Source organism: Hippopotamus amphibius, chromosome 16 (assembly GCF_030028045.1).
Source record: "Hippopotamus amphibius kiboko isolate mHipAmp2 chromosome 16, mHipAmp2.hap2, whole genome shotgun sequence".
In the NCBI taxonomy this organism is placed as follows: domain Eukaryota; kingdom Metazoa; phylum Chordata; class Mammalia; order Artiodactyla; family Hippopotamidae; genus Hippopotamus; species Hippopotamus amphibius.
The window spans coordinates 63,893,397-64,166,104 of NC_080201.1; the positions used below are offsets into that span (position 1 = coordinate 63,893,397).

Genomic DNA, 272,708 nt, shown 5'->3' on the forward strand with positions numbered 1-272,708 from the left:
GACCAAGCCTTGCCGGAGAAGGCGGATCCCAGTGGGGCGGGAGAAATGGAGAGCCACCAATGGGAGCCTTGCCTAGCGCTGACCCAGGCGCTCGCAGCCAATGAAGTTGGTCAGCTTTTTGTGTATGCAAATGAGCATGCTCGGACGCCCGCGCCCCTTCTTCAGCCCGTGATGGGGGTGGGCGCTGGGAGTCGCTGTACGTTTTTTTTCGGAGCGCCATTTTGTGCTGGAGATGACCTGTGACCCGAGTGGTGGGTGGCGGAGGTTCCAAGGCCAGTCAGCCCGGCGCTGAAGGCTTAGACGCCTGGGCCGCCAATGTGTGACTTCTGGCCCCGGCCAGGCCTCAGACTCCTCCTGTGAGGACTATGCCCGGGGGAGAAGGGAGAGCCCCCAGGCCTTGTCCAGGGCGCGGCCTCCCGCCGGCCGGGCCGCGCCAGGCCTCCCTTTCCCTGCCTGGGGAGCCGGCCCGGGCCGCCCCGTGTCGGCGCCCTGAGAGCGGGAGGCCCCGGAGCTGACTCTCCTGCTCGGCCCCCGGGCGTTGCGGCCCCGCAAGAGAGGGTCCCGGCGAGACCCCTCGGGGGCCCGAGCCTCTGGCACGGGGGCCGGGACCGTGCGGAGACGCCCACAGCCGTAGCCGGCGGGCGGCGGGTTGGCCGGCGGGGGCATCCCACGCGCCTTTCGGCCTCAGCCCGCCGGCGGCCCCGTTCACACACGAGGTCCCTGAAGGAAGCGGGGGCCAAGCGCCTTGCCCAGGGCCCCCCGCCTGGGACCAGGCGGAGGTGGTGGTCAGACGGAGCCGTGTGTCGAAAACGCAGCCGACAGCCAGAACCGCTGGGCGCCGGGCCCTGCTCCAGAGGCTTTGCGTGCCCCATCTCACTGCGTCCTGGCAGCAGCCCCCGCGGGGTCGTTGCTGTGATTCCCCCCGCACACCTTCGGCCGTCATATACGCTTTTTCCTGAGCACCTACCATGGGGCAGGCAGGATGCTATGGGGATACGGCTGAGCGCCAGAAGGGACAAAATCCCTGCGCTCGGGGAGCTGACATCCTGGTGGGGAAGCCAGACAGTAAACAAGCCAGTATGTCCCATCACGTCAGCGAGCGGTAAAGACTTAGAAGCGCCATCCCAGGGCCGGGGCACAGAAAGGGAGGGGCGGCGACTGCTCCTTGACCTCACCGAGGAAGGATCGCTGGGGCTCCATGCAGGAGGCCTGTGGGAAAAGCAGCCCCGAGAAGAGAACAGCCCCTGCCGAGCTGAGGCAAGGGGGTCGCGCTTGGTGCGTTTGGGGCAGCACCAGGAAGCCAGAGGCGCCGAAGTCCGAGAGGTGAGGGGGGCAGCGGTTCCACCGCTCCCGCCTCCGCCGGGGTGGGCGCTGTGGTGGTGTCCTCAGGCCCTGGGGAGCCGTTGGAGGCGTTGACAGGGCGGTGGGCGGGAGCAGAGGCAGGTGAGCCGGTTGGTAGCCCCAACACACTGCCTTTTGAGTAAATCCCAAACTCCCATGAGATCCATGAGCACACTCTCCCTGAGGCCCCCTTGGCCTTCTTTCTGTCTGTCCCTCCTATAAGCCAAGCTCCGTCTAACCTGAGGACACTCATGTGAGTCCCCTGTGCCTGGAGAGCTTTCCTCCTTCTCTGTCCTCATCCTCCTCGTGGCCTAGGCTCACCTTAAAATGTCACCTCTCATGGGACTGCTCTGGTTGTCCAGTGGTTAGGACTCCTTGCACTCACTGCTGAGGACCTGAGGTCAGTCCTTGATCGGGGAACTAAGATGCCACAAGTTGTGTGACGTGGCCAGGAAAAAAAAAAAAGTCACCTCTCAGAGCAGGTTCCCTCACCTCCACGCCCATGCTCTTTGATCTTCCTGGTCCATCAGAATGTATTATTATTTGTTTGCCTAGGTGTTTGTCTCTGTCCCGTGGATGAGTACAGCCCCAGGAGAGCAGGGACCCTGTTCTTAGCCCCTTGAAGCTTGCCTGACAGATGGAGGTGTCCGTTCAGCAGGTATTTACTGAGCATCTACTGTGTGGCAAGCACTATTCTGGGTACTTGGGATACACAGGCAAACAGACAAAGATCTTTGCTCTCGTGGGGCTTACTGTGGTGAGGGAAGACAGACACAGAAGCGAGATGTAATAAATAAGTAAAATACATGGTATGTTAGAAGGGAAGTGCTGTGGGAAAAGAGAAAAGTAGAGCAAGGGAGGGGCTCCGGGTGCCAGGTTGTTTTAATCCAGGTGGCCAGGGAGGCCTCACCAAGCTGCTGTCACATGAACACGAGTTTGAAGGAAGGGAGGAAGTAAGCTATGTGCTTGTCAGGGAAAAGCATTCCAGTGGGAACAGTTGGAACAAAGGCCTAGCACAGGTGACGAGGCTGGCGTGGGTGGAACAGAGTGGGCAGGGGGGAGGGTGTGGGGAGATGAGATCAGAGAGATGTATGTGTGCACAGAGTTGGGGAGTGGGTATCATGCAGGGCCTTGAAGGCCATGACTAGGACTGTGGTCTTGTCTCTGGGGGGATAGGGAGCCACTGCAGGGTTTTAAGCAGAGGAATGCTGTAGTCTCACTCTGACTGCTGGGTGGAGAAGAGAACGAAGGGGGATGAGGGCAGAGGCAGGGAGGCCAGGGAGGAGGCTGTTGCAATAACCCTGAGAAGAGATGGTGCTGGTGGTCAAGGAAGATATGTAAATGGCCAATAGGCACGTGACAAGATGCTCCTCGTCATCAGCCATCCGGGAAATGCAAGTCAAAACCACAGTGAGACACCACCTTGCACCACCAGGGTGGCTGCAGTCAGAAAGGGAGATGGTAAGTGTTGGGGAGGATGTGGCAAATTGGAACCCTCACATAGCTGGTGGGAGTGAAAAATGGTGTAGCTCCTTTGGAAAACAGTCTGGTGGATCCTCAGATGATTAAACCCAGAGTTACTGAATGACCCGGCAATTCCACTGCTAGGTGTATACCCCCAGAGAAATGGAAACATGTCCACACGAGAAGTCATAACACATATTCATAGCAGCGTATTTTATAATAGCCAAAAGGCGGGAACAACACATGTTCAGCAAGGGTGAATGGATGAACTGTGGTATTTACTTACAATGAAATATTATACAACCGTAGGAAGGAATGAGGTACTATAACCTGCAGCAAAATGGATGAACCTCCAAAACTCTGTGCTAAGGGAAAGAAGCCAGTCACAAAGGACCACATGTTGCGTGATTCCATTTATATGAAATGTCCAGAACAGTCAAATCCATGCAGACAGAAAGTCAATTAGTGATTGCCTAGGGCTGGGGGATGGAGAGGTGATAGTTAATGGGTAGATTTTCTTCTTGGGGCGATGAAAATATCTTAAAATTGATTGTGGTGATGGTGTAGATGCACAACTCTATGAATATACCAAAACACTTTCAATTGGTGAGTTTTATGTTTGGTGTGTGAGTTCTATATCAATAAAGTTGTTATTTTCTAAAAAGATTTTTTAAAAATACCAAGATGGGAGGAACTAAAAGAAGGCCAGAGGGGTGGGGAAAGAGAGAGAGAGTCTCAGGGAAGAATGTTCTGAGCCGGGAGAGGTGGGCATGGAGGTGCTAGGCTTGGTAGAGCCCTAGGGAGCCAATGAGGAATTCTGACCAGGACGTATGAGTGGATTTGGTACTCATGTTGAGATTCTAGCTCAGGGCTGCTGGGTAGAGACTTGGTTGGAGGACCCAGAGTGGAAGCAGGAGCTCCATCAGGGAGTTGGCTGTGGCTTGGGCTGGAATGGTGGCCATGGCTGTGGGAGAGAAGTGGGCAGATTTGAGAACGACTCAGGAGGTGGCCTGGTGATGGGCCTAGTGAGTTAGTTTGGGAGACTGGAAATGGCAGGGGATGGGCTGGGGGAGGGGCGTCCTTCCTTTGCTAAATATCAGAGACCCAGGAAGTTACTTTTGCTCAATGAAACGCAAATTGTCCCTTCGACTTGAATTGCAGCCTCGGAAATTAATCTTCACCTCTTTTGTTCATCTGTATTAAGTCACGAAAGAAGTACATGCTTGGAGGAAAATTCACAGTGACTGCAGTGCAAGAAGTAAAAGCAGGAGAGGTGGCTCTGGCCCTCCTTCCCCTCCCACATGCGCAGTCGCACCCCCTCAGGTACTGGCTGCTAATATCTGGGTGTCTTGGACCTTTACATTCCCACACATCCTCCCTGGGCAGTGCGCACAGCGGTCCTCTGTAAGAACACAGGGGAGTTTCTAGCCTTCTCCAACTAGCAGGTGTTTACACTGGTCCAGTCTGTGGCTAGAAGCTGCAGTGAGCATCCTCAAATATGTATCTTTGGGCAAAGCTGCGAGCTTTCCTGAAGGAGAAATTCCTAGAAGTGGAATCTCAGAATCAAAAGAGCGTGTGTGTTTGCAGTTCGGCCAAGTAGCCTTGGCAGGGCTCTACTCATTTGAATCCTCACCGTTAGGATCTGATCCATTCATTCAAGTATTTATTTAGAACCAACTGTTTGCCAGGCCCTGTTTCCATGTGCTTGGGATACTTCAGTGACCCAGACAGGAAGCAAGACACCGCCTTCCTGGGGCTTCCATTCTGGTGGGGAGACAGATAATAAACAGTAAGCACTAAACCCAGGGTGGCCAACTGTCCGAGGTTGCCCAAGATGCTGGGCTTTCAGGGAGGGCCAGCACTGGGAAAGTCCCAGGCTAGTAAAGTAGGTAAGAAAAGTTGGTAGTATAAAAAGATATTACTGTAAAAACTAGAGCAGGCAAGATAAGGAGGTTTAGCAACACTGAGTGGGGGAGGGGTGAGAGAATTTTAGACGGTGAGTAATCAGGTTAGACCTTCATTGAGAAGGAAACATTTGAATAAAGATTTAAAGAAAGCGAGGGAGCAAGTTTTGTGGATATCCAGAGGACAAAGACCATTCCAAGCAGAGGAAGCAGCCGATATCACTGTCCTGATGCAGAAGGGAGCCCGAATATTAGCAGTCTTCAAAATATGTGCCAGCCGTGGGCAGACAAAGATGACTCATCTTTCATCTGTGTTTCCTTTCATCCCAGTGAGACTGAGCATCTTTTTGTGGGTAAAATGCCTCCATCTTTATTACTGAGTCCATGGTCTGTGGTTGTTGACATGTTTTCTGCCCTTTAGTGGCCTTAGTATTTTTAAGCACATCGTCTGTGCGGGTTGCAGTCGGTGATTAACAAGAACCGCTTTCCTTTGTGCTCCTGAGCAAAGGTTAGAGCTCTCCCCGGGTGGAAGGGGCCCTCATTAATTGTTAAATATGCCTGCAGTGGATCAGGTGCTCCCTCTAGTGACAGACAGCAGCAATGACACACGTTGCCTGGATCTCATCGTAGACCTCAGGACAGAGACTTCACAGTGGATACAAACATACTTTAGTCACGAGAGGATTCCTTTGATGGCCTTAAAGTTGACACCTCTGATGCACATCAAGATTAAATGGAATAATGTCTGATGCTGGTGAGGATGGGAGCAAACTGACGTTCTCACATACATGGACTTGGCAAGGCTCTCAGAATTGCATCTTGACATTGTGTAGCAAAAGTCTTAAAAAACGCACCTCCTTCCGACCCGAAAGTTCACCCTCCTGGGAGATCATCTAGAGCCTGTGAGTCACAACTACTGAGCCTGTGTGCCGCAACTACTGAAGCCCATGCACCTAGAGCCCACGCTCTGCGACAAGAGAAACCACCCCGATGAGACGCCCGTGCACTGCAATTGAAGCGTAGCCTCCGCTGTAGCCTTCGCTCGCCACATCCAGAGAAAGCCCCGTGCAGCAATGAAGACCCAATGCAGCCAAGAAATAATTTTTTAAAAAAGTGAAAAGAAAAAAAAAAGGCATGTGCACACAACATCTAGTATAGATTTCTGAAGTTTGCAAGCCTGCCCTGTCAAACGCAGGTTAAGAATAGCTGCTCAGAGGCTGTATTTCTCAACACAGTGGAGTTGCAAATTGAACAAGTGTTAGGTTACAAAGGTGAAAATGCTTATGCCACATCTTATCCTTGACTTGTCCAACTGAAGCACAGTATATGTGGATCAGATTGCTTTCTTCTTTGTTGAACAGAAATGAAGTAGTTGACAGGCGTGCAGAGGCCATGTGGAATGAAAAATACACACGTGTAAGCCCTAGCATTACAACTCAGAGTGGAAGCTAGTCACCTGCACGGGCGGGGAATGAGACCTGTGCCTCCTGTATCGCGCTCCCTCCTGGGCATCTGCTCAGTGAGGGGAATGGCAGTCAAAGCTGGCACTCTTGATGTGTAAGTTTAGACTTTATTTTTTAAAAGTAGGTAATGCACCTACAAAAAATTCAGAAATGCCAGAGTGTACAGCACAAAAAGCCATCCAGTTCCCCTCTCCACGGGCAAGGCTCGTAAGCCAGGAAGAGGCTGCACTGTCCTGCAGTAACAAGCAGCCCCAAACCCGAGTTGTTAAAGCAGGAAGGGTCTGTGTCTGGCACGTAGGACGTCTGGGAGGCAGGGCAGTATGGTCCTAGTCTGTGCCCAGGAGGAGACTCTCCAAGTGCTCAGTGATCCTGTACTTAGATGCACTGCATCACCCCCCCACCCCCAATTATCTGTAGACAAAGACGCCAACACAAAGAGGTGATTTCTAAGAATGGGCGAACAGCTCTTACATGCACCAGCTGGGGCATTTCACCAGGGATCCAACACGAGTACCTAAGGCACCACTCCCCCCGACCCCTTTAATCTACAGTCAAATAAATGGACCTGAGCAGGTAAAATCTAGCTGGTGGTGAACACTTAACTGCGCAGAAGGGGAGGAGGCTTTCTCAACCGCAGATCACACTCCTTCCTCCAGCAAGCACTTCCCTGCAAGGTGGGTTAGGTTTCATGTATCCACTCGGCCAGGCTACAATGCCCAGCCGTTGGTTCAAACACAGCCCAGGTGTTGCTGTGAAGGTACTTTGTAGACATGAACACCTACAGGCAGTTGACTTCAGGTAAAGGAGATTATCCTAGCTCGTGGTGGGCCACATCCAATCAGTTGAAGGCCTTAGAGCAAAAACTGAGGTTTCCTGAAAAAGAAGGAATCCTGCCTCAAGACTGCAGCCTAGAAAGCCTGCCTTACAGACTCTGGACTTGCCAACCCCCACAGTCAGATGAGCCAGTTCTTTAATAGGAACACACACACACACACACACACACACACACACACACACACTGGTTCTGATTCTCTGGAGAACCCTGATTCGGAATAAAGTGTAATATTTGAGAAGCAAACACTTATGTGCACTAGAGAGGAAGGGGTTTTCTTAGTGATCAAAGCAGCGCTGAAATGCCCTGCACACGCAACCCAGAGGGAGGAGGATACTAATGCTTTGATATAATGTGAGTCTGCAATTTGTAAACAAACACTTAGATGCTCCTAGGGGTGGGCTGTCCTAAAGTTCATAAAACCAAGCCTTAGAGGCACCTCCTGAGTGAGACAGAAGGAGGGGGAAATTCTAGCCATCACTATGTAAATATTTTAATGCACTGGGTGGGAGGAGAGAGGTGTGGAAAATGCTTCCTAATCATAAAAACTGACACTTAGACTGTATTCTGTCATACCCCCTGTTATGGGTTGAATTTTGCCCACCCCCACCAAAGATGTTGAAGTCCTAACCTCCAGGACTGGTGAATGTGACCTTGTTTGGAAATAGGGTCTTTGCAGATGAAATCATTGGGGTGGGCCCTAATCAATCCATCATGACTGGTGTCCTTATAAAACAGGACATTTTGTCAAGGAGGTACACGTACAGAGGGAAGATGATGTGTCGAGGAATGCCAGCATTGCCAGCGAGCCACCAGAAGCTAGGAGGGAGGCCCAGACAGATTCTCCCACACAGCCTCAGAAGGAAACAGCCCTGCTGACACCTCCCTCTCAGACTCCCAGCCTGCAGCACTGGGAGAGAATACATTTCTGTTGAAGCTGCCCGGTGTGTGGCACTTTGTTACCACAGCCCCAGGAAACTAATACAGCCCCCTGCCCCCACCCCTTCAATGATATTCAGCCAAAGAATTAAAATATAAGGAGGTGCAAACATATAGAATCTGCAAACAAATGCTTACCTGCTCAGAGGGAAGAGTGTTTTTAGGAAGAAACCAAGAATTTAAAGGCATCTTACGGTGCAGTCCCCACATTCCTGACTCGCCCCTTGGTGACAGCCAGAGCAGCCCTGACCACCGACCTGTAAAGACACTTAGATGCCCTCCCTCCTCAGCCACAAAGGGGACTCCCCAGTGACCAGCACATGTGGAGGTGGAAACCCATCTTTTCCTGACAGTAAACTTGAGACTGGGAATCAGGAAAACATCTGTTTATTCAAAAAAATACCAAGTTGCATCTCGACTGGCTGTCCTCACCAAGGAACTGGGTCAAGAGTCTGGTGTCGGGGGCAGGAATGGGGTGGGGAGGGATAAGGAAGCAGGCAGAGCTATGGAAGGTCTTTTGGTCCAGAATTGTTCATCTTCTCTCAGGGCCGGCCCCCGCTGCCCCCTCACTAGAATGGGTGTGTGTGTGTGTGTGTGTGTGCGTGCGCACACAAGCTTGTGTATGCATTTATGAGGTGGCGGGCTGGGGGAGGGGGGAAGACTCCTATGGCGAGGTCCCAGCTCTGGACACACTGAGGGGAACTGGCAGGACACAGCCACGTCCTCACCCACCTTGACACCTCTCCCCACTATGGCTTGTTTGAGATAAGAGGTCAAGGCCTCAGGGTCAGGCAGCCTAGTCAAGTGAGTGGGGGGAGGGGGCAAGATACCTGGAATCCAGGCTGGGAAAGAACAAGTTGAGGGGGGCATACAAAAGCTGAAATGTCCCGAACTCCCCAGTTCTGGGGGCTGGAGAAAGCTGAGTGCTCCTTGGGGATTGTGAGCAGAGGGGAGGGGTCTGGGAGGGGCAGGTGCCCAAGCTGGCTCCTTTTGGGGGAAGTCACAGTCTGCCATAGGGACACTGGGCATGGCGAGGCCCTCGAAGGGATTGGGGGAACCCACAGGAGCAGCTGTAAGCATGGAGTTGAAAAACTGGCAAACTGGCACTGGGGCCCTGGTAGATTGGGGGTAACCCCTCAGTTTCCTCAGTGTGGCGGGAGCCAAGGGCCCGTTATCTGTCCCAGGCTCCTGATGAGAAGGGATGCGCTGAGGTGCCAGTATTTGTGGGGAGAGAGGAAAGGTAGGGGGACGGCCCAGAGGAGGGAGAAGAGGCCCCCTCACCTCGCCCTGGGGGCTGGGAGAGGGGGCATGTAGCCCTTTAAGAGTGGGGGAATGGCCGCCCCCCCAACATGGCTATATACAGAGAGAATTGGGGGCGCATTGTGCGTTGGGTGTTGGGGATCCCCGAACCCCTAGAGGCTCCCTAGTGTGTGAGGGGGGATGAAGGAGAGAATACTGCTTCTCTGCCGTCTTGGGATGGTGTGGGCCGTCACCTCCGCCCCTGCAGATGGCACTGGCAGTGGCCATGGCCCTCCAGATGTGCCTGCCCCAGGACCAGGCCAGCAGGGGACACTGTTGAAGGCCTCAGGGAGGTCGGCAGCTGCTGGCCCGGCCCACGGGGGTCTCTAGGGAGAGTTTGGCCCAGGCCAGTGGAGTGCTGCCCCAGGTGGGGATGCAGGTAACAGGGACTGGGCAGAGGGCAGTGACATCACCCGAGGACTGGAAGGCCCCCCTCTGGTGATGCTGAGAGGGCTCTGTGTTGACCCTGTCACCGATCAGACGGTTGGGTGAAGGGCAGTTATCAGGAGGAGCCTGGATGCCCTTATGAGGGGGTGATGGGGGACTGGCCAAGGCCAAGTCTGTGGCGGGGTTGATGCAGGCATTAGCCTAAGTCAGGAGCATGGCAGTGACATCATCAAGAAGGGCCATAGTAGGATGATGTCATCAGAAGGGGCCCCACCCCACTCCATTTTTGAGGGAATAGGAAAATGATGTGTATTGTGCTGGTTCCCCTTAAGGGAACAACGCTAGGTGACTGCAGAAGACAATTGAAATACAGCTGTCATAGTATTTGGCTCCCAAGAGGATGGATCCTGGAAGGTGATGACACATGGTTGAAGTGGATCATGGTAAATGACATCATTGGGGGTCCTGGATCCTGGGAGGTGATGATGCCATGGTTGTGGCGGGTCCCAGTGGATGATGATACCATGGTTGAAACAGATCCTGGGAGGTGATGACACTGTTGGTGTCCTGGATCCTGGGACACCGTTGACTCTCATGGATGCTGGGAGGTGGTGACATCACTGTTGAATTGAATCCTGGGGGGTGATGACACCATGGCTGTGGTGAATCCTGGGGCATGAAGACATCATAGTTGAAGTGGATCCTGTGAGATGATGACACCACAATTGCGGGGGACTATGGGAAATTGTAGCATCATCAGTCCTAGCGGATCCTGGTAGATGTTACCATCAGCTATAGTGGATTCTGGAAGGTAATGACGTCACTGGTCATGGTGGATTCTGGGAAATGATGACATCACCAGCTATGTCCTGAGAGAGGACAATACAATGGTTGTGATGGATCCTGGGAGATGATGACACCATGGCTGTGGAGAATCATAGAAGATGGTGACACCCTTGGCTAGAGGGACCCTTGGGAGAAGGTGACACTATAGTTATGGTAAATCCTGGAAGAGAATGATACCCTACTTGTGGTGGATCCTGGGAGATGAATACACTGTAGGTCAAAGGGAATCACAGGAAATGATGTCATCAGGCATGGTTAACACTGGACACCAGGTGCAACGCTTCCGTGAGTGGTGGAAGTCTTGTGGTGCTCATGATGTCATCAGCTAGATGAATAGCAGGCATACCCTCATCTCCCCCCACCCCGCAACAGGAGGCCAGGACTTTGTTTACAGAGGTGATGATGTCTGTGGTTATGGCAGAGAGCAGTGGCGCCAGCCTTTTGGCAACCTGTGAGTCCCAGGACTCCACGAGCCTGGTGGGCCAGAGTGGCCTCCTTGGGAGAAGAAGCCAGTCTGGAAGTCCTGTCCTCTAGGAGTCACACAGGAGGTGACATCACTGCACAGGGCTAGGACCCATGGCCCGTTTAGGGGAGGGTCTGGTGGAAATCCCACAGGTCGTGTCCCTGGGGTCAGGGGAAGGAGCGACCAAGCTAAGTCATGGTGGCACAAGGCAGAAACTCTGGTGATACCATTACAAGTAATGGTCTTCCAGAGCAGGCAGTGTCTCTGGTGATGACATCACAGCACTGGGGCAGAGCCTCAGCTAGGGTAGGGCCGCTGCCAGCAACCCACAGATGGACTGTCGTATGTGGCAGAGACCTCTCCGTGAGGGGCAGTCTCCCCAGTCATCCCTAGAGACATCTCAGGACTGGGTACTTTCTCTGGTGACCCCCAGGATAGCAGTGCACTCTGGGCGTGCCCTGCCTTTCTGGGCCTTGGCAGCAGCAGTGGAGGTGTGCCACGGTGTACGTAATCTCAAAGCAGGCAGAGTTTAGTTGTGACATTGCAGAGGGGCCTCATCCTGGAGATGTCTCCAAAGCGGGCTACCATCTCTGCTGATGACATCACCGAAGCGGCACAGTCCCCCGATGACATCATAGGGCAAGGCACCTTCTCTGGCGATGGCATCACAGGAAAGAAGCAGAGTCCCTGTGACGATGTCGTAGAAAAGAGACCTTATGTCTAATGAGGACACAGTTGGTGAGGTGCTTTCCCCTGTGATGTGTCCCAGGAAGATGGCTTTGTCTGTAGCAGTGACTTCAAAGACAGAGGCATCTTCTTTGGAAGAAAATATTTTCCTGGTAATGATGATGTCAAAAGAGGCCTTTTGGTGCCAGAGATGACATCATAAGGTGAGACTTTATGCAGTGACATCATAGGAAGGACTCTTTCTCTAGGGATGATGTCATAGGACAAGGCATTGTTCATCTTGTGACATCACAGGAGGGAAGTCTTTGTGATGACACCATGGAATATAGACATGGCCTCTAGTGATGACCTTAAGGGTGGGCCTATTCCTCTCTGATGACCTCATGGGAAGGAGGTTTTGTCCCTGTGATGAACACAGACATTTTCGCTAGTGAATACCTCACACAGAGACCTCTTCCTCTGTGATGACGTCATGGGAAGGAGGCCCTGCCTCAAACTGGGACATAGGAGGAGGGGTCTTATCTGCCAAGACATCGCAGAAGGAAGCTTTGTCTCTGGTGACGATTTCATCCCAAACAGTGTCCTTGGAGGCAGTCCTCCTGGCCACTGCAGATCTGGGTCCCAGGCCTCTGGAGTGTGTTGGGGGATGCAGGCTGGGATGGGGGCCCCAAGCTGCAGCCTCCAAGCCCCCAGAGCAGCCTCAGACACTCAGACAGTCACCTCATTCTTGCTGGCAGTGCGGAGGTGTTGGGGCAGGTGATGGCCAGGGATGAACTGCAGCTGCTCCAGCGTGCCCTGGCGCTGGAAGGGCGGCCTGCGGGCCAGAGTGCCCCCACCTCCGCCGGTGTCTGACATCCAGGCGGGCTGCGGTGAGCCGTGCAAGCCGTGGTGATGGTGCGCGTGCAGGCCAGGGGGTGGGGGCAGCCCGTGCAGTGGTGTGGGGGGCCCCCCAGGCCCCAGCAGCAGGTTGGAGTGGGAGGCAGCCAGGCTGGCGCGGGTGGCAGGCTCGGGGGGCAGCGCGGGGCTGCGTGGGGGGGACAGGAGGTGCTCACGGCTCTGGCGCAGGGCCTCGGGGGACGACAGGAGCAGGTGCTCCTGTGACACAAGGCGTGCGCGGGGCAGTGTGAACTCATAGCGCGACCGGCCCCCATCGCCCAGCAGGTGCTCCTGGGACATGACGCGCCGCGGGTTGGGCGCGGGCGCCAGGCCCAGCTCCTCAGGGCTACCCCAGCCATCCATGCGATAGCCACCCCCTGTGCCAGGTCGCCGCAGCGTGTGCAGGGGCAGCGTCCCGCGGGGCATCTCCGCCAGGTGCCGGTGCTTCAGGTAGGCCTCATCCAGATCCTTTTCAGCTGGGGGAGAGGGGAAGAAACCACAGAGGTGGGTCCCCAGCCAGCCCAGAAGCTGCCCCATTCCCTGGGCATCCCCCCTTACCCGCAGGAGGACCCCAGCCATCACCCAGAACTTCCTGGCCATTAGCCTGGGCAGGGGCATAGTTGTAACCAGTCAGAACATTCAAGCTGGCAGAATGCATATTCCCAGCCCCAGTGTGCAGTGCTGGGGTCCTAGATGAGGGGGGACTTTTTTTTTTCTTAATTGCCTGGGAACATCTCTTCTTCTGGGAGTAGAACCCAACTCTTGCTTTTGAGGAGCCACTTTTCCTTCCCTTTCATCCTGTAGCAAGTATTTTTCAGACTTGGAAATTTGACCCATTCATGGGTTGTAAAGTCAATTTTGTGGGTAGTGACCAGCATTTTGCAGAATGAAACAGAATAGAAATTTATCAGAAAGTGTCCCATAATAAGAGAATAAGGGTGAGCACCATTCATGAAATTTTTATTTCAGTTGTGTGTGTGTTATGGAAATATTAATGGATGAAGTGAAATAATGTCTGGGATTTGTTTTGAAATAATCCACCAAAAGGTGGGGTGGGGGGAGGAGAGATGACCAAAATGTTGCTCATTGTGAAAGCTGAGTGGTAGGAACATGGGGGTTCATTTTACAATTCCTCTACTCTTGCGTGTGTTTGAAAATATCTGTAATAACAAGTTTCAAAACTTCACTGTAATTAAAGATGCCAATGCATGTGGGTCTCTTGGGACACAATATAAAAATCCTTTCTTACTGTGGATCTCCATTTAAAATGTTTGAAGGCTACTCCACTACCAGGGATTGGCCACTGACCCAGAAATGTCCAATCAGAGTCACAGTGATTGGTTCTGGGACAAGCATGTGACCTTTTTTTGGCCAGTGGGTTACAGGGTTGGGGGTTTTGCTGGAGTCATTGGGAGAGATTCTTCTGGTAGAATTGCCCTGAAAATTCTCAGGGCAGTCTTTGCCATCACAAGGGGAGATTCTGTCTGAAAATGAAGCCAGCCCACTGTTTAGCAGAGCTGAGAGATGTAGAATCCTGGAGACAGCTTTTGAGCACCTGGGTTCAGCCACACCTGAAGCTTGTGGCTCATAGACTTTCTGTTATCAAGCCAGCATAGTCACCTTTTTTTTTTCTTTTTAAGTTGTGTTTCTATTCATTGCAAATGCAAGTCATGATGAATGCAATAGATCTTGGGGTAAGGATCATGGATTTGCATTTTAAAAAAGCACCCCAACTAATTGTGCTACAAAATCATCTCAGGTAATTCTGGAACAAACCTGGAGAAAAACCAAAGGGGGTGTGGGGGTGGGGAATCTAAAGCTTTAGAAGGCTATCGGGCCACTGTCCACGGTGCTGAACCCAGGCCCTGACCCCGCCCCATCGCCCAGACGGCTCCCCTTCCCGGGACTCACCCAGCCTCTTGAGGGAGGAGTAGCGGTTGAGTTCAGATTTCACAGCCGCCTCGTAGGATGGGGGCAGATGCGAGAGGTTGTGGAAGGACCGAGAGCAGGACAGCGTGGAGTAGTGCAAGGAGGGGCTGGGCGGCGGAATGGCCCGCCACTCTGGGGCAGAGGGGCATGGCCAATGTCAGTCCAGGCCCTCCTCCCTCAGCCCCAGCAGTTCTGGCCACCAGGCCCCTTAGAGCATTAGAAATCTGGAATCCCAGCCCCTCAAAGCTGAAGCAGTCCAAGCTCCCTCTGCTCACTCCTCCCAACCCCTCAGGGGCTCTTTGCTGGGGAAGGAGCAGGAGGGGGAACTGACGCTTGCTCAGCACTCCGTGTGTGCCCTGCCCCAGGCGAGGAGGGGTGCACTCCATGCAGCTGCCCGCAGACCACTTCCGGCACAGAGACGAGGAGACTGAGCCTCACTGGCTTACCTGGGAACTGTGAGGACAGGCTCCCAGGGTCTCACACCTGCTCTATCCCAGGCACCTGGCTCCGGCGCAATACAAGGATGGGAAGGGAAGGAGCCCTGCCCTCCCCGCAGTCCCGCCCTGGTCCATACCCATCGTGGCAGCGTGGTGTTTGGGGCTGTTGATGTTGAGGTGCAGGTAGTTGTGGTGCAGATTATCTGTGGGGACCAAGAGGGAAGGTGGCATCACTGCCATTGCCTGCTCCCAGCTGGCACTGCTCTCCTGGTCTTGTGGAAGGATCCCCACTCATGTCCACTTGGTCCCCAGCTCTGGTCCCTCCTGCTTCCTGAATCTTTGCCCTGATTTGCTTCTTCCTCCTCCATTATGAAACTAACCTTCTAGCCAAATGGCCAGCCCATCTCCAAGATGAGCCCCACTGCAGTATTCCTGACACGTACACCTGCTCTTGCCCCTCTGCTGCTCGAAATTCTTCCCATGTCTCACCAGCATCCATGGAACACACTGTAAGCTGGGGATGGCATTTGAGGCCTGTGTAACTTGGCCCCAACAGACGTCTGCAGCCTCGTCTCCCATCCCTTCTCTCAAGCCATACTTCTCTCTGATGCCCAAATGGTCCAGCTCAGTTCTGCCACAGGGCCTTTGCACATGCTGTTACGATGTTCTCTCTGCCTTGAATTCCTTCCTCCCCTTCTTTGCCTGAAGAACTCCTACTCATCCCTCAAAATCCAGGTCAAATGTCTCTTCTTTATCACTGCTATTCAAACCCATCTCCTCCCCTCCGTTCCTGATCGCAGATCAAACCTCTTCCTTTACTCCCTGGATCATCATCCCAGCTGCCTCCTCCTCCTCCATCCCAGGGTGTCATCTCTCTTCCTTCACATGCATTCCAGAGAAATAGTTCTTCCACCCACTTCTGACTTTGCTGTTCCCTTGCTGTAAACTCCTCCATGGCTCCCTATTGCCCTCAGGACAAAGGCAGGACAAAAGCAGAGCTACTCAGCTCAGCCTGGCACTCAAGGCCCTCCTGAGGTGTCTGTCCACCCTCTCCTCAGCCTATGCTCAGGCCACCTCGCAAGCTCTGCTTCAGCCACTCAGAGCTCCCCCTGCCCAAGAAACTCCCCTCACCTTCCTGGCCACTGCTCAAACATCACACTCTGAGGGAGCCTCCTCCCCCTCACAGCAGATGAGACCCTTTCCAACCCCTCTTCCAGCTACGGTTTCAACGCTGACGCACTGGTCGTGAACTATGAGGACAGCAATAAGATGAAGTGAGTCTGGCTGTGAGTCCCATCATATGGCCGAGGAAACTGAGGCCCAGAGAAGCGAAGTCAGTTGCTCCGGGTCACAGTGGTAGAGCCAGGATTCGTTTGGCTTCCGACAAATTCTAATTCAATTGCCAGGTGAGTCTTTGTGTGTCACTGGTGGCCTAACAGGAGTTTCTGAAGCGCAGGGGCCCGCAGGAGGGCAGGGAGGAGGCCTGGCTCATTGCGGAGTCCAGCGCGTTGTCTGGAAGGGATCCCGGCCATAGCGGTTCAGGGAACGCAGAGACAGTGGGCCGTACCTGGGGGCGGGGCCTGGGCACTGGGAGGCGGAGCCACGGGGCTGAGGGGCGGGGCCAGAGGCAGAGGCGGCCGCCGCAGCCCCACTGCTCACTCACCGAGGTTGGAGGGCTTCACGGTGTTGTAGAGGTTCTTGGGGGTCCTCGGGGGCATGCTGTCCGGGCCCCCGACCCCCGGGGTCAGGGAGCTGCTTCGTGCCCGGTCCGGGCGGGGCCCAGGCCCCGTCTGATGCCTCAGAATGTCCACCAGAGCCCTAGAAGTGGCAGAGGGGTGGTCAGTGGCCTGAGGCCTGGGGTGGGCTGCAGAGAGGGAGGGCGCAGGCCTCTTGCCCTCCGCGTTCTCGTCTTGAGGGGTATCTGTTAGCTCAGCTAGGCGTCTCACCTTTGGCCAGGCCCCCTGCTAATGTCGATCTGAGCACCGCCCGCCCCAAGGCCCCTCGGGCCACACATCCCGCTTGAAGCGCCCCTTCCCCAATTCATTCGGACCCTACCCCTTCCGTGGCCCCTCCCACATCGTCCTCTCTGTGGCCCTGCCCCACCCTGAACCTGGAACCACACTCCTGCTCCTTTTGCTGCCTTTTCCTTTGGCAATAAAGGGTGCTATGTGGACCCCAAACTTAGACTCACCCTTGACTTCTTTTTCTTTCCTCCCTGGCTCTTAGCAATACTGTGGACTCACCCTCCAAAATATATCCCAGCTTGGACCACTTGTCACCACCTCTGCTGCTACCAGCACCATCTCTCACCATCAGCGCTACAGTCTCCAACTGGTCTCCCCATTTCTGCCCTTGTCCCTTTCAGTCTAGTTTCACACACGCAGCCCAGGGATCACATGGCAACACATGTTGCTCAGGACACTCCAGTGGCTCCCCCTCACACTTAGGATAAACTCGGCCTCTTCCTGCTTCTGTCTACCTCCTCCTCACCCACTGCACTCCAGCTCCTCACCGTCCTGCAGACACTCCAGCTCAGGGCCTTTGCACTTACAACTTCCTCTGCCTGGAATGCCCTTCCCACAGATATCTGCTTGGTTCTCTCTTTCCCTTCAAGTCTCTACTCAGAGAGGCCTTTCCTGACCACTTTGTGTAAAACAACACCTTCCCTCCCACTCACAACTCATTATGCTGCTTTATTTTCTTCACAGCAGTTATCAATATCTAAAAGTCTATTGCACATGAGTTTGCTTGCTTATTGTCGTAATGATGACAGTAGCCAGCATGTACTGAGGGCTTACCATGTGCCAGGACTCAATATGCATCAACCCAGTTAATCTTCGTTACAGTCCGAATGGGTAGGGAACGATTATTAGCCCCATTGTGGAGACGGAGAAACTGAGGCACAGAGAGGTTAAGCAACTTCCCCAGGGTCACACAGCCCATAGGCAGCTAACCTGGGATTGGAAACCAGGTTTATTCATCAGCACAGGGACTTTGTTTTGTTCATTGCTGTGTGCCCAGCTCCTGGTTCACAGAAGGTGCTCAAGAAATATTTGTCGAGTGAATGAAGGCCTGAACCTACCCCGTCACTCCATAGCCTGCCACTTCAGTCACATATATTAGCAGGTCCTGCCCACTTCCCTAAGGCATTCGCTTCTGTGCCCCTGGCGGCTGCCTCCGTCTCCGGCCATATTCGGCCCCCACCCCGCCCCCGCCTCCCCGTTCGCGTTCCCGCTCCCGCGTCCCTGACGGCTCCACCTCCCGTGGCCCAGCCCCCGCCCCCAGTCTCCCCACCCTTCGGCCCCAGAGCACACACACCTGGGCACGTTGATCTCCCGGTGCGCCCTGGGCGCACGGGACGCCTTGCTGAAGGCCACTTTGGCGCCGACGCCCACCGCCAGGGCGAAGCTGATGACCCCGCACACCACGTAGGCCGTGCTGCCCCCTGGGCCCTCACCCCCACGCCCCCCGGCGCCCCCCGCCCGGCCCCCTTCCAGCCACCCGGCCTGGCCGGGCCCGGGTCCCCCGCCCGCACCCCCGGCGCCCCCGGCGCCCCCGGCCAGCGGCGGCGGCGTAGTGGCCCAGCGTGGCGTGTCGTAGTTGGAGCAGGAGGCCTGCGCCAGGCGCATGTGGCGGTGCTCGCAGCAGAAGCGGTAGTGGCAGGTGCCGCAGCAGAAGCGGTAGGAGCCCGTGCTGCAGTTGAAGGTGGCGTCGTACTGGCCCATGACATCGTAGTAGCCGTGGCAGAGCTCGGCAGGAGGGGGCGCCCGTGCCGCCGCCCCCGCCGAGCTCGGGGTGCTGGTCCTGGTGCTGTTGGCCCCGGGGCCCGCCGCACCCCCGCCGCCCGTCAGCGCCCCGGTCAGGCGCCGCAGGTGCGCCAGCAGGGCGGGCAGCGGGCCCGGAGGCTCGGCGCTCGTGGCGTTGGACGGGCGCGCCCCAGCCTGGCCGGTAGTCGAGGCCAGGAGCAGGAGGGTCCCGAGGAGCAGCAGTGCTGGCATGGGGCGCGCGGGAGGTCGGACGGGGCAGCCAGGCTGCGGTGAGAATCGAGGCTGGAGCGGTGGGCGGGAGAAAGATGGCCAGAGGTGGAGAAATGTGGAGATGGTGGCCGGAAAGGATGAGGAAGGCAGGCCAAGGGAAGGTGGAAGGACGGAGAGACGCGAACCAGGAGGCAGAAAAGATGGAGGGGACATGCATGGGCCCAAAGTTGGCAGTCCCACCGGGCAGCGGACGGTGATGGAGGAGCAACAGAAGTATGTCCAAATGCCCCGGAAGGAGAACAGCAATGATAGTGAACAGACAGAGAGAATCAAAGTGAGTGACGAACGGAGGAGGAAGGAATGAGAGAGTTGACAGTGACATCAGGTGTTCAAAGAAATAAGAGCGGTGGACAAAAACCAGAGGAAAGATGTGATGGAGAAGAAACCATGGAGGCAGGTGAGGGAGAGAGGGCAGAGGGGAAAGTCAGAGGTGAGATGAAGGGGAACGAGGGCAGAGGTGGGCAGAGTGAGAGGTGGGCAGAGTGGAGAGGATGTTGGGATGGGTCAGTGGGGGACCCGGGGAGGCAATGAAGGGAGATGCATGTGGGGTGGGTGAATTGGGAGGAGTCCAGGGGATGGGGAAGGAGAGAGAAAGAAGAATGGATGGGGAGGAGAGGGGGAGAGAGAGATTGGAGTTGAGAATCTGAGTTTCTAGACCAGGAGGTGGGAAGAGGGAGTGCAGGGTTTCTCAGCCTAGGCACTACTGACATCTGGGGTGGGATGTACCTTGTTGTGGGGGCCCATCCTGTGCACTGTAGGATGTTTAGCAGCGTCTGCTGGATGCCAGGAGCGTTCACATCCCCCCACATGGTGATGACATAAGATGCCTCCAGGCATTGCCAGCTATCCCCCTGGGGGCACATTTGCCCCCAGTTAGAACTGCTGGCTTAGGCCCATATGGCCCTCAGTTCCCCCAGTGCTTACCTCTCTCCTTTATTTAGGTCTGATAATTAAGGGATCTTGAGCCTCAGTCTCTCTGTCTCTGTCTCTGTCTCTGTCTCTCTCTGTCTGTCTCATGTGCACACACACACACCCCCCTCCACACTCTTACAATTTCAGGTCTGAAGTGTCTCCTTGCACAGCTGGAGAGTCAGGGTAGCAGTAGTTCATCTCCCAGCTCCACCATGTGCCAGGTGCCTGACACTGGACAAACCAAGTCTCCACATGCCTCAGTTTCCCCATATGTAAACTGGGGGTAAGGATGGCTATCACTGGGTGGTTGGAAGGATGAACCGATTTCTATGTGTAGAGAGTTTAGGGCAGGGCCTGGCCTAGCGCAAGTGCTACAGGTATAGAAGGGTGAACAGGATGGGAGGGGCCAGATGGGACATGTCTGCCCAGCTGTTTCTATGGCAACGGGCCGGCAGGAGGGGTTCCTTCAGCAGTGTTTACTGAGGCCGGGGATGCAGCGGTGCGTCAACCACAGGGTTCCGTCTCTGTCTTTATGGGGTTTGCATTCTGGTGAGGGGAGAGTCAGTACACAGACAGAAGTCAATAGGATGCACATTGAAAACTGTTATGAAGAAACACTAAGAAATTATGAAGGAGGCCATGAGAAATAAGAGCAGTGCAAGGGGGTGGGAGAGAGGGTGGGTGGGTGGCACTGGTTTAATAAATGCTGTTCGGTATTATTTTTATCATTTGTTCCTTCCCATTGAGTGCCCTTGTATCTAGGGACCCCCTCATTATCAAAAACTGTTGGGGGCTGGGATGGGGAGAGGGCTATGGAAGGCTGAGGCTCGCAGCCTCAGTCAGCTTCCACCCCCTTTCACATGGGGCCTCAACGTTCCCCTGTAGCTCCGCCGTGGCCCCTCCCCTGAACTGCCCACTAGACTGCCTGCGGGACGCCTCCAGCTGATGTTTAACAGGCATCTTAGAAGTGCCTTGGCCCACACTCTGGAAAGCAAGTTTGGCAGTTCCTTAAAAGTTAAACATAGCGTTACCACATGACCCAGCAGTTCCACTCCTAGGTATCTGCCCCAAAGAATTGAAAACACATTCACACAAAAACAAGGATGTCCCTAGCAGCATGATTTATGACAGCCCCAGGCTGGAGACCACCAGATGTCCATCAGCTGATGAATGGGTAAACAAATTGTGGTCTATCCGTTCAGTGGAATAATATTCAGCCACAAATAGGATGAAACACCGATACATTCTACATTATGAATAACCCCAAAAACACTGAGAGAGAAAAGCCAGACACAAAGGGCCACATATTGTATGATTACATTTATATGAATGTCCACAATACTCAAATCCACACAGACAAAAGCCGATGAGTGGTTGCCTGGAGCTGAGGGCAGGAGGGAATAGGGAGTGACTGCTTAATCGGGGCAGGCCTTCCTTTAAGGGTGAAGAAGATGTTCTGGAACTAGATAGTGGTGGTAGCACAACATTATGAATATGTTAAATGCCATTGAACTGTACACTTAAAATGGTTAAAGTGGTAAATTTCGTGTTATGTGTATTTTACCACAGTTAAGAAAGAAAAAACCACCAACATAGGTCAGATGATGTCACAGTGCCCAAGTAATGGAGCTAGGCTTTGAACTCAGGGCACCACCACCCATAGAACATGGATGCCTTTATCCCACACAGAGAAACATGGGTTGTCATGCACACAGACACACCCCTTCTGAGAGTGACCCATGCATGTGGCGATGTGGATTCCTTCATTCTTGGGAGAGCTGCCATGTACAGTTGGGCATGGTGTGCACTGCACAAGAGGGTCTGGCTGAGAGGCTGGAATCCAGCCAGGCTCTCCTTCCTAAGGCATGCTGGTGGGGCTGCTTCCACCTGTGGGAAGGGGCACCCTTTTCAAACACACACAAGGGTGCTATCTGCCTGCTAAATCATAGATGCTGGGGAGCTCCTTTGGGCTGGGGGTACTTTTGTCTCATCTGCCCCACAGGGGATAGCAGTGTGCCTGCTCAGTCCCCACGCTGTGCCAAGCCTCTGGCTGGGCTCCAGGGACACAATTTCTCCCTCTGTTAACAGAGTCCCATGTCCCCTCCAACTGCACACACATGCACATGCCCAGGGAAACACAACTCCTGGCCATGGATGACTCCAGGGAGTGGGGCAGGAGGAGCAGTGGCACGTATCCCCTCAGACCCGGCAACACACACACACACACACAAACACTGCCTCTCTGCCAATGGGGTGCCATAGCCTCCTGCCCCTACCTTGCACATCCTGGGCAGCACCTACAGGTGGGGAGGAAACACACTGTGGACACAGTGGCTGGTCCAGACATGAGGATACAGGGGACCAGTTCTTCCTCTATGTCACACAAAACTATGCACAGACACACAACAGAGCTTACACACACACAATGACACAGAGCACAGGACACCCACACAGTGTCCCAGACACAACACACAAGGACACCCAGTATCATCCTGTCAGCACACCTGAGCCTGCCTCCTCCCAACACACACAATACAGCTCCACCTGGACACACGACCATGCATGATGCATTTCTGGGCGTTCCCACCCACAGCGCACAAGAGTCGGACACAATCTCAGACACCGTGACACTCTGGGACCATACACAGCTCCAGAACATGGCTAGGGACCTGCCCCAGCCAGCTGCACAAGGACACGCAATGGCACACATCACAGCTCACAGTTGCACAACCTTGTGGGCACACACACCAGTGCAAACCCAGTGGTGGAGAGTCTGGATGCAGGCATGTGACCCTCCACCAGACACACCCAGACACCCCTCCCCCAACACACAGCACACACCAGAAGGCTCCTCCTCCACAGCTGGAGAGGAATGCCCCCCGCCCCCAACCCCAGTCATCTCCCTCCCCACACCATGCACAGCCAGCAACACAGGGCCAGAACCCAGCACCCCAGCCCAGGACCTGAGAGACAGAGATGTGGGGACAGAGATCAGGGGAGTTAGCATGAGGAGGGGTCCCAGAGCAGGCCCCGCTCGGTCCCTGGGCTCCTGGAGAACCCTCTCTTTCACCTGCTCCCCTGCAAGCACTGTGCCCCACAGTCCATCCCCACCCCCACCCCTCTCCCAACCCTGCCAGCTCTCTGTGGGGGCAAGGCCTGCCTTCTGAGATGCGAGATGCCTGGCAGCAGAGAATGAGAGATAGAACAGGATGCGGGAGGACAGGGAGAGAAAGCCTTGGGGTCGGGGTAGAGGCCCAAAGAGAGGGGGGTAAAGACTCAGGGAGAGGGGAACAGAGACTCAGGGAGAAGGGAACAGAGACTCAGGGAGAGGAGGACAGAGACCATGAGAAAGAAGGATACAGAGACCTAGGAAGAGAAGGGGACAGAGACCCAGAGAAAAAGGAGGACAGAGGTCCAGAGAGGGGAACAGAGACCCAAGGAGACGGGGACAGAGAGCCAGGGAGAAGGGAACAGAGATGAAGAGAAGGGAGTAGAGATACTCAAAGAAAAGAGGACAGAGACTTGGGAGGGCAGAGACCCAGAGGGGGAGCCGCGACGCGGGGCAAACACCCAGAGAACTGGGGATCAGAGACCGAAGGGGTGGGGGGAAGAGAGAGGGAGAGAGAGAACCAGAGAACGAGGATAGAGACCCGCAGAGGGGAGAAGACCCAGAAAAAGTCAGAAGCCCTTATCTCAAGCAGCTGGGTTCTAGAGAGTGGTCCGCAGGTGGCAGCAGGGTCCGAGTGCAAAGGGAGGGCCTCCTAGGAGTATCTGGGGTTGAGGGTGGATTTGGGGTAGGGATGTAGAAAGCAGGCAATTGAAGGCGCGATCTGGGTTCAAGAGGACGCGGACCCGTCAAGAGCGGGGGAAAGCAGAGGGAGAAGGGGAGGGGTCCGTGCGGGGGGCGGGGATCCCAGTTCCGGGCGGGGGAGGCACGGTGGAGGGATCCGGCACCGCCTCCGGCTCGACACGCGGGAGGCGGGAGTTGAGGGAGAGATGCAGACCCTCCCCACGCACGATCCCCGCCCAGGGCCCTAGGCCTTCCTGTCTCTTATGTCTCTGTCTCTGGGAGTCTCTGCATCTTTGTGTCCTTGCCTCCTCCCGGGACCTCGCCTCCCACCGCCCCTGCTTCAGCCCGCCGGCGGGTCGCTCACCTCTAACAGGAGGTGCCCTGAGTCAAGGTTTCTCTTAGCTTGTCTCTCTCTCTACGTGTCTCATCGCATCTCTGCATCTTTCAGTCTCTGTCCCACGTCTCCTCCTGTGTGCCAACATTTCCTCCTTCCCTCTGCCCTGTTAGTCTCTGTCTTTCCACATCCTGTGTCTTCCCCCGTCTCCACATCCCCATCTCTCGCTACCTCTTTGACTCCATGTCTTCACCTCTGTGTGTCTCTTTCCCAGATTTGCTGTCTACAGATCTCTGTCCCTCTGAGTGTCTCTGTGTCTCCCCCCGACCCCAGACCACTAATCTCCTTCCCAGGGCCCCCCACTCTCTCTCAGGCTCTGGTTGGAGGGGCGGGGTGGGGGGGCGCTGCGGCTGGAGCTGTGTGTTCCCAGCGCAAAATAGACTCCTGTTGCCATGGCGACGCGAGCGCGGCCTCCGAGACGCGAAGCTTCAGGCCGGGGGGTGAGGAGGGGGGCCACCTGGATCCGGAAGGAGGGGGCCGGGGCGCCGGCGCCCGGTCTCAGGGGCTCCTGGACGAGGGGGTAGGCAGGGACCCCTAGGTCCCTGCGGAGAGAGGGGGTGCTGGGCGCTCTGACGCGAGGTCCGGTGAACCGGCCTTCTGGGAGGGGTGTGGGATCCAGGGGCCGGGGGTTGGGGTGGGGGGGGCTCTGATTCCCCAGTGGGGGGCGGTCTGGCTGAGAGGTCTGATGCCTGGGTTCCTGGGGGACTCAGATTGCCTTCTTGAGCCCCCAGGGTTGCGGTGGGGGCGGGGAGAGATTGAGAATCTGAAGGGGCTGAGGGGTCCCGACTGGGGGGTCCGTAGAGTCCCGACTCCCAGATTTCCTGCGTCTTAGGGGAGCAAGGACCACTCAGATGAAGCTGGCTGTCCTTCCCATCCATTCATCCATTCATCCGCATGCCTGTCTCTTCGTTTCTCCCCGTCCCCAAGTCCCTCGTGCCTCAGTTTCCCCCTCCGCACCGGGGTGCGGTCACGCTCACCTCACTTTCCGGATGCGGGACCCTGGGGGAGTCGGGGGTGGTGGCGACGTGGGGGGCCGGCCGGGGGAGGCAGAGCGAGCGCGTGTCTGCGAGCCAGCCCGGCTGGGCGTGTGCGCGCGCGCTGATGGGGGGGCGGCCGGCAGCGTGTTGGGCGACCCTGGGCTGGCAGTTCTTTTCTGTGCAGATGCGCGCCGGCTTCGGTGCAGATGTGACAGCGGCCAGCCCTCGCCTTTGCCTCGCGCCGGCTTGGAGCTGAGAAGAGGCACCTCCCCCTCCCCACCTGCTGGGGACCCCTCTTCCCCCACCGCCCGCAGCCCCCAGTCGCCCCCGGGATACCCCCCAAGCCCAAGAATGGTTCAGTCCACAGTCACATCAATGTTTATTCTCTGAGACCGGGTCCCACACAGCCTGTGACACTCCCTCCCCCTCCCCTTGCCGCCCCTTGAAGTGGCCCGGGCGGCCGAGCCCCACCTCCAACTTGGTTCAGCCAACCCCCGCCCAGCTTCCGGAGTCTCATTTGCATTTCCGGGAGTTGCCATCCAATGGAAAGGTGGCACCCACCTCCCCCCCTGAGGGGGCGGTACTCCCGGTGGACTGCACCACTCTTGGGATCCAAGAATGGGGGGGAAGCGCTTCTGCCAAGGTCCCAGGGACAAGGTGGTCTCCCCTCAAGGCAGGGTAGGGAGTTCAGCGGAAGAGGGGGTTCTGGTTCTGGAAAAGGCCCAGCAGTCCGCTGTCTGGGCTGGGCTCCTTGATGATCTTCTGGATCTGTAGGGGGAGGAGGGGGAGTCAGGAAGAGTCAAAGGTTCCCATCTCGCTGACAGACGCAAGAGATACTTCTTCATTTTCTCCCTCGCCCCCTTGGCAGCAACTGGACAAACCAACTACTCCCTCTTCTCAGAACTTTTTCTGGGGCCTCCCTTTCACCATAGCCACCAGGGTTAGCACCTGATCATCTGCCATATTGGTCCATCTTGCTGGCTTGGACCACTAAGGGTGACTGACTCTGTCCTGGGGCTTCTTGTCTACACCTGCTTCTTAAGTAATCTCCCCTCTCCTATCCCTCAACTCACAAATCCAGCCCGCACCTTGCCACTCAACTCTGGACTTATCCAACTGCCTCTTAGATGTTGGTGGTCACTTGACCTCTCAACCTCATTGCCATCCCCCCCAACCCCCCCCCCCCCCCCCCCCCCCATCAGCAGAGAGCTTGAGCAGCTGTGCTCAAGCTGGAGCCTCTCTCTGGGCTGCCTTCTCACATGTTGTACCCATTAGCAATCCCTGTCATGCTAACTTACAGAAATTAAAAAATAATAATAAGCAAAGCCTGTATCCCCACTGTTGCCTCCACCCTGGTTTCCCTCTATCCTACCACATATCTGTTAGCCACCCAGCACCACATACAGATCTGACAGTATCCAGCTCCCCTGTGCAAACTCCCCATGGCTGTCTGTCCCCACCTCCACCAAAATCTTTGGGAAGACTCCGCCCTGACTCCTCCCTGCCGTCCCTCCTCCCACACTCACCCTGAGCTCACCATGCCCTGCTATGGTTCCTTGAATAAGTCAAGTTCAGTCCCACGTCCAGGCCTTTGCCCTAGCTGTCCCCTCTGCCAGGACCACTTTCTGGATGACTGGCTGCTCCCCGCCGCCCTCCGGTCTCTGCTTTAAGGCCACCCCTCAGGAGGGGCCTCCCTGCTGCCAGCCCCCATCTTATTTCTCACACACTCCACATACTCCCTCCCTAGATTCAGGCCACAATGTGAAACTGAATACAGACTGTCTTTTGCTATTGCCCCCCGGGACCTGCCACAGTGGCTGGCACATAGTAGGTGCTCAATAAACATTCAACAGAACTGAACTAAGAGGAAGGGCAGGGGCAGACCTCAGAGGGCTGGGCATATCAAGTTTGGGCATGTCCCATTATCCTAAGGGCCAAGGGTGTGACGCAGTGGGGGGTACCTGGTCAGACCTGGGTCCTAGGAAGGCCACTCGGGTGGCAGGTGTGGAGGCTGAACCTGAGTGCCACAGACTGGAGGAGGGGTGGCAGGAAAGGGTCTAGGAGCTCCCAGCAACAAGGCCCCTGCTGGACTGTTCTTTCCGCTGTCAGCCTGGCTCCCTCCCATCTCTACCTCACTCTAAAATCACCTTCTTCTGGTGGTGCAGCCCTCTGGACCACCCTAGGTAACCCCTCCTCTGCACACCCAGCCCCCTACCCTGCTTTATCTTTTTCCACCGTCTTCACGGCCAGACTGCGTCTCCTTTCATTGATTTATGGTACTGACCCGCAGTCTCTCCCACTAGAACTTAGCACCCTGGAGGCGGCAGCCTGCTGTGTTCCCGGATGTATGCTGTATGTGGTGGGTGCTGAAAAGATATCTGCCTTGCCATTTGCATGGGAAATGGGGGAAGTCAGAGTGTGGGGGTGGGGGGCCAGTACCTCCTTGAACTGGGGGTGGGCGGCATCACCCACAAGCTGCAGGATGAGCCCTTCGCTGGTGGAGAGGAAGGCTCCGCTCTGGCGCATCCGGGACAGCGCCACTAGCCGGTCCACTTGGCTGCAGGGGGTGGGGTGGGGAGGGAGGCTGTCAGCGCCTTGGTCTGAACACCCAGAGACTTGGCAAACTCAGCAGGGATCCCGCCCCCTTGTTCTTCCTGGGTGCCCCAAACACATCCCACATGCACCCCACCCCTGAGGGGACCCTCTCACCTGCGGGAGGTGCAGGCGTCCACCACCACGTGGACCTGCAACCCTCGGTCCAGGAGGTCCAGGGCCGTGTGCTAGGGGCAGAAAGAGGTCAGAGCTAACCCTAGACAAGAATAGGGGTCTTGGGCAAGTGACTGGGGAACCAGGAAAGGGATGAGGGAGGCTCGGATCAGGGCAGGAAGTCCCTAAATTACAACAGGATCCTAGGCAGGATGGGGCCCCAGGTAAAGAGAGGGGTCCTGAGTGAAGGTGAAAGTCCCAGGTCAGGAGCGGAGTCATAGGTCAGGAAGGGGAGGACAGAGGGTTCTGTGTCAGGAGAGACATCCTTTTCAGGTTGGGGAGGTTCCAGGTGTGAACAGAAGTCCCCAGGGGTCAGTAGGGGGTCTCACCAAGATGCAGACTTGTGTCTCCAAGCCACAGAGGAGCACAGAGCGCAGCTGGGGCCGCGTGTCCAGCTCCTGCTGCACCACAGGCACCATGCTGAAGCAGGTCTTGGACCGTGGCTGCAGGCCCTCAGCCCCCAGCTCGGGCACTGTGGGGCCCAGGCCTTGTGGGTACTGCTCAGTCAGCACAGCTGGCACATCTAGCAGCCGGGCCACCTGGGGTGGTGGGGAGGAACAACGGTCTGAGCCCAAGGAAGGGGCTGGGGGCCGAACTCCTAGATCTGAGGGAGGTGGGACTGGGGGCCTGGACCCCTGGGTCTGAGGGAGGAGGGGCTGGAGGTCTGGACTCCTGGGTCCGAGGGAGGAGGGGCTGGGGGCCTGGACTCCTGGTCCGAGGGAGGAGGGGCTGGGGGCCTGGACCCCTGGGTCTGAGGGAGGAGGGGCTAAGGACCTGGACTCCTGGTCCGAGGGAGGAGGGGCTGGGGGCCTGGACTCCTGGTCCGAGGGAGGAGGGACTGGGGGCCTGGACCCCTGGGTCTGAGGGAGGAGGGGCTGGAGGTCTGGACTAGTGGGTCTGAGGGAGGAGGGGCTGGGGGCCTGGACCCCTGGGTCTGAGGGAGGAGGGGCTGGAGGTCTGGACTAGTGGGTCTGAGGGAGGAGGGGCTGGGGGCCTGGACCCCTGGGTCTGAGGGAGGAGGGGCTGGAGGTCTGGACTAGTGGGTCTGAGGGAGGAGGGGCTGGGGGCCTGGACCCCTGGGTCTGAGGGAGGAGGGGCTGGAGGTCTGGACTAGTGGGTCTGAGGGAGGAGGGGCTGGGGGCCTGGACCCCTGGGTCTGAGGGAGGAGGGGCTGGAGGTCTGGACTAGTGGGTCTGAGGGAGGAGGGGCTGGGGGCCTGGACCCCTGGGTCTGAGGGAGGAGGGGCTGGAGGTCTGGACTAGTGGGTCTGAGGGAGCAGGGGCTGGGGGCCTGGACCCCTGGGTCTGAGGGAGGAGGGGCTGGGGGCCTGGACCCCTGGTCTGAGGGAGGAGGGGCTGGAGGTCTGGACTAGTGGGTCTGAGGGAGGAGGGGCTGGGGGCCTGGACCCCTGGGTCTGAGGGAGGAGGGGCTGGAGGTCTGGACTAGTGGGTCTGAGGGAGCAGGGGCTGGGGGCCTGGACCCCTGGGTCTGAGGGAGGAGGGGCTGGGGGCCTGGACCCCTGGTCTGAGGGAGGAGGGGCCGGGGGCCTGGACCCCTGGTCTGAGGGAGGAGGGGCTGGGGGCCTGGACCCCTGGTCTGAGGGAGGAGGAGGCTGTACCTTGAGCATGCGGGCAGCCACAGAGACGATCTGGGGGAAGTACACAACATGGCGGAACTTCTCCTGCATGTCGCACAGGAAAAGGATGGATGATCCAGGGACGACCCGTCCCAGGCCAGGCCTCACAGCTGCCATGTCCTGGGGTGGGCAGAGGGGCTAAGGGAGTGGGACCAGGCAGGGAGGGGGCGTCTCTGCGTGTCCAGGCTCCACGCACTTACGCACTAGGCTCCAACTGTTCCTGCCCCCACCCCCAGGAGGAAACGGAGGTCTAAGCAGTGCTGTGTCCTGCCGAGGGCCCACTGCCGGTAACAGAGGGAGCGAGAGGTGAGCCCTGAGGCAAAAAGGGCTGCATTCCCCCAGCTGCACCACCTCCCTCCTTCATGGCCTGGGATCCCTCAAGTCTGACTGCCTCCTCTTAAACGCAGTTTACCCGCGTGTACATCTCACCAGCTGAACCCCCGCCCAGGTCTTAGAAAGAAAGGCTGGGGTACCCATAGAGTGGAATATTATGCAGCCATAAAAAGAAATGCAGCACTGACAGAGGCCACAGCATGGGGGCCCCTCACCGTGATGCTCGGTGAGAGAGGCCAGTCACAAAACACCACACACAGGAGTCCATTTACATGGAATGTCCAAAATGGCTGCGTCCACAGAGACAGGCAGCAGGTTGGTGGTCTTTCCACCTCAGGGTGAGGCGGGGGATAAGGCGTGACTGAAAAGGGGTACAGAGTTTCTGTATGGGGAGATGGAAATGTTCTGGAACTAGATAGCAGTGATGGTTGCACAGTAAACATGAACATAGTAAATGCCTCTCAATTGCACACTTTAAAACAGTCAAGATGGTAAATTTTAGGCTATGTGTATTTTACCACAACTTAAAAAAAGAGAGGAAGAAATATAAAAACCAAGGGGGAGCTGGCAGAGCCGTGGCCAGCAGCCCTTTTAAAGGGGAAGACCCTGAGGCCCAGGGGGTTCCATGAAGGCCAAGGTCCTGCGGGGACCAGAGGGGTAACTGCCCTCCCTGGCCCTGTCAGAGCATCTGAGCATCTGGGCCCTGGACAGCCCGAGTCTCCCCTGTCCCAGCCCATGTACCCAGAGGCTTGTGTCCTTGGGTCCCTGATTTGCTGCAAAAATGGCAGTCCTGGCTTTGGTCTGCAGCTCCTCCCCTCTCTGGTGTTACTCATTTATTTGTTAATTTATTTAGGAAATGGAGACCGCATGGACCCAGTGGACCCAGTGAAGGGCAAGCTGGCTGACACTCACTCGGGGGAAGTTTTAGTGTTGGGTGGTGAGTCCCCACAGGTGTTTATTCTTTAAACCGAACACATCTACCATTGAACATGTCTTCTCTGTGCAACATATCTAAAGTTTAAAAACTAGTGGATGGCTAAAATGGTGAATTTTATACTGTGTGAATTTTGTCTCAAAAAATAAATGGAATGGAAACTCTCCCAAAACCAAAACGACACTGAATTAATTAATGGCATAATTACAACTGTGACCAGTGCTAGGATTTCTGGCGAACCTAGTCTCTCTTGGCAGGGTCTTGGCAGAGTTCTCCCGGAGGAAGTGAGGAGAGCGAGAGAGAGAGAGAAAACAACCTTTTTGAAAACACAGAGCTGACCCTGTTACTCCCCTGTCTCAGCTCTCCCCAAGGCCCCAGGGCTTCTCTCTGTCCTCGGGACTGAGATGTACCCTCTTCCACAAAGTGCTGGACTGGGACCATTGCAGCCTCAGTGGCCAAGTCCCATTTCAGGGCCTGTGCCCAGGCAGTTCCCTCCACCTGGAGCGCTCTCCTCACTCCCATTCTTGGTGCTAACTGTCCCGGAGACAGGAGGGACAAGGTCAGGTGGGGGCGGGGGCGGGGTGCACTGGAGGGTCCAAAAGCTTCTGACAGGCATTTGTAGACAGGCGTGTGGAGCTCCCCTTTTCCCCTTTGGGCTGGTAGGAGTGTGGACTGCAACAACCCCTAGAGAGAACCGTGTGCCCACGTTTCTCAGAATGATAGATATACAAACCCTGTGACCCAGAGAGCTCACTCCTAAGTATTTATCCTAAGTGTTTATCCTGCAGACGTACCTGTGAAATGACACAAAGTTATTCATTATGGGACAAGGTCATTCATTACAGGACAGCATTATTCATTATGGGACTCTTCCCAGAGCGAAAGAATAGAAATAAATCCAAACATCCACAGTTAGGGTACTGGTGACATAAGTTGTGGTATATCCATACTGTGGAATTCTTTGCAGCCAGAAAAAAATCACAAGGAAGATCTTTAAGTAACAACGTGGAAAAGTGTCCAAGAGATGTTAACGTGGGGGGGAAAAAAAGCACAATCGTCTGGATACCAATGCTCTGATTTGTGCCAGAATGCAAGAAGAAAAGCAGTGTGTGTACTGTTCCAGTCTATGTCTGCTCTCTCTGGCAGGCAGATGAGGAACAGGCTCTTTCTGCAAGGACAGGCCTCTGAGGGGCAGGCTGTGAAGGACATGTGACTGTCACTGTGTACTACTCTGTTCCTTTTGAATTTTGGACAATGTGTAACAGGTTATCTAGTCAGGGATAAATACAGTACAGTAAATGATTTATTTAAGGCAAGAACCCAGCAAAACCAATGTGGCATTAAAGTTATGATAACTGTTATCCTTTGGCAGCAGTGATGAAGGAGGGGGTGCTGGGGGGCTTCTGGAGTGTGGGGGATGTTTGGCTTCTGGATTAGGATGCTGTTCACACCAGAGCACTCTCTTTTTGAAGTTATTTGAGCTGTGTATCTGTGATTTCTACGTCTTCCTACATCTGTGATACACTTCCATAAAAAGTTTTCAAAATATAAAATAAAATAGGGAGGCCTCGCTGGCCGCCGTGGGGCTGGACTGGAGGTGGAAGCCAGGGCGAAAGTGGGGGCTGGGATCCAAGTGGGCAAAGGTGAGGCCTGGGCTCCAGTTCAGGCAGCAAGGGCTGGTGGGGGGGGAGGGCGCGGGGGCGGACAGAGAGATTCAGGGGCAGGTGGGCCTGGCTGTGGGTGGAGGGGGAAGGAGGGAGATCCTCGGTTTTCCAGTGGTGTGAGGGTGGCAGGTTCCAGGGACTAACTGGGGACCTGGAGAGGGGAACTGATTTGGGGGAGAAGATGAAAATGTGTGTGGGGGTGTGAATGTGGGGAGGGGGTCTGGGCTGGAGACAGAGTTGGGGGTGCTCTGGGGGAATGCAAAGAGTCCAGAGCACAGCTCCGGGTGGAGGGAGCCCAAGGCCGGAGGAGGAGGAGCGGCCCGAGGTGGGCGGCAACCTGGGGAGCGAATGGGGCTGTTTGGGTCCCCACGTGGCCTGGGGAGCCCGGCTGTGCCGTCCGGACCAGCTGGCCCTGCGACCTTAGGCAAGGGTCAGCTCCGCCTGAACCTCAGTTTCCTCCTCCGGGAAATGGGGGCCAGACCCACCCACCACGCAGGGGCGAGGCGGAAACCTGATAGAGAGGGTGGGAGCGGCCCGCGGGGGGTTCCAGCCCGCGGCTAGCCCATCCCGGAGGGCGAGGCAGAGTCCGCCCCGGCTGTGTGACCGCGGTCTCGGACTCCCCCGCAGAGCCTCAGTTTCCCCACCCGCAGGGCGGGGAGGTCTGTCCCCCCGCAGAGCCTCAGTTTCCCCTCTGCAGCGCCCAAGGGCCTCACCCGGAAGGCGCCGGGATGGAGCCCGGCCCGCGCTCCGAGGGTGAGGCCTGGGCCACTCACCTCCCGCAGGCCGACTTTCGCCGCTCAGATCCCGCCGCGGGGTTCGCAGGCAGGGTCAACGTTTCTCAAGGTCCGGACACTTGGCCCGCCCACCCGGGCGGAGCCGTCCAATAGGCACTCGTCTAGCTGCTCAGCCCCACCTCCCCGCTCCCAGCCAATCCGCAAGCGCCGCTACTTCTTTTCCTCGGGGGAGGGGCCGTGTGGGCCAGTCTCTCTTTCCTGTGAGCGTGATTGGCCCGCCAGGGGGCGGGAAAGCAGCAGGTCTGACCAATGGTGAGTCGTGACTGGCGTGAGTGGCGGGTCTAAGGTGGAACTGCGCGGTGGGTGCAGAGAGCGCGGACTCAGGCTGGAGAGGAGGGTGGGTCGCGAGCAGCCCCGCTGTAAAGTTCGGCAGAGGGAGGGACGGAAGGGCTGTGCCCAGGACAGGGGAAGGCCTGGGGTTCGAACCCTGGCCCTTCTGTCTAGAGACAAACTTAAGAAAGAGACCCAAGCGTTTTCTAGGAAAGAGTTAAAGGCGCGAGGAAGCTAAGAAGTCCCGCCCTCTCCCCGCTCCATCGTTCTCTGTGCTGCCTCAGTTTCCCCATCTCACAGCACCTGCCTCCTAGGGTGGTGTTCATAATATTTAGACTGTGCTTGGAAATGGGGTTGAGAGAAAGAGATGGAGAGTGAACTTTCCATCAGTCTTGGAATAAAATTGAAACTACTCCCAGTTCATGGTCTGCCTTTGTCAGCCTCCGGACCTCACCTCTTACCAGTCAGTATCCCCTGGCTCACTCCACTCCAGCCATGCTGGCCTCCTTTGCTGTGCCCCCAGCGTTCCACCTCAGGGCCTTTGCACTAGCTGGTTCCTCTGCCTGGAATCCCAGACTTTTGTAGTACCAGTTCCTTCTTGTCATTCAAGGCCTTCCCTGACCACCCTACATCAACTAGTCACCCAATCAGGTCGCTGTCCTATTTTCTTCTCAGCACTAATGCCAATCTGAAATTGGAAATTTATCTTGCATTTAAAAAATGTATGGGGGATTTCCTTGGTGGCACAGTGGTTAAGAATCTGCCTACCAGTGCAGGGGACACAGGTTCAGTCCCTGGTCCGGGAAGATACCACAGGCCATGAAGCAACTAAGCCCATGGGACACAACTACAGAGCCTGTGCTCAAGAGCCCCTGAGCCACAACTGCTGAACCTGCGTACTGCAACTACTGAAGCCCGTGTGCCTAGAGCCCGTGCTCCACAGCAAGAGAAGCCACGACCATGAGAAGCCCACACGCCACCACCATGAGAAGCCTGTGCATCACAACGAAGAGTATTCCCCTCTGGCCACAACTAGAGAAAGCCTGCACACAGCGAGGAAGACCCAGTGCAGCCAAAAATAAAATAAATTAACTAATTAAAAAATAAAAATAAAAAATGTATGGATGTACTCATTTATTTTCAGTCCCCCCAACTTTACCCCCCACCCCCATCCCCATGTGAACTTCATGAGGGCAGAGATGTTGTCTGTTTTATTCACTGCTGAATCCTCAGCACCCAGACCTGGGCCTGGCACATAGCAGGCACTCAACAAATCTTTGGGAATAAATACGACAAGGCCAGACACTAGGCAGAGATGAACCAGGGTTAGAGGGAGCTAGAGGGATGGTCACCAAGGAGGTGGGGCTGAGAAGAAAGAAGGCAGAAGGTGGGGGAGGGAGAGAGTGAACCCCCCCCACAAGAGGCTGAGGTGGGGGCACTGGACCTGGGAGAAGACCCATGAGGTCGTGGTCGGAGGTGGGAGTCTGGGCTTGGTTCATTATTACCAGACACTGCCAGGAGGGGAATGGATGGGACAGGAGGTTCTGGGGAGGGGGTGGCTGAAGAGCTGTCGTGGTGGGGGGGCTCTGGTTTGTCTGGGAGCCTGGGCTGGGTTGTGATTGGGCGTCATGGGGAGCAGGTCCCCCAGCTTTCAGGGATCCCCTGAGAATAGCAGGCACAAGACACCTCCCACCTACCCACCCAACCCCCCTCAGTAGCTGAGCGTTCGTCCCCTCCCCCCAGGGCATGCGGGGTAGGGAGCAGGGGGTTGTAGAAATGTGGATCCGGCCACAGGTCCGGCTGGCCCAGCACACAACAGGGCGGGTCAGATGGCACTGAGGCACACTCTGGGGGGAGCGCAATCTCCTCAAAGAGGTCGAGGGTGGAGGCGTCCAGGGCAGTGAGGCTCAGGCTGGGGCCGGCTTGGGGTGCCTCAGTGGGGGCCACAGCACAGGCCACCCCCAGGAAGGGTGATGGAGGTGGTGGAGGTGGCCTTTGGGGTGGCAGTCTCTGGGGAGGTGCCTCCTGGGACAGGATGGACATGGCCAGGTGCTGGGTAGCAGCTTCGATCTTGGCAAACTGCCTGTAGAGAGAGACATTAACATTAGCTGTGTAACCACAAAGGATTCCTCTCCTGTCTGCCATGCCAGGAATGATTTGTCCCTTCTCTCCCTCCCCATTTTTCTTCTCTATGCTAGTGTCTCTGCCCCTGGGTCCATTTTCTTGAGGCCAACAATGCAATCTTTCTAACCCCATCCATAGGGAAGCTCTGAACAGCTGTGGGGTTTGTGCACTGCACAAGGCAGCTCATCTCATCCAACACTATGCACATTTTTGACATTTAGATTTATTATGACCATATTCCAATATGTAAAAGTAAAAAATGTCTTAAGGAAGGAGTGCCTTTATTTTTTTTAATTTTTATTTTATTTATTTATTTGGCTGCATTGGGCCTTTGTTGCTGTGCACGGGCTTTCTCTAGTTGCAGTGAGTGGGGGCTACTCGTCGTTGCAGTGCTCAGGCTTCTCATTGCAGTGGCTTTTCTTGTTGTGGAGCATAGGCTCTAGGCGCACAGGCTTCAGTAGTTGCCTCCCGCGGGCTCGCTAGTTGTGGCTCTCGGGTTCTAGAGTGCAGGCTCGGTAGTTGTGGCTCATGGGCTTAGTTGCTCCGAGGCATGTGGGATCTTCCCCAACCAGAGATCAAACCTGTGTCCCCTGTGTTGGCAGGCAGATTCTTAACCACAGCACCACCAGAGAAGTCCTGGGGTGCCCTTAAAATTTTTTTCACACAAAGGCGCGCTTCGGGCTGGCAGTGTGACTGTAACATTGATGCCCTGTGGATTCCGCTTCCTAAACAGCTATGAGTCTGCATCTCCATCAAGCCCTGATTGGAGTTCCCAGCCTCCCTCACCTGGCTGACTGCAATAGCCACTACACGAGTCTCCCCCCAGTATTCCTACCTCCTCAATAAAAATACAGGCGGGCCTCACAAACTGTTAGGGGCCGAACTGTGTCTCCCTAAAATTCATATGTTGAAGTTTTGACCCCCGAATGTGACTGTATTTGGAGATAGGGTTTTTAGAGAGATGCTTATGTTAAAATGACATCATCAGGGTGTTACCTAATCCAGCAAGAGATTAGGACACAGAGAGGGATGACCAGGTGCAAAGCCAAGGAGAGAGGCCTCTTCCTGCTGACACCTTGATCTCAGACTTCAGCCTCCAGAGTCGTTGGAAATATGTTTCTGTTGTACACCGCCCAGTCTGCAGTGTTTGATTATGGAAGTTCTAGCAGATTAATGCAAAAACATAATGTTGAGACTTGGAATTAGTTAACTACGTGATGCCTTTTTTTTTTCTTTCTTTTTTTTTTTATGGCTGTGTGGCATGTGGGATCTTAGTCCCCCGACCAGGGTTTGGGCTCACACCTTCTGCATTGCAAGCATGGAGTCTTAACCACTGGACCAGCAGAGACGTCCTTACGGCACCATTTAAATAAAGTTCAAAAACAGGCTAACTCCATCAACAGAGAAATCAGGATGGCAGCTCATGGAAAGGAGATACTACCAGGGTCTCTGGGGACAATGTCTTATTCCTGAATCTAAGTGTTGGTCACGTTATTGGGGTCCCTTTGGGAAAATTCATTAAGCTCCACAGGGACGATGTGTGCATTTTTTTGTACTATGTTAAACTTCCAGGAAAAGGTTCAGTTAAAAATGTATCTGATATTGTATGACCCTGTTTAAATGGAGTGTCCAGAGCAGGCAAACCCCTGGAAACACAGAGCAGATTGGTGGTTACCCCAGGGAGGGGAGGTTGGGAGGGAATACTAATGGGTACAGGGTCTCCTTTGGGGGTGATGAAAATGTTGCAGAACTAGATAGAGGTGACGGTTGCAAAACATTATGAATACACAAAATGCCTCTGAATTGTACAGTTTAAAGTGTTCAAGATGGTGAATTTTATGTTATGTATATTTTACCACATTGACATATATATATATATATCTGGCTCTTAAATAAATTAGTGAGAGCTGCCGCTGTGACACTGTCGTGATGCCAAGGAGCACAGTCGTGCTCTGAGTGCCCCACGGAAAGTTTTCAGTAACAGGGAGCTCAGGTTAAATGACAGAGAGAGGGTGCGGGGGTGTGGGCGGAGGACCAATTTAAGATTCATAACAGCTACATGTCGCGTATGGTCCCTGACCTGAACAAACTAAGGATAAATGGCATTTAGGGCTGAAGAGTCATGACATTTGTGATTTACTTTTAAACTATTTAAAAAAATATAGATGAAGGAAATATGCTAAGATGTATGGACAGTAAAATCTAAGTGATGGTACATGAGGGATCAGTAAGCCAGTGGATCTCAAACTTCAGCGCACAACAGCAGAGCTGGAGAGCTTGTGGGAACGCTGGTTCTTGGACCCCTGAGTTCCCGGGATGGGGTCCGAGAACTTGCATTGCTAACATGTTCCCAAGTGATGCTAAGGTACTAGTGCTTCTGGTCTGGGGACCACCTTTTTAGAACTGCTGCATCAGACAACCATCTGGACTCTTCTGTAGGTTTGAAACGTTCTCACAAAAATTAAAAATCCATAGCGTGGGTGGGAGTGGATTCCTGAGGGAGCAGGGCCTGAGGGGACCTGGTGGAAGGAGGAGGGTGTGGGTGGGAAGATGCTGAGGAGAGTGCCTCTGACCTGGATCTTCTCAGGCTGAGCTCGCGTGCCCAGGGGAATGTGCTTAAGAGCTACCTGGGCTGCCCTTAAGGCCACTGGTGGGCGACCTGGGTCTCTGTGGCGCATGTGGCAGAGCCAGGCATCGGGGTGGGGAGGTCTGGGATGCCACAGCAGAGAAGCTGGCCCCCAGAAGCAGGGAGGACAGACGGCGAGCCTGGAAGGCCACAGGCTGGCGTTAGCACAGGGTCCAGATTGGGGGGAGGGCAGAAGATGGGAAGGTTTCCTTAAGCAGTTGATGAGGAGGCCAGTTCTGGAGCATGGGGCTGGACCCTGTTTGGGAATATGCGTGTGTTCCTCTTCAGTAGTTGGTGTGTGTGTGTTGGGGGTGGTGGTGAGCATTCTGGGCATGGCAAGAGCTGGGCATTCTGGTGGAAGTTGGCTTGCAGTATGGAGTCAGCGGTTAGGCTGTACCAGGTTCCTATTTACTCAAATTTGGTTCAAGACCTCCTGGAGCAAGGTCTTGGGCTGACTGGGAGGAGCCAGCTACTTACAGAAAAGCAGGTCCTGGAACTTCTCTGGTGGCACTGTGGTTAAGACTCCCTGCTCCCGATGAAGGGGGCTTGGGTTTGATCCCTGGCCAGGGAACTAGCTCCCACATGCATTCCGCAATGAGCATTTGCATGGTGCAACTAAGGAACCCGTCTGCCACACCTAAGACCTGGCACAACCAGATAAATAAATAAATAAGTAAATAAGTAAATAAATAAATAAATAAATAAAATATTTTAAAAAAGAAAGAAACAAGAAAAATCTGTGTGCTTCAGTTTCCTCATCTGAAAAAAGGAGGATTATAAGAGCACCTACCTCCTGGGGTTACTGTCAGGGATTAATGAGTTCATATGCACTGTGAATATTGGGAGTTAAAACTGATGTACTTAGAACACTGCTCAGAGCATATTAAGTTTCGGATAAATTTAGCTACCATCATTGCTGTCACCATCATCCCCATCACCACCACCACATCACCACCACCACCACATCACCACCACCACCACCATCACCACCACCACCATCACCACCACCACCACCACCACCTCACCACCACCACCATCACCACCACCACATCACCACCACCTCACCACCACCACCACCACCACCAGCATCACCAGCACCACCACCACCATCACCACCCCACCACCACCACATCAGCACCACCACCCCACCACCACCATCACCATCACTGTCATCATCTGAGATGCTATATCCAGGCAGGACTACAAAGTGGTCCAGAGCATGGGCTCTGGACTCAGACTGCTTACGGTTATATCAACTCTCTAGCTATGCAGCCGTGGGCACGTCATTGAGCCTCTCTGAGCTTCTTTGTCAGTAACATAGGGAAAAGACAGACCCTACAGTGTGGGTTTGTCGGGAGCATCAAATGACGTATGTCAAGGCCTTAGTATAGTGTGCCTGGCACACAGTAATCTCAGAACATGGTTACTGTCACAGGGTGAGGGAAGAGCACAGCGCAAGGTGGGATGGCACTGGGTGGATATGAGAGAGGGCACAGGCTGAGCAGAGACCTGAAGGAGCAGAGTTCTCCAACTACATTCCAGAGACAGGGAAAGGCATTGCACTGCAAAGGGTAGAGCATATGCAAAGGCCCAGAGGCTGTATGATGAAGTGCTAGGTGGGGAGCTGAGGCTGGCAAGGGAAACAGGGCCTGATGGGGCAGAACCTTTATCCTGAGGGCGATGGGGAGCCATGGGAGGTACTTGAGCAAGAGAGGGGCTGAGTGTGGTGTGTGGGTTAGAAAGGCACTGCCTTCAAAAAGCCCCAGAGTCGGACCGCATCTCCACACCCCCGGCTCCCATCCATCGTCTGAGCCACCATCATCCCTCCCTGGATCACTGCAGTAGCCTCCTACACAATCTGATCTCCACTCAACAGCCAGAGGGATCCCTTCAGGTCCCACCACATCCCAGCCCAGAGCCCAAGTCCCTCCAGAGGCCCTCAAGGTCTCCACGATCAGGCCCCTGTTGCTTTTGAACCTAATTCCCTCCCCTCTTCACTCTGCTCCCACCACCCCAGGCTTCTTACTGGTCCTCGAATGCACCAGGGATGTTCCTGCCTCGGGGTCTTTGCACATTCTGTCCCCTTCCTGGGATGCTCTCCCTCAGAAATCCACAGGGCTCCTTCCCTAACATCTTTCAGGTCTCTGCTCAGATGTCACCTCCTCAGTGAGGCCTTCCTTGACAGCTCACCTAAAATGCCAACCCTCCCCCAGCACGCCACACCACATCATTTGTAAAAATCGAGGTAAAGGACTTCCTAGGTGGTGCAGTGGTAAAGAATCCGCCTGCCAATGCAGGGGACACGGGTTTGAGTCCTGCCCTGGGAAGATTCCACATGCCACGGAGCAACTAAGCCCGTGCGCTACAACTATTGAGCCTGTGCTCTAGAGCCCGTGAGCCACAGCTACTGAGCCCATGTGCTGCAACTACTGAAGCCCACGTGCCAAGGGCCTGTGCTCCACAACAAGAGAAGCCACTGCAATGAGGAGTCCGGGCACCACAGTCAAGAGTAGCCCCCGCTCGCAGCAACTAGAGAAAGGCCGTGTGCAGCCGTGAAGACCCAATGCAGCCAAATAAATAAATAATAAATTTATAAAAAAAAATCAAGGTAAAATTCACATCACTTAACATGAACCATTTTAAAGTGTGCTAATTGTGGCATTCAGTACATTCATGGTATCATGCAACCACCACCTCTAACTAGTTCCAAAGCTTTTCACCACCCCGGAATCTCTCCCCATCCCTCCTCGCCCAGCCCCTGGCACCCACTACTCTGCTTTCTGGTTCTGTGCATTTGCCTGTTCTGGATGTTTCACAGGAATGGCATCATACAACAGGTGGCCTTTTGTGTCTGGCTCCTTCCACTCAGCATCGTGTCTTGCAGGTTCCTCCAGGTTGTAGCATTGTACCATATCAATCGCTTCTTTATTTTGGCTGTCTCGTCTCAGCGGCCTCCCCACTGGAACGCAAGCTCCAGGAAGACAGGGAATTTTGCCTGCTCTGTACGGATGGGGCCTGGCACACAGTTGGCACTCAATAACTGCACGTTGGGTGTCGACTGCATCCGGCCCTGGGGTCCACGTCTCTCTGTGCTGTCTAGGCCTGCTCTCCGTGACACCAAGGGCCCTGGTTCCACCCTGCCGCCCCCGCCCGCCCTGTCCCCCCTCACCTGCAGATCTGGTTGTGCAGGAACCTCCTGTGGTTGGGCCTCCTTCTGGGGGCCTTGTTCCGCCGGGGGTGCAGGGTGCGCAGCACGTGGGCCGCCGCCCCGCTCACAAAGGCACACAGCTCCCTGGGGCCAGGCTCGGAGACGCCAGGGGCTGCAGGGGCGCCGGGGTGCATGGCCGGGGTGACGGGGAGTAGCTCCCCACGGTGCTGATCAGGAGGCAGCCCCCCAGATCTGTGAGGAGCGGGGAGCAGCCGGGGCTGGGGGGCGGGGGACAGGAAGAGAAAGGGGAAGGGCGGGTGGACTCTACAGGGAAGGGTGCTCCCTGTGCTGGTGGAGGCAGGGCCCGGGGAATTAGGACAGCTCCTCCCTCCTGTCCCTGAGGTTCGAGGGACCAGCAGGTGGGGGTCTGATATAGGAAGGCAAAGGGGCAGGGAGGGGAGGGGTCTTTTTGCGTGCCCCCCAAGGGCCCAATTAGCACATAGTTGGACCTGGGATCTGGGACAAGACAGTGTATGTGGGGGGCCAGAGAAAAGCGCCTGGAGATGGCCAATTAAGGGGACAAAGCCCTCGTTCGGGAAGCGAGGCCAGGAGCCTGAGTCAACCGCAGCGGTTAGTGTGGAGGACCTGTAATTGCAGTTGAGGGGAGGGGGCGGTGGGAGGCTTGGGTGCAGGCTGGGAGGGAGGGGGAGGTGGCCCTGGGAGGCAGGCAGCTGTGGGGCAGACACCCTCCACCTGCCCATCTACCTCCACACACCTGCCCGTGCCTTCCTGCCTCCCTCTGCTCCAGGCCCAGCATCTGGGGAAACAGAGGCTCAGAGAGCAGCTTGCCGGTGCCCAAGGTCTTCCAGCCTGCGGGGACGATTGGCTTCTGGGAGGAGGGTTGACTCCCAAACCCTGTGTTTCACACCGGAGCTTCTGAATGAGCAGGGGAGGGGACGGGGGACACCTGTGGGCTGCGCCTGCGTGTTCAGGTGGGTGACGTGGGTGGCCTGCGTGCTCAGGTGGGTGATGCGGGCTGTGGCAGGAGGGGACGGGAAAACACAGGCATGGTTCCCCACAAGGTGTCCCATTGAGGGGCTGGGCCCCCTGGTGTTCCGGGGAGGCAGAGCACGGGCTGGACGTGGCAGGGAGGAGGGCTGGCTCCTGGGGCTGGGAGTGGGGTCCTCTTGTCTTCTGGGAGGGTGTTGGCCAGCGTGTGGGAACCTGGTCTCGGCTGGTGTGCGAGGGGCATCTTAGTGTTTGCTCTGAGAAGACTGCACTGGGGGTATATGAGTATCGTGTGGCTGCCCTAACACATTACTGCAAACCTAGTGGCTTAAAACCATTAACAGGGATTCTCTGGCAGTTCTCAGCGTCCGAATCCAAGATGGGTCCCGTGGGCTAAAGTCAAGGGGTTGCTTCTGGAGGCTCTAGAGGGAACCCGTTTCTGTGCCTTTCCCGGCTTCTAGAGGTCGCCCGCATTCCTTACCTTGTGGCTCCTCCCTCCGTCTTCCAAGGGCATCCCTGGGGCCTCGGCCTCTGTCGTCCCTTCTCCTTGTGACCCCAACCCTCCTGTCTCCCTCTTATAAGGACTCAGCGGGTAATCCGGGGCAGTCTCCCCCTCTCAAGATCCTCCGCTCCACCACACCTGCAGAGTCCCTTTCGCCGTGTACGTCACACAGGTGCGGGTTCTGCAGGCTAGGACGTTGGCATCTTGGGGCTGGGGTGGAGGCGGGCACAGAGGGAGAGGCTTGGCCCCAGTGGTGGCTCCTCCCAGACTCCCCTCGAGGCCACGTTACCTGGGCCAGCGGTTGCAGTTGCTGAGGCTGAGTCTGGGGCTGCTCCGGGCACCGCCAGCACCCAAGCAGGGAGAGAGACACAGGCAGAACGGTGAGGGCGTCCCCCGGGGCTCCCCCGTACCTGACACACTGCACCTCGGCGAGGCCCCCTGCTCCTGGGCACGCACAGGAAGGCCCTAGGGTCCCTGTTTCCTGAAGGAGAAACTGAGGTCAGAGCACACATTCACCCAGAGTCATAGGCAGCCTAGCTGGGATTTAACCCATGTGGGAAAAAACCTTAGGAGGGAAACCAAGAACTTTCTAAAAGCTCTCATAGTTGTTAAATGCTAAACGATATTATTTCTAAGTCCATCTATTATAAATATCCTTTTTGTCCCCCAAATGATACCTGGATAAAATTATCAGCAGCAAATTATAAAAGACTGGCTCAAGAAGAGACTATACATAGCCCTCCTTTTTTTCTTTTCCCTTTTTTTTTTTTCCAGTGGCGTGGCTCGTGGGATCTTACTTCCCTGACGAGGGACGGAACCCAGGCCCTCGGCAGTGAAAGAGTGGAGCCCTAACTACTGGACCGCCAGGCAATTCCAACACGGGAGTCCTGCTGAAGCGAGAGCTACCAGATGTGATATAGTGTGACGTTGGGCAGTAATTTAAAACGACGACGACTCAGCGCGACCACTCGGGAGATCCCGCGTCCTGATTCCAGCTTCCATTGCCTCACGGGTAAAATCGGGATGCGACGGTGGCACAGGGGGTGAGCCGAGGCTCTGAGACTTCTGCAGGCTCACACAGTGAGTAAGTGGCAAAGCTGGGATTCGCACTCGAGGTCGCACAGGCCCGGGAGCAGGCCTTTACTTCTCAGGCCCGCTCACCGTCCAGCAGTGCCACACGGAGGGTCGGCACAGCAGCAGCAGCCCAGAGGGCCGTGGCGGAGGCCCAGCCAGGCCGCGGGCGCTGAGCGTGGCGGCCTGCGTGGGGAAGCCGTCCCGTGCCAGCAGCAGGCGGCCAGTGCTGCTGCCAGAGGTCCAGTCACCTGGGAACGTGTTGTGAGCTGCAACCAGTGAGGCCAGTAGCGGTGGGTCGACCAGACGCCCAGTGTCGCCCTCACCAGCCACAGCTCCAACGTGTCGACTGCTGTCCCTCCCACACCCGGTGCCAGCAGCGTGCCGCACCACAGCTGAAGACAGGGCCACGTGGGCACAGGTGTGGGGGCACCGCGGGCCCCCTGTGCTCGCCCCCGGCCCCTCTTGCCACCGTCTGTCTGTGACTCTCACCAGCTCCAGCGCTGTCTCTCCATCCCCCTTGCTCTCTCATCCTCTGCCCCTAGCGCGCCTGGCCCTCCCTGGGTTGTCTGCAGCTCTCTTGTCTTCACCGTGTCTCTGATGACGCCTCCCACCACTCGTGTGCGTCTGGCTTCTCTCTCTGTCCCTTTCACCATCTCTAGAATGTCTCTGAGATTTCGAATGTGTCTCTGCCTTGGTCTGGGCAGACTGTGTGTGTGTGTGTGTGTGTGTGTGTGTGTGTGTGTGCGCACACGTGTCCAGGACACACGTGTGGTGGTGTGGGCTGGCCTGGAAGGTTTCCTGTCCTGCTGCTCTCAGGCCCAGAGGGGAGGGTCCAGGGCTCCTTGGCTAGGGGCTACGAGGGGAGTGGACTCCCAGGTCTCTGGAGGATTGGAGGTCAGGGCTCAGGCCCCAGGACAGGCAAGGGGCCGCCCCTGCATGGCTGGGGCACGACCTTTGCTAACCCAGCTCCAGGAGAGGGCTCACATCCAAGCCATCAGGAGCCAAGGGCAACATATGCTGGCCAGCTCTGTGCCACCGCCAGACCAGCCTGGAGTACACCCAGGGCCACCCGCCGGCTGGCAGGGTCCAGCCTGGGGATGCTCCACCAGGGGGCGCCGACGTGCCGGGCTGGCGCTGGGGCCCCCGCTGGCGTGTCGCTCCAGGTGTGCGGCCCTCACGTGTGAGGCCTTCTCCCCCTGTCTCCGCCTTGATAAGAGTCACCCAGCAATCAGGGGCTGGCTTCATCTGTTGAGGGCCTGCACTTGCAGGTATGAGAAGGTACTCACAGGCTCTTTTCTCCTATCCCAGCTCTCGGAATTGGGGGTGAAGGGGGCACATTTAATCATTCAGCAAGCATTTATGGAGCACCTCCTGTGTGCACAGGCTGAGGATGCAGTGGTGAGCAAGACAAGTGCAGTCTGTCCCCGTAGAGGTCTGGGAGGGAGATGTCTGTAAACAAGAAATTACAGTTCTGGATGTGCTGTGCAGATGCTGAGACTGGACAGTAAGTTGGAGGCCGGATGGGACGGGGGTCCTGCTTCAGATGGAGAGGCCCTTTCTGAAAAGGTGATAATTGTCTTGCAACCTTAATGAAAGAGGTGGCAGCCAGGAGCTTCCCAGGCAGAGGGCATAGCAGGTGCAAAGGCCCTGAGGCAGAAGCAAGCTTGAAGAGGGGGTGAGAGAGAGGGAGCAATGGGAGGAGGTGAGGTTGAAGAAGTGAACAGGGGCCACACCTGTGGGGCTTTGTAGTGTAGGTAGGAGTTGGGTTATGAGGGCAAGAGTGATGGGGAGCCATGGTGGGTTTAGGACAGAGGTAGTTCCTGGAGCTCAGGGCCCTGCCCCCAAACCTCCTTTGCAGGCCTTGCTGCTCCTATATCCCTCTCCAGTGTGGGGAGGGGGAAACTAGGGTGTCAGGGCCAGGCTGGGAGCCCAGGCAAGGCTTGTCACTCCCTGCCTCCATCCTTCCCATATGCTACCTTTCTCAACCCAGTGGAAGAAGGACTTTGTTCCCCATAAAATTTATTGTGAAAATTTACAGGTGGCAGGTTCCTGGTGTCCCCAACCTATAACTCAGATGGGCCAACATTGTCATATTTGTTTCACATCTTTTCTTCTGAGAAGAACAATGGGCTGAATTGTGTCTTCCCAAACTCATGTGTTGATGTCCCAACCACCATACCTCAGAATGTGACTGTATTCACAGATAAGGTCTTCAAAGAGGTAATTAAATTAAAATGAGGTTAGTAGAGTGGGCCCTAGTCCATATGACTAGTGTCCCTATAAGAAGAGGAAATTTGGACACAGGTACAGAGGGGAGACCATGTGAGGACACAGGGAGAAGGAGGCCATCTGCAAGCCAAGGAGAGCGGCCGCGGAAGAAACCAGCCCTCCCTATACATACCCTGATCTTGGACTTCTGGCCTCCAGAATAGTGAGAAAATAAATTTCTATTGTTTAAGCCATCCAGACTGTGGCACTTTGCTATGGCAGCCCGAGAGAACTAACACAAGAAGTGTATTAGTTATCTGTGCTGCATAGCAAATTACCACAAACACAATGGCTTAGAACAACATGTGCTACTTTTCTCACAGTCCCCGTGGGTCAGGAGTCCAGGCACCACAGTTGAGCTGGGTCCCTAGTTCAGGGTCTCACAAGGCTGCAGTCGAGATGCAGGCTGAAGTTGGGGTCCTCTTCCAAGCTCCCGTATCAGAATTCATTTCCTTGCATCTGCAGAATCCATGGAGGCCGCTGTCTTCAAGGCTAGCAGGAGAACCACTGATATTCCACTGCTCTGACCTCTAGACCCAACTGCGAAGATCTTGCCTAATTAGATCAGGCCCACCCAGAAAAATCTTCCTGTATTACTCAGGGTTCCCCAGAGAAACAGAACCAATAGGCTCTATCTCTGTCTATCTATTTATCTATCTAGATTATATATATTACATATATAAAGAGATCTAGGGAATTCCCTGACCATCCAGTAGTTAGGGCTCAGCACTTTCACTTCTGGGGCCTGGGGTTGATCCCTGGTCGGGGAACTGAAATCCAGCAAGCCGAGTGGCGCGGCCAAAAAAAAAAAAGAGAGCGAGAGATCTATTATAAGGTATCGGCTCATGCAGCTGTGGAGGCTGAGAAGCCCCATGGTGTGCCAGCCTGCAAGCTGGAGGCCCAGGAAAGCCGAGGTGTCGTCCACAGGCCTGAGAACCAGAGCACTGTTGGTGCAGATTCCAGTCTGGGTCCGAAGACCCAAGAACCAGGAGTGGAGAGGTCAGGCAGAGATCAATGTCCCCACTCAAACATCAGGCAGACAGTGAATTCAACCTCCCTCCACCGTTCCATTCTGTTCAGGCCCTCGGGATCAGATGACACCCAGCCACACTGGGGAGGGCCACCAGCTTCACTCAGTCTACTGATCCAAATGCTAACTCTTCCGGAAACACCCTCACAGACACACCCAGAAATCATGTTTAACCACTAGGCATCCTGTGGTCCATTCAAGGTAACACATGAAATTAACCATCACATTTCCTTTTGATTAATGCCAGGTCAAATGATTAGGACCCTTGATAGTACCTGCTAAGAACCTCTCACAGGAGTGAGGTCCACTGGAAGAGAAGGGGCTTGTCATATAAGGGCATGTCACTGGGGATTATCACAGAGGGTAGCAGCCACTCCTGGGAAGGGGCCTTGGTGTGTATCGTTCCCTGTCCACGTTTCTGTACTTCAAACAGAGGGGTCGGGATTTCTCTGGTTGTCCAGTGGTTAAGACTCCGTGCTTCCAAGGGAGGGGGTGCAGGTTCAATCGCTTGTCAGGGAACTAAGATTCCACATGCCCTGCAGCCAAAAAAACAAAAAAACCCAGAAGGGTCTGTTTTCCCCACATAGATGGGACCCTGTGAACTGTCCTCCTCCAGGGAGTCTGTCCTGGTTTCCCCCAGGTTGGATGAGGAGTCTCCTCTGGCTCCCATGCCCTGGCCTGCCTCCATGGGCCGCTGACCATGCGTGTGAGACCTGCTAGATAGGCCTCGGCTGGAGGTGGACCCTGGGGCTGGAGACACTCCCAGTTAAGTCACTTCCTGGCTGCAGGAATCACCTCCAGCTCTGTGCCTGGCCAAGAACCTTCAGAGAGCCTTTATTTACGGCCCCCCCAACTCCAGTGAACTGGGGATGATGCCCCTTCCATGTGGAGAGGCCTGGCAGGGCAGGGCAGGCTGGGGCACCCACGAGAGCCCCCAGAAATGTTGGAAAGGAGCAGCCACAGTCTGTGGGAGGCACAGGCCGGCCCCTTGGCTCTCTCTTCCTGGGACAGCGAACAGCTGTGACTTGGGGACTTCTCTTGCTTGCCCCCTAACCCCACCCCCATGTGCCACCCCCACTTAAAGTGCATCTCTGCTCTTTTTACTCCACTTATGTCAGAAAGGATATTTTATTTTTAGTCTCTGGCCCTGGGAGTCCTCTCTTTGCTCCAGATACCGCCTCTGTGGGGTTGGGTGACAGGGCTCCAGGGAGAGGTCCCTTCTCCCTGGGTTGCCCCAGGCCCTAATCTTACCTTCTCTAGTGAGCACAGGCTGTGCTGTCACCAAGGTGATGGACCAGAACCAAATGTCCACACACCAGGACACCCCCCCCTCCTTCCAGAGGGAAGGGAAGTTGGTTGAAGGGCTTGGGTGTCTGGGGTCCAGGAGCATTGGTGGGGGCACAATGCGTGGGCCCTGAGCCCCTTCCCCACTCTGTAACCGAAGGGGGCAGGGCCCAGACTCTGGTCCTGGCAGAGCTGCCTTGAGCTGGACTGCTCTGAAAGTGTGGGACACGTGCCACACTATGTGGAGTGTGGCTGGCAGTGTTGGGCAGGGGAGAGTGGGGAAGAGGAAAAGGCCAGGCTCCCCACTTCCCACCAGGGTTTCTCCTCTCCTTCAACTACTTCCTCAGGATGGGGTGCAGACTCTTTCCAATATTTTTGGCTGGGATGGGGAGACGTCCCCACATGCACACAGGGCCTTTGGGGCATGAGTGACAACCTTGTTCCCCTGGAAGGGTTGGGTAGGTCTTGGCCACCTTCAAAGAATGCAGTCCCCACTTCCATCCCTGTCCCCCCTGGGAAGAATGGTTCACCTGGCTGGCAAGCTGGGGGGCTCAGAGGGACTGGGGCTGGATGAGATGCCTGATCTAGTTGGAGGGGATCAGTCCTCCCAAAATCACCTCGGGCGGGGTGTTGTTGGCCAGAAATAAGAGTGCCTGGAGGATCTTCCCTGCCCGTGCAGTGGTTAAAACTCCATGCTTCCATGGCAGGGGGCACGGGTTCAATCCCTGCTGTTCATCCAGTTGTTTGCTTGGTCCCACATTGAGTTTTCACCCACTGCCCCAGCCCTGGACATGCCCCCAACCCATCTCTCCTGCTGTATTTTTTCTCTGCGATGTCCTATCAACATCTCAGAGATGTCCTATCAGCATAGGACATGTGTTATTTATTATGTCTTGTTTATTGCCACCCCTGTAGATTTTGTAAACGCACTGGGGCAGAACTTTTGGTGCCCCCCACCCCAGCCCCAGTCACTATGTCCCAGCTCTTAGGGCAAGACCTGGGGAGAGTCCTGGGTCAGGAACTGAGGGTCTGGACACTACAGAGCCTGGACTGGGTGCCTCTGATGACTTCCTGTGATATCTGTGCCAGCTGCAGAGGACTCCACATACAAGTCTCCATGAGGGGTCCAGCTCAGGGATGGATGGCGGGACAACTCCTCGCATCCGTGTCCCTGGAGAGCCAGACACGGGTTAGCGTCCCTTCACTTGCCCCACAGGGCTGTTACTGCTGTTTTGAAAATGAGCCTGTCAAATCTGCACCACTTATTTTTTCCCTCCCCAAAGAGGCAGCAGGCAACTGGGATCCAGATGCTCACAGGGGATCCTCCCTCCATCCCCAAGGCTTCCTTAGGGGGAGGGGCCTGGTGTGTTGAGGAGCCTTGGATACAGACCCCAGGGGGCAGGGCCTGCAGGCTCCGCTTTTCCTAGCCTTTCCCTCTTTACCCCTTAACAGCTCAGAACTCTGCTCAGGTGTCCCTCCACACACCCCCACCCCCACTCCCACTCCCTGTGCCTCTGGCAGCTAAAGGAAGCTGGCACGGCAGGGAGAAGCTGAAGTGAGAGGAATGTTTGGGCTGAGCTGGAAGCCGAGGGTTTTATATGCATGAATTCACTGGAGATTTCATAAAGACCCTGCAGAGCAGAGACAGGTCCAACAGCTCAGAGCACGCCTGAGTCCCAGCCTGCCTGGCGGCCTTGGGAAACTGAGGCTGTAAACATTCACTCATTCAGCAGAGTGCCGCCAGCTTCTGATAGGGCGCCTTGTTGGTTGTTGGGGACACCTGGGTGGCAAAGGCAGACCCCATCTCTCTGTCGTGGAACAGAGATGACTGTCACTGAGCACGTAACGGGACCCCACCTAGCCTAGGGGCTTTCCAGTAGGAGTTGACAAGGGACGCGGCAGGGGTAGCCGTCGCGCTGAAGAGGACTGCCTCGGAACAGTGGTTCCCGACCAGGGGACTTGAGGCCAGGTCTGGAGACCCGTCATAAGGTGTGGTGGAGGAGAGCCGGGTGGAGAGGGAGGGCTACCGGCCTCCAGTGGGTGGAGGCCAGGATGCTGCGAACCAGCCTACAAGGCACAAGACAGCCCTCAAGCAAAAAAAGATCGGCCCAAACGTCGCCGGTGCCATGGCTGAGAAGCTGGGTTGGATGACCCGCAGAAAAATCGGTTTGGCTTAGAGGCCAAGGCTGGTGAGGCTGAACGTGGGAAGGAGGGAGAGGGGATTCAGGACAGCCCCGCATTCCCCTAAGCCCCCAGGCTGCGAAGGAGGCTGGGGTCCCTGGTCCCCTGGGCAGCCCCCTGCACAGCAGGGCCCAGGTTCCCCAGCAGCCGCACTCGCGAGCGTGCGCCGGACACCCGGGAGCCGCAAGCACGTGGAGTCTCCTCGGGGGCGGGAAGCACCGCGGGCCTCCGTTCCCCCAGCGAGGGAAACGGGAGCCCCGACGGCCTGGGCGTGGGGCCAGGCCAGGAGTGACCACACCGCTGGTGGGCGACGCCTGCTTGGGAACCGCGCTGCGGGGGAGGATTCTATCGCAGACGAGAGGGAACCTATGCTAACAAAGGGGAACGTGCAACCCTGCGTCCCGACTCGGATTTCCCCAGCCGTGGGCCGACCCCTGTGACCGCCTCAGGGATGGGGTGGTCAGGGTCCCAGGAGAACTACAACTCCCAGGATGCCTCGTGTCGCCAGCGCCGGGAACTGCCGCGGCGGCCAACGGCCAATGGGGGTATGGGGGCGGGGCCTCTGCGCACGTGGCGTCCTGACGCACTGACGGCGACGTCGGGGTTTGTGTGCGCGAGAGGCCACTGATAAAGGTTGGGTGTCTCGCGCCGGGGGCCGCTGGGAGGGAGCGAGCCCCCGCCCCCTCCCCGGCCCCCATTCCTGCACCGCCGCTGCCGGAGCCCCGCCTTCCCGTCGACCCCCGCGGGAAGGCCCTGGGTCTCCCCCGCTCGTTCCCCGGTCGGGGCCGCAGGTGAGAGCCCGGAGGGGCGGGGGTGGGGGAGGCACCGGAGGGCGGAGACGCTGGGGAAACGGCGAACGTGAAACCGGAAGGGATGCCTTAAAGAGAAGGGCGCTACTTCACCTCCGACTTCTGTCCGCCGGGGCGGCTCCTCCCTCTTAAAGGGCAAGGGGCTGCTTTTTAAAGGGGCGGGGCAGGTTGTGCAATTTACCAGAACTTCCCTCTTCCGTTACTCCCCGCCTCCCGAGAATGAATTCAAGGCCGGTGACAGTATCCCAGACACTGAAGGAAAAGCTTTTGAATCCTGGTGGCTTTAAAGTAGCCCCTAGTTTAGCTCAACAAAGGTGGATATGGGGGTGCAGGCACAGGATCCTCTTAAAGGGGAAGTGGGCCTGATGGGAGGGTGTGGCCCGGCCTTTTGAAGGGGGTGTTCTTTACCGGGTAAAATAGGTCCGGGCCCTTCCAGAGCACGGATGTCTCCTATTTAAGGCATGCTGGCCTTCTGAAAGACACGTGCAGCTTCCTGGGATAGCCTTTTAAAAAGACTTGCTTACATTTTAAAGGGGACGCTCATCTTTTTAAAGGGAATCTTTATGGCCTGTGCAAAGGAATGCCTAGCTTTCTTTCATTCAAGATATGTTCACTGAGCACTCACTCTGTGCCAGACGTTATTCCAGGCGCTGGGATGCAGCAGTGAACAAGATGCCACTAGCATCTAGTGGACAGAAGCTGGGGATACTGCTAACCAACTTGCAGTGCAGGAAACAGCCCCCTGTCCAGCCTCAAACCTCAACAGTGCTGATACTGGGAAACTGATTATAAAGTAGGTTAGAAGGTGTTAAGCCCTATGGAGAAAAAAAGAAGGCAGAGAAAGAGACTGCCGCGTGTTGGGAGGGGTTGCAAAGTTAAGTAGGGTGGTCAGGGAATACTTCTCCGAGGTGACATTTCAGCAAACCTTGGAGGTGAGGGAGGGAGCTTACTGGACATTGGAGGGAAGGGGGTCCTAGGCAGGGCCCCAGGTGGGAGCACGCATGCCTGACCCGCCCCTGTGACCAGAGTGCTGTGAGGGCTGGAGAGAGGCTAGAAGGAGGACAGTCAGGGAGGGGAGGAGGCTATAGGTCGTGGGAAGTCTTTAGATTCTTGTAAGGGATTTGTCTTCTGCTCTCAAATGGGAGCTGTGGAAAGATTTAACACAAATGGTCCATCTGTGTTGGCAGTTTCCATTCAGCCTCTGTGTTGGGAACAGACTGGGGATAGGAAGAGTAAGGGTGGAAACTAGGAGAGCTGTCAGGAAGCGGTTGCTGTTGCCTAGGAGGGAGATGTTGGTGTCCTGGGCAAAGGTGGTAAGGGGGACTTGGTGGGAAGTGGCCAGATTCCAAGGATGCTCCTGCTGGAATAGGGGAACAGGCTGACAGACTGGTCATGGAGAGTGAGAGAAAGAGAGGAGGTGTGAATGCCCTGGGACTTTTGGCTTGAGGAAGAATAAAGGTGTTTTCAGAGCTAGAGAGGACTGGGGGTGAAAGAGATGTTTGGGTGGGTACAGAGAGGGGAGAGAGCAGGAGTGAAAACTGGAGTTGGGTTTTAGGCGTGTTAAGTTCTGAGGATGCCATTAGGCATCCAAGTGGCGTAGTCTAGCAGGGGTGTAGGTTTCAAAGGACAGATGTCAGGTGGAGATCAGTTTTGGAACTGTCCCGTTTGTGAAGTCCCAGGAGTGGGTGAGGACTTCAGAGAGAGTGTGGATGCAGAAGAGGAGGGTTGACAGAGCCCTGGTCTCTCCTGCATTCACAAGTAGGACTAGCACCCGAAACTGAGAAGCAGTGGCAGGTGAGGAGCGCAGTGTCCCAGAAGCCAAGGGGATGGTTTAAGGAGAGAGAGACTAAGGCGTCCATTGACTACTGAGCAGAGACCACCAGATTTAGTGCCATGAGAGGGTGGGGGGAGGGAGGGATCTGACTGACAGGGTTTGAGATGGGAAAGAGCATGTACTGATGGCACTTTTAAGTGGCTTTGATGCAAGGAGACAGAAATGAGGCCATAGCTGGCGGAGGAAGTGGGGTGAAGGGTTTTTGTTTTTTTAAAGATGCGAGACCTAGCTTGTAGGTGCACTGATGGGAATGAACCAGGAGGTGGGGAAAATCAGAGTCTTTGGCCCAGAGGCAGGCGTGTGGGAAGGGGTAGTGCAGGGTTTCGCAGCACCAGCACTGCTGGCATTTTGAGCAGATTGGTCTTTGCTCTTGGGGGTGGGTGGGGCTGTGCTGTGCCCTGTAGGATGCTGAGCGGCTTCCCTTGCCTCTGCCTGCTAGATGCCAGTGGCACCTGCCCCTCCGGTCGACAGCCAGAGAACAACCAGGTGATGTGCCTTGCCACATGTCCCCTGGGGTTGGGGAGATTCCATTGCCCAGTTGAGAACCACCAGTGTAGTTGTTGGAACGTGGGAATGTTCTCCTCTGGTTGCTTTTATTTTCTAAGCGACAAGATCAATGGCAAGGTCACCTGCTAAGAGCAAGAGGGGATAGGAGAGAGGTTTGAGGGGAGAAGAAACATGCCAAGTATCACCTGGTGGGGTGGGTGAATGGACCAGAGAAGTGCAGTATGAGCATCTGGGGAGGCAGCTTTGAGGTTCTTGGGCATGAATGCAGAAGGAGGCTGAGGCCAGGTGGTTTCCAGCCACCAGCAGCATCTGTGCTGGGTAAGGGGGACAGTGAGGACATGGTTGAGGGGTGGAGGATGCAGAGCCCACAGGATCAGTGGGTCGTAGATCTGGTTGAGTCTAGGGATTCTGGGTCAGGGTACCAAGAGCAAGTGGTGATGGAGAGAGGGTGCGCACAGAGGCTTTGTCTGTAGTGAAAGGGTCTGGGGTGTGGCAGTGGGTGGGGGTATTGAGGCAGGATGGGGATGAGGTCTTTAGAGGGAGAGGACTGAAGGATCTGAAGCTAGGGTGCTGGAGATCCCAGGCTTCTTCAAGAGCACTGTCTGTCTTTAGAGGGACTGAGCATAGCCCTGAAGGCAGTGCCTGGCCTCAGAAAGGCCACATCCAGTGGTCCAGTCTCCTGGAGGGGATGGCCGGCATCAGGGGGGTGACCAGCTCCTCTCAAGTTGCTATAAGTTTCCCTTTTAGCACCCAGAGTCCTCCATCATGGACAGCCCCTCCGGGGCTGACCTGGACCATAGGAAGCCCTAATCCTGAGGGAGGTGCCCCCTGCCTCTTAAAGGGCCCGCCTGTGGGTTTGGGCTTGAGATAATCCAGAGTGTGGGTGGAGATGGGGGGAGTGCCCGCCCTCCCCTGACCCGGAATCCCTCCTCAGGTGTGATGGTTGGCTCCCACGGGGACATGGCACCGGCCTCTACCGCAGAGGGGGCCGGGGAGAAGCCCGGCCCCGCAGCTCCCGCTTCGACGGCCCAGTACGAGTGTGGGGAGTGCGGCAAGTCCTTCCGCTGGTCCTCCCGGCTCCTGCACCACCAGCGCACGCACACGGGCGAGCGGCCCTACAAGTGCCCCGACTGCCCCAAGGCCTTCAAGGGCTCCTCGGCCCTGCTCTACCACCAGCGGGGCCACACGGGCGAGCGGCCCTACCAGTGCCCCGACTGCCCCAAAGCCTTCAAGCGCTCGTCGCTGCTGCAGATCCACCGCAGCGTGCACACGGGCCTGCGGGCCTTCACTTGCGGCCAGTGCGGCCTGGCCTTCAAGTGGTCGTCCCACTACCAGTACCACCTGCGGCAGCACACGGGCGAGAGGCCCTACCCCTGCCCAGACTGCCCCAAGGCCTTCAAGAACTCCTCCAGCTTGCGGCGCCACCGGCACGTGCACACGGGCGAGCGGCCCTACACCTGCGGCGTGTGCGGCAAGAGCTTCACGCAGAGCACCAACCTGCGGCAGCACCAGCGCGTGCACACGGGCGAGCGGCCCTTCCGCTGCCCGCTCTGCCCCAAGACCTTCACGCACTCGTCCAACCTGCTGCTGCACCAGCGCACCCACGGCAGCGCCGCCGCCCCCGCCCCCGCCCCGGTCGCCGCCCCCGCCCCTCCGTCGCGGGAGCCGGGCGGCAAGGTCTTGGTCTCGGAGGCCTACCTGCAGCGGCACCTCCCGCCCCCCAGCCCGCCGGCGCCCCCGCCGCCGGCGCCCCCGCCCGTGGTGCCCGAGCTCTTTCTGGCCGCGGCGGAGACCACGGTGGAGCTGGTGTACCGCTGTGACGGGTGCGAGCTGGGCTTCGGCAGCGAGGAGCTGCTCTTGGAGCACCAGCCCTGCCCCGGGCCGGAGGCGCCGCCCCCGCCCGCCGACGCGCCCCCCGAGATGCCCAAGGCCGACCCTCCCCCGCCGCCCTCGCTGTCCCCGCCGTCCCCCCTGCCGCAGCCCCCTCCCGCCACCGCTGCCCCTGGCTTCGCCTGCCTCCCCTGTGGGAAGTCCTTCCGGACGGTGGCCGGCCTCTCCCGCCACCAGCACAGCCACGGGGCTGCGGGAGGGCAGGCGTTCCGCTGCGGCAGCTGTGACGGCGCCTTCCCGCAGCTGGCCAGCCTCCTGGCTCACCAGCAGTGCCACGTGGAGGAGGCGGCGGCCGGGCGCCCGCCACCGCAGGCCGAGGCCGCCGAGGTCACCTGCCCACAGGAGCCGCTCGCCCCCGGCCCGCCCGCGCCCGCGCCAGCTCCGGCGGAGCGGCCCTACAAATGCGCCGAGTGTGGCAAGGCCTTCAAGGGCTCCTCGGGGCTGCGCTACCACCTGCGGGACCACACGGGCGAGCGGCCCTACCAGTGCGGCGAGTGTGGCAAGGCCTTCAAGCGCTCGTCCCTGCTGGCCATCCACCAGCGCGTGCACACGGGCCTGCGGGCCTTCACGTGCGGCCAGTGTGGCCTCACCTTCAAGTGGTCATCGCACTACCAGTACCACCTGCGGCTGCACTCGGGCGAGCGGCCCTACGCCTGCGGGGAGTGCGGCAAAGCCTTCCGCAACACGTCGTGCTTGCGGCGCCACCGGCACGTGCACACGGGCGAGCGGCCCCACGCCTGCGGCGTGTGCGGCAAGAGCTTCGCTCAGACCTCCAACTTGCGGCAGCACCAGCGCGTGCACACGGGCGAGCGGCCCTTCCGCTGCCCGCTCTGCCCCAAGACCTTCACGCACTCGTCCAACCTGCTGCTGCACCAGCGCACCCACTCGGCCGAGCGCCCCTTCGCCTGCCCCATCTGTGGCCGCAGCTTCGTCATGGCCGCCTACCTGCAGCGGCACCTGAGGACGCATGCCCCGGCCAACGCCACTTCTGGCCCCACAGCCCCTGCCGCCGGCCCCCAGCCTCCTGCCCCTCTGGCTGCGGCCCCCACCCCATCAGCCACCCAAGATGTCCACATCCTCCCCCACCTCCAGGCCACGCTCTCCCTAGAGGTGGCAGGGGGGACGGCCGCGGCCACCAGCCAGGCAGCCCCCAACTCCCAGACGTTCCTTCTGGTGCAGACTGCTCAGGGCCTACAGCTGATCCCCAGCAGCGTGCAGCCCCCCGCCCCCCCCGCCCCCGCCAAGCTCATCTTGCTGCCCTCCTCCAGGCAGGGCCCACGGGCCGTGGGGAAGGCTGGGCAGGGGGCTGGGCTAGTCTGGCTGCCAGGTCCTGGGGGGCTAGGGGTGCAGGGAGGGAGCAACACTGCGGCCAGCGCAGGAGGGCAGAGCCTCATAGTTTTGCAGAATGTGGGGGGTGGGGAGTCGGGGCCGCAGGAAGTGAGTGGGGTCCAGCTTCAGCCCCTTCGGCCGGCCCCGGAACTGACCACGGTCCAGCTCCAGCCGGCCCAGGAGGTGACCACGGTCCAGCTCCAGCCGGCCCAGGAGGTGACCACGGTCCAGCTCCAGCCTGTGACGGGTCAGCTGTCCAGTTCCAGTGGGGGAGCCGTCACCACGGAGGCTCCAAATCTGCTGGTGGTTCAGAGTGGGGCGGCCGAGGAGTTGCTGGCAGACGCCGGCCCGGGGGAGGCTGGTGACAGTGAGGCCAGCACGGGTGTGGTCCAGGACGTGCTCTTTGAAACGCTGCAGACGGAGGAGGGGTTGCAGAGTGTCCTGGTGCTGAGCGGGGCTGATGGGGAGCAGGCCCAGCTGTGTGTGCAGGAGGTCGAGACCTTACCCTCTGGGCTGGCTGAGCCGCCAGCCCCTGGCCCGCCGGGACAGAAACTGCTCATTATCCGCAGTGCCCCGGCCACCGAGCTGCTTGAGAATGGCAGCGCTGGGGGGGGCGCCGCGGCCCTGCAGCTGCTGGCCCCACCACCTCCCGGCCCAGCCTCTGCTCCCGCGGGTGTTCCTGCAGCTCCTGCCTCCCAGATGGTACAAGTGGTCCCTGCAGGAGCTGCACCTGGGGGCATGACCCCACAGGGCCTGCCCTCCATCCAGATTGTCCAGACTCTGCCCGCCGTCCAGCTGGTGCACACGTTTTGAGTAGAACCACTGGTACCTCTTCCCGCCCCACACAGAGACCCTGACTAACTGTCCACCTGGGCTGGGCTGAGCGGAGGGGAGGGGAGCTGCAGGCTGGGCTTGCTAATAAAGACCAGAATCTTCTCTCCTGTGTTTTTATTTGTGGAGTGGGAGGTCAATATCAGGGCCATAGCCACCACTTGGGAACTTGGAGTCTCATCTCTTGCTTCCTGGTTCACAGGTGACTTGCTTTGCATCTTGAGGCCAGCCACTTCTCCTATTTGGGGCTCGGTTTGTCCATTAAAAAAAAGGGATGCAACGGTCACTATATGGGGGAGGCGTTGGAATCTAGGATCCTGGTTCTGCCACTTGTTCGCTGTAAGTCACCCCACCCCTCCTCTCACGGAAAAATGGGTGGGTTGGTGGGAATGCTTATCTCGGATGTCACTGAGAGCCCGGGTGGGTTGGGGTGGGGCAGTTTGGGAGCCAGTGGGCTCAAGATGCCGACGCGGCCCCTCCCGCGAAGGCCCTGGAGCCAGTGAGAATTGACCCACTGAGTTCGCCACTCCGCCCCCACCCCCGCGGTCAGGTTGCTTAGCAACCTGGGGACCTCTGGAAGCCACTTTGCGTTCAGCGCGGCCGGGTGAGTACCGCTCCCCGCCCCCATCCCGCTGGGTCCACCGCTCCCATCCCCTCCATCCTGCTCCCTTCCCCGCCCGCATCCTGCAGGCCCCCTTTCTCCATTGCTCCTTCCCTTGCAGGGTCGCCGCTCCCTGCCGTAATCCAGTCCCAGCCCGCGCCCGGACTCTCGCTCACGCTCCCCGCCATCCCCTGCCAGAAACTTGGCAACGGTTGCTAAGGCCTAGTGTAGGCACCGCCCCCCCCACGCGCGAGTCTGACGTCACTTCCGCCGGCGACCCCTTCCCGACCCTGCTTTCCTCGCACCTTGTCAAAAGCGAAGAGGTGCTTGCAAGTCCTTGTTCCTGCGACAGACGCCGTTCGGGGGCGATTGTGGGACAGAGGGGTGGGGACCGCGGTCCAGTCCCTGGCTGCGGGGATAGTTTCGCTCACCCCCAGGGCAGCCCCGGAACCTGGGAGGGAGCCTGGTGTGGCAGGTGTTGGCGTGCACCAGGCACTTAAGCGTAGATCGCTGGACACCACTGGGGGCCGGGGCGGGGGGCATCCCGAGAGACTTTAGAAAGGTCGGTGGGTTGACGGGGAAACCTGTCCTGTCTCGGACCTCGCTTGGGGCCTCGAGCGTTCTCAGTGTCCTGACCTGGGACATGCTGCTTCTTGGTCCGCAGCTCTGGGGCGCTTTGGGGACGAGAGGGGCCCTCTTGACGCTGACCAGCTTGCTTTCGCCAGGTGCACGCCTGCTCCCTTGGGGGCGCGGGAGTCTGGGGGCTGCCATGGCCCCCAGCCACCTGTCGGTGCGGGAGATGAGGGAAGATGAGAAACCCTTAGTGCTGGAGATGCTGAAGGTGAGAGCGGGCAGGGGCGCCGGGGGCGGGGGTGGGGCTGGGCAGGACACCAGTGAGCCTGGGAGGGGGCAGGGACAGAGTGAGGGAATACCAATGAGCCTGGGGGGCGGGGACACCGGGGAGCCTGGGGGAGGGCGTGGGAGGGTACCAGAGAGGGGGAGCTCAGACACCCGCGAGCCTGGGAGGGGGCGGGGACAGCGTGAGTGGGCACCAGTGAGCTTGGGGGGGGGGCGAGGACACCAGGGAGCCTGGGAGGGGGCAGGGGCAGCATTGTGAGTGGCTTCGCTGCCTTCCCGAGACACTGGAGAGCAATCTCGTGCTGTGAGACTTGCTGCCTTGGGCCCTCCTTTCTCCAGTGCCTCCTCCCTACCCTGGGGATCAAAAAGGGTTTTAACCGCTGGAGGGCTGTGGAGCGGACCACACACCAACTCCCGCCCTATCCTCCCCACTTCCAGTCTGCCCTGCGCCCGAGCCTCCTGCTGTTCCAAGTAGAGCCCTTGGGCCTCAGCCTGGCACTCGAGGCCCCCCAGGCCCCCCCAGCTTGACGTCTTGCTTGGGGCAGCGCCTCCGTTCAGCCTTCCCTTGTGCCTCACGCCTGCATCTGCACTGAACTGAGAGCCCCTCAGCTCCTGCTTCACCCGCTGACTCATTCAGAGCCCAGCGTGCCTGCCGCCTGCCGTGCGGTCCCAGCCCCTCTGCCACAGGCCCCAACTCACTGCCATCCCTTCTCCTCTGGCAGCCCCCTCCCCATCCCTCCCGGGCAGGGCCTGCCTCCTCCCCCAGTCCCTGCTGCCCACGGGAGACCCCCACTCTGACTGCTCCTCCTGCCCACAGGCTGGCGTGAAGGACACGGAGAACCGAGTGGCCCTCCACGCCCTGACGCGGCCCCCGGCCCTGCTCCTCCTGGCGGCGGCCAGCAGCGGCCTGCGCTTCGTCCTGGCCTCCTTTGCCCTGGCCCTCCTCCTGCCTGTGTTCCTGGCCGTGGCGGCCATGAAGCTGGGCCTGCGGGCCCGGTGGGGCTCGCTGCCCCCGCCGGGCGGCCTGGGGGGGCCCTGGGTGGCAGTACGGGGCTCAGGGGATGTGTGCGGGGTCCTGGCCCTGGCCCCAGGCTCCAGCGCTGGCGATGGCGCCCGGGTCACCCGCCTCTCTGTGTCTCGCTGGCACCGTCGCCGAGGCGTGGGCAGGCGGCTGCTGGCCTTTGCTGAGTCCCGGGCCCGAGCCTGGGCAGGTGGCATGGGGGAGCCCCGGGCCCGGCTCGTCGTCCCGGTGGCCGTGGCAGCGTGGGGTGTGGCTGGAATGCTGGAGGGCTGCGGCTACCAGGCCGAGGGCAGCTGGGGCTGCATGGGCTACACACTGGTGAGGGAGTTCAGCAAGGAACTGTGACTCCAGACCCTGGAGGGAGGAGAACCAGCGCTTAGTGAGCACCTGCTGTGTGCAGGCGCTCTCTCACCGTCCCTCTGTGAATCCCCAGCCCGCCCTGGGCCCAGAGACTGAGGCCTGCAGAGGGCAGGAGACCCACCACAGTCTGGCATCTGTCTATAGTGTTTGAACTTCTCAGAGGGGTCAACCCATCTAACCCCTGCCTCAGATTCTGTCTGCACTGAGAACTCTCCCCATCCGTCTGCCTTTCTGCCAAGCTGGTGCCGCTTGTGCTAGGGGCCTGGGAGAGACATGGGGCTGGAGGAGAGGAGGCCAAGCAAGTCTCTCCCTCCCCCCCACCAGGGTTAGGACTTGGCCAGGGGCACCCCAAACCGAGACAAGGACCCCAGGGAATGGGGTGGAGGTTGATGCCTGTGCTTAGAGAGGCTGAGGCTGCAGAGGCAGGGAGGGTGAGGGGAGCCTTGGCAGGGGAGGGTTGTCTGTGTCGAGAGAGCCCCAGGGGAGGGAGGGGGGTGGTGGGCACAGGGCTGCCCACCTGGCCAGCTCCTCCCTGGGAAGGTGAGAGCTGAGACGAGTGGCCAGACCCATCTGGTTTTTTACACCCGTTTGTTAATAAAGCCTGAAACTGTTGTGTGGCCAGACTTCCTCTCTCTGATGCCTTTTCCAGTCTGTCTCTGAACCCCCCCTTCTGTCTGGCTCCTCCTTCCCTGAGGTTGACATTAGTTGTCGGGCAGAGATGCTGGACTGGGGGCAGGGGAGGCGATGAGCTCACGGCAGCCCCGCTCCCAGCCAGCCCTCTGACTCACGCTCCCCATTACCGAATTTTTTCCACCTCACAGCTGCTTAGTGCAGAGAGAGCGAGCGAGAGCACGAGCACGTGTGTGTGTGTGTGTGTGTGTGTGTGTGAGTGTGTGTGCAGTCGCCCTCCCTCACCCAAGCCGTGACCCTTGGTCCTCCCCACCTCCTGACCCCAGTTTCCTTGGGAGACACATACGTTCAACCACGGCTCCCTCAGAGAGGGGGCTGGGGACTTTTGCATGCAGATCCATCAGGGGGAATGGAGAGAGCAGTTTCTCCGTCTCCTTTCCCAATCCAGGAAGTCCTTCCTAGTGTCTGGCTGCAAGCCCTCTTGCTGCACCAGGAGACCCAGATGTGCCAGGTCCCTAACCCTGGCAGCTGATGTGAATGCACGCTCGATGCCCTCTGATCCCAGCATGCTTCCCTAGCTGGACTAGAGAGGAGGCAGATGGGTGGGCACCCTGCCCACGTACCCCTGTCCCCCCACATGCGCCCATGCCCAGATCCTTCCCTGCAGCCTGCCGCCCCCCAGGCACCTCTAAGCACAGCGCGCCTGGCCGGCTGGCTCCCGAGTGTGGGTGTTTGCTGTTGGACACCCTCCCTCCCGCCTGCCACCGCCCTCCTCCCCAGGCCGCAGCTGCCGGCCAGCCCCCTCCCCGCCCCCCTCCTGTCCCCTGCTGCCTCCTCGGCAGCCTCTCTTCCTCCTGGCAAAGCGTTCAGCCCTTGCCTGCGCCTCCCCGGGTCCAGGGCGCCTCCGGCAGGAGCTTCCCTCCCTCCCTCCCTCCCTCCCTCCGGCCACCTCCTCCCCTCTCCTGCTCCTCTCCCCTTTCACCCCATCCCTGTCCCGGCTCTGCAACCATGAGGGTCTTGCCCTGCCTCCTTGGTGAGTGACCCCTTCTCCTCGGGGACTCAGGGGCCTGGGCCCCACCCTCTGACCCCTGAGCTCACCCACTGGAGAGCCTCAGACTTCCAAGGCCTCTTCCCTGTTGCTTGGGGGATACAGGACAACTGGCCCTCCCTTGCCTGATCCCCCAGGGACCCAGCCTCTGGCACCCCCAGTCCTACCCTCTTAGGAGCCCCAGGGACCTACCTGCCCCCCCCCACCAGCCCTGATCCTGTTGGGGAGGGGGTCACCCCTCATTTGACCTTTAGCCCGGCCCCTGGAGGAGCACAGAGGTCTTGCCTCCTGCCCTGACCAGAGTCATCTGGGGCCCCGCCCACCTCAAGGACCCGAACCCTGCCAGGCCCTCGGCCCAGAGTCCTGCTTCCCTGCAGCGGGGTTTCTGGTGCAGAGGCGTGAGGCCCTCACTCTGTCCACCCCTCCAACCTCCCTTCCAGTGGCTCTGATGGGGATCCAGGCTGTTGGTAAGTGGCCCCAAACGCTTCTTCCATCTGGCCTTACCCCGTGCCCAGCCTCACCCTCTGGTGGCACCCCGGCTGCCCCCATCCGCCTATGACTTCAGGCATCACGTTCCCCAGGACCACCTGGGTGATGGCCTCCTGCTTCCTACAGGGCCCCACTGCTCCCCTGGGCACCCCGGAGTTGGTCTCCCCATTAGCCGCCAGGACACCGGCCTCCCGGTGGTGCTCTGTAGGACAGCCCCCGGCCCCTGCTGTCCCCCCGGCCCCAGGGTCTCCAGGATGTCACAGCCTTTCCTCTGTCCCCCCCCAGAGCGGCTGCGTCTGGCCGACGGCCCCCATGGGTGCGCGGGCCGCCTGGAGGTGTGGCACGGCGGGCGCTGGGGCACCGTGTGCGATGATGGCTGGGACCTGCGGGACGCCGCCGTGGCCTGCCGCGAGCTGGGCTGCGGGGGTGCGCTGGCCGCCCCTGGAGGCGCCTTCTTCGGGGAGGGCGCGGGGCCCGTGTGGCTGAGCGAGCTGGCCTGCCGGGGGGGCGAGCGGCAGCTGGGCCTCTGCCCCCACCGCGGCTGGAAGGCCCACATCTGCTCCCACGAGGAGGACGCGGGCGTCGTCTGTGCGGGTAAGGGGCCCTCGACCCCCTCCGAGGGGCACTGTTTCAGAGATGGCCCAGAGACCTGAGTCCTCAGCCCAGTAACCGAGAATCCAGAAGTCCGGACACCCCACCCCTGATACCCCCTGCAAAGCTAGGACTTACCACTGCCCTGGAGGGCTCAGCCCCTGCCTCACTCAGGGCCCGCCCTCCCTATGGCACCTGGGTATTGCATGGCAGGGATATTGAATAATATCCTCCAAACTGAGAAGGAACTTTGAGACCAATAAAGTAGGCAACTCTGTAAAGTACAACTATGAAGTTTATTGTGGGGAACTCATACCAGCAGGATGGATTGGGAGAACTGTGATGCAGAGGCATTTATTTGCAGCTGTGCTGCGCGCCACCACAAGGGGTGCAGGAAGATTTAAAGGGGCCGATGCTAGAGACAGAGTCTGACTACCAAGGGAGAAGCATGGTTTCCTCCCCCCAGGAGGTCTCATGACCATTATTCCTCATGGGCCGTCAATCATCTGTGTCAGCAAAAGGCATCTTTCCTGTTTTCATATCACAGAAGGGCAAGGGTAAAAGTTGATAGGGAACCTATCTGGCTTGGGTGGTTCCTCGAGGCAGGAGGGGCGGTTAGGCCCACGGGCCTGAGATGGGGCTGACAAAACAGAGCCAGTGTGGTCCAGCCACACGCTGCTCTCCCGAAGGTCAGCGTGTGTCGGACTCCAGGGATCGGGACGACTCACCTTCAGTCCTGGATGGGGACCCCTGGCCGGGGCTGTCTGGGGAGCTGAGCCCTGGCTCTGAGGAGCCCCCGGTGACGCCTGGTGAGCCCCCCACCCGTGCCGTGTCTCCTGCTTCGGCTGTGAGGGGGAAGGGACAGAGGCCCTTCTCCTCCGCAATTCTGAGGGCCCCCACCGCCGCCCCCTTCAGACCCCTGGGGACTCTCGGGACCGACCTGCAGCCCCACGTGGTGCAGCTGCCGACCTCCCTCCCTGCTGTCTCCTTGCCCAGCCCCCCGCTCAGCCGGGACCCTCCAGGGCGGCTCCCGGAAGAAGATCCCCCGGCCGCCCAAGCCGGCCAAGTCCACTAGGGCCCCTTTGCTGACTGCCGGAGCCCCCCGCCAGGGTAAGTCCGCGGCAGGCCTCCCCTCTGCAAGTCTGGACGGGGGGAGGCCCTAGACCCCGCTGGACCGAACTGGGGACCCCCCCCCAGGTGCGGGGGTGGGGGTGGGGGAGGAGGGGCACCGCATCCCCGGGGATTCAGAGTCAGGCCCAGGCTCCAGTCTTCTCCCTGCACCGTCCCCCACCCTTGCCGCCGGCAGGATACCCCGTCAGGGTCCACTGCCGGGACCCAGGTCCCCTGCCCTGTTCAGATCTTGGCTCTTCCCCGAACGGCCGGCAGCAGGCACATCCCCGGCCGCTGCTCCCTCGGGGCCTCAGTTTCCCCAGGCTGAACATGAGGGTGCTTGAACCCGCGTGTCCCCAGCTGCCTGCCACGAGGCCTCTGACCGCCCCTCTCCCCGCCCGCCCCCCAGAGCGGCTGCGCCTGGTCTCCGGCCCCCACGGCTGCGCGGGCCGCCTGGAGGTGTGGCACGGCGGGCGCTGGGGCACCGTGTGCGACGACGGCTGGGACCTGCGGGACGCCGCCGTGGCCTGCCGCGAGCTGGGCTGCGGGGGCGTGCTGGCCGCCCCCGGGGGGGCCCGGTTCGGCCCGGGCGCGGGGCCCGTGTGGATGGACGACGTGGGGTGCGGAGGCGGAGAGCAGGCCCTGCGGGACTGTCCCCGAAGCCCCTGGGGCCGCAGCAACTGTGACCACAGCGAGGACGCAGGACTGGTCTGCACCGGTACGTGCCCGCCTCCCCAGACCCCTCCCCCAGGGCCACGGCCCCTCCCCACTCGCGGACGTCACGACTTTAAGGAGCTCTCCAGTCCTCTCCCCCACCCCCTCTCTCCCTCTCTCCCTCCTTGCTTTCCTTTATTTCTCCATCCTTCCTTTCTTCTTTCTGCGCATATTCATTAAGCCCATCCACACCGGGCGGACCCAGTCCTCGCTCTCCTGACTTTTAGTCCTCGTGCCGCAGGGCGCAGCCGGCACAGGGCGGGGGCGGCCCACAGGTGTGGGGTGGGAAAGTTCAAGGGCTGCAGGCCGATTGCAGTCGCCTGCCCGCTCACCCGCGCCGAGGGCAGGAAATGCTTCTGTCGGTGGATGGGAAGAGGGAGAGGGAGCTACAGAGGAAGCTGGGAGCCCACTCGGAGCCTCAGCCCCGCCCATGCACGGCCTCCCGGGTGGATGTCCTCGCCCCACCCTTCGCAGATGCAGGACAGAGGCTCAGAGTTGTAAAGCAAATGACCCAGAACTTGACCGCTGGGGTCTGTCCTGCTGCAAAGATGGATCTGAGTATCTGGTGTGTAGGGTGTGGTGGGGATGGAGACCAGGGGGCCACAGGTTGGGGCACAGATCGGTGGACTGGGGCAGTGAGGGTGCTGCTGGCATCTGGGGGGTGGAGCCCAGGGACACGGCTGGACATCCCACAGTGCATGGGACAGCCCCCCACAGCAAATGACTGACCCCCACGTCAGGGGTGCTGAGGCTGAGAGGCCCTGCTTCACAGGCCTCGAGAAGGCAGCTGGGAGTGGGGACTTGCCTGGGGAGGTGGGTGGAGGGCATCAGGGCCAGTGTTCCCAGGGGAGGCAGGGACATGGGGCGGCAGATAGACCAGTGTTGGACTCTTGGAGAGTGACTCCCCAGCTCAGAGCCTTTTCCCCACTTGCAAACTGAAGATGGAAGTCTGCTTTCCAGTCCCATCTTGGTGTGAAGCAGGATCCCACACATAGCCTGTCCCTGTCCATGCATCCTGGTCACCTGAGCCCGTGGCCTGTACCTACTCTCCTGGTCACCTGCGTGCATGCCTTAGTACCTGCTTGTCCATCCCGGTTTCCCGCGTGCGTGGCCTAAAGCATCCATCGCAGTTTCCCATCTCTCTGTTTTCCTCCCTCTCCCCACGTCCAGGCCCAGCCCCCCGGCTGCGTCTGGCCGATGGCCCCCACGGATGTGCGGGCCGGCTGGAGGTGTGGCACGGCGGGCGCTGGGGGTCGGTGTGTGACGATGGCTGGGACCTGCGGGACGCTGCCGTAGCCTGCCGCGAGCTGGGCTGCGGGGGTGCTCTGGCCGCCCCCGGAGGCGCCTTCTTTGGGGAGGGGGCCGGACCCATCCTGCTGGATGATCTTCGCTGCCGGGGAAATGAGACGGCCTTGCGCTTCTGCCCAGCTCGGCCCTGGGGCCAGCATGACTGTCATCACCGGGAGGACGCTGGGGCCGTGTGTGATGGTGAGGGGCCCTGGGGGAGAGGCCAAGGGGGGGGTACCTCGAGAGGAAAGAACTGGGGGGTCTTGTGTGTTTTCCTAATGTGTGTCCCAGGGCCCCCCACTCCCTCTGTCCAGACTGCCCATCTGCCCCATGGCACACTCAACGGTGAAACCTCGCCCTGCATTGGTAGTCCTGGGATGGCGGGTGTGGAGCGCCGCCTCTAGCACAGCGGCGGGTGGTGGTCAGCTCTTCCCTCTGGTGCCCTAGGTATGCCTCTCGGATATGTCCCTCCCACGGCCCCCGTGGTGGACAGCAGCAGCTCCAGGCCCAGGGAGGCTGCATCCAGGCCCCCGACCCGCACGGTGAGCCAGGCCCCGTGGACAGCAGGCATCTCACCTCCGCCGGCCTCCCCTACTGCCCCTCGGGAGCCCGGGCCAGAGGCTGGTGAGTCCCTCCTGCTCCCCTGAGCCCAGGTGCGGGGCTTAGCTGTTGCTGCGGCTGCTCCTTCTCCTTCTCCCCTCCCCCCTTCTCCCCGCTCCCCGTCGGAGTCAGGTTCTTCTTCAATCCTTCTTCTTCTATTCTTTTCCCATGTAGGCCATTACAGGGTATTAATAGAGTTCCCTATGCTATACAGCAGGTCCTTATTAGTTACCTATTTTATATATAGTGGTGTGCATATGTCAGTCCCAATCTCCCAATTTATCTCTCCTCCCCTCCCCCCCACCCCCTGGGAACCATACGTTTGTTTTCTGCATCTGTGAGTCTACTTCTGCTTTGTAAGGTCACTTGAACCCCCCCTTATTGTTTACTCTCCACATATAAGCGATGACATATGATATTTGTCTTTCTGTGTCTGACTTACTTCACTCAGTATCAGGATCTCTAGGTCCATCCATGTTGCTGCAAATAGCATTATTTTTTTCTTTTTTTATTGCTGAGTAGGGGCTTAGCTTCTGTTTCCTGGCCCCCACTCCCCACAGCCCCCAGGTGCCCTCCCTCCCTGCTCAGACTGTCTCAGGGAAAGGGAAGGCTGAAGGGGAGGAGATGCGCCCACACTCAGAAGGCCCCTGCTTGGTTTAATGCTCTGGTCTGGCTGTCCTGAAACTCACAAGGCTGCCTCCTTCTCATAAATATCAAAAGAACTAGATCAGTGATGTTGTTTTAAAATAAAGGCTTTAGGAACTTTTCTGGTGGTCCCGTGGTTAAGACTCTGCACTTCCACTGCAGGGGGCCTGGGCTGGATCCTTGGTCAGGGAGCTAAGATCCCAGGTACTGCACAGGATGGCCAAAAATAACAATAATAAAAATAAAATAATAAAATAAAATAGAGGCTTTATTGTTAGGTATGGGAGGCCAATAGGTGAGGATACTGTCATTGCAAAGAGAGTTGGTTTCTCACGTTTCCCCAGAGGAGGGGGCACAGCCCCACACGACCCAGGGCCACACAGGGAAGCACCAGTGTCCAGCAGGAGGCAGCGGGAACGAGGGGGTGGACATGGGCAAGGCCTCGCGTGTGGCTTCATGCGGAGGACTGGACGGGGCAGGGTGAGATGACTCCGCGTTGGCTGGCTGAATCATTTCAGTGGGTTCTGGAGCCTAGGGGCTGCCCCCGGTTGTCAGGTACCAGCCCCGGGGCGACGGGGTGGGTGGGGTGTGTGAGCCTGACGGGAGGTGGTGGGGTGGGCTCCGGGTGGGCTGATTTCCTATGAAGGGCGCCCTCCAGCCGTTTCCTGCCTCTGGGAATTAGCAACCCCTCCAGCACCATCAAGGCCCTGAGATGTCAGAGCATCAGGTACATCAATTAAAAAGCCGTCTCCTCAAGGTTCCCAAAGGCTGAAAAAGTGGGAACGTGATCCCTATTAGCAGAGGCCTCCTTCCCCTTCTTCTGAGTAATAATATTAATGATAACAACTTCCACGGACTCAGCTCCCACTGGCTCATGTGACCAGTGCTGTTCCAAGCCCCTTCATCAGGTAACGCTCCCAGCCACCTGCCGTGTAGGTACCGTCTGGTTTCCAGTGAGGCTGCGCAGCTAAAAAGTAGGAAAGCCAGGACTCGAGTGAAGGCTGTTTGTTCCAGAGCCCACTTTATTTTTTTTTTTAATTATGGCAAAATCTACGCAACATAAAATTGACCATTTTAACCATTTTCTGTTTTTTGGGCTATGCCGCCCGGCATGCGGAATCTTACTTCCCCGACCAGGGATCGAACCCACCACGCCCCCTGCAGTGGAAGCGCAGAGTCCCAACCACTGGACCACCAGGGAGTACCCCATTTTAACCATTTTTAAGCACACAGTTCAGTTGTATAAAATACGCTCACAGGGTCGTGCAGCCATCACCACCACCAGCTTGTGGGATCTTAGTTCCCAGACCAGGGATTGAACCTGGGCCCTTGTCAGTGAAAGCGCAGAGTCCTAACCGCTGGACTGCCAGGGAAGCCCCTATCCTGACTCTTTGTCCCTGTGCCTGATGCAGGCGATGGTGCAGCACAGGCCTGGAGGTACGCTTGCAGCTGGGAAGGAAGGGCAGATGAATGGAAAGGGAAGGTGGAGGAAGTCCTGACTCAAATTCTTTGGGTCTCTCCCACCCCAGGGTCCCCCCAGCTGCGCCTGGTGGCCGGGCCCAGCAGGTGCTCAGGCCGGCTGGAGGTGTGGCACGGCGGGCGCTGGGGGACCGTGTGTGACGACAGCTGGGACCTGCGGGACTCGGCTGTGGTCTGCCGGGAGCTGGGCTGCGGGGGACCTTGGCAGCCAGACCCTGCTGCCGGCCGCTTCGGCTGGGGCGCCGGCCCCATCTGGCTGGACGACGTGAGGTGTACGGGGACCGAGGCCTCCCTGGCCGACTGCCCCGCCGCTCCGTGGGGGAAGCACAACTGTGCTCACAATGAGGACGTTGGAGTCACCTGCACTGGTAAGGAGGCCCTGGCCATCCGCTGGCCCTGGGAGGGCTTCCTGGAGGAGGCAACAGGAACTAACATGGCACTGACATGGATTGAACGCCCACCCCCTCAGCCCCTGCCCCCCCCGGGGGGGGGCTGTTTTCGCACATGTGACCACATTCACAGCTCATGATAAGTCCAAATTGGTGGATGTTATGCCCATTTTACTGATGAAGATGCTGAGGCACAGAGAGGTTTAGTAACTTGCCCAAGGTCACACAGCAACTAAGTGGCACAGCTGGGATTCTTCCTCCTCTTCTTCCTGCCAAGAAATAAGGAAGTCTCCCATCTAGAGGGGAGCTCTGTCCTCCCCAAGATGAAAGGAAGCAGGCACAGGGGCACGGGAGATGGGAAGAAGCCAATGTGAGGGGAGGGCCAGCCGAAGTAGACTCAGGCTTGGCCCGTGTTCGTTCATTTGCTGTTATTTATCCAGTGCCAGACGCTGAGCTAGGTGTCCTCAGAATGCAACGAATGCAGCCCTGGCCTCTGAGAGGCTCATAGTTCACTGAGGGAAAGAGACGTACCGGCAAATCGCTGCAAACCCGTGTGACACGTTATCATTTGGGAGGTCCCCAAGACCACCCTCAGGTTCCATAGTTTTCTAGAAGGACTCACAACAATCAGAAAAACTGTCTGGCGGTCTAGTGGTTAAGACTTCGCCTTCCAATGCAGAGGGTGAGGGTTTGATCCCTGGTGGGGGAGCTAAGATCCCACATGTCTCAGGCCAAAAAATCCAAAAGTAAAACAGTAGCAATATTGTAACATTCAGTAAAGACTTTAAAAATGGTCCACATCAAAAAAAAAAAAAAATCTTAAAAAAAGAAAAAAGAAAAGCTGTCAAACCCAGGAGCATGGTTTACTGCAGTGAAAGGACCCAGATTAGAATCAGCTGAGGAAAGAGGCACGTGGGGCTGGGTCCAGGAGAGACCCTCGTGGCGCTCCCTCACTTAATTCTCCCAGCAACAACGTGTGACCAAACGTGCAGTATTACCAGCCAGGGGCGCTCCCCCAGCCTTGGCGTCAAAGTGTTTATAGAAGCTGCATCATGAAATGTGGCTGGCGGCCCACTGGCGGCCCATAAGTCACACTGTCAGCAGAGATGATCTGGGTGGCCCTGCCCCCGCCCCCGCTGCCAGGGAAACAACACAGTCTTACCAGGCAGGATGTTGCAAGTGTTTGGAGGTTCCCCCTAGCAGCCAGTGGCAAAGGGCCAAACCTTTCTTTGGGCAAGATTAACCCTTGTCCTGTATCAGTAACCCTTGGCATCACCTACAACATCTGCAACCTTCCCTGTGCTGATGAAAAAAATGTAAGGTGAGCCGTGACGGTTGGGAGGATGGAGTCAACCATTCTGCCCGAAGCTAAGGCACTTTCCCCCTTTCCCTCTCCTCCTGAGGGCCACAGGAGCCACAGAAGGGTTTTGAGCTGGGGAGTGACCTGGTACCACCCTGGTAGGCCGGTGAGAGCTGGGCATGGCAGCAGTGGCGGGCGGGGGGGGAGGAGGAATGGGGGAGCAGGGGGAGACCCGTCAGGAAACAAGGCAGCGGCTGGGCGGGTGGAGAGGAGGGGTCGGTGTGAGGGGGTGAAGGGGGACAGTTACATCAGGACTGTAAGTGCCCAGAGGCAGGATGGTGCTGGGTGTGGCTGGCCACCCCATGCCCCGGGTCTGCCACTGGGCCTAGATCCTAGGAGATGCTCCGTAGACATCGGTGACGTGGATGAATGCGTGGGAACTTGGTGGTTGCCTACAGGGGAAGAGGAGAGAGAACGAGAGGCCTGGTCAGACGATCATAATGTCTGCTGTCTCCGCCGTCCTCCCCTCCTGTCTCCCAGGAACCCCCGGCCTGGACTCCATCTCAGACCCCTTCAGTTGGAGCTGGATCCCTGGCCTGGGTAGAGACCCGGACGCCTGGCTCCCAGGTGAGCTGGCCACCAAGCCCTCTGTGAGGCGGACCCCCAGCGCTCCTGAGAAAACCACTGCCAAGACCCCAGGGAAGATGCCCAAAAGCACAAAGAAGTGGGTGACCAAAAACGCAAAGAGACCGACCACTCAGCCCCCCGTGATGCCAACCACTAAGCACTCCAGGGCCCTGGGCACCCAGAGTCCCCCAGAACTGACCTCACGGGCAACCACCACCCTGACCACGGAGGCCTCCCGAAGACTGACCTCCGAGTCTACCACCAGGCTGACCACGGAGGCCCCTCACAGACGGACCTCACACACCACAGCAACGCGGACGCCCCGGCCCCCCCGGGAACGGACCCCTAAGACCCTGGCAACGCCGACCACCCAGGGTCCCCGAGCAGTGACCTCTGAGGCCACCAGGGAGCCATCGGCCGAGATCCCAGGAGAAGGCTCTCCAGAGTCATCCAGAGACCCACCCCCCTCCCCCACTGGGGGATCAGGTAAGCAGAAGGAACGAGAAGGGGGAGGCGACCCCTCCTGTCCCCTGCGGACCCCTCCTGATCGGGGCCATCTACCCGCAGGCCTATTCCGGGTCCGCCTCGCGGATGGGCCCAACCGGTGTGCCGGGCGGCTGGAGGTGTGGCACGCCGGACGCTGGGGGACCGTGTGTGATGACGGCTGGGACCTGCGGGATGGCATGGTGGCCTGCTGGGAGCTGGGCTGCGGTAGGGTCCGGCCCCGCGTGGGCAAAACCCACTATGGCCCCGGCACCGGGCCCATCTGGCTGGATGACGTGGGCTGCAAGGGCAGCGAGGCCTCGCTGAGTGACTGCCCCGCAGGGCCGTGGGGACAGCACAACTGCGACCACGAGGAGGACGTGGGGCTCACCTGCACTGGTGAGGAGGGAGAGACGGGGGCCAGCGGCCGAGGAATTGGGGTGGCATGGGGGTGGGGGCCCAGAGTCATGCCAGGAGAGCCCAGAAGGGGACGTTGGAGCAGCAGCAAGGACCTCTGAGACGGGTCGGGGCTCTCCCCTTCCCTGATTTCTCCCCAGGCTACGCAGACGAGGAGGACTATCCCCCCTGGACCTGGGACCCCACCTCGGGAGAGGACCTGGCCAAGGGGACCACCGCTGCAGCGGTGCCTGCACGCACTGTCTCCTGGGGCACCACTGGGAGCCCAGGAGCTCCCTCCCCAGCAACGAGGTGCCTTCCGAGCACAGGTGAGGGGCATGGGCGGGGGTGGGGAGGGGCCTCCATAAACCGCTGTGCGCCTCCCCGCAGGGCTTCCAGAAAGACCCTCCTAAATGCGCTGGCCTGTGTCTCAGAGACCGCAGGCAGGTTTTCCTGGGCTCCAGAGACCCTAAAAACATTCCCTCCTTGGACTCAACAGTAATTATGTCCTCCAGAGCCTCCAGGAGGAGACCCCACCCCCACCCCCACCCCCCTGCCATGTGATTCTCTGAGAATCAGACCAGGCTCAGCGAAGCCCGGGCCCACCGTCCTCCCGAAAACCGACCAGGGCCTCGGGGAGTCAGCCGTGATACGGGAGCCCCTCCATCCAGAGCCTCGACGGAGAGCCCCCCAGACCCGCCGGCCAAGGCCCACCCCGGCACCACGTGGTCTCCCCACCGGAGCCCCTCAACCCTGTTCTCCCAGCTCACGTCCTGGTCTGGGTCGGGCTGCGGCTCAGAGGCGGGGTGGGGACATCCAGATGAGGGTTCTGTCCCCAGCCGGACCCCCTTCCTCTGGCCAGTGGGGGCGGCCTCCAGCCCCACAACTCCCCCTCCTCTGCCCCGCAGCCTCTGTGTCGCTGTCGCCCGTTTCCCTCCTTCCATCTGTGTGTGTGTCTGTGTGTGTGCGTCTGTGTGCGTGTGCGTCTGTGTGCGTGTGTGTGTGCGCGTGCGTGTGTCTGTGTGCGTGTGTGTGTCTGTGTGTCTGTGTGTGTGTGTGCGTGTGTCTGTGTGCGTGTCTGTGTGCGTGTGTGTGTCTGTGTGCGTGTGTGTGTCTGTGTGCGTGTGTGTGTCTGTGTGCATGTGTGTGTGTGTGTCTGTGTGCGTGTCTGTGTGCATGTGTGTGTGTCTGTGTGCGTGTGTGTGTCTGTGTGTGTGTGTCTGTGCGTGTGTGTCTGTGTGCGTATGTCTGTGTGCGTGTCTGCGTGTGAGATCTCTGTTCCATCCCTGCGCAGGCTCTCTCTTGATCGCCCCTGCTGCTCTCTCACATTCTCTCTCTTTTTTTCCTTTCAATTTCTCACCCTCCTCCTCTCAAGCACTCTTATTTTTTTCACCAGCCGTTTCCCTTTCTCACCACCTTTCTCATTTTTTTTTCCTTTCAAGTTCACACTCTCCTCATTTCTGTCTCTCTTTTTTCCCCACGGTCAGCTTCTCTTTCTCTTCTCCCCTCTGCCTCTGGCTCTTTTTTCTTTCGTTTTCCACATCTCACTCCCCCCCCCCATCTCTATCTCTCCCTGCATTTCTCAGCCAGTTTCTCTTCCCGCGGCCTCCCCTTTCTACTTTCCTTTCTTTCTCACGCGCATCTTCTCCGTGTCTCACTGTTTCCCACAGTCGGTTTCTCTCTTCAGCTCCGCGTCCCTCTTTTCTCTCTCTCTGTCCCCCTGCGTCGCTCGCCAGCCCCTCCCCACCGAGCGCGCACCTCGTCACCCCTGCGTCTCCCTGTTCCTCGCGGCCAGCTCCTCCGCATCTCCCCTCCGAGCCTTCCTTCCTCCCGCTCTCACCGCCGCGCCCTCGCCTCTGCTTCCCACTCGACTCCCGCCCGGGGTCGGTTCTCCCCTCTCCCTTCTCTCCGTCTCCTCCTCCTTTTCGCTGAGTCCCCATCCCCCCATGCCCCGCGTGGGGGACATGCCCTCCCGGCTCCCCCGCCCCTGCCCTCGCGGCGGTCGCCCCCCCACTCCCCAGGTGTCGCCGCGCATTTCGCTCCCTCTCCGCAGGACCCCGCCCCTCGCGCCGTTTCCCGCCTTTTTCCGCACGCTGAGCACGCATGCGCCCTCCGTGGGCCTCGGCGAGGGGGCGGGGCCTCGGATGGAGGGGTGGGCGGGGCAGACACCCATCGCCCCGCGCCGTGTGACGTCACGGGCGCGGCGCGTCTCCTGATTGGCCGGCTGGCCCATGCCGCGGCAATAAGAAAGGGAGAAGCGGGCGGTGGTCGCGCAGGGTGGCGTCCGGCTTGGGGTCCGGGTTCGTGCAGGCGGGGATGGGCGGAGCGGAGCGAGTCTCGGAGGCGCCGCGATCTGGGGTGCGGGGACCCCAGTTGTGAGTCGGGGCTCAGTTTCCAGAGGTGCTGCTCCTCGGTGCGGGGCGGCCAGGATCCCTGAGCCTCGGCTTTCTGCAGCCGGGCGCCGCCTCCCTGCCCCGCAGCGCCCCCTCGCGGCAGAGGCGGTCAGGGGCCGGGCGCCGGCGGCCGTGAGCGCGGCGGGTCCGCACCCCCCGGAGCTCCTCTTCCTCGGGCGGGGGAGGGGCTGTGCAGGGGCGCCGGGAACTGCGCGGCGGACATCTCGGGGCTTCCTTAGCCGTGGGAAGACTTGGGGGGGGGGCGGGATGGGGAGAGGGGAAACGACAGACAGGAATTGCTTTCCTTGTTAGCAAGGTGTCCATGAAAAAAGTGACTCCGCTTCTCTGAGCCTCAGTTTCTTCCTCCGGAAAAAAAAATAGCAAGCAAAAAACACAGTCCCAGGGTCCCTGGAAAGAGTCAAGGACAGTGCCCGGAACGCATAATTCCACCGACTGGGTGACATAGGTCCCGGTGTTGCCCCTGTGTTTCAGGCTGGGGAAAAAAATGAGGCTCAGAGAAGTGAAACTTAGGAGCAACAATTGAGATGCATTTTAAACGATGTCGCGCACAGTTTGCTCACTGGATTGGGAAAGATGCTGGAATTACTGAAATCGCAAGTGTGAATTTTGGAGTCCAGCTCGCTGGGTTCCAGCTGTGGCTCCGCTGGGATTAGAGCAGTGAGCTGGGTGACCTCAGGTCCCAATCCAATGAGCAAAATGTGTGTGAAATCATTAAAAACCGCAAAACGTTGGTGGTTGAGTTATTTACTGTAAATGAACAACAGCTGCAGGATCCCAGGGACGAGTGATTATTTCTAGTAGAGCAATTGGGAAGAACCTCGCAGAAGAGAGGGTATCGTTCCACCAGCCGACACCAGGAGGAGCAGAGGCCGGAGCTGAGAAAACTGCATTGCCTGTCTGGGGCATGTCATCTCTGCTAGACTTTCAGCTCTCTCGTGTTTAGCTATGTCGGTTGTTGCCATAACACCACCACACATTAGGGGCTTAAAGACAACACAAGTTTATTATTTTGCAGTTCTGGAGGTCAGAAGTCCCACTGGGGTCTCACTAGCTAAAACCAAAGTGTCGACGGCTATATTCCTTCTGACGCTGAAGGGGAGTATCGTTCCTTTGCCTTTTCTACCTTTTAGAGGCCCCTGAATTCCTTGGTGCATAGCCCCTTCCTCCATCTTCAAAGCCAGCAACATTGCATCTGTCTCTGGGCCTTGTTTTGTCTTTACATCTTTGTCACTACAGCTGGGATAGATTCTCTCATTTTAAGGATTTGTGTGTTTAGATTGGGTCCACTTGGATTAATATAGGATAATCTCTTCATTTCAAGGTCTGGACCCTTAATCATATCTGCAAAGTCCCTTTTGCCATGAAAGGTAACATATTCACATGTTCTGGGGATTAGGGCTTGGACATCTTTGGGGGGCGTTATTCTGTCTACCACGGGATCAGTGTTGTAGAGACTTAGTAGAGACTTTTTACATACTTGCTGAATGAATGAATGAACGAACAAGTGAGAGACTGCCGTGTAAGTCTAGAGAAAGGGTACAGGAGATGAAGCTGGAGGCTTATGAAGGTTGGATTTTCACTTTCCATTTCACTGAAGCAACATTTCTTGAGGCTTCCTGGATGATGGAATGTGGAGATACAGACATTAATTCATGTCTGAAATTTTGCTGTGTGGCAGGCATGAGTCCCAACCCCTGGGAACACAGCAGTGATGGACAGAGCAAGGGAGGGGACGGGGGGCTAAGAGTAGGACGGTCAAGAGAGGACTTTCTAAGAAAGTGCTAGTTAAGCGACTGCCTCAAGAAGGAGAGGGAGAGAGCCACGCAAAATATCTGGTTGGAGAGTGTTCTGTAGAGAGCGGACAGCACAGCCAAAGGTCCTGAGGTGGGAGTGTGCTTAGCTGGTTCAGGAAACAGCAGCGAGGTCCCTGGGGCAGAAGTGGAGTGGTTGCAGGGGATGCTGGCAGGAGGTGATGTCTGTGGTCCATTGTAAAGATGTCTTCTGTGATGGGGAGCCTGGAGGGAGCTAAAGGAACATTTCAAGCAGAGGGAGCAGCATGTGCAAAGGCCCTGGGGTGGGACCTTGGGAGAACAGCAAGGATGCTGGCCTGGCTTGAGTGGAGTGAGCCAGGCAGGGGGAGAGTGATGGGGGGTGAGGGCAGCATCTGGGTTTTATTCGATGTGGAGCATTTTAAGTTAGGGAGGAGGTGATCACGTGTATTTTCTTTCTTCTTTGGGGGGCGGTGCCACACTGCCTGGCTTGCAGGATCTTAGTTCCCTGACCAGGGATCGAACCCTTGTCCCCTGCAGTGGACACACAGAGCCCTAACCTCTGGGCCACCAGGCAAGTCCCCCACGCGTATATTCAAAGCAGTCACTCAGGATGTGGCAGCGGGGGATGAATGTGGGAGCAAGTGTGCATGCAGGGAGACCAGGACGTCCATGCAGAGGTGACAGTGGTCTCAACCAGGGTGGCAGTGTTGGCTGAGAGAGAAGTGCAGGTGTTCAAGCTACATTCTGGAGGTTGAGCTGATGGGTTCGAGTGACAGGTTGAGTGGGAGGGTTGAGGAGAGAGGAAGGTAGGGGATGGGGCCCGCCTTTTACTGGACCAGGGCACCCTGCAGGGTGTGTGCCAAGGATCCAGAGTGGGAATAGTAAGAGCTCCATTGGTGGAGCGTTTGACATGGCCACGTGGAGACATGAGATGCACTCCTGGAGCTCCAGGGAGCGCCTGGGAGGAGGGAATTCGCAGCCACGGGAGTGGATGAGGCTATGCAGACAGACAGGACAGCCGTTTCTAATGGAATTCCCACCCCCAGCGGGGAAGGTGGGATGACTGACTCATGGCGACGGGATACCACTGTATGTCATGGCTGCGCAGAGGGGAGGCCAGCCAAGATTAAGTGCCAGATTACATTCAGAGGTTGCATGATGATAGCGGTACCAGTGATGGCTAATATTCCTTGAATACTTTCCATGTGCCAGGCACTGTCTAAGTGCATCCCATGGTTGGTTGTTTTGGCCCCGTCGTGCATCATGTGGGATCTCATTTTGCCTGCAGTGAAAGCGCAGAGTCCTAACCACCGGACTGCCAGGGAATTTCCCGAAGCGCATCCCATGGTTTAACTCACCTCCTCCCCATGGAACATTGTAAGATGAGTGCTCTCCTTAACCCTGTTTCACATGTAGGGAAACTGAGGTCCAGAGAGGTCAGGGCAGCAAAGGGCAGGGCTTGGATTCAAACTGCAGAATTCACACTCATAACCGCTCCAGCCACGGAGACTAGGAAGGAGCCTATGACAAAATTCGCTCTGAAGAACCCAGGAAGCATAGAGCAGGGTGTAACCTCCTCAAGGGGAAGGGGGGAGTGGCCTTGGGATCAAATTCTAAATAAAAGCTCACCAGGGAAGGAGTGAGGTGAGAGCCAGGAGATCTGCCCCTAGAGGGAAAGAGGTCCCCATTCAGAACCAGGTAGACCTGCTGGGTCTGAAGCCCAATGCTGCTCCTTAGCTATGTGACCTTAGGAAAATTCCTTGCCCTCTCTGGGCTTCAGTTTGGTCATCTGTAGCAAAATTGCAGCTTCTTCGCCCACCAGCTCCCCATGAGATTGCCAAAAATTAAAATGTCTCTCAGTGGCAAGGGTGTGGGAGAAAGGTTGGCCTGAGAATCTGCACTTACTTGGGAGGGCAGTTTGACATCTAGAGAGATGCATGTGCCTTCCTCACAGCAGTCCCACAATTAGGTGCTGAGGAATTCTCACGCATGAAGAATCCACTGCAACTGGATCTGTAACAGCAAACCATCGACCACAACAGAACCACCCATCCACAGAGGCATAGATAAATCAGCGGTTGTGTGTTCACACGATAGAATATTACACAAGGTTAAAAAAAAGAGAAGGAAGTACAGTTATATGCATTTAACTGAAAGGACAGTTTATCACTTGCCAGCCCTGCAACCCCATGGAGTAGGTGCCCTCACAATACCCGTCATACAGGTGAGGAAACAGAGTCATGGAGAAGTGAAGTGACTTGCTCACCCGGCTAGGAAGGAACGCAGCCACACAGCAGGCTGTGAGAGGATGTTTGCTGTATGTGTGTAAGTGTGCAGTCTTCCTCGCTGTAGGAAGCTAAGGCCTGTAGAAACAATATAGCGTTAGGGAGTCCCACCTGTATAGCTAAGGTGTAAAGGCGTGCTTGGGAACTATTAAGTGAATTCCAGGCAGCGGCGCCTCTGACAGAAGGAAGGGATGTGATTGGGCCTCACAAGGGCTATAACTTGCAGCGCTGCTTCCTTTTTTCAGTGTATATTTTAGTTAAAAAAACTCCAGTCCATCACACACTAACAGACCATGAATGAGCATGTGGCCATTCGAGAGAATGTTTCAAGTACACACGGACCCAAGGATTCCTGTACTTGGTGGGCTGACGTTTTAACAGGAAGACAGCTTCAATTTGTGTTCTTGATGGAATCCTCCTAAAACCCAGCATCTTGGAAAGAAATCTTCAGAACACAGTTATTACTTAGTTCTCCCCATATCTCTCAAGGTGATAAGGATGGTTATGAGCCTTCCTGGACGTGGGACACACCTTCAGGAGGGGTCCCAGCCAAGGGGACCCCCACCGCAGCCATACCTGGACCCCCTGGCACCACTGGCACCACCAGGAGCCCAGGCCATACCTCTCTAGCTCCAAGGGTCCATGGGGACACAGGTGAGGCATGTGGCTGGGGCAAGGGGGCCAGGGTGTTTGTGTGGTGGAATGGAGAGGTAGGCTCCAAATTTCCCAGTAGTGACCTGGCAGAACTATATCCTGAAACAAGGGGTTATTGTCTACACCAGTGGTCTTCAACTAGGGGCAGCTGGCAGCATCTGAAGACATTTTGGGTTGTCATGATTGGAAGCAGGAAGGCTACTGGTACCCTGAAGGCCAGGGATGTTGTTACACATCCTCCAGTGCACAAGGTATTCCCCACAACAAAGAATCATCCAGCCCCAGGTGTCAACAGTGCCGAGGTTGAGAAACCCTAACCTATACCATATAAATCACTCTGACAAATCAATAAGAAAATGATAGGAAATCCTATAAGAGAATGGGCAAAAGATACACACAGGTGATTTGCGGAAGTCGCCCAAATGCCCAATGAGTATTACTAGAAATGCTCACACTCATAATGGATCAGGATATTCAAATTAAAACAGTGACAAGCATGGAACAAATTTTGAAAGGTAGATAATACCAAGTATAGGTGAGGATGTGAGGAGACAGCCATCCCCACTGGATATAGCGATTCAGTAAACACAACCTAGTGGTGTTTAGTGAAATGAAATATGATTATACATTATCACTGAGCAATCTTGCTCCTAGATCTATATTCCAGAGAGATTCTTGCCCAGGCTTATAAGGGAATATGTGTAAGGATGTATTAGGGAGTTGGAAGCAAGTTGTGTCCGACAGTAAGTTAACGAATAAGGGAAATGCAGTGGTTACATGTGGTGGAATTCGACGCAATAGCTAAAGCAATGACAAGCTATATCCACACCAACATGGATAGGTGTTAACAACATAATATTGAGGGGAAGGTCAGAAACAGAATGAGATTGCCAGCAGAATGCTATTTGCAGAAATTAAAAAAGCACAGACACAAAAATACATGTCACACGTATTAACATAAGCACATCTTTGCATTCTATATTGTTTAAGGATACATATGTTTAAGGCTATATATGAAACACATTAGACTGGAGGTACCTATGGGAAAGGATGAGGGGGATGGAGATTGGGGTTAAAGAGAAGAAAAAGTAAAACAAGAGGAGACATTGCAGCGACTACAGATGACAACGTACAGGGGAGTATGATTAGCTTAGCTGTCTGCACTTTGGGTCTGAGAAATTAAAAATCAGTACCGCTTTAGGTATCTGAGCCCCTATAATATCGAACTAAGCTGAGATGCTTCAAACAACTAGGAGCCGTTAGCCATTATCAAGCAATATACCATGTATCAGGCATTACTCTATGCACTTTATGTGTATTAGTGTTTACATGTTTATATATGCTAGTCCTCATAGCAACCACATGAGCCCTACATGAGTGATGTAAGTGCTATAATTGTGCGCATTTCACAGATGAGAGAAATTGAGGCACAGACATCAATGACTATGGCAATATAACTAGTCATGAGCATGCTTATTATGTGCTAGGCATTGCGTCAGTGCTCTGCACACACATGGTTGCTCTGAAGCCTCACAATTACTCTACAAGGGAGGTATGTGGTTCATCCACGGTTTACAGATGGGGAAGAAACTGAGATTCGAGGCAGTCAAGTCACTTGCCCACGGTTACCCAGCTAGGAAGCAACGGAGCTGGGGTTTATATCCAGGCAGCCCGGCTGGAGGCCAAGCCCTTTTCTTAAGGGGTCCCCTGACCCTGCAGGGAGATGCGATACACCTCAAAGACCCTGCATAAAAGTGGAATTCTGTGGAGCTGTGCTGTTCAATATGGTAGCTACTGACGCAGGTGGCTATTTAAGTGAATCAAAAATTTGAGAAAGGAAGGACCTACTGTATAGCACATGGAACTATACTCAATATTTTGTAATAACCTATAAGGGAAGAGTCTGAAACAGAATGTGTGTGTGTGTGTGTGTGTGTGTGTATGTGTGTGTGTAACTGAATCACTCTGCTGTACTCCTGAAACTAACATAACGTTGTAAATCAACTATACTTCAATTAAAAAAACATTTTTTAATTAATCCATTCAAAGGTTAAAAAAAAAAAAACACTTGAGAAAGGAAACATTCGGTTCCTTAGTTGAACTAGCTATATTTCCAGTGCTCGGAAGCCACAGATGACCAGTGGCTACCACAGAACACTTCCATCTCTGAGAAAGTGATACTTAATGGCCTAGACTCTGTATGTAAAGGACTTGGGTTCAGATCTTGTCCCTGAAACTTTCAAACTGTGTCTGTGTGACCTCGGGCAAGTTACCCTCTTGGCCTCATTTCTTGCATCTGTAATAAGAGCTTAAAATTTCCATCTACCTGGAAGCAGGGCCCAGAAGAGGGTAAGGCTTCTCACTTTACTCTGGCTTAAAATCTGGGGGCATTCCAAACACTTAGGAATGAAGATAAATAAAATCTTAATACCATAGGTTAAAAAATAGAAACAATGCAAAAACAATCCGCGATGAAGTAAGTAAAAATTTTAGCTAAAGTTGGGATCTGACCTACCTCACGAGGACCTGACAGAGCCAATTTTAGGCGGGATTACAGTGAGGTAGGTCGGATCCTGTCTTGGATTAAAATTTTGATGTTTTGTTCACTGTCGACTTTTTGCATTAATTTTGATTTTTTTTTTAAATATGGCGTAAAGACATTTGGCCTACTGAGATTACCCTTCCAAACCCTCCTGCATTCCCGCTCATGCTTCTGCACCCCCCAGCATCTCCCACTCCCCTACCCCTCTTTATCTCCCTTCATCCCATCTCTGCCCTTCGGCCCCCTCTTGCATCCCAGGTACCCCTCCACATACCCCACATTCCCCAGACTCTCTCCTGCATCCTCCCACACCCCCTCCAACCCCCGCTCCACCATCCTGCATCCCTCCCACGTTTCCGCTCCCTCCTACATCCTGGGGTACCCCTCCACATCCCTTCTCTCCCCTGTCCGCCCATCTCCTCATGCCCCAGAGGGGAGGACGCCAGGTGGCGCCTGGAGACATCGGAGGCTTCGGGGAGGTGGGGCACTAGGGCCGGGCGAAGTCTGCTGGCGACCCATGACGTCACGAGGCTCTGTGCCTTTCCATGGGTGGGCCCACCCCGGAGGGCGGGCCTCGCCGCGGGGTGGGCGGGGCAGCCTGACCTCGGCCGTCCGCCTTTCCTCCCGCAGGTTCCCTGAGGAGACGTTGGCCCGAGCGCCGGCCGCGGCCCACCGCCGCACGGACGGCGCCCCCCGCCCCTTCCCCAGCTCCCTCCGCCTCGCCGGGACCCCCGGGCCCGCTGCTGACCTCGGGCTCCGCGCCGCAGCTCACCCCCACCGCAGCGTCCCCGCGAGAGGCGACCTCTGACCTTCCCGCCACCTCGCCGCCCGGCCCAGACCCGGCCTCCCGGACGGACTCTCACCGCGCCTGGACGGCCCCTGGCGGTACCGCGGCCGCCCCTGGTGCCGCCGCGGGCCCGGCGCCCAGCCCTGGGCTTTCACCCGCACCGCCGCCCAGCACGCCCGCGGACCTGGCCTCTGACCCCGCTGCCCCTGCGGCGGTGACGCGCCCTCCCCCCGCCTCAGAGCCCACACCGGGGCCCGGCCCAGCCTCTCCGTCCCCCAGCACGCGTCCAGAGCCGCCTAGTCCCCCAGGCCCCTCCACAAGCCCCCACGCCGCTGCCCTCCCTCACTCCACCGCGACCCCCCACCCTACCGCGACCTCTCACCCCACCACGACCCCTCACCGCACCCCCGGCCCTCGTTCTACCTCAGCTCCTCACCCCACCACGACCCCTCCTCCCGTCACCACCGCTCAGCCCATCACAACCCCTTACCCCACCTCGACCCCTTACCCAGCTACGACCCCTCAACCCACCACGACCCCTCACCCAGCTACGACCCCTCAACCCACCACGACCCCTTACCCAGCTATGACCCCTCAACCCACCTCGACCCCTTACCCAGCTACGACCCCTCAACCCACCTCGACCCCTTACCCAGCTACGACCCCTCAACCCACCACGACCCCTTACCCAGCTACGACCCCTCAAGCCACCACGACCCCTTACCCAGCTACGACCCCTCAACCCACCACGACCCCTTGCCCAGCTACGACCCCTCAACCCACCACGACCCCTTACCCAGCTACGACCCCTCAACCCACCACGACCCCTCAACCCACCACAACCCCTCAACCCACCACGACCCCTCAACCCACCACGACCCCTTACCCAGCTACGACCCCTCAACCCACCACAACCCCTCACCCCATCACCACCCATTACCCAACCACGACCCCTCAACCTACCACGACCCATCAACCCACCATGACCCCTTACCCAGCTACAACCCCTCAACCCACTACGACCCCTCCACCCACCACAACCTCTCAACCCACCACGACCCCTTACCCAGCTACGACCGTTCAACCCACCACGACCCCTCCTTCCATCACCACTGCTCAACCCATCACAACCCCTTACCCAACCACGACCCCTCAACCCACCACGACTCGTTACCCAGCTACGACACCTCAACCCACCACGACCCCTCAACCCACCTTGACCCCTTACCCAGGTACGACCCCTCAACCCACCACAACCCCTCACCCCATCACCACCCATTACCCAACCACGACCCCTCACCCCACCACGACCCCTCACCCCATCACCACTCCTTACCCTGCCATGACCCCTCACCTCACCACCACTACTCACCCCACCGTGACTCCTGACCCCACCTCAACTCCTATAGTCACTGTCAAGTCCCTTCTAACTTCCATGGGAACAGAACTTCCCTTGTCCTCTCAAGCACCAACAGTCAAGCCCAGCCCACAGCCCCGGTTGACCTTCACTGGGGCCCCTCACCCCTCCACGTCCCAGATGTGGAGCCTAGAGACCTCTCCAGCCTCAGAGTCCAGCCCCTCCAGGCCGTCTCCAGCCCCAAGCACGGACACACTGTCCACGGAGAACTTCCAGCCACCCACAAGCCAGAGCCCTAAACTCACCTCTCCACCTAGGCCGACTCCACGCTCGGCCTCTGACCCCACTGTGACCCCTGACCTCCACCTGTCCCCTATAGCCCACCCCTTGGATCAACCTCGCCCTGACCGCCAAATCCTAGGGCCAACTCCTAGTCAGAGCCCAGGCCCCCTTGGCCCGTGTGAGGCCCCAGTGCCACCTGTAAGGGTCATGGCTTGTGAGCCACCTGCCCTGGTAGAGCTGGTGGCCGCTGTGAGGGATGTGGGTAGCCAGCTGCAGAGGCTGGCCCAGGCCCTGGAGCGGGACCAGCAGGAGCGCCAGGCGCTGGGACTGGGGTTGACCCAGCTCGTGGAGGCTGCCCAGGGTCTGGGGCAGCTGGGCGAGGTTGTAAAGAGACTGGCGGAGGTGGCCTGGCCTCCCAGCACACCAGCCCCAACCACTACCACCCCAGAGGAGGAAGAGAGGCCTCTGCGGGGAGATGTGTGACCTTATCTGGGGTCCCAGGGACTTAAGCCACTCCCAAACCAAAATGTCTGATTAAAAACAAAATGTGAATGGTGTTTCTGGGGGGACTAAGGGACATGGAATCACAAGATTGATCTGTTTGTGAAAACCACAGGCACCATGCAAGATGGTGAGGATGACGGTGGCAGTGGTGATGCGTGTGGTGGTGATCATGACGGTGCAGATGAGCGTGGGGATAGTGACGGCGGGGATGCAGGTGGTGGTGGTGGTGAAGGTGGTCGTGGTGGCGAGGTGATGGTGATGGAGAGCCTGGTGACGACGGTCACTGTGGTGGTGCTGGCGACCACGATGGAGGTGGTGATGCTGGCGAGGGTGGTCATGGAGACGAGCGCGGTGGCGGAGGCAGTGGTGCTCACGACGGTGCTAATCATGGTGGCAGTGGTGACGGCCACGATGAGGCCCGAGGGCAGACGTCTCCGCCTTGTTCACAGGTGTATGCCCAGCTCTTGAAACGGAGCCTCGCACACAGTGCACCCTCCATTAATCTCTTTTGAGTGACCGAGCGTGTAATACTAATAATAATGACTAACATTGGCTGGGCAGCTCCTGTGGGTCAGGCTGTGTTTTGAGGACTCTGCGTGCATGATGTCATTCTATCTTCATGAACACCCGCTGAGGAGGGTTCTGTTTCCACCGCTCAGCAGGGAGGGGATGAGCTCTGGAGCCTAAATACCTGAGTTTGAGCCCTTACGGGCAGCACCCTGAGCCAGTTACTGAACTTCTTGGTCGGAGTTTCCCCATCTCCAGAAGGGGGATAATAACAGTATCGACCTCACCGGGCTGCTGTGGTGATTAACTGACAGACTAGGCAATGTGGGAGTGCTTAGCACAGGGCCTGGCTTCTGAGAAGGGCTCATTATGTGCTAGTTCTTATTGTATGTAGCCCCATGTTACAGATCAGGGCCCTCAGGCACAGAGATGTCTGGTCATGTGCCCCAAGTCACTCAGGGAGCGTGTAGTAGAGTCATGATTGGTACCCAGGCCTGTCTGAGCCAGGGCCCTTGGTCATGAGATATTACCTGCCCAAATCAGACTATCCTGGATTCGAGGCCATGTCCTGGCTGTGGGACTCTGGCAGTTAATCTCCTTTCTCGAGCCTCAGTTTTTCCACCTCTACAATGGGGATAGTGGTGGTGCCTGCCTCCTGGGGTGGTTGTGCGGATTAGATGAGTTCGTGCAGGTGAGGACAGAGCTTGGCACAAGTGCTCGGTTAACAACAGTGGTCGTGACCGCTCCCAACCGTGCTTCTGTGTGCCCGACACAGTGTGGGCTCTTAATGCCCTACCTCCTGCCCTCACTATAGCCCTTTGAGGGAGGAACTTGACCCCCGTTTCAGAAACAGCGTTAAGGCTCAGAGAGGGCACGCCCCTTGCCTAAGGCCACAGAACAGAGCTGCAGGGACTCAGAACTCAGTGCAGATTCCTCAGCTGCAGACTTGGCCTGGGTTCCAGGTTAGGGCTTCCATGACGGCCCCTCACTGAGTGTCCTTAGGTGGGCGGCTTTCTCTCTGGGCCTCAGCTTGTAAACTAGTGGCTGTCTTGGAAGGACCCTCCCCAACTCCTATTCTGGCTCCTGCAGCCTCAGGCAGGAAACCATTCCCTCCTCCCCCCTCTCCCCAGACTGGAGCCTGGCTTAGAGGTCCTGGAAGGTCATGGAGCTGGCGCCCCCACAGTCCTGCAAAGGCCAGCGGGGTCCAGTTACCTGCTGGGGGTGGGGAGGGATAGTGTCCGGGGGTCTTGATAGGTGAACCGTCTGCCCCACCAACAGATGAAGGAGCACGCTGAGAATTCCCATTCCCTGGGTCTCATTAAGCTCTAAGACTTACATAACTGCTGACTGGTAACCTGGGGAGGGCTTCTGCCTGCATTCCCCTTGCTGTCCTGGCTAGTCGGGGCTCCAAGGATGGCGCCCCGACTTGGAAGCAGGAGGTACCCTTTTTCATTCCCAGGTGGCAGCAGGTGCACCCCAGCTCCAGGTCACCCCAGAGGGCCCCACTGAAGGTTCAGGCTCCCGGCCCCCCTCCGCAAGCCAGGGTTGGGGGTGCTATTGGGCACGCAGGCCCAAGGTCCCTCCACCCTCTGCCGCCTTCTGCCAGCCCTGAAGAAGCGGGTGTTTAATTATCCGGTCACTCTATCCCTGCTTGGCCGGGCAGCTAAGCCCAAACATCTGGCCCCGGGGCCTGTGGCCAGGGTGAGTGGCCAGCCCCCACCTACTGCTGGCCCTGACCCTGGACACCTCCCACAGGACATCTGAGCCCGATCCTGTGCCTGCCAGCTTGCAACAAGCCCAAAACAGTAGCTGCAGAGGCCTAGCAAGCTTGACGCAGAGAAAACATTTGACAAAATTAACACCCATTCATGGTTTACAAACAGGCACACACACACACTCTGCAAAGTAGGAGCAGAGGGAACATCCTTAATCAGTTAAAGGGTGGAAAGGGGGACACAGACCTGTCGTTTCCCACAGGCGACATGACTGACCACATAGAAAACCGCAAGGAATCAAGCAGACAAATTTAGCATTAATGAGCATTTAGCTGGGACGCAGGGTCAATACTCTAAAACCATGTTCTCACAATTCCTTCCACCTCAGAAGTGTCACCCATGGATCAGAAGCCTCGACCTTCCCTGGGAGCTGGTTAGAAAAGCAGAATTTCAGGCTCCACCCAGACCCACCGGATGAGTATCTGCTTTTTAACAAGGTCAGGGGTTGGGGGTGCAGGTGGGGTGGTGGGTGCTGCCCAGGTCATTTGCATGTCTGTCCTCAAGCAGAACTAAAAATGAAGTGATGCAGAGGACAGAGTCTCTGAGGCCTTGAAAAGCTGGCCCCCTTCTGGGTCCCAGGTACACGCTTTCCTGCAAGGAGGGTGTTGGCTGTAGCCCCACAGCTTGAATGCTCTGGGGCCGGTAGCCGATCTGATGTGCCTCGTGGTTTTGGGGGTTCTTTTTTGGCCGCGCTGTGCGGCCGATGGGATCTAGGTCCCTGACCAGGGGTTGAACCCGACTGGAACCTGACCCCTGCACTGGAACCACCGGACCACCAGGGAAGTCCTGCACATCGTGATTTTTAATTTTGTGTTTTGCAATGGATGATTCTGTGATTTGAGGTCGATGGGACAAGGAAGCGTGCTCTGGGCGCTGGGAGCAGGGCCTCATGCAAAGTCCCACTTCCCTTCTAGGGTCCAGCGGCTGGATCCCTGGCTGTCCACCTGCAGGCAGGCTCCGTGATCCCCTACCTCTTGAGGGTCTGCCAGTGATTTTCCTGGTGCCCAGGGAGCATGACATTCAGTACCAAATGCAGGGAGGGCAGGGAGGGGGAAACCTTTTTTTTTTTTAAACGAGAAACCCTGCGTTTTCTTTCCTTTTTTTTTTTTTTTTAATATTTATTTATTTATTTGGCTGTGCCGGGTCCTAGATGCAGCATGCAGGATGTTTGTTGCAGCATGCGGACTCTTAGTTGCGGCATGCAGGATCTAGTTCCCTGGCCAGGGATCGAACCCAGGCCCCCTGCACTGGGAGCACAGAGTCTTACCCACTGGACAACCAGGGAAGTCCCACGTTTTCATTTTGTACTGGACACCCACAAATTTTATAACTGGTCCTGCTTGTATGCTTGGGGTTCCCCAGCTGGGGTGTAGCCAGAACTTCCTTGGAGATCACAGGCCCAGGTACACTTGGGGGTGGGGGGGGGGTGAGTGTGGAGTTAAGACCAAAGACTTTGGAATCAGATTCTGCCAGCTTTTAGCTTTAAGGTCTTTGGAAAGTAGAGGCCTTGACGGTCTCATCTGTAAAATGGAGAGAGACATGAACAGCTCCTATGTGATGACTAGGTCTCGAATTCAGAGCTATCTTAGAAAAAGGGCAGGGTTTTTCCTTTTTCCTTTTCTTTTTAATGTGAACTCAGAGGCTCAGAGGAGGAAAGGAACCCAATCAAGCTCACCTTGGAAATGCCTGTTTTGGTTTTTTTTACACAGCCTCATTGAGATGAAATTTACATGCCAATTTCAGCCTTTAAAAAAATTTTATTGACATATAGTTGATTTACAATGTGTTAATTTCAGGTATACAGCAAAGTGATTCAGTTATACGTATATATATGTATATATATAGTTAGAATATATATATATATATTCTTTTTTAGATCCTTTTCCATTATAGGTTATTACAAGACAGTGAGTATAGTTCCCTGTGCTGTACAGTAGGAACTTGTTGTTTATCCATTTTATATATAGTGGTGTCTGTATTTTAATCCCAAATTCCTAATTTATCCCTTCCCCCCCTTCCCCTTTGGGAACCATAAGTTTGTTTTCTAAGTCTGGGAGTCTGTTTCTGTTTTGTACATTAATTCATTTATATCATTTTTTTTTAGATTCCACATATAAGGGGTATCATATGATATTTGTCTTTCCCTGACTTACTTCACTTAGTATGATAATCTCTAGATTGATCCAAAATTCAGCCTTTTTACATGTACACATCGGTGACTTTTAACATATTCAGAGAATTGTGCAACATTCAGCACAATCTAATTTTAGAGCTTTTCCACCACCATCACCACCCCCAAAAAGAGAACCTGTACCCATGAGCAGTCACTCCCCATTTCCCCTGGCAAGCGCTAATCTTTCTTCCTCTGTGGATACTCAGGATTCTACCATAGATTGTCTTCTGTGACTGGCTCCGTGTTTTTGAGGTTCGTCTGTGACGTAGCGTGTGCCAGCACTTCCTTCCCTTTGATGGCCGAGTAATACTCTGTATGCATAGACCACATCTCTTTTATTTGGGTGGGGGGGGGGAGCTGTGCTGCGTGGCTTGTGGGATCTTAGTTCCCTGACCAGGGACTGAACCCGCACCCTCAGCAATGAAAGCGTGGAGTCCTGACTACTGGACCGCCAGGGAATTCCCTAGACCACCTTTGTCAGTGGTTTGACGTTTGTGTTGCTTCCACTCTTTGGCTGCTGTGGGCAGTGTTGCCGTGAACGTTTGTGTGGATGCGTGTTTTTATTTCCTGTGGGCACCTCCCCAGGAGCAGAATCGCCCGGCCACCTGGTAACTCCACAGTTAACGAATATTTTGAGGAAGTGCCAGGCGGTCTTCCAAAGCGGCTGCGCCGCGCTTTACATTCCAGCCGCCCCGTGGGAGGGCTCCGACGTCTCCACCTCCTCGCCAGCACAGGTTACTGTCTGTCTTCCCACCTCGGCCACTGCCTGGCTCTGAAAGCTTTTCGACCTTCCTGTCCATGCAGGTGCTCCAACACACACCCACACACTCACTCATGCTTACTCTGTCACACTCGCACCCACGTGCTCAGGCCCCCAGGTCCCGACGGCTGCAGGACACGCCTGCCGTGTAAGCGCGTAGACCTCGGACAGTCGAAGAGCTGGCCTGGATTCCAGTCCTCCCTCTGCCCGACCTGCCACCTGCCGTGTGAGCTCAGGCACGCACCTCGGCCGCTCTGGGCCACCTGCGTCCACCCCTGACGTGGGGAGGACCTAAAGGACCCCCTGCAGCGCCGCTGTCAGGACGTGCCACCCGGAGGGAGGTGCCCGAGGGGTGAGCGACTCCCCTCGTGTAGAGTGTTAGGGTTCTTCGTGTTATGAGTCCTGTAATGAAGTGCCTGGTTAGCAGCAGCGCGTCCACCCCCGGCGCTCCCTCCCGCCCTGCCCCTGGGCCGCTATCAGCGCCCAGCTAATCCCCAGCCGCCGCCGGGGAGTGCCCTCGGTGCCCCGCCCCACTCCTCCCCACGCCCCCGCCTCCGCCCCACCCCCGCCCAGCCGCCTCCAGCTTCTTTGGGCCACATTCTTGGCTTGACTGCTTGGGCTATTTCAGATTCACGGCTAAGGCTGCAGGAGGCCCTGCTGACGCCCCCCCCACCGCACCACCGTCTTATTGTCTCCAACAACCCCGACTCCAGGAAGCTAACCGGGATTGCCGGGGACAGGGGCCCATGTCCCCAGGTCTCTGGATTGAAGTTAGATTGAAAGGGTCCTTGGGCGCCTTTCCACACAGGCTGCCTCCAGCCCCCCACCCCCCCACCCCCTGCCAGGCGACACCTTGGCGGCCACAGCAGGGGCCCTGGGGGGTGCGGGGGCCAGGGAGAGAGTGACACATGATCCAGCCCTGAGTTGTAGCCTGTCTCTGGGCCGGCGGCCAAGGAGGGCACGGAGAGGAAAAGAGAGTGTTTGCAAACAGAGCAGCTGCCAGGAAGGGCTGGGATGAGAGGGGGAAGGTGTGAAGGTGAGGGGGGCCCAGGGGGTGGCTGGCAGCTGCGCCTGCGCCTCATCTTCCCCCTGCTACACACACACAGACACACACACACACATGCACACACACATGCACCCCCCCCACCCCCCACACACAGCACACCCCACCACACACACACACACACACACACCCCACACCACACGCAGGCTCAAGGCTTCACAGACACACAAATGTGGAGCCAGCGACTGCGCACCGTGAGAGGCACTCACTTCCATTCTCTGCCCTCACACGCACGGCCACACGGTTACGGGCGCCGATGCTCGTAGATGCACGACACCCACACACTCGCGTCACCCTCATAGGGTGAGACACAGTCAAAGCCTCATGTCTCCCCCCACACACACACCATTATTTGCACACACGCATGAGCTCAGATGCTCATGGACCCAGAAATACACACACAAGTTCCTACCCACCTACAGGCAGCCAGACCCTGCCCAGCTCTCGTGTTTAACCCTCTCCTTCTCACACACATCTGTGCAGAGTACGTGCAAACAAGGCCGACCCACTCACTTCCAGGCACACTCACAAATGCACATGCGGAGCCAGCATCTTGCAGGACCGCCCCGTGGGACCACCGTCTGCCATTCTTTCTGCCTCTCTGTGTCTCTCTTTTCCTCTGTCTCTCTCTCCCTTCCTCCTTCTCTGTCTCTGGCTCTCCTCCACGCTCCAGGGTGTGCATACGCGCACACACATGCACACACGCCGGCCTTCTCTTTCCCAGGCTGACAGACCGACAGTATCACAGGGACCTAAGTGCCAGATGGACTTTATTTGCAGCAAGCATTTGGGGAGGGAAAGAAGACAAATCACGTTACCAAGGGGGCGTGGGCACAGCACGTGGGAAGGAAGAAAGGGGGCAGAGGGAGTTGGGCAGGGAGTGGAAGCTGGCAAGACACAGAAGACGAGGGCAGGAAGACAGGCGTACGCGGAGGGAGGTGGTGCGGACCCAGGTGGGCCCGTCTACTCAACAGGCACCTGTGGGCCACCTGCACGGGGCAGGGCAGCCCTGCTACGTGGGATCCAGCGGAGAGCAGGACAGGCTGAGATCCCGGGCCTCTGGGAGCCCGCGTTCCAGCAGGACACACAGAATACCCATGACGAATACATAGACCCGACGCCTGGAAGGGCGGGAGTGTCACAGAGGAAGGGAAAGCAGAGCAGTGTAGGGGGCTGGGAGTGCCGTGTGGTGGGGGGCGGCCTGGCTCAGTGAGGTTGGCGGGAGGCGAAGCGGGTGCCAAGGCCAGGGGAAGATGGAGCGGGTGTGGGCAGACACGGGGGTGTTCTCGGGGACCCCCCGCCACCACGGCAGCAGACAGACGGCCAACGTGGGAAATAAGGACAGAAGGGGGGAAGTCATGAGACAGAGACCAGCCGACAGCAGAGCAGCCACAGCCACCCGTGAGTGAGGGGGAGATGGCAGGATGGGGGCGCGGGTTCCCTTCCGGAGCCTCCCCAGGCGGGGCTGGGCCCAGGCCGCCCCCGCCCGTCTCACGCCAGGTCCCCCTCATCCCCTTCGTCCGCCTGGGGCACCTCCTCAGCCTCCCCCTCCCGCTGCCGCCAGGGCTGGCCCAGGTAGTCCCGGACGGAGCTCACGGGGCTCCTCCTTCGGGGGTGAGGGTCCAGCAGGCCCCACAGGAGAGTGTCCGCCACGGGCGTCAGGCCGAACCAGGGCCGAGGACGGTCCCGGGGCTGGCCCGAGGCCTGCCAGATGACGAAGTCCTCGTAGAAGGGGTCGGCCTCGGCCAGGGGCTGGTCCCAGGGGAAGTAGCCAGTGAGAAGGCAGAAGAGCAGCACGCCCAGCGCCCACGCGTCCAGGGCGGGCTGGATGGGCAGGCCCTCGGGGAGGGGCGGCGGGCCGCAGAGCTCGGGGGCCGTGTAGGGGATGGGCGGCCCGGCCAGGCGCAGCAGGGTCCCGCGGGGCCGCGTGTGGCCGAAGTCGGTCAGCTTGACCCTCCGGCAGGCTGGGTCGCACACCAGGACGTTCTCCGGCTTGAGGTCCCGGTACACCAGGCCGAGGGAGTGGATGTGCTCCAGGGCCGAGGCCAGCTGGGCCACACAGCGCTGGGCTGCCGGCTGCGGAAGGCCCACCTGTGGGGGACAGGCGTCAGGGTCCACCGCCTGCCCGGCCGGCCAGAAGGCAACGGAGCCGTAGCGCTTGTCCTCGGCCCCAGGGAGCGGGCCCGTGGGGCGGAGGACCTCAAATAGGTTGGCCCTGGTGAGGCCTTATGTGAGCCCGGCGGGGCCTGGCGTGAGCCCGTGAGGCTCGGTGAACCTCAGTAGGGTGCAGTGTTGGCTCTGTGGCGGCCGGGAACTCCACAGAGGCCTCACGGTTCCACGAGACCTGCGGGCCCAGTGGGGCCTCTGCAGGGCTACCTGAGTCACGACGCAGTGAAAGTGATTCCTGAGGCCCGGGTTGGGCAGGGATGTCCACGTGAGACCCCTGAGCCCTGGGAGGCCGACCCACCTTGGGCTGGATGAGGGCGATGAGGTCCCCGTGCAGGACAGGCTCGGTCAGGAAGCTGTAGGAGTCGGCGGACTCCACGCCAATGCCGTAGGCCTCCACGATGGCCGAGTGCGAGCCCAGGGAGAGGCCCACACAGAACTCGTACAGGAAGCCGCGGAGGGTGGTGGAGGCCTTCGGGAGCTGCTTCAGGGCCAGGGCTGTGCCTGGGGGAGCAGGGGCGGGGGTGGGAGGTGCACGTGCCTAGGGCCAGCCCTGCTGCCCCTCGGCCTGCACTGCCTCCCATGTGCCCCCCCCCACCGCCTCCTCCAACTCCTGCCCCCTGCCAGGCCTGCCGTAAAATAGCGTGGCCACCGAAACGCCACCTGTGGTGGTGGTGGTGGTGGTGGTGATGACAGCATTTAGTGAGTTTCTACTCTGCTGTCTTGGAGCAAGCAGGACGGTATCATGAAAACTGAACTTGGAACCTCCAGAGACCTTATTGGGCCCCTTGTTCCAGCAAACCCATGCCAGAAAGCCATGTTTGCGGCAACTGGGGGAAAAGACACCCTGTACTGGGTATTAGGCCCCACTAAGGAATTATTGTGAATTTTACCACACGCAGAAACAACTTCCTAGAATGTAAGCTCCCAGAGGGCAGAAACTCTGGTTTCTTCAGATTTCTTTATTTTTTTTCCTTTTCCATTACGGTCCTTAAAAAACTAAAAACAGAGTTACCATATGATCCTGCAGTCCCACTCCTAGGCATATATACCAGGAGAGAACTCTAATTCGAAAAGATACATGCACCCCAATATATATAGCAGCACTATTTGTAACAGCCAAGACATGGAAGCAACCTAAATGTCCATCAACAGATGGATGAATCGATAAAGATATGGGGGGGGAGTGTGTGTATACACACAATGGAATGTTACTCAGCCATAAAAAAGAATGAAATGATGCCATTTGCAGCAACGTAGATGGACCTAGAGATGATCATACTAAGTGAAGTCAGTCAGACACAGAAAAGCAAATATCATATGATTTCTTCTACTTTTGAGTCACCAGCTGCCAGGGCCCAACCTTGCCCACCAAGAGGCCATGTGTGATGGGGGCAGGTCGTGTCCTTACCTAAAATGCTAACCATTCTCCTCCCCTTCCCCAGCTGGGTGCAGCAGTGTCCATTCTGTGCGTGGGCAACGCCCTGAGTTCCCACCGTCGAGCACATGCCGCCTTCAAGTTTGAGGATCTGTTCTCCCCACCGTGCCGTGAGCCTCTCAGGGGCAGCTACAACTCCATGCCCCGGCACCGCCCAGCCCCGGGGGGAGGGCATCCTGCAGGCCTCAAGGTGCGCGTCACAGGAAGCACAGGTGGGCGAGGCCCTTACAAAGCCTCTGCTCCCCCTCATCGCTCAGCTCATGCCTCCAAGTTCTGTGACGACCCAGGTCTGCATCTCTTTGCATCTTTCTCTGTCATGGGCTGACTTGTGTCCTCACCCCACCGACGTGCCCCCGCAAAATTCATATGCTAAAGTTCTCACCCTCAGCGTCACGGAATATGACTGTATTTGGAGATAGGGTTTTTGTTTTGTTTTTTGGCCAAGCCACACGGCGTGGGCTTGCGGGATCTTAGCTCCCCAACCAGGCATTGAACCCAGGCCCACAGCAATGAAAGCACAGATTCCTAACCACTGAACTGCCAGGGAGTTCCCTGGAGATAGGGTCTCAAAAGAGGTAAAATGAGATCATTTGGGTGGTCCTTAGTCCTGTATGACTGGTGTCCTTATAAGAGAAGGAAATTTGGATACAGACGTGCACACAGAGGAGACGGTGTGAGGATGCAGGGAGAAGATGGACGTCTGCGACCCAAGGAGAGAGGCCTCAGGAGAAACCAGCCATGCCGGCCCTTTGATCTCCGAGGCCCGCCTCCAGACCTGTGAGCCCCCCAGCCTGTGGCACTGTGTTATGACAACCACAGGAAACTAACACACCCTCTCCCCATGCGTGCTGGGAGCTCCCTGAAGGCCGGGCTGGCTTAGCTCCGGGGCTGGACAGGGCAGAGCCCCCCAGTCTCCTTAGAAGGTGGTGACCGGATCGGGGTGGGGAGCGGGTCCTGCACACCCACCGTGTGCGGGCCTTGCTAACGCCTGGCAGGCGGCTCAGCTCGGCATCGCCCCCACAGTGACCACGAAGCCGGCCACATGCGAGGGCCACGGGGTGGGGGGGGGCTCTGTGTTCCTCCCCGCTGTCCCCAGCAACTAGAGCCACGGACATCTCCCCGGAGAATCACAGTTCTCTCAGAGAAGGAATCGTCACCCCCATGTTCAGAGGAGGAGGCTGAGGTTCAGAGAGGGTAGGAGACTTACCAAGAACACACAGCCTGGAAGGGGCAGAGGCAGGATGGGATTGAGGTTTACAGACTCCCCAGCCTCGGCCAGCTTCCGCCTGGGCCCACACCCCTGCCCGCCGCCTCTGTTCCCGGGCCCCAGTACCTTTCTGACGGTGGGTGACCAGCAGGACCCGGCCAAAGCGGCCCTGGCCCAGGGGACGCACTTGCTGGTAGAGCTCGTCCACCTCGGCTCGGACCAGGGTCTGGGCGCTCAGCGCCATCATGTCCTCCAGCGTCAGGGCCGCCTCCTGGCCCTGCCGCAGCTCCTCTGCCGTGAGGCCCCCCAGGTCCTCCTCAGTGCCGTTCTCCGCAGCCCCCATCTCCACCTGTTTCTCCTCTGACGGTTTCCCGCGCATCTCTGCAAGGGCCGAAGAGAGGGTGCCCGGGACTCAGGTCCTGCCAGAGCAGGGGCCAAGGGAGGAGGGGCTCGGGTCCTGGACTCCTGGGTCTGAGGAGGAGGGTGGACGCTCCCGGGCTCGGGCCGTGGTGACTCAGTTTCCCTCGTTATCCGAGGCGTCTGTGGAGCCGGGAGACCCGTGGCTGGTTGGGGTGAGGTCAAGCCTGAGGCCACGCTGTCCCTTGCCCCGCCCCCACATCCCTGCGCCACCTGATGGCCTGAGGATGAAAGATGAACCAGATAACTCGAGACACCCCCCCACCTTGTTTCCAAAGCAAACAGACTTGGGCCCTGGGGGTGGATGAGCAGCCTCAGTCTCCTAGGAGCAAACAGGTGCTCTCTGCCCCCAGGGCCTGCGGAGGGCGGGCTGCGCGCACCGGGTCCTGGGTGGGCGCAAGCACTTGGGATTGCTCGCCGCGTCGCCAGGCCCTCAGGTGGGGTCTCACAGCCCCAGCCCCACCTCCCGCCGATCCAGGAGGCCCGACATCCAGCCGACCCCTCTCCCAGGACCTCATACAACTCGCACATCTTGGGACCCCCCCAGCCCCGGACTCTGTGTCCCTGACACTCAACCACTCTACTGTCTCAAGCTCTGCAACGAGCCCCTGGTCCTCTGAGGACCCAGGACTCTGACCACCTGCGTAGCTCCACTCTCAGGCACTGCCCACCTCAGGCCGTTTGACCCTTACCGCCTCCTGACCCAGGCTCCAGCCTCCAGACCTCACCTTCTCCAAGGCTTGCTTGACCCTTCGGCTGCCCGCTGTGGTCAGTGCCCAGCACTTAGAGCCGGTGCCAGCAGAGGCCTGCCCTGCAGCAAGACCCCGCCCCCACCTAGGGGGTCGTAGCCCCGCCCCAGGCCTCGCCCCTCCCACCTCACTAGGGGCAGAGCGACACCGTGCGTTGTCTCCCAGAACTGGCTCCAGCGGACAGACGTCCCAGCCCAGGAGCCCAGCCCTCCTCCCTCAGACCAGACCCCAGCCCCTCCTCCCTCAGACCCAGGGGTCCGGGCCCCCGGCTCCTCCTCCCTCAGACCCAGGGGTCCCGGCCCCCATCCCTCCTCCCTCAGACCCAGGGGTCCAGACCCCCAGCCCTCCTCCCTCAGACCCAGGGGTCCGGGCCCCCGGCCCCTCCTCCCTCAGACCCAGGGGTCCGGGCCCCCACCCCTCCTCCCTCAGACCCAGGGGTCCAGGCCTCCTATAGAGGGTGAAGTCATTTCTCCAGCTTTCCCCTGCCTTGACCCCATTCAGCTGCCCCATCCGTGCCCCACTGACAGGTCAGACACAAGTGTTTGGTGAGGGGTGTCCAGGGGAGGAGACACTGGGGTCCCGTGTGGGGAAAGGATGAGACAACAAGATTCCAGAATGATGCCGTGAGACGTGACCTCAGACTGGGGGCGGAGGGGAGCAGGTGGGGCAGCAGCTGGGAAGTCAGGGCCCTGAGGGGGGGGAGAGAAGGGAGGGGCGGCCCCGTTCTGAAACCGCAGACGTCAGATGTGGGGGGTGGGGTGCAGGCGGGGATCCCCAGGGCTGAAGGAGGAGGGGGGGCAGGGGGGCTGGAGGGCTGCTCCCACCCCGTCAGGTTTAGCGCGCGATCACCGACGTGCATTCACTCGATTCTTTTTAGGTTCACTTTTTATTTCAGAATCCGTTCCGGACGTACAGGACAGCTGCGTTGAGCTCCCACGTCCCCTCACCCAGCTCCCCGCCAGGGGAATCCCTTACCCAGCCATCCGTGCCTTTGTCCAAACGCAGACATGAACCATCAGTCAGACCCTAAACGCTTCCCATGTCCACCAACCACCTTTATGTGTCCCAGGACGCCCCGTTGTATGGCGTGAACTCAGGTTTTTAAATCTAGACAGCACGCAGGCCGGGTTCCCAGGAAGGAAGCAGGTCCCGGTGCGTGTGCTGTGGGCGGGGGACGTGGCATCAGATCCAGGCAGCCCCTGCCCTGCGGGCGGGAAGCTTCCCAAGCTAGGGGGCTGTGTGCTGGGATGGGGGGGCATCGGGCTGGCCCTCGGCGTGGACGGGACCTCGCACACCACGGTGTGCGTGGTCTCAGGGAGCTGGCCCGGGAGGCTCGCCATGCGGGGGCAGAACCCAAAAGGATGTACAGGTGAAAAAGACCAAGTCCATCCTGGACGGCCTGAGAGGGGAGATGCAAAAGGAGGCACAGATCACTGGGCTTCAAGTTCTGGACGAGCCGGAGTAGCCCCCGGGGCGGGGTCTACTTTCTGGAGGCCTGGAGTTGGGAAAAAGGCATTCTCAGGGGAGAGCACAGGGTGTGCAAATGTCTGCAGGCAGGAGAGTGTGCGTGTGTGTGTCAGCTTAGGTCCGGAAAGGATGAATGACTCCCTGACGTCACCCAGAGCCCAGGGAAGTGGGAGAGGTGGAAGGAGAGGTTTCCATGGTGTTGGATCTGGAAAGCCTAGATCTGGTGCCATGGCCAGTGGGAGTCACCTAAGGTCTTAGAGGAGAGGAGTGACCATATCAGAAGTCCATAAACACCCAACGTGTCCCCACAGGGCAGAAATGCATCTACAGGGGTAATAGAACCTTCCTTCAAGAAGACATGTCCTGGACAGAAGGGAAAGGAAGGGTCCTTGAGAGAGAAGGGGGCTAAGACCACTGGGTCTGAGGGAGGAGGAGTTGGGGGTCTGAATTCCTGGGTCTGAAGGAGAGGTCGGGCTTTGGACCCCTAGGTCTGAGGGAGGAGGTACTGGGGGTTCGGGACTCCCAGGACCTCAGTTGAGAGGGGAATTGTGAACCTAAGTCCAGCCTTCAGCTGGGAGAGATGTAATGTGTTCCATCTCTGTCCTCCCGGAAGCAGCTGTCTCTCCATCCAGGTGGCCATGGGGGCTGGGGGAGGGGCCGTTGGCCCAGGCTCCAGCCACCTGTCCCAGGCACCTGGTCAGGGCTCTCCCCCATCTGTCCCCATCCTCCCGCCACCTTTGTCATGGTCCTCCTCCTCCTCGGACCACTCTTCCAGGCTTGCTCCCCCCTCCTCCTCCCCCTCCCTATCTTCGCTGGACGTATTCCCCAAGCCCCCAGGTCTCTCTTTGTTCCCCTTTAACCCCCAGTCATCCCCCAGGAAATCCAGGACAGCCAGTGGGGCGCTTCTGGTCTCATGATTCAGGTCCAGAAGCCCCTGGAGCAGTGCCAGAGCCGGGGGCGCGAACTGGTCCCAAGGAGGGGGTGGTTGAGGCGGCTGGGGCCTGCTGGTCATCCAGCCAGCAAAGGCCTCGAACTCGGGGTCAGGGGCCAGCGCCACGTCCCAAGGGAAACAGGCAGTGGCCGCGCAGAAGAGAAGCACCCCCAGCCCCCAGGAGTCCACTGCTGGGCGCAGTGGCAGGGTGGCAGGGGGTAGCAGGAGGCAGAGCTCGGGTGGGGCGGAGGGCAGTGGCCCTGGGGGGGCAGGGGTTGGACTGCCCTCAGGCCGGGTCAGACCCAGGTCACCCAGGGCCACACGGCTGCAGACAGGGTCAAAGACCAGCACGTTGTCTGGCTTGACGTCCGCGTGGACCAGCCCCCGGCTGTGGAGGAAGTCCAGGGCTCCAGCCAGCTGGGCCACCACCCGCTTCACCAGCAGCTCTGGGAGGCCCTGCGGGGGGGTCAGAGGGAGAGGATGAAGGTCAGGCTGCCTTGCTTTCTTCTTTATGTTGCTTCTTGTGGCTCAAGAATCCAAATCCCCAGACCACTGGCGACCTCTGATGCCCCCCAAACACCCCCCACACCTCCAGATCATCCTCAACTGCAAGTCGACCCCGCATATGTACCCCAGATGTTCTCACTGGAACCCCAAATCTGACCAGAAGCTCTTTAACTTCCATCAGACTTTGTCCTAACACTCAAACTCACTCCTTACATTTCTTGTCTCCTCTAAACTGATCACCCAGATCTCCAGTGAAAATCCAGACCCCACACTTAATCCCGTGGTTAGTCCCATACTAACTTAGGTCCCATCTCTAACTCAGACCCAGTTCTAAAGTCCCACAGTTTATTTCCTCAGTTGATTAATAGATCTATCCATGCAGCTAGCCAGGCAACAAGACAGCAATCCATCCATCAAACCAGTCACCCATCCAACAGTCTACACAGCAGGGTTTCCACTCAATATCCACTCCAGAAACTGGTCAGCAATTCAATAATTTGTCTAGTTATTTAATATTCAACATCCATCCATTCATCCCTCTGTCCTTCAATCCATCCAAACATCCATCCATTCATCCATCCACCAGTCTTTCCATCCATCCATCCATCCATCCATCCATCCATCCATCCATCCATCCATCCCATTCTTTCCCTCCTTCTCTCCCTCCCTTGCTTCTTTCCTTCTGTTTATCCCCAACCTTATCTCAAATCCAAAGTCTGTTTTTAAAGATGGCCCCACCCTAACTTCAAACTCAGGTACCCCCAGAATATCATGGATTCAGTCCTGACCTGGTCTTTCTAGAGAGAACTTCATTCAGCCCTTCTCCAACTCAATCTACGTATACATCCTCAACCATCCATGCTCCCCTCCAAACCCGTGACCAATCTATAATCAACCCTAAACTCAACTCACCCAACTCCACCCACACCCATCCCCAATCCCAATGCCAATTAAAATCCCATCTCTGTCTCCATCCCTACCCCCTCGTGAGACCTGATCCATCCTCAATCCCGATCCCAGCTCCCTGTCCAGGCAAGCAGCTGGGTGGATTAGTGTTGGGGTTAGTCGTGGAATTGCATTGAGAATTAGAAATAAGGAGGTGGTTTGAGGGCTTAGGGCAGAGCTAGTTTGTGCACTGCTTTGGCGGGTAAGCTTTGGAGACAGGATTGGGGGAGGGACAAAGTCAGACCTGGGCTAAGCAGTCCAGCCGCTGCCCCTGCCTGCCTGCCTCACCCGTTCCTGCAGCATCCCGCTGAGATCCCCACAGGGCGCATACTCCTGGGCAAAGGCGAAGTGTCGGGGGGTCTCCAGGGGTCCCGCCAGAGTCTGGAGCAGGCCTGGATGTGATGAGACACAGCGGCCCACACAGAACTCTCTCAGGAAGGTGGTTCTCAGGACCGAGTCCCGAGGTAAGAGCTTCAGAGCCACAGCCGGACCTGCCGGGGAGGTAGGGGCAGGAGGGAACTCAGGGTGCTCGGATCTTGCTGTGGGGCCCTAGGCAAGCCACTCAACCTCTCTGAGCCTCAGATGTCTTATGCATAAAACAAGAGGGGTGGGGCACAGTGTCTGACCTCTCCGTGCCTTGCGTTTCTCCGTTTCTCCGTCTGCGAAGTGGGGGTTGGAGGAGACCTTCCCTGAGGACTCTTTCTGCTCTGCCACAGAGTGCTGTGTGGTCTTGCACGACTGCCTTACCCTCTCTGGACCTCAGTTTCCTCTCACATAAAGTAGGGGACATGGCGACTTGAATTTCAATCCAAGCCGTGCTCCTGCCTCGCTGTGTGACCTCAGGCAAGTCTCTCACCCTCTCTGGGTGAGCTCCGTTTCTTGGAAGATCACAGAGCTCTTAACTTTCTGAGACCCCATCAAGAAGAGGCCTCATCAGCTCCTCAAAGATGCTCCCTGTCTCAGTGGCTTCTGAGAACCCTATTAGGGGGACATCCTGGAGTGCGCCCTTCGGTGGCCAAACTCACCCCCTTGGCGAGGCCGGGCAAGGAGCACGTGGCCGTAGGAGCCGGAGCCCAGCTTTTGGATGAGGCGATACTGGACACGCAGAGTCCTCACTGGGGTCACCCTGGTGGCCGTCAGCTCCACGAGCCTCTGGAGGGCCGTGGCTGTGTCCTCCTGCAGGAGACGGACAGAGGTGAGGAGGCGGTGAGTCTGGGGCCCTCCGAGAGCAGTGGGGGGGGGGGGATGGGAGGCCCAGCCCCTGGCTGAGACGGGGGGCTGGGGGAACGGGGTCACTGTCCCCAGAGAGGAGGATGAGTCACAGTGACTCACCCGGCCTCGGGCCACCTGTTTTTGTGTCCTGGCGGGGTTATGGGTGATCATCTCCGTGACCCTGCCCACTGCCATCTGTGGGAGCCCCCACAAGCCCCCGGCCCCACGGGGCGCCGCCTCCTCAGCCCACACCACCCCTGACTCCACCGTCTCTCTCTCCACCCTCCTCTCTTCCTGGGTTTCCTGTTCTTTGTTTCTGAGTGCATTTCCCTGGGGGCGTCGGTCTTGCTGTGTGTCCTCCGCTTACGTTCTTCTGGGCCTTTGATGTTTCTCTGTTTCCCTGTCTCTTCCGTTTCTCTCTGTGTTTATCTCTGCATCTGCCCGCGACCCTCTCCATCTCCTGCATCTCTCTCTGTCTCTCTGTCTCTGTCTCTCCCTCCCTTGTCTCCCGTCTCTCACCTCCGGGTCCCCATCCGCCTGCTTCTCGGGGTCCCTGAGTGCCATCTCAGGGTCACCTGGTGTCAGCTGGCCCTCGGGCAAGCACCCTTGGTCTGGGCTCCCCGGACAACTACCTGCCTACGGAGCCCACTGTGCCCCTGGGCAGAACCAAGGCCTGGGAGCCCGTCTGAAGGGTCTGCCTCCGCGTCCCTCTGTGTCTGCGTCTAGAGACTCCCCTGCCTGCCTGTCCCCTCTCCACACCTCCCTGTCTGTCTTGCCCTCTTTCTAGCACCCAGCTCACGGGGTGGACTCAGGGTGGGTCTCCCCGCCCTGTCTGTTGGTCCCCAGCCCCTCGATCCTGTCCCCACACTCTTCCCACTGTGGCTGCTGTCTGTCTGTCTGTCTTTCAGGGTGTCTGCACTTTGTGCCACGCGCTGGTCTGCTCTCCCCAGTGTCTCTCCGTCTCCCTCCTGTCTTTGTTTCTGACTCTCTCTTGGAGCCTTTTGTCCCTCCCTGTCTCTGGGCCCAGGACAGGGGTGTGTGTGACAGCTCAGAGACATCCTGTCCCCCCCGCCCCTCCCTCACCCCCTCCGACCTGCTGCCCCCCTCCCTCCCCCTTCCAAACTTAGACCAGCTCCGACTCTGGGCTCTGGTCCCAGGACAGAGGGGACAAGACACATTGTGAACCCCCAAGGGCTGGGCACGAGGGCAGCGGGCAAAGGGGAGACCGGCCCCTTCATACAGCTTACCCGGGATGGGAGACCCAGGGCTCTGTGCGTCCGCCTGCCTCCACGGGCCTCCAGGAACCAGGGAGACCACTCCCAAAGCGCCTTAATACCAAGAGTTCCCACCCCCAGCCCTCCCCAGTCGCACCAGGGGTCCCGGCCCCCAGCCCCTCCTCCCCCAGACCCAGGGGTCCCGGCCCCCAGCCCCTCCTCCCCCAGACTAGGATTCCAGGCCCCCAGCCCCTCCTCCCTCAGATCCAGGAGCTCTTAATAGCTGAGAGAGACTCGGGAAAAGTCTTCTTTCAGGTACTCAGCTCAGCCAAGCTGGGCCTTTACCCTGGATCCTCCCAGTCACCCAAAAGGGTGGGGATTTATCCCCAGTTTACAGAGCAGGAAACTGAGGCTCTGAGCAGCGATCGGCTGACATGGGGTCAGAGGGGAGGAGGTGTGGAGTGACCTGGGCCAGGCCTGTGTGACTCAGCCCGGACGCCTGCCCCGTTGGATTTCCACTACTACTACAACCTGCTATTAATAAAACTAGAACAGTCGCTGGGCCTCTGGAAGGATCCCCAGGAAACTGGCTCCTGCGTTGGCCCTGGGAACCTGGGCGGGGCCCGGGGGGGCTGGTGCATGGGACAGAGGCTGAGCTTCCTTTGCTCTTTGACTTTTCGAGGTTTGTGGAAAGTTGCAAGCACAGAACAGTGGAAGGAAAAGCACAGGGAACACCCTCCACTCCACTGATCAGACTTCACAAGTGTTACTTTTTACCATACTCGCTTTCTCTCTTTTTTTTTTGGGGGGGGATCAAGTATTTTAAGATAAATTGAAGCCTACTGGGCGAAATGATACGCTGCCTGGTGTTTGGTTTCAAATACTCCAGCAGCCGAAAATCACGGGCTGAGTGAGGGTAGGGATTTGAAGACAACAACAGCACGCGTGTGGCTGAGAACAAGGAAGTTCCTTTACTCTTTATTTTTGCTTTGGCTGGAAATTTTCCCTCATTAAAAGCTAAAAGTGATCAAATAAACTACAGACATGAGAAATTGTGCCCCAATGCTCAGGTTTACCTTTCCATCAAAGGAAGGAAAATTTCAAGCTCAGCTGCAAAACTTTTATCAATCACATCGAACGGCACTAACGATAATTCCTTAAAATAAGCTGATAGTCTATATTCTTTGTCTGCCAGTTTTCCCAGTTTTCTATTTCTGCTTTAGTTGAGTCAGTCATCAATATCGACACATTCCTCTGGAGGAAGTTTTGATCACTCTGCCTTTTGTATTATTTGAATTTCCCCCACAGCATATTACCTATTCAAACACTAAAACCAAAATTAAATACTGCAGTGATGATTCTTCATTCAATGCTTACCAGGTGTCACGGCCTGACTTTTTTTTTTTTTCTAATTCATTCAAGACTTTGTGGCCTCCTCCCTACAAAGGCTTAGAGGAGTAGAACGAGGGCTTCCAATTTAGCGATGGGGAAACTGAGCCCTGGAGCAGCAGAGGTACTGGCCCACAGACAGTGAGAGGCAGAGCCGGGATCCTCGACGGTCTGGGGACCCGAGGCTGCCCTCGGCCCCTCCCCACGCGGTGCAGGCTGGAGCTGAGTCCCTCCCCTGGGGGCCTGGCGCTGCTGGGTGCAGGGCAGCTGCTGGGCTGGAACTGAAAGGTCAGGCTGCAGAGCTGGCCACCTGGGTCCTTCAAGGGGAGGGTGAGAGGGGGTGCCGCAGGCCTCCAGCCCCCCCCAGCCCCCCCAGAGGCTCCCTGATGATCCGGGGAGCTTTGCACCTCCCCATTTAGCAACACTGCCCTGCGGGGTCACCCCGAGTGACCTGGAGAGGCAGGTGTGCTGGTGGGGGAGGCTCCAGCCCTGGCCCCGAGGCGCACAAACCCCTGGTTAAAGCTGACCTCTGGACCTCCTGCCTCCCCCTCCTGGGTCTGCTGCTCTCCAGCCCCCAAGGGCTCCTCCTGTGACCTTCTCCTGCCTCTGTCCCCCAGCCAAGGGTCCATCTGCCTCCGTGCCTCAGTTTCCTCCTTAGGAGATGGGAGCAATCGCTCATCCTACCCAGTGTTGTTCTTTAACATTTGTAACATGGTATACATTTATAATACATGATTGTGTCTAATACAACAGTAAATTATCTTATATATAAATATGTTATGTATTATATATACTATATACTACCATATATCTTATACCTAGTATATATCTAGTATATACTATTTACATACTTTATATAGTTTTCCAAATAAAATGTATGCTGAAAGATCACATAAAGAATTAACCGCACTGCAAAGGTTGTGCAGCTGGGGAATTCCCTGGCGGTCCAGTGGTTAGGGCTGGGTGCTCTCACTGCCGAGGGCCTGGGGTTCCTGGCCTGGGAACTAGGATCCCGGAAGGTGCACAGTGTGGCCAAAAAAAAAAAAAAAAAAGGTTTTGCCGTTGATTACTCACCTGCCCCACCCCCATCCTTGGGCCAAAAAAAAAGAGATAAAAAGAAAAAGAAAAGCTGTAACCTTAAATCGATGTGTTTTGTCTGGAAAGACTAAGATGACAAACGAGTCTTGCAAATCTTGGCCCGTGAGCAGTTATCCGGGTACATGGTGAAGACCGGGCTGCCCTCCTTCCTGTGTGTACCACACTCATGTTATTTTCTCTCCGTTGCCTCTGGGCAGGGGGCTTTCTTCCTACATACACTGAATAGATACTGTTAAAGAAACTAATGGATGAAAATACTAAACGTAGCACCTAGAACAGAGCGACTGCTTAATGATATGATTGCTATCAACAAAGAGGCTGATGGCAGTTGCAACGGGCCAGGTACTGTTCTGGGGGCTTTATCACGCATCCAGGAATCTCACTGAATCCTCACCAGCTATCTATGATAATGGTTCTAGTATTCTTCCAGGCACAGGCAGGCCACACATGCCCCCTCACTGTCTGTCTGACCAGGGCACACAGCAGCACAAAACCTTATGGTTCCTCATGCAAAAGAATATTTCAGGCACACACACCAAAAATATCCCAGATAACCATAATAGACGCCTCCATGTCCACAACTGTCCCACTGAAGAAATACAACTTTTCAAATAGAATTGAAACCCTCTGTGTACTTACCCTTCTCCAAATCCTTCTGTTCCCTCCCAGAAGTAACCACTATCCCTAAGTAGGTGATTGTTATTCTTCATGTTTAAAAAAAAAAAAATTTTGCTACTTATGTATGAATCCAGAACTGCCGTAGCTATCGCCCTGCATGTTTTTAAATGTTGTATAAATAGTATCACGTCCCTGACCTTCCGCAGCTTGCTTTTGTCCTCACCAGCTCAACCCTGTTTGTGAGTTTCATCTGTGTTCTTACACGGAGCTCAGGTTCTTTTTTTTTTTTTTTGCAAAGATGTTGAATAGTCTAGTGTATGGCCGTACTGTGCTGTATGGGTACAGTCTTCCAAGCATGGACATTTTATTTTTCTCCACTGTCGTCCTCTTTCAAGCAGGGGTGCAAAGAATATTCTTATACGTGTTGCCTTGTGCTAAGTGGTGCACTTCATGGGGCACTGGCCTCAAAGTGGAATTCCTGGGTGGAAAGAAAAATGTGCAGCGAGATTCTTAGACATTGCTGCATAGCTCTCCAAGGTGGCTGTATCTGACATTGCTTATTTATTTTTATTTTTGAGTTCACAGGTCCCTTGGAGAACCTGAAGAAAGCTATAGAGACTTGCATTGTCTGATAGGAAAGCCACGAGCCGTGTGGGGTTCTTTGGCACTTGAAACGTGTCTGGTCCAAATTGAGATGTGCTGTGAATACAAAATAGACCCTGGATTTCAAAGACTTAGCACGAAAAAGAGAATGTAAGCTATCCGTTGCTGATATTTATATTAATTACATGATGACAGGATAATGTTTTGGATATATAGTCGAGCTCATCATTGGCGGATTCCAAATCTGCAAATTTGCCTACCCGCTAAAACGCGCCTGTGACCCCCAATCTAGATCACCGCGCTTTCGCGGGCATGCGCAGAGCAGCCACAGACGGGACACTGGGCTGCGTGTTCTCAGCTAAGGTTGAACAGGCTTGAATCCTGTAAACGAGTGTCTTTTTTTTTTTTTTTTTTTTCAGTATTGTGCTTTTTGTTGGTGATTTTACAGTTTCAAACCCCCCTCAAGCATAAAGCCCAAGTGCTGTCTCATGACCTAAGCCTAAGAGGGCTGGGCTGGGCGTTATGGAGAAAATGCATTTTAGGTAAGCTTCCTCCGGGCAGGAGTTACAGCGCTGTTGGCTGTCAGTTCAATATCACTGAATCAACAATATGCATTAGACAAGGTGCCTTTAAACAGAAACACACATAAAACAAGGTTATGTATAAATCAATTAACAACAGCAACAACACATGTGACCAAAGTCTGTCAGGCAACTAACCCCGTATTTCCCTCAGGGGCGACGGTTCAGGATCAATTATTCAGTGTTGACTATGATGTTATAAACCATTCCTACTTCACATAAGGAGAATAAACTATATTGAAGAACAGCCGATAACAAGAATACACTGTACTGAGGGAACGAAAACACATGATCAAAATTACTTTCACCTTGTTTCTCTTTCTTGTCTGTAAAAATGGAAACACAGGATTTGACCGACTGATGTCCAGATTTACAGACCCTGCCAGATCTCTCTAGAGATCTAGAGACGGTGGGCTCAGAATCGTGGCATTCTTGGTGTCCACTGGGCTGCAGGCCAAGGTCCTGGCCCATCCTCTCCTCTGTGGACCATCACCCCCGCCTCCTGCCGGACTCCCGCCTCTCCCCCTGGAGTGAGCCCCCATCACCCCCGAGCGCATCTTTCTAATACTCAGAGATATCTTTTGTCCCGCAGCCTCTCCATAGCATCCCCTGGTTCCCTGTTCGTTGCCCTTGGGAAGGAATCCAAGCTCCCCATTCTAGCCTCCGAGCCTCCTGCAGCTGGCACCGGCCCCATCTTATCTGCCGCCCCACCCCATCTCACCCGACACCCCAGTCACAAGGAAGGACTCACAGTTCCCAGGGGCACCCTGGATTCTCTCTCCCTCTCCTCGGGAAACGTGCGTGGAGCGAGGAGGCTGACGGATGGCCAAGTGAAGTGCGTGTCTCGTGGCTTCACAAATCTCGCGTGCTTAGCGATAATTATAGCTAGCATTTACTGAACTCTGTGTATTCCCAGCCCCTGTGCTAATCCTCGCAGCAGCAGGGAGAGGTAGGTCCTATTATTAGCTCTGTTTTATAGTTGAGGAAAGGGAGGCTCGCCGAGATTAAATCTCTTGCCCGGCGTCCCGCTGGGGGTCAGCGGCGGAGTCGGGACTCGCAAGGGGACAGTTGGGCTCCACGCCTCACCCTCCGGCCTCTCTGCTGGGCTGCGAGTCTGCGGGCCAGGAGCTGGGACACGTGTGTGTTGAGGATGCTGACTGTTCTTGTTCCCATTCAAAAGCAACACACATTTCCTGGGGTGTGTGATGAGGCAGAGCTGAGCAGATAGATTCTGTCCCTGCCCCGAGGCATCCAGAGGGTGCCGTGGACAGGGATGCAGGCGATTATGAAGCAGGGTGTCACCTGCTCTACCAGAGGCGGCTCTGAAAGGTCCTGATGGGACAGTAGTTGGGGAGAAAGAGGCCTCTGAGCAGAAGCCAGTCGTGACTGGAACTTAAACAAAAACAGGTAAAGGGAATTCCCTGGCGGTCCAGTGGTTAGGACTTGGTGCTTTCACTGCCGTAGTCCCGGGTTTGATCCTGGTCGGGGAACTAAGATTCCACAAGCTGGGCAGGGCAGCCAAAAAAAAAAAAACTGAAACGAAAAACCCAGATTAGTTAAAGTTAACGACGGAGCCCCTGCCCACTAGGGTGTATCCAGCAGGGTTGTACGTTCTGGGGACACAGAGAGCAAAGTTAGCAACTCCCACGCTCAGAGGCAAATCTCAGAGACGGGCAGGGGGTGAGTGGTTGCCCAGGGGATGAGTCACTGGGAGTGGGGCGATGCCTAAGCAGTGCAGTGCTTCTTTTTAGGGTGATGCAAATGTTCTGAAATTGATCATGGTGATGGCTGCACAACCATGTGGCGACACTGGACGCCCCCGAGGTGTACATTTTAAATGGGTGTGTAGCGGAGTATGGGAATTATATCTCATTGAAGCCATAAAAAATAAATCCCTGCCGCAATGAAGCACGCATTCCGATCTGAGGCCCCAGCGACCTGACGTACTGGACGCCAGGGCATTTTCACAGCCCTCCTCCTGTATGTAACAGAATGAGTTTCAGTCATTTTCAAGGAAGAACCATCAATATCCTCTTGACTTGTGTTTTTTATCTTTTTTTTAATTGATAAACTTATTTTTCAGAGCTTTTAGGCTGACAACAAAATTGAGTGGGAGGTTCCCAGCCTTCCCAGCCCCACCCATCATAGCCTCCCAACCACCAACATCCCCACCAGTGCTGCATACGTTACCAACATCCCCACCAGTGCTGCATACGTTACCAACATCCCCACCAGTGCTGCATACGTTACCAACATCCCCACCAGTGCTGCATACGTTACCAACATCCCCACCAGTGCTGCATACGTTACCAACATCCCCACCAGTGCTGCATATGTTACCAACATCCCCACCAGTGCTGCATATGTTACCAACATCCCCACCAGTGGTGCATATGTTACAATCGAGGAACCTATATTGACCCCTCGTCACCACCCAGAGCCCAGAGTTTACATCAGGGCTCACCTCTAGTGTCGTACATTCTGTGGGTTTGGACAAAGGTATCATGACGTGTGTCCAATACAATATCACACAGAGTCATTTCACTGCCCTAAAAATCCTCTGTGCTGCACCTGTTCACCCCTCCCCTGCCATCTCCTGGCAACCCCTGATCTTTTTCCTGTCTCCATAGTTCTGTGTTTTCCAGAATGTCATGTAGTTGGAATCACACAGCATGCAGCCTTTTCAGGTTGGCTTCTCTCAACGAGGGATATGCATTCAAGTTTCCTCCATGTCTTTCCATGGCTTGATAGCTAATTTCTTTTTATTACAGAGTAATCTTCCACTGTCTGGATATAGCACAGTTTATTTATCCATTCACCTCTTGATGGACACCTTGGTTGCTTCCAAGTTTGGGCAGTTATCCATAAAGCTGCTATAAACATCCATGTGCAAGCTTTTGTGCGGACATAACTTTTTGACTTATTTGAGTGAATACCAAGAAGCGTGAATACTGGGTCATATGGTAAGATTATGTTTTGTAAGAAACTCTCCCATATATAACAAATAATTTAGCATCCTTTTCTGAATTTGTTACATTTGAAATGTATATCTGTGTATTTAAATATATGTATTTAAAACTCCCCGGTAACATTTGCACCAAATGCTCGGAACTTAGACCCACAAAAGATGTTTTGCAGGGAAGGGTATTTTATCACTAACCTTGTTTACAATCGCCTGTGCATAGTAAAAATGAAAAGCAGATCAAACTTTTAGTGGGTTTGATTCTTGCTTTTATATCTTCTGTGTGCAATATTCCCTTACCGCCTGCATCTAGGGCAGACCTCTCTCTCCCACCATTCCCACCACAGCAGGGCACTGAGGGGAGATTCCATCTGACATCCAGTGGATGGGCAGAAATTAGGAAGTGGGGATATGGGGATTCGGGCAGAGCTGGGGGGGGGGGTGTAGACTGGTGTGTCCTTCTGGGGAGCAAGATGGAAGCCCTCCCCAAGTGTGAGGACTCCCCCTCTGGGTGAATACCATTTCTGGCTACCCTCTGTCCATCTCTCTCCTCTCTGTCCAGGTGACCCCGGCTGACTGAGTCACCTAGGCTGCATTTGGCTTTTGCTTGGGTTCAGCCACTGGGAGGTGTCCGCAGGTGGCTGGTCAGAGACGGGATGAGGGAAAGGACAGGCGTTAGGGCTCCCAGGTCCCTCCAGTGCGGCAGCGACAGTGACCTTGAGCAACTCTATCTTTCTGAGCCTCGGTTTCCCCCTCTGTAAAGTGGGGGTGGAGCAGGTTATAATCCTTCCCTCATTCGTCTGTTGGGCAATTATTTGCTGTGTATTTCTAGCCCCACTTGAAAGACGTGGAGAGAGGCTCAGAGAAAGAATCCATCAGGTGATTTCACAGCAACTGCAAAAAAAGTTAAGCACCTACTGTGTGCCTGGCTGTGCTCTGGGCTCTAGGAACCCAGCAGGAAAACCCAGCTGCGGTTTGCACCCTGGTTGATGACACGTGTGGGTAGGGATGGTGTCATGGGTGACTCCAGCACCTCAGGGTCATGGCAGACCTCATTTGGAGATGGGCATTGCAGATGTAATTAGTTAAGAGGGGGCTGTGCTGGAGCAGGTGGGCCCTAATCCACTATTGCTGGTGTCCTCACAGTAAGACGGCCACGTGAAGACAGCAACCCAAAGGAGAACACAATGTGACCAGGAAGGTGGCGATCTAAGGGATGCGTCTACAAGCCGAGGAATGCCAGAGGTTGCTGATCAACAACCAGAAGCCGGGAGGAGACAAGGAAGGTTCCCCTGCAGGTCTCTGAGGGAGCACGCCCTGCCCACACACGACCTTGGACTTCCAGCCTCCAGAGCTGTGAGACAGTACTTTTCTGTCGTAAGCCACCTGGTTCGTGGTGCTTTGTTAAGGAAGCCCTAGCAAACCAACACAGATGGACAGACTTGAAGCAATGAAGTCATCAAAGAAACCAGCTTACTTTGGCAGTGAGTGCCTCAAGGAAACAAAACAGAGAGACTGCATTTGTTTTGTGTGCTGGTAACAAATTAGCACAAATGTAGCTGCTTAAAACAGCACTGCTAGGAGCTCACAGTTGCCAGTCAGGCGCCTAGGCTGGTTTGACTGGGTTCTCTGCTTGGGGTAGACTGGGAGGTTTCCGCCTCCTTGCTCTCTGTCGGGCAGAACCTGCTCTGTTCTCAGAGGCTGCCTGCATTCCTTGTTGTGGGGTCCCCTCCACCTACAAAGCCAGCGACGGAGAATCTCCCTCCTGCTGAACCTCCCTCAGGCTTTGAGTCTCTTTTCCCAAGAAGAGCCCCGTTTGTTTTAGGGCAGTCATCTGATGAGGCCGGGCCCACCAAAGACCCAATTCCTATCTGAGATTTGGAACCTTAATTCCAGCTGCACTGTCCCTTCACAGCAGTGCCTAAATCAGCATCTGATGGAATAACTGGGAAGAGGTGTGTGTCCACCCAGGGAGCAGGGACCTTAGGGGCCTCCTTACAATTCTGCCTACAACAAGGGATGGCTAGAGAAATGTGATGCAGGGTGGGCCTCCTGGAGGACGGGCGAAGGGGTCATTCCAGGCAAAGAGGCATGCCCGTCCCAGGCCACGAGGTGAGACAGCGTGATCTGTGCTAGGAACCAGCAGACTTGTTGTGGAGATGAAACCAGAAAATGCATGTGAAGTGCCTGACACCAGCGAATGGGCAAGATAATACAGAGTAGCTAAACTTATTGTCCCATTATTATTAGAAGTCTGGAGGCTGCCCAGCCAGCTCGCTCTCTCTCTCCGGCCCTCCCTCTCCCGGTGACCTTGGGTGGGTCACGTCCCTGGTTCCACATCGGGGTCCGCCAACGCTCCCCTCCCTCCTCGAGACCAAAGAACTGGCTCGGGAGGAGGGCACAGGAGGGAGCTGGGGCTCGGGCAGCCGGGTGAGTGGCTGCAAATATTTATGGAGCGCGGGTCGGTGCCAGGCCCAGTGCCGGGCGTGGCGAGATAAGGGGCCTCGGAGGATTGGGACTTGACCTCTGAGGCTGAATTCCAAACCCCCCGCCCAGGGGACTGGGAACAGGGGGTGGAGACTACTGTAGGCTACTGTGGGGCTGGTGCCCGGGATAGGTGGGCGTAGTTCTGCCTGACTGGATGTCCGTGGGCAGGTGGCCCCCTTGGAGCCTCAGAGACCCCCATGTGCTCAGGTCCCTAACTCCTCTGGACCAAAAGCCCTCCTTGATCACCAGGCTGAAGTCGCATCTCCCGTCACACACTGGCTCGTGGTTCAGTGTCTCTCTCTCTCTCTCTCTCTCCTTTTGGTTTTGATTTTAGTTTTTGAATGGAAGTGTAGTTGATTTACAGTGTTGTGTTAGTTTCAGGTGTACAGCAAAGTGCTTCAGTGACACTCACACACACATATATGATACACAGATTATGCATATATTCTTTTCCCTCATAGGTTATTACAAGATACTGAGTTCCCTGTGTTTGCTCCACTCACTCTTGCTGGCACCTGGCATCCAAACACAGGTGGGCGTCCATGAAGCAGGTACGCGGGCACTGGACTGTCATATAGCCTGTTTATATGCGCGGACGCCGTGTTTGATTATCACCGAACGTACGAAAGAAACATCTGCGAGTCCATACCCACACAAATAAATGCTTGGGACCTCCCGGGTGGTCCAGTGGTCAGGCCTCCAGCTTGCACTGCAGGGGTCAACGGGTTGGATCCCTGGTTGGGGATCTAAGGTCCCAAGAGCCGCGTGGCACGGCCAAAAACACAAACCACACCAAAACAAACAAAAAATAAATAAATGATTGAATAAATAAACAGGGTAAGGAGAAGGGACAGAATTCCCCTAAAAATGTATCTGGATACTTCCCCCTCCGGAGGGCGGAGCTTCCTCTCCCTCCCCTCCAGCGAGGGCTGCGCTCGGCGACTTGTTTACAAAAAGAAGAGTTTGGAAAGGAGGAGGGGCTGCTTCACAGCGTGGAAACCGCCAGGTGAGGCAGGTTAACATCTTCAGTGACTGTCACGTGGGTAACGCGCATCCCGGGAGCGGCGGGCACGTGGGCGTGGCCTGTCTTCCAGGGATTCCTCAAAACGGCCAGGGTCGTGAAAGACCAAGGCAAGCCTGAAAGGTGATCCCAGACCAGTGGAGATTCAGGAGGTGGGAAGTAAGGCCACGTGGTGTCCTGGGTGGGATCCTGGGACAGAAGGACATTAGGAGCAGTGAGTGAAATCTGAGGAAAGGGTTGCATTTGGTGGATAGAAATCTGCCAGTATTAGTTTCTTGCTTTTGTGTGTTAGGGACATGAGAACATTTGGGGAGCCTGGGTCCGGGGTTCACAGGACAGCTCTGTACCATCATAGCAACAGATGTAAATCTAAAAGGATTCTAAAAGAAAAAGGTTAGTTAAGAAGAAAGCCAGGTGGGCCTAAGAGGACTTTGGCTCCCACAGTCCCCCAGTCTGTCCTCCAAACAGAAGCCAGAGGGAATCTGTTAAACCAGGGGAGGAATTTCTGCTACTTAGGTGTTCCGTGTCTCTCAAAATTTATCAGATGGTAAGGTAACATGCATGCATTTCACTGAATTTAAATTTTATCAAGGACAAGAAGGTTAAATAAATGTTTGACATCTTGGTATGCTATGCATGCGGAAGTGTTTGGCGGTGATGTGGACTAAGGTTTGCAAATTGCTTTGAAATGCATTTTTAAAGGATAGCTGGATGGAGACCGTCTGTATTTCCACTCCATTATTCTGTGAACCTAAAACGGCTCCAGATAGTAAAATTTACCTAGTTTTAAAAAGATGGATGCGGAGTTCCATGATGGTGCTTTCACTGTTGAGGCCCGGGTTTAATCCCTGGTCGGGGAACTTAGATCCTGCAAGCCACATGGCACGGGTTAAAAAAGAAAAAAAAAAAAAAGATGGATGGATGGATAAAAGGATGGATTGGTAGACAGGTCTGTTATGAAGAAATAACATAGCAAATAGAGCAAAGTGGTAACTGTCGCCTCTAGGGGTGAGTGTATAGGTATTCACGATATAATTCTTTCCATTTTCTATACATGTTAATGCTTTCATAATAAAATGTTAAAAGGGAAAAGGGAGGTCAGGTCGTGCCAGCCTCTTTGCAAATCCCTTCAGAGTTCTATCTGCATTTTATTTGGAGTAGAAACCAGAGTCTGTGCGAGTTGCTACTGGAGCTGGACCCCATCCCCCCCCTCATCTCCTCTCCCATCACTCCCTCCACTCAGGCTGGCCTCTCTGCTCCCTGAACATACCGGTCACATTCCCACCTCAGGACCTTTGCATCTGCTGTGCCCTCCCCTGGGACACGTGCCCTGTTATCGGCAAGCCTCCCTTCTTTGGCTCCTGGGTGGACAGGCGTGCAGTTCTGTCCCACCCCCACCTGTCCTGCATCACCCGGCCCCGCAGCACGCAACCCCTCCTAAGATGCTGTATCGCTTACATACTCACCACGTTTTCATGTCTGTCTCCTCCCACCAGGATGGACGCCCCACAGGGGGAGGGATTTGTGTCTGTGCCATTAGCCAGTGGATAGTCAGCACCTAGGATGCTACCCAGCACAGAGGGGGAGGTCAGTAAGTATTTGTTGGATTGATGTCTTGAGTATATTTGTTTATCTGCATCCCCTACCGGAATGTAACCATGTTTGCTTCTCCACTGATGTGTCTCCTGCCTCTAAGCGTGCGGTGCTCAACAAAGAGTTTAGGATGGATTCATGAATGAACAGGGTAAGGATGAATCCTTGTGTAAGGGGTACAAGCACAGGCTTTGGCATGGGTAGCAGCCTAGACTTTGATTGGCATCTGAAATTGGGGAGGGACGATGGAGTCCTGTGGGATGGAGCCCTTCACCTGTGGGATCTGACGTTATCCCCAGGACTGAACTGAATTGTAGACACCTAGCTTTGATGCAGAATTGCTTGATGGGTGACCAAATGTCACACACATTTGGTGACCGGAAGTGTCAGAGGTGAAGTATTCTGTGAGTCGTGTTGTAGGAGAGTAGAGAAGAAAAATGCGAGCGTGTTTCCTTACGTACCTAGGGTCGCCATATTCACAGGGACAGAAAGTAGAAGGGTGGTTGCCAGCGGCCGGATGGAGGGGGAACGGGGAGTTATTACTATTCAAGGGGACAGAGTTTCAGTTGGGGAAGATGAAGAGGTTCTGGAAATGGAGGATGGTGATGGTTACATGACCATGTGAAGGTCCTTATTGTCACTGAACTGTACATGTAAATGGTTAAAAAGGTAAATTTTATGTTATGTTTTACCTCAATTAAAAAAAGAACTGGAAAATGAAAAAAAAAAAAAAAAAAGGAGTGGGGGCACAGGCTTTGGGACCACAATGCCTGAGGTCATATTGGGATCTGCTGCTACTTACTAGCTGTGCAACCTTGGGCAAGTCAGCTCACATCTCTGTACTTGAGTTTCCTTCTCAGGAAAATAGAGTCCCTTGGGAAGCCCTCATGTTTTGTAAGTCGGAAATGGTCTGGCAGTTTCTTTTTTTTTTCTTTCCTTCTTTTTTTTTTCCTGGCAGTTTCTTAAAAAGTTCATCGTAAATGTGCCACACACCCTAGCAATTCTGCTCCTGGGAATCTACCCAAGAGAGATGGAAATATACATCTACAGGAAGACTTGTACACACATGTTTATAGCAGCACTATTTATAACAGCCAAAGAGTGGATGCAACCCAAACGTCCATCATTGGACGAACGGATAAACGAAACATGGTCTGTCCAGACAATGGAATGTTATTCAGCCATAAGGTAATGACGTGCTGATACAATTTACAACGTGGATAGACCCTGAAGACATTGAGGCCATGTACAGAAGGCCACGTATCGTATGATCCATGTCTATGAAATATCCAGAAAAGGGAAATCTGTAGAGACAGAAAGTATGTTAGTGGTTGCCTGGAATTGGGGATGGAAACGGGAAGTGACGATTAATGAGCACAAGATATCTTTTTGGGGTGATGGAAATGTTCTAAAATTGGATTGTGGAAGTAGCTGCACCGTCCTGTGAATTTACTAAAAATCATTGAATGGTACCGTTAAAATGAGCGAATTCTGTGGAATGTAGATGACACCTCAACAAAGCTGCTTAAGAAGGAAAAACAGAGTCCGTAATAGTATCTATCTAATGATACCATTGTGAAGATTAAGTGAACTAATCCACATAAATCTCCTTAGAAAAAGACGTAGGGTAAATACTCAAGAAATGTGTTTTGTATTGTTATGAACAAGTGTGTTGAGATGGTCTGCGCTAGATGCTCAGCACAGGGAAAGACAAGCAATAGGGTTAGATTCGCAAACACCACTACTCACTGCTTTATAATGATACCAATCCCTTGGTTATTTTATCATTTCCTGCGTCTGTCCCACATACGTGGGCCTCAGTTTTCTCATCTGCAAAATGGGAGAACTGGGCTCCATCTCTAAGGCTCTTTTCTTGCCATAAGTTCTGTATTTTGTTCTAGGAATGTTTCTCTTCGGTTGTAGCATCTTAAGGATGAGTAAGCATGTAGGGTCGGGGGAGGTGGTGGGCAAACCTGTCCCCGCGGGGAGGTGCCTTGGGGCTTGGAGACCATAATGTGTGCAGGTCGGGGGGGCTTGAAAGGTGGGTGGGTGTGACTGGGAGCTGATTGTGAAGGTCATATGGGCCTGGTGTAGGGTTCAGGGCATGGAGCTAGTCCAGTCTAGGCTCGAATCCCACATCCACCATTTCCTAGCTATGGGATTTTGGACAAGAGACTTCTGCTCCAAGTGCTGTTTCCACCTCTAGAAAATGGTGAGGATGTTTCCTGGCTCCCCATGGGGAACTAGGATTCCCTGAGATCATGTCTATACCAACTTGGAAGAATAATAATAACAAAGTAACAACAGCAAGAACTTCTTCCCAGGTGCCAACCACTGTCTTCAGCTCTTTCCACAAAGTAACTTTTTTTTTTTTTTCATCTCTTGTGGGATCTTAGTTCCTCCCCCAGGGATTGAACCCAGGACCTTGGCAGTGAGAGTGCAGAGACCTAACCACTGGACCACCGGGGAATTCCCCAGAATAACTTTTTAATACGAAGGGCTCAATTCCTATTAGTGATCACAGAAGTAGGACAAGTGCCTTCTTAGCTTGAATCCTCAGTTTGCCCCTTCTATAAATGGGGCTGTATACATGGGGCCTCCCTCAACAAGTTTTATCCATGAGATTGTGCTGAAAAGGTGTCTGGCCCGCATGGGGATGTGGTAATAGGGAGCCACTGAAGGTTCCTGGGGAGAGAGGTGGCTGGCATATAGGGAACGCATATCCCAGCCCCCCTTCTCCTTAGCACCCAAGGTTAAGTTACAGCTTCTTGCAGGAGCTAGTGCATTGGGGGATGGGGCTCATTTGGAAACCCTAATTTATTTGTGCCAATATTTGGTTCTCGTCTGTCTTCCCCACTGGTCCGTAAGCTCCATGAGGGCAGGTGCTCAGCTGGTCTTTGCCCCCAGCATCTGGCATGGGGTGGTAGTGAACACAGGGGTGATCAAATGGGTTAGCACGTGCTGAGTGCTTCCTACCTGCCAGGCACTGTTCCAAGGGCTCCGATAAGATGTGTCTTGTTGCGTCTTGGACAGAGGGAATTCTGCAAAGCTCTGGGTGGTCATCATCTCCCCTCCTTGACTCTCAGCCCCCCTCTTTCCAGCTTCCTTCCCGCCCTCCCTCTGCCTGTGTTTTCATCACACCAGGGAAGCAGACTTCCCTCCTGGAGCCTCAGTTTGTTGCCCTGGAAAACAAGGATGATGTCACCCCTCTCTCGCCTGGCCTTATAGGTGTCAAGATACCTAAGTAGTCGCTGTCATTATCTGCATAGAGCAAGTGAGAGCTGGGGAAGGCAGGATGTCAACAGGAGGAAAGAGAAGGAATTTAAGGATTGGCTGGGAGATATCCTCCCGCAGCTCCCCCACTACTAGGACCTAAACAAATGGGTTAAACACACACACACACACACACACACCCCTGGAAGATTTGTACAAAATGACGCTTCCCACCCCACCCCCAATTCCTTGCGGTTTCTCACACATAGTAGCCCACACCCACCTCACACATGGCCTTTGCCCCTGCTGTTCCCTCCCTCCTGTTCATTCAGGTCAAAAGATCAAACGTCATCTCCCCAGAGACCCTGCCCTCCGCATGGGCTCCATCTTCACAGTGCCCTGTAGTTTTCTTGGAAGCCCTTACCAATACCTGATGTCATCTTGCAGACTGGTTTATGACCTAGGGCAGCGAGGTCCAGTGGAACTTTTCACGGTATGGAATGTTCTAGATCTGTGCTGTCCAGTAGGGTAGCCACCAGCCACAGGGGGATACTGGGCACTTGAAACAGTGTGACCGAGGAACTGAACTTTTAATCTTGTTCCATTTTAATTATTTCATTGTAAATGTATTGATATTGTTCCCAGTTTAACCCCGCTTGGGGCTACGGGCTAAACCTTGTTAGACTGTGCAGAGCTACAGTTCCAGCTCCTCATAGAGTGGCTTTCTTCTGCCCGGCATGCCTGGGGCCTAGCACTGTGCCTGGTCAACGTTTTTTAGTTTTTTGGCTGCGTTGGGTCTTCATTGCTGAGTGTGGGCTTTCTCTAGAGATAGCAAGTGGGGGCTCCTCTTCGTTGCGGTGCGCAGGCTTCTCATTGTGGTGGCTTCTCTTGTGGAGCCTGGGCTCTAGGCGCGTGGGCTTCAGTAGTTGCGGCACATGGGCTCAGTAGTTGTGGCTTGTGGGCTCTAGAGCGCAGGCTCAGCAGTTGTGGCGCATGGGCTTAGTTGCTCCGAGGCACGTGGGATCTTCCCGGACCAGGGATCGAACCCGCGCCCCCTGCATTGGCAGGTGGGTTCCTAACCACTGTGCCATCAGGGAAGTCCTGTGCCTGGTCAATGTTGGATGCATGAGTGCATGCAGGGATTCCATGTTGGGATCCCTAAAGAACCCCCAGGGCAGATGGCACTCCTGTTTCTTCTCATGAGTTTCTTGCTTGGCTGAGGGCCGAACGGTCGCTGATGTGCGTAGCTGCATCCTTCCTGCTCTAAACCCAAGCTCCGAGCCTGCTGAACACATCCCTGCTCACCCAGATACCCTCAGCCAGCCCGCACCCCCACAGACAGCCCCACTCTCTCCAGTTCCACGAACTCACATTTATTCACAGACAGACAAAGGGACAGGAACAGACCTTTGCTCACTGGGGACCCCCCAGTCTGGCAGTTCCAAAGAGGTGATGGTGTCCAGTGTGTGTAACAGGGGACAGCCAGACCGGGCCCCCCCCCACCCCTGCAGTGTCCATCCCTCTGGCCAATGTCCTCCACCTCCCGAATCAGCGTCCTGCCTTCACAGGTGGGGCAAACAGTTTCTAACCAGCATCAGGGGGCCTGGGGGTGGGCGATGGGGAGGAAGGGGCGGTCCAGCCCCCTCCCTCCTTAGTGTCGAGGGCTGGAAGGGGAGGGGTGCGTACACAGAGGAGGTTCCTCTCCCTCAACTTCTCTCCTCCATATTGCAAACGGGGGTGGGGTGGGGGCTTGTCAAACAGCGGGGCTGAGGGTGGGTCTGCGGGTCAGGAGGCCAGGCCCCCCAATCCCCGCAGGTGAGCCTTGCTGTCAATCTCTTCTTCCTCCATCTCGAAGGCTGAGTGGTCTTGGCTGTCGAAACAGGAGGCGCTGAGGAAGACAGGGGGTGCTGGCGGCGACCGGGGTGGGGTCCCTGGGGAGGGAGGCTCTTCCTTGATGTGTGCGACGGGCAGCGGGAGCCCTTCCTCCTCCTGGCCAGCCGGGGGCGGCGGGGGCGCCTGGGCCTGGAGCGCCTGCTGCGCGGCGGCGGCCCTCTCCAGCTCGGCGCGGTGGCAGCGTTGGTGGCGCAGGAGGCTGTAGGCGCGCGAGAAGCGCCGTGAGCAGTGCGGGCAGGGGTGCGGGGCCGGGCCGCCCGCGTGCACCTGCGCGTGGCGGGCCAGGTCGGCCAGGCGCTTGAACTCCCGCTGGCAGCGCACGCACTGGAAGGGCCGCGCCCCCGAGTGGGTCACCCCGTGCTGCCGCAGGTGCGCCCGGCGCCGGAAACCTTTGCCGCACTCGGGGCACCAGAAGCGGGGCTCCCCAGCAGGCGGCCGGGCCGGGGCGGCATCCCCTCCGTTCTGCCCGCCTTCTCCACCCTCCGAGGCCCCCCCGCACTCCGCCCCTTCACCCCCCTCGGGCCCCTTCCCTGAGGTCCGTCCGCCCGACGCCTTGTCGTCCTTCTTGCCCGAGGGCAGCGGGGCCAGGAGGCTGAGCGCGCCGTGGACGCGGCGGTGCTGGCGGAGGTAGGAGGCGAGGCGGAAGGCCAGGCCGCAGTCCGTGCACACGAAGGGGCGGTCGGTGGAGTGGACCAGCCGGTGGCGGGACAGCGACCAGGGCCTGGCGAAGGCCTTGAGGCAGATGGAGCACTGGTGGCGCTTGGGGCGGGGCGGGGGCCCCCCTTCGCCCTCCTGTTCGCCCTCGGGGCGCAGACACGGGTGCGCTTTGAGCTCGCCCTTGGTGGCGAAGGCTTCTCGGCAGCGGAGGCACAGCAGCGTCCAGTCGGCCTGGAGCAGGACCTGCTTCTCCTCCTGCCGCCCGGCCGCCAGCGCCAGCTCGGCCCTCAGCTCCGCTGCCCCGGCCTCGGCCTCCTCCTCCTCCGACTCGCGGGGCTCTGCGCTCGCGGCGGCCGCCAGCGTGGCCGGCTCCCCCGCGGACCACGTCTCGGGCCGCGCCGCCGCCGCCTCCTCCTCCTCCGCGGCTCCCGCAGCTGCAGAGGTGGGCTGCTCGGCGCCCTTGTCCTGCGCGCCCCAGCCGGACTCGGCCGCCTCCTTGGCTGCCCTCTCGATGGCCAGCTCGACCCCGCCGCCCGCGTGCTCCTGGGCCAGGTGGCGCCTGAGCTGGGCCGGCTCGGGGAAGGTGCGGGGGCAGGCGGCGCAGCGCAGCGGGGGCTGCGGCCCGTGGCCACGCAGGTGGCGCGAGAGGTGCGCAGGCCGGCGGAAGGCCTTGGGGCACAGAGGGCAGGCGTGGGGCCGCAGGCCCGAGTGGCTCAGCCGGTGCCGGGAGAGGTAGTAGGGGAAGCGGAAGAGGCGGCCACAGGTGGGGCAGGGCAGCGGTGCCCGAGGAGCTCCAGCGCCCCCCCTGCCACGGCCTCGGCCTCTACCACGGCCTCGGCCACGGCCCCGGCCACGGCCCCGGTGAGGTGGGCTGCCCTGGGCTGGTGGAGGAGGCTGCGGGTCCATGCCTGTAAAGAGAAAGAAAAGAGATAGAGATCTGGGGAGGTGGGGGGGGGGGGGGATGCAGAGAGAGAAGCAGAGACAGAGAGGCATGGAGATGCAGAGGGGGGCAGATATTTAGCCGGGCAAGGGAGGGAGGAACAGACAGACAGACGAAAAAGGCCGGGATAAGAGGTAGAGACGAGGAGAAACAGAAAGACAGGATGGTGAGAGGCAGAAAGCAGGAGAGAGAGATGGGGACACCCAGCAGAGACAGAGATGAAGAGAAAACAAAGAGATTTAGGCAGAGATGGTGCAAACACAGAGATCAGAGGAACCATGGCAGGATGCAGGACGAGAGAGACAGGGAGAAACAAGACAGAGACAGACAGAAGAGGGGACAGAGGCAGACAAAGTCAGCGAACTGCTTTTTCTCCAGGGGCCCTGCTGGAACCTATTGGGAGGGGCTGGGAAACAGCCCTTGGTGCCCGAGTGGAGGGGGTGGGATTTAAAATTAGGAGGCCCCGGAAATGGAGTGTGGGTGCCCAGTCCCAGAGGCTGGGAGAAGCCGGGAGTAGGAGGGCCCAGACTCCTGGGCAGGGAGGGGGCTAGGGACCCGGGTCCCTGGGGCTGAGGTTGGGGTGGGGAGGGGGGGTTGGGAGATGACTGGGGTCCGGCATCCAGACTTCTGTACGTGCAGGGGACGGATTCCTGGGTCTCAGTGGTGGAGAGGGCTGGGGGAGGGGGCTGGGTTCCTAAGACAAGGGAAAGGTGGGGGCTGGGGCCCAGTTGCTCGAAATCTCCAGCGAGGAGGAGGCTGAGGGCCAGGGCCCTGGACCCCCGAGGAGGGCTGCTGGGGGTCAGGAGCCCTAGGTCCCGGGGAGGGGGCCGATGTCCGCGCTGGGCGCAGCCTTTGGTTCCCCGCAGGCATGGTCAGCAGAACTGGGGCCACGGGTCGAGGCCGTGCAGATTTCTGAGCCCAGGGCCTGGGGCTCGGCCCCGATGCCCGCGCGCCCGGTTCTTACCTCCGCCTCCTTTGCTCCTTTCTTCCTTCCCCGCGGCCGGCCGAGTGCGGACGGTGGTGGCGGGGAGGGAGGGCCCCGAGCGTGGTGGGGGGTGGAGGAGGTTGGGCTCGGTGTCACCGGCTAAGCCTTCCCCCCGGAAACCCGGCTTTTCGTCGGAGCCTGAAAGAGGAAAGACTGGCTGGGAAGCCGGAAGCGGGTGGACGAGGGGACCCAGGGGGCGGGGGGGGGGGCAGCTTGGACTCCTGGATCCTGTAAGGGGAGGGGGCTGGGGCCCAGTCCTCTGGGCTCCCCGAGGGAGGAGGGGGCTGGGTTCAGCCTCGCTCCCTCCCCTCCCCAGCAGACACACATATTCATTCATTCCTTCAACAAATACACATTTATCAGGTCCAGTCTGTCTGTGCCAGGCACTGTGCTGGGCGAGGGGGGTGGCCGGGAAAGGAGATGAATGAGGCAGTGACAGAGGCTTCAGGGAAAGTACCGGCAGCCTGGACTAGAACCTGACTGCAGCCTTCACGTGGCTGCTTGAGCAAGCGACTTTCCTTTTTCTGAGCCTCAGTCTCCCTCTCTGTGATAAACCCCGCGTGCATTCACTTGACTCTGAGACCAGTTACTCCTTTTGCTACATGTATTCACTTGATCCTAAGCCGCCAATGTTTACTGAGCACCTACTGTGAGTTAGCTCTGTCCTTGGTGCTGGAGCTGCGGTGGCAAAGACAGGACCCTGTCCTCAGGGAGCTCACGATCTGACGGAGGAGGCAGACGGATTCAGATCCAATTGCCCTCCTGGAGAGTGTGCTCTAAAGCAGGAAACCGGATGCGGTGGGATTACAGGGAGCAGAGAGGACACTGAGTGAGAGTAATCCCTGAAGGCTTCCTGGAGGCAATGCTGTTTCGGCTGAAACCTGCAGGACGAAAGCCAAGGGTTAGGACTGGGGAAGGGAACAAATGGAAATGAGAGAGAAATATACCAACACAGCCACTATCCTTCTGATAGCTCCACTGGGAAACATGCCACAAAGGGTGCCTGTACCAGGTTAGTGGTTGCAGTATTGTGCATCACTTGGAAAGATGGGAAATGCGCTAAACGCCCATCAGTTGGGGATTTGAGCGATAAATCGTGATTGATCTACCCAGCAGAATGCTATGTGTCCATAAAAAGAGAATGAAGAAGTTCACTGTGTAAAAATATGGAAAGGCTCCAAGTGATAATGGAGGAAAAAAGCGGAAGGTGGAGCACAGCCTGCAGCCTGTTCTATCTGGGCTTATCAGCAGGTTGTGTCTGGGAGAACTGGAAGGAGAGAGAAGAAACTGGCAACATTGTCTAAGTCCCAGGACTGAAACTTACTACACTCTGTCCTTTTGTCCTTTTGGAATTTGAAACCACATGAATGCGTGCCATACTTAAAGGAAAAGGAAACAAATGGGGGATAATAAAAATAAATAAAATGAAAATAAATGATAGCTTACTCTTGTAAGTGCTTTACAAATACAAACCCATTTGTTCCTCCTTGTGTTAAGAAGTACTTAACATTAGTTTCCCATTTCACAGAGCAGCAAAGTGAGGTACTGAGAGGTTTCAAAGTAGTGAGTCTGTCTTTGCATTTCATAAAGAGATGGGAGAAATGACGGTGAGAAGCATGGTTTTTAAAAAACCTGGTCGGTAAAGCTGTATTTTAAAGGATATATACATATGGAGCAAAAGTCTAAACACATCCATGGAGACAATTAGCACCAAATTTGGGGTAGGGGTTACGGTTGAGAAGGGAGAGGCAATCAGGAGACGGGGGAGGTCTATGGAGTCAGGTGTATCTCATGTTTTAAAACTGGTAGTCAATGTGTGTGTGCGTGTGTATTTTTTGTTAAAATACACGTAACATAAAATTTACAATTTTAACCATTTTGAAGTGTGCAATTCAGTGACATTAAGAACATTCACGAGATTGTGCAATCATCTCCACCATCTAGTTCCAGAAGTTCATCACTCCAAACAGAAACCGGGATCCATGATTCTGTCATTCCCCATTCCCTTCTCCCCCCCCCCACCCCGGTTCCTAGCAACCAATAATCGTCTTTCTGTCTCTATGGGTTTGTCTACTGTGGATATTTCATATCAACTGAGTTATCCAGTATGTGGTCTTTTACGACTGGCTTCTTTCACTTAGCATAACGTTTTCAAGGTTCATCCATGTTATAGCATGTGTCAGTGCTTCATTGCTTCATTGCTTTTTATAGGCTGAGTAAATTCCATTGTATGGATATACTGTATTTTGTTTATCCATTCATTTGTTCGTGGACCTTGGGTTGTTGCTACTTTTTGGCTATTGTGAACAGTATTGTTACAAACATTTGTTACAAATAAGTTTTTGTTTTAATGGCTGTTTTCAATTCTTTTGAATATATACCTAGGGTGTGTGTGTTATTATTTAATTATCTATATCTTAAAGCCTTAAAATATTTTTTTTTCCTAAATAAAAGGAAGAAACGAATTCAGGAATGAGGGTGAGGGGAAAGAAATTCCAGAGAGGTCAGCGTGTCTTGGAGGAGATTTGGGGCTTTGGATGGGGGCATCAATGGTGGCCAGTGTGGTGGAGAGAGGCCGGAGCTGCACGAGCAACTGTGCCCCGCCTCCTGGGCTAGGCTGAGCGCCGGACGCATTCCGAGTGTACTGAGAAGCCACTGAAAAGGTTTTAAGCTGCAGAGTCACATGATCCGATTAGTGTTTTAGAGAAATTCCTGTGGGACCCGCGCGGAGGCCCAGCCGGATGCAGGGGAGACTGAGGTGGGGAGCAGGAGGAGGCGGGGCCCGGGTCCAGGTGAGAGATGGGGGGGCCTGGGCGGGGCCCGCCTCGGGCAGGGGCGGGACCTGGCGCTCATTGGCTCAGAGCTGCCTTCTTGGATGCCATTCCCACCGCCACCGCCTCCTCATTGGCTTCCCCACTTCGAGCCCCCCCCCCCTCGCGTTTAGTCTCCAGCACCTAGAAAGCACATCCCTTCGCTTCTGCACTAAACACCGTCCAGCGGCTCTCACCTCTTCCTCCCCACCTTCCTCACCTGCACATCCCTCCCTACCTGTCTGAACCCTGGAGGCTCCCTTCCACGGAATCCTTTCTTTCTCTCTGCTCCATCCACACTGTCCTCTGCTCTTTTGGACGCAGGGCCTTTGCACTTGCAGTTCACTGCCTGGAATGCCCTTCTCCTAGATATTCATAATGTTTTCCTTACTTCCCCCACTTCTTACAGATCTTCTCAGAGACACTTGTCCCGTCCACCTTAGCTAAAATAGCCCTCCTGGGAATGCCCTGGTGGTCCAGTGGTTAGGACGCTGCGCTTCCACTGCAGGGGGCACAGGCTTGATCCCTGGTGGGGTGAGAATTAAGAGCCCACAAGCCGTGAAGTGCGGCCAGAAAGTAAATAAATAAATAAATAAATAAATAAATAAATAAATAAATAAACATAAAGTAACACAACTCTCCTGTCACCCTCTAGTCCTTGCTCGGCCCTGATTTGCAACATTGTATAGGACTTATCGCAAACATTAGGCTGCTTTTCGGTTTTCCACCGATGACTTATTTCCCCTTTCACTGAAATATAAGCTCCATGAGGGCAGGGGTTTGCTTCTCTTTAACTGCTCTACCTTCAGCGAGACTCGCATATCGAGCAATCTTGGTGGGTGAATTAAGAGGCACGAAGGGTGAGGAGGAGTGAGGCGAACTCGGGCTTCAGATTTTGGAGTGGGGGGCTCCCTGGAAGGGGAGAAGACTGCCGTGGTGGGGCGATGTGAAAAGCAGGTGAGCTGGAGGTGCAGGTGGCTGGCTCCCGGCTGCGCGCGCGAGTCAGCTCCGCCCACAGAGGCGTGGGAGTCGCCAGCGTCTGGCTAGTAATTGATACTCTGGACAGGTTGAGATCACCCCCCGGGTAAAATCCTCGCCCTGCGCCTCCAAGCCTCAATGAACACATCGATAAAATGGGGCCACGGGGTCACGGGTTCGGGACGAGGTCCAACCCACCAGCTGGCACTGAGGGACACGCGGGAAAGGGGATGAGTCCCTTTCGTTACCGCCTCCGAAGAGAAAGGACTGGAGTGGAGGTGAGGTAGGCGGGAGGTCCCTATTCAACACCCCACTGCCAGGCGGCCATCTCCATGACAACCCTGGCACTTTTCCAGGCCCTCGGCTCTGGAGGCGGAGCTCGTCTCCAAGTGGGCGGATCTTGTCCCCGGGGGAGGCGCCTGTATCCAAGGAGGCGGGTCTTGTTTCTCCAACGCGGAGAATTTTTTTTTTTTTGGACCCCAGGGGGATGAGTCTGGTCCCCCTTCCTGAGTAGTGGTGGCAGAGTGCAGAGGAATATCTCTAAGCTTGACCTTTCCCAGGGGCCGACCTGGAGCCTTTTCAGGTGGGCAGTTGCAGATCTCCAGGCAAAAATGTCTTTCTTGAATGCCAAACTCTCACTTGTTTGCCTCGAAACTTATCTCCCTCCCTTAAATGCTTTTCCTTGTGAAATATAAGACATAGATGAAAAGCGTGCGATAAAAACATAAAGTTTCACAAATAATTATAAAATAATCACCAGATTAAGAAATGGAATGTTGGCAGCCACCCCAGAGCCCATAGAAGTTTCCACCATGTCCCATCCCGAATTTAACCCATCCAATTCCACTGTTCTGATTTTATGAAACAAAACAAAACAAAAAAAACCCCCAAACCTTTCCTTGCTCTTCTAGATGGCTGACACCCACAATGCATCCTAAGCAATATTACAGTTTAGTTGTGCTTGCTCGAATGTTATAGAAATGGAATGGTACACTATGTACCTGGTTTCTTGAGTCCTGCTTCTCTGTAACTTTCATTCATGTGACTGTGTGCCTCTGTGCTCATTCATTCTCATGCTTTCTTGCTGTATAGTAGTCCATGGCATAATATACCATCATTTATTTATCCACTCTATTGTTGATGAATGTCTTTAGTCTGTTCCGGCTGCTATAACAAAATACCACAGACCAGGTGGCTTATAAACAACGGAAAATTACTGCGCACACTTCTGGAAGCTGGAAAGTCCAAGATCAAGGTACCAGCACAGCCACCTTCCGGTGAGGGCCCTCTTCCTGGTTCATAGCTGTGCTTTCTTGCTGTGTCCTCAGCTGGTGGAAGGGGCTGGGGGTCACTCTGAAGCTTCTTCTGCAAAGGCACTAATCTCATTCATGAGGGCTCCACCCTCATGACTTAAGCACCTTTCAAAGGCGCCAGCTCCAAATACCATCACATTGGGCGTTAGGATTTCGACGTATGGATTTTGAGGGGACAGAAACATTCAGACCATAGCAATGGGCATGTCTTTTGTTCTAGTCTGGGGCTGTACACTTCACTGCTGTGAATGTTCTTATACATGTCTCCTGGTGCAGGTGAACATGAGTTTCTTGGGGGTCTGTGCCTGTCAGTGGGATGTGCACATCTTCAGCCTTATTAGAGCATGCCAGTCTCCCAAGCATCGTAAAATTTAAGAAGCTCAAGATGGAACTCATGATCCCTCTAGCCTCTACCCGAACTTGTTTTCTCTCTGTTTTCTGGTCTTAATACAAAGTGGCAGCAAAAACCAATACCCTCCCCCCACCCGCCCGTCCTCCCTTTCCATTACACATGTGTACACACAACACACGCTTGCACATTCTACCTCCAGAATTCATCTTGGGCCTGCCTGCTTCTGTCCATCACTCTGCTCCAGGCCCCCACACCCCTCTCCTGGTGGACTGCAGTAGCCTCTGCTGCATTCACTCTGCCCCCTCCAGGCCCTTTTGCACTCAGCAGCCAGAGCGGCCCTTGGAAAGTGCAAGAGTGGTCACATTCCTTCACACTTAAAATCTTGCTTGGCATTGCCTACAATGCACAGTCAAATGCCCAGCTTGGCCCACCAGGGTCTGTGTGACCTGACCCTTGCTTACCTCTCTACCTCATCTCACCCCTCTCTCCCCTCCTGGGCTCATCCAGGTGGCCATCTGGCCCACCCCTCCTCGCCATTCTGGTCTCAGATCAAATGCCACCTCTGCAGAGAAGCACCCCCCGCCTCCCTGCTGGACCACCCAACCTAAGGTGGCACAGCCCAGCCACTCGTTTTTTTAAGCAGTTACTTTGTTCACTGTTGGATCCCCAGAGGGGGTTACAGCGCCTGGCACTCGGTACCGGAATGTAACCCAGCGCGTAGGAGACAATCTGAAGGGCCTGCCCAACCTCAGATGGGCGGATCCTAATCTAGGGGAAGGCTGGAGCGGCTAAAGTACAAATCTGGTTGCCTGGGAGACAGAGTCTAAGGGGCAGGGCCTCTTCTTACCGTAGTCTGTAAACAGTTTGGTTTTTAGGGGGCGTGTCGTATGGGATTGAAGGTTTCTAAACGGCGTGTCTGGTCCCAGGGGGCATGTCCTGTCGGAGGTGAATTTTGTTTCTGAGGCAGGATTCCACTCAGATGAGATCTAAACCATCTCTGATATTAAAAGGGTCATACACCGTCTAAAGCACTTGAAATTTCTCAAGAGGAAGGAAAGATCTGTCTCTATTTAGGAGGCCTGTCCCTAAAGCCAAGGATCAGAAAATGAGACGGCAGTGGCTGACAGGACAAGGTTTATTGGGGTCCAGGAGACACTGGGGAGTGGGATGAGGGGGCGAGGTCGAGGCTTACAGGGGGAAACCCCCTAGCCAAATCCCCCTTCCCCTTGGGGCTGGGGAAAACACAGAGACAAACTGACAGAGACGTAAAGACCAACAGGTGCTACAGCAGAGCGGGAGGGATACCCCGGTGTCCCCCACCTCTCACTCTTGAATTCACATAATGGGAAATGACGTGGACCAGCCCGCACGCTAGAGGGACGGGAGGAGTGTCTGCCGTATTCACTCTAAGGAGGATGGGGCGCAGTCGGCCATCTGGACCGGCCCATTCCAGTGGGCCGGGGGTGGGGGTATGTGTATCTCGATCAGTCCATCCTACTGGGCGGGGGGATTTTGAACCAGCCTATTCTAGTTTTGGGGGATGGGGAAGATCATTAGGGTCGATCCATTCCGCAGTAGAGGAGGAGGGAGTCCTAACTGGGGAAGGAGTTGAGGGCAGGGGGCAACTACCCTGGTCCTCTTTCCGCATAGGGAATAAAGGGGGTCGGGGGAGGCAGATTCCGGCTATATCCATTATTTGAGGGCACCAGGGACTCTGGTGGGTAGCATTTGGAGGGGACCCAGGGAAATCCGGGGACATGTTTCCCCCCCATTCCCCAGATCAAGGTCGTTGGAATGATGGCTCTCAGGGAGAGGGGCAGTTTTCCTTTGGGGGAGGGTGCCCATCACTTATTAAGAGGGCTCTCACGGTGAGAAGTGCTTGTGAAGACCCAGTTCTCGTTCCTCGGTCCCCGCAGCTCGGGTTTGGGGATGCTCAGCACGTATTCCAGGGGCCTCGAGTCTAGGAGTCTCTCCGTAGCTCCGGGGCCCTCAAGCTGAGGAGCGTCTCCATTGATTTGCTGCCCCCCAGCTCAAGGGCCCGTGTGGGTGTTTGGTGGCCCCATGTCTCCAGCCAGGGTCCCCTCATCTCGGGGCCTACGTCTGGATTTGGAGGGCGGAGGCCTCCCTCGGGGTCCCTAGGCCCCCTGGTCCGGGCCCTGAGTCCGGCCCCTGGGAGGGGTGGTTGGGCGGAGGGGCGCACGGCCTGGCCACGTCAGTCCATGCCTCGGTGCAGCTTCAGGTGCCTGGAGAGGTTGCTGAGCGTGATGAAGCCCTTGCCGCAGATGTGGCAGGGGAAGGGCCGCTCGGTGCCGTGCAGCAGTCGGTGGCGCTTGAGGTAGCACTCGTGGCGGAAAAACTTGCCGCACTCCAGGCACGGGAACGGCTTCTCCCCGGTGTGCACCAGCACATGCCGCTCCAGGTCCCGCGGCGAGCGGAACAGCTTCTCGCACTCGGAGCAGCCGAAGATCTTCTTGCCGCGGCCCGAGCCGGACGCGGGCTCTCCAGGCGCGGGGTCCCCCTCCGGGGCGGGCGCAGCCGCCGCCTCGGCACCGCCGCCCTCGCCGTGGCTGGTGCGCCGGTGCTCCTCCAGGGCGGCCAGCGCCGCGTACAGGGCCCCGCAGTGGCCGCAGCCGTAGGTGGCGGGGCCCGAGTGCGCCTCCAGGTGGCTGGCCAGCGCCGCCGCCGACGCGAAGAAGGTCCCGCAGTCGCACTGGTAGAGGGTGTCTTCCGACGGCTCGGCCGCGGCCGCGGGCGCAGGGGCCTCCCCGCCGCCCTCGGGGAGCAGCCCCCCCAGCTCGGGCACGCCGCCCCCGGCGCGGCCCAGGAGCAACCCGCCGTCCCAGGCCGGCTGCTTGTCGCCCGCCTCCGCAGCGCCGCCCTCGCCGGCCGTCTCAGGCCCGGCGCCAGCCCCGGAGACCCAGGCCTGCGCGGGGGGTGCGCCGGGACCCTGCAGGTCGTGGGTCAGCTTATGCCGCTCCAGCAGCGCAGGGGCGTTGAAGTCGCGCTCGCAGCGCGGGCACTTGAAGGGCTTCACGTCGGTGTGTGCAGCCCAGTGGGCGGCCAGCTCGCGGCCCTGGTCGAAGCGCCGCGCGCAGGCACCGCACGCAAAGGGGGGCAGCGAGGCCGCCGCAGCGGCCGCCGCCTCGGCCAGCCCCCAGCTCCCCGGGCCCGCACCTGCCCCCTCTGGGCCCTCTCCGCCGCCGGCCCCCGCGCCCCCGCACACTGAGCAGGGCCCCACGTTGCAGCAGACTGAGCAGGGAGCGCTCAGGGCGGGCAGGCCTGCGCCAGGCTGCAGGGGTGACGGGAGCACCCCACGGTGCTGGCGCTTGAGATGGCGGCCCAGGCTGGAGCGCGAGGAGAAGCGGAGCTCGCAGACTAGGCAGCAGTAGGGCTTCTCACCAGTGTGGACGACCTGGGAGGGCAGGAGGAAGAGCCCAGCGTCAGGGTTGAGGGTCTAGCCCGCAGGACAGATTCTCGGCCTCCCAGAGGGATGCGGAGGAAGCTCCCTGTCAGGTCCGCAGGGCCAGGATCTAGCTTCCACCCTCTCTTCCTCGTTTTCTGCATCCGGCCACGTTGGCATGCTTTTGGACCCTCCAGACTCAGGACCTTCACACTTGCTGTTCCCTTTGCCTGGAATGCTGTTCCCGTGGTGGATTCCTGCTCTTCCCTCAGGTCTCAGATCAAATATCACCTTGCCCTGACCTTCCTCCACCGTGTGTGGCAGCCCATAGCTCTCCCCTCTGTCTTGCTACGTATTAGGTGGTTATTATGGCTGTTGTTGCTTTCACTCCCTTCCCAACTCTTCTCCCTTTCCAGACCGTCCTTGCCTGTGTATTTGCTTTCTTGCTGATGGTCTACCTGGCTATGGACCACTTTCAATGGAATGTAAGTTCTCGAAAGGCGTGGATTTTATTGATTTCACCTTGGTAACCCAGGTGTTGGGAGCAGGGAAAACATTCAGACAATCGCTGAGTAAAGGAATTAAGTACATACGTGGTAAAGCTATCTTTTAAAACGGTAATGGAATGACAAGCACAAAGTTGCAGATGCTGGCATATGAGCAGGGGCACGGGAGAGAGGGGGGACATACAGGTGGGGCAGATTTACCATGAATGTTTTAGTTCCTGGGTTGGGTGGTGACTGAAAGAGAAACACCTCAAGCTTTGACTGGTCGGGGTGCCTCGATGGGGAGGGAGGGAGGCAGACAGAAATTTTCTTAGAGGCCAGCTATCTGTTGCCCATCGGTGGTCCCCGGGGCTCCTAGGGCGAGTCCAGCCCAGGGAGGCCCGCCTGGGGCCCGCCTGCAGGACTCACCTGGTGGTGCAGCAGGCCGGTGGAGTCTCGGAACCCCTTGGGGCAGGCGGAGCAGCGGTAGGGCCGCTCGCCGGTGTGCGAGCGCAGGTGGTTGGCCAGGTTGAAGCTGTGCTTGAAGCCCTTGCCGCAGCGCGGACACGCGTGGGGTTTGAGCGCAGTGTGCCGAGCGAAGTGGCGCCGCAGGTCCGAGCGGTAGCGGAAGCTCTTGCCACACTCACTGCAGTGAAACGGGACGCGGGGGGCAGCAGCAGCGGGCGGAGCTGGGGCCGGGGCCGGAGCAGGGACTGGGGGCGCTGGCAGCGGGGCGTCATCCATGGTGGTGCGGCGCGAGGGCAGTGGCGGGTGTGGGCGCTCTCTGGAGCGGGGAGACATGGAGGGGGTTGAGGGAGCCACTTCCCCATCCGCCTCCCCTGTCAGGCTCCTTGGACTCACAGACCTGCCAGCGGTCCCTGGGGGCCCGGCCTACTACATTCTAAGCCACGCCCATCCGTCCAGGCCACACCCACTGCTCTTTAATCCCCTCCCACTCTCCTACCACCCCTTCCGTCATTCATCTGCCTATCTTCCAGATCGTTTCCAAGTCGCTTCTAAGCCATCGAATGCTTTTAAGCCTCTCCCCTTCTTTGTGAATGGACTCCTGCTCCGCTCCAGGCCCCACCCAATGTGGCTAAGCCCCGCCCACCCGCGTTCAGGTCCCGCCTACTCTTTCCAAAGTCTCCAGGTTGTTCCTGAAGCCTCTTACATTCCTTGACAAGCCCCTTCCCCTCTGAAAGCCACTCCCACTCTTCTTTGAAGATGAAAGTCTCCTTCAGGTAAAGACTGACATTCTTAGCCAATGGGAGGAAAAAGATCTGGGGCTAAGCGCACTTGAGTCAACCTTCCGGGGCCACCAGAGCTAGTCCTGGAACCTTGGATAAAACCAGCTGATACTCTCTCCATCTGCAAAATAGAGATACTGGGAAGACCTACCTCACGGAGTGGTGGTGAGGACTAAGCACTGTTGTGGCCATGCGCGCCGCGGGCTTACTGACGCTTGCGCACAGCAAAAGAGGTAAGCTGTTTTGATTACTACCGTCTGCAAAGTTCCTCCGAGTTTCCTCTTGAAGTCCCTCATCTCTTCCCCAGCAAGATCCGCCTCCTGAACCCCACTCGAGTTTTCCTTTAAACTAAACCTTTAAGTAAACCCCTTCCTTTCCAAGACCACCCGTCACTCTACCTCTCTTGCCATCTCAGTCCTTGCTGACACCCTCCCCATCCTAAGCCATTTCACCTGCAATATAAAGACCTGCTATTTCCACGAAGACGCCCCAAATCACACTCTTAAACCCCACCCCCTCACTATGCCCACCACTTCCTGAAAGACACGCCCCTAGTCAAACTCCACCCTCCTACCCTAAGCTCCTCCCACCTCCGCACTGAATCCCTTTACCCCACTCAGCCCGAATTAGAACCCTGCAACCTAGGGCCCGCCTACCACTAAGCCACGCCCCTTTGTCAAACCTCGCCCCTTTGCCTAAGCACCTCCCATTTCCACCACAGCCCCGCCCACTTCCACTCCAAACCACGCCCACCCCGCCTCCTCCCAGCCATTGCTCCGCCCCGGCCGCCACGAAGCCCCGCCTCCTCCCCGCCCCGTCACCCGCGGGGCTGGGTCCCCCCTCCCCAGTCAGCGCGAGGACCCAGGCCCCGGAGCTAGCCTTTTGTGCCCCTCCCCCCTGTCCCTAAAAGGTGCGGCCCCGGGCGCCCGAGGCGGGGGCAGGTCTGGCCAGACCCGCAGCCGGGCGAGTCCACCTTGCTCTTACGGAGCGGGGGTTCTGGAGCCCTGAGGCGGCCCCGGGAGGCCGGGAAAGTCAGTCGGCTTTCCTCTTTAATTACTTACACCTCCCTCTGGGCGCCGACATTTTGGGCAGCGGGGGTAGCGTCACTTCCACCCGGGGGGCCCCTCGACTTCCGCCTCGGCTCCCTTCTCCCCCGCGCTCCCCCTTTCTCCCGCCTTCTTGGCTTCTCTCCTCCCCGCCGCCCTCCCTTCTCCCTCTTTCCCGTCCCTCTCCCAGCTACTGGAGGTTAGAGAAGCCAGGGTGGCGCCATCTTGGGTGAGGGCATGGAGAAGGGGTGGGGCTTAGGGTGACCCCCGGCGCCATCGAGACTGAGGGCAACGAGCTCAGCGCTCGCCGTCTCCTTCCAGCGGCGTCGACTCTGGCGGGTGTTCACATAGATGAGGGCCGATTTGATTCCTTTCTCGCGGCCTCAGAGTCCTTCTGGGTAGGATGTAGAGTTGCATCAGGAGAGGAGAGAGATCGAAGTTCGCCGACTGCGGTAGACACAGGAGGAAAGAGCAGGCTCCATCTTGTGCTAAGGCTTCCAGTGGGCTCTGAAGCCCGTCAGGCGCCATGTTAATTACGGGAACGAGCGGCCATTTTCCCGCTCCTCAGCCTTTCGGTACCTTTCTTTGATTGGGTCACCAGGCTGGGCGCTTTGTGGGAGGAAAGACATTTCTCTGTGTTTGGGATGTGTTGGTGGGGTAATTTACCGCTCGTGGCCAGCGAGGGCGACGGGTGCGCGGGCGCGGCTCGCCGGCGGGGACGTGACCGGCTCTTAGGACCCAGGGCGCCCCCTTTGTTCCCCGCGGGCGCGGGCCCGACGGGGAGGAGGGGAGGGAGGGAGGGAGGGGCGGGCCGCCCGGCGTCCGCGCCGAGGGGCGGGGCAGTCCCGCGCGCGCGCGTCGCCGAGGGGCAGGGCCCCCTCGCCCCCGCCCCTTCCCACGCGCCGGCCCCGCGCCCCCGCGCGCGCACACTCGCGAGTCCAGGCGACATGCAAATGAGGTACCCGAGAGGCGGGGGTCCGGGCGGGGGGGAGGGGAGCGGAGGGAGGGGAGGCCCGGGGCCGCGCGCTCCTGGAGCGCGCCCCCCACCTGCTTCTGCTCCCGCGTTCGCTGCAGCGCGCGCCGACCTCGCGCCCCGCGGAGCCAGCCCGCCTGGGCGCGCGCGCGCAGACCCCCTTCCTGGCGGCCCTCGCCGTCCGCGGCCCGGCGCCGCTCATTGGCCGCCGCCCCCGTAGGGCCCGCCCCGCGCGATCGCAGCCGTCGGGTGCGCGCCTGCACCGGGGTGGAGCAGGGCGAGGGTCCGGGGCGCAGTTCCAGAGACCCGGATTCTAGTCCAGGCACCCCCAACGGAGCGGGCCGTGTGGTCATGGAAAAGTGGCTGCTCTTCTCTGGACCCCAGTCTGTGTGCCTGTTCCAGTGGGGTGCAGTGGCACCTGCAGCCCCTCATCCTAACTGCACCTGTGCTTTCCTCCCCTTCCCCTTTTTTATACCCCAGTCTCATGGTCCCAGGCTTTGCTGCTGATGGTGGTGTTGGTGATGGTGGTTTATTGGGTGCTTACCAGATGCCAACCGACAACCCTGTTATTTTACAGCGATGGAAACTGGCTCAGAGAGGCAAAGCCACTTGTTAATTAACAGCAGAGCTGGATTCAGATGCAGGACTAAGGGACCCATGATGTCTCTTGGGTCCATTGCTTCTCACTCCGTGGGCCATTGGGGCCCATGAGATCAAGTCTTGGCCCTGCCACTTAACCACAGAGAGAGCTTGGGCAACTGACTTGACTTTCCTGTGCCTTGGTTTCCCCATTTGCAAAACGGAGGTGATTGTACCTTTATTCAGAGGGTTGGTGTGAGGCTTAGCTACTCACCGTGGTAATAAGAACTTATATCTCCTAAGCACTTCTGTGTCCTGAGCACTTTGTGTGTATTATCGTCATGACATGTCTGTGTGAGTAGGTGGGAATATTCATCCTATTTTGCAAAAGGCTTAGCTGAGGCTGAGAGAGATGAGCACCTTGTGCAAGGCCACCACACAGAGAGTAAGTGACAGACTCAGGAATCGAACCCAGAACGTCTGGCTCCAGAGCCCAGACTCTTTAACAGCTCTGATGCATGTCCTCATCGGCAGCTCAGGGGCAGACATCACCTGGGACCAGTCCCTTTCTTGCAATCCTGACCCCCTTCTCTCCCTCTCCCACTTCTGTCAGGAGGAGGGACAAGAACATTTATGAAGCCTCTGTGGCTCTTCTGTATGGTGGGTTCTCTGTTTTGAGGATCGAAATACTGGCCTGCACCCTCAGTTGGACTCTGTCCTCCCTGGAAGATTTTTCTTTATTTTGGCTCTCGTTGACCGCGAATGTCTAAGAGGGGTAAGGGAGGTCTGGGAGACAACTGTGGGGCTCAGGGCAGTGTTTTACTAACTGGTACAGAATTATCTGCATGGCTTTAATTGTGCATCCACGTGAATGTCGCCCACGCCCAGGCTGACAAACTCAGACCCAGGGATGGCGAGGTGTTGGGGGACAAGGGCTGTGCTAGACTCTCCTGCACTGACGGCTACTCCCTCTCTCCTCTTAGCCCGGCTCCAGTGCCCAGACCCAAGCCCCCCACTGCTCAATGGACACCCCCAGCCCAGACCCGTGGCCTTCGCCTTTGCCGGGGGAGGAAGAGAAACCTCTGGCCTTACCTCCTCCTGTTCCCCGGGGCCGCCGAGGCCGACGTCCTGGGGGGGCCACTTCCTCGAATCGGACACTCAAGGCCTCCCTCCCTCGCAAGCGGGGCCGCCCCCCCAAGTCAGGGCAGGAGCCCCCACTGGCGCAGGGGGTGACAGCCCCGGTGGGCGGCGGCGGTGGCAGTGACCTCCTGTTGATCGATGATCAGGGTGTGCCCTACACAGTCTCTGAAGGGTCAGTGGCAAGCGGGTCCGAGGGCTCTGGCCCTAAGAAGGCCCCGCACTTCTGCCCGGTGTGCCTTCGGGCCTTCCCCTACCTCTCCGACCTGGAGCGTCACAGCATCTCACACTCAGAGCTGAAGCCACACGAGTGCAAGGATTGCGGCAAGACCTTCAAGCGGTCCAGCCACCTGCGGCGGCACTGCAACATCCATGCCGGCCTGCGGCCCTTCCGCTGCCCGCTCTGTCCCCGCCGCTTTCGAGAGGCCGGCGAGCTGGCCCACCACCACCGCGTCCACTCCGGGGAGCGCCCCTACCAGTGCCCCGTCTGCCGACTGCGCTTCACGGAGGCTAACACGCTCCGGCGCCATGCTAGACGCAAGCACCCCGAGGCCATGGAGGCACCCCTGTGTCCTCCGAACCCAGGGCCTGAACCACCGTGGGACGACGAGGGTATCCCGGCCACAGCAGGGGCGGATGAGGAGGAAATGGAGGGGAAAGAGCCGGCTTGACTCCCACCCCCGGCCACAGCTCCCCAGGCCAGGTTTAGAGCTGGGCGTTCAGCTGGCGCTGGGCCTGGGCAGGGAGACCGGGACCCCCGCTTGTCTGGTGGTCTTGCCGTTGTGGGAGGGGGTTGAGGGTGAGAACTTCCACTTCTGGGTCCTGCTGCCTTCTGCCCCCCTCCCACGGACTGACAGGCCTGTGGAGGCAGGGGCTGTGGAAATAAATCTCTGCCTACTGGCCTCCTGTGTGTGTTCGGTGACGATCCCAGGGCCGGCGCCTCTCTTCTCCTCCTTTCAAATGTCCTTCCGCCGCTACACCATCCCCACGTCATGTGCTGCATTAGCTTGGCTCTCAAGACTGGCTTAGGGGAAGCCTTTGCCGCCTCTCCCATCTCCAGAAGACCCCAATATCCCTAAATCACTCCCCCAAATATGCACTCTTAAGTGAAACATTGACCCTTCTGTGCAAAAGTGACTCTAGGTCTCACCCCCCCCCCCCCCATCCCCGGCGCGGCTCCGTTCTAACAAGATTCCCGGAAATTCTGCAGCCACCTCTTTGGCCCATGTCTTTGTCCTGGCGCTGTGTGCAGGGAAACACTGAGCTGAGGGCTGCGTGCTGGGCTGACAACTTTGGTAGGGCTTAGGTAGATGGGGAGTGACCTGGAGGGGCGGGGCTGAGGACTCAGGCGGGGCTGGCTGAGAACTGGGATGGGACTTAAGGAGCTGTGTGTGGGTTGGCGGGCAGAAATTGAGAACATTTAGAAGGCATGGATAGGGTTTACCTGAGGGGAGGGGCTTCAAGGGGAAACTGCTGTAGAGCGAGGCGTTAGGAGAGGTAGGACTTGAACTGCGAAGACGCTGAGCGCTGGGTGTGGTTGCTCCAGGGCAAGGGTAGAGAAGGGGGTACCTAAAAGATGAGTGACGAAGGAAAGTCCCTGGCAGAGGGCGAGCTTAGGAGGAAGGGCTGGCTAGAACCGAGCTTAGCGGCGTGAGGTGGGGCTGAGCTAGGGGTGAGGCTTACAGAGAGTACATAAGAGGGGCCGTGTAAAGTGTGGTAAAGCTGCGGTTCGAGACCTCAACCTGCATCAGAATCACCTGCACCGTATTTTAAAACGCAGGACCCTAGGCCCTACCCCCAGGGTCTCTGAGTCAGGAAGTCTGCGGCCGGGGGCCTGAGAATTTACATTTCTTTAACAAATTCCCTGGTGATGCCGCGGCTGCAGGTCTCCAAGCCGTACTTCGAGACCCAATGACTTCAGGTGATGCTTCGGAAGTGCGAAGCAGAATTAATTTAGCAAAAAAAGCTGTGAGAAGGGTGGGGCTTAAATGCTAGGGACGGAAGGGGCGGGGCTTAAATGAGGGGCGTGGTTCGGCCTAAGGAGCTCTGAGAGGCGGAGCTTATGAGGAAGAGGCAGAGCTCTAGAGAGTAGGGGATTGGAGGCGGGGAAGAACAGGGTAAACTTCCCGGGCCTGGGTCGAGGAGGACGGATTCTGAGACGATGGGCGGGGATTATGATAATTAAGATGTGAAATTGGCGTGATTGGGCCGGGGCGGGGCTTAAGCGTGAAATTTACATGAGGGCGTGGCTTAACCGGATGTCCGGAGCACGTTGGCGGTGTCCTAAGAACGGGCGGGCGCAGAGGGCGCAGGCGCACTATGCTCAGCTCGCCACCGGAAGCAGCCGAGGCTTCCCCCGCCCGCGTTCCCGAGCCAGCGCGCAGGCGCACTTCCCCTTCCCGGTCGCCGCCGCCGCCTCCTCTTTCCGCTCCTCCACGCCGGCGCCTCGGAGACGGGAGCGATTTCCGCTTCCGGGCGGGCGGCCAGGCGGGCGGCGCGGGGCTGCCGGGGAGGGGGAGGGGGCGGCACTTCCGGTCGGGCCCTCGGGTCTCCCCGGAGCGGCGGCGCCTCCTCCGCCTCCTCGGCCTCCTCCCGGCGGAGACCCCGGCGCCGGTGAGTGACGGGGCGCGTGGCCCGGGGGCCCGGGGGCAACGTGGGCGGGGGGCCCCGCCCTGGTCCCCGGAACGTTCGCATCAGTGCTTCTCCCGCCCGGCCCCTCTCCAGGGGCCCCCCAACGACTGCTCCCCCAAAAGACTACTCCAGATATCTCCCCATTAATGCCCCCAGGTAGGACAGCTCCCAGAGCGCCCTCGTTCGTGGCGATTCCTATGTTGCTGCCAGGGCCCCCCACGAAGGCTTTCTCATAGGAGCCCGTCTACATAGCCCCCCGTCACTGCTTCCTGCAGGACAGCCCCCCAGATGCCACCGGCATTGCCCGTCCCCACGGGAAGCTACCCGTGAATCCTCCTTTTAGCATCCCTTGTAGGTTCCCTCCAAAGACTGTGGCATTCGTGCTTTCCAGCAGATCTGTCCCCCATTATCTCTGTCCACACACAACAGCCCCCAAAGCTCCTAACCACCCCCACCCCCGACACCCCATTCGTTAGTGTAAAGATACTTTGCATTCTGATCGGCGGCCAAGAATGCTTTTTTTCCTTCCCCAGTCGCCCCCTCAGCCAGTAATTCCCCTTGAGAATACTCCTAATTTCAATCACGGACACCCTCACCCCCACCCTCACCCCCCATAAACAGCTCCCTCTATACTTGTGCTCTCTCAGCCACATCCTCTCCCCTCTTCAGGTAGAAATAGCTGCCAGTTTAGCCCCAGGTTCCCATGAAACACTACCACCCCACCCTCCTCCGGGTCAGCTCCTGGCTGGTGTCCTCCCACAGAACAGTGCCCTGCGTGAGGCTTTTCCTCTCAGGATGCTCCTCTTCCCCTGGCCCTGACAGCGCTCATCCTGACCTGCCGCTTCTCACTCCCTCCTCCTGGACTCTCTGAGGAAGATGCCCAGCTCCAGTAGGGCATGACTTCTTTTTTTTCTAGATATTCATTCATTCGCTCTTCACAGGATGAATATTCACTGTTCTAGGTCCAGGGCGTACAGCCATGAAAGAGAGAGACACAGAGTTTTGTTCTGTGGGTCTTTACAGTCTAGTTGAGAAGACAGATCAAAAGCAAGCAAACAAACAAGATCAGTGCTGTTTTTTGGGTTTTCTGAGAGCCTTATGAGCTACTTCAGAGGTGAAACCTGAATTAGCAGAGGCGATTTAGCCATGTAAAGATCTGGGTGAACTGTTCCAGGCAGAGGAAGAGGATGTGCAAAGGCCCTGAGGTGGCCGTGATCATAGTGATAGGAGGGGCGGCAGGGGACGCCACTGAGGTTGGAGCAGAGGAATTGAAGGGAAGAATAAAGGGAGGGACAGTTCGATCTCATAGGGCCTTAGAGGTGAGGGCATTGTGATCAATCACCTGGCCTTTGTCAGCTTTACAGAGGCCAGAGTGTTCTTAATTTGCTCATTCTTTCCTTTGTTCAACTGTTTAATGAACACCTACTACACATTGGGGTTGCAGCAGAGAACAAAACAGACAAAAACCCCTGTCCTCGTGGAGTGCATATGCCAGTTCATGGGGCAGAAGATTAAGAAGCAAGATACAGATGTGTGTATGTGAAGAAAATACAGCAGGATAAGAGTATAGAGTTATAGGGGCTGCAGTGTCGGGGGGTGGCAGGAAAGCCTCCTTCAAGATATTCCTGTGATCCTCTTGTCCACCCAGAAAGCCAGGCACCAGAAAGTTACACCTGTGTGTCAGCTCCTCTCCTGGACAGCTGTGGGCCCCCAGGGGCTGCCTCACGGCTCTCCTCCCCTGCGAGTGAAATCCTTATGAGGATGGGCCCTGCATCCCACCAGCCTGCGTAGCTCTGAGCAAACAACTCCCTATTTCCTTGGCTTCATTCATTCACTTATTTAACAAGTACTTGTCGAGACAGGCCCTGTTCTAGATCCTGGGGATAGAGCGGTGAACAAAACAGATACAAAATCTTGCCTGCGCGGACCCTGCCTCATGGAGGGAGAGCCCAGCAACAACAGGACAGACAAACAGAGCATATGGTTTATCAAATGATGCTGATTGGAAAGGAGAGAAACGAAGGAGGCTGGGGCAGACAGGAATGTTGTTCTGGGTGACAGGGGGTTACCGTGGTCTTGGAGCATCTCACTGAGAAGACAGCATCTGAGCAAAGACGTGAAGGAGGTGAGGGAGTGAGAGCTCTATGGATGGGAGTCAGAGCCTTCCAGGCAGGAGCAACAGCCAGTGCAAAGGCTCTGGGGCAGGAATGCAGCTGGCATGTTGGTGCAGCAGCCAGGAGGCTGCTGGGGCTGCAGAGGTCATCTCTGACCCACTGTGAGATGGTGTCACTGCAGGTTTTGAGCAGAGGAGTGACAGTGACATGGTTTGGCCTTAGTCCTCCTGTCTCCTAAATGCTTATTTATGAGTCTTTTGTGAAGTTTGAGACCAGCCACATAAGACACCTAGTGTGGTGCTTGTTAGCATTCAGTAAATACCAACAGCTAGTCCTGGGGTTGGGTATCAGGAAAGGGGATGGGGCAAAACATATTTCCAGTATAAGGTGGAGTGAGGGCTTTCTTTTTTTAGAGAGAGATATCGAAAGACAGCATGGGAATTCCCTGGTAGTCCAGTGATTAGGATTCTGTGCTTTCACTGCCCTGGGCCCAGGTTTGAGCCCTGGTTGGGGAACTAAGATCCCACAAGCCATGGGTGCAGCCAAAAAAAAGAAGAAAAGACAGACAGCATGTCGTAAGGGTAACAGCACGTACTGTGGAACCCCACTGCTTGTCTTCAACTGGCCCTGCCGCTTGTCAGTGGTATGACTTTAGGAGATTAATTGACCTCTCTGGTCCTCCGTCTCTTCCTCTGTAAAATGGGGTTGATAATCCTAACCATCTTCGACGGTTATTGGGAAGATTCATTGAGTCGACACATGTAAAGCATTCAGAAGGGTACTTGGCATGTGGAAAGCACTCATTCAGTGTTACATGTTATTCTATGTTACTGTTATTGTTATTACAGACTAGAATTTCATCACAAGGCAGCTTTGTTGCACCAGAATGGCCCACAGGTCCTGGCATCAGAGAGACCTGGAATCCAATACTTGCTTTCCCCTTCACTGGCTACAGGACCTTAGGGAAATGACCCCTCCCCCCTCTCCTCAGTTTCCCTACTTATAAAATGGGTCCAGTTAATGGTACAGGACTGTTATGAGGCATCAAGGTGATGGTACATGTGAAACTGGTCAAACAATAAACATGAGTTGTTATGAGTGTGACTGCGGTTGCTGTGGGACTTCTGGCCCTTGGGAGGGGTACCCCCCCCCCCCCATCATGCCACTCTCTCCATGGAATCCATGACACATCTCCCCTTAGAAAGACAGCAGTTTAAGACTTGGGTCCCCTGAGAGAGGAAATGTCTCTCATTTCCCAGTGGAAATAATTGTGAGCCTGATCAATTTTGTCCCCCAGTAACACCCCCTGCACCTTTCTCAGCAGCAGTAGTCCTTCAGCATCTGCTCACCTGCCCTCGAGGCCCTCTTCATAACATCACTCCCACAAGAATTCATCCTCCTGGGGACACCCCGACAATATCGGCTCCATCTCTGCTAAATGTCCCCCTCCCTCCCTCCCTCCCTCCAGTAGTTCTGGTCAACATAGCCTCATCCTTTCGCTTATTCAACAAACATTTATCAGTAGACATTTACAGCTATAAATTTACCTCTGAACATGGCTTTAGCTGCACCTCGCAAGTTTTGGTATGTTGCTTTTCCATTTTTGTTCATCTAATTTCCCTTGTGATTTCATTGTAGACCCTCCGGCGATTTGGGAGGGTGCTGTTTAATTCCCACATTTTAGCAAGCATTTATCAAGTAGCCACACTGTGCCAGGTGCTGTGCTAGGCGCTAGGGGCCCATGGTGGACAAGATAGGCCAAGTCCTGACTCTCTTAGGTGCGGAGACCAGACAGTAAATATACAGCAAAGGAAATATACGCAATAAGTTGGTGGCAGTGACTGCAATGAAAAAAAACACAGCAGGATGAGAGGCTGGTGAGTGGTGGGGTGAGAGTGTCCCCTCTCTTGGAGATGACATCTGAGCGGAGACCTGAAGGAGGCACGGGAGGGAGCCTTGAGGTCTGGGGAAGAATATTCCAGGCAGGAGGGAAAGGCCTCACCACATCACTGCCCCATCTGTTCAGGATGGTAACCACCTCCCCTTCCCACCTGGCCCCTTCTATAAATCCACCTCCTAACCCAGAGAGCACCCTCAAATAAGGCTCCTGTCCCCACAGTTCCACCTTGCCCTTCCTCCTCCTCAGGGAACAGCCCTATGTGTATGTGGTGGTGGTGGTGGGGTCCAGCCACAGACTTGCTCTGAGACCTTGGCCAAGTCACTTGCCCTCCCTGTGCCTCTGTTTTGTCACATGGGGATAACAGCAGTCCCCATGTCATAGTCTCATAGAGGTGTGGTGGGGATCCAGTGAGTTAGGACGTGTGATGTGCTCGGAAGGGTGCTGGCCTGTGGGAAACGCCCCTGCAGTGTTAGCTGTTAACATGTGCTCTGATGGAGGTAAGCCAGGGCGGGGCTTCCTCCGCAGGACCCCTGCCCCACCGTTGCACCCTAACAGCTCCCCGACCCCCTGCGCCCTTCCTCCATGTGCTTTCCCCCAGGCCCCCAGCCCACTCCAGTGCTGCCTCCCAGACGCAGGTTCTGCCACAGGCTCACAGGGGCACCCAGCCACACCTCTGCCCCTCCCGGACATGAGCTTAACTGGGGGGGTGAGGGGCACAGGATGTTGAGTCTCATCCAGGGACACCCAGAGCTGGAGGCTGAAAATATTGACCTCCGGGGTGGAGGAGACACTCACCTTTCACCTGGCTGGGGAGAGAGCCAGCCACACAGGTGGGGGCTGATGGACCCTGGCCTTGGAAGGCGCCACTGACCCCTGCGGTGGGCTGGGCGCAGAGCCAGTCTCCCACTGGAGGGGGATGACGTCCAAGAAGCATGGCGGACCTTGCAGGCCCTTCTCCCACTTGCTCTCCACCCGCTCAGTGGAGGCATTTCCTGAGGTCCCTGGTGGGTCTGAGATCAACTGCAGGAGACGAGGTTGGGGGGGTGGGGTGCAGACAGACATAGACAGCTGTCGTCTGGAATGAGAGGTCCTGTAAAGGAGGTGCCCAGAGGATGCCTGTCATTGCGGAGGGGGCAGGACAACCTTCCCAGGGGCGAGGACAGGAACCCATGCTCCCAGGGCATCTGCCATCAGGCTCTTCCCAGGTGCGTGATGTCACTGAAGGTACAGGTAGTTCCAGGGACTGACTGAGCTCTGCCAGTGTCTGTGTTTCCTCACATCCTATTTCAGCCCCCTTAAGTCCCCCTGCCTGCTGGGGGTCACTGCCCCCTTGCAGAAGTGGAGAGAGTGTGGATCAAGAAGGAGATGGGACTTGAACCCAGCTCTGCCCAGGGCTGGGGCCCACGTGTTTCCTGCTGTGTCAGGCTGCCTTCTCTCTCAGTGCCAGCCCCGCCGTGTTGTAGCGTGTTCTTCCCAGGCAAGCACAGTCTCCTCCCTCTTAGTAAAAGAACCCCCTCTCCCCTCACTAACTTCCCTCCAGCTGTCTTGGTTTGTCCTGACTTTGCGTTACTCGCAGTGAGAGTGATAACTAGACCCCCTCCCAGGGTGCCGGGCAGCATCCGCCTCACACACAGGAGCTTGTTGGGGCCTCACAGCAGCCCCATGAGATGGGGAGGTGCTGTGTGGCCTCCATTCTTAGATGAGGAAATCCCGGCACAGAGAGGTTCAGGAACTTGTGCATGGTCACACAGCTAGAGAGCGCTTGGGGCTTAGATGCAGATCTGGTATTCTGGCTCCAGAGGCCACCCTCTTAACCGCTCTGATGGAAACTATTATTATCGTTTGACAAAGGCAAAACCTGAGGGGATTGAGAACAGAGGGCTGGGGCTAGTGTGGGCGGGGCACAGAACAGAGGGCCTGGGGGACCCAGCAGAGTGGAGGCCTAAGAGAGTTTGCACAGGGCACTGAAAGCAGAGGCCAGGGAAGCTGGAAGAATTAGAATCTGAGGAGAGGAAGACCAGGGCCTACAGGGTCTGTGGGATGGGTAGAGGTGTGTGAGGACCCCAGAAAAAAAGGGAGATATGAAAGAATCAGAGAAACAGGAGGGAGAGGAGGGGCAAAGAGGACTCAGAAAGGAGGCGGTAGGCCAAGGGGAAAAGTCTGTGGGGCCAGCGGAGCCCAGAGGAAGACTGCTCTTTGGGGTGGAAGGACCGAGGGACCTGAGGCTCCCGCCGGTAGATGTGTCCTCCAGTGTCCACAGCTGGGGCGGCCCCGCGCGCGGCCCGCCTCCTCAGCCCCGCCCTCCTCTCCGCAGGGCACCCCTGTCTCCCACCCGCCCAGGATGGAGGCCAACCCGGCGGGCGGCGGCGCCGGGGGCGGCGGGAGCAGCGGCCTGGGGGCCGAGGACGGGGTTCACTTCCAGAGCTACCCCTTCGACTTCCTGGAGTTCCTCAACCACCAGCGCTTCGAGCCCATGGAGCTGTACGGGGAGCACGCCAAAGCGGTGGCGGCGCTGCCCTGCGCGCCCGGGCCCCCGCCGCAGCCGCCGCCGCCGCCGCCGCCCCCGCAGTACGACTACCCGCCCCAGGCCACCTTCAAACCCAAGGCCGAGGCGCCGTCCTCGTCCTCCTCGTCGTCGTCCTCCTCCTCGTCGTCCTCGTCGTCCTCCTCCCAAGCCAAGAAGCCCGACCCGCCCCTGCCGCCCGCCTTCGGGGCGCCCCCCCCTCCGCTCTTTGACGCCGCCTTCCCGGCCCCGCAGTGGGGCATCGTCGACCTCTCGGGACACCAGCACCTGTTCGGGAACCTCAAGCGCGGGGGGCCGGCGTCCGGGCCGGGGGCGACGCCGGGGCTGGCCGCTCCCACGGGGACCCCCGGGCCGCTCCCCGCGCCCTCGCAGACGCCGCCGGGCCCCGCCGCGGGGGCGGCCTGCGACCCCGCCAAGGACGACAAGGGCTACTTCCGGAGGCTGAAGTACCTGATGGAGCGGCGCTTCCCCTGCGGCGTGTGCCAGAAGTCCTTCAAGCAGTCCTCGCACCTGGTGCAGCACATGCTGGTGCACTCGGGGGAGCGGCCCTACGAGTGCGGCGTCTGCGGCCGCACCTACAACCACGTCTCCAGCCTCATCCGCCACCGCCGCTGCCACAAGGACGTGCCGCCGGCCGCGGGGGGCCCGCCGCCGCCCGGCGCGCCGCTCCCGCCGCTGGGCCTGCCCGCGCCCGCCGCCCCCACCTCGGCGTCCTCCGGCCCCCCGGCCGCGCCCGCCACGCCCGCCGCCCCCGCCGACGGGAACGCGGCCCCCGCCGCCTCCGCGGGGGTGGGGGTGGGGGTGCCCCCTCCGGCGGCGGCGGGGGGCGGCGACGGCCCGTTCGCCTGCACGCTCTGCTGGAAGGTGTTCAAGAAGCCCAGCCACCTCCACCAGCACCAGATCATCCACACGGGCGAGAAGCCCTTCTCCTGCTCCGTGTGCAGCAAGAGCTTCAACCGCAGGGAGAGCCTCAAGCGGCACGTGAAGACGCACTCGGCCGACCTGCTGCGCCTGCCCTGCGGCATCTGCGGGAAGGCCTTCCGCGACGCGGCCTACCTGCTCAAGCACCAGGCGGCGCACGCGGGCGCGGGCGCGGGCGCGGCGGGGCCCCGGCCCGTGTACCCCTGCGACCTGTGCGGCAAGTCCTACTCGGCGCCGCAGAGCCTGCTCCGGCACAAGGCTGCCCACGCCCCGCCCGCGGCCCCCGACGCGCCCAAGGACGCGGCGGCCTCCGTCCCGCAGCCCCCGCCCACCTTCCCCCCGGGCCCCTACCTCCTGCCCCCCGACCCGCCGGCCACCGACAGCGAGAAGGCGGCGGCGGCCGCGGCGGCGGTGGTGTACGGCGCGGTGCCCGTCCCGCTCCTGGGGGCGCACCCGCTGCTGCTCGGCGGGGCCGGGACCAGTGGGGCTGGAGCCTCCGGCGCCAGCGTCCCCGGAAAGACGTTCTGCTGCGGCATCTGCGGGCGCGGCTTCGGGCGCCGCGAGACCCTGAAGCGCCACGAGCGCATCCACACGGGCGAAAAGCCGCACCAGTGCCCGGTGTGCGGGAAGCGCTTCCGCGAGTCCTTCCACCTGAGCAAGCACCACGTCGTGCACACCCGCGAGCGGCCCTACAAGTGCGAGCTCTGCGGCAAGGTCTTCGGCTACCCGCAGAGCCTCACCCGGCACCGCCAGGTGCACCGGCTCCAGCTGCCCTGCGCCCTGGCCGGGGCCGCCGGTCTGCCCGCCACCCAGGGCGCGGCGGGGGCCTGTGGCCCGGGCGCCTCGGCCACGTCCGGGGGCGCCGCCGATGCACTGAGTTACGCCTGCTCGGACTGCGGCGAGCACTTCCCGGATCTCTTCCACGTCATGAGTCACAAGGAGGCGCACATGGCGGAGAAGCCCTACGGCTGCGATGCCTGCGGCAAGACCTTCGGCTTCATCGAGAACCTCATGTGGCACAAGCTGGTCCACCAGGCTGCTCCCGAGCGCCTGCTCCCGCCCGCGGCCGGCGGCCCCCAGCCCTCGGACGGCTCCAGCAGCACCGATGCGGCCAACGTGTTGGATAACGGGCTGGCCGGAGAGGTGGGGGCAGCAGTGGCGGCGCTGGCAGGGGTGTCTGGGGGCGACGACGCCGGCGGGGCGGCGGTGGCCGGGGGCGGCGGGGCTGCCAGTTCGGGCCCCGAGCGCTTCAGCTGCGCCACGTGCGGCCAGAGCTTCAAGCACTTCCTGGGCCTCGTGACTCACAAGTATGTGCACCTGGTGCGGCGGACCCTGGGCTGCGGCCTGTGTGGCCAGAGCTTCGCGGGGGCCTACGACCTGCTCCTGCACCGCCGCAGCCACCGGCAGAAGCGGGGCTTCCGCTGCCCGGTGTGCGGCAAGCGCTTCTGGGAGGCTGCGCTGCTAATGCGCCACCAGCGCTGCCACACGGAGCAGCGGCCCTACCGGTGCGGCGTGTGTGGCCGAGGCTTCCTGCGCTCCTGGTACCTGCGGCAGCACCGCGTGGTGCACACGGGCGAGCGGGCCTTCAAGTGCGGCGTGTGCGCCAAGCGTTTCGCGCAGTCCTCCAGCCTGGCGGAGCATCGGCGACTGCACGCGGTGGCCCGGCCCCAGCGCTGCGGCGCCTGCGGCAAGACCTTCCGCTACCGCTCCAACCTGCTGGAGCACCAGCGGCTGCACCTGGGCGAGCGCGCCTACCGCTGCGAGCACTGCGGCAAGGGCTTCTTCTACCTGAGCTCCGTGCTGCGCCACCAGCGCGCGCACGAGCCGCCGCGGCCTGAGCTCCGCTGTCCCGCCTGCCTCAAGGCTTTCAAGGATCCTGGCTACTTCCGTAAGCACCTGGCGGCCCACCAGGGCGGCCGGCCTTTCCGCTGCTCCTCCTGCGGCGAGGGTTTCGCCAACACCTATGGCCTCAAGAAGCACCGCCTGGCCCACAAGGCCGAGGGGCTCGGGGGACCTGGAGCAGGGACAGGCACCTTGCCCGGGAAGGATGCCTGACCAGGGAGGGGGGTGCTTCCCACCTGCCACTCCAATCAGATGTCTCCTTCCGGACTCACCCGTTCTGAACTCTGATCAGACTCTTCCCCCTCCTCTCTGCTGTCCCATCCATCCTTCAGAACTTCAGACAGACTAGCCTCCTTCAAGGCCTATGTCATGCAAACTCAAGACTGAATCACTCCCATCTGGACCTCTCTGGCCCTCTCCTCCTCCTGGCAGACACTGAACTTGATCCTCCGTCCAACACCGTTTTGTAACCCTCGTCAGCTCCCTGCCCCAGCAGCTTGCTCAGTCCCCCAAGAAGCTTGGTGGAGATGGGTCTGAACGGCCCCTCCCCCTTCCTCCGGAATCTGGCCGGACCGTGGAGTATGAGCGGTTTGGGAGGGCACAAAGGGTTGACTGGGTGCTCTTGGTTTGTGGGGGTGGGGGGCGGGGTGGCAGACGCGGCTTGTACAGAGCGGAGAATAATAAATCTTATCAACAGGGCCGCTGGAGTCCTTTCTTGCCTCCCAGGGTGAGGGGATTAGGCACTGACAAACAGAATGTTGAGAACTTTTGTGTCCTGGGATTTCGATTTCCTGACACCTGCCTCACCCTTGCTCTCTCTGCTTTTCCTCGTTCAGCCAGTAGTTACCCAGGGTTCACCATATCCAGGCTGTAGCCTTCCGGTGGCACAAACAGGAGATGAACAAGACAGGTAACTCACTGCTCTCGGGAGATGACAACGTTCCTGGACTCCTTTCCCTTCAAGCTTTTGGAATTTGTTCACTCAGCCAAAAATTTCCCCAAGGCCCCTGTCTGCTGGGTCCTTCGATGGACACTGGGGAACATGAATTGGATCTGTTCCTTGCCCTGAATGAGATGGAAAAGAACTCCTGGTGAGCCATTGCTGTGGTCCAGCCTTGTGCAGATGCATGTTTATTACACAGCTGGCTCATAGTAACCTCTGCCTCCAGGGTAACTTAGGGGAGCTTCAAAAGCCCTTTCACAGCCCTCATTTTGGTTCTTGGAACAATGAAATATATGCCTGGCAAGGTTCATTTAGTTATCCCACTTGTTGGAAGAGGATGCTGAGATCCTGGAGAGGAAAGAGGCTCCAAGGATACCTAGCAAGTTTGTGGTAGCACTGAAACTACAGTCTAGGGTCCCTTAATACTGAAACTTGAAGACAAATCTGGTTCAGGGGGCACTGACTGGGCGAGTCCAGTTTGACCCACAAGAGGGCAGAAACCCAGTGTGGCCACCATGCTCTAAGGCTGGAGACCCAGCAGGTGGCACCATGCTCTAAGGCTGGAGACCCAGTAGGTGACAGACCTTGCACCAGGGCTCAGAAGTCACACGGACGTGGAGCACCACAATATAAAGGATGTGGAAGTTTCACCGGGGGCTGAAAGCATGGAGAATTCACCTTATCAGACTGGGAGGCTAACCAAGCTTCCTGGAGGAGAATGGTGCCCAAAGGATGACAGAGCCACAGGAGCTTGCCAGGTAAAGTGGGCACAGAATTCCAGGTGGAGGGTTTGGTGTGTCTAACTCAACCCAGCTGTTCCAGAAAATTTCAAATAGATTGGTATTGCTGGAGAGGCTGGATCCTGAAGGGCCGTGAATTTCAAATAGTGGAACTGGGGTGACCTCGGAGGTCGGGCTGGCAGCTGGCAGCTGCTGAATATAAGCCACTGACACATTTGGTCTAGCCTATGAGTTAAAAAAAGAAAAACAAACAAAAAAACAAAAAATGCTGACTTGCCAACATTTGAAAATCAAAAGATTTAACATAATATGAACTAATGCAACTTCTGAAAAATTTGGAAGATCTAGCAACGTGGCCTGCACCCTCTCGGGGCTGAGTCGCCCTTGCTCTCTTTGGATGTGGCATATATTCTCCAATGTGCTGCCAGTTCCCACTGTCACATCCCAAGGCTGAGCCCAAGTGTCAGTGGTCATATTTCACCTTGCTGGTCCTGGTGTTTCCCCCTCAAACCCAGCCATCTTCCTCACTTATTTACATTGCCACACAGTTCCTATAGGCACTCGCATTTGGAATCCTTTCTCATGGCCACACGGAGTGTGGGTTGGTGACAAGGTCAGGGTCTGTGTTTTGGAAGGATGGATTCATGTGGCCACAGTATGGAGAATGAAGACGGCAGGGCCTGGACATGTGAGACCATTGTTGGCTTTGTCTACAAGAGTCGTGATGATGAAAGGAAGCGTTCAGATTCCAAAGATATTTGGCTCAACTGCGGGAAATTGAGAAGGAATTAGATAAAGGGATGAAGAATGAAGGAGGCCTAAGGAAACTGCCAAGGCTTCTCGCTTGGGTGGTGATGCCAGTGGTGGTGGGAAACATGAGCGTTTCCTTGGTGAAAACTGAACTCTGTTCACCTTATGAGTCGTCTGTGGGACATCTTATGGGGGTGTTGGGTGAACAGGAAGGGGTGCAAATCCAAGGCTCTCCCTTCTTAAGTGTACTCATCACAGGAGCCCCTTTGTTTTGTCAAACTTCCCTGATCCCCAGTCCCATAGCTGGACCACATAGCTTCTCTGAGTAGCCAGAGGCTCTCCCCCCGGCCCGCCCCCCATTCTAAAGATGAGGAAACAGGTTTGGAGAGAGTTGCAACTCACTGCTGGGGACAAGACCACAGTATGGCCCTTCTACCCCTACCCCTGGAACACAAGACCAACATAGAGAAAACCCTTCAGAAAGTCCTTTAATAGGAATAGAACTGGAGGCTTCCCACCTCCAGCTCCCAGGTCCTCCTCTGGCCCCCGCACCACAGTGACTCAACTCGTGTTCCACACCCACCCCACACCGGCCAGGCCACCACGCTGCCATCCGCCAACCCTTCCTTGGGATAGCTTGGGACTGGGCTATATGCTGTTTGCTTCAAATTGGGAGTGGAAGAAATTAGAGAAATTTGAGGCTAATTTGTAGACTTGGGGGACCATGGGGTCTGAGCCTAAAGCTTTAGGAGGGGGACATTAGGTGACCGTCTGTGGTCTGGGTGTTCGGTTGCCTTGGAAGGAGTCTGGGTGGCTTAGGGAGGGACCACATGACAGCAGGGGTAGCAGCTCTTGGAGTCAAAATCCTTATGGTCAGGCTTCCATCCTTTTGACTTGAGTGCTCTTGGCTATGATTTGGGGACCCCTCTGGCTTTGAGGTGATGGGATCCCAGTCTCTTTATGGAGGACCTGGTGGGCGTCTTCTGCCTGAGGACGGGTAGGCATCCCATGGTCAGTGCAATCCAGTGAGGTAGGCAAAAGATTCCATCCTGGTCCCCCTCTGCAGTGCCCAGGCCCTGCTGCCACGAGCTGTGTCTCGCGCAAGGACAACCCGTCAGGGAGGCAACTGGGGCAATGAAACCAAGCCCGTGTTCCTCGCATTTCGCTGGGCATCCGCAGGGCTGCCTCTGTGCCTTTGTCTGAATCTCACACAGGCGCTGTGTAGTCTGTGAGCGTCCTGAACCTGGTTCTCCCTCTGCCGTCCCACACTGGCCGCTTGTGGTCATCTCCCTGGGCTCTTATGTCGCCTCTCCCCTGCCGCCTTTTCCCACCCACCCCTCCCCTGCAACCTGCCGCCTACTTCCCGTGTGCCTGCTCTCCCATACTACTGGTCGATCTCCGCCTTCACTTTGGCCGTCTCCCCATGGCCCTCTTCCAGAGTGTTTCCTGCCCCACACCCACTCCCTGACCCCTCGGCCCCCGATGCCAGCTGGCTTCCAGAGTCTCCCAACCCCGGCCCCGGCCCGTGGAAGTGGGTGCGCTGGTGCTTGCGGAAGTTGGAGGAGTTGTTGAAAGTGCGATCGCAGAGGGTGCAGCGGAAGGGGCGCTCGCCGGTGTGGATGCGGGCGTGGCCGCTGAGCACCGAGGACTGGGTGAAGCCCTTGCCGCACACGCCGCAGTGGTAGGGCCGCTCGCCCGTGTGCACCCGCTCGTGGTCTCGCATGTCTGAGGAGCGGCGGAACGGCTTGGCACAGAACCTGCAGGCGAAAGGCTTCCCCACCGCTGCGCCGGCCGCCGCCGCGGCCATCACCACCTCCGACCTCTCCTGGGGCACCTCAGGCCCCTGATCTCGGGCCGCCGCCGCCTCCGGAGGCCTTTGAGAGGTCCCCGGCTCCACCCCATGTCGGTGCTGGTGCCGCAGCAGCGGCGCCAGGGCCTTGAAGGCCCGGGGGCAGAGCGGGCAGCGGTAGGGCCGCTCTCCCGTGTGCAGGCTGTAGTGGGCGCGGAGGCTGGCGGGGCCTGGACAGCTGTGGCCGCACACATGACACCGGCTTGAGTCCCCACCCTGCCCGCCACCCTCAGCCCCCGCCAGGTGGCCGTGTTCGTGGAAGAGCAGCTCGGAGACCAGCCGGAAGGCAGCTGGGCACAAGGCACAGTGGAGGGAGCCTGGCTCCGGGGGCTCAGGTACCAGCGTGGTGTCTGTCACCTTCACCACCTGGATCTCGATGAGGTCACTCGGGGGGGTGGCCGGGCGGCCATCATCAGGCACCAGGACCTGGGTGAGGAGGGGGAAGAAACAGGAGCCTGTGGACTCTGCCTCAAGGCCACCCCAACACGCCCCACTTATTCAACACCCTCTGTAGCATACGGGGCCCCTCAGTTTCTAGGTTCGGTTCTCCATCCTCTGGGATTCTGCCACACGACCATCAAGACTTCCCTTCCTGTCCAAAACATATCACGGATCCAGCCATTTCTCTCCTCCACCCCACTTAAAAGCCAATCATTTCTCGCCAAGTCTCCTGACCCTCGGAATGCCTCTGCTCCTACCGCTGCTTCCTTATAACCCACCTCCCCAAAGCGGCCCGAGTGACCTTTTGAAAACGGAAATCAGATGGCAGTCATGTTCCCATTCACACCCCTCCCATGACTCTAACTGCTCTTAAAATCCCAGACCGTCCCCTGCTATTCATCACGCTCCCGCTGCTCTCTCTGACCCGGCGTAAATGTAAGCCTCGCAGCTGACTTCTCTCGTCTAGACTCAGCTCCCCTACCCCTCCTCTAGCAGCTCACTCTTTCTTTGGAGAACATAACACAATGTCTCGTTTCTCGTCTCTCTCCCTTACTTGACTGCAAGCTCCAAAAGAATACGGTGTATGTGTCTCGCTCGCCTCTCCATCTGTCTAGCCCAAGCAGGAGCTCGGTAAATGTCTGCTGAATGAATGAATGTCCTCAGATACACTCCCATCCTGAGTGGGGTTCCCAAGTCACCTGGAGCAGTCATGTCTCGCTCCAGATCCTCTCTTGGGCGTCAAGACGCAACACTCAGACCCCTGCGGAATCATCCCCCCACCCCAACTTGGATGCCCCAACTAGAACCCCACGCCCTTGTCTTTCAGGGTGACCTTGCCAACCTTCCACCCTAGAATTTCTGAGGCCCCGCCCTCAGAAGGCTCCGCCCCCTAGTTAGACAAACTCCATCCCTGGGACCGCTCTCTCCGGGCACAACACCCGCTCAGATGTTCCACCCAGCCCCCTCCTCAGACCCCACCCCACTCAGGCCCCGCCCTCAGCCCTCATAGGCTCCTCGCTAAGCCCCGCCCCTCGCCCACCAAGAAGCCCCGCCCCAGGGCCAGAGCCCTAAAGACTTCCCCCGCCCATCCCTAAGCCCCGCCCTGGCCCCGCCCCCCGCCCTGCGACCTCCTGCCGCCTCGAGGCCCCCGCCCAGGCCCCTTCCTCGCCCGCACCAGGTCCGGAGGCTCCGGGGATCGCGGCTCCGGTGCCGCTGAGCTCGGACTCGGGGTCTCCGGGCGCGCGGCGGCCATCTTGTGCCCAGGCCCCGCCCCCGAGGCCAGTGGTCGCTCCAGGAGGGGGCGAGCCCTAGGCTGGCGTCAGAGCCTCTGCGCAGGCGCACTGGAGGATGGGGCGGGGCTTCCAGGGAGCGGGTCTCCGGCTCCCCCGGGGGAAAGTAATGCATTTCTTCCTGCTAACCTGCCAGTCACCGCAGGAGACAGCCCGCGCGAGGCGCTGGGTGGCTGCGAACTAATTCGAAGTTCTCTTTTTAACCTATATGGGTAGGCTCTGGCAGTCAGTTGACACTGAGCAGCATTGAATAACCTTTGTTCTGTTTTCAGGTCGCCTTTTGGTGGTGACCTCCTCTGCATGCCTAGTGAGGCAGAGTTTATCAGTGTAGGGATTTTAAAGACCGTTTGCAGGAGTCAACAAACAGCAACACTGGTGGTAGTGGGATTTATTAGCAAAAGTCCTCAGGTGGTGTGACGTTTGGGAAACGCTCTTTTGGAGGAAAGAGCCCAAAGACGGTTTTGTTTTGTTTTTTTTTTGGCAGCACCAAGGACAGGGCTGCGGTCTTGGCCCTCCAAGTGTTCATTCCATGGCCTGGCTGTGTGACCTTGGAGAGGTCACCATGCTTCTCTGGACGGTGCCTGCATTTTCTCATGTACAAAACTGTAGAGGGTGGTAAAACTCAATAAGAAAGAGATATGTAAGATCTCTGGAACAACCTTAAATTGTTTTCTTGGAAGGGCAGGGTGGGAGATGCTAAACATGAGGATCATTCCTAAATTCTCTGTTTCTCCTCCTTATGGGAAGAGGATAGGTTTGCATTTTCCTTTGCAGTTAGACGTGGCCACGTGATTCTCTTTGCCCAATGAAATATAAGTGGAAGCGATGTGTGTCACCTTCAGCACGAGGTAAGAGCCGGCACAGCTGTTCTCCACTTTCCACTCCTGCTGTTCTGTGCCTGGGGATCTGCTGGGTGACGTTTCCATCAGCCTGAATCCAGAGTATGTATCTACGGTTACCAGGACCTGATGCTCATCTTCCTTGGATATATAGCATTTAAAATAATCATTTGGGGACTTCCCTGGAGGTCCAGTGGGTAAGACTCAGAGCTTCCACTGCAGGAGGCATGGGTTAGATTCCTGTGGGAACTAAGATCCTACATGATGCATGCATGGCAGCCAAAAATAGGATAGGATAGAATAGAATAGAATAGAATAGAATAGAATAATCGCTTGTTGTGTTAAGCCACTGAGCTTTGGGGTTGTTTGTTACTGCAGCAGAACCTATTCTATCTTGACTGATAAACATAGGGAGTCTTTTCTTAATATTAAATTTTGAACCATTTCTGTATACAAAAAGTATTCAGAATCATATAAATAGCTCCCTACACTCACTAGTAAACTTAGACCGTACAACTTTACAGAAGCAGTCTAAGTCCTCTGTGTAAACCCTCATCCATTTTCCCTCCTCCATCCCTTGAGGTTATTAGATTTTGTGTTTTCTGTCTATCATTCCCACGCATGTCTTCCTATTTTGCTACATGTATGATACAATGTGATATTGTTCTGCATATGTTAACACATTTGGGATAAATGATATCATTTCAGTATAACCTTCTCTAACTTTTTGCCCCCTCGACATTGTTTTTTATATTTGTAGACATGGATACCTGTAGTCTAGTCACTCATTGTCAATGCTGGTGTGATAGCCCACTGGAGATGATGCCACATTACATTTTTTCATTCTCCTGTTGATGGACACTGGGTTGGTTATAATTCTTTTTCCTTTTTATTGAAGTATAGTTGATTTACAATATTGTGTTAGTTTCAGGTGTATAGCAAAATGATTCAGATATATAGATATATGCATATATGCATATATATATTCTTTTTTGGATGTATATATTCTTTTTTTTGATTCCTTTTCATCATAATTTTTAAAATGTTTATTTGGATGCGCCAGGTCTTAGTTGCATCACATGGGATCTTCCTTGACTTATGTGGGATCTTCCTTGTGGCATGCAGGCTCTTAGTTGCGGCATGCAGGGTCTAGTTCCCTGATCAGGGATTGAACCTGGGCCCCCTGCACTGGGAGCACAGAGTGTTAACTGCTGGACAACCAGGGAAGTCCCTCTTTTCCATTATAATGTATTACAAAATATTGATTGTAGTTCCCTGTGCTATACATTAGGTCCTTGTTGGTTATATATATATTTTTTCCTGTAAAGGCTTGATCCAAGGCTTGGCGAGTACTCCAAGGGGGTTAAAAAGCTGCCTAGTGGCTGCAGAGAGAGGCTTTGGGCAGAAGCCCTGACCCCAGAGGGGCTCCTCAAAGGCCTCTGGGCTCCAGAGGCTCTTGGTGGTGCTTGAGGCTGAGCCTTTGGAAGAGACACTCGCCCCGCCCGGCCTGGGGACTGGGCAGCCTGTGGAGGTTGGTCAGGTGGTCACCCATCTTCCTAATGAGTTTCACCTGCTCCTCCAGGAAGTGGCTCCAGGAAGTCCCAGAGGCGGAGTCTGCGCGGGGAGAACCCAGGGCCTGTTCATGTTCTTCTCCGTGAGCAGGGCGGCCTCCACAGCGTCCTGGGTTTTACCCACTTATCCTGGGACGGCGTCTGCAGGTCCTGGAAGAGGCCGCGGCCACAGTGCTGCTTTTGCCTTTTCCAGAGAGCTCGGGCCCTCCTGCTTCTCTTTGGCCAATTCTCAGAAACAGTGTCTCACGCCCTCCAGAGCCGTAGCGTTGGGGTCAAAAGAGAAGCCCAGAGAGAGGTAGGTGTGCGAGGCCCGCAGATGCACGTTGAGCAGGCGGTTGACGGCGGCCTCCACCTGATGGAATAATTGTGTGGAATCTGGAGGCTCCTCGTGGGTCGGCAGTAAGGAGCTAAGCTCAGAAAATGGGGTTGGCTGGTCCTGTAGCCCGAGGACAGCTGAGTGGTTGGTTCCAAGGTTGCGGCTGGAGAAGAGGTTGGAGGTGGTCGGAGGCTGGAGGAAGGGGCGTCCCTGGGTCTGTTTCGTCTAAACACTGTGGAAGCAAGAGACACATCTGTGGCCGGCATGCTGCTGGTTATCTATTTTAAAGATAGTACTATGCATCTGCTAATCCCATACTCCAAATTTATCCCTACCCCGCCTTCCCCTATGGGGACCATAAGTTTGTTTTCTATGTCTGTGTGTCTGTTCCTGTTTTGTAAATAAGTTCATTTGTACTATTTTTAAGATTCCACACATAAGTGAAAGTGATATTGTATAATGTTTGTGTTTCTGTCTGAGTTACTTCAGTTAATATGATCATCTCTAGGTCCATCTATGTTGCTGCAGATAGCATTATTTCATTCTTTTTAATGACTAAGTAGTATTCCATTGTGTGTATGTTACACCTTCTTCATCGAATCATCTGTCGTGGATGTTTAGGTTGCTTCCAAGTCTTTACTGAGCTGGTGCTCAATACATGTGGATTCCTTGCCGTTTCCCCTCCTGTCTGTTTCTCTCAGGGCTGGCACTACTAACCGGCTATCACATGATCTGAGGCTGGAAGACTGGCCACGTGGAATCACTGGAAAATGACAGTAAGGGTCTTGGACTTGGAGTCAGAAGATGGGGGCGGGGGGCGGTGTTAGCCTTACTGCTTCTGCCTTGAGCACGTCATCTCTCCTCGCTGGACTTAGATCTCCTGTCTTTTAAATGAATCGGCTGCTAGAGTTACCATATGACCCAGAATTCCACCCATAGGTGTGTACCCCAGAGAAATGAAAATATATGTCCACACAAAACCTTGTCAACAAATGCTTATAGCAGCCTTGTTCATAACAACCCAGATGTCATCAACTGAGGAATGGATAAACAAAATGTGGTGTATATCCATAAGATGAAATATTATTTGGCCACAAAAAGGAATGAAGTGCTGGTACATGCTACAATATGGATGAACCTTGAAAACATTATTTTAAGTGAAGAAGCCCCTCCTCCCTTCCCTTTTCCCACTGGTGACCATTAGTTTGTTCTCTGTATCTCTGAGTCTGTTTCTATTTTGCTATATACTTTCATTTGTTTTGTATTTTAGATTCCACATATAAGTGATATCATATGACATCTGTCTTTCTCTAACTTACTTTACTTAGTATGATCATCTCTAGGTCCATCCATGTTGCTGCAAATGGCATTATTTCACTCCTTGTCATGGCTGAGGAATATTCCATTGTATATATGTACCACATCTTCTTTATCCATTCACCTGTAGATGGACACTTAGGTTGCTTCCATATCTTGGCTATTGTAAATAGTGCTGCTGTGAACACTGGGGTGTATGTATCTTTTAGAATTAGTGTTTTGGTTTTTGCCAGATGTATATCCAGGAGTGGAATTACTGGATCACATGGTAGTCCCATTTTTAGTTTGTTTTGGAATCTTTGTACAGTTTTCCATAGTGGCTGCATCAATTTACATTCCCACCAAAAATATAGAAGGGTTCCCTGTTCTCTACCATCGTTATCATTCTCATCATTTGTTATTTGTAGATTTTTTGGTGATGGCCATTCTGACTGGTGTGAGGTGATACCTCATTGTGGTTTTGATTTGCATTTCTCTAATAATTAGCAGTGTTGAACATCTTTTCATGTGCCTGTTATCCATCTGTATGTCTTCTTTGGAAAAATGTCTGTTCAGGTCTTCTGCCCCTTAAAAAAATAATTAGTTGGGTCTTCATTTCTGTGTGTGGGCTTCCTCTAGTTGTGACGAGCAAGGGCTACCCATTGTGGTGGCTTCTCTTGTCGTGGAGCACAGGTTGTAGGCATGTGGGCTTCAGTAGTTGTGGCACACAGGCTCAGTAGTTGTGGTGCACGGGCGTAGCTGCTCCGTAGCATGTGGGATCTTCCTGGACCAGGGATTGAACCTTTGTCCCCTGCTTTGGCAGGTGGATTCTTAACCACGGTGCCACCAGGGAAGTCCCTGCTTAACTACTTTTGAAGGAAAGAATTACATCTGCTTTGCTACGTGTGAAGGAGAATCCTTGCAGATGGGGCTGCGAATCAGACTGGAACCTGCCTATGAAGGCCTTGTGGGCCTCTTTTAGGAGCCTTGCTGTTACTAACTACCTCACCGATTTTGAAACAGAAAAAGCACGGAGGTTCTGAGAACTGGGAACCAGGAGACCCCAGCTTGAGTCCCATTTGGTTCCTGATTGACTAGTTTTGAGCAAGCTCCTACCCCGTTCTTGGCCTCCTTTCCCCCCGTCTGTGTAAGGAGGTGGGCGTTTCCCAATTTCCTTGCCCGTCTCTGACACTGTCGGAACAAAAATGAAAGGAGAGACAGCAAACTCCTATAGAGAGTGATCCTTTTGGGACCCCACTTAGTGGGGGAGTGGGGTGGGGATGGGGAGGCCCAAGCACAAAGCGGATCCTTCCTCTCTGGGCCTCATGTTTCCAGCCGGAGCATTTTCACAAAGGGCCTGAAGCTGGCGCAGCTTCTACCGGGGGTTTCCCTTACAAGTGCGGGGTCCTTCCATTCCCTGGCTTTCCATAGAAGCACTTCCCCACTGTACGCCGTTTCCGCTCGGCCTGACCAGAGCGGCAGCTCCGAGGACGGAGCTGATGGGCGCGGGAGGCTGACGGCCCACGTTGAGGAGCTTAGAGAAGGACTGGATGAGCTGAGGACGGGTGAAGTGGGGGGGGGAACCATAGAGAGGTTGGCGGCGGATAGAGGGGTCACGTGGGGGGAAAGGAGGGGAAGCGTGTGGGTAGAGGAGGTGGGAGGGGAAACCGTAGAGAGGCTGGTTGGGGCTAGAAGGGCCGTGGTGGGCGGGGAAAGGAAGGGAGGTGCGAGGAGGGCAATTAGCCTCTGAAGGTGGATGCTGGAGACACCGCAAAAGAGGGTCCAGGTTTAGGGGTTTTGGGGTGGCGAGGTGTTGGGCCTCCACGTCTCGCTGAGTCGCTACCAGCGTGCCGTTGAGCCGTGAACTCCCACTCTGCGCCTGTGTTTTCTCACTGAAAGCTGAACGGATTAACCTCTTAGAGAAATTAAATAAAATCACTCGTGAAAGTACTTAGCATAATAATGTCTTTGCACGGACAGTACGTAACACGTGGGAACTAATGCTAGTAGTGTTTTCGCATGTGGACTCCCTTCAGCAGCTCTGAAATTGAGGGCGTTAAAATCAGGCATTTGAGCATTAGCACTGAGATTTTAAGGTTTCCCGTATTACGGCTTTAGAGATCTCTGAATCCCCACCACCGCTTCCGTAGCTCAAACCTCGTTCTTTCTCATCTAGAGTTCAGCACCAGCCTCCTCCCTGGTCTCCCAGCCTCTGCTTTCTAGCCGGCCAACATAGACCGACAGACCTTTCTAGAGCTCTTGTCCTTCCCCAACTCAAAATCCTTTCACAGCCCCCTCTTGCCACAAGACAAAAAGCCCAACTCCTCTGCCCGGCATTGGGAGCCCCGCACGCTGTAGTGACCGCCAAGCTCTCCAGCCTCCTCTTTCATCGTTTGTGCGTCTGCCACACACAAGATATCACACCCCCATTGAAACCCTCACACTTTCAGTTCTCCAGGTGCCAGGTCTTGGGCTGTTCTTGCTACCCAGAGTAACCTTTCTCGGGGGATCCTGGCCATTTTTTTCAGGCCTTATTTCCTCTAGCAAGCAACCTCTGACTCCTGCCTGCCTCCAGCTCCCAGGCTGTGTGAGGCACCCCTTCAGGCTACCAGGTTCACAGGAATCCTTGTGAAGCCCTCATGTGATAGTTCCCTGACTAGCTCCAAACTCTCCCCCGTGTTGCCTGCAGCACAAACCCCAAATTCTTCAGTCTGGTCCCTGTTGATGTCTCCAGCCAGCATCATCCCTGCCTGTGCACATGATGCTTAGTTACTTTGAAAGAAGAATTGTTCTTTAGGCTGTTTTCAATTCTGGCTTTTGCCCCCACTTTTCACATTGCTTGGAATGGCATTCATTGTTCCCAAAGCCTGGATATCTCTCTTGTCCTCCAAGACTGAACTCAGATGTCACCTCCAGGAAAACTTTCCAGGTCTCCACCCCTCCCCACCCTAGTTGGGTCATGTGCCCCTTCCGGCCCCCCTGCAGCGCCTTTTCATTGCACTTATGACCCTACATTGAAGCTGCTTGTTTGTTAGTTGGCCTCCTAACTAATCTATGGGATTAGGCCAAGTTGAGATGTGCTATAAGGTGGCAGCTGGCAGCGACTAACAGGTATTGTTTTGAGAATGGCTGGTGGTGGCCTTGAGTCTGATACAGTTCAGAAGATTCAAGTTCTCAGTGATGCAGGAACATCTCTGAAACCACATCCACAATGGCCATTCAGCTTCATTTTGGATGCCCAAATCACAGTGGCTCCATTTTGATTTGATGTGATTTTTTCCTTTACTTATTTTTTAATTAATTTTTATTGGAATAGAGTTGCTTTACACTGTTGTGTTAGTTTCTTGATGTACAGCAAAGTGGCTCAGTCATATTTATACATATGTATATTTATACATACATCCACCCTTTTTCAGATTTCCTTCCCATTTGGGTCACCACAGAGCATTAAGTAGAGTTCCCTATGCTATAGGGTAGGTTCTCATTAGTTATCTATTTTATACATAGTAGTGTATGTATGTCAATCCCAATCTCCCAATTCATCCCATCCCCCTCCATTTCTAAATGCTTTCTTTTCTTTAATGGTTAAAGCAGCTGTACAGTGTACGTTTAACAGGCCATAAGACAGGCTATTCTGGTCAACGTAATGTTCAGGCCACATCATGTATCTGCCAGAAGGACTTCCTCATACCTCAACATGTGAAAATTTCTTCCATCCTAACTTACGTCTCAATATAGAAAAATAAAAAGGAAAAACAAAAGAATGGTGGCCTCTCCCTGACAGATGGGGAAACTGAGTCACCAAAGGGGGAACGCTGTCACACAGTGCTTCTCAGATTTGCCTGGAGAGACTTGAAGTCTGATTGTTCTGAGACCAGAATTGGAATCCGACTGTTTCTAAGCTGCCTCATTAAAATCTGGGGTTTGCCGTGGAATACGCATGGAATGCCTAATCCTTCTAGACAGTCTGTACTGAGGCAGGGAGGCAGCTCTTCGTGAATCCACAGGGAGCTACGTGGCTGGGAGCTCTGACACCCAGCCTTCTGGTTTCTCCTTGCCTTTCCTTGCCAGCACCCGTAGCCAGCCTTGAGGGCTGTTTCACACGCAGGCAACTCTTTCCCTAAAATTCTTCAAGCTTCACCCCTGTACTCTCGGGGGCCATAGAACAGTTTCCCTAAAATGAAGACATTGGGATGAGAAAGTGTAAAGACCGCCCCGATTTAGGCTGTAACCCTGGCTCTGGCACCCACTTGCTGTGGGACCGTCAACGTCTCAATCTCTCTGGGCCTCATCTGTGAAGCTAGGGCAGAATCTGAGACAGCTTGTTTGAAGTCCTCTTCTTGGCCTACGTAAGATTCTTTAGGGACGCTGTCCGCCGTTGAATTTGTCTCCTGAATGTCATCCCTACCTGATTATTCTCCCAGGTGCTGAGGGTTGTAGTGGGGGGAAGACATTTCAATATTTTGGTCTCTGTCGCCCCCAGGAGGCTTAGGAGGGTTCCTTGTCGCAGCAGGTGTGCCACATAGATAACATTTGTCGCCTCTAAGGGTAGAGAAAGGCAGGAACTACCTCGGTCTGGTTGGCTCATGCTTTTACCCCCAGAAGCTGGCGTACAGAAGACGCAACAAATATCTGGTGAACGAATGACTGAGATTCAGGTCAGGGGAACAGAAGGCTGTTGGAACCCTTCCTTTGAGGGTGTGTGTTTCCGGACGGAAGGCTTTCACGTGAACCCCGTGCCGCTCCTCGCTGGTCGGAGCCCGATGGCCCCACTTAGCGCTCAGAGAGGGTAGAGCGTGTTCTCCTCTTGCATCCCGGGAGCCTGATCCCGGGAGGCCGCTCCTCGTAACACACGGACGGCAAGGGCCACGTCCGGAGTAGGGGTCCCGGGGCACAAGGACGGCTGGACAGCCAAGGGGGCGGGGTGGGAAAGACCGGACCGACCCGACGGACTTGTTGGGGGAACCACTGGGGAGGATCCAGGAGGTTCGTGTCCGAGGACCCCTCGGGGACAGAGAAGAGGCAGAAACCAGGAGGGCCTTGGTGCGCTCCGAAAAGGGATGGTGGGGAGGCGATGCAGTGGGTCGAGTACAGACTCTGGAGGTGAGAGGTTTCTGGGAGATGGAAGCACTTAACTTGTGTCGCAGGACCAGCATGAAAGGAAGAAACCTTGGCGTTGGGGAGAAAAAGAAACTCAGGGAGCATGGGGAGATCCTGGAAGAGAAGCGTGATACCCTGATGGGGAGGAACGGAGACGAGGGAAAAGGACACCCTGCCAACCAAGGGTTTGAAAGAGGAGCCAGAGAGCAGTATAGTAAAGCATGGGTCCCACAGATTCTGGGGGCGTGTAAGTCGACTCTCAGTGAGCATCATAGGAATCAACCGATAGAGGCAAGAGGCCTGTGCAAATCCTGGGAGCACGGGGAAGTGGTAAAGTGAGAAAGTCTAGGGTTTGGGCACATGGAGAGAGGGCCATGAAAAGTCCCCTAAGCCCCTTGGAGAGATGAGGGGTCGAAGGAGTAGGGGGTGGAGGATGACGTAGGTAAGCAAAGATGGGGGATGCAGAGAGGTCCTCTGGTCATCTCAACCCATAGCTTACCTCTGAGACCTTACCCCTTCCTTTAGCTGCTCCTCAGGATTCAAGGATGACCATAACTGGGACTTCCCCGGTGGTCCAGTGGTTAAGACTACAAGCTTCCACTGCAGGGGGCAAGGGTTCAGTCCCTAGTTGGGGAACTAATATCCCTAAGATCCCACATGCCCTGCGACACGGCCAAAAAAAAAAAAAAAAAAAAAAAGGACCATGACATGACTTTATTCTCACCAACTGTGGGTTCCCCTGCCCCCCCATCAAGTACTCCTCCCCCAAGTTGGCTCCTCCTCCTCCTCCTCTTTCTCCAGGCCTTTCACCTCATTTCCTACCTGAGTCAAGGCCAATACCTGCCCATTGACTGGATGGGCACACAACACACCTACACATACACAGTGCGAGTGGAGAAATGACAAGCGGGAAGTCTTGCCCAGTGTGCAGCTGTCCCGAGTGCCTGCAGGGCTTCAAAAATGCTGTCTCAAGCCCCATGGCTTCTCCCATCTGGACTTCATCTGTGAGGCTTGTGGCAAGGCCTTCAAGTGACCCAGCAGTCCGTGCCAGCCTCAGCTCATCCACTGGGCGTCCTATACCTGCTCCTTCTGCTCACGGCAGGTCAGGCTCATCAGGGAGCTGGCTCAGCACGTTCTGGTGCATCAGGGCAGACTGAGTCTATTACTACTATGGGCACAAAACTGATGCCTGTAGGGAGTCACGTGCTGGGAATCTTTCCCCAGGTCTCCAGCATCCAGCTGGAGAGATGTCGGGTGCAGAGCTAGGCCCTGGCATCTCTAATGGACAAGGCAGCACCTTTTTCTGGGTGGTGTTTTTTTTTTAAATACATAAATTTATTTATTTATTTATTTGTTTATTTATTGGCTGTGTTGGGTCTTCACTGCTGCACACAGGCTACTCTTCATTGTGGTGCGTGGGCTCCTCGTGGTGGCTTCTCTTGTGGAGCACGGGCTCTAGGTGCGTGGGCTCCAGTAATTGTGGCACACGGGCTCAATAGTTGTGGCTTGCGGGCTCTAGAGCACAGGCTCAACAGTTGTGGCGCTCAGGCTTAGATGCTCTGTTGCATGTGGTATCTTCCTGGGGCAGGGGTCGAACCGCGTCCCTGCCATTGGCAGGCAGATTCTTAACCAGTGGGCCACCTAGGAAGTCTGGGTTGTTCTTTCTAAGACTGAATGATCTCCAGCCTTGGGGTGTGTGGCAAGTCTATGGGTGGCAGGGGAAGCAGGAGAAAGTAGCAAGAAAGATGCCCTCACCTCCTAGGGCCATTAGTGGTCCCCTTTTCCCCTTTGGTCTCACCCAAGAGGCAGGGACCCTGAATTTTAACTGCACCGCCTGGGCTTTGTGACTGGTGAGTTCACCCTCTGGCCTTAATAAGCTGACTGTAAACTGTCAGCCGCCACGTGGTAGCAATTTGTCAAGTCTGCTAAGACATCTGTGCTGACACACCAGGCTTCTGCCATGTGTGCTTACAAACCTGTAAGAGCCTATTTTACCTCAGGCAGCATGGTGTCTTGCACTCGGAACTCTGCCCCTAAGTGTGCGGCCCCTGTAGGAAGGCATTCAAGTGCTCCAGCAACCGCAGCCAGAACCGGCTAACGCACCTGGGGTGGGCTGGCCACTTTCCAGGGGTAGGGCCACCATATTCCGGCGTATTCATCAGGGAAGGACTTCCTGGCTGGCTGTGGAGACTGCGGCCAGGGGTTCAGGTGTGGTCCGGACCCGGATATCACTTCCCTCCGCCACTCCAGCCCTGTGGAGGGACGGGCATCATACTAGCCGGCCCCGATTGGCTGTGTGACCCAGGGCCAATGACTACCCCTTTCTGGCCTTGGTTTTACCACCTACACGAAGAATCATACTTGACTTCGTGTAACGCATTTCTTGCCGTGTAACGCATTACATCACAAGGCCTGGGTTTCCTCAGCGGTCCCACGGGCTGAATCATTCTGTCTCTTTGTCTTTGCTGTGTAGCAGCCGACCAGTCACTAGCCCTTTCTAGTTTCAGTTCCTATTTGTAGGTAGACGTTCTATTTTCTTTCCTATTGAAGAAAGTCTTTCCTATTGTAGAAAGAAGGATTCCTTTTGCAGCCTAGAAGGATAAAGTGACTTTTAAAGAAAAGTTACAGCTTTTCGACCAAAAGCCATTCCTTTGGTCTTTTCTCCCTCTGCATCTACCACGTCGCCAAATAGACTTTATATTGGCTTTCCCCACCTCATTGCAGACAAGGGAGGCGGGCAGACGCCCGGAACCGTGGTTCGCGGGTGTTTGTTTCCCGCCGGGGCGGGTTTCTGGCGCCGCGTCCGGCGGCGATGGAAGCCGGAGCTGGAGCCGGGCTCAGCCGTCTCCGAGCCCATCCCCCCGCGCGGGGGACGTCCCGGGGCCGCCCCTCGAGCCGCTTCCCACCGCGCTCTGACCCAAGAGGCCCCCGCACCGCGAGTCGGCGCCGGGAGGTAGGCGCTGAGCTCCGGGCGGCCGGAGAGGCCCGAGCGGTGCGTCCGCTGCTGGGTCGCTCGCTTGGACTCGGGGAGTGGGGTGGAGAGGCTCGGGGCTGGTGAATTCCGGGGAAGGAGCTTCATCTAATCCCCCAGTTGTCCTCCCCTCAGCCTCCCAGAGTGTGCCTTGACCCCGCATCTCTCTGGAGGCCATAGGCCCCTCCCTCCCTAGGGCGGCCCCTCCCCCTAGGCCGGTCCACTCCTCTCCCTCCACTCCCTGCATCCACACCCCGCGGCCTCTGCCTGCCTCGCAAGGACCGTCACTTGCTCACCGACGGGAATGGTGTGCTCTGTACGTGCATACGGAGAAGGCCCCCTGGCCGGAGCCCGAGGCGCCCTCCGCCCCGGCTCCCCGGTCTTCAGTGGTCCCCAGTGTTTCCAGGTCTTCAGGAGCTGCTCGCATCACAGGAGCTACAGCATCTCCCACTCAGAGCTCCGGCCCTTCATCTGTGGCGAGGCCTTCAAGCGCCCCAGCGAGGTGTCGCTTCATACACCAGCCCCGGTTGGGTCGGGCTCACACCTGCCCGTTGTGTTCTGGCGTTTTCAGGATGTGGGGCAGCTGGCCCAGCAGGTCCTGGACCGCTTGGCTGGAAGGAATTTCCTGGACAATGGAGAGACCTTAGGGGCTCCATAGAATCTCTTGTGTCTGCTACAGAAGGTAGAGGCTGGGTCTTGGCTTCACTGCTTACTTGCTGTGATCTGAGGCTGCTCTCTGGGCCTCAGTTTTCTCATCCTGAAATAGGGAATGGCTTGTGGTCCCCAGCCATTCTGGCCAGAGGGGAGAGGCAGGAGTCTCTTGTTGAATCCCTGACGCTGCCACAGCCTCTGTTTATAGCCTGGAATCGATGACCATCCCATTCTGGAACTCAGTTTTCCAATCTGTAAGATGGGATAGAACAAAACATCTTTATCAGGTGAGCTGCAAACTCACCTAATACGAAGGTAGCACCTACTGCTCCATCACTTCTTTATAGCAACTCACAGTGCCTGCTGAGACAGGCACAAATAAACGTTCTTTAGTTTTGATTCTTTTTACACTGCAGGGGTAAGGCTGGAATCCAAGTGAGGTGGGAACATTTGCAGGTGTGAATTATTGGCTGGGGTCCTTTTCTAGGGGCGCCTCCCTAGGTCTGGTGTGGGGAGGGTGCTGTGAGATGCCATGTGGGACTGGGGTGAGATGGAGTGGCTGGGCTGTGTCATGAGGGCCTCAGATCCCAGGCTGAGGAACCTGGGGACTTGGTCCTGAGGGTCATGGGGGCTGTGACAAGGTTTTGTGCAGAGGTTACATATGACACGGCTGTGAGAGGAGTGTCAGGCCAGGGTGGGGGGAGTACTGGGGGCCAGGATACCAGGGAGAAGGCTGGTGCAGGGGCCTGGGTGGGAGGAAGGGGCCAGAGCTGGGGCTTGGGGAGTGGAGGGGAGCATATGGCGCTAAGAACATTCAGGATGAGGGAGGGACAGAACTCTGTCTGGCTTTGGGGAGTGAAAAAGTTGGGGGCGGGATGAGGATGTTTGAGGTTCCAGACTCGTGTGGATGTGGGGTTTCGTCACGATCCTGTCCCCGGAGAGAAGAAGGGCTTTTTGTTTTCGTGGGGGGAGATGATGCTTTACCTTTGGACGGGGTGACTGAATTCACTCATTCATTCATTCAACCAGTATTGGATCGAGCCCCTACCGTCTCCCCAGACCTTTGCTAGGTTCTGAGAGTAGAATGTTGCCCAGGACAGAGTGGGAAAGGCAGGCAGTAAAGTAGCATATCCGTAAACAAGCAAGGCCACCACAGGCTGCAATAGGAGATGTGGAGGAAGTGGCCTGACCAGACAGAGCAGGGCCTCACCTACTCACCTACCTGACCTCTAACACAACCAGTGGCGCTTCAGTGATGGAGGATTGCTTGAGTTGTGATCTGAATGGCCACTAAGGATGTGTCCTTGTGAGGGGCTGGGAGGAACATTCCAGAGGGCAGAACAGCAAACACAAGGCCCTGGAGGTGGGAGAGGTGAGCCGGCATTGTGGTGATGGGGGCCTCTGGGTTTTATTCTAAGTGCAGCAAGGAGGGTTTCAGGTCCGGGAATGACATGAGTCTGCAGGTTTACGAAATTATGCTGCTGCATTGTTACCATAGAGAGGAGGGCCCAGAGGAGGCAGAGGGGTGGGGGTGGGGGGAGGCTGTCACTGTGAGCTGGGGTGGTGGTGGCAGTGGGTTGGGGAGAAGCGGAAGGTGCTTGCAGACAGTGGCCGTCAGCTCTGACTCGGGTCAGGTAGAAGCAGGTGTCGTCCAGCAGATGTATGACCTCGGCCCCATCACGTGACCTTTCCGAGCGTCTGTTTCCTTGTCTATAAAATAGGCATCCTCATGGCACCTCCCTCCTGGGCCGGCTCTGAGGGTTTGGTGCATCTAGTGATGGCTGGCACCATAGAAAGGGCCCAATAAATCTTGTCATTATTTCTAGAGATGGGCGTATGGTGGGGTGGGCGTGGCTCTCGTGGACAAAGCTAATCTTAGGAGTCTGAAACTCAAGAAAGGGATCTGGGCGGGAGACTCCTAGGGGAGTCTTTGTAGCCCAGGATCTGTGTTGCCCCCTAGGGGACACTTGGCCAAGTCTGTTGTCACCGCTGGGTGCAGGGTAGAGGTGAGGTGGAGGGTGAGAGACGGTGCTCCTGGCGTCTGAAGGGTGGAGGTCAGGGATGCTGCAAAAACATCCCACAATGCACAGGACAGCCCCCCCGCAACAAAGAATGATCCAGCCCCCAAATGTCAGTAGTGCCAAAGTTGCGAAGCCTGGTGTAGATAGAAGGTGTAGTTGCCCCTTTAAGCTGGGCACACCCTCTCTGTTCACCAGTTTCCACTTTCCCTACTGCCCATCTCTCCTTCCCCATGCAACTACAAAAGAGGAGGAACTTCTAGGACAAGGATTTCCAGCGGTGATTCACACTTTAAAAAGTGAAAAGGAACAGCTGAAATTAATTTTAAGGACATTTTTCTTAACCCAGTATACCCAGGGTGTGGTTTCTAAATGTAATCAACATGCAAGTCATTCAAGAGATACTTTACACTCTTCTTGCACTATGTCTTCAGAATCTGTTGGGTATCTTGCATTTATGGTACATCTCAGTTCAGACAGGACAGATACCAAGTGCTCAAGAGCCACGTGTGGCCAGCGGCTGCCCTTTAGGACAGTACAGTTCTGAAGAGTCTTTAATTCTGGCCTTAATATCACAATCGTCTGGTCACTTGGAGGTTTCTTGAAGGTTTTCTGAAGAAGGCTTTATCAGTTCTAGCTTACTGTTGCCCCATCTAGAGACTTTTTTCTATAGCTGGGAATTTGTGTGGCATTTTCTGGCCTTTAAAATACTGCCCAGTAAAACATTACAACATATCTTGCCATCCAAACCAACTATAACTGAGCCCTCTCTGGCCGGCAGGTCTCCAGCTTGCACCTGGTCGAGTGTGGTTTAGGAGCTGTACCATAAGGTGGGCAGCGCTTAGCCACCTGTGGCTATTTAGATTTAAATTAAGAGAAATGAAATAACATTTAAAATTAAGGTCCTCAAGCGCTAGCCACATTTCTAACGAGCAGTAGTCCCACGTGGCCAGTGGCTGTCCCACTGGACAGCCTGCACATCGTAGAACTTTTTCATCATTGCAGAAAGTTCTTTTTGGCAGCTCTCTCGGACGCAGCTCTGGCCAAGTCGGGGTCCTTGGTCTGGCGCGACCTTAACGCGCGTGCTCTCCCGTCTATGCTCCCAGCTGCCTCCCCGCCCCTCCCCAGCTGCTGCGGTCGCCCCACTCTGGTCCCTGCTCGTGGACACGCGCAGCGATCGCTACTAGTTCACGGCGCAGCTGGAGGACGACCTGCGGGCGCCTGGAGTGCCGCCACGCGCCAAGCTCCAACCCTCCGCGTGCACCCGGCCTTCCAGCGCTCCGGCCACCTGGCGCGGCCAGGCACAGACCCCGCGTGAGGTACCGGACCGGCCTGGCTGCTCTGTAGCTCTCTGGTCAACGCGCGCCTGCACCAGGACGCGGCCTCCGGGCCAAGGTTTCCTCTCTGCGCGCGGGAGCGTCGGGCCCGCCGCGCTTTGCGCCGACACCACGCAGACACTGTCGCTGCTGCTCCTTGCGCCTCAGTTTCACTCCCCGCCCCCCAGCCCGATGGGAAGCGCCACCTTTGCCCAGCTCTGCATCTGGCCAGGTCCGGCCCTCTACGGGCCTGGGCTTCCCCACCTGCCCGATGGGGAGCGCCACCCTTGCCTAGCTCTGCATCCGGCAAGGTTTGGCCCTCTCTGGGCCTCGTTTCCCCCATTTTCGGGGCGGGAGGATCATGGCGGTGTCACATCAGAGCCAGCGGCTGGCCGCTGATCCTCTGTCTCCCCCTTTGCCCAGCCGACAGGGGCGTCCCTCCTTCCGCCCTCTGCCTCCTTGGGCAGGAGATGCTGGCGAGAGCGCCAGTGGGAAGTGGATGGATCGGGCGCGCCCATCCCTTGTGGGACTTCGGGCAAAGACAATCGCCTAGCCTCGTCTACGCATCGATCGGTCCCAGAGACCGAACCGTTCGCGTCGGCAGTGGGAGGGGAGCGGGGGATAGGGGGCGGGCTATCTATGTGGTTCCCGCACCCTCTCCCCCCTCTCCTCTCTCCCGACCCCTAGATGCTCGTAAAAAGCGGGCAATTGGAGAGGCGGCGGAACCTTCGTTGTGGCGCGCGCGTTTCCGGCCGGCGCCCTTTCCCAGGGACGCCGCCGCCCCTCGCGCCCCTGCGCCCGCGCCCCCCGCGCCCGCGACCCCGGCGCCGCCGGCCCGGAGCTCCCCGAAGTCTCGGTCCCGCCGCCGCCGGCACTCGCGAGGGGAAGTCCGGGCCGCCCGGGACCTCGGCCCGCTCCTCCGGACCCGAGAGGCCGCTGCACCGGGTACGGGGGCCGGGACGGAGGGAGGAGCCTGGCTTCGGGACGGCTCGAGGCCGGGCCGGGCTGGGGGAGGGGGCGGGCGGTAACGGGGCGGGGGTGCGGCCGGGGCGGCGCGAGGAGGGAGCCGGGACTGGGGGGACAGGCAGGAGGGAGTGCGGGCGCGGGGGTCCGGGGAGGGTGGCGGGAAAGGGGACGCAGGGGCCCTGGGGTTGCGGAGGGAGCAGAGAAGAGGGGTGGAGGCGCTGTGCTGGGGTGGGAGTGGGGAAGTAACACGCCAGATGCGCGCAGGAGGGAGGAAGAAGGGGGCTTGGGAGAGGGACTCAGAGGCCCTGGCGTGTGTCACGGGGAGTGAGAGGAGGCCCCGAGGGGTGTAGAGCGGAACAGCAGAGATGTCAGTGGCTTACACATAGGGGCTGGGGAGAGAGAGGGACCCTTGGGTGGAGATGTAGCAGGTGGCCAAGTTCACGGGCCGTGAGCTACACAGAAGGCCGGCAGTTGAGGCATCCTAGGTACGGGTACCTGAAATTTCGAGGACGGGTTAGGTAATGGGAGAGGATGTTGAAACCTTGAGGTGCTAAGTATGGGAACAGGATAGAGAAGCCTTGGGTGAAAAGTGGGGAATTGGGTTAGTGGGGCTCCAGGGATGTACCTAGAGAGGAAATCTAGAGAGGCGTATCCAGAGATGGGAGCCCTTCCAGGGAACCTAGTGGGGATGGAGATCTAGGAGAGTCTGGAAGCCAAAGAATGGCTGCTGTGGTGGTCCTGAGGGGAGAGGATGCAACCTGAGCTGGGGCTGGGAAAAAGAGGAAGCGACCCATTAGAGAAATTCTGGAGGCAAGAGCCTTGGCGTGACATGAAGGAGGCCATGAAGATGTAAAGAGGGCAGTGGGGTTGGAAGTTGGCTGTTGGGGAGTGGAGGAGGAGGGAAGTAGCCGGGTGATGCCCTCCGGTCCCAATGAGGGGTGAGAGGAGGACCCGGGAGGAAAGACAGGTTGGGGCCTGGAGATGCTGAGCTTATTTGTAGAAGCCCCGGAGCTGCTTGATGCAAGCAGAGCGATCTGGCCTGGAAGCAGTTTCTTTTTTTGCGTAAAGGAGGTAGGTCAGTGCTACAGAGGGGGTAACAAGCAGTGAGAACGGGGACACTCTCCCCAGGAAGTGGCGATTTTAACGTCTCTCCCCTCCGCCGCTCCCAGCTGCCGCTCCAGATGCTGCTGCTGCCGCCGCGGCCACCCCACCCTCGGTCCTCCTCTCCGGAGGCCATGGACCCGCCGCCCCCCAAGGCTCCCCCTTTCCCCAAGACGGAAGGCCCTTCCTCCACTCCTTCCTCGGCGGCGGGCCCCCGACCCCCGCGGCTGGGCCGCCACCTGCTCATCGACGCCAATGGGGTCCCCTACACGTACACGGTGCAGTTGGAGGAGGAGCCCCGGGGCCCGCCCCAGCGCGAGGCACCGCCGGCAGAGCCCGGCCCTCGCAAGGGCTACAGCTGCCCGGAGTGCGCTCGGGTCTTTGCCAGCCCCCTGAGGCTGCAGAGCCACCGCGTGTCGCACTCGGACCTCAAGCCCTTCACGTGCGGAGCCTGCGGCAAGGCCTTCAAGCGCTCCAGCCACCTGTCGCGGCACCGTGCCACGCACCGTGCCCGCGCCGGCCCGCCGCACACCTGCCCGCTCTGCCCACGCCGCTTCCAGGACGCTGCGGAGCTGGCGCAGCACGTGCGCCTCCACTAAGTTCCAGACCCGGCCTGTGCCGCCCGGCCCCTCTCTGGGCCACCACGTCTGACCCACACAGCGTTACTCCCACACACACTCCCTTACTCCGCTGAGGTTACTGCCTTACCTTGGGCCTCAGTTTCCCCAACTATCTAAAGGGAGAAACATTCCTTCCTTCCCTCCCTCTCCAGCTGTGTGATGTAGACCAAGTCGTTGCCCCTCCCTGGGCCTGGGAGCCAGTGGGAGCCCAGTTTCCGCCCAGCTGTGCTGTGTGAGCCTTTGCAAGTGGCGTAACCTCTCTGAGCCCTGGTTTTCTGCTCCGAAGTGGTGAACGGTCGTTGTCTGCGTGGAAGATCTGACAAAAGAACACGGGCACGGTCTGGTTTATTTCTGTATATCCCCCCTTCCACCCGCCACCCTCACCCTTTATTCAATAAACATTCCGCACTCCATTTTAGGGCTTTTATTTGCGTACGGGGATTAGGAGGGACGGGGATGAAACGGACAGCAGGGTTGGGGGTGGAAACCGGACCATAAGCACCGGGAACCTTCATCTCCGCCTGGCCTGTGTTTCTGGCCGGAGTTGTTTCCTGAAGGCCCGGGAGCCCCGCCCCCACCGCCCTCCCCGGGACCCTCTTCTCCGTCCCCTGGTCTTCTCTCCCCTTACCCAGCGCCGCCAGCTCCTGGGGGACACTCCGAGGCCCCCGACCCGCCGCCGTCTGCCGCCACGGGGGTAGTCCGGGGCCGTTCCGGAGTCACCCGGACCCGAGAGGCTGCTGCACCGGGTACGGGGGCCGGGAGGCAGGAGGCACCCGGAGCGGGCCGAGGGGAGGGGCGGGGCCGGGAGAGCGGGTACCTGCGCGCGGGGCGGGGAGGGGTTGCTCCGAGGGCTGGGAGGCGGCGCTGTCGAGGACTTGCGTGGGGAGGCTTCAAGGCCTGGGCGCGGGTGGACCCCGAGAGAGCGCTGGGACACTGCCAGGGCTGGGGGGTGGATGGGCGTGGACGGGAGAGAACCTGCAGGTAGCCTGGCGCGGGGAGGGGTGCGGGGTAGGACGTGGGGTCCCAACGTGGCAGCCCGTTTGAGAAGGCCTGAGTGCATACAGAGGGGGTAGAAAATGCTTGTGGGTGGAACACGTAGGATGGACTGACACTCAGACCCGGGGTCAGTGGCGTAGACAAGGGAGGGGCCTGGAGGTCTATCGATTGGGGCCTGCGAGCAACCTATGACCTGAGGAGGGCATAAAGCGGGAAGATAGAGGCATAAAGAGACCCTGTGCGTACAGTCGGTGGTGGAAAAGAATCGGAGAGGTTTTTCATGGAGGGGGCGCCTAGGGGTCCTACAGAGGGTCTCAGAGTTCAAGGTGGAAGGACTGGAGAGGAGATGGCGGATGGGGGATGCGGCAGTCCCGAGCAGGTTACATAGAGGGGAGAGAACGGAGCCCGTGGGGCCGAGCCTCCCTCTTCTACGTAACCTCATCCTCTCTCCCCTCCACCAGGCCTCAGCCACCCCTCCGGATGCTGGTGCTGCCGTCCCCCTGCCCCCAGCCCCTGGCGCTTCCCTCCTCTGACGCCATGGAGGCCCCTCCCCCTCGGACAGGCGGGTCCCCAGAACCTGGACCTTCCTCCTCCACAGGATGTCCCCAGACTTCGTCCCCTTCGAGGCCCAACCACTACCTGCTCATAGACACCCAGGGCGTCCCATACACCGTGCTGGTGGACGAGGAGTCTCAGAGGGAGTCCGGGCCCGAAGGGGCTTCAGCTCAGAAAAAGTGCTACAGCTGCCCCGTGTGCTCCCGGGTCTTCGAGTACATGTCTTACCTTCAGCGACACAGCATCACCCACTCAGAGGTGAAGCCCTTTGAGTGCGACACCTGCGGCAAGGCATTCAAGCGGGCCAGCCACCTGGCGCGGCACCACTCCATTCACCGGGCAGGTGGCGGGCGGCCTCACGGCTGCCCGCTCTGCCCCCGCCGCTTCCGAGAGGCGGGTGAGCTGGCCCAGCACAGCCGGGTCCACTCCGGGGAGCGCCCCTTTCAGTGCCCGCACTGCCCGCGCCGATTTATGGAGCAGAACACCCTGCAGAAGCACGCTCGGTGGAAGCATCCCTGAGCCAGGCTGCGGGGTACCCCAGGTCGCATGGGATTTTGGGGGGAGTGTGGACTCCTGTGGCCCTCAGACAGCCGGCAGCGCCAGAGGCTGGGTTGCGGGGGCCCTGGACACAAACACAGACGCTCGCCTTGGCCAGGCCGAGCCCTGCCTTAAGGAGGAGCCCGGCAGTAATCTTCAGGTCCTCAGTATTTGGAAGATGGGAACAAGACCTCACATTTACAGAGAGAAGTCCTCTAACCTCAGAGACATCAGCGATTCCACGGCCCACAGCTGAGCCCTAACTGGAGGGGTAGGGGGCAGTGTGCTGTGTGTTGAAATTCTCCACCCGGAAACCATGGTTGGGGGCCATCAGGAATCTGCACCATCTTTCTGAGGCCTTCCTGTGATGCTGGGGGAAGGGGCCCCAGACCTGCCTCCCACTCCCCAGCCAGGGCCTGAGACTGGACACTCAATAAATACGTGTTCCACTTTGAGCACGTGAGGTTTGTTTTGGGGGACTGTGTCTCTGCCCACTGCCTAGAAGGGAGACTTAGCAAGTGCCTGGCCCAGTTGGGCCTTCGCTTGCCTGGCTGGGGAATTGTAAGGTTGGCCTGCACTGGGGTTAGTCCTAGCTTGGCTCCTGACCAGCTGTGTCATCCACGCAGAGTGTTTTTAAACTTTTTTTTTTTAAACCATGATCCATTGTAAGAAACACATTTTATATGGTAACTCGGTATATACATACACAAAATATATGCAAAACAAGGGTTTAACAAGTTATCTCTGCCATGTGCAAATCTCTCATATTTTTTTCCATCTGCTTTTTTTTTTTTTTAGACTGCCGATTCCAGGTTTCACTCTACTGTGTTAAATTCTCTGCGCAAGAACCTGTAGTTTGAGAAACACCGATCTAGGGCAGGGGCCTCCCCCTGGACGTTTTGACCCAGGCTGCAATTTATCCCTAGTGTGAAGTGGGTAGGAGGGGAGTGTGGCCACGGCTTTCCAGGTGGCGCAGACATTTAGGTTCTCCCACTGCAGGGTTAGAGCATTGCTCTCATAGGGCTAGCAGAAATTCCAGAGCATGGAAGCCACCTGAGAACGGGAGGAGAGGCAGGTGGAGTTGGGCGCTGAATAAACATCTGCCTTCTCTGTGAATTTTCCTTGCGTGTCGGATTTGTGCCAGGCACTGTGCTGGGCCTCATTTCTTCTTCCGACCGCTTTTTGGGCGGAGGAAAAAAAATCATGTTTCTACTGCCCAGAGAGGGAAAGAGCTTCCCACCATCTGACTTAAGGTAACAATAACAGTGCCCTATCTTGAGCTCTGACGGTGGTCAGGCGCTGGGTTGAGCGTTCTGCATGTCATTTCATTCTATCCCCACATCAAACCTAAAAGTGATTATAATCTCCCCATTTTACAGGTGAGTAGATTGAGGCTGCGAAAGAGCGGCCAGGACTGGGATATAGGTCTTAATGTTCCAAAGCCAGCTCTTAATCAGTAACACGAGGGTGATGGTGCGGGGGTGGGGAGTTGGGGGAGGTTTCTAGGCCTTTATTTTCGCGAACGGGTGACTCTCACTACCCCATGACCCTGGGGTCTGGCTGGGCTGAAGCTCAGTGGGAAATGAAAGATCCGATGGGGGGTGGTCCACACTGGCCAGTTCCTACGATGTCTCTTAAGGGAATCCTCCCTGTGCTTCAACTTTCCCGGCTGTTTCCTACATTTCCCTCCCCTCCCAGGCCCGACGGCGCGTTGTCACCCATCTGGGGGACCCCCGGAGCCGCCGGCTCTCTAGGAATTGGGAATTTCGTGACGTTCCCTGCCCGGGCTTCGTGGAGGGCGGGGGAGCGCCGCAAGGGGCCATCGCGCAAGTGCGACCCCGGTCTCCGCCGCAAACGGCCAGCCTCACCTGGGGCCGCGGACTCCTGGAGGAGGCAGGCCAGTTGGCGTACCGGACCGTCCTGGCGTCCCTGCTCTTCCCGTCGCCCGGCTCCGAGACCTGCCGCGTCTGCCGCCCCGCCCGCGGGTGGGTGGTCGCTTCCCTCCGCTCCCCGTTACTCTTTGCAGACGCTCCCCGACGCCGGGCATGGGCGCCGCCGCCGGTCCCCGGGCCGGATTCCGCGCGCGGGTGGGTGAGCGTGGGGCCGAGACCCGTCCGACCCCGGGCACCTGCGGGCCTTGGGGGGGGTGGTGGCCGCGTCGGAACCTGCGACCAGGGGCATCCCCCGCTGGGACCGTTTGCCACCATCGCTCTCCCTCCCACCCGCGGGACAAAGGGCGGGGGTGGGGGGGCGCATCCCCACGCACGACCTTCCCCGGCAGCGCGCACGCGCCCAGCCACACACCCCCCCCCCAGCGGGTGACGGGTGCTGCTCGCCCACGCGAGTGCGTGGGGTGCCAGTGAGTGGGGGAGGCGCCACGCGTGGCTTGGGGCCCCACACTGCGCCTGGAAGTTGGGGCACACTCCCTCCCCCACACCTCTCACTCCTTTTGGCTCCAAGGCGACCTGTGATGAGGGTCTGTCCTATTTAGGCCCGGATGTCCCTGCTCTATCGACCTCACGAGTCCTTCTTCCAGCCCCCTCTTCCAGACTTCCCGCGAGTCTAGGAGTTTGTAATACCACTGGTCCTGCCTCAGTCCTCAGGGGTCGGGGGGAGTCCACTCCTCTATCAGACCCAGGAGTGCTGGCCCTCAGCACCCCTCCCCCAGTCGTGAGCCTGAGCTCCCCGCGGGATGTCCCCGAGGAATCCATCTGTGTTCCTCCACCTATGGCTGCTGTTTCTATCCAGTGCCCCTGAGGCTCTCAGCTGCTGGGGTCCACCGGAGGCTGCACCATGAATGACCGAAACGGCCGGAGGAGGTCAGGTGAGGAAGTGGGACCCTGCCCCACCCGTGATCCCATGGCTGCTCCGGTCCCTGCCCTTTCCTCCCCCAGTTGATTGGGGGCTGGTCCGAGGTGCCCCACGACTTCGCCGGGTTGACCGCGGCCTCTCTTCTCCAGTGAAGAAGGGCAGTGAGGCCTTCGAGATTTCCATCCCGTTCGATGAGACGCCCCACCTGGACCCACAGATCTTTTACAGTCTGAGCCCTTCTCGGGGAAACTTCGAGGGTGAGTTGATTGGAGGAGGATTTCAGTCAAATGGGGGTTCAGGGCCCTTGAGGCCTGGGGTGAGACCAGGGTCCCCCGTTGTCCCTAGAGCCTCCGGAGGCTGCGTCCCCGACTGTGGCCCTGATGAACGGTGTCAGGGCCCAGTTGCACATGGCCCTGGAGAGGAACTCATGGCTGCAGAAGCGCATTGAGGATCTGGAGGAGGAGAGGGACTTCTTGCGGTGTCAGCTGGACAAGTTCATCTCCTCTGCCCGCATGGATGCAGGTGAGGGCACTAGTCCCCTCCCCATCTCACTCCTGGGCCCTGGCACCCACCTCGGCCCACCTCAGGGACACAGGACCCTTCTCACCTACACTCATCGTTTGGTGGCTCAGGGGGACCTGGCATCTTTGTCCTCTCCTTGGACCTGTGGCCATCTCTAGGACTCCAAGCCCAGCTTCCTTCCTGCTTGAGTCCTTCTGCTGATGGGCAGGACACTGTGCCCTGCCCATCTGTATATTTTGAACGCTGCCCCATCCCCTTCCCATGTAGAGCTTTTCTCTGCCAAATCTTTAGGTGCATCTCGGAGGATGCAGCCTCTACTCTCCCCTTCATGGTGTTTAGCCCCTGGCTGGCTCCCTCGAAAGCTTCTGCTTCCCTCTCTGGAAGTCAGCTGAGAGTCTGGGCAACACCCACTTTACTGAGGACCCCTCTGCTGTATTTCCAACACCCGCTTTACTGAGGACCCTTTACTGTATTTCCTTTACTGTATTTCCAACACCCGCTTTACTGAAGACCCCTCTGCTGTGGAGCCACCTCTAGCCTGGGTGGGTGGGGCCCACCGCCACCCCCCCCCCCCCCCCCCCCCCCCCCCGCGCTGATGGGAACCTACGCAGGATGGTCAGGCCCAGGAGCCTCTGGACGTTCTCGGAGGGGGCCCCAACACTGGACCTCCCAACCCATCGTCTGGAGGGTCCTGCACTGGAACCCCAGCGGCTTCCTCTGTCTGGGTGAGGGCGGGTGCCTGCCTTTCCCAGTGCACTAGACCCAGAGACTGAGATTTCTTTCAGGGTCTGAGCCCCCCCCCCCCCCACCAAGGCCTTGCCTGCCTCCACTCTTCTGGAGGCCTCACTGGGTCCCCAGAAAACCCCTCCTCCACTGTGGGAACCCCACAAAGTCACAGACTCTCCCGAGGCCCCTGGACTGTCTGGGTTCACTGGGCCCCTCCCCTAGACCTCTTGCCACCAAGGTGAGGAGTCAGCCTAGCGTCCTCGGCCCATTGCCCACCCGACGACCTCTGCCCCCAAATCCCAGGTGACTGTACTGTGTTCAGCTGGTAGGAACCTCAGCATCTACACTGCACTTTCTGCCTGTCTCCCTCCTTGGGGACCCCCTTTCCTGGGGACGTGTGTGATGTGATGCCCGTCCCTACCTGGCAGACGCCTCCTCTCTGTTCCCGCAGTTGATGCATGCGCCTGTCTTTTCCCACCTCTCTCCAGAGGACCACGGCCGGGTGAAGCCTGGGCCCCGGCGGGTTGAGGGGGATGGCCGAGGTGGGGCTGGGGGCGAGGCCTCAGACCTGGAGTCGGCCGCCTCCTCGCTCAGCGGGGCATCTGAAGAAGGCAGTAACGTGGAGAGGAAGAGGCAGAAGCAGAAAGGAGGCACTGGGCGGCGGCGCTTCGGGAAGCCCAAGGCCCGGGAGAGGCAGCGGGGTGAGCGAGGAGTGGGGGTCTCCAGGGGTCTGGGCCCGGGACTTGATATGTGATCTGCAAAGACCTCCCCCTCCTGTTCCCCAAGCCTCAGCCTCCCCATCGGCAAACACACCAGACCTGGCTGTCTGTCCTGGCCTTCATGTGTGGTTTTGATTTACAATCCTTAAGTTTTGGTCCACCGTCACCACTGCGTGGGGCCTTGACCTTCTTGAGCCTCAGGTTCCTGTGTGTAACGGGGAGTGATGGCCCAGGTGGGCTGGGAACTCACCGCTTGAACCCACTCCGTCCATTTTTCCTCCTCATCTCCCCTCCCTGGGCTTGCCTTCTCCGATTTTCCTCTGGTCCGACTTCTGTCTCTATTTTCCCCACCTCCTGTAACTCTCACTGCTTTTCCTCCTGTTTTCTGTTTTGTCCTCTTGGTCTTCTTGCTTCTCCTTTCTGTCCCCCCACTTCCTATCTGTACCCTCCCCTCGGCCCTGCAGTGAAGGACGCCGACGGTGTGCTTTGCCGCTACAAGAAGATCCTGGGCACCTTCCAGAAGCTGAAGAGCATGTCTCGGGCCTTCGAGCATCACCGAGTGGACCGCAACACGGTGGCGCTGACCACGCCCATTGCGGAGCTGCTCATCGTGGCCCCAGAGAAGCTGGCGGAGGTGGGCGAGTTCGATCCCTCCAAGGAGCGTCTACTGGAGTACTCGCGCCGCTGCTTCCTGGCCCTGGACGATGAAACCCTCAAGAAGGTGCAGGCCCTCAAGAAGAGCAAGCTGCTGCTGCCCATCACGTACCGCTTCAAGCGGTGATCCCGCCCCGCCCGGCCCGGGACACGCCCTCAGTCCCTGCTTCCCTCATCCCCGGCCCCCCGGCACCTGGCGTGTGCGTGAGCGGTGGACCCCCCTCCCCACGAGGCGACGGGGGTGGGGGGGTGGCCTGCTTCTGCGCGTGCCTCTCTCCACCCCTCCCCAGGTCCCCCGGGTACAGATGTGCCCCCTGGCCGCCCACACTCCTAGCGTCCTCCCCGTCGTCCGCATTCCTTGGGTTGGGGCGGGCCGTACTTAGCCTCGCTCCCGAGAACCATTTTCCAGGGGCCGGTTTCCGCCCTTCCCTAAACAACGACCCTCCCTCCCACCCGAGCGGCACGGTCCCGCCCCCACCGGGCCCTCCCTCCCGGGGACACTGCGGGGCTGCGGGGCGAAGGCACTGCCGCCACACCGCGTCGCCGCCCCAGCCCTGGGGAGAGGGGCCCCACCTGCCCGCCCTGCAGGGGCTCCCCACCCGCGTTCCGGGACCGCCCGGAGTCCACGTGACACAGAGAATTATTAACATAATTTAAATTAAAAAGAGATAAAATTTGGAATAAAGTAGGCCCCGGCCTTTTCATGGGAGGGGGTGGCCGTTGCCGCGGAGACAGGGACGGGGACTCAGGGGAGCCGGGGCGCGGACGGGCGGGCGGGAAACGGGGAGGTTGGGGAGACAGGGTGTAATCAGCCCCGCGGAGGCCGGGGTGGGGGGAGGGCAGAGACTGCTGTGGACTAGGGAACTCGGAGGGGCAGAGCTCCGGGAAAGAGGCGTGAGCGCTACTGATGAGCTGCTTGGACTAGAGGCACGGCGGCAGGAGGCGGGACTCAATGACCTCTTCCGGAAGCGGCCGACGATGCGGAGCCGGGCATCTCTGAGCGGAGGTTTCCGCCAGGAGGCGGTAAAGCGTAATGATCGGTCTCCCGGAAGTGTTCGCTACGTCGCTTGCTGCGCCTGCGCGACGAGAGGGGGCGGGCGCGCTTGGGCGGTTGCCACGGTAACCAGGAGAGGGCGGCCTTGCTCAACGTTCGGGAATGCAGTACCTTCCCTGGATGAAGGGAAAGACTTGCGCAGGCGCGTTGGGGGCCCTGGAACCGGCCCCCATTCCGGAGCAGCTGAGCAACCTCGCCTCAGGCCGGCTTCCACGCAGGCGCAAAAGCCCGTCTCGCGCCCCGCCTCTTCCACCCTGCGCAGGCGCACAAAGCCGCGCTGGCAACCTCCGCAGCGGCCGCGCGCACTCTTCACCCCGCTAGCTGCTTTTGTCTCGCGCAACCTTCTTACGCCTTTCTCAAGATCAGCCCTTCTTTTCTTCCCCTTTCCCCACCCGGAGAGCCAGGTGCTGAGAGCCGGGACCCTTGCCCTTTCTACGTTTCCCTTCCCCTGATCCACCTCGCCTCCGTCCTCCCTCCCTTTTCGGTTCCCGGAGCCGGAAGGAGTCGAAGCGCCGACGGAAAAAGCCGAAGCTGTCTCCCGTGAGTGAGGCCTTTCCGAAGCGGTGCGGAAGGAGCCGAAGTTTTCCGAGAGGGGAGGAGGGTGTTCTTGGAATCTCCGGAAAGAACCGAACTTTGGAAACGCGCTTCATCTCTGGCTGGATCCGAGGGCGAGCGCCGGAAAACTTCGGAAAGTGCCGAAGTCAGGGACGGTTAGGATTGTCGGAAGTAGTCGATTGCTTGGACAGGGTCGGTGGAGAAGAGCGGGGAGAATCTGCGTTAGCAGTCAAAGACTGTTACAGTTTGAATTTTCGGAATAAGCCGAGTTTTTAGAGAGGGTTGGGTGCAGAGGAACGCGAGGCTCTACGGAAACATCCGAACGTTGAAGAGCCAATATCCGAAAAGTTACGAAAACCTGGGAAGGCGGTGAAACCTACGTTTCGGGTGTTTTCGGGAGCAGCCGTAGCCGCCGGTTCCGACGCTTTCCTTTACGGTCCGGAAATAGCCGAAGCGTTTCGGAGCCAGGCCCTGGGGGGAGGGGCATCTCGTGGGCGCGCAGGCGGGGAGAGGGGCGGAACCGGGGTGGGGCGAAGCGGGCGGTCCGGGCTTGATTAGGTAGGAGGCGGTGGAGCGCCGGCAGCGGCCGGAAGTAGCCGAAGCAAGCGGCGGAAGTCGCCGAAGCGGCCGGAGCGGGCGCGCGGCAAGGCGAGGCGAGAGCAGTACAGGGCCCTCCGCGGCCGCCTCAGCATGTCGGACTTCGACGAGTTCGAGCGGCAGCTCAACGAGAATAAGCAAGGTGAGGGCGCCGGGGGCGCGGGGTGGCGGGCGGGGCAGCTTTTGGCTTCCCTCCGTGTCCCCCGCCATTTTCTCCCTCGCTTCCCCCTCCTCTCAGGGCCGCGGGGCACCCCCTCCCCCCCATCCCGCGGCGCGCGCCTCGCTCACGTGACCGCCCGGCGTGCCGCCGCGCGCGGGAGGGGAGGGCGGGGGGGGGGCGGCGGGCGCGGGCCCGGACGCATGCGCGCGGCGCTCCGTTCCGCGCCCCAAGTGGTCCCCGGCGGAGGCGACGCGGGCGCGGCAGGCTCGCCAGGTGTCCCTACGCGGATATACGTTTTTTAATCTGGAAAGGCGATTATACAGACTGGGTCCCGCAACCCCTCCTTTTCTCCCGCTGCCCTGGCACTTCCGCTTCCGGCCGGGCCCGTGGCCCTGGTCTCCACGCCCCCTTTGTTCCAAAATGGCGGTTGTGGGCACCCCTCACGTGGGCGCGGGCCGGGCCGCACGGGGGGCGCTTCTCGGGCCGTCGCCCTCTGCGCCTTGTGCTCCCGACCTGCTGTCGTGGGGCGCCGGGGTCGCGCGTGTGGAGGCGGCCACGTCGTGCGTGCTCAGGGTCCTTCCCGCGCGCCCGCGCCCTCTCTCGGGGCTCTGGCTCTGCCTGCAGTCCCGGTGCGGGGCGTCTGCTTCCGTCCCTCCCCGGCTAGAGGGGCGGACCCCGAGTCCCGTGCGGCCGCCCCGCGGGCGCCTGCGCGCACCCGCCTTGGTCTCAGCGTGGGGGGGAGGCTGGGCCAGGAGGGGGCCCGGTTCCCGGGAGGGGCAGGCACGTCCCCTCGGCGACGCCGCGTCCAGCCGGGCCGTGCTCGTGCTGGGTAGCTGGGGGCCCCGGGAAGGTCAGCACTGGGAGCGGCGTTAGGTAGCAGGTTTCTCCTCGCTGCTCCAGTGTGAGGGAGGAAATTTAAGCCGAGGCAAGGTGGCTTTTAAGCTGCCGGTTCGGAGGGCTGAGTGAGGGGCGCTGGGACTTCCCTCTCGGCCCAGCCAGGAGTTGGGGAGCGGCGGCTGGATTAGGGGACGACGCTGGGGCAGAGGTCCCGTTTCCCGCGCGGCGTCTGTACGTGCGTAATGGGCCGCTTAGGAGCACGGGCTTTGGAGGTGAGCAGACCGGGGTTCTAGTGCCTACGTTGCTGCTGAGTAGCTGTGTGCCTATGTTTTTCTTTGTGTAGGATGACTTTTTTTTGGTCGTTTCTGGGGTTTTAGAATTAACGAGGGTGATAGTAGTGACAGTTGCAGTTAACCTTTTAAGCCCATGCCATACATCAGGCACTTTGTTAACTTTTTCTGTAGTTTTTCTAAATGGGTTTTTTAACAGCCCTGTGAAGCTGAAGTGATTTCCTGCTCTTTGCAGAGGAGGAAACGGAAAGTTTAAAAACTTTCCCAGGTTTCAGCTGGTCAGAGGCAGAGCTGAGATTAAATAGGGTAACATATGTAAAGTGTGTGGCGTGTAGAGTGGCATACGTTAAGTACCCAATAAGCGGTATTTTTTATTGTGAAATCATTCCTAGTGTAATCTCTTGCTTAGCGAGGAAATGTAGAGGCAGGTTTTCAGTTCATTCAGAGATCGGGAAGGGCAGGGAAGAGTGCTTTCCAAACGTTCTGTTGCCAAGTCCCGCACCTGGGGGTAGACGTGAGTTTCATTTAAAGAGAAAACCGAGGTTTAAAGGTTTGGTTGCTGTTGCATGGTTTTGTGCAGAAAACCTGAAACCGATCCTGAGTCTGCCTGGCTTCAAAGTCATGTTTCATGAGGCTGGACAGCCAGGTGGAACTGATGGAGCCTTCCTTGGGGCACTTGGAGGTGTGCTGCCTGATTTCTGCTTGGGTGTCCCCACTGGAACTGGGAGGTTAGGCCCTGAGCCTTGGCATGTCCCTTGGGTTGGTGGAGTTGTTCCCACAACAGTGGCTGCGGCATTTTGAGCAACCGCAGCTCCATGTCTGTTCTGATCTGCTGGATCAGTGTATGTGTTGGGGGGTGGGTTACTCTTGCCTTGAGGGGAAGCTTTGCCCATGTGTTGCTTTGCCCATGGGTCTTTGTGCCTGTGGGTCTTTGTCTCTGCGGTCCAGCCTTCTCCAAGTCTCAGCCCCTGTCTAGTGCACCTGTCTCCAAGGAATTAATTTCCTTGTCTGTGTCCCAGGCACCCAGCAGGCGCCACTGCTTCCTCTGTGTGCGTCCCTCTCTGCCTGCTTGTCTTTTTCAGGGCTAAGCAGGAACGGGTCTCCTTGCAGTCAGTCCATTTTACAAGTGTGCAGCCAAAGGCTCAAAGCCTCAGGCCAGAGCTCCTCTGCAGGCCCAATGCCGTGACTGTGCTTACTTCTAGCTTCAAGCTGCTTACCAGTTTTCTCCTGTCCTCTCCTGGTGTCAGTCTTCCATTTATTTATTCTTATTTTTTGTTTTTGACATACAATATATTTTTCACGTTTGGTTTTTTCACTTTAAAGTCTCCAAGGAGGCAGTCCTGCTGTTAGTGGTTCCAGCCAAGCCTTAGAGTGTTCAGTATTGCCCCCCTGCTTAGCTGCCCTTGCTGACATTTCAGGGTTCACGGTTCAAGCTTCACCATTTCCATGCATTTTGGCCATGGGCAAGTCACGTGACCTCCTGGAGTGTGGGTTTTCTCATCTCTTACGTGAGGGATGCCCCCCCCCCCCATGTTTTCCCAAAGTAACAGTAAGGATGGAGTGCAAATAAAATTAGCACTCAGTGTGGTTTGGGTTGTATCGCAAGGTTTGCTAGAGTGTTTTTTCCTTTCTAAGGTACATGTTTACCCTTTTACAGTGGTTCTGGAGTTAAAATTCTTTCATAAAAGTGCACATGTAGTTGCATCAGAAAAACACGTGCGGTGAAGCAGTAGGGATGAGGCTAAGGTCTAAGGCATCCTACCCTCTCCTTATTGTCTTTTGTCTGTCCATCCATCCTTCCCCACCCCCCCCCCGCCCGCCAATGCGTGGTACAGTTAACTAGTGTGTGAGGGGTAGTTGAGGATGATTAAGGAATCAGTGGTGTTTTTGAACCAAGGAAACAAAGTGCAAACAGCGTGGTGCAAGAGCTGCACCACTTTCAGATGGGGAGAGGTCTGCTGGGAGCCGAGGTTCTGTGGCTTTGCTGACAAGGATGTGCTCTGTTCCTGGGCACCATCCACAAGGCGGGTCGGGGGATGTTCAAGGAACCAACTAGCGGCTGGTGCGGAGTTCTGGAGAAAGCCCCCACCCCAGGTCCTCCTGTTCTTGGTCCTGAGGGAGTGTGGGAATGGGGGGCAGTGGGTGGGCATCTCCTTCTCCAGCCCAGGTTCAGGAAGACGCGCCTCCCCAGAGAAGGGTGTCCTGCATTATTCACCTGGTGGGGTGGGGATGGCTTGGGTTTCCCTGCTTCCTGGGCATATCAGATCCTGCCTGACCGCTGGTGCCTGACCTCGGGCGCTGATGGTCGGGCTGTGGGGGCCAGCTGGTTGAGGAGGTCTCTCCTGTGGGGTTGCTGGGTTCCTTCAGGAAAACATCATTGGGTCTCTTGATTCCCCAGCGTCTAGCCCTGCCCCTCTCAGGGACGACCCTGGGGTCAGGCCCCTCAGCCCTCGAGGGGGACCAGGAGCCAGCCTCCTCTGTCTTCTTTGGCTCCCCAGCTCCTCCTGAGCATCCTCAGGTACCTTACACCCCGGGGGCACTTCCAGGCCCTGTCCCCTCAGGTAACCAGCTCCCGCCCCGGTCCCCAGGGTCCTTGGACACGAGTGTGGACCAGGAAGCCTGCTCTCCCTTCCTCCATCGAGCCCCTTCCCCTCGGGGGTGGCCTCCCTGGGGCTGGGGCAGAGCCACCAGTGCGCGGGTGGGCTGGGCCACGTCCTCCCTCAGCTTATCCTCCCCCTGCCTTGCCCAGAGCGCGACAAGGAGAACCGGCACCGGAAGCGCAGCCACAGCCGCTCGCGAAGCCGGGACCGCAAGCGCCGGAGCCGGAGCCGGGACCGGCGCAACCGGGACCAGCGCAGCGCCTCCCGGGACAGGCGGCGCCGAAGGTACCAGGGCGGGGCGGGGGCGGCTGCATCCCGGGGCCCTGCGGCTCCTTTCCGCGCGGATCTGGGGGCGGCGCTGCTGTGTGTGTCTGAATCAGTTTCTTCCCTGTTCCTGGGGTTGCCTTCAGTTTCTGGTGGGTCGTTGGTGCAGCAGGTTCCTTATCTCGAAGGCGAGTCTGGTGACAGGGTGTCGCTCTGTCTGTTCCTTGGTGAGGGGCTCCCTCCCCTTCCCTGCCTCCGGCCCCTTTTTCTCCCGCCTCTGCGGTTCTCTGGGGCTGTTCCGGGCTGTGCTCTGCACAGCCCCGTCTCTGCCCCTGCTCCTGCTTGGGGACAGGTTTCTGCTCTAACACCTCTTCCCTCCCCAGGCTCCCCTCTGTTCTTTCTGCCCCTTAGGTGAGGAAGGGCGGGATAGGTGGAAGTCCTGCCTTCTCCCAACTCAGTCTCTCCAGCTAGAAAGTGGTCTGTCTGGCCCTTCCGCCCTTTCTCTTGCCTGGGGGGGCGGGGCTTGGGGGAACCGGCAGGGCCGAGGGGGCCCGCTTGCTGCGTGTGTTCACCTCGGCCCTGCCCCAGCCCTGGGGCTCAGTGCCCTTGGGGGGGGTGTGGCGTGTGGGGAAGACGAGGGTCCCCAGTCACCCCTCCCCATACCTTTCCCTCCCACCCCCAGCAAACCTTTGACCAGAGGCGCTAAAGAGGAGCACGGTGGATTGATGTGAGCTTCTCTTCCTGCCCCTTCCACCCCGATGTCCGTTCCCGTCGCCTCCCTCTCCCTTGTGCACCCTGCCCTGTCCTCGTCCAGCCCTGGCCCGAGCACTGGGGAGAGTCCACCTGCCTTGAAACAGCACCCTCCCTGGGCCTGGGCACGGCCCTGACTGGGATCCTCTCCCTCCTGGAGAGAGCCGAGCTGGGGGGAAGCTGAGGGGAGCCTGGGGGGACTCGCAGGCCCACCTTTGGTCAGACTGAGGTTGCCCTGCCCCGCTCTCCCCTCCCCCCTCCCCCAGTCGTTCCCCCCGCCATGAGAAGAAGAAGAAGGTCCGTAAATACTGGGACGTGCCACCGCCCGGCTTCGAGCACATCACCCCCATGCAGTACAAGGCCATGCAAGGTAGGCTCCGGCCGCTGCGCCGCACCTGATGGCCGCCTCGTTTACTGGGGTGGTTGGGAAGCGGAGCCTTGACCTTGGGGAGGGGAGTGGGGGATGGGGTTTGCACCCTGGGCCTTTTGGTCTCTGCCTTTTGAAGTCCTGTGGCAGCAGGCCCTGCTGTGGAAGTTGACTGCAGGGATGAGGCTGTCAACAGATCTGGCTTCGCAGAGGTGCCAGTTGCCTGTGTGCTGGAGGGCACTGCTGCGGAGCGGGTCCACGGGCGCTCTGACGCCCTCTAATCCCGTCTGTTCCTCTTGAAGCTGCCGGTCAGATTCCAGCCACCGCCCTTCTCCCCACCATGACCCCTGACGGTCTGGCTGTGACCCCAACGCCGGTGCCCGTGGTCGGGAGCCAGATGACAAGACAGGCCCGGCGTCTCTATGTGGGCAACATCCCCTTTGGCATCACAGAGGTACTGCCCTCCCCCTGCCCTCCCCCTGCCCCTACCTCTCCCTGTCCCCCTCCTGTTCCTCCCCTTCCCTCCATTCCCTCTCCCAACCTGCACGGGTCAGACTCTGCTCCTGCAAGACCCCCCGGCCCCCTCCCAGACGGACCGATGGAGTTGAGCCAGCCAGGGGCCGGGCTGGGGGTGGCCCTCTCCCTCCCTCCTCTTCCCCTCTCCCCTCTCCCCTCCCCTACCTCCTCCAGCAACCCAGGGATCAAGCACATACATGACGTCCCTACGAATCCATGAATCCGAATCCGTGTGGAGAGAGACAGAGAGGGAGACTCGGACACACACGCTCACACACACGCTCACACACACGCAGACGCACGCTCCCCTCAGTGTTTCTGACACGCCTCTTGTTCTCTGCCGCCTGTCCCCCATCCTCTCCCCACATCCCTCCCATGGTCGCTGTTCTGTTATTTTTGATCGCCCTGCCCTCCCCCCACCTTCCCCACCGCTCCTCTCCCTCCCCCTCTCCCCCACCCCTTCCCGTGGCACCCCGAGAATCCCGAGATCAAAGAGTTGTTTCCATTTCTCTTTAAAGTGAAATATTGTGGGGCTGAGATCCCTCGTAGCAACAAAAAGTTTGCTACCATCGTCGAAGGCAAGTAAGGTCCATTCTGACTTTCTCAACCTGCACTTTGCTACATTTGATAAACCAGCCCCCGGACTCCAGGGCCAGATCCCTCCACATCACTCTTTTCTCCTCCCCTCCCGCCCGCCCTTCCTTCCCCCACCCTCTGCCCTGCGCTCCCCTCCTCTCGCCCTCTCCCCTGTCCCTTTGCTCCTCTCTCTCTGACTTGGGTTTTCTTTGTTCTGCCTGCTGCTGCTGTTTCCACTTTCCTGCCATTTCTCTCTTGCTGTCGCCACTGGATGTTTCTTTTTCTCACATGTTCCATCTCCTCGTTCTCTGTTTTATGTTTTTTTTGTCTCCACCTGTTGTTTCCTTGCATCTTTTTGGAACATCTTTCTCCTCCCCGTGGTTGGGGCCCTTGGCTCTCCCCACACCTCCTGTTCCACCTCCTGGCCCCTGCCTGTCCCTTGCTGCTGCCTCCCCTCCGTTTTCTCTCATCTTCCTCCTGCTTCTGTTCCTACTATGGATCTGTATGCCCCACCCGTACTCCACTGTTCCCTTACCTCCCACCCCCTCCCTCCCCTCATCCCTCTCCCCTCACCCCCAAACCCCTCTGTGTCTCCCTCTCTCACCCTTCCCCTCCTCTCTCCACCTCCCTTCCCCCGCCCCCCCCTGTCTCCTCTTCCCTCTGCAGGAGGCCATGATGGATTTCTTCAACGCCCAGATGCGCCTGGGGGGGCTGACGCAGGCCCCCGGCAATCCCGTCTTGGCAGTGCAGATTAACCAGGACAAGAACTTTGCCTTCTTAGAGGTGAGCTGGGCCTGTGGTGGGGTCAGGCCAGCCTCTCTGCAGCAGCCCTTGTTCCCACTGCGCCCTTCTGCAGTCTGTTCTCCACCAGGTTGCTGTTTCAGAGCCCTCGGGGGGTGGGAGGCTAGCCGACCACTCACCCTGCCCCTCACCGTCTCCTTTTCTTTCCTTTAGTTCCGCTCAGTGGATGAGACCACCCAGGCCATGGCCTTCGACGGCATCATCTTCCAGGGTCAGTCGCTGAAGATCCGCAGGCCTCACGACTACCAGCCCCTGCCTGGCATGTCGGAGAACCCTTCTGTCTATGTGCCTGGTGAGTGGGGGTTTTGTCCCCCCTTTGCCCCTGGGGCCCAGCTGGAGCGAACGGGGGAGCGCTTCAGAAGGGACATGTCTTCTCATCCAAGCCCGCGCACTTTTGGAAGTTGGATGTCTCTCCATCTGGCAGAGATGGTGCTGGGCGCCCAGAGAGGGTGAGCTGTGATCTGCTTAAGGACGCACAGCTTGTTAGTGGCGGAGCCAGGACTAGATCGAAGGTGTTGTGGGAAGTGAGGGGGCCCCCTGCTGGGGACCGGGGTCCACGTGAGTGCGTGTGAGCTGTGTGGATGAGCTCCTGGTGTGGGGTCTGACATGTGGATGTCCCTCACCTTATGTCTTGGTGTGTCTTTCAACCCCTGTGTTCTGGGCCGGTCTCCACAGCCGTGTTCAGTACTGTCCTCGTTTGGTGGGTAACGTAGCAGACCTGGGGTTGGCAAAACTTTCTTTTGCGAAGGGGCAGAGAGTAAACATTTTTTGTTTTGTAGGCCATACAGTCTCTGTTGAAGTGATTCCGTCACGTGATTGTAGCAGGAAAGCAGCCATGGGTGCTGCCTAAGCGAGTGGGTGTGGCTGTGTCTCGTATGCCTCACGGACACTGGTGTTTGGGTGCTGTGTAACATTCACGTGTTGTAAAATAACCTTTCAGAACCCTTGCAGGCTGTACAGAAACAGGAAGCGGGCTGGACTTGACCTGCAGGCTGTTTGCCGACCCCTGTGGTTGCCTGCTGGGTGGCAGTGAGGATTTGGACCTGTGCGGGTCCCCATCGGGGTGTCAGGAGCGCTGTGGGCTTGGAGGAGCTAGTGCTGTTGTAGCTGAGCTGGGGGCCTGGGTCTCAGGCAAAGGCTGGGTGAGCACTAGGGTGCTCTGGGTGTGGGGGGCCTGAGCCACGCCCTTGGGGGTTAAGAAAGTGGGGTTCTGTTGGCTGAGGCTTTGCGCTGGAGGACACCTTTTGGGAACTGGGTCAGCTCTTCTCTTTGAAACGGGGTATGTGGCACCTTGGGACTCAGGGCTGGGTCCCTGCTCATCTCCAGTGTTTCCCACCAGAACAGTGTGGGTAAACTCAGCACGTCTCTTTAACTTGTGAAAACCCTGAGGTGCTGCTGACACTTTGACGTGTGACGTGCACGTATGTCTGCGGGGCCATCTCCCAGATCAAGCTACACAACGTTCCCTTTTCCCTCTTCCCAGGGAATTCAGTGTTTTTTAACTCATTCCTGTTTATGCAAGGAGCCCACCGCTTGCCCTGCTTCCTGTGCCAGGCAGAGTCTCAAGTGTGCCCTGTGGATCAGGTGTTGGTCTTCGTGACTGTCCTGTAGTACAGGGTTGGCAAGTGACAACTAGGGGCCAAGTCTTTAAGTAAAGATTCCCTGACACATAGCCACTCGCATGCGGGCGTGGTTTGCGTTGCTCTCATGCTGCAGTGGCCTTTGACTGTGGTAAGTGCTGGGTCCCCTCTCACCGAGGAGGGGAGTGAGGCAGGGACTCCGAGCAGTGACTTGCTCAGAGGTGTGATGGCTGGGATTCCAGGCGGGGCAGCTTGACTGCAGGGTGTGCCTCACCATCCCCCATGCTGCCCCCACCTGTCACCTTTCTCCTGGGGGAACTGCAGGCACTGCAGAGGAGGGACAGTGCTTGGTCGCAGGCTCTGTTACTATGGCTGATCTCGTCTCTGGGATTTGCCACCCCAGAGAGGCCCAGGGGTCCAGCCGCCAGTGACGGGTGAGTCTGTTCCTTCCTTGGGCCTGGGGACTGGCAGGAAGTGTGATTCTCCCTGCAGGTTAAGCATTCTCTGATTTAACTTTGTAATAAAGGTGTTATTTTGATCTCTGTTCCAACAAAGAAGTCAATTTTATGATTATAGGGAAGAAGCATTTGATAAAGTTTGACAGAAATTCTTGGTTGGAAAAGAAACAGTTTAGGAACCTGGAAGGTAACTTTTTTATCTTGTTAAAAGAGAAGTGACCTGAAACTGGAAACGTGCATCATCTGGAGTGGTGGGACCTTACCTGTGCTCCCCGGCGTCAGGCCCAGCTGTGCGGTGGGGCCCTAACGGTGGAAGCTGGGAGCAGGACGGCACGGTCGTCTTTGAATTTGGGAATTTAGCTTCACTCTGAGCGCCCGCCCTGGGCCAGGCTCGCCCCGCGGTTGAAGGGCGAGTCCGACTCTGCCGCAGGAGGCTCCTCCCCGTGGGGCTTCCTCTGCTCCCCCAGGGGCACCCTGCAAGCCAGGGTGGGAGTGCCGGGCACAGGAGTGCGCGAGGTGGTCACGGTCCTCTGCCGAGAAGGAGGTGACGCCACAGCTACAAGAAAGGCTTGCTTGATCTCTGGGGGTCCAGGGCAGCCTTGGGGGTGGGGGGTGAGGCTTTAGAGCTGAAGGGGAGAGGTAGTCTCTCGGGAAGAGGACAGGTGTGTGAAGAGGGCGGCTCCCAGAGCTGGCACATTGTCAGGAGGTGAGCTGATCAGAACTCTGTCGTTGGGCACCAGCACCAGCCTGGGTTCCCAGTTTGCATCGTGCTTTCCTGGTCATGCGACCTCGAACAGACCCTTCTGCCTGCAGAACGGAGCGTGCGTGGAGGGTCTGCAGTGGCTGAGGGGCCGACATGCTGCTCCCTCGTGCTGGTGCAGTCTGGCCTTTGTGGGGCTGTGAGCCTGGCCGCCAGCCTGTGTGCAGTGCACGTGTGGCTCTGTCGTTCTCAGCCACACGCTCTGCGGTGGGTGCGAGCTTCTCCCATTTCCACAGATGAGGTCACTGAGGCCCAGAGGAGCCTCACTCAGGGCTGTACCCCAGATTGGAGCCCAGGGAGCCCGGCTCTGGTGCCCTCAGTGCTGTATGCTTCCCTGGGGTGTGTGGTAGGGTGGGTGGCTCTGCGACTCTTCAGTCGTGTAACTGCAGCCCATGTCCTCATCTGTCCTCATCCTGCGTTAGGCAGAGTGACGGCACCCTTGCTGAGCCCTTTGCTCCCTGAGAGCTGCCTGTGAAGTTGGGGTCCTGGAGTGTGACCTCAGGTGACAGCTGCTCCCTGTGCCTGTGTCTTCCTGTCGTGCTGTGGGTAGGACTCGGGGAGCATTGAAGGAGTAGATGGGAGTTTGGCCAGTGGCTCCTGGTGTGGAGTGCTCAGTGCATAGCCCCTGCTTCCCGATGCTTCTGCTCACCTGCTTGCACAGGCGGAGGGCAGCATGAGCTCCCTGCTGGGGCTGGGCTCGGACAGTTGGATCTGCAGGGCTGGAGGGGCCAGACGGGTGGGATGATGGTGAGAGAGGGAGCCCTTCTGTGGGCATAGTGGCTGTGTGTGAGACGCTTTCCTATCCCCCGTCTCACTTGCTCCTCCCCACGGTCAGGAGGAGGTGGGGGCGGGGGAGGGGCTGGTGCGGCTGGCAGTCGTGGGCCTTGAACTCTGCCCAGTCGGGTGGGTGGTGGTCCATGTTTCTGTCCTCTTGTGTCCGGCCGGTGAGCTGGAGCTCTGCATAGTTCACGCCTCATGGGGAGGCTCCAGGAATTGAAGGACAGCATGTTGGAAGCCTGTGAGATGTGGGCCTGAGTCCTGGCAGGCCCCTGAGTCAAGCTCAGTGGTGAGGGCGGGGTTGAGGGTGGATGCACGGTCGTTAAACCTGTTCAGCTGATGTGACCCCTGCCTTGCCAGGGGGCTGAGTGAGCCAGCGTGTCGCAGCCCTCACAGACACCGAACAGCAGGCCCCTCTGTGTTCACACGTGACTGAGGCCAGAGCAGCTCGGGACACCTGCAGCCGTGCTGAGTGCAGGCCCACGGGGAGAGGGCGGGGAGGCTTCCTGGGGAGACCTGGTCTAAGCAGAGGGTGTGGGGGGAGGGCTCTGAGTGGAGGCCTGAGGGTGGAGGAGGGGTGATGTAGCCTCATGAACCCTCCACAGCAGGCTGCAGACAGGCGGCAGGTTGCGGTGTGAGCTTGGGTCTCTGAGCCCAGGGCCGCCAGCTTGCTGCTGTGCGGTGCCGGTGTCGCTGCGTGTCCCGGGAGGGGAGTCTGCCGGGGTACTCCTCAGAGGCACGGCTGGAGCGGGTGTGCGCATGGGAGGGATGTAGCCTGATTTTGCCAGTCAGGCGCTCCTGACCTCTCTCTCGAGACATCCCTCAGGGTCCCCTAGGGTCTGTGTAACGACCTGATGCTGGGACTCAGTCCATCTGCTCCCTTCTCCCCTTAGGAGTCGTGTCCACCGTGGTCCCAGACTCTGCCCACAAGCTGTTCATCGGGGGCTTACCCAACTACCTGAACGATGACCAGGTAGGCCCTCCGTCTCCTCCCGCCCCTCCCCCTCCACAGCCTTCAGCCAGGCAGACTCTGACGGCGTCTCGGCCTGCCACAGGTGAAAGAGCTGCTGACATCGTTTGGGCCTCTGAAGGCCTTCAACCTGGTCAAGGACAGTGCCACGGGGCTCTCCAAGGGCTACGCCTTCTGTGAGTACGTGGACATCAACGTCACAGATCAGGTGAGCCCCGGGCGCCTGCGCTGGCGTGTCTGTCCTCACCCCCACCCTGCTCTGTATCCTCACTGAGGTCTCCCCTATTCAGAGTGGGCGGGAGGAGGCCAGCCTGAAGCAGGGTTGGGTGTGGGGGCCCCTTTCCCTCGGTTCTGACTCTTCCCAAGCTCTCACACTTTTGCCTTCCCCTCTCCCCACCAATGCCCGACTCAGGGGTATTGGGGCTTGGGGGGAGGTACCAGGCAGCCGGCCGCTGACCTGTATCTCTCCCCTGCGCCCCTCGCCCCTCGCCCTCTAAACGCAGGCCATCGCGGGGCTGAATGGGATGCAGCTGGGGGATAAGAAGCTGCTTGTGCAGAGGGCGAGTGTGGGTGCCAAGAATGCCACGCTGGTGAGCCCCCCGGCACGTCATCTTCCATTGGCTAGGGGGACAGCTGGGGGTGGGAAGGGGCTGGGGGGCGGGGTGGGTCCTTCTGAGCTCTGCCCCCGCTTTCCTGGGCAGTGCTGGGAGCGGGCGCCTGGGCCTCTGAGGGCAGGGCACGGTCTCTCCCTGGGACGGCATCTGAGGGAGGGCTGGGGGGAGGCGGGCCTGGCGGGGCCGAGGGTTGAGCTGCCCCGTGACGCCCCCTCCCCTGCCACCCCACAGAGCACCATCAACCAGACCCCTGTGACCTTGCAAGTGCCCGGCCTGATGAGCTCCCAGGTGCAGATGGGCGGCCACCCGACCGAGGTCCTGTGCCTCATGAACATGGTGCTGCCCGAGGAGCTGCTGGACGACGAGGAGTACGAGGAGATCGTGGAGGACGTGCGTGACGAGTGCAGCAAGTACGGGCTTGTCAAGTCCATCGAGATCCCCCGGCCTGTGGACGGCGTGGAGGTGCCCGGCTGCGGGAAGGTGCGTGCGAGCGCTTGTGCGGGCCGTGTGTTGTGTGCCCCCCCCCCCCCCGCTCCGTGCACACACACAAAAGCACCCATACCCACCACTCTGAGCCAGAGAGTGCGGGGGCTGGAGGCAGCGGGCGTGCAAGTACAGCTGTGACCGAGGACTTGCCTCTGGCCTCTGTAGCGAAGCAATGTTGGTTCAAAACCTGGCTTTCATGTGATTCTGTGCCAGTGGTTCGGCCTTGTCTACGGAGGGGGGAGAAAAAGTGCTGAACGTCGCCCCCGAAGCAGCAAACCCACCAGTGTCTTCTGGGTGCTGAGTACTCTGCTAAGCTCACCTGTGTCTATCCTGAACTCTCACAGCAGCTCCCGAGCCCTTTCTCGCTTGAAGGGCTTAGGTTTCTGTTTTTTGGGGTCTGATTCTGAGCCCACCGAGTCATGCCTGTGACACTGTGCCAGCTGCCAGCATCTCATGCCCCCCCCTCGGGAGTTGGGGAGCGTGTGTGGCTTGTGGACCCCCAGCCACTCGCCTTGTGTGTTGGCGGGATCCCGCGAGTGACAGCGTGTGTGCTGCCCAAGGTGGTGCCTGGGGGGAACAGGATGGCCCTGGGCGCTGTGTTCAGGAGGGTCAGGAGGTGGTGAGGCCCAGGTGACGCCCAGTTCTCGCGGCCGGCGGGTGGGGGTCCTGGGCAGGAGGCAGCGAGGAGGCTGGTGCAGCCGGAGGGGAGTAAATCAGAGAGCAGCGGGGCCATGTGGGTCCTAGGAAGTGTTGGGTGTTCTTTTGAGTGAGAACCGGGGGGAGCCTTTGCAATGTCTTAAATGTGGGGGAAGGTCTGGCATGTAGAGATGGCCCCTTAAAGGTGGGGGGTGGAGCACAAAGCAGGGAGTCACCCCAGCCCTGCAGTGCTGGGGATTTGGAGGGGCAGGGGTGACAGCCGTGCGATCTTTGGAGCTTTGGAACTAACAGCTGTGGTCATCTCGGTGAAAGATGGTGACCTGATCTAGAGCAGTGGCAGGAGGATGGTGAGGTCAGTGGCCTGTAAGTGCCTGCACCCTGGTGGCTGATGTGGGTGTCCTCAGGAGATGGGGGAGGAGTTAGTGAGATGCTCAGACGTCTGGCTTTAGTGACTGGGCAGAGATGGCAGGGAGGGGGACGATGGTCATTGTTGGGGGCTGGCTTTGAGCTCCTGAGACCCCAGAAGAGATGTTGTGGGGGGCAGTGGGCTGGACGGAACTGCTTTCCAAGTGTGAGGTCTGGTAGACACCTCATGCCCGCTGGCGTGTGTGGCTGGGTGGACTTGCAGAGAGCAGGGGAAAAGCATCCCCGTTGGGGGCAGAGGGGCCGGGCAGGGGCAGGAGGAGGGTGGGCAGCGTTTGGTCCGGCCTGCCCTCCTGCTGCTGCTCAGGGCTGCACTGCAGATGCTCTGTCCCTGACAGGTCAGTTTCCTTCGTGCGGTCGTTGCCCGAGAATGGAGGAGCCTGGCTTGCCTGGGGGCTGAGGACATAGTTGTTGGGGGAACTGATGAAAAGACCCTGCCTGGTCTCTGGGATCAGACTACGTGATTTGTTTTTAAACTGTATTATTCTTTTCAGAAACATAGGTAAGAGTAGAGAGGAGCTGTGGTAGTGTTAGAGGAACGTTGTAGTGCAGTAGTTAAGTCGTGCGGTAGCACGTGTAGCAGTATCACAGGGCCCCGTCGCTCAGCTTCAGGTGACTAGTATCTTGTCTGCCTTGGTTTCTGCATTCAGCTCGCAGTCCCCTCTTTTTTTTTTTTTTTTTTTTTTTTTTGCTGAAACAAAGTGTCTCATGTATTAAGTACATTTCTCTGTCTCAGCTACTGCTGTCTCAGGCCTGGTAACTCTTGCTTTGGGGTCTGTGCTGTGCACGGTAGCATGTTTAGCCCTATCCTAGCCTCCACCCACTAGATGCCAGTGGTGTTACACACGCCTTTGTGACAATGAAAATCATCTCTAGACATTGCCAAACATTCCCTAGGGACACATTTACCTTGGTTGAGAACTAGTGCTATAAAGGGGTGATTTAAAAAATTTTTATTTTAGCGAAACCACACAATACCATTAGTACATTAACAAAATTAACGTTGGTGTATGTCTACCCTGACCATCTTCAGATTTCCCGTACTGTCTCATTTAAAAATGTCTTTTTTACAGCTGGTTTGATCGAAATAAGGAACCCTGCAGTTTGGTTTCAAATTTTCTTAGGGGCACGTTTCACAGAATCACCCATGTTCTCAATTAGGCTGGTTACCACCACCCCCCCCCAGGCCCCCGGAAACTGATGGTTCAAGCAAGATAGGAAGCTTGAGTAGATCAGGTGCAGGTTTTTTCATTTGAATCAACCTGGTTGTGAATACTAATTTCTCAGCTTTCCCTACTTGATCCCTGGTCTGCGGGAGACACCCATGGCCCTTGGGGTGGCTGGGGGAGCACCCAGCATGGCGCAGGGGAGACACTCAACACAAGTGGCGCCTCTCTTTGCGCCTGCCCCTGCCCTTTGGGGCTCTTGACTTGAGCTTGACTTTGCTCTCATTCTCCATCTTTGTCTTCTGTCAGTCTTTGATCCTGGAGTGCTGGAGGATGTTTGGGTAAATGTCCCCAAACTTGCAGTGAGGCCCTCTCCTCCTCCTCCTCCCTCCCACGGAGTTCTGGGTTTGGGTGGATGTGCGCTGGTTGCTGTGAGTGAGCTAGCGCTCATCCTTGGAGGCCAAGAGGCCTTGGTCTTCACAACCTGCCTCTTGTTCCCGCAGATCTTCGTGGAGTTCACCTCTGTGTTTGACTGCCAGAAAGCCATGCAGGGCCTGACGGGTCGCAAGTTCGCAAACAGAGTGGTTGTCACAAAGTACTGTGACCCCGACTCTTACCACCGCCGGGACTTCTGGTAGAGGTGGCGGGGGAGGGCAGGGGTAGGGCTGGCTGGGGGCTTCTCCCCCTCCTGCTCCCCCTCTTTTCCCCTTCTGAAGACATGGGCAGAGGAGTGACAGCCGAATGACAGCCGGCAGCAACTGGAATGGCAGCAATTAAGGGTGGGGGTGGGGTGGGGGTTTGGGGCGGGGAGGGGCTGGGGAAGTGCGCACACAGACCCACACAGACACGCACCCGCAGACACGGAGGGAAGGGGTGGGGAGGGTGCACAGCGGGGTGGGGTCGGGCCCCCGTAGCCCCTCCCAGGAAGTCTCTCCTCCCCTATACCCCTCTTCTCCCCTTCCCCACCGTAGAAACAGCCTGTTTATATTTTATGGCCAAACTATTTTGAATTTTGTTGTCCGGCCCCGGTACCCTGCCCTCTCCCCTTCAGGACCACAGCTCCCGTCCTCTTGGCCTCTGGTCCTCTTCCTGGTGTCCTCCCTGGTTTATTACATAGTTGACTCTCTCCTTTTTAGTCTCCCCGGACCTGCCCCCACCCCGTGGTCCCTGTCCCTCTCCTACTCTGTGGCAGTTTCATATTTGCTAAGACGAATTTGCTCATTAAACATTTTGTTGTATTTTACTTTATGGAGCTGCTCTGTGTTCGGTGTGTGTAACCGTCTCCCCTCCAGTTCTCGGGGGTTCCCTTGGCCTCAGACGGAGGCTTGGCTTTGGGAGGCCCGACTGTCCCCAGGGTCGTCCTTGGCGCAGCCGAGGTGGCACGCCCCGCCCGCGTGGCCCGCTGCTCCCGGACGGGTGTGGGGCGTGTCCCCGGGGAGGGGCGCTCGGTGGGCAGGCCCGGGCGGGTAGTGGGGGGGCGGGGACCCAGGAGCGAAGGTCGCCCCGGGCACCGCGGGCGGCGGGGCGGGGCCTGGCGAGCACGGGGCGGGGGGGGGGCGGGGGCGCGGTCCCCTCGACTTCGGCCCAGCGCGCTGACCAAGCGCTCGCTGCGCCCCGCCCCTCCGTGCGCGTCCGCGGGGTCTCGCGGGGGCGGGCGGAAATGAGGCAGGGGGACTTTGGCGACGGCTCCCGCGCGCAGGAAGTGACGCCACGCGGGAGAGCAGGGCCCCCGGGAGTGGCCGCTGCGCAGGCTCGCCGCAGGCGGGGCGGCCGTGCGGGTCGCGCTGCCACTTCCGCTTCCGGTCCATCGCCGCCTGCGGTGGCTTCCCGTCTGCTCGGCGGCTCCCCTCCCCCGCCCGGCTTTCCGCGCCCGTCTCGGGCGCCGGGGCGGCGGGGCCGTCGGCGTGCGGCTTTTCGTGCGTCCGTGCGCGCGCCGGAGCGCGCTTCCGCGTCCGCCGCCCGCGGGCTGGGCGCGCGCCCCGCGACACCGAGGCCGAGCGGGGGCAGGGGGCTGCCCGCCATGACCCACAGGAGCGCGGCGGCGTGAGGGGGCCGAGGTGAGCGCGGGCGGGGGCGCGGCGGGCGGGCGTCCTCGCGTCCTGCATGTGTCCGTGCCTCGCCGGCCCGGCCCGCCGTCTCGCGCGTCCGCCCCCTGCGGGCCTGCGCCCGGGCCGCGGGTCCGTCCTCCTGGAGCGCGGCCGCCGGTGTGTGTCCCGGCCGCGTCCTGCCTCCCTGGCGCGTCTCGGCACCCGCGGGTCGGGACGGGCGGCGGTGCGTTCGTCTTGCCGCGCGTCCCCCCGCCGCCTGCCCGGCCCGCGTCCACGCCGGCACCCGCCCCGGCTCTCAGCCCCCAGCCCCAGCCCCGGCGCGGCCCGCGGCTCTGTTGCCCGCCCGGGACCCGCCCCTTTGCCCGGCGTCTCGAGCGGGGTGCGCCGGGGAGCCCGGCGCCGGAGTCAGAGGCCCCCGCTGCGCGAGCCTGTGACGCTTGCCCGCTGCCTCCCCGGCAGACCCTGCTTTGCCGGTGCTGAAAGTCGGCGCGCGCGGGCGCTGCGCGGCGGGGCCGCGGGCCTGGTGACTGGGGGGACGTCTGCGGAAGCGCCCGACCCTGGCGGGAGCGCCGCTTTCCCGGTGGCGTGTAGCCTTCCTGCTCCACACAGCTTACGTGTGACACCGTGCGATGTTTGCGTATTCTTTGGAGAAACTTGCCACTACGTTTGTTTTGTTTTGTTTTTTTATTTGATTTGTTAATTCTTTTGGGGTCAACCAATTTTGAAAACCCTAGGTTCGTTCTAAGCAGTACCTGTGAAGTCTTAGCTTTGCCGTGCTGGTCAAGTATTCCTTTTAACGCTTTTTAATATAAACGCAGATGTGTTAAGGTAGCATATTTTCTGATGCCACTCTTTTGAAAACAGTAGTTTTTTCTCTGGTAACAGTAGTAGGCAGCGTTACTGAACTCCTACTGTCTGTGGGGCCCGGGGCCAAGCACTGTATGTACTCACTGTATTTAATCAACAAGCCTGCCAGGTGCAAATCTTTGCCTTCGTTTCAGCGTTGAGCAAACCAAATCACAGAGCGGCCAGAATTAGGACCGAAGTTTCGTGTTCTTCCCCCTTTCCCTTGTCTCTTATTTCTCAGTGCCATGTTACTGCCTCTTTTTGTTTCAGGGCCCCTGTATTTTCTCTTTGCCCACCTGCGTCACCCTCTTCCCACGTTTCTTTATCTGTTTCTTGTGGTGTTGCGCAGGTTTCCCTGTACCTCTTTTTTCTTCTCTTTCCCTTTCCTCTCCGTTTCCTACTCTTTTATTTGTCACATCAGCTCTTTGTCCTCGTGTGCCTGGCTGGGCCTCTCTTGGCACTCTGGGCCATCTCTTTTCAGCTGTTCACATCTGTCCTCTTTGCTCTCCTGTGTCCAGGGCAGGGGCCAGCTGGCTCCCCTGGGAGTCAGGTTGTAGGAGGTCTCTGTCCCTGGCTAACATGCTGGAGAGGCCACGGACGTGCTGGAGGCGGTTCGAGCCTCCTCTGGAATCAAGCTGCTCCGGAGGCGAGGCCTGCGCCCTGGGTTCCTCCCCGTGAGGTGTCTGCGAATCACAGCATCGTGGGGTTGAGTGAAGTAGCCATGTGTAAGGCGCTGAGAAGCACAGCCAGCACAGGGCAAGGGCTGTGAGTGCACTTTGCTCTGAGGGGCCTCACTGGCCTGATTCCCTTCTGCTTGTTTCTCGTCACCTTCCTCTTGGCACAGGTTAACTTAGAAGTGCATGTTTTGGAGCCCAAGGTTCCCTGGGGTGGAGTTTGCGCTGCGCTGCCTAGTGGGTGACCTTGGTGGCTGGATTGTTTAGCCTCCGTGAGTCCCTGCTTCACAGGCTGTTAGAACCGCGCCCACAGGATTAAATGAGATAATGGACGTCTTGTGCTTGGCACAAAGCGGGCCTGGCCTGTGGGCTGTGCTGCTCCTTCTCTCTCCTCCCTCACCCTTGGGACACCTTGTCCCCCTGGCATATCTCCTCCTGTCTCTCTCTACTTCCCCTCAGCCTCCTCCCTGTGTGTCCTCGTTTCTGCAGGGGATTCTGCGCCCCTCACCCTTGCTCCAGAGATCTTTCCTGCCCTCCCTCCTTTCCTTCCTTCCTGCACGGTTTATTGAATGGCGCTTCCGGGCCAGCTCCTCTGATGGGAAAAGCCGCGTCCACACAAACGTGGTCTCTGCTCCCATGGGGCTCTGGGGGCAGCCTCAGCCACAGAGTCAGACCAATGAGTGGGAAATCACGAGGGCGATGGAGCCTGCCGCCCCCCGGGGAGCGGTGGCTGTGGTGTCAGGGTGCGTCGCGTCGTGGGCTGGGGTGGGGGGCGGTGAGTGGGAGGACCTAGTGATGGGGAGGAAGAGCGGGGGGACCATCTCATGACACCACCCACGTGGGTAGTGCGCTTCCCGCTCACCGGGTTCCTTCAGTTCTTTGGACTCCGAGTGAAGCCCAGTCTCACAGAGGAGAAAAGTGAGGTGCGGGCGTTGGCGGGCTGGGACGTGTTGACTGGGGTGTGCCCCCTCAGGCCTGTGGTCCGCCACTGCACGCTCCGCTGCTCTGAGCAGGGCCCCGCAGGAAGGAGCTGGGCACGGTTGAGGAACTGAAAGATGGACGGGGTGACGAAGGCGGAGGTTAACCAGGGCCCGAGCCTCGTAGGCCGCAGTGGGGACCTTGTCCTCCACCCCGCAAGGTGGGGAGCGCCAGGGGGCCAGGCGGCTGCAGGTCCCGTTTGTGTTCCCAAAGGTCCTCTCCTTTCCCCAGATGCGGTGACCCGCCAGCTCCTGCCGTGGCCTCCCTCCTCCTGCCTCCCGTCTCTGCACGCCCCGGGGGGCCTGCCCCCCCACCCCCCACCTCCAGCCACCATGTCTACGTCCTCGCTGCGCCGCCAGATGAAGAACATCGTCCACAACTACTCGGAGGCCGAGATCAAGGTGCGGGAGGCCACGAGCAATGACCCCTGGGGCCCGTCCAGCTCCCTCATGTCCGAGATCGCCGACCTCACCTACAACGTCGTTGCCTTCTCGGAGATCATGAGTATGATCTGGAAGCGGCTCAACGACCACGGCAAGAACTGGCGGCACGTCTACAAGGTCAGTGCCAGCGCGGGGCCTGCCTCCCGCTTCTCAGGAGGAGCTGGAGTTCTGTGTCTTTGTGTAACCTGTCTCTCTCCTTCGGTGAGGGCAACAGAGGTAACAGTGTCAGAGTTTTGAGACGGGTGTGTGTTGGAGACGCGGCACGTTCTCAAGGAGGCCTCAGTGGCTGCTCAGTGTCCCCCTCCCTGGAGGCAGCCGTGGCCCGCGTTCTGCCGCCTCTGTGGTGATCTGCGCATGTAGGTCCAGGCGGGTGGGCAGCCCCAGGGAGTTTGGGGGCCACGGGATGGTTCTGTCTCCTCGTCGCAGCAGAGTGCTGTGTCGTGGCTGTGTGCGTTTGCCAGAACTCCGCACTGTGACAGAAAGAGTGAATTTTACCGCGTGTAAGTCATACCCTACTTTTAAAAGGAAAACAAGTCTACGTCTTAGGGATCATTCCCCATCAGGACAACAAAGGTTTGTCACTTTTAAAACAATTTCCTGCCTTCTGTATGGGTGGATTGTAGCTGACGTAGCCAGCTACCTGGTGACGGATTTTTAAGTGGTTTGTTATGTTCTGCTTTTATAATGAAGACAGCCGTGAACGTCCGTGTCCATTTGCGGTTTTCCAGAACTGGAATATCTGGGCGTGTGCCTGAGCCGTTTTGATAAACGTGGCTACAGTGCCCCCTGGTGATACCTGCACACACCCTGATCCGCTGAGCACAGACAGACCGACCGCAGGCTTTGGGTCGCGGGAACTTGTTTGCAGGCAGTGCTCCGTGGGTGGCTTTCCCGTTGCCGGCTGCTCTGGGGCCCTGGGGCCTGGCGGCACAAGGTGGGTTGAGGAGTGGCAAAGGGCACGGGCTGGGTCAGGCGGCCTGGCCCCACCCGCAGTGATGCGGCCTCAGCCCAGTACCAAGACCGCCCTCTCTCCGTCCCCTGGAGGCTGGGGTGGGTCCCCCCATTCCAGGACGAGGAGACTGAGGCCTGGAGAGGTGGCACTGCTTACGGCTGGAGCTGGGGTTTGAGGCCCATTTGCTCTGGTTCCTTTCCGCAGCCTTCCCTACTAGCCAGGCTTGGGTCATGGATTTGGTTGAGTCATTTCTTATGAAGGGAAAGGGTGGGGGAACTGGGGATCCTTTGTTTGGAGGTTGGAGGGGTGCGGGGGGCCAGGTGTGTGAGGGGAGGTGAGTCCTGAGAGGCCCCAGGTGGCAGGTTCTTCATGACTGACGGCTGTGAGCAGAGAGCAGTGGAGGTGCTTTTCCCAAGTGAAAACTGAGGCACGAAGGCTCAGGGCCTCCCTTGCTGTGGTGGGGCGGAGAGGGGCGCCCCTGAGCCCACCCTCTTGACTCTGGGCTGTGTTACCTGACTTCGCTGAGGGGTACAGCGTCTGCCTATTTATATTCTAAAATAGGGGTCAGCAAATTACAGCCCATGGGCTAAAGCTGGTCATCTGTCTGTCTTTGTAAGTAAAGCTGTATTGGCACGAGGCCTGGTGCAGGGCTGAGCACTCAGGATAGGGACCGCGGGCCCCGAAGAGCTGGCATGTGTGTCACCCGGCCCTTTACAGAGAAAGCCTGCTGATCCCAGTTTATAGTGATGCTTGCGTCCTGATGGCCCAGGGTGTCCTGGACCAAGCTGTCTTGAAAATCCACTACACCTTCCACAGAGGCACACGTCCCGAGTGTACAGCGCGGTTGGATCTTGGGTGTGTGCACACCTTTGTAGCCACTGCCCACGCGGAGATAGAGGATGTTTCCGTGGAGGCACCGTGCTCTGCCCTCCTTCTGCTGAGATTGTGCCGTGGACTCCTGTGGCCTGTGGTCCTCGGTGCCTGCTTCCTTTGTTTGCCATTGCGTCCAGGGGGGTGACGTGTGGAGCAGCCGCTCATTCACGTGTGAGGCTGTGCGTGGGGCTCCTGTCATGGACACGCCCCCGCTCCTGCGTGTGCATCTCTCCCCTGTTGCGTGTTGGGTTGTTCCCATGTTCACAATCTTTAAACTGCAGTTCCAAAGTCCCCAGAGCCCTGAAAGTGAAAGTTTTCAAAATCCGTTTGGTGCCAGTCCCTATCTGGACTGGGATGAGGTCGTTTGGGCGTTTGGGTCCCACGTAGCGTGACTGTTGGTGTCACCCTTCTCTGAGGGACTTCTGTGACATGTGGTGTGCAGTCTTTATGGCGTGAACTTGAGAAAATTCTGAATTCCAAACCACAGTGGCTGAGGAGTCCTGGAGCCTGCCTGCCTCACGCGGGTGTGATTTTACTTTTTTCTTTCTTCTCTAAGGCGTAAACACTTCTGGGTCAGTTAAAGACTCATCTCCAGTGACAGAGGTAAATGCTGTTGACACACCTTCAGGAGCCTGCCAGGTCCGGGTCTGGCGCCCTGGGAAGCTGCGGAGTTGTGACCCTGGCCGGTTCCCTGAGGTTCAGACAGCTTCCCTGGGGCGGCCTGCCCCTCCATCGCAGTTTTGTTCTGCTCTAGACCTGGGAGCCCTGAGGAACTCCGTGAGGTCCCCGTTGTCACCTGTAAAATCTAAGATGGACCCTTTTCCTGAGGACGGTGGCCATGGCCTCCTGCAGAGCCGGAAAGGGGCCGGGACCCCCTCATCTTGGAGCCTGGGCTCTGCAGACCACAAAGGCCTTGCCTGGGGGTGGGGGTGGGGAGTATTTCCCATTTAATTTTAACTTGTTGAGAAGGGAATTTGTTGCCCTGTCATGAAATGCAGATGATCCCAAAGGGTGTTCCTTCCCCACTGCACGCCATGGTCCTCCCGCAGAGCGCCCAGGCCTGGCTGGGCCCTGCCGGCGTGGCGCCTCCCTCCTGACACTGTGTTCTTAAGATTGCGCTGGGTGGGTGTCGAGACTCCTAGAGCGCTGGAGAACGCGGTCGGACGTGCCCGTGAACTGGGGACCCCTGAGTGTGGTTGTGATGTAACAAGCTGCCTCCTGGCCGTGTGATCTCAGATCTTCGTTGTCATGAAACCGAGCAGGGTCTGCGCTGCTCGGAGGTCGCAGCTGCCATCTCCCCTGTCCCGCTGGTTATCGAGACACACGTAGGTCACGTGCCGCACGATTCACTCTTTTGAAGTGTACAGCTCTGTGGCATTAAGCACATTCAGAGTGTTGTGTAGCCATGACCCCATCTAGTTCCAGAACGTTTTTGTCCCCCCCGGACTGAAGCCTCGATCCCATTGAGAGTCACCCCCAGGTCCCCGAGCCCGCTTTGTGGGTTTGCCGGCCCGGACGTCTCCTGTGAGTGGACTCGCACACTGTGCTCTTTGGGGCCCGGCTTCTGTCACCCAGCGTGTTTTCAGGGTCCATCCCCGGGGTCGCTGGTGCCACGGAGGGCGTGGGTGGGCTGGACCTTGGGTGACGGCGCGGCCCCCGCAGGCCATGACGCTGATGGAATACCTCATCAAGACGGGCTCGGAGCGCGTGTCGCAGCAGTGCAAGGAGAACATGTACGCCGTGCAGACGCTGAAGGACTTCCAGTATGTGGACCGTGACGGCAAGGACCAGGGCGTGAACGTGCGCGAGAAGGCCAAGCAGCTGGTGGCCCTGCTGCGCGACGAGGACCGACTGCGGGAGGAGCGAGCCCACGCGCTCAAGACCAAGGAGAAGCTGGCGCAGACCGCCACTGGTGAGCCGCCCGGCCTGGCCGCCCGCGGGGCCCTCCGCCTGGGCCCTGGCGCTCCAGGCCTTGCTCCCTCGGGCCTGTCTGAGGGCCACCTGTGCCGGAGAGGGAGGGAGGGAAAGCGTGGCCCGTGGGAGCTGTCCTCCCGGCCAGGCTGATGGGAGGTGGGGACGGGAGGAGGGCTGGAGTGGTGGCGCGGGGGAGTGGGCCGGAGTTGGAGGAAGTTGCTGTAGGTGGTGGGTGGCGACTGGCATTTAGGGAGACGAGGTAAAGTAGAGGGAGTAGGAAGTCAGAGTGTCCCAGGAGTAGGAAGTCAGAGTGCCCCACACGTCATGAGGTGCAGCTCTGTGTCGGGAAACTTTCAGTTTTATACACGGGTGTGCGGATCTTGAGTGGTGCTGGGAAAGGCCTTTTATCCTGAGACCGCGTGTGTGTCACAGGTGAAAACATTCTCAAAGTGGCGTGTGCGCAGTTGGAAGCCATCCGCACGTTTTAGGCAGCAAGGGTAGAGACAGGGTTAACCCGGTGAGGTGGGCCTGGCCGCTCACGGGTGGGGCCAGGGAAGGATGGGGCCAGGGAGGCGCAGGTTCCAGGTGTGCTGGGAGGTGGTTTCTTGGGCGGGGGTTGGCATGGGGGAGAGGCAGCGTGTGATGGTGAGCCGTAGCTGGGGCAGCATCCCCTGGCCCGTTCTCTCTCCATTCTTTCCTCACTCGCCCCTCGTCCCAGCCCGGGATGGGGCGGGGGCCGGGAGTGCTGGCCGTTCCTCCCCCAGCCGCCAGCCCCAGCCCTGGAGACCAAGGTCCCGAGGTCCTAGGCTCCCCCCTGGGGGGCTGTTGGGAGCTTTCCCGCCTTGAGACCAGGGAGGAGGGCACTCCCCCATTGGGCCCCGAGACAGGCCCCGACCAGGGCAGGAACTTAGGTCAGGGGCTCAGAGGTTCCCGAGGGCCCTCCCTCTTTATCAACAGACGTTTGCTCCTGGGCCAGCAGGGCTGTCCTTCCTCGAGCCCGTCCTTCCTCCAGGTGGGGCCGCCTCACCCCTCCCTGGGTTTGCATGCATACCACACCCCCTCCCCGACCATGGGGCCTGGGGTCTGGGTCCCAGTGGGGGTCTTGGGGGAGGGAGGCCAGGCCTGAGGGGAGCTGGGGGGTTTCAGGCTCCGCCAGCCCGGCGGCCCGGGCTGTGGCGTCCCCCCTTGCATCTGGGTCTCCGCGTCTGTGTCCCCTCAGCCTCCTCCGCAGCTGTGGGCTCCGGGCCCCCGCCCGAGGCAGAGCAGGCCTGGCCGCAGAGCAGTGGGGAGGAGGAGCTGCAGCTCCAGCTGGCCCTGGCCATGAGCAAGGAGGAGGCCGACCAGGTACCGGGCGCGGGGTGTGGCGGGGTCGACTTCTGTTCCGCCATCCACCTCCATGCCTCGCCCTCAGCCCCGCCCGCCCCTCCGTGCCGGCCTCCGGGTGTGTGTGTGTGTTCTGCTCATCCTCCTTCCTCTTCCCCGTCCTTACCCCCTCCGTCTCCTCTCTGGGTGCTTGGCCTGCCTGGCCCTGCGCACACTCCGAGCTTGTCTCTGCTGTTCTTCACCAGGTCGGGGGCCGTGTCTCTGTGTCTCTTGCGCTGTCTGACCCTGGCTCTGTGTCCCCATCCTTGTGCCCCTCTCTCCCTCTCCACCCACCTCGGCCCACCTCTTGCCCTGCCCCCCTCACACTGTCTCTCCCCCAGCCCCCGTCCTGCGGCCCCGAGGATGACGTCCAGCTCCAGCTGGCCCTTAGTTTGAGCCGTGAGGAGCACGATAAGGTCAGAGCAGCTTCCCCTCCCCACCCCAGGCTCCCCTAACACCCTCCCCAGGTCCCACCCCCCCGAAGGGCCCCACCCCCACACTGTCACGCTGCAGCAGTTTTAGTGGGACCTTGTGTCAAACGGGTCTCCAGACAGATGCCCGGTACGTGAAGCAGATGCCTTATAGCTGCTCCGGGTGGTGAGGGTGCCCTTCTCTCTGTCCGTCACATCCCAGGGCCCCACCACCTCCGCCCCGTGCAGAGAACTCCCAGAGTCAGGTGTCCTGTGCTTCCCCAGCCCTTCGGAGCGGCCCGGCCCAGCCTTTCCCCCGCCTGGCACCCTCCCCATCCTGTCCTCCCCCCGCCCCGGCCTGCGACCACGTGTCCCACCCCATCCCACACATTGTCCACATCCCATTTTAATTTTCAGTCGCCTTTGTCTGGATGGGAGGGCTCTGAGGCTGTCCATTTGTGGGGGGGCGGGGAGGGGACGTATGGCATCAGCCTTGTCACTCAGAGTCTGACCCCTCCCCTGCCTGCTGCCTCTGGCCGGAACAGGAGGAGCGGATCCGCCGTGGGGACGACCTGCGGCTGCAGATGGCCATAGAGGAGAGCAAGAGGGAGACGGCCGGCCAGGAGGAGGTGCGTGTGGGCGCTGGGCCTGGGGGGAGGGGGGGGCTGGCCTGCAGGGGAGCCTCTCCAGGCCAGCCTTGGCCGAAGGCCTCATCAGTGTCTGACGCAGCCTAGGAGGGTCCCGGCCCCGCTCCCCCTGCCACCGATCCCCTGCGAGGGTGGCGTGTGTGGGTCGCTGAGGGGGACCTTTATATCCAGAGAGCGCTGGCCCGCTCCGGGACGCACGCGGGGAGCTGTGTGTGTGTGCTGCGCGGCCTGGGGTGGAGTGAAGGGGGCCGTGCTGAGGGGCGCCTGGAACAGCTCCGTGACTGCTGGCGCCTTTTTCCCCCCTCCGCCAGGGGCTGGTCAGCGGCCTGGGCTGGGCGGGAAGCAGCTGTGTGGTGTTGCAGGGCCAGCTGACTGCTGTGCGGAGAGTGGTTGGAGGGGTGCGGGTGGGAGGAGCTCTTGGTGGCTTCTGGGGGGGCCGGGCCGGAATGGGGGGAGGTGGACACAGTGGAGCGTCTCAGAGAGACAGGCAGTGGGGCGTCCGCTCCCTCCCCCTGCTGCTTTCTGGGTCATCCGTCCCCTGGTGGTAGGTCTGCCTCCCTGTGACGCCTGGCTCCCCCTGGGGTCCTCTCGCTGGTCTGGGGTCTGCCCCACTCCCCCCTCTTGCTCTGAGGCTGTCCTGTCTCCCCCGGGGTCCTCTCTCTGGTCTGGGGTCTGCCCCACGACCCCTCGCTCTTTTCCGTCTCCTCACTGCAGTCATCCCTCATGGATCTCGCTGACGTCTTCACAGCCCCGGCTCCTCCGCCGGCCACGGATCCCTGGGGGGGTCCAGTGCCTGTGGCTGCTGCCCTCCCCACGGCTGCCCCCACCTCAGACCCTTGGGGGGGAACCCCTGTCCCTCCGGCTGCTGATCCCTGGGGTGGCCCGGCCCCTACACCGGCCTCCGGGGACCCCTGGAGGCCTGCTGCCCCTGCGGGGCCCCCGGCTGACCCTTGGGGTGGGACCCAGGCCCCTGCTGCTGGAGAGGGACCGACACCTGACCCGTGGGGGAGCTCAGACGGTGAGTGCCCACTGCTCCCGGCCCTGCACCTGGTGTGCAGCCCTGGGGGTGGGAAACAGGCAGCTGAAGGGCTGCAGGAGGTGAGGAGGAGCCCGAGTTGACTTCCTGGGATTAGGTGGGGTGGGTGGATCTGGGTGAGGCACACACGAGGCCCCTAACCCTGGCTGAGGGCTTCTCTGGGGCTTTCTGGAGGCCTCAGTGCTCAGGAGGGCTTTGCCGAAAGAGGGGGTTCTTGGGCAGAGACCTAGCAGTGTGAGTGCCTGTGGCTGGAGATGGGGACCAGGTGGGAAGCCCCCACCCCGCAGCCTTGGGGCTGCCTGGCTTTGGGCAGGCAGGGCGGGCTGCCAGCCCCTCACACGCCTCCCTCCTCACCCAGGTGGGGCTCCGGTCGGTGGACCCCCGGCCTCGGATCCCTGGGCCCCGGCCTTCTCAGACCCCTGGGGGGGGTCCCCTGCCAAGCCCAGCACCAATGGCACAGCAGGTACTGGCTGGGCCCTGGGGTGGGGGGCCTGGGGTGAGGGCTGAGTCGCGAGCGTGTGAGGAGTCGCGTCTCCTGGGTCCCTGGGAAGCTGAGTGCACATCCTGCCCCCACAGTGGTCGGGGGGTTTGACACGGAGCCCGATGAGTTCTCAGACTTCGACCGACTGCGCACGGCCCTGCCGGCCTCTGGGAGCAGCACAGGTGAGCCCCCCCGAGCCCAGACCCCCAGGAGACGCGTCCTGCAGGCTGGGTGGCCGCTTCGGGGTTAAGCCGCAGCAGGGTGGGCCTGGCGCCATTGCTCTTTTAGCAGCGTGACTGAGGTGGAGCTGGCCATCCACCCGTATTAGAGAGGACACTTTAACTTTGTTTTTTTTTTTTTTTTTTTTTATTATTATTTTATTTTATTTTTTTTGGGGGTACACCAGGTTCAATCAACTGTTTTTATACACATATCCCCATATTCCCTCCCTTCCTTGATAACTTTGTTTTGAAATAATTTCACACTTAGGGAAAAGTTGCAAAAATCGTACAGAAAGTTCCCTTTCTCCAGCTGCCCCATGTGCTGCCCTCTGTCACCCTGGCATGTTTGAGTGCAGCCCAGACTCTCTAGGTGCGTCCATGTGTGTCTGAGAGCCTGGCCCCGTGCCCCCAGCGCTGCGGAGTCTGGAGGGGCCTGGCGGCCGCCCCCCCCTCCAAGAACCACATCCCTTCCCTCACCTGTTCCCTGGCGTCTCCAGGCCCAGGGAAGGACGGCCTGTGTGCCTCTCTTTCTGGGGCTCTGAGCACCTGTCTTCCCGCCAGAGTCTGGACTGGCCCTCGTGTCTGCAGGCTGTCCCTGGGCTTGGTGATGTCCTTGAGATGAGACCCCCGAGTCTCTGTGGCGTTGGGGTCTCTCTTCGTGGTGGCGGTCTTACCACCACGGGTGGCGTTCTCTTTGACTCTTCTACGTTTGTAAGTGAGGCAGACGTCGTGGAAGGAGCAGGCCCGGCACCCGCGCCTCCCTCAGCCCAGGGTTGCTGTAGGTGACTGTCTGCAGGTTTCATTCTTCCAGGCCTGTGTTCAGTCATGTTTGCGCATGTGTTTCAATGCGAGACGAGGTTCATAAACTTTAAAAAAAAAGAAAAAGAAAAAAAGGAAAAGAAAATCAGGCCTCACACGAACACGCGTCCCCCGGTCTCCTGGGATGGAGGGCGGCCCCTGCCCCCAGCCGTCATCACCTTGCGTGAGCTTCCTGTCCTGCTCTCACCCCCGGGTCTGGCCCATGGCCCGTCCTCCCCGAACGGTCCCCGACCTGGAGGCTGTCCGAGGGCGGTCCTCCCGGGCGTTGCACCCACCTGGTTTGTCTCCGGAGTCACGACCTCAGGATCCCCACCGCAGCGCCCCCCTGAGCCCCCTCTGTGGCCCCTTCCAGGGGAGCTGGAGCTGCTCGCCGGAGAGGTGCCCGCCTGCAGCCCCGGCGCCTTCGACATGAGCGGGGTCGGGGGCTCTCTGGCCGAGGCTGTGGGGAGCCCCCCACCCGCAGCCGCCCCGACCCCCACGCCACCCACGCGGAAGACGCCCGAGTCGTTCCTGGGGCCCAACGCTGCCCTGGTCGACCTGGACTCGCTGGTGAGCCGGCCGGGCCCCACACCGCCGGGAGCCAAGGCCTCCAACCCCTTCCTGCCGAGCGGTGAGTGTGGCCCCGGTGGGGGAGCGGTGCTGTCGCGCCCGGCCGACCCTGACCCTGCTCCCTGTCCTCTCTCCCTGCAGGAGCCCCGGCCGCCGGCCCCTCCGTCACCAACCCCTTTCAGCCCGCGCCCCCCGCGACGCTCACCCTGAACCAGCTCCGGCTCAGCCCCGTGCCCCCGGTGGCCGCGGCGCCGCCGACGTACATCTCTCCCCTTGGCGGGGGCCCCGGCCTGCCCCCCATGATGCCCCAGGGACCCCCAGCCCCCAACACTAACCCCTTTCTCCTGTAATGCAGGGCGGGAGGGGGCTCCCGCGTTCCTGCTCCCTGGGCGGCCCGTGCTGTGAGTGCATGTGAAGCGGGGACCCCTGCCCCAACCCCGGCGCCCCTCCCCCTCCCGGGGCCACTCACACTACACCCTCTTCCCACGTGCCCCACCCTGCCTCCCGGAGAGAAACTGGACATGGGGAGGGGTGCTGGCCAGAGGAGGACCCCTTCCCACGGCATTCGCAGGGGGAGGGACAGCCGGGGGTCCCCCACCCACCCCCCCCCAACTCCCGACGGGCCCCTCGATCAGTGTTTGAGCCTCCTCGTCCCCTTACGCACCCCCTCGGTGAATCCTTGGTGATGATTTTGGCAACTTCGGGAATAAATGGCAATTCTCATGGGCACGGTGCCCCCACGTTCCCATTCATGGTTCCTGGGACCCAGGGCTCCAAACCTGTTTGTCTCCTGGGGGCAGTTGGGAGCCGGCGCCTGGTAGAGCCTTGATGTCCCCGATCCTCTGGGGGCCGTGGGGGTTCTGTGGTGGGGGGAGGAGGGGGCGCCGAGTCCTGGTGGACTTGTGGTCCACTCAGGGCCAGACGGTCACCCTTATGAGGGCCCGGACTCCCTCTGGAGAGCTGGTGGCGCTTGGGCTGTGCCAGGGGACACCACGCTGGGGGCAGGGTCCAGGGCTGGCGCGCTGCCTGAGCGCTGAGATGCGCACACGCCTCAGGCCCCTCAGCTCTCCTCTGGTGCCCGGCCTGGCACCGCTGGGGGCCCCAGTGGGTTTCCACTGGGTGAGCTCGGGGCCCGCAGGTGCCTGTTGTCCGTTCTCTGCGCTGGGCCACGGGGGGTCTGCAAGGTGGACCTGCTGTCCCCCCAGGCCCCGCGGCCCTGCCTGGAAGGATGGGGGCTCTGCGTGGGCTCCCTCCACGCGCGTGGGCTCCGGTCCCCACCGCGGTTTGTTCCCCTAGCAGTTCCTGTTACAGCTGGCCCAGGGACCCTGGGGGACCTCATCCCATGGGCCCGGCCCTCTGAGGTCAGCCGGCCTTCGTTAGGTCTTGTGAGGTGCGCTGGCACGGGGCAAGGACACAGGTAGGTGCCGGCCACCAAGGCCCAGGGGCCTGAGGGCGCGCTCTCGACAGCCTGCGCGGGCCCGCCCTCAGCTGCCCCCTCCCGTGGTCTGGGGGGCCTCGGGTGTGGCTGTGGCTTGGCAGCCCTGAGGGGTCCTAGAACAGGAATGCGTGTACTGGTCAGGCGGGGGTGAGCATCACTGGCCCTGACGGCGGAGGATGGGTCAGGCCGGGCTCCCTCCTGCACACCCAGGGTGAGTGGAGGGTTGTGGGGGCTGTCCTGTTGGAAGAGGGGGTGACCACCCTGCCCCGAGGAGGACAGAGGCCTAGGGAACTCGGTCGAGTTGGTTGGTTCAGGACTCAAGGTGCTGGGAGAGTGTCTTGGGCTTACAGGGAGAGGGTGGGAGACTGGCTCCCGGTGGCCTGACTTTGGAGTGGGGAGGGGGCGGGGGGGGGTGGAGCGTGGCCGTTACCAGGGTCTGGTGCCATCCCTGGGGGCTGTCCCGATCCCTGCTGTCGCCTCTCGGGCACTTGAGCCCTCTGGGTCCAGCCCCTGGGGTTCCAGAGGACCCCGCGGGAGGACGGCTCGCGGTGCAGGGCTGGGGCGGACCTCCTCCAGACACGAGCCTGACCTGCCCGTTCAGCAGACCCGATGCTGCAGAGCCTGCCCGCCGCCTCTTAAAGTGGTAACGGGAGTGCAGGCTTGGGTTTACTCTAGTGGAAGGCTTAAAGGTTAACAACAGCAGTCTTTCCCACAGTTTCCTTTTTTGTCAAAAGGAGGAGAAAACAACCCTGGCAGCTACGTGCCTAGTTCAGCATGGTCTCCTGGCCGGCCTCCTTTTCCTTCCTTACAGCGTGAAGTACACAGGAGCTCTAAAACCTTGGGTCTCCTTGTGTGTCGCTCCCTCCAGAATATTCTGGCCACCACCTCTCAGTGGGAGCTGCTGCCTGAGGCCGCCCACCCCGTGGGCCCAGTGGCTTGGTCTGTAGTGACCCATCCTTGCCTGGTGGTTGACGGCTGCAGTAGAGGCTCCGGGGCTGAGCTGCCCGGGCTGTGTGTGCGGGGGCCGGAGGGACCAGCGCCTGCCCAGGGCCGTTCCGCGCAGGGGCCGACGGCCGTGGGCCTGCGAGCAGCAGGTGGCAGCGGAGCCCGGGGGCGGGGGAGGGGGCACGACTGGGGGCTCGGCACCTGCGCTGCCTGCACGGGACACGCTTCCTCTCCCAGGCCCCCCCCTCGCCCCAGCACGTCCCCACGCCCGCCCGCACCCTCCTTCTGACCTGCCCCCCTCCTCACACGTGTGCACGTCTGTACTGACCGCCCCGCCCTGCACATGCTCACAGGTGTTCAGTCTCTCCTTGTCTGAATTCTTCTCACACGGAAACTCCAATTCACATAGAGACTCCGTCTCAGCCAGATTCTGCCACTGTCTCACGTTTCGCTTAAAGCAGTGATGCTTTCCTCCAGAACCGCCTGCTCTCTGCAGGATACCTGTGCATCTCCCGCCGGGCTGGGACCCGCGCCCGCCTCCCAGCTTCCAGTCTGTGTCATGTGTGCTTTACCGTGCGGGAGCGGAACCCACGGCTGATGCCCCACCTCTGGGGTCAGCGCCTGGTGGTCGGAGGGTGGGAAGGGAGGCCTTTTCCGTACATTGAGTTGCGCTGGCAGGCAGGCAAGCCACACCCGGCTTCCTGTTCAGGGCAGCGTCCACACGCAAAGGCAGCGGTCAAGAGGCCTACCAGAGACCCTCTGGCCTGAAGTGCTTATGACCTGACACTCAGAGAAAAAGCTTGCTCCCAGCAGCTCCCCATACTTTGTGGGAATTCTGCTGCCCCCCAACCCACACCAGCTGAAAGCCCACAGGGCCCCCAACCCCCGGGACAACCACAGGTTTCCCAGGGGCTTTTCACCAAAGAATTCCTTCTTTTGCTGTCTTTCATCTCCTACTGAGTGTCTTCCTGCTCTTATTCTACTCCTAGGGCAAACTTTGTTTCATCCACATGATTTTACTTCTGTTTGAACATTTATAATTTCCAAGAGTACTGTTTAACGTTTGCTCCTTAAAATATGGTCTTAATGGACGTTTTCAAGCACATGAAACTGTAGACAACTGTCATCACCCACGCACCCCTCGGGAACTCCTGTCTACCCTCAACCATAATTTACCTCCAGCAGATCTAGTTTCACCTACACCCGCCCCATGCAGCCCCTTCCCCTGGAGAATTTTGCAATGAGAATTGTACCCCAGCTAGGAATTGTTTGCTGGGACTGCATATGTGCAGGGGGCGGGGCGGGGGTGTGTGGTTCTGTAGCAGTCAACCCGACATCTTCAGAGGGGAATAAACAGTAGGGGGAGAGGATCGTGGTAGGACTGTGGCAGCATCTATCGCTTCTGTGTTGCTTTTTGGAATGTTCCCACTGACCACCTCAAATCGCCTCGCTTCAGTCACACAGGCAAACCTAATTAAGCTTCTGTCGTTATAAAGACAAATGATTATTTGAGGATGTGAAAGAAACAGAAGACAAGTATTAAAACGGTACCATGATGGATGTAGTTGGATCTCTACTCACATCCCCTTTTCCTGGATGGTACACGCAGCCCCACCTGCAGCGACAGACTCACCAGACTCTAAAAGAACTGCCCCCACCACCGACAGCAGAAACCTTACGAACTATAGACTGGTAGGTAACTAAGAATATTTGAGAATCTTAAACTGAAAAGGATTCAATATCCAGAATATAAAAAATACTCCGAAAAACTAACAGCAAAACCAACCCCATACAAAAATGTGCAAGGCCTTGAACAGACGCCTCTCCAAAGATATACAAACTGCCAGTAAATACCTGAAATGATGCTCAACATCGTTAGCCGTTGGGGGAAATGCAAATCAAAACCACAATGAGAAATTGGGAAATTGGGATTTGCATACATCCACTACCATGTACAAAAAAGATAACTAGTGAGAACCTACTGTACAGCACAGGGAACTCTACTCAGTGCTCTGGGGTGACCTACATGGGAAGGACATCTGAAAAAGGGAATATGTGCATATGTATAACTGATTAATTGTGTTGTATAGCAGAAACACACAACATTGTAAAGCAGCTCTACTCCAGTAAAAATTAAAAAAAAACAAACCACAGTGAGATACCACTTCCCTGCTAGGATAGATACAGTCAAGAGATGGAAGAATAACATGTATTGACAAGAAGATGTGGAGAAACTGGAATGCTTGTGCATTGCTGGTGGGAATGTAAAATACTGCAGCAGCTGTGGAAAAGCTTGGCAATTTCTCAAAAGGTTAAACAGAGAGATAGCACACGACACAGTCATTTCTCTTAGGTATATATCCAACAAAACGGAAAGCAGGGACTTGACAGATACTTGTACCCCCATGTTCATACCAGCACTATTCACAACAGCCAAATGATGAAAACAACGCAAGTATCCATTGGCGACTGAATGAATAAATGAAATGTTGTATGTACAAAGAATGGACCAGATTTCAGCCATAAAAGCAAAAGTTGGATATCTGCTATAAGGTGGAATGACCTTGAAAACGTTATGCTTAGAGAAACAAGGCAGATGCAGAAGGACAAGTACTGTATGACTCCACTTAGATGAAGTACCCGGCACAGGCAAATCCATAGAGGCAGAGAGTAGAATAGAGGATACTTTGGGCTGAGCAGAGAGAAGAGCAAGGGATTCTTTTTTTTTTTTGGGGGGGGGGGGGGCGGTGCTGCACTGTGTAGCATGCAGGATCTTGGTTCCCCAACCAGGGATCGAACCCGCACCCCCTGCGGTGGAAGCAGGGGGTCTTAACCACTGGGCCGCTGGGGAAGTCCCGCAAGTGATTCTTTTAATGAAACCAAGCCTTAGGTATAGGAAGTGGTCATGGCTGTACGCGTTGTGAATGTGTTTAATGCCACTGGATTATACACTAAGGGTGGTTATAATCCCAAGTATGAAGTTATGCATGTTTTATAACAAAATTTATAAAAATGGGTAACTGGTGAATGGTGACTGACAATAGTTATTGTTGTATACACTTAACCTTTCAACAGTGATTTCAGCAACTCAGGAGCAGACTCTAGGAGATCTAGGATCCCTAAGGATCAACAGGAAGGGGCTGAAAGTGGGGAAACACGAGGCCGAAATATGAGTGGCCTGCATCAACCACAGACGAGAATCTAAAACAGCGGTGGTATACGACGTGAAAATGGAATTCAGCATGTAAAAGTTGACAGAGGTGAGCACCAGCATGAGGATGGTGTGGGCGGCTCTGGTCTCCGGAGGGCATTTATGCCAGGCAGTGGGGGTGTGGATACACTGCATTCTCTGGTGGTGTCTGTGCAGGAGAAGCACCGTGGAGGCACTGGACCAGACCATGAGGCCAATAAGCACGGCATCAGAGATGGACCACAGGACGAAAATGTCTGTAAAGGGACTTGAGGATGAACAGAACCACTTCCCTTGGGGGTCAGTTTCATTTCCCTTGTACTGTGGACCAGTGATTGTCACAGGAACAGAGATATTTAGTAAGAAACTTAACATCCAGCATTGTGCAACAGGAAGGACCAATGACCTTGGGGGCTCTTCCTCTGGGCATCATCCCCTCCACTCTCCTGGGGATGAGGGTGAAGGACTGATAGGTGCTCAGGACACAGGTGGAGCACAGGGTGGTGCTGCCAGCCACTCTCTGTGTATAATATACAAATGTACACACAAGACTGGGCAGGGGATTCCTTGAAACAAAAGCTGTCATTGTGTGGGGGAATCCCAGAGGAAAAGAGGACCAGGAGATTGGTCACGGCCATGTGGGTGAGGATCACGTGTGTGGGTCTCTGCCTGTGGCCAAGCCAGATGGGAGAGATGCTGAGGAAGAAAAGGATGACATTGGCCAGAGTCCCAACCACCATCTGTAACAGCAAGATGGTGGTCAGGACCACCTCCCCTTGGTTTCTCAGGGCATCTTTGTGAAAAGACATGGAGAGGACTTCAGAGTGTCCTGGGCAGAAAGGAGTCTTCTTACACAACCAAGATTGGAAGAGGATTTTTGGTCTTTTCCTCTCCTGAAAAGGGGAACACTGTCATACTTCACAGGAGGTGCTGAATCTGGAGAACATACACATGATACCAGTTACACTTTTTACTCTTATTATTTTGTATCTATTTCTATTTACTTGTATATCCTGATTCTTCACCTGCATGTAAGGTCCATGAACTTGGGAAGCATGTTCAATAACATGGTTGACCCATAATAGGTGTTCAGTAATATGTACTGAATATATAAATATGTGACAGGAGACAGAGACAAGGATATACTCTACCTCCCTTAGAATTCATGGTAATTCTGCCTATTTTAAGAATTTATTAACTGGAGAAAATGAAAGAAAAAATGGAAAAATATCGTTGAGATAAGACTGTCTAATTTTAATAGAGTTGCAAGCGAATCAGTTGTCCACATTTGAGCACTCCTATTTCATTGGAGTTACTGGACACAAAATAATTAAAAAAAATGAGTGTGGACTTCAGGTTTCCAGTCCCTCATGCAAGGAGCTTGGAAGTTACCACTCCATCCTAACAACAAGTAAAACACTGCGTAGACTTAAAATTCATGCATCAGTAAGAGAGGAGAGAAAACAAAGGACATCACTGCCTCCAAGTTTGGAGAGATGGACCAGTGATTGGGTGAATCAAGGCTTATTGGAGCAGAGACCCATGAGTGGAAACACCTCAGGAACAAGACATGGGGGTAGGAAAATATGCGCTATAACCGATGGGGAAAAAAGTCCCTTTGTGATTTCGGTGGGGGGATGGGGAAGAAACCACTTTGTAATAACCAGAGCACTGGGTTCTTCTTAACAACGTCTGCCTTCAGGAGAGACTAGTTAACTGGAGCCTAACCAGCTCAGGGTTTTCACGGAGCCTGACCAACCTGGGAAGGGAAATTCCCGACTCCAGCCCACTCTAGCCATCCTGTCCCACCCAAGGGGCAGAAAAAACAGAGAAACCGCTGTGATGTTCACAGGCCAGAGGCACAGGCTCACTGAGAGACTGAGACCCACTCACAGGATATAGCAGCTCCCTCTCTCCCCACACCTCACCACCTCCTCACTAAAGGTTTACTAACAGTAGTTCCTTTCACCTGGTACATCATGTCCAGGTATCAAGAAAAGATTACTAGGCATACTACGAGGCAAAAGAAAAAACTGAAACAGTTTGAAGACACAGAGGAAGCACCAGATCCGAATATGACAGGAATGTTGGAATTAAAGTTGGGGAATGTAAAACAACTGTAATTCATATACTAAGGACTCTAATGGATAAAGTAGACAGCCTGCAGGAACAGATGGGTAATGTCAGCAGGGAGACGGACATTCTAAGAGAGAACCAGAAAGAAATGCTGGAGACCAAAAGCACTGCTGCAGAAATGAAGAATGCCTTTGGTGCACTTGTTAGTGGGCTGGAGGACACTGATGTGGAAAGACTCTCTGAGCTTGAGGACCTATCAATAGAAACTTGCAAACTGAAAAGCCAGAACAGAGACTCAAAAAAACACAAAACAGGGACCTCCCTGGTGGTGCAGTGGTTACCTGGCAATGGAGGGGACACGGGTTTGTGCCCTGGTCTGGGAAGATCCCACATGCTGCAGAACAACTAAGCCCATGAGCCACTACTGAGCCCACATGCTACAACGACTGAAGTCAGTGTACCTAGAGCCCATGCCCGGCAACAAGAGAAGCCACTGCAATGAGAAGCCCACACACCGCAACAAAGAGTAACTTCTACTTGCCACAACTAGAGAAAGCCTGTGTGCAGCAACAAAGACCCAACACAGCCAATAAATAAATAAAAAGATACAAAGATAAAAAGATAAAACACAAAACAGAATATCCAAGGACTGCAGGAGAACTACTGAGCGTGTAACACGTGCATTATGGGATTAACACGTGCATTATGGGATTATCAGAAGGCAAGAAAGAAACAAGGAATATTTTAAACGACGACTGAGAATTTCCCCTAAACAATGTCAACACCAAATCACAGATCCAGGAAGCCCAGAGAACCCCAAAAAGGATATCTTCTCTCCAAAACCCTGTCTGTAGGCCTATCATATTCAAAATACTATATGTTCAAATATAAAGAAAAAATCCTTAAAGAAGCTACAGGGGAAGAAAGTTAAGATTTCCTGCTTCTCAGAAACCAAGCAAGAAGAGAGTGGATGAAGTATTTAAAGTATTGAGAGTAAAAACTCACCAACCTAGAATTCTGCTCCCTGTAAAATTATCCTTCAAAAGTGAAGGAGAAATAAAGACTTTCTCAGACTAAGTAAGCTGAGGGAATTTGTTGCCAGTAGACCTGCCTTGGAAGAAATGCTGAAAGAAGCTTTTTCAAGAGAAGGAAAAGGATATTGATCAGAAATTTGGATCTATACGGATAAAGGAAGAACACTGAAGAAGGAATAAGTGAAGGTAAGATGAAAACATTTATTCTTCTTATTTGCAATCTTGGAAGTAAGTTTGCTAAAAATAATAATAGCAACAATTTGTGTGTGTATATATACATACTTTTGTGTGTGCTTCTATATAATTCCATCCCATCTTTGATAGGTTCAACACAGAGCAATTCATTCCCTGTAGTTTATTTGATAAACCCGTTCTTTGCTAAAAGCCTCTAATCAGAAATTTTAATTATTTAGATCCCTCCTTCCAGTTATAATCACCTGTACAATTCCATGGTTCTCCAGTGGGTTAAAATTGACTCTAGTACCAGTGATCCCAGAGAACCTTGTTTGTTGGCAAAAGATCCAACTTGCATCTTATGCTCAGTAAATCCTCATAGGACCCCCCTGAAACCTCCCTCATATCCCCTCCATCACCCCTCCCAGTGACTCCTAAGTGCACGCAGGTCCCCTCATCCCCTTGCACCTCTCCTCCCACAAACACGGCCCACGGCCTCCTTCCTGTGGGGCTGAGAGTTTCCCAGGTGAGTGATGAGGTCACACCTCCTGGGTGTACATTTCCTGGGACACACAGAGACCAGCCCCACAGGTGAGGGGCCTCCCTGACACCCACAACCATGACCGAGAACAGCAGAAGGACACACCCATCCCCACACAATCCAGGACCCCCAGCCCCCCCGCCCCCAGTCACACATGGGCACCAGCACAGCCAGAGTCAGACAACCACCCACAGAAGGTGCCCCTGTGCTGTGATAGGGACGCACACCCCTGTGCCTGCCGCCCTCCTGAGCCTCTCTTCACCCACAGGTGTGGGAACCAGCGTGGGCAGGTCAGCTTCCCTGTATCTGGACAAGCTGGTGAAAACCATTCTTGAAACACAAAGGGAGTGACCCTGAAGCCCTATTTTCCAACAACGTTTCTGATGACACAGCTGTGCTTTCACTGAAACAAAATTTAAGGAGTTGTTTCTCTCTCTTGTGTCCTGAGAACTTTTTCCTCTACTGCCTTCCTTGTAACTTCTGGGTTTTCTAACTCCTGTAACTAAAAATGCACACAATTCAGTGGCAGCAGCCCCAGGAATTAATGTGATGCTGGACCAGCAGAGGAGAGTGTAACTCACCTCATCCCAGGTGAGCACAGAACTCAGAGCTGGTCTGTGGAGACCTCCTAAGAGAATGAGGAAGCCCTGCTAAGAGAGCACATTGTGTGCCCAGGACAGAAGGACAAAGGAATCGGGAACATGGCCCTGGACAGAGGGACACAGGGAGAGTTGGGGAGGGTGGGAGCACTTTGCTTCCATTGTAGAATCTCTACACCTTTTCTCAGAAACTGCCTCTGATAGGGACTTGGTCTTAGCCGTGACCACCTCCTGGACTCCTTCTTAATAGTGACCTGCCTCATCTGTTCTGGCTACTGCAACAAAATATCACCACTAGGTAGATTATAACAACAGAAATTCACTGCTCTCACTTCTAGACTCTGGACAGTCACATTCAAGGCACCAGCATGGTCCCCATCTGGTGAGGGCCCTCTTGCTGATTCATGGCCATCACCTTCTTGCTGTGTCCTCACATGATGGGAAGGCTATGGAGCTCTTTGAGGACTCTTTTATAAGGGCACTAATCCCATTCAGGAAGGCTCCACCCTCATGATCTAAGCATCTCCCAAAGGTCCACCTCCTGATACCATCATTTTCAGGGGTTATAATTTCAACATATAAATTTTGGGAGGACAGACATATTCAGACCATAGCTTAGCCCAAGGTATATTCCACTGTATTTTCAAATATAAAATGCAATGTTGATGTACCACAGACAGTACATTTCTAATTCCATATTTACAACTTAAAGTACACTGCTTATTTTCCAACACTTACATCATGTGGCAGACTTAGAAATTAACTGGGTTTCATCTACTACAATTATTTTTTTCCTCCTCCTGCTGCTTCAGGTTAAAGAAGGACAGAAGGGCATTTCCCCATTCAATCAGAGAGAGAAAACTATGAACAACAACTACACACGCGGCTCATAGAAGGCAGAGAATGGAGTTAGAATATCTTGGCAGAAATTATAGAGATGACTGCATCCAGTGAAGTGGGATTTGAAGGAAAACGTGTACATCCTCGTAGGGCCGTGTATTTCTGTTTGTGTGTGTACGTGTCTGTCATTGGATCCTTTCTCATGCTTCAGGATTTTTACATTCCAACCGAAACTCTGTATATCTGTTATTCCTCTTCTGTTCACATCCGACCCTAATTTGTTAGTTCTGAGAAAAATCAGGAGACCCTTTCATACGTGCTTAGGAAGCTCAGTAGCTCTGGCATACGAGGCTTGGCACAGGTTCCACAGTGACCCCGTCCCTCTTTCCCTCACTGCCAGGGACCCCAGGGCACAGGGATTTGCAGTGAACTCATGACTCTGGTCCCCTCAGATACACACCCCAGCACAGTCCCACCTTCTACCTGTCCAGCCAGGGCAGCAACGGGGCAGCTCAGGACAAGGCAGGGTGAGCACCTGTCCTGCCCAAGGCTGCTGACCACGCAGCCCTGAGCTCCTCTCCTGGCGGAGAGCCCTTCTCTCCTGTTTTCTGCCCTGAGATGGAACACGAGGAAGCACTCACCTGCCTGGACACGGCTCCAGAGCTCTGTGCAGGGACGTGTCCATCAGGATGGGCCACCATTATAGGGACGGGGTCCCTGGACCCGATCTCCCCACAGAGGTGCCATCATCATGTCACCTGCAGCACAGCTGACACTGTCTGCATGGAGAGTCTGGGGCGTGTCCCATGAGGAGCACGTCTTACCCCCAGGGCTCGTCCCCCTCATCCACGTCTGGGGAGTCGTGGCAACTCCTGGCAATTATGGAGAAGATCTACATGAGCAGCTGAGCAGAGGGCAGGGGAAGTTTTCCACGTTCCCTGTGGGAGAATCCAAGTTTAGAGGGAAAGTCATAACTGGGGGGAAGGGACACTCAAAGTGCACGGGGTTCCCTTCACTATGGTCCCCGTTGGGCATGTTCCTTCATGGCCTCACATTTCCAAACTGTCCCAAAGTTTGTCCACCCTGATCACCAGCATATGATCTGGAGGCTGGTCTTTCCCTGATTTAAGTTCCACAACCCTTGCTATTTATGGCCTCAGGTCTTTAATCTGGAAAATACCCCCTTTGAAACCAGTGTCTCCTTCCTCAGAATCCTTGGGTCTCCCTTGAGCTCATGTAACTCTGCAAGGAGGTTTTCATTTGTTCTAAGTCACCCATGGAGCCCCTCCTGGAGTCTCTCATTGGACCACCAGCCTGTCTCTGTGTTCTGGGCAACTAGGGCTGGAAAGACTCATTCCTGGACATATAGACATTTGGGATTTGGAAAAATAATTGATTAGGAAATAGAGATAATATTAGAATTCTTGGGATTTGAAAATAATTGATTAGGGATTTGGAAAAATAATTGATTAGGAAATAGAGATAATATTTGAATTCTTTAATCACTGAAAAAATAAATTATAGTTGGAAATTTTACATGATAATTGGATCTTGGAAACCAGTTCCCTCAGCTGATGCCATTCTATTGAGAGACCACAGAGCAGAAGTAATTCCTCCCTGTTGGGCTCCTCCTGCAGGGAACTGATGCACTGGGGCCAGCAGACATGTCCACATGTCAGGTCCATGGGTTTTAAAAGCTAAGCCAGGGAGATAGGACAGCTACTGCTTCTTTAAAGCGTTCAGCTGTGGCCCCACCCAGTCTTGGGAAGATGTGCATAATGGTTTTAATGTGTTGAATGATTATTCATTTGGGAATCTGTCCCCACACATTTAAGAAGATTGAGATACTGTGGACCTACTGTGTGCCATCCAGGGCACAAGGTAATGCAGATACAAACAGAAATCTCCTGTCTCTGGTTCTGATATTGGAAATGCTGGTTTGATGAAGGACGTGATTCATCGCCAGATTTTAGATGAGCTTGTGAAAGCGTCCAGATCTGGGCTGTCCAGTGTGGAAGCTCCAGTCCCATGTGGCTACTGAGCTCCTGACATGGGCTCATTTGAACAGAGAGGTGCTGCGAGTGTGGATTTCAAACATGTATTAAGATAGAGAGATTGTAAACTATCTTGTCAAGATCTTTACAGGGACTTCGTTGGTGGCGCAGTGGTTAAGAATCCGCCTGCTAATGCAGGGGACACAGGTTTGATCCCTGGTCTGGGAAGACCCCACACATGCCGAGGAGCAACTAAGCCCGTGAGCCACAACTACTGAGCCCACGTGCTGCAACTACTGAAGCCCGCATACTAGAAGCCCAAACTCTGCAACAAGAGAAGCCACCACACTGAGAAGCCCGTGCACCACAACGAAGAGTAGCCCCCGCTCACCACAACTAGAGAAAGCCCGTGTGCAGCAACCAAGACCCAACACAGCCAAAAAAAGAAAAGAAAAAAAAAAAAAGGATCTTTCCAGAATGGATGGATTACAGCTTGCAAAAACCATATTTAGGATTTAAAATAATTGATGATTTCTTTTCACTTTCTTTAATGTGGCTGCATGTAAAATGTATAATTACATCAGGGGGTCAGGTTCTATTTCTATTGGACATTGATGGTTAGACTCGGAATCCCTTCTGTCCCCCAGCTGGACCCACCCGGCTGTGGGAAAATGCCTGCCAGGATCTGAGAGGCTGAATAAGTCAGTGAGATAAGTGCACCATCTTATGCAGCCTGTCAAGCTATGCTAAGTAAAATGAAGACATTGTCATCTCTCCAGCTTTTGTATAAAAGTCAAAGTCATCCTACTGCTCTCAGAGCAGGGTATACAGTCCAGTGTCCCCATCGCACACACACTGCCTGGCACTGACCTGACCTTGACAACATTTGCTGAATTAATAAAGTACTCCATTCTGCAGACCTTGGTCTCTCAAATCTGCCTTTTGTAGAATTCTGAGAAGTAAAGAAGAAATTCCAGAAATTGGACCCACCTCCAGTCCACGAGGTTCTCCTGTGGCCTCCGTGTGCCTCCACTGACAGCTCAGCTCTGGAGTGAGATTACCCTGCAGGGCTTTTACTGGGAGGGTCCCTCTTCCCTCCTTCCCATCCCACCTCTCCTCTGTAATCCAATCAAATGTATTCTGGATAAGTGAGATTTTTATTAAGGACTTCGAGAATTTACCACAAACAAAGGAGAACAATTTATCCTGAAAACAGTTCTTTTATTAATATTGTTGAAGTGATTGCCTAGGTCCAGTCTCTCCTACCCAGGGTGACATGTCAGCAAAGCAAAACTTAGATAAATTTCGTGTCCCTGTACAGGATCCAACGCGATCAGAAGTGCAGTGCGTCCAGTCAGCCGACCCCCGGTACGAGCCCGCTCTGGACACTGCACGTATTACCTTGTTCCATCTCACCCCAAACAAGGTTCATTCTGTGGTCCCAGCCAATCAGATGCTTTCCATCCCTCTCATGCTTGTTCTTTACGCTTTATCCTATAAAAGCCTCCTGCTCCTTCTGCCCTAGTTTGCAGCTTTTCGAACGCAGACTGTTTCATGAAATGTTAACCACCTAAAATGCCTCCTTTAATCACTTTAAGCAATATAGATAAACTGTTGTTTTAATACATGCACCCCAATGTTCACAGCAGCACTATTTACAATAGACAAGACATGGAAGCAGCCTAAGTGTCCATCAGCAGATGAATGGGTACAGAAGATGTGGTGCATATATCCAACGGAATATTACTCAGCCATAAAAAAGAATGAACTAATGCCACTTGCAGCAACATGGATGGACCTAGAGATGATCATACTAAGTGAAGTCAGTCAGACAGAGAAAGACAAATACCATATGATGTCGCTTACATGTGGAATCTAAAATATGACACAAATGAACCTAATTATGAAACAGAAACAGAATCATGAACAAAGAGAACAGAACTGGTGGTTGCCAAGTAGGGGCATTTAGGGGAGGGATGGAGTGGGAGGTTGGGGTTAGAAGATGTAAGCTTTTGCGTATAGAATGGACAAACCACAAGGTCCTACTGTATACCACAGGGAACTATATTCAATATCTTGTGGTAAAGCATGTATATAACTGGTAACCATATATATAACTGAATCCATTTGCTGTATAACAGAATTTAACACAACGTTGTAAACAACTATACTACCATAAAAGAATAAAAAATAGTGTTTTATTATCACTCTGAATTAGTTCTGGAATGACTACTGACGTTACGATTTGAAATATGGATAAAAATTGTAAGTATCATGAAATAAGTGGAGCCAGTTTCCAATACTTTTTGTTCACTTATGCAGAGGCTCCTCATGTTTAGATCAGGAAATTAGTTCCACCTACTCAGAAATATTTTCTAATGTCGTACTCACTAGACAACAAGCAGTTCCTCAAAAAGGGACACTTTATCAAGTTTAGTAAGTATAACCCCAAACTGTTCCCCGACACCCACATTCTCTTACACACGCTTTTACCTACACCTTTTCTCTCACACGTGTCTAGAATGTTCTCACGCCCGCACCTGCAGACACCCCCTCCTCGTGCATGTACACGTCTGCACTGACTGCCCCTCACTGCACACGCTCACAGGGTTTCAGTCTCTCCCTGTCTCTCAGTTTTTCTCACACAGAGACTCCACTTCAGACACGCAGACCCTGTCTCAGTCGCCTCTGCCTTTGCCTGCTTCCCTTAAAGCAGAAATGCTTTCTTTCCTTCCGAACTCTTGCGCTCTCTCTGCAGAATGCCCACCGTCTCCTGGTGGCGCTGCTGTGTGTCCTTCCTGCCAAATTGGACCCAACCCCATCATTCATGCCAGTTTTTGCAAGACGCCCTCTACTTACTCAGAACTGAAAACCACCTGAACTCATCCCATAAGGACCCCAGCTCAGGGGTCAGCAAAATAAGGCCCCAGGATTTGCCGATTTTTTTTTTCAGAACTGAAAAAGGAATTTGTTTATTGAGGGCAAGGGGAGGCAACCAATCTAAACATCGAAAGCTTATCTGGCTTGAATTGACGTTTCTTTCTCCGCTTCTCAAGGTGGAGTTGGATTTTATTTCTACATTTTCTAAGGGTCCCAATCTGCTCAGGAAATCCTTATACGGGGGGAAGCTGTGGGGCATATTCCTTGAGAGACCCTATGTGAGAATCCTTGTTGGCGTGAGAGTAATTGCTCAGTGCTGCTTACTTCTTTCCCTTCTGCTTCATGTGTGCTACAGAATAGTCCTTGCATGCGATGGTGAGCCCCGCGATTAGTGAAAAGAAGCTCTGGAAGCCCACTTTGCTGTCTCGGCACTGGTCCAGGTCCTTCATTATTTTGTCCACAGCCAGAGGGTCTTTTTGGTTTCCCAAAAACCCGGGGAATTCCTTTTCCATGAGTACTCTCAGGTCCTCCTTTGTTAAGTAGCCTTTATCCCCAGCAAACCTGTGAAATGTAAACATCATGGTTTCCATGGCGTGTTCCATTTGAGTGGGCATTTTGGTGAGGTCTGTTGAAACCTTGGCAGGAGGCACGGCGGGGACGCTCGGCTGGCGGGGATGCGCAGTCTGTGACTGATTGATTTTTAAATAAAAATTTACTAGGATTCAGGAATGCCCTACAATGATTCCGCACCGCAATGGTAACATAAAGGGTGTATAATACAGAACGTATGACTCAGCAGCCTGAAATAGTTATATTCTGGCTCAGCTCTCATCACTCCTTGTAGGCGGTGGGACTTCCAGCCCCACCACCTCACCGCCTCTGAAAGCCCCTGTGCCCCCAACCTGTGGGACAACTGCATACTCGCCACTGGATTCCAAATTTTCCTGCTGAGAAACTGGTCATTAAAGAACATTTTTTTAATTGGAGTATAGTTGATTTACAATGTTATGTTAGTTTCGGGTGTACAGCACAGCGAATCAGTTATACATATACATGTATCCACTCTTTTTTAGGGAGAAATTGGTCATTCTGCTGTCATTCGTTTCCGATTGAAAATGTCATAATTTTAATTCTAATTTTAGGGATGATTTCTTTCAGACTGTGTTTCACCACAATTTTATTTTGAATATTTGTAATTTCAAAGACACTCCTTAAGGGTTGATCACTAAAATATCAAATTTTAACCCACGTTTTCAAGCACACAAGTCTACAGCCAATAGTAACACAACCCCCCCCCCCCCACACACACACCTCAGGAACACCTTGTCTGATTTCAACCATCATTTACACTGAGCGGATCTAGTTTCATCAATATCCCCCTCTTATTTCCTTTCCCTGGACAATTTAAAATGATAAGTTCACTCTAAGCTGAAAAGCTTTGATGCTGCTGTTAAGAAATATACTGTGATGTGTTTCTTGGGGAAGTCGTGCTGCATTTATTCCATGTGTTCAGAGGGGAATGAACAGTGGGGAAGCTCTTAATACGACTGTAGCACCGTCTCTTCTGTGCTGCCTTGAGGAATGTTCCAATTGACCACTTCAAACCTCCTCACCCCAACTGCACACCTAAACCTAGTTAGGCATCGTTGACTCTAAGCATACCAAAGAAAAAAATGATCATTTGAGAGTGTGAACAAAACAGAACTGCTATAAATGGCGCCATGGTAGATGTGGTTGGGTCTACACACAGATTCCCTGGGTGTGACCTTTACCTGGGTGTCACACACAGCCCCACCTGCAGTGACAGACTCACCAGACTCTCAAGAACTTCCCCAGACTGACTGCAGCTGGATCACATAGAAATGCTGGGTGAGCCCCTCCAACCCACGCCCTCAGCCAAGGTCCCATCAAACTGGGGGCACAGAGTCCACATCTTTTGCTTTCAGTTGGGACAACTATGGTGCTATCCACACTTCAGAGCCCCTGTGGGATCAGGCTGGGATTAGGCTTCAGCGGAAACCACCTCCTTGATTGATAAGATACTTAGGAATACATTTAACTAAGAAGGTGGAAGCTCTCTATAATGAAAACTACAAGCTGTTGATGAAAGAAATTGATGAAGACGTAACATCTAGAAAGATAACTCATGTTCATGGATTGGAAAAATTGATACTGTTAAAGTGTCCATACTACACAAAGTCAGGTATTGATTCAATACAATCCTTATCAAAATTTCAATGGTGTCTTTCACAGAAATAGGAAAAAAAAATTTCTAAAATTTGTATGGGACCACAAAAGACCTCAAATAGCCAAAGCAAACATGAGAAAGAACAGAACTAGAGGCATCACACTTACAGTGTTAATCACTAAAAAAATAGAGTAATTAAGTATGTATGATATGGTACTGGCATAAAAATAGACACAAGACCAAAGTACAGAGATCCCAGAAGTAAGTTCACATCTACCATCAAGTAACATTTGACGAGGGAGCTACAAACACTCGTTGAATAAAGGATAATCTCTTCAACATATTGGTATTGGAAAATTGAATAAAGAAATGGAGAAGAATGAAACTGTAACCCTGTCTTACACACTCACAAAAATTAACTCAAAATGGATTAAGTACTTAAGCATATGACCTGATGTCATAAAACTCCTAAGAGAAAACATAGGGAAGAAGATCCCCTAGACGTTGACATGACAATGATTTTTTTTTTTTTTTTTGGCTATGACACCAAAAGCAAAAGCACCAAAACAAAAAATCAACAAGTGGGACTACATCAAACTTAAAAACTTCTGCACATCAAGGGAAACAACAAAATGAAAAGACCACCTATGAAAGGGGAGAAAACATTTGCAAACTGTATATCAGATAATGAGTTAGTATCCAAAATATATAAAGAACTCACACAAGCCAATAACAACAAAACCCAAATAGCCCAATACACGAAATGGTCAGAGGAAATGAATAGACATTTTTTCCAAAGAAGACATCCAAATGGCCAGCAGGTACATGAAAAGATGCTCAACATCACTAGTCAGGAAAATACAGATCAAAACCACAATGAGGTATTACTTCACACCACTTAGAAGGGCTCTCATCAAGACAAGTGAACACAAATGTTGGTGAGGATATGCAGAAAATGAAACCCTTGCACACTGTTGTCGGGGCTATAATTTGGTAGAGTCACTATGAGAAATAATAATGGAGGTTCCTCAAAAAAGTATACATAAAAGTACCACATGATTCAGAAATTCTAGTTCTGGCTGGGTATATATGCAACGGAAATGAAAACAGAAGCTTGAAGAGGTATCTGTTCTCCCAAGGTTATTGCAGCAACAGCCAAGATGTAGAAACAGCCTAAGTGTCCGTCAACAGATGAACAGATAAAGAAGTCGTGAGTTCTCTGAACTATATATATATATATTTTTTCCCCAGACATTAGAAAGATGAGAACCATACTATTTGTGACAACACAGATGGACCTTGAGGGGATTAAACTAACTGTAATAAGTCAAAGAGAGACAAGCACAGTATGTTATTAATTATACGTGAAATCTAGAAAAGCCAAACTCATAAAACCGAGAGTTGAAGAGTGGGGGGTGGGAAGTTGGTGATGTATTATTTAAGGGCATAAACTGGGAATGAGTAGATACATAAGTCCTGCAGAGATCACACACAGCACAGTGATTATAGACAATACTGTATCATAAGTTTCAAAGTTGCTAAGAGACTAGATCTTAACTGTTGCCACCACAAAAAAGAAATGGTAATTATTGGATAGGTTAGAGCTGTGAACTCACCCTACGGTGGTAATCACTGCAGTATCTAAGGGTATAAAGTCAACACACACACCTCCAATGTGCACAATGTTTTATGGCAATTCTATTTCAACTATAAATGAGAAAATAAAACATCATTGCGGGTTTTACGTAAAAATTGTTATTCAACGACTGATTACTGAACACTGTAAACACGGCTATTATTGAAAATGACTTCTACATAATTAGATTCTCAGTCATTTTCATCATTTCAAGAGCAGAAACTTGAAGCTCTAGGATCCTTAAGAATCAGCAGTAAGAGGCCAAGAGTGGGAAAACATGAAGCCAAAATATGAGAGCGATGCATCCACCTTAGGTGATATCCAATTAAAACAATGATGTGAGCAGCAAAAATAGAATTCAGCAATTAGGAGATGACAGAAGTGACCACTAGCATGAGAATGGTGTGGGCAGCGTATATCATATGCCTCTGGGGGCCATGGGCACGGCTGCTGGGGCTGTGAGTACACTATACACTCTGGTGGTGTCTGTGCAGGAGAGGCACCGTGGAGCCACTGGACCAGATCACGAGGCCAAGAAACATGGTATCAGAGAGGGACCACAAGTAGACCAAGCCTGCTTGAAAACCCGAAGATGAGCAGAACCAGGTGCCTTGGGTATCAGTATAACTGCATGCGTCCTGTGAACCAGTGACATTCACAAGAACATAGTTACTCACTAAGACACTGAGCACCCAGCAGGTGCAACAGGAAGGACCAATGACCCCGGGGGCTCTTTCTCTGAACATCCTCCCCTCCACTGTCCTGGGGATGAGGGTGAAGGACTGATAGGTGCTCAGGACAAAGGTGGAGCACAGGGTGGTGCTGCAAGCCACTCTGTGTATAATATGCAAATTTACACCCAAAACTGGACAGGAGTTGCCCTAATACAGAAGCTGCCATTGTGTGGGGAATCCCAGAGGAGAGCAGAACCAAGAGACTGGCCACGGCCATGTGGGTGAGAATCGTGTCTGTGGGTCTCTGCTTGGGTCCACGCACATTTGGGGAGACATTATGGAAGAGGATGACATTGGCCAGAGCCCCAACCCCAATCTGCGACAGAAAGATGGTTTTCAGAGCTACTTCCCCTGGGGTCCTTAGGGTCTTTCTGAAAAGACACGAGTGGCCTGGAATGAAGAGTAGGCTCTGCCAGTGCAGGTGTGAGGACTTTTCTAAAAGTTTTAAGACCTCATAGAAGGATTCTGGGCTTTTTCTTCTCCTGAAAAGGGAGGCACTGTCACATTCCACAGGAGGGACTAAACCTGGAGAACATATCACTGACACTTATTTCACATTTTACCATTACTACTCTGTATTGATTTCCTTTTCCTTTTATATTCTTATTTATTTATTTGGTCACACCACGTGGCTTGCGGGATCTTAGTTGCCCGACCAGGGACCGAACCCTGGGCTCCCTGCAGTGGAAGCATGGAGTCCTAACCACTGGACAGCCAGGGAAGTCCCTACTTTTATATTCTGACTCCCCACCACAATACAAGTCCATGAACTTAGGGTCCATGCCTGTCTTGGTCAAAAGTATGGTAGACACATAATAAATGTTGAATAAGTATGTAGTTTGTAAATAAATAAACAAAAGGAGATAAAGACAAGAATGCAGTCTACCATCTTTATAACCCATCATCCTGCACGCCATTACAATGCATTAAGAAAATTCAGTGAAAGTGTAAAATAATACATTTTAAGGTTAACTAACACGAGTGCTAAATAAATATGTGGTTTGTCATTAAATAAGCAAAAGCATGCATAAAATGCAGTGTTGATACACCACAGACAGTACATTTCTAATTCCATATTTACAGCTTAAAGTACATTGCTTATTTTCCAACACTTACATCATGTAGCAGACTTAGAAATTAACTGGGTTTCATCTACTACAATTTTTTTTTTCTTCCTCCTCCTGCTGCTTCAAATTAAAGAAGGACAGAAGGGCATTTCCCCATTCAATTAGAGAGAGAAAACTATGAGCCACACTTACACACGCGGCTCATAGAAGGCAGAGAATGGAGTTAGAATATCTTGGCAGAAATTATAGAGATGACTGCATCCAATGAAGTGGGATTTGAAGGAAAACGTGTACATCCTCGTAGGGCAGTGTATTTCTGTTTGTGTGTGTACGTGTCTGTCACTGGATCCTTTCTCATGCTTCAGGATTTTTACATTCCAACCGAAACTCTGTATATCTGTTATTCCTCTTCTGTTCACATCCGACCCTAATCTGTTCTGAGAAAAATCAGGAGACCCTTTTTTACATAATTGAGGTGCTCAGCGGCTCTGGTCATATGAGGGTGAGTCAAAAATTATCCCCACTCTGGTTATGTTGAAGCTTCTGTTGGCCGCACTGTCTTATCAGCGCTTTCCATTCAAGGTGACTGTCTCCCCAGTCACTGCTGTGCAGGTGTGAACGTGTTACGTCAGTTCATTTGTGACTGCAGTGCAAGCAAAAATGGACACCCCACTTGTGATCTGCGCAAAAGAAGAACAGCATGCAGTGATTCATTTTTTGTGGCCTGTGGGTGTCCCTAGTGCCATTATTTATCGAAGACTTTGTGTGCAGGGTGGAGAAAGTGTTTTGTCGTGAAGAAGTGTGTCTGAATGGATAGAGAAGTTCAAGGAAGGTCGCACAAGTGTTAGCCATCAAGAAGGAGCTGAATGCCTGTCCATGTCCATGGATTAAATGCAGAGGCCTGCTATCCAAGGGCGTTGTGATCTTGCATGACAATGCACGTCTGCACACTTCTGCCCACACTGTCGACACTCTGCAAAAACTTCATTTTGAGGTGTTAAAGCGTCCTCCCTATAGTCCTGATCTTGCTCCATCGGACTTTCATCTGTTTGGTCTCCTGAAATCAGCCCTATGAGGACGAAGATTCACTTCTGATGAAGAAGTGAAGACAGCAGTGCATTCGTGACTCGCAGCTCAGCCTAAAACAATTTTTAATGAGGGAATACGAAAGCTTGTTGACAGATGGACAAAGTGTAATGAAAATCAAGGAGATTATGTCGAAAAATGTATTTGTCTTTTCTAAAAGTTAATTAAAATAAATTCTACAGCTAGAGTGTGGATAATTTTTGACTCACCCTCGTATAACTGAATCACTTTACTGTATAATAGAACTTAACACATTATAAATCAACTATACTTCAATAAACAATAAATTAAAAAGCAAATGAATGGATAAACAAGATGTGATACTTATATACAACGAAGCGTTACTCGGCCATAAAGGAATGAAATTCTACCACTTGCAAAGACATGGATGGACCTAGAGATTATTATGCTTAGTGAAATAAGTCACACGGAGAAAGATAAATACTCTACATTATCAGTCATATGTAGAATCTAAAAGCACGTGAGAAGATGCTCAACATCACTAATTATTAGAGAAATGCAAATCAAAACTACAATGAGGTATCACCTCACACCAGTCAGAATGGCCATCTTCAAAAGAATCTACAAAATTAAATGCTAGAGAGGGTGTGGAGAAAAGGGAACCCTCCTACACTGTTGGTGGGAATGTAAATTGGTGCAGCCACTATGGAGAACAGTATGTACGTTCCTTAAAAAACTAAAAATAGAAGAACTACCATGTGACCCAGCAGTTCTACTCCTGGGCATATACCCTGAGAAAATCATAATTCAAAAAGATACGTGAACCCCAGTGTTCACTGCAGCACTGTTTATAATAGCCAGGATATGGAAGTAACCTAAATGTCCATCAACAGAGGAATGGATAAAGAAAATGTGGTACATATATACAATGGAATATTACTCAGCCATAAAAAAGAACAAAATAATGCCATTTGCAGCAACATAGATGGACCTAGAGATGGTCATACTGAGTGAAATAAGCCAGAGAAAGACAAATATCATATGATATCACTTATATGTGGAATCTAAAAAAAAATGGTGCAAATGAATTTATTTATAAAACAAAAATAGAGTCACAGATGTAGAAAACAATCTTATGGTTACCAGGGGAGGAAGGGAGGGGAGGGATAAATTGGGAGATTTGAATTGACACATACACTATATAAAATAGATAACTAATAAGGACCTACTTATAGCACAGGGAACTCTACTCAGTACTCTGTAATGACCTAAATGGGAAAAGAATCTAAAAAAGAGTTGATATATGTGTGTGACACTGATTCACTTTGCTGTATACCTGAAACCAACACAGCATTGTAAATCAAGTACATTCCAATAAAAATTAAAAAAAATAAAAAATAAATGAATATATATATAACAAAGCAGAAGCAGCCTTGCAGATATAGAGAACAAACTAGTGGTTACCAGTGGGGAGAGGGAAAGGGGGAGGGGTGAGATAGGGGTATAGGATTAAGAGACACAAACTACTATGTGTAAAATAATCAACCAGGATATATGTACAGCACAGGGAAATACAGCCATTATATTCTAATAAGTTTATTTTAAAAGATTTTTTTGATGTGGACAATTTTTATTTTTTGGAGGTTTGTGATAATTTTATTTATTTATTTATTTATTTATTTATTTATTTATTTATTTATTGGAATATAATTGCTTTACACTCTTGTACCAGTTTTTGAGATACACCAAAGTCAATCAGCTGTATATATACACATATTCCCCATATTCCCTCCCTCCCGCGGCTCCCCCCCACCCACCCCGTCCCAGCCCTCTAAGGCATCATCCATCATCGGATTGATCTCCCTTTCTTATATAGCAACTTCCCACTGGCTATTTTTTTTTTTATTTTTTTTGGGGGGTACACCAGGTTCAATCAACTGTTTTTATACACATATCCCCATATTCCCTCCCTTCCTTGACGCGCCCCCCTCGAGTCCCCCCCACCCTCCCTGCCCCAGTCCTCTAAGGCATCTTCCATCCTTGAGTTGGACTCCCTTTGTTATACAACAACTTCCCACTGGCTATTTTACAGTTGGTAGTATATATATGTCTATGCTACTCTCTCACTTCATCCCAGCTTCGCCTTCACCCCCTGCCCCCCCCCCCACCTCGTGTCCTCCTGTCCATTCTCTGCATCCTTATTCTTGTCTTGTCACTGGGTTCATCAGTACCATTTTTTTTAAGATTCCTTATATATGAATAAGCATACAATATTTGTTTTTCTCTTTCTGGCTTACTTCACTCTGTATGACAGACTCTAGGTCTATCCACCTCATTACATATAGCTCCATCTCATTCCTTTTTATAGCTGAGTAATATTCCATTGTATATATGTGCCACATCTTCTGTATCCATTCATTTGTTGATGGGCATTTAGGTTGCTTCCATGTCCTGGCTATTGTAAATAGTGCTGCAGTAAACATTATGGTACGTGTTTCTTTTTGGGTTATGGTTTTCTCAGGGTATATGTACAGTAGTGGGATTACTGGATCATATGGTAGTTCTATTTTTAGTTTTCTAAGGAACCTCCAAACTGTTTTCCATAGTGGCTGTACCAACTTACATTCCCACCAACAGTGCAGGAGAGTTCCCTTTTCTCCACACCCTCTCCAACATTTGTTGTTTCCAGATTTTGTGATGATGGCCATTCTGATCGGTGTGAAGTGATACCTCATTGTGGCTTTGACTTGCATTTCTCTGATGATTAGTGATGTTGAGCATCTTTTCATGTGTTTGTTGGCCATCTGTATGTCTTCTTTGGAGAAATGTCTATTTAGGTCTTCTGCCCATTTGTGGATTGGGTTATTTGCTTTTTTGGTATGAAGCTGCAGGAGCTGCTTGTATATTTTGGAGATTAATCCTTTGTCCATTTCTTCCTTGGCAAGTATTTTTTTCCCATTCTGAGGGTTGCCTTCTTGTCTTGTTTATGGTTTCTTTCACTGTGCAAAAGCTTTTAAGTTTCATTAGGTCCCATTTGTTTATTCTTGATTTTATTTCCATGATTCTAGGAGGTGGGTCAAAAAGGATCTTGCTTTGATGTATGTCATAGAGTATTCTGCCTATGTTTTCCTCTAGGAGTTTTATAGTGTCTGGCCTTACATTTAGGTCGTGAATCCATTTTGAGTTTATTTTTGTGTATGGTGTTAGGAAGTGTTCTAATTTCATTCCTTTACATGTAGCTGTCCAATTTTCCCAGCACCACTTATTGAAGAGGCTGTCTTTTTTCCATTGTATATTCTTGCCTCCTTTGTCAAAGATAAGGTGCCCATATGTGTTTGGGCTTACCTCTGAATTCTCTATTCTGTTCCATTGATCTTCCTTTCTATTTTTGTGCCAGTACCATACTGTATTGATCACTATGGCCTTGTAGTATAGTTTGAAGTCAGGAAGCCTGATTCCACCAACTCCATTTTTCCTTCTCAAGATCGCTTTGGCTATTCGGGGTCTTTTGTGTTTCCATACAAATCATAAGATTTCTTGTTCTAGTTCTGTGAAAAATGCCGTTGGTAATTTGATCGGGATTGCATTGAATCTGTAAATTGCTTTGGGTAGTACAGTCATTTTCACAATGTTGATTCTTCCAATCCAAGAACATGGTATGTCCCTCCATCTGTTTGTTTCATCTTTGATTTCTTTCATTAGCGTCTTAAAAGTTTTCTTCATACAGATCTTTTGCTTCCTTAGGTAGGTTTATTCCTAGGTATTTTATTCTTTTTGTTGCAATGGTAAATGGGAGAATTTCCTTAATTTCTCTTTCTGCTCTTTTGTTGTTAGTGCATAGGAATGCAAGAGATTTCTGTGCATTAATTTTGTATCCTGCTACTTTAATAAATTCATCAATTAGTGCTAGCAGTTTTCTGATAGAGTCTTTAGGGTTTTCTATGTATAATATCATGTCATCTGCAAAGAGTGACAATTTTACTTCTTTTCCAATTTGGATTCCTTTTATTTCAGTTTCTTCTCTGATTGCTGTGGCTAAAACCTCCATAACTATGTTGAATAATAATGGTGAGAGTGGGCACCCTTGTCTTGTTCCTGTTCTATTGATGTGGACAATTTTTAAAGTCTTTATTGAGTTTGTTACAATATTGCTTTTTTTTAGGCTCTTTATTGGACAATATTGCTTTTGTTTTATGTTTTTTTTTTTTTTTGGCCCCAAGGCACACGGGATATTAGCTCCCCAACCAGGGATCGAACCTGTACCCCTTGCATTGGAAGGTGAAGTCTTTAACCACTGGACTGCCAGGGAAATCCCTTAACTTTACTATTATTATTATTTTTGGCCATGCTGTGCAGCTTGTAGAATCTTAGTTCCCTGATCAGAGATCAAACCCATACCCCCTATAGTAGAAGTGCCGGGTCCTAACCACTGGACAACCAGGGAATTCCCTCTAATAACTTTAACTGAATTATAATCTATAAAAATATTGAGTCACTGTGTTGTACACCTGAAACTAATATTGTAACTCAACTAACTTAACTAAAAAAAAAATAGTAGATTATATCACACACAGAGACACACACATGCACACACAAAATGACAGTATGCAAAATACACTTCATAAAATCAGCAGCCCTCCAAGTACACACACCTCTAAGATGGCCCTCAGATATTCTATTCTGTATAGAAAATATCCCAAGTGGCCAAAGAAATCTAATTATAAACAATCCCTCAGATCTTAACTCATTGAGACGTTAGTTCACGGAGAGCTTTACCAGAACCGTCTCCAGCTTGCCTCAGGCCACATGGAAAAATAAACACTCCAACCAAAACAGCAAGGTATATCCTTTACTATATACATTTTTCGTTAGTCAATTATGCTTTAATAAATCAAACACTTCCATTATTAAACCCATTGTACATATAGACTGTTTTACATCGTCATTAGTTTCTGAGTGCCTGTGTTTTGTCTGTCCCCTTGGTTCTGGATTTTGTAAGTAAGAATAAGACTAATTGCCTGATCTGAACACCAACCACAGCACATATGGGTGGCACATTATCAGAAAGAGTGATCTCAGTGCTCACGAATGAAAAAGAAGGTTTTGTGACATACAACTCAACCGTGGACTTATTCTGGTAAAATATGTGAAGTACCTAAGGCAATACTCTTAATTATCACTGTAGGATTCAAAAGTCATTGTTGGGACTTCCCTGGCGGCACAGTGGTTAAGAATCTGCCTGCCAATGCAGGGGGGACATGGGTTCAGGCCCTGGTCTGGGAAGATCCCACATGCTACAGAGCAACTAAGCCCATGCACCACAACTACTGAGCCTGCGCTCTAGAGCCCATGTGCCACAACTACTTAGCCCATGTGCTGCAACTACTGAAGCCTGTGTGCCTAGAGCCTGTGCTCTGCAACACGAGAAGCCACTGCACCACAACAAAGAGTAGTCTCTGCTCGCCACAACTAGAGAGAGCCCACACACAGCAATGAAGACCCAATGCAGAAAAAAAAAAAAGTTAAAAAATAAGAAGTCATCAACAGGAGGGATAAATTATAAAATACTAATAACCGCCCAACCCCCAAAGCCAGAATTACTAGAAGTTCTTGCTTTTAAGAAACTTTGGTTTCATCTTCTGAAACTGCTACATAGACAATAGGAAGCAGCATAGCAAAGGGCTTATTATCACAGCTTTGGATTCATCCAGCTGGGGTCTTCTTCCACAATCCCCACTCGTTAATAGGATCAGGGGAGCTGAGAACTTCAGACACCCCCTGAGCTCTGAGAGCCTTGTTTCCTCATTTGTAATATGGCAATAAAGTCAGACCATGGGTTAGAGTCTGTTGGACAGATTAAGATTCCATCCTCTGCAGCCAGTAAGCTCTTATTTGGTGTCAAAACCACAAACTGGTTAGCTTAGTCTTATCTAATGAATTTAATCTACCACTCTATCTGTTTTCTCAGTTAAAAAGCAAAGATTTCATTAACAGAGAACATAGTTTGTACATACGGTGTGCACATACAAGGTGGCTTTCATGTCAGCTGTTGATCACAGTGGCTGGAATCAAGTTCTCACTGAGCAGTGACAGAAGTTAATGTTATGGTAGATGCTTTTCTACCCCAACCTCCCCTGTTTTTTGATTACCTACCACTGCTAGGAATTGAGGGAAGAACAACAACATGTAAAATGGAAAAAAAAATAGATCAGCTATAGTCCAACAGTCACACTATTTTGCAAGACTTGAAAATGAATTAGAGTTTATCTCACCAAAATTTTTTCTCTCTCCACTTGCTGCCTCAGGTTAAACAAGGATAGAAGGTCCCCTTTCCATTCACTTAGATAAAACTGTGAGCAATTTTTCTCCCACTTTCAACGATGGATAGATCATCCAGGCAGAAAATCAGTAAGGAAACACTGACCTTAAACTACACTTTTCCAGTTGGACCTAACAGACATGTGCTGATGATTCCACCCAATGGTAGTAGAATTCACATTCTTCTCAAGAGCACACAACACTCACCAGGAGACACCATATTTCAATTCCCCAAACAAGTCTTAACAGGTTTAAGAACATTCAAATCATGTCGTAGGGCTTCCCTGGTGGTGCAGTGGTTAAGAATCCTCCTGCAAATGCAGGGGACATGAGTTTGAGCCCTGGTCCAGGAAGATCCCACATGCTGCAGAGCAACTTAGTCTGTGCACCACAACTACTGAGCCTGTGCTCTAGAGCCCTCAGGCCACAACTACTGAGCCCATGGGCGGCAACTACTGAAGCCCACACACCTAGAGCCTGTGCTCCGCAACAAGAGAAGCCACTGCAATAAGAAGCCTGTGCACTATAACGAAGAGTAGACCCCACTCTCCGCAACTACAGAAAGCCTGCATGCAGCAATGAAGACCCAATGTAGCCAATAAATAAAAAAATAAAAATAAATAAATAAAATTAAAAAAGTCACATCGTAGTTGGAAAATATACTTGATAGGAAACTAGAAGTTAATAATATCAGGAAAGCTTGAAAATTCACAAATATGTGGAAATTAAACACCATACTCCTGGACAACAAAGGGGTCAATGAAGAAATCCAAAGGAAAATAAAAAATACCTTGAGACAAGTGTGAAAGGAAATATAATACACAAACATTGTGGGATTCAACATCAGCTGTTCTAAGAAGGAAGTTTATAGTGATAAATGCCTACATTAAGAATAAAGGACAGTATGGTACTGGCACAAAAATAGAAAGGAAGATCAATGGAATAGAATAGAGAACTCAGAAGTAAGCCCAAACACATATGGGCACCTTATCTTTGACAAAGGAGGCAAGAATATACAATGGAAAAAAGACAGCCTCTTCAATAAGTGGTGCTGGGAAAATTGGACAGCTACATGTAAAAGAATGAAATTAGAACACTTCCTAACACCATACACAAAAATAAACTCAAAATGGATTCACGACCTAAATGTAAGGCCAGACACTATAAAACTCCTAGAGGAAAACATAGGCAGAATACTCTATGACATACATCAAAGTAAGATCCTTTTTGACCCACCTCCTAGAATCATGGAAATAAAATCAAGAATAAACAAATGGGACCTAATGAAACTTAAAAGCTTTTGCACAGCAAAAGAAACCATAAACAAGACAAGAAGGCAACCCTCAGAAGGGGAAAAAATACTTGCCAATGAAGAAATGGACAAAGGATTAATCTCCAAAATATACAAGCAGCTCCTGCAGCTTCATACCAAAAAAGCAAATAACCCAATCCACAAGTGGGCAGAAGACCTAAATAGACATTTCTCCAAAGAAGACATACAGATGGCCAACAAACACATGAAAAGATGCTCAACATCACTAATCATCAGAGAAATGCAAGCCAAAGCCACAATGAGGTATCACCTCACACCGATCAGAATGGCCATCATCACAAAATCTGGAAACAACAAATGTTGGAGAGGGTGTGGAGAAAAGGGAACTCTCCTGCACTGTTGGTGGGAATGTAAGTTGGTACAGCCACTATGGAAAACAGTTTTGAGGTTCCTTAAAAAACTAAAAATAGAACTACCATATGATCCAGTAATCCCACTACTGGACATATACCCAAAGAAAACCATAATCCCAAAAGAAACATGTACCATAATGTTTATTGCAGCACTATTTACAATAGCCAGGACATGGAAGCAACCTAAATGCCCATCAACAAATGAATGGATACAGAAGATGTGGCATATATATACAATGGAATATTACTCAGCTATAAAAAGGAATGAGATGGAGCTATATGTAATGAGGTGGGTAGACCTAGAGTCTGTCTAACAGAGTGAAGTCAGAAAAAGAAAGACAAATATTGTATGCTAACTCACATATATGGAATCTAAAAATGGTACTGATGAACTCAGGAGAAGAACAAGGATGCAGATGCAGAGAATGGACTGGAGAACTCGAGGTTTGGGGGGTGGGCAGGGGGTGAAGGGGAAGCTGAGACGAAACGAGAGAGTAGCACAGACATATATATACTACCAACGGTAAAATAGATAGCCAGTGGGAAGTTGTTGTATAACAAAGGGAGTTCAACTCGAGGATGGAAGATGCCTTAGAGGACTGGGATGGGGAGGATGGGGGCCACTCGAGGGGGGGGGGGAGTCGAGGGAGGGAGGGAATACGGGGATATGTGTATAAAAACAGATGATTGAACTTGGTGTACCCCCCCCCAAATAATAAATAAATAAATAAAATTAAAAAAAAAAGAATAAAGGAAGATCTAGGCAGTCAAGTCAAGGCCACCTGCCCAGGAGCCACGATCAGAGTGGACAGGGTCTTTTCTTCCTGTTTGCGGGGCCTTACCTGAAGGGAGAATAGTGGAAGGAAAGGAAAAAAAAAAAGAAAGCAGGGATACAGGACACAGCTAGGGGCTGCTGTCTTGGAAGTGGCGGAGTGGAAGGAAAGGAAGAGAAAGGAAAATAAGGACGCCAGTCACCTCTAGGTGATGGTGGTCTGAATCCTGCAAACAGGAGGATCTGAAACAGGAGGCTGTCTTTTATAAATTAATGAAACAATAGAGGTTTTATAAAAAATACTTTATGTTAAATGAACAATATGTAAAGGAAATTGAGAAAAGAATTCCATTTACGATACTATCAAAAGATTAAATTCTGAGGAATAAACCTAACACAGGAAGTGAAAGACTTGTGCACTGAAAATTAGAAAACATTGATGGAAAACACTGAAGGAAACATAAATACATGGGAAGACATCCTGTATTCATATACTGAAGGACGTAATATTGTTGAGATGTCAATACTATCTAAAGCCATTTACAAGTTCAGTGCAAATCCTATTAAAATCCCAACCTTTTTTTCCCCAAAATAGAAAAGTTTATCTTAAAATTCATAAGGAATTTCAAGGGGCCCTTGAAGGTTCAAAACAGTCCTAAGAAAGGACAAAGTTTGTGGTCTCACAATTCCTGATTTCAAAACTTACTGCAAAAAATTATTAATCAAAACAATGTGGTACTGATAGCAAGGCAGACATACAGACCAATGAAGATGACTAGGGAGCCCAGAGATACCCCATCTCGTTTATATGATCAAATGATTTTTGACAAGGATGCCCATATCTCTCAGTCTCTTCAACCGAATGTTGGGCCAGTTGGATAGCCACATACAAAATGAAGAAGCTGGACACTTACTTACACCATAGAACAAAGGGTGGAGAGATCAGCTTTGTAAGATGGAGAAGTTCTGGAGATCTACAGCATAGCAGGAATATCCTGGACACTACTGACCAGTCCAGTAAAAGCTGGGATTGTTTTCAACGACAAACATTTTTTTGAAATGTAGTTTTTCAACATAACACAACATAGTATAATGCAAAAGATTCTTTAAGGGAATTAATTAGTTTTCTGAAAGGAATTCCAGAAAGCAAAAAGTCACAGGAATGTTCAATTTTCTAAATAAGATTAAGGTTCTATGGGTATTAATATAACCTTATATGCACTGTCTCCAAGTACTGAAATAAGTAATTTCTAGGTACTGGTAATGAGAAGATTGTTTCCTAAAACTTAAAAATACAAGTAACATTTTCTGTAAAAAGGGAATAAAAAACCCAAAAGACCTCAAACTTTGCATGGCACAAAACTAAGAAAGAATAAACCAAGCCCAACATTAGTAGAAAGAAGGAAATAACAAAGACCAGAGCAGAAGTAAACGAAATAGAAATCAGAGCATCAATAGAAAAGATCAGTGAAACCAAGAACTGGTTTTCCGAAAAGAAAACCTTCATTCCACTACTTACCGCTGGCAGGAAGGTGAGGGATGCTGGGCACACGAAGTGCATGTCATCCTCTACTCTCCTCTCTCCCTTTTCTCACCATGTCCAGCTGAATTTACTTCCCTTGCAAAAGCAAGAAACACATTTTAGTTTCATCGCATCAACTCACGTTCTGTCCCTGGAATTCCCGTCTCCCAGACCCTCAGTTGCATCCTCCTCCTCGGACTCCAGCCCCGCTGATTGAACCTGCTCACAGACACCTGAGAGCCATCCTCAATCACCACGACCTCGTCACTCTCTTCGTCTCAAAACGAAATTCAGACTTTTGTTGTTTTTTATACTTCTTTTCCTCTGTCTTCCTAACACATTGAGAGCGAGGTGAGGACAAGTAGTGTTCTCCTTACTGACTAATAGACACTCAGCCCACAGTGTCTGGGCAGGGGGAGCCTCCTGTCAGCCTCACCTCCGACTCTTCCACAGCATCTCCCACAACACAGGGAGGAAATACACAAATTTATTTATTCTGAGCTCTCCTTTGATTTACAATTATCTGCAAGTTTTCTGGCACTCCAGGATGCTAGGTTTTACTGTAGCCATGACCCTTAAAGAGCTTTCTCAGCAAAAGTCCTGACTTGAAGTTCACACCCAGTGAATCCTCGTAGGACCCCACTAGAAACCCCACTCTCCGCTCCCTAAATCACGCCTACATTCGGCCAGAGCCTGGGTGTGGACGCTCAGAGTGCGGCCGGGGCAGCGTGTGTCCCGCCCAAGGTCAGTGCACAACCTGAGCTCCAAGTCCTCTTGTGTTGGAGACCTAATCTGTCCTGTTTTCACCCTGAGATCGAACGTTAAGGAAAAGCTCACAGGACTGGTCTCTGCTGCAAAGCTCTGTGCAGCGACGTGTCGATCAGGGTGGGTCAGAGGCTCTCGAGTCTATAGTTACAGGGATACGGTTCACAGACCTGCTCTCCCCACAGAGACGCCGTCATCCGATCACCTGTTGTCTCTGCCACACTGGCTGCATCTGCGTGGAGGGTGTGGGGCGTCTCCCGAGAGGAGTAGTTTTATCCCCAATGCTCCTCCTCCCCTTCCTCAGGTCATTAAGCAATTGAAGCCAAACAGCAGGTGAACCAAGTTTTCTCTTTCCCTGGGAGACCAAGGTTCAGAACCAAAGCTGTCCTCAGGCTTAAAGGGACGTCAAGGGTGCAGAAGTGGCTTCCTTTCCTCTGTCTTCCTTTGAGCGTGTTCCTCAAAGCTTTTCATCTGCTCACAAGACTGAGCACATCTAGGTCAGGAGTCTGGGTCCAGTGACTGCACTCCATGGTTCTTGCTATTTATGGCCTCAGGGCTTTTTTTCATCTGGAAAATACCTTGTTTTGAAGCCAACTTTCCCACCTGAAAATGCCGTGGAGCCCTAACGCCCACGTGGTTCCACGGGAAGAGGATGCCTCCTTCTGGAACAGTTATCCGAGTGCTTTCCTGGAGCGCAACCACACCTGCTCCCACGCGGTCTGCGGCAGCTTCCACCTCCGAAGGCAGCACTGAGCAGGTGTGACGGAGACCACGCAGCCCGTGAGCGTCAGGTAGTTACTGTCTGACGCCTCAGTAAACGTCTGCCTCACGCAGCGCCTTGTACCCTGTAGGACCCCCGCTGCCCGCCACCCGCCCCATCCGAAGTCCAGAGTGCTCCCCACCCCTGGGGCAGCCACTCATCCCCGTGGGCCTCCAGCAGGGTGTTCACTGGGAAGCTGTTCTCTTTGCCGTCTTTTGTTCCTTACCGAGCATGTCTTCATGTTTTCATTCCTCCTTTACGGCTAATTCAAAGGCTGCTCGCTCAAGTCATCATTTATGAGGCGGAACTCGTCGGCTGTGTCAACATCCAAGGTCATACCCGCTGCGGAAAGAAAAATAGGTCAAGCAGCAAAAACTCCCAGTACCGGCATCCTCTTCACGTTTACTGCAAAGGCACAAGTAGCTCATTCACTTTTTTTTTTTTTATTCTTTTTTTTTTTTATTGTTTTTTTTGGGGGTACACCAGGTTCAATCAACTGTTTTTATACACATATCCCCATATTCCCTCCCTTCCTTGACGCCCCCCCCTCGAGTCCCCCCCACCCTCCCTGCCCCAGTCCTCTAAGGCATCTTCCATCCTCGAGTTGGACTCCCTTTGTTATACAACAACTTCCCACTGACTATTTTACAGTTGGTAGTATATATATGTCTGTGCTACTCTCTCGCTTCTTCTCAGTTTCCCCTTCACCCCCCGCCCCCTCCCATACCTCGAGTTCTCCAGTCCATTCTCTGTATCTGCGTCCTTGTTCTTGTCACTGAGTTCATCAGTACCATTTTTAGATTCCGTATATGTGAGTTAGCATACAATATTTGTCCTTCTCTTTCTGACTTACTTCACTATGTATGACAGATTGTAGTTCCATCCACCTCATTACATATAGCTCCAGCTCATCCCTTTTTATAGCTGAGTAATATTCCATTGTATATATATGCCACATCTTCTGTATCCATTCATTTGTTGATGGGCATTTTGGTTGCTTCCATGTCCTGGCTATTGTAAAGAGTGCTGCAATAAACATTATGGTACAAGTTTCTTTTGGGATTATGGTTTTCTTTGGGTATATGCCCAGGAGTGGGATTACTGGATCATATGGTAGTTCTATGTGTAGTTTTTTAAGGAACCTCAAAACTGTTTTCCATAGTGGCTGTACCAACTTACAGTCCCACCAACAGTGCAGGAGAGTTCCCTTTTCTCCACACCCTCTCCAACATTTGTTGTTTCCAGACTTTGTGATGATGGCCATTCTGATTGGTGTGAGGTGATACCTCATTGTGGCTTTGGCTTGCATTTCTCTGATGATTAGTGATGTTGAGCATCTTTTCATGTGTTTGTTGGCCATCTGTATGTCTTCTTTGGAGAAATGTCTATTTAGGTCTTCTGCCCATTTGTGGATTGGGTTATTTGCTTTTTTGGTATGAAGCTGCAGGAGCTGCTTGTATATTTTGGAGGTTAATCCTTTGTCCGTTGTTTCATAGGCAATTATTTTTTCCCATTCTGAGGGTTGCCTTTTAGTCTTGTTTATGGTTTCTTTTGCTGTGCAAAAGCTTTTAAGTTTCATGAGGTCCCATTCGTTTATTCTTGATTAGCTCATTCACTTTTACTTCTGTGATTCCACTTCTTCCCTAAATCAGAATTTTCTTCGGGAAACTTACTTTGAGCCTAACCAGGTGCATTTTATATACAGAATGAATGGCTATAACTGGAACAAAATCCTCCTATTCGCAGTAGCTAGTCTCCTTACTTGAAGTTATGAGACTCTTTGATTAAATATTTTTCTCTTCAGCGTGTAATAGACATGAAGGAGACAGGCAGAGTGGTTATGGATTGTGACATCAAGCAGGTAAGCCGTCTTTGAGCAGATAATACACAGATTGGGGTGGATGTGGTCCAGGTTTCACACTGTTGGTGGAATATTTATTTATTTTTTAAAATTATTTTCTATATTTTATACTTTAAAAGCTTTTTATTTTTTATTTTTTTATTGGTTGGAATTTTTATAAGCATAGAAGAGGGAAAGGGTAGGATGAGTCCTAGGGATTGGTTTTGAATTTGAGAAATCATGGCTCACTGATAGTTTATTATAAATATGTGTGTGTGTATGTGTGTGTGCACACCTGAAAGCTAAACAATTATGAGCTCTTTTTCCTGTAAGGTACCAGAAATGACAGCAACATACAGAGCTAATAGCAGATCTTGCTTCCTTAAACACTCACCTTGATGGGAAGGAATCAGTATTTTCTAGTAAAGTAACTGATTACAGGACTGCATCAGGACCAGTACAAAATGAGCCTAAAACAATTTTTTTTTGGTTAAATTATGTTCACTTTATTGGTCTTTCACTGCTCAAATCTGAGGCAAAATGAACATTAAAATAGACAATGTTGCATCAAAGTGTACCCCTTTGAAACATTTAGGAATTTATGAGTATATTTGATATGAATAAAAGTAAATAAATGAAAAAACGAATGATTCAATAGGTACATGGGTGAAGGGAAACCTCTTCCTCCAAAGGACTCCTACCAATAAATGGTGAAGCTGAAATAAGATTATTATTATATTTTGATTTGGGGGGAGTTGAGATGGGAGCTAAGGTGGGTTAGTGCAGGGGTGGTGAGGAGGAGCACATTAGGACAGTCTCAGAATCTCCCAGTAAAGAGCTAACCAACTGCAAAGACCACATGGTCAATGTCACATGCAGAGACTTGGCAGGTGCCCATCACACTGTTGGGACAGGGAGACATGGTGTGTCCACTGGTGTGAAGCACTGAGAACAGCACAGCGCCTTTACTCTACTCTTTTTAAAAAAAAAAAAATTTACTGTCTGCGATGGGTCTTCGTTGCTGCACACGGGCTTTCTCTAGCTGCGGCGAGTGGGTGCTGCTCTTCGTAGTGGTGCGTGGGCTTTTCATTGTGGTGGGTTTTCTTGCTGCAGCGCATAGGCTGTAGGTGTGTGGGCTTCAGCAGTTGTGGCTCGTGGGCTCTAGAGCACAGGCTCAGTAGCTGTAGTGCGTGGGCTTAGTTGCTCTGAGACATGTGAGATCTTCCCGGACCAGGGATCGAACCCGTGTTCCCTGCATTGGCAGGCAGATTCTTAACCACTGTACAACCAGGAAGCCCTCAGCATCTTTACTCTTTAAAAAAGTTTTATTGAGATATTATTGACATATAACATATGTAGTTTTAACCTGTGCAACTCAATATTTTGATATACATATATACTGTGAAATGATTACCACAACAAGCTTCATACCTCCATCGCCCTGACATAATTTTTTTTTCCAATTGGTGGTGATAACATCAAAGATCTACTTTCTTTTTTTTTAATTAATTAATTGGCTGCATTGGGGCTTTGTTGCTGCATGTGGGCTTTCTCTATTTGTGGTGAGCAGGAGCTTCTCATTGCGGTGGCTTCTCTTGTTGTGGAGCACGGGCTCTAGGTGCACGGGCTCCAGTAGTTGTGGCTCGTGGGATCTAGAGCACAGGCTCAGTAGTCGTGGCACACGGGCTTAGTTGCTCCACAGCATGTGGGATCTTCCTGGACCAGGGATCGAACCCCTGTCCCCTGCATTGGCAGTTGGATTCTTAACCACTGTGCCACCAGGGAAGTCCCAAAGATCTACTTTCCTAAGAACTTTCTAGTATATAATACAATACTGTTAATTATAGTCACCATGCTGTATATTAGATCCTTAGTACTTATTCATTTTTTAGTTGAAATTTACTACCCTCAGTCCCCATTTCCCCCATCTCAGTCCCTGGAAACCACTATTCCACTCACTGCTTCATAGTTGGGTTCTATCATGTTCCACATGTCAGAGACAGTGTTTTTCTTTCTTTGTGTGACTTATTTCACTTAGCATAATACTCAAAATCCATCCATGTTGTTGTAAAAGGTAGGATCTTTTTCTTATTTATGGCAGAGTAATATGTGTGTGTGTATATACATACACACACACAACATTTTTTTAATCCATTCATGTTTTTTTTTTTAATTGGCCTTGCCACATGGCATGTGGGATCTTAGTTCCCTGACCAGGCATCAAACCTGTGCCCCTGCAGTGGAAGCATGGAGTCCTAACCACTGGACAGCCAGGAAAGTCCCTCCACTCATCTTTTGATGGATGTTTAGGTTGTTCCATGTCTTGGCTGTGAATGATGTTGCAGAAACAGGGGTGCAGATATTTCTTCATGACAGAGGTTTCAACTTTCTCCTGCCAAGGTAGGGTACACTGAGTCTGGTCATGAGGAAACACCAGGGCCATCAGGGGAGGGTCATTCTATAGAATGAAGTAGTTGGAAGATATGAAAGAAAAGGCATGACAGAAGAACAGTTTGAGATCAGAGAAGGAAAAGTCGTGACAACTAAATGCAGCACACCATCCTGGCTGGAAATCTCAACCAGAAAGCCCTCGGATCAGCTGGAAAGCATTATAAGAGATGCAGAATTACAGTATTGCAGTATTCTTACATATTCTGTGAAACGGCCAACAGTGGTTCTAATTACCATATCATACTATTGGAACCTGTATATGATGCCTCAAACCATCAAAAAATGGTTATACCTTAACTCGATCAATCTCAAAAATGGAATATTATAAACACCAGACTGTCCCAGAAGAAGGCAAAAGAAGAAAGAAAGAGAGAAAGAAGCAGATAGGAAAAATAGAAAAATAAAACCCAAGTCTCTGCTCTTCAGTGAGGAAAACCAAATGTTCAAGTGAGAAATATGAAAAGTGCAGCTTCTCCTCCCTCTGTCATATTATTTCATCCACCTAATCAGTCACATTTACTAGAGTCAAGCATGGAAAGAGAATCCAGGTTTAAAGGTGAATCAGCACACTAAACAACATTGATTTCTGTGTAGCACGACAGCATATGGGGAAATATGAGTGAAAAAAGACACATACAAAAATATAAAAACACCTTCTCCCTTTCCCAGGAGTCTCACCTTCATGTATGAGACAAAATCTCCACCCACTCTTGAGTAACATTTATCTGCAGCAATATTGGAGTATTTGCAAACGTATCTATATGCCAAGTATTAGCCACACCCACATGGAGATAAACTTTGTGAAACCCCCTTCAAGAAAGGGGTCTCTTTCAGACAGCTGCACTGGTCAAGGGGAAAACTGGTTTCCTCAATGGTAGTCTGAATCTCTTTCAAGCTGATAATCTCATGGATTGACTTGCAGACCTCCCAGGGCAGCCCCGGCATTGAATCGACCTTCTAAGTTCATTGGATTTTGTGTAAAAATTTGGTATCGAGTACAAACTTCAATGGTACCAACTTCTGGTTATAAAATAAGTGTCATGGGGATATAATGTACATCATGCTGACAGCAGTTAATAATACTGTTTTGCATAATTAGTAGTAGTAAAAGAGTCAATCTTCAAAGTTCTCATCACAAGAAAAAATTTTTGTAACTACATATGGAAATGAATAGATGTTAACTAGACTTATTGGGGTGAGCATTTCTAATATATACAAATATCCAATCATAATGTTGTAAAACCAGAAGTAATATGTCACATTAATTATACTTCAATAAAAAATGGGTACTGAGTGCATACACGGGTGAGTCAAAAATTATCCACACTCCAGTTATATTAAAATTTCTGTAAATTCTACAGCCAGAGTGCGGATAATTTTTGACTCACCCCCATAGTTACAGAATAGAGGAATTATGGTTATTATTGAAGGTGTTTACTACATATTTAGCACATTAACCACACTTTCTAACAACACAAGAGCAGATCCAAGGAGTTCTAGGATCCCTAAGGAGCAGCAGGAAGGGGGAAAAAGTGGGAAAACATGAAGCCAAGACATTAGAGGTTTGCAGCAACCATAGATGAAAATCTAAAAAGGCAGTGATATAAAAAGTAAAAATAGAATTCAGCACGTAGAAGATGACAAAGGTGACCACGAGCATCAGGATGGTGTGGGCGGCTCTGGTCTCTGGGGGGCATTTGTGGTGCCCAGCAGGGGTGCGAATACACTGCATTCTCTGGTGGTGTCTGCGCAGGAGAAGCACCGTGGAGCCACTGGACCAGATCACGAGGCCAATAAACACGGCATCAGGAAATGACCACAGGATGACAATGCCCTCATCGGTAATGGATGCTGAACAGAACCACTCCCTTTGGGTGTGTGTGCCATTTCCCAGGTTCTGTGGTCCAGTAACTGCCACAGGAACAGAGATATTCAATAAGAAACTGAGCGCCCAGCAGGTGCAACAGGAAGGACCAATGACCTTGGGGGCTCTTCCTCTGAGCATCATCCCCTCCACTCTCCTGGGGATGAGGGTGAAGGACTGATAGGTGCTGAGGATACAGGTGCAGCACAGGGTGGTGCTGCGAGCCACTCTCTGTGTATAACATACAAGTTTGCACCCAAGACTGGACAGGGGGGTCCTCGAAACAAAAGCTGCCATTGTGTGGGAACTCCCACAGGAGAGAAGAACCAAGAGATTGGCCACGGTCAAATGTGGGAGAATCATGTCTGTGGGTCTCTTCTTGTGTCCAAGCAAGCCTGGAGAGGTGTTATGGAAGAAGAGGATGACATTACCCAGAGCTCCAACCACCATCTGTAAAAGAAAGATGGTTTTCAGAGCCATCTCCCTCTGGTTTCTTAGGGCGTCTTTGTGAAAAGACACGGAGAGGGCTCCAGAGTGTTCTGGAGCAGAAAGGAGACTGTGCTGGTGATGACATCAGTGGTCTTCTTACACAACCAACAGAGGAAAAGGATTCTTGCTCTTTTTCTCTTCTGAGAAGGGAGATACTGTCATACTCCAGGGGAGGGGCTCAGCCTGGAGAACACAGTTCTCCAGCTACGCTTTTCACTGTTATTATTATTAGATATTTGTTTCTATTATTTTGGCATATCCTTATTCTCCACCAGCATGTAAGGTCCATGAAGTTAAGAACCGTGTCTGTCTTGTTCAGCAGTATGATTGATACATGATAAGTGTTACAAAATCTGTACTGAGTTTATGAATATGTGACAGGAGACAGAGCAGCAGATAAACTAAGAGTCATGACCATCCTGCCTGTTGTAAGAATGTATTAAGAAAAAGAAATGTAACATGCAAAATATTGGTGAGCTTATACGATTGGTGAACTAATGTCAATGCACTTGCATATCAGTCATTTATACACACATTTGAGATCTCATGTATCATTGGAATTACCATATACAATATAACTTAAAAAATCCACTTTCTAGTTCCTCATACAAGGAGCTTGGAAGTCACCCCTCTGTCCTAACAACAAGTAAAACATTGAATAGACTGAAAATTCTTGGATGAGTAAGAGAGGTGAGAAAGCTAGGGGACATCACTGTGTCTACCACTGAAGAGACAGCAGGTGAGTAGAGGAAATCAGGACTTCTTGGAGCAGAGACTCATGAGCAGAAACACCTTGGAAACAAGCCCTGGGGTAGGCAAACCTTCATTCTAATCGATGGATTGATGGGGGCTTGGTGTGTAGAAGTCTGACAGCTGGAAACTCCAAGCAGAGCAGTCATAGCAGGATCCACACAGTTCTGTAAGTTTGATGATATTTCTCTCAGTAAATATCAGAGAAGAATCAAACCCCTTGTGCTTCCATTCGGGGAAGAGGAAAAGAAACTATTTTGAAATACACCAGAGCACTGGGTTCTTCTTAACCAGGTCTGCCTTCATGAGAAGGTAGTTAACTACAACCTAACCAGCTGGGGTTTTCACAGAGCCTGACTGACCTGGGAAGGGAAATACCCGACTCCAGCCCACTCTAGCCATCCTGTCCCACCCAAGGGGCAGAAAAAACAGAGAAACCGCTGTGATGTTCACAGGCCAGAGGCACAGGCTCACTGAGAGACTGAGACCCACTCACAGGATATAGCAGCTTCCTCTCTGCCCACACCTCACCACCTCCTCACTAAAGGTTTACTAACAGTAGTTCCTTTCACCTGGTACATCATGTCCAGGTATCAGGAAAAGATTACTAGGCATACTATGAGGCAAAAGAAAAAACTGAAACAGTGTGAAGACACAGAGGAAGCACCAGATCCAAATATGACAGGAATGTTGGAATTAAAGTTGGGGAATGTAAAACAACTATAGTTCATATACTAAGGACTCTAATGGATAAAGTAGACAGCCTGCAGGAACAGATGGGCAATGTCAGCAGGGAGCGGGCATTCTAAGAGAGAACCAGAAAGAAATGCTGGAGACCAAAACACTGTCACAGAAAAGAAGAATGCCTTTGATGGGCGTGTTAGTGGACTGGAGGACACTGATGTGGATGGAATCTCTGAGCTTGAGGACCTATCAATAGAAACCCGCAAACGGAAAAGCCAGGCAAACAGAGACTGAAAAAAACAGAAAACAGAATATGCAAGGACTGTGTGAGAACTCCCAAGGGTGTAACATACGCGCCCATGGATCACTAGAAGGGAGGAAGACAGAAAGAAACAGAGGAAACATTTGAAAGAATAGTGATTGAGAATTTGCCTAAATTGATGACATAGATCCAGGAAGCTCAGAGAACCCCAAGGAGGATAAATGCACTTTGCTGCTCCCCCCAATCCCCTTAGACCTAGGCATATCAGATTGAAACTGCTATATTTTCAAACACAAAGAAAAATTCCTGAAGGAAGCCATAGGCAAAAAATCCTTATCTTACCTATAGAGGAACAAAGTTAATAATGACGTCCAACTTCTCAGAAACCAAGCAAGCAAGGACGAGAGTGGAGTGAAATGTTGACACTGTGAAGAGAAAAAAAATCCAGCCTCGAATTCTCTACCATGTAAAAATATCCTTCAAAAACTGAGAAATAAAGACATTTTCAGAGAATGTAAAATTGAGGGACTTTGTTGTCAGCAGACTGCTTTGCAAGAAATGTTTAAAGAAGTTTTTTAGGGACTTCCCTGGTGGCACAGTGGTTGAGAATCCGCCTGCCAATGGAGGAGACATGGGTTCGATCCCTGGTCTGGAAAGATCCCACATGCCGTGGAGCAAGTAAGCCCATGCACCACAACTATTACTAAATATATGACTTGAATCTCATGCCCAGTAAATCCTCATAGTACCTGAAACCCTGAAACGCCCCTCATTTCCCCTACATCACCCCTCTAAGTGCCCTTGCACCTCTCCTCCCACAAACACGGCCCACGGCCTCCTTCCTGTGGGGCTGAGAGTTTCCTGGGTGAGTGATGAGGCCAATCCTCCTGGGTGTACATTTCCTGGGACACAGAGACCAGCCCCACAGGTGAGTACCTCCCTGACACTCACAGCCATGACCCAGAACAGCAGAAGGACACACCCATCCCCACACAATCCAGGACCCCCAGCCACCCCCCCCCCCCAGTCATACACAGGCACCAGCACAGCCAGAGTCAGACACCACCCACAGAAGGTGCCCCTGTGCTGTGACAGGGATGCACACCCCGGTGCCTGCCGCCCTGCGGAGCCTCTCTTCACCCGCAGGTGTGGGGACCAGTGTGGGCAGGTCAGCTTCCCTGGATCTGGACAAGCTGGTGCAAACCATTCTTGAAAGACAAAGGGAGTGACCCTGAAGCCCTATTTTCCAACAACATTTCTGATGACACAGCTCTGTTTCACTGAAACAAAATTTAAGGAGTTGTTTCTCTCTCTCGTGTCCTGAGCACTTTTGTTCCACTAGCTTCCTTGTAACTTCTCGGTTTTCTAACTCCTGTGACTAAAAATGCACACAATACAGTAGAGGCAGTCCCAGGAATTAATGTGATGCTGAACCAGCAGAGGAGAGTGTCACTCACCTCATCCCAGGTGAGCTCAGAACTCAGGGCTGGTCTGTGGAGACCTCCTAAGAAAATGAGGAAGTCCTGCTAAGAGAGCACATCGCATGCCCAGGACAGTGGACAAAGGAGTCGGGAACATGGCCCTGGACAGAGGGACACAGGGAGAGCTGGGGAGGGTGGGACCGCATTGCTTCTATTGTAGAATCTCTAAATCTTTTCTCAGAAATTTCCTCTCTGTCTCAGCTGTGATGACCCCTGGAGTCCTTTTCAATATCGGCCTTAGTCTGTCTGAGCTGCTATAACAAAATACCACCCACTGGGTGGATTATAACCACAGAAATTCATTGCTCACAGTTCTGGAGGCTGGAAGTTCAAGATCAAGGCTGCAGCATGGTCCCTGCCTGGTGAGAGTTCCCTTCCTAATTCATGGCTGTCACCTTCTTGTGTCCTCACATGATGGGAAGGGCTATGATAGTCTCTGAGGACTCTTTTATAATGGCACTAATCCCATTGATGAGGACTCTACCCTCATGGCCTGAGCACCTCCCAAAGGTCCACATCCTAATACCATCATCTTTGAGGTTTAAAATATCATTATGTGAATTTTGGGGAGACAGTAACATTCAGACCATAGCATGGCTGAAGGTACATTCCACTGTATTTTCAAACATAAAATGCAATGTTGGATTACCACAGACAGTATTATTCTAATCCTATATCCAATAAAAAAAATACAGGGTGTACATTGCTTATTTTCCAACATTCACAATATCTTGGTGGATTTGAACATGCAATGGTTTTCATCTCACTACAAATTCTTTTTTCCTTCTCCTGCTGCTTCAGGTTAAAATAGGACAGGGGGTATTGCCCCATTTAATTAGAGAAATAAAAATGTTAGTAAAACTGACATACAGAATTTAACAAAAAGGAAGAATGGTCACAGAATATTACACATCCCATTCTAATCTGTTAGGTGCTAGGAAACCAGCAGACGCAAGGCTTGGCACGGATTCCACAGTGATCCCATTGTTGTCAGGAACTCCAGGGCACAGGGATTTGCAGTGAAACTCATGACTCTGGTCCCCCTCAGATACACCCCAGCACAGTCCCGCCTTCTACCTGCCCAGCCAGGGCACGAACAGGGCAGCTCAGGACAAGGCAGGGTGAGCACCTGTCCTGCCCAAGGCTGCTAACCACACAGCTCTGAGCTCCTCTCCTCGTGGAGAGCCCTTCTTTCCTGTTTTCTGCCCTGAGACGGAACACAAGGAAGCACTCACCTGCCTGGACGCGGCTCCAGAGCTCTGTGCAGGGACGTGGCCATCAGGATGGGCCACTGTTATAGGGACGGGGTCCCTGGACCCAATCTCCCCACAGAGGTGCCATCATCATGTCATCTGCAGCACAGCTGACACTGTCTGCATGGAGATTCTGGGGCGTGTCCCATGGGGCGTGTCCCATGAGGAGCACGTCTTACCCCCAGGGCTCGTCCCCCTCATCCACGTCTGGGGAATTGTGACAACTCCGAGCATTTACGGAGAAGATCTACATGAGCAGCTGAGCAGAGGGCAGGGGAAGTTTTCCATGTTCCCTGTGGGAGAATCCAAGTTTAGAGGCAAAGTCATAATTGGGGGGAAGGGACACTCAAAGTGCACCAGGCGCTCCCTTCACTATGGTTCCTGTTGGGCATGTTCCTTCATGGCCTCACGTTTCCAAACTGTTCCAAGGTTTGTCCACACTGATCACCAGCATATGATCTGGAGGCTGGTCTTTCCCAGAGTTTAATTTCCACAACCCTTGATATTTATGGCCTCAGGCTTGTTTCTGGAAAATTCCCCCGTTGAAGCCAGTGTTTCCCTCCTCACAATTCTCAGGTTTCCCTCAAGTCCACATGACCCTACAAGGAGATTGTAATTCGTTGTAAGACACACACAGATCTCTCTCCTTGAGTCTTTCATTGGACCACCAGCCTGTCCTTGTGTTGTGGGCATTTAGAGCTGGAAAAAAGCCTTCCTGGACATGCAGAGAGGGACTAAGAAAAAGCATTAATTAGGAAATATAGAGAGACAACGTTAGAAGGCATTAAATTGATTGTTGGAATCATCAATTGATAGTTGAAAATTGCAACTGATAATTGGTTCTTGGGTACCAGTTCCCTCAGCTGGGAAATAGGTCTGATGTCATTTTTCTGAGAGACCACAGAGCAGAAGGAGCACAATTAATCCTCCCCATTGTGCTCCTTCCACAATGAATTGATGCACTGATGCCAGCAGACATGTCCACATTTCAGGTCCACAGGTTTTAAAAGATAAGTCAGGCAGATAGGACAGCTACTACTTCTTTAAAGTATTCAACTGTGGTCTCTGCTTGGGGAAAATGTGCACAATAATGATTTAATGTGTTGAATGATTGTTCATCCTCAGAATCTGTCCCCACACATTTGAACACATTGAGTTACGGCAGACCCACTGTGTGCCATCCCTAGCACTAGGTAAGGAAGATACTAACAGAAACATTCATGGTCCTGGTTCTGATATTTTAAATGCTAATTAGCTGAAAGATATGATTCATCATAAGACGTTTCACCGAGCTGGTGAAAGGGTCTAGATTTTGGCTGTCCAGCATGGTAGCTCCAGTCCCACGTGGCTAATGAGCACCTGAAATGGGTTCATCAAATGAGAGATGCTTTGATTATAAAATACACACTGGATTTCAAAACATGTGTTCAGATAGATAGTAAACTATCTTGTCAAGAACTTTTCAGAATTGATTATAGCTAGAAATGGCAATATTTGTGATGTTAAAATAATTGACATAGTTTCTTTTCACTTTCATTAATGTGGCTACATGTAAGTTTTGAAGCAGGAAATATATAGGTCCAGAAGAAAAACCCATTAATTACAAAATTGATATAATATACTCATTCTCTATACATGTTCTATAATGGCAACAGTATTAAATTAGAAATCAGAAACAAGAAAATCTGGGAAATCTCCATGTGTGACAATCAAACACCACACTTCTAAACAGAGAGCAAAGATCAAATTTTAAGAGAATTAGAAAATACCATGAACTGAATGAAAATAAAAGCACAACTTACTGAAATGTGTAGATGCAGCTAAATGTTAGAGGCAAATGTAGAACACTGAAAACTTGTATTAGCAAGGATGAAAGTACTGTGATCAGTTATAGAAGCTTCCACTTTAAGTTAGTACACTAAGAGCAATTCACCTTTAGAAGATACAGAAGTAAAGAGTAATAAAAACCATGGTGGCTATCAATAAAGTAGAAAATGGAGAAATAGGAGGTGAAATCAAGATACTTAATGTTGGGTTCCACAAGATCAAGGAAATGGATAAATCTTCATTTACAGTAAGAAAGAAGTAAAGGGAGAGAGAGAACACATTACCTGTAGTATAAGGAATGAAAAAGAGACATCACTACAGACGCTATGGATGTTAACAGGAGAATAAGAGAAAATAAGAGGGTAGAGCCCACAAAACCTTGCAAAATAACATAAAAGGCACTGGCCAGCTCTCCATCACAAAAAGTATTCTAGCTCAAAATGTCAATTTTACTAGTTTTAGAGATGTAACCTTATGAATATGCTATTATTCTCTTGCAATTTTTAAGATTTTTTTTTTTACCCTTGTCCTTTATTAGTTTGAGTATGATAATCTCCAGGTATGGTTTTCTTTGCTTTCATACTTAGGGTTTGTTGAGCTTTTTGGAGTAGTAGATTGACATTTTTAAAAACAAAACTGTGACGTTTTCAGCAGGTACTTCTCCAGTTAATTTCTATCCTTTTCTCTCTCATTACAACTTCCATGACTCCAATTACAAGTATGCTGTAATGCTTGATATTGAGGCACACACCAGTATTACTTTTATTGTCTTTAATTAAAAAAATTGTAGCAAAATACACAAAATGTGAAATTTATCACTGTAACGATTTTTTAAAAACTCTTTATTGGAATATATTTGCTTTACACTCTTGTACCAGTCTTTGAGGTACACCAAAGTGAATCAGCTGCATCTACACATATATCCCCATATCCCCTCCCTCCCACAACTCCCCCCCACCCTCCCCATCCTGGCCCTCCAAGGCATCTTCCATCATCAAGTTGATCTCCTTTTGTTATACAGCAACATCCCACTAGCTATTTTACAGCTGGTACTGTAAATATGTTTATGCTACTCTCTCGCCTTGTCCCAGCTTCCCCTTCGCCCCTCACCCCAGCCCCATGTCCTCAAGTCCATTCTCTACTTCTGTATCTCCACTCTTGCCTGTCACTGGGTTCATCAGTACCATTTCTTCAGATTCCATATATATGTGTTAGCGTACAGTATTTGTTTTTCTCTTTCTGGCTTACTTCACTCTGTATGACAGACTCTGGGTCTATCCACCTCATTACATATAGTTCAATTTCATTCCTTTTTATGGTTGAGTAATATTCCATTGTATATATGTGCCACATCTTCTTTATCCATTCATTTGTTGATGGGCATTTAGGTTGCTTCCATGTCCTGGCTATTGTAAATAGTGCTGAAATGAACATTATGCTACATGTTTCTTTTTGGATCATGGTTTTCTCTGGGTATATGCCCAGTAGTGGGATTACTGGATCATATGGTAGTTCTATTTTTAGTTTTTTAAGGAACCTCAAAACTGTTTTCCATAGTGGCTGTATCAACTTACATACCCACCAACAGTGCAGGAGAGTTCCCTTTTTTCCACACCCTCTCCAACATTTATTGTCTATAGATTTTTTGATGATGGCCACTCTGACTGGAGTGAGGTGATACCTCATTGTGGCTTTGGCTTACATTTCTCTGATGATTAGTGATGTTGAGCATCTTTTCATGTGTTTGTTGGCCTTCTGTATGTCTTCTTTGGAGAAATGTCTATTTAGGTCTTCTGCCCATTTGTGGATTGGGTTATTTGCTTTTTTGGTATGAAGCTGCAGGAGCTGCTTGTATATTTTGGAGATTAATCCTTTGTCCGTTGCTTCATTGGCAAATATTTTCTCCCATTCTGAGGGTTGTCTTCTTGTCTTGTTTATAGTTTCTTTCACTGTGCAAAAGCTTTTAAGTTTCATTAGGTCCCATTTGTTTATTCTTGATTTTATTTCCATGATTCTAGGAGGTGGGTCAAAAAGGATCTTACTTTGATGTATGTCATAGAGTATTCTGCCTATGTTTTCTTCTAGGAGTTTTATAGTGTCTGGCCTTAGATTTAGGTCATGAATCCATTTTGAGTTTATTTTTGTGTGTGGTGTTAGGAAGTGTTCTAATTTCATTCTTTTACATGTAGCTGTCCAATTTTCCCAGCACCATTTATTGAAGAGGCTGTCTTTTTTCCATTGTATTTTCTTACCTCCTTTGTCAACCATTTTTAAGTTCACAAAACAACAGTATTAAGAAGGTGAGTCAAGAATTATCTGCACTCCGCCTATATTAAAACTTCTATAAATTCTACAGCCAAAGTACGGATAATTTTTGACTCACCCTCGTACATTCATGCTGTGGTGCAATCATCACTAATCTACCTCCAGAATTCTCTTTGTTTGCAAAACAAACAATACCTGTTTAGCACCAGTTCCCACCCCCTGGAAACCACCATTCTTTCTGTCTTTATAAATTGGACTCCTTAAGTGTCATATATGGAATCATAGTGTATCTTTCTTTTTGAGATGGGCTCCATTTCACGTAGCACAATATCTTCACGATTCACCCATTTCGTAGCATGTTCAGAATTTCCTTGTCCAAATGTTATCAACAGTCATAATAGTCCAGATCTATCTCAGAATGAGAATAAAACAATATTTCATCTATATGGTTAAAAATAATTAAAGGAAATATTCTACATTTTAGGTGATAAGTTTTAACATTTTTGAAACAGTCCCTATTTGAAGAACTGCAAAATGGGGCAGAAGGAACAGGAGGCTTTTATAGTGTAAAGAATAAAGAACAAGGAAGTAAAAAACAGAGGATATCTGTTTGGCTGGGACCACATACAAAGAGTTGTTTAGGTGAGAAGAAACAAGGAAATAAGTACAGCGTCCAGAGGTGGCTTGGCTATTGGAGGTTGGCTGACTGGATATACTGTGTTTATGACCAAATTTACAGGGAAATGGGCTTCCCTGGTGGCACAGTGGTTAAGAATCTGCCTGCTAATGCAGGGAACACGGGTTCAACCCCTGGTCCAGGAAGATCCCACATGCTGTGGAGCAACTAAGCCCGTGTGCCACAACTACTGAGCTACGGCTTTAGAACCTGCAAGTCACAACTATTGAGCCCACATGCCACAACTACTGAAGCCCGTGCGCCTAGAGTCCATGGTCTACAACAAGAGAAGCCACTGCAGTGAGAAGCCTGCGCACTGTAACAAAGAGTAGCCCCTGTTCATGGCAACTAGAGAAAGCCTGTGTGCAGCAAAAAAGACCCAACGCAGCCAATAAATAAATAAATAAATATATTTTAAAAAGCAAACAGAACATAAAAATTAAAAAAAAACATTTACAAGGAAACAAGATTCAGTGAGCTGACCTAGCACCACTAAATAGAAGCAGCGCCATCGCAGACTAGAAAGATATTTCAACAATATTAATAAAAATAAAATGACTCTCAGGATAAATTGCTTCCCTTTGTTTGTGGTCACCTCCCTATCTTCAATAAAACCTCACATATTCCAGAAATAAATCAAAATTTGATTGGATTAAGGAGGGGCAGTGGAATGTAAATGAGGAGGAAATGGGAACCACATGCAGTAAAAGCCCCTGCAGGGGAAGCTCACTCCACAGCTGAGTGGTCAGTAGAAGCAGGTGGAGGCCACAAGGAGAACCTAGTGGACTTGAGGTGAGTCCACTCTGATGGAATTTCTTCTTCACGTCTTAGATTTCTCCAGAAGGCATATTTGAGAGACCAGGTCTGCAGGACGGAGGCCTTTATTAACCCAGCAAGTGTTGTCTGAGGCCATCTCTGTGTCAGGCAGTGTGTGTGTGTGCATTTAGGGGCACTGGACTGAATACTCTGTCCTGAAAGAAATAAACTGACTTTGATTTTTATACAAAAGCTGGAGAAAGGACAGGGTCTTCATTTTCTTTACCATGCTGTCATGGCTTCCCAGGCTACATAAGATGAAGAATGTCCCCCAATGACCTGATCAACCTCTCAGGTTCTGCCAGGCCTCCTGTCACAGCCAGGTGGGTCCAGCCGGGGGCAGAAGGGTCGGAGCATGACTGGCAACATCTGACAGAAATGGAATACGGCCCACAGAGCTCAAGGTGCTCTTGAAATGACTGCGTGTTTTTCAGTTGTTGAATGACACTGAATACATGCATACATTTTTACTGTTGAAACATGTCTTCTTTCCATAATATACAGAAAAATGAATCTGAAGAGTCACAAATGAACTTTATGTAGTTTATAGCCTCCATCACACACTAAGTTAAGCTTACAGACAATTAAAAAAATTTGGAAATTGATCTGAAGGAACATAATAATTGGTACAGAAATAAACAAGTCCTGAAACCATAACACTAATTCTGGAAATGTAATTTTCCCTGATACAATTTGTGTTAATGATTCATGAGTTGTCCCACAATTTCCTGCTACTCTTTTGTACCAAACGTGTAGCAAACAGGAAAGTTCCCATCCACAGCTGTGTGTACATAAGAATTTTCTACCCATGTTTCCGTAGTCAGAGTTTCATTTGCTTTGCCCTGGATTTATCGGAGGACATCAGTGCCTAGATTTATCACAGGACAGATTCTCAGGCAGCTTTGTGCATCCTCAGTTGGATATGCAGGAGAGAAAAATGGACGCAGTGGCTCCGCAGCAGAAACTTTAGTGAATGTAAACATATGGGATCCATCACCAATGTGATAAAAGGAAACGATCCCAAAATTCATATCCAGGAAAATCCCCACTCGATGTAACCGGGGGCTCACCTTGAGAACAGTGGAAGGCACAGTGTGGGCAGAGAAGACATCTCCATTTCTCAAACTCACAGTCCAGAAGCCAAGATCTGGAGCCAACTGAGTCTTCCCTCGGCGATGCACGGATTCTTTGCAAACGCCCACATCCCACTCTTGGCTGGACCCCACGTCCACCTCCCAGTAATGGCGGCCAGAGGTGAACAGAGGGAATCCCAGAACACAAGTTGTATGGCTGAATCGCTCAGGTCGGGACCTCTTCTTCTGCTTGAAAAACCCACAACGGACAGTTTTCAGGTCCTCAGAAATGATGAGGTACTTGTTGGCTGTGTCAGTATCCAAGGTCACATCCACTGTAGAAAGAAAAATAAGCAAGTACATACACTAGACACTACAATTCATGGCTTCTGAAAAGTCCCAAATATCTCATTCACCTTCACTTCTTTAACTCTACACTTCTTTCCTAAGTAGAAGTTTCCTGGGGAAGATTCCCTGACCCAGATGAGATCCAATTCCAGGTATAGAATGAATGATTAAAATGGAACTACTCTTTCTGATTCACACTGATGTTTTCTTTACATTAATTGGGTTATTTGATTAAAGACTTCTCTTCAGTAGATGATATACGTGAAAAAAAGGGTCCATGGGTGTTGATTTCTCTCAAAATTTTCCATTTGACACAGACTGTCAAAATATAAACATCAAATATACATTTGAATGATGGTGATTTTACGTATAGGAGACTAATTTTGAATTAGTAAGAATTTTTTTTCTTCTTTTTGCATCTACCTTGTTTGTTTAGAGTTATTGAATAGGCAATTGCATTCCAGTCCTTTACATTCTCTGGAGTTACAGAAAAATATAAAAAAAAAAACATGCTAGGAGTCTTCGGATGAGATGAGTTAACTCTGGAAGTCAAGATAGAGGAAGGGATTCCTGTGGACATGGGTAAGGATGTGCTGGGATCTTGTAGCAACTTAGACCCAGAACCCGATGGCGCAGTGCTCAGAGGGCCAGGTAAACTGGAGAAGAAGGACTATGTATTGGCGACATTTCCAACCAACCCTGTGATGAGGATGGGTGCATAGGCCTGCCTGTCCTAATGTGACCATGTGGATGGATCCACAGAGGCCTGAAAAGTAAACCCTCTGGACCAAAGGCCAATGATTTCACTTGGCTCCCTTATAACATGGCTCTTTGTGACATGCTCAGACTTTCTGACCATTGGAGAAAACTTGTGAAGGCTTGTCAAGTTACTGTGACAGGTTTCACCATCATGAATACAGGTTTGCATGGAGCAAAATGGAAACTAACTCAAGGAGCAAAGCGTTTGGTTACTTCTCTGATGACACTGCAGTCTGGAAGCTATCAGAGCACAATCATCACACACTTCACACCCAAGGCATCACCTGTTGATTACAGGACCCATCACAGGAGGTGGGGAACGGTGATGGGATGAGAATGTGACCCTCTCCAATGAGCCTGGGAGCTCTGTCCTCGCATTCTGAACTAACCCATTAGACACACAGCTGAGCTGTGATAAATCCCCTTCACTCATGGTTCTGAGCCTGAATCAGGCATCTCAGGTCCAGGTCAGGGAGGGAAGTGCATGCTGAAGTGCTCAGGTCTAGACTTGGCAATGGGACTGAAACCTACAGTCATGACCACGCACACCTTTACCATCCTTTTCCCCCAGGGGGCTTGTGCTTTAAATATTCCTTGTCTACACTCACTGTGCACAGAATCACCTGAGGCTTTTAAACAGTGCATATCTCTGGGATCACTGCCAGGAGGGTTCAGATTCACTAGGTGCAGGGGCCTGTTACTCAGAGTGTGGTCCGTGAACTTGCAGCATCCGCACCACTGGAGCTCACATCAGAAACCCAGATATATAGTTCAGCCCAGAGCTCCAGAAAGAGGACCTGCATTTAAACTGGATGGCCAGGGAATTTATACATCCTCAAATTTGAAAAACCATATTGTGGTGCAGTACCGCCCAAAGAAACACAATGGGAGCCCTGTGTGTATTTTAAACTTTCTTACATGTTTAAAAATAACAACCACATATAATTGATTTTAATAATACATTCTATTTCCTCCAATAAATCCAAATCTGATTTCTACTTGTGGCAATCACCACATTTCAAGTGATCAGGAGCTACCAGTGGCCATTGGAAATATTCCAATGTACTTAATCTTGGATAGCGCAGGACTAGCGCATGGCCTAAATATTATCTTTTCTTAAAAATTTAGATAGTTTTTGTCTATATTTACAGATGAGAACACTGTTGCTTGTAAAGAATAAAAATTTCAGGTGCCAGAATTCAGTGAGTGCCCTTATTTAGTGGAGAGCTTGTGAAAAGGTGCTTTTTCCAGGGCCCTTTGTGGGTTGGGGGCAGGTTGTACCGATGTCTTACCTTGGAACTTCCTTATCCTTGGGTTCATCTGGAGAACAGCTCTCAGCTGGGGCTCTAACTCCTTAACCTTTGAAACCAGAGCTCCAAGCTTGAGAGCACGCCTCAGGTCACTCTTTTGTGAGGCCACAGAGCAGTTGGGGCACAATAAACCCTCCCCATTGGGCTCCTTCTTCAGTGAATCGAGGCATTGGAAGCAGCAGACGTATCCACATTTCAGGTACACGGGGTTTTCAAGATAAGTCAGGCAGACCATACATTTACTTGCTTCTTTAAAGTGTTCCGCCATGGGTCCTCTATGGGGAAAATGTGCATGAGATTGGAATTTCCATGAGTTGAATGGATACTGTTCCCTGGGGCAATTTTATCCTTACGTTCACAGTGACTTGAAATCATTATTACTATGTAATGAATACATAAGTACAAATATCAATGACTCACAGCCCTGAAGTTCTGATTTTTGAAATGCTGTTTGGAATGAAGGACACGATTCATCCTTGGGGTATAATTTAGATGGTGAGAGGGTACACGCTATATCTGAGCCGTCAGATACAGTGTCCGCCAGACATTGCGGCTACTGAGCACCTGAGGTGGGGCTTATCCGTATTGGAAGGTGTTGTGAGTGTCAGATGCACATTCAGTTTGGAAGACACGATGAGAAAAAGACAACATAAATGATCTCCTTGAGAACTTCCAAAAGTTGATGAAGGAAAGATAAAAATCAAACGATCATCTCAACTGATGCAGAAAAAGCATTTCACAAAATACAATATCCATTCCTAATAAAAACCCTCATCAACGTGAGCACATAGGGAACATCTCTCACATGGTAGAAGCCACTCACAACGAGCCCACACCCAATGTAATACTCGATGGTAAAAAGCTGAAAGCCTTTCCTCTAAATTCAGGAAAAAGACAAGGATGCCCACTCTTACCACTCTATTTATCACAGTATTGGTAGTCCTAGCCACAGCAATTAGACAAGGAAAAGAAATAAAAGGTATTCAAATTCACAGGAGAGTGATGACAGTGATGATTTGCAGGTGACATAAACTCTACATAAAGAATCATAAAGTCTCCATCCCAAAACTCATACAAATTCAGGAAGGTTGTGGGGATACAAGATTAATATACAGGAATCTGTTGTGTGTTTATACACTAATAATGAACTATCAGAAAGAGAAAGTAAAAAACAATCCCATTTAAAATCCATGAAAAAAATACCAGGGGGGAAATGATATAAATAACTTATATACAAAACAGAAATATATCCACAGACATAGAAAACTTATGTTTACCAAAGGGGAAAGGAAAGGGAGGGTTAAATTCAGAGGTTGGGATTAACATATATACACTAATATATATAAAATAGGTAAGCAACAAGGGCCTACTGTATAGCACAGGTAACTATACTAAATATTTTGTAATAACCTATAAAGGAAAAGAATCTGAAAAGATAGATATATATGTATGTATAATTGAAGCACTTTGCTGTATACCTGCAACTAACATGATATTGTAAATCAACTATATTTCAATAAAAAAGAAAGAAAAAAAAAGAGTTATTAACAGCAAAAAGAAAAAGAAAAACAATCTGGGAATAATCTCAACCAAGGAGGTGATAGACCTATACTCTGAAAACTATAAAACACTGATGAAGGAAATTGAAGATGATTCAAAGGAATGGAAAGATATCCCAAGCTCTTAGATTGGAAGAATTAATATTATTAAAATGGCCACATTACCAAATACAATCTACAGATTTAATGAAATCTTTATAAAATACCCTTGATACTTCTCACAGAACTAGAATATATAATTCTAAAATTTTATGGGCCCATAAGTGAAATTTATGCAAATTGATTTCAAATTTCAAAAGCAATCTTGAGAAAAAAGATAAAACTGGCGGTATTATAACCCTCCCAGACTTCAGAGTATACTACAAAGTAATCTAAACACCATGGTACTGGCACAAAAACAGATACAGAGATCAATGGAGCAAAATAAGAGAGCCCAGAAAAAACCCACCCACCTATGGCCAGTTAATCTACTACAAAGGAGGCAGGAATATACAATAGAGAAAAGACAGCTTCTTCAACAAGCGATGCTGGGAAAACTAGACAGCTGCATGTAAAACAATGAGATTAGAACATTCCCTCACACCATACACAAAAATAAACTCAAAATGCTTTAAAGACCTGAATATAAGACCTGAAACCATAAAACTCCTGGAATTGAACATAGGCAGAACACTCTTTGACATAAATTGTAGCAATATTTTCTTGGATCAGTTTCCCAAGGCAAAAGAAATAAAAGGACAGATAAAGAAATGGGACCTAATTACACTTAAAAGCTTTTGTACAGCAAAGGACACCATCAACAACATGAAAAGACAATCTATGGGATGGGAGAAAATATTGGTAAATGATGCAACTGATAAGGGGTTAATATCCAAAATATACAAACAGGTTATATAACTCAATATCAAAAAACAAAAAACCCAATAAAAAATGGGCAGATGATCTGAATAGGTTACTTTTCCAAAGAAGACATACAGATAGCCATCCAGGACATGAAAAGAGGTTCAACATCACTAATCAGGGAAAGGCAAATCAAAACCACAATGAGGCACCACCTCACACCAGTCAGAATGGCCATCATCAAAGAGTCTATAAGTAACAAATGCTGGAGAGGGTGTGGAGAAAAGGGAACCCTCCTACACTGTGCGTGGGAATGTAAATTGGTGCAGCCACTATGGAGAACAGTAAGGAGTTTCCCTAAAAAACTAAAAACAGAACTACTATATGACCCAGCAATCCCATGCCTCGGTATATACTCAGAAAAAGGGAAAAGTCTGATTTGAAAAGACACACGCACCCCAATGTTCATAGCAGCATTATTTAAATAGCCAAGACACAGAAGCAACCTAAGTGCCCACCGACAGATGTTTAGGTTAAGAAGATGTGAATACATATGTATTTCATTCTGCCTACTTAATTATACATATATTATATATAAATATATTGGAATACCACTCAGCCATAAAAGAGAATGAAATACTGCCATCTGTACAATGTCACTGGACCTAGAGGATGTTGTGCATAGTGAAATCAGTCAGGCAGAAAAAGACGAATACTGTCTGATATCACTTACATGTGGAATATAAAAAATAATACAAATGAACACATATGCAAAACAGAAACAGACAAGATACAGAAAACAAATGTTTGGTAACTAAAGGGGGGAGGGGAGAGGGAGGGCAGTGCTACAGGATTAACCAACAGAAATTACTCTATGTAAAATTTATAAAACAACATGCATATATGGTATAGCTCAGGGATATACACCCACTATCTTGAAAGAACCTCTGATGAAGAATAACCTGCAAAAATACTGAATCACTATGCTGTACCTCCAAGTAACATAATATTGAAAACCAACGATTCTTCAAGAAAAATGTAATTGTAATGAGGATGTTGTGTCAATGCAAGGAAATAAAGATAAATTTATCTTTTAAGATAAAAAGTGGATGTTGCAATGATTACATTTTGCCTTTAAAAACTGATTAGATTTGTTTGATTCTCCTGTGTATGTGGATACTGGAAAACGAATTTATAATCACATATGTGGGTCACCTTGTATTTCTACTGGACAGCACTCATCTAGACCCACACACCCTCCAGCTCCCCACCTGTCCAACGTGCAGGTGGCAAAAACTCACAGCAGAGCTTGAGAGGTGGAATAAGTCTATGGCTGAAACTTCATTCATTTCTCACAGTCTGCTGAGCTCTGATTAGATTCAGGATAAGGTTATATTTTTTCTCCAGCCCGAGAATTGAACATTTAAGTTCTGCCTGCTCTCCAATCAGAGGTCCTTGTGTCTCCAGGCGCACACACTGTGCCTGGCATGGAGCTGGCCTCAGATAACACTTGCTGAATTAATAAATCACTCCATTCCTGATACCTTGCTTTCTCATATTTGCCTTTTGTGGAAAATTGAGAAGTAAAAACAAAATTCCGTAAGACAGACTCACCTCTGCTCAACCAGGTCCAGCTGCTCCCACAGACAGCTCAGTTCTGGAGTGAGATCCACCTTGAGGGGTTTTTATTAGAGGGGGCCCCTCCCATCTCACTCCCATCCTGCTTCTCTTTGTTAATCCAATCAGGTTGTGATTTAATTCTGGCATTAGTGAGGTTTTATTCCCCCCCTCCCCAGTCATAAAGAGATTAACACACCCAACAGAGATCACTGCATCTTGAAAGTGTTATTTTTAAACTAATATGAACCAAATATTGCCATATTATCATTCTAGTTTAGATCCTGAGTATTGTGTCTGTTGATGATAAGTATTGGAAATAGGGTTGAAATTATGAAATTAACAGAACATTGCCATCCTAAAATGAAAGGACTAGTTTTTATTTACTTTCATTTTTTAAAATTTCTATTGGAGATTAGTTGCTTTACAATGTTGTGTTAGTTTCTGCTGTATAGCAAAGTGAATCAGCTATACGTATACATATATCCCATCCTTGATCTCTGAAGTAAAATCTCCCATTTTGATTAAGAGAATTAATTAAACCTACCTAGGATTCGTCCCTAAAATCGCACTCCCTAGACCACAGTCATTTCTTCAAAAGAGTGTTTTCTCCATTAGTGTGAAGCTGCTTGCTTAGAAGTTTGGTAAACAAACCTTAAAACT

General features: G+C 54.6%; 21 protein-coding genes, 1 long non-coding RNA gene and 1 pseudogene across 50 annotated transcripts; 11 read left to right on the plus strand and 12 right to left on the minus strand.

Annotated features, from left to right (window-relative positions):
* Window positions 1-9,527: 9,527 nt before the first annotated feature.
* On the minus strand, window positions 9,528-12,130 carry LOC130838194 (uncharacterized; annotated as a pseudogene).
* A 203-nt stretch (window positions 12,131-12,333) lies between these two features.
* On the minus strand, window positions 12,334-18,865 carry SHISA7 (shisa family member 7). The gene is made up of 4 exons (XM_057713390.1): window positions 18,186-18,865; window positions 16,531-16,685; window positions 14,413-14,562; window positions 12,334-12,977 (listed from the first exon to the last, which is right to left on the minus strand). Exons 1-4 carry the CDS (start codon window positions 18,863-18,865, stop codon window positions 12,334-12,336), a joined length of 1,629 nt encoding a protein of 542 aa, XP_057569373.1.
* A 6,470-nt stretch (window positions 18,866-25,335) lies between these two features.
* ISOC2 (isochorismatase domain containing 2) lies at window positions 25,336-33,171 on the minus strand. Of its 6 annotated transcripts, none has more exons than XM_057713393.1 (7): window positions 33,084-33,168; window positions 31,380-31,440; window positions 29,362-29,499; window positions 28,073-28,282; window positions 27,687-27,757; window positions 27,417-27,534; window positions 25,336-25,745 (listed from the first exon to the last, which is right to left on the minus strand). In XM_057713393.1, the coding sequence occupies exons 3-7, from the start codon at window positions 29,494-29,496 to the stop codon at window positions 25,665-25,667; spliced, it is 615 nt and encodes a 204-aa protein (XP_057569376.1). In that variant the 5' UTR covers window positions 29,497-29,499; window positions 31,380-31,440; window positions 33,084-33,168; the 3' UTR covers window positions 25,336-25,664. The 6 variants fall into 6 exon arrangements, with proteins under 6 accessions (XP_057569376.1, XP_057569374.1, XP_057569378.1 ...); XM_057713391.1 differs by having other exon boundaries at window positions 29,362-29,517; XM_057713395.1 differs by having other exon boundaries at window positions 33,024-33,148.
* Window positions 33,172-33,254: 83 nt separating this feature from the next.
* Window positions 33,255-41,466, minus strand: C16H19orf85 (chromosome 16 C19orf85 homolog). The gene is made up of 3 exons (XM_057710928.1): window positions 41,294-41,466; window positions 35,076-35,457; window positions 33,255-33,302 (listed from the first exon to the last, which is right to left on the minus strand). The coding sequence occupies exons 1-3, from the start codon at window positions 41,464-41,466 to the stop codon at window positions 33,255-33,257; spliced, it is 603 nt and encodes a 200-aa protein (XP_057566911.1).
* Window positions 41,467-51,070: 9,604 nt separating this feature from the next.
* ZNF628 (zinc finger protein 628) lies at window positions 51,071-57,924 on the plus strand. Its single transcript, XM_057710929.1, has 4 exons — window positions 51,071-51,164; window positions 51,206-51,410; window positions 53,702-53,748; window positions 54,704-57,924. The coding sequence occupies exons 1-4, from the start codon at window positions 51,071-51,073 to the stop codon at window positions 57,799-57,801; spliced, it is 3,444 nt and encodes a 1,147-aa protein (XP_057566912.1). The 3' UTR covers window positions 57,802-57,924.
* A 771-nt stretch (window positions 57,925-58,695) lies between these two features.
* On the plus strand, window positions 58,696-61,240 carry NAT14 (N-acetyltransferase 14 (putative)). The gene is made up of 3 exons (XM_057713180.1): window positions 58,696-58,743; window positions 59,146-59,261; window positions 60,096-61,240. The coding sequence occupies exons 2-3, from the start codon at window positions 59,190-59,192 to the stop codon at window positions 60,642-60,644; spliced, it is 621 nt and encodes a 206-aa protein (XP_057569163.1). The 5' UTR covers window positions 58,696-58,743; window positions 59,146-59,189; the 3' UTR covers window positions 60,645-61,240.
* Window positions 61,241-62,210: 970 nt separating this feature from the next.
* On the plus strand, window positions 62,211-85,070 carry SSC5D (scavenger receptor cysteine rich family member with 5 domains). Its single transcript, XM_057713465.1, has 14 exons — window positions 62,211-62,322; window positions 62,778-62,804; window positions 63,112-63,420; window positions 64,107-64,226; window positions 64,414-64,527; window positions 64,937-65,245; window positions 66,412-66,729; window positions 66,976-67,152; window positions 69,303-69,620; window positions 71,482-72,054; window positions 72,136-72,450; window positions 72,609-72,776; window positions 79,408-79,572; window positions 82,745-85,070. The coding sequence occupies exons 1-14, from the start codon at window positions 62,298-62,300 to the stop codon at window positions 85,021-85,023; spliced, it is 5,217 nt and encodes a 1,738-aa protein (XP_057569448.1). The 5' UTR covers window positions 62,211-62,297; the 3' UTR covers window positions 85,024-85,070.
* Window positions 85,071-92,813: 7,743 nt separating this feature from the next.
* On the minus strand, window positions 92,814-96,512 carry SBK2 (SH3 domain binding kinase family member 2). The gene is made up of 3 exons (XM_057710931.1): window positions 96,260-96,512; window positions 93,790-93,992; window positions 92,814-93,413 (listed from the first exon to the last, which is right to left on the minus strand). Exons 1-3 carry the CDS (start codon window positions 96,510-96,512, stop codon window positions 92,814-92,816), a joined length of 1,056 nt encoding a protein of 351 aa, XP_057566914.1.
* Window positions 96,513-99,040: 2,528 nt separating this feature from the next.
* SBK3 (SH3 domain binding kinase family member 3) lies at window positions 99,041-102,925 on the minus strand. Its single transcript, XM_057710932.1, has 4 exons — window positions 102,881-102,925; window positions 102,175-102,325; window positions 101,438-101,640; window positions 99,041-100,153 (listed from the first exon to the last, which is right to left on the minus strand). Exons 1-4 carry the CDS (start codon window positions 102,923-102,925, stop codon window positions 99,464-99,466), a joined length of 1,089 nt encoding a protein of 362 aa, XP_057566915.1. The 3' UTR covers window positions 99,041-99,463.
* A 17,580-nt stretch (window positions 102,926-120,505) lies between these two features.
* ZNF579 (zinc finger protein 579) lies at window positions 120,506-123,699 on the minus strand. 2 transcript variants are annotated; one of them, XM_057710704.1, is made up of 2 exons: window positions 123,595-123,699; window positions 120,506-122,598 (listed from the first exon to the last, which is right to left on the minus strand). In XM_057710704.1, exon 2 carries the CDS (start codon window positions 122,594-122,596, stop codon window positions 120,926-120,928), a length of 1,671 nt encoding a protein of 556 aa, XP_057566687.1. In that variant the 5' UTR covers window positions 122,597-122,598; window positions 123,595-123,699; the 3' UTR covers window positions 120,506-120,925. The 2 variants fall into 2 exon arrangements, with proteins under 2 accessions (XP_057566687.1, XP_057566688.1); XM_057710705.1 differs by having other exon boundaries at window positions 120,506-122,627; window positions 123,595-123,655.
* A 6,492-nt stretch (window positions 123,700-130,191) lies between these two features.
* Window positions 130,192-135,602, minus strand: FIZ1 (FLT3 interacting zinc finger 1). Of its 2 annotated transcripts, none has more exons than XM_057712870.1 (3): window positions 135,262-135,602; window positions 133,383-133,737; window positions 130,192-132,480 (listed from the first exon to the last, which is right to left on the minus strand). In XM_057712870.1, the coding sequence occupies exons 2-3, from the start codon at window positions 133,695-133,697 to the stop codon at window positions 131,281-131,283; spliced, it is 1,515 nt and encodes a 504-aa protein (XP_057568853.1). In that variant the 5' UTR covers window positions 133,698-133,737; window positions 135,262-135,602; the 3' UTR covers window positions 130,192-131,280. The 2 variants fall into 2 exon arrangements, with proteins under 2 accessions (XP_057568853.1, XP_057568852.1); XM_057712869.1 differs by having other exon boundaries at window positions 134,352-135,460.
* A 103-nt stretch (window positions 135,603-135,705) lies between these two features.
* On the plus strand, window positions 135,706-138,837 carry ZNF524 (zinc finger protein 524). 6 transcript variants are annotated; one of them, XM_057712872.1, is made up of 3 exons: window positions 136,031-136,204; window positions 136,700-137,243; window positions 137,782-138,837. In XM_057712872.1, exons 2-3 carry the CDS (start codon window positions 137,211-137,213, stop codon window positions 138,604-138,606), a joined length of 858 nt encoding a protein of 285 aa, XP_057568855.1. In that variant the 5' UTR covers window positions 136,031-136,204; window positions 136,700-137,210; the 3' UTR covers window positions 138,607-138,837. The 6 variants fall into 6 exon arrangements, with proteins under 6 accessions (XP_057568859.1, XP_057568855.1, XP_057568854.1 ...); XM_057712871.1 differs by having other exon boundaries at window positions 136,797-137,243; XM_057712874.1 differs by having other exon boundaries at window positions 136,797-137,024.
* A 1,099-nt stretch (window positions 138,838-139,936) lies between these two features.
* ZNF865 (zinc finger protein 865) lies at window positions 139,937-150,620 on the plus strand. Of its 2 annotated transcripts, XM_057712729.1 has the most exons (3): window positions 140,431-140,548; window positions 144,459-144,557; window positions 146,895-150,619. In XM_057712729.1, exon 3 carries the CDS (start codon window positions 146,922-146,924, stop codon window positions 150,078-150,080), a length of 3,159 nt encoding a protein of 1,052 aa, XP_057568712.1. In that variant the 5' UTR covers window positions 140,431-140,548; window positions 144,459-144,557; window positions 146,895-146,921; the 3' UTR covers window positions 150,081-150,619. The 2 variants fall into 2 exon arrangements, with proteins under 2 accessions (XP_057568711.1, XP_057568712.1); XM_057712728.1 differs by lacking the exon at window positions 144,459-144,557 and having other exon boundaries at window positions 139,937-140,548; window positions 146,895-150,620.
* Window positions 150,621-153,663: 3,043 nt separating this feature from the next.
* Window positions 153,664-155,846, minus strand: ZNF784 (zinc finger protein 784). The gene is made up of 2 exons (XM_057712935.1): window positions 155,765-155,846; window positions 153,664-154,575 (listed from the first exon to the last, which is right to left on the minus strand). Exons 1-2 carry the CDS (start codon window positions 155,840-155,842, stop codon window positions 153,685-153,687), a joined length of 969 nt encoding a protein of 322 aa, XP_057568918.1. The 5' UTR covers window positions 155,843-155,846; the 3' UTR covers window positions 153,664-153,684.
* An 11,969-nt stretch (window positions 155,847-167,815) lies between these two features.
* On the plus strand, window positions 167,816-175,057 carry ZNF580 (zinc finger protein 580). Of its 8 annotated transcripts, none has more exons than XM_057711904.1 (4): window positions 167,816-167,954; window positions 171,748-171,960; window positions 172,645-172,902; window positions 174,093-175,057. In XM_057711904.1, exons 3-4 carry the CDS (start codon window positions 172,645-172,647, stop codon window positions 174,621-174,623), a joined length of 789 nt encoding a protein of 262 aa, XP_057567887.1. In that variant the 5' UTR covers window positions 167,816-167,954; window positions 171,748-171,960; the 3' UTR covers window positions 174,624-175,057. The 8 variants fall into 8 exon arrangements, with proteins under 8 accessions (XP_057567887.1, XP_057567888.1, XP_057567884.1 ...); XM_057711905.1 differs by having other exon boundaries at window positions 167,863-167,993; XM_057711901.1 differs by having other exon boundaries at window positions 167,954-168,910.
* On the plus strand, window positions 167,816-182,796 carry CCDC106 (coiled-coil domain containing 106). 2 transcript variants are annotated; one of them, XM_057711898.1, is made up of 6 exons: window positions 167,816-167,954; window positions 179,481-179,556; window positions 179,693-179,800; window positions 179,889-180,065; window positions 181,280-181,492; window positions 181,975-182,796. In XM_057711898.1, the coding sequence occupies exons 2-6, from the start codon at window positions 179,526-179,528 to the stop codon at window positions 182,289-182,291; spliced, it is 846 nt and encodes a 281-aa protein (XP_057567881.1). In that variant the 5' UTR covers window positions 167,816-167,954; window positions 179,481-179,525; the 3' UTR covers window positions 182,292-182,796. The 2 variants fall into 2 exon arrangements, with proteins under 2 accessions (XP_057567881.1, XP_057567883.1); XM_057711900.1 differs by lacking the exon at window positions 167,816-167,954 and adding an exon at window positions 178,766-178,819.
* On the plus strand, window positions 175,219-177,429 carry ZNF581 (zinc finger protein 581). 2 transcript variants are annotated; one of them, XM_057711911.1, is made up of 2 exons: window positions 175,219-175,390; window positions 176,102-177,429. In XM_057711911.1, exon 2 carries the CDS (start codon window positions 176,121-176,123, stop codon window positions 176,712-176,714), a length of 594 nt encoding a protein of 197 aa, XP_057567894.1. In that variant the 5' UTR covers window positions 175,219-175,390; window positions 176,102-176,120; the 3' UTR covers window positions 176,715-177,429. The 2 variants fall into 2 exon arrangements, with proteins under 2 accessions (XP_057567894.1, XP_057567893.1); XM_057711910.1 differs by lacking the exon at window positions 175,219-175,390 and adding an exon at window positions 175,509-175,625.
* A 68-nt stretch (window positions 182,797-182,864) lies between the features above and the next one.
* LOC130838199 (uncharacterized) lies at window positions 182,865-184,260 on the minus strand. The gene is made up of 3 exons (XM_057710933.1): window positions 184,154-184,260; window positions 183,330-183,862; window positions 182,865-183,240 (listed from the first exon to the last, which is right to left on the minus strand). The coding sequence occupies exons 1-3, from the start codon at window positions 184,258-184,260 to the stop codon at window positions 183,086-183,088; spliced, it is 795 nt and encodes a 264-aa protein (XP_057566916.1). The 3' UTR covers window positions 182,865-183,085.
* Window positions 183,852-200,665, plus strand: U2AF2 (U2 small nuclear RNA auxiliary factor 2). Of its 2 annotated transcripts, none has more exons than XM_057711693.1 (12): window positions 183,852-184,512; window positions 188,407-188,542; window positions 189,204-189,248; window positions 189,538-189,641; window positions 189,941-190,092; window positions 191,397-191,513; window positions 191,685-191,823; window positions 196,000-196,079; window positions 196,162-196,284; window positions 196,580-196,678; window positions 196,922-197,170; window positions 199,926-200,665. In XM_057711693.1, the coding sequence occupies exons 1-12, from the start codon at window positions 184,464-184,466 to the stop codon at window positions 200,058-200,060; spliced, it is 1,428 nt and encodes a 475-aa protein (XP_057567676.1). In that variant the 5' UTR covers window positions 183,852-184,463; the 3' UTR covers window positions 200,061-200,665. The 2 variants fall into 2 exon arrangements, with proteins under 2 accessions (XP_057567676.1, XP_057567677.1); XM_057711694.1 differs by having other exon boundaries at window positions 196,580-196,666.
* A 505-nt stretch (window positions 200,666-201,170) lies between these two features.
* Window positions 201,171-214,419, plus strand: EPN1 (epsin 1). 6 transcript variants are annotated; one of them, XM_057711935.1, is made up of 12 exons: window positions 201,171-201,479; window positions 204,200-204,528; window positions 207,899-208,148; window positions 209,127-209,162; window positions 209,370-209,494; window positions 209,854-209,928; window positions 210,468-210,551; window positions 211,284-211,587; window positions 211,964-212,068; window positions 212,182-212,268; window positions 213,479-213,736; window positions 213,817-214,419. In XM_057711935.1, exons 2-12 carry the CDS (start codon window positions 204,301-204,303, stop codon window positions 214,023-214,025), a joined length of 1,761 nt encoding a protein of 586 aa, XP_057567918.1. In that variant the 5' UTR covers window positions 201,171-201,479; window positions 204,200-204,300; the 3' UTR covers window positions 214,026-214,419. The 6 variants fall into 6 exon arrangements, with proteins under 6 accessions (XP_057567918.1, XP_057567919.1, XP_057567917.1 ...); XM_057711936.1 differs by lacking the exon at window positions 201,171-201,479 and adding an exon at window positions 202,086-202,204; XM_057711930.1 differs by lacking the exon at window positions 201,171-201,479 and adding an exon at window positions 203,351-203,733.
* A 2,799-nt stretch (window positions 214,420-217,218) lies between these two features.
* LOC130838892 (uncharacterized) lies at window positions 217,219-224,876 on the plus strand. The gene is made up of 4 exons (XR_009049741.1): window positions 217,219-217,750; window positions 219,134-219,318; window positions 219,426-222,544; window positions 224,485-224,876. It is a non-coding gene; the product is annotated as an uncharacterized LOC130838892 (long non-coding RNA).
* Window positions 224,877-229,706: 4,830 nt separating this feature from the next.
* On the minus strand, window positions 229,707-230,000 carry LOC130839360 (protein S100-A10-like). Its single transcript, XM_057713586.1, has one exon. The coding sequence runs from the start codon at window positions 229,998-230,000 to the stop codon at window positions 229,707-229,709; it is 294 nt and encodes a 97-aa protein (XP_057569569.1).
* Window positions 230,001-265,387: 35,387 nt separating this feature from the next.
* LOC130838521 (ret finger protein-like 4A) lies at window positions 265,388-268,297 on the minus strand. The gene is made up of 2 exons (XM_057711741.1): window positions 268,012-268,297; window positions 265,388-265,947 (listed from the first exon to the last, which is right to left on the minus strand). Exons 1-2 carry the CDS (start codon window positions 268,295-268,297, stop codon window positions 265,388-265,390), a joined length of 846 nt encoding a protein of 281 aa, XP_057567724.1.
* Between the last annotated feature and the right edge of the window lie 4,411 nt (window positions 268,298-272,708).

Excerpts from the sequence above, each read along its gene's own strand:
- SHISA7 (XM_057713390.1), bottom strand. The coding sequence starts at position 18,865 with ATGCCAGCACTGCTGCTCCTCGGGACCCTCCTGCTCCTGGCCTCGACT. Across the intron at positions 16,686-18,185 it reads CGGGAGATCAACGTGCCCAG|GGCTCTGGTGGACATTCTGA; the intron begins GTGTGTGTGCTC and ends TGCCACTTCTAG. Across the intron at positions 14,563-16,530 it reads CGTGAAGCCCTCCAACCTCG|AGTGGCGGGCCATTCCGCCG; the intron begins GTGAGTGAGCAG and ends CCTCTGCCCCAG.
- ISOC2 (XM_057713396.1), bottom strand. The coding sequence starts at position 29,496 with ATGGCAGCTGTGAGGCCTGGCCTGGGACGGGTCGTCCCTGGATCATCC. Across the intron at positions 27,758-28,072 it reads AGACACAAGTCTGCATCTTG|CACACGGCCCTGGACCTCCT; the intron begins GTGAGACCCCCT and ends TTCTGCCCCTAG. Across the intron at positions 27,535-27,686 it reads GACGCCTGCACCTCCCGCAG|CCAAGTGGACCGGCTAGTGG; the intron begins GTGAGAGGGTCC and ends CACCCCCTGCAG.
- C16H19orf85 (XM_057710928.1), bottom strand. The coding sequence starts at position 41,466 with ATGCACCCCGGCGCCCCTGCAGCCCCTGGCGTCTCCGAGCCTGGCCCC. Across the intron at positions 35,458-41,293 it reads CTGCACAACCAGATCTGCAG|GCAGTTTGCCAAGATCGAAG; the intron begins GTGAGGGGGGAC and ends CTCTCTCTACAG. Across the intron at positions 33,303-35,075 it reads CAGCTACTGAGGGGGGTTGG|GAAAGAGAGACTGGCCCACA; the intron begins GTGGGTAGGTGG and ends TCACGCTCACAG.
- ZNF628 (XM_057710929.1), top strand. The coding sequence starts at position 51,071 with ATGGGGTGGTCAGGGTCCCAGGAGAACTACAACTCCCAGGATGCCTCG. Across the intron at positions 51,411-53,701 it reads TTCCCCGGTCGGGGCCGCAG|ATGCCAGTGGCACCTGCCCC; the intron begins GTGAGAGCCCGG and ends TCTGCCTGCTAG. Across the intron at positions 53,749-54,703 it reads GACAGCCAGAGAACAACCAG|GTGTGATGGTTGGCTCCCAC; the intron begins GTGATGTGCCTT and ends ATCCCTCCTCAG.
- NAT14 (XM_057713180.1), top strand. The coding sequence starts at position 59,190 with ATGGCCCCCAGCCACCTGTCGGTGCGGGAGATGAGGGAAGATGAGAAA. Across the intron at positions 59,262-60,095 it reads TAGTGCTGGAGATGCTGAAG|GCTGGCGTGAAGGACACGGA; the intron begins GTGAGAGCGGGC and ends TCCTGCCCACAG.
- SSC5D (XM_057713465.1), top strand. The coding sequence starts at position 62,298 with ATGAGGGTCTTGCCCTGCCTCCTTG. Across the intron at positions 63,421-64,106 it reads CGCGGGCGTCGTCTGTGCGG|GTCAGCGTGTGTCGGACTCC; the intron begins GTAAGGGGCCCT and ends GCTCTCCCGAAG. Across the intron at positions 72,777-79,407 it reads GAGGTGCCTTCCGAGCACAG|GTGATAAGGATGGTTATGAG; the intron begins GTGAGGGGCATG and ends ATATCTCTCAAG.
- SBK2 (XM_057710931.1), bottom strand. The coding sequence starts at position 96,512 with ATGCGCGGGAAACCGTCAGAGGAGAAACAGGTGGAGATGGGGGCTGCG. Across the intron at positions 93,993-96,259 it reads GGTCACCCACCGTCAGAAAG|GCACAGCCCTGGCCCTGAAG; the intron begins GTACTGGGGCCC and ends CTGCTCCCCCAG. Across the intron at positions 93,414-93,789 it reads TCGCCCTCATCCAGCCCAAG|GTGGGCCTTCCGCAGCCGGC; the intron begins GTGGGTCGGCCT and ends TGTCCCCCACAG.
- SBK3 (XM_057710932.1), bottom strand. The coding sequence starts at position 102,925 with ATGGCACTCAGGGACCCCGAGAAGCAGGCGGATGGGGACCCGGAG. Across the intron at positions 101,641-102,174 it reads TGCCCGGCCTCGCCAAGGGG|GTCCGGCTGTGGCTCTGAAG; the intron begins GTGAGTTTGGCC and ends CCTCCCCGGCAG. Across the intron at positions 100,154-101,437 it reads GCGGGATGCTGCAGGAACGG|GGCCTCCCAGAGCTGCTGGT; the intron begins GTGAGGCAGGCA and ends ACCCCCCCGCAG.
- ZNF579 (XM_057710704.1), bottom strand. The coding sequence starts at position 122,596 with ATGGACCCGCAGCCTCCTCCACCAGCCCAGGGCAGCCCACCTCACCGG.
- FIZ1 (XM_057712869.1), bottom strand. The coding sequence starts at position 134,392 with ATGGCCACAACAGTGCTTAGTCCTCACCACCACTCCGTGAG. Across the intron at positions 133,738-134,351 it reads CCTCACCACCACTCCGTGAG|AGAGCGCCCACACCCGCCAC; the intron begins GTAGGTCTTCCC and ends TCCCCGCTCCAG. Across the intron at positions 132,481-133,382 it reads CCGGCCTGCTGCACCACCAG|GTCGTCCACACTGGTGAGAA; the intron begins GTGAGTCCTGCA and ends CTGCCCTCCCAG.
- ZNF524 (XM_057712872.1), top strand. The coding sequence starts at position 137,211 with ATGAGCACCTTGTGCAAGGCCACCACACAGAGA. Across the intron at positions 137,244-137,781 it reads GCAAGGCCACCACACAGAGA|CCCGGCTCCAGTGCCCAGAC; the intron begins GTAAGTGACAGA and ends CTCTCCTCTTAG.
- ZNF865 (XM_057712728.1), top strand. The coding sequence starts at position 140,255 with ATGCTCAGCTCGCCACCGGAAGCAGCCGAGGCTTCCCCCGCCCGCGTT. Across the intron at positions 140,549-146,894 it reads CGGCGGAGACCCCGGCGCCG|GGCACCCCTGTCTCCCACCC; the intron begins GTGAGTGACGGG and ends TCCTCTCCGCAG.
- ZNF784 (XM_057712935.1), bottom strand. The coding sequence starts at position 155,842 with ATGGCCGCCGCGCGCCCGGAGACCCCGAGTCCGAGCTCAGCGGCACCG. Across the intron at positions 154,576-155,764 it reads CCCCGGAGCCTCCGGACCTG|GTCCTGGTGCCTGATGATGG; the intron begins GTGCGGGCGAGG and ends CTCCTCACCCAG.
- ZNF580 (XM_057711904.1), top strand. The coding sequence starts at position 172,645 with ATGCTCGTAAAAAGCGGGCAATTGGAGAGGCGGCGGAACCTTCGTTGT. Across the intron at positions 172,903-174,092 it reads CCGAGAGGCCGCTGCACCGG|CTGCCGCTCCAGATGCTGCT; the intron begins GTACGGGGGCCG and ends CGCCGCTCCCAG.
- ZNF581 (XM_057711911.1), top strand. The coding sequence starts at position 176,121 with ATGCTGGTGCTGCCGTCCCCCTGCCCCCAGCCCCTGGCGCTTCCCTCC.
- CCDC106 (XM_057711898.1), top strand. The coding sequence starts at position 179,526 with ATGAATGACCGAAACGGCCGGAGGAGGTCAG. Across the intron at positions 179,801-179,888 it reads TTCTCGGGGAAACTTCGAGG|AGCCTCCGGAGGCTGCGTCC; the intron begins GTGAGTTGATTG and ends CGTTGTCCCTAG. Across the intron at positions 180,066-181,279 it reads CTCTGCCCGCATGGATGCAG|AGGACCACGGCCGGGTGAAG; the intron begins GTGAGGGCACTA and ends ACCTCTCTCCAG.
- LOC130838199 (XM_057710933.1), bottom strand. The coding sequence starts at position 184,260 with ATGCCCCTCCCCCCAGGGCCTGGCTCCGAAACGCTTCGGCTATTTCCG. Across the intron at positions 183,863-184,153 it reads CTCCCGAAAACACCCGAAAC|CGCGTTTCCAAAGTTCGGTT; the intron begins GTAGGTTTCACC and ends CCAGAGATGAAG. Across the intron at positions 183,241-183,329 it reads TTTCCCTTCATCCAGGGAAG|GCGCAGCAAGCGACGTAGCG; the intron begins GTACTGCATTCC and ends CTCGTCGCGCAG.
- U2AF2 (XM_057711693.1), top strand. The coding sequence starts at position 184,464 with ATGTCGGACTTCGACGAGTTCGAGCGGCAGCTCAACGAGAATAAGCAA. Across the intron at positions 189,642-189,940 it reads GCAGTACAAGGCCATGCAAG|CTGCCGGTCAGATTCCAGCC; the intron begins GTAGGCTCCGGC and ends TTCCTCTTGAAG. Across the intron at positions 196,679-196,921 it reads CCACGCTGGTGAGCCCCCCG|AGCACCATCAACCAGACCCC; the intron begins GCACGTCATCTT and ends GCCACCCCACAG.
- EPN1 (XM_057711930.1), top strand. The coding sequence starts at position 203,586 with ATGGGAAAAGCCGCGTCCACACAAACGTGGTCTCTGCTCCCATGGGGC. Across the intron at positions 204,529-207,898 it reads ACTGGCGGCACGTCTACAAG|GCCATGACGCTGATGGAATA; the intron begins GTCAGTGCCAGC and ends CGGCCCCCGCAG. Across the intron at positions 208,149-209,126 it reads GCTGGCGCAGACCGCCACTG|CAGGGCTGTCCTTCCTCGAG; the intron begins GTGAGCCGCCCG and ends CTCCTGGGCCAG.
- LOC130839360 (XM_057713586.1), bottom strand. The coding sequence starts at position 230,000 with ATGCCCACTCAAATGGAACACGCCATGGAAACCATGATGTTTACATTT.
- LOC130838521 (XM_057711741.1), bottom strand. The coding sequence starts at position 268,297 with ATGGCGGAACACTTTAAAGAAGCAAGTAAATGTATGGTCTGCCTGACT. Across the intron at positions 265,948-268,011 it reads AAGGATAAGGAAGTTCCAAG|TGGATGTGACCTTGGATACT; the intron begins GTAAGACATCGG and ends TTCTTTCTACAG.